The sequence below is a fragment of the Epinephelus lanceolatus genome, chromosome 16 (assembly GCF_041903045.1).
Source record: "Epinephelus lanceolatus isolate andai-2023 chromosome 16, ASM4190304v1, whole genome shotgun sequence".
In the NCBI taxonomy this organism is placed as follows: domain Eukaryota; kingdom Metazoa; phylum Chordata; class Actinopteri; order Perciformes; family Serranidae; genus Epinephelus; species Epinephelus lanceolatus.
In genome coordinates this window covers 1,442,108-1,730,465 of record NC_135749.1, presented here as the reverse complement: position 1 = coordinate 1,730,465, position 288,358 = coordinate 1,442,108, and the positions used below count along the sequence as shown (strand labels likewise).

The following is a 288,358-nucleotide window of genomic DNA, read 5'->3' as shown; positions in this document are numbered from 1 at the left end:
CATGTGTTAGACCACAGGTTGGACCATGTGTTAGAGCACAGGTTGGACTATGTGTTAGACCACAGGTTGGACCATGTGTTAGACCACAGGTTGGACCATGTGTTAGAGCACAGGTTGGACTATGTGTTAGACCACAGGTTGGAGCATGTGTTAGACCACAGGTTGGACCATGTGTTAGACCACAGGTTGGACCATGTGTTAGACCACAGGTTGGAGCATGTGTTAGACCACAGGTTGGAGCATGTGTTAGACCACAGGTTGGACCACGTGTTAGACCACAGGTTGGACTATGTGTTAGACCACAGGTTGGACCATGTGTTAGACCACAGGTTGGAGCATGTGTTAGACCACAGGTTGGACCATGTGTTAGACCACAGGTTGGACCACGTGTTAGACCACAGGTTGGACCATGTGTTAGACCACAGGTTGGACCATGTGTTAGACCACAGGTTGGACCACGTGTTAGACCACAGGTTGGACCACGTGTTAGACCACAGGTTGGACCATGTGTTAGACCACAGGTTGGACCACGTGTTAGACCACAGGTTGGACCATGTGTTAGACCACAGGTTGGACCACGTGTTAGACCACAGGTTGGACCACGTGTTAGACCACAGGTTGGACCACGTGTTAGACCACAGGTTGGACCACGTGTTAGACCACAGGTTGGACCACGTGTTAGACCACAGGTTGGAGCATGTGTTAGACCACAGGTTGGACCATGTGTTAGACCACAGGTTGGAGCATGTGTTAGACCACAGGTTGGACTATGTGTTAGACCACAGGTTGGACCAGGTGTTAGACCACAGGTTGGACCATGTGTTAGACCACAGGTTGGACTATGTGTTAGACCACAGGTTGGACCATGTGTTAGACCACAGGTTGGACCATGTGTTAGACCACAGGTTGGACTATGTGTTAGACCTAAACTTAAGTCAGGCTCTCTCTGCTTCTGCTGCTTTGATTTTGATCATTATTTGTTTGATCAGTCTCGTGTAAATTCCCCAGCTGTAAGAAAGTTCTCTGTAAAGTCATCTATCACATTCGTCCTCGCCTTGTAATGTAGTTAAAGTACAGAAGAATCTGACATCACCGCCTGACAGTAACAGAACTCCAACTCCATCACTGACGTCCAGATAAACAAGTAGACGGACGTCCAAAGAGCCGACGTGTGTCACAGACTAAGTGCTCAGTGAAATGGAAACAGCTTCTCTAACCAGAGGCACATAAACCTTTTACAGTGGTCCTCAGTCCTGACTGGAGGCCTGAACGCAGAGACAGAACAGATGAGCCATTAACAGATCCAACAACTAATGCTGCAACGCGAGCCCGCGCCCATTAAGTGACTTAATGTGTTGCTGGAAATGTTTCGTCTCTTCAGACCATCAGCTGTGATTTACTATGAGCTAAAACCCAGTCCACAGTGACGCATCTAATTACAGAGGAAGGAGGAGTAGTAATTTATTACCTCACATTCTTTGGAAGTATGAATCCAGTCTGAATGAAGCTTTGGGCTGCGATCAAAGTCTTCAAGTCTCTACAGGATGATTCTCAGACTGTGGAGAAATGAATGGAAGCAAACAGGTCATTTGAGGTGAAGCCCCACCTGCTGACACAAAGTGTTGTTTTAGTCATGATATCTTAGAAAGGAACATAAACCTGGGTTAATGTGACATACAGATCCTCTGTGCTGCTGTTATTTATCGTTATCGTGCAGTTAAAGGTGAGCGGCTGATGTAATAGTTTTGAAATGGTGTTTGAACTGCACCTGGCTCGACAGGCTGCTGCGCGCTGTAGCTCCACACTCACACTCAGTGTGTTCACGTTGAAGAAAATAGATTTATTGTGTCAGTCTGACTAAAACTGGACTTTTAAAATCCATGTAAACATCTTAGTCTGACTGAAGTCATAGTAAACTGAACTTCACAAAGTCACATAATGGGATTAGTGATGCTGTAAATAAATTTAACTGACTTTACTTCTTCCAAACTCGAGACATGCTGACGGACGTGTGCTGTATGTAACACACTGACTATGAAGAAGTACCTAAATTTATATAACTCCACTTCAAAACATCCAAACTATCCTGTAACCTTCGTGACATGCAGACGTCCTCTCACGTCCCAACAGTCCGATCATTTAGACATGATCTCATTTAACGTGTAGGAGCTACTTAATGCTTGAATATGTTTTGTGCACTCGGTGCTGTGACTGTATTTCACTCGCAGCTCGTCTGAGGCCGGACTGCAGCTCTCTGTGTGACTCGGCCTCCTTATCAGTGCCATGCTAATTCACCGTCCTGTGCGGCTGACGTGTGAGCTGTGGCATGTTGTAGGTGTGGTGTCGGTGGTTTGACGCGTCACTGTACAAAGTACTCTGTCATGGTTGAAACGGCGCACTGAAAACAAGCCGTTGATCAAAGCCCAGTAGGAAGTCAGCTGGAGCAGAGACGAAGGGCGTGTGCAGAGACTTGACAATGAACCTGGAAACACTTGTAGTTTGTGATGTACATATAAGGCCTGAGGGATGTTGTGTCAGTGTGTGGGTGTCCTCTTGACATGTGCGTAATGTGACGCTGCACTGTGAGGTAAGCCCCATTTATCTTCTCCCTCCTCCTCCTCCTCCTCCTCCTTCCAGCTGGTGTCTCTGTGTTTGGAGCATTCCTGCGCTCAGAGTTCAGCGAGGAGAATCTGCAGTTCTATCTGGCCTGTGAACAGTACAAACAGTCGTCCAACAACTTCAGCCTGCACCGGAGGGCCAAGGACATCAGTGCCACCTACATCCAGCCCGGCGCCCCCCGCGAGGTACACGCCCGCTTTAATATTCAGTATAGTGACATGCACCAACTTCTCCTCATTAAACAGGAAGTGTAACTCAGGTCCTGTCACACGTCTCTACCTCTCTTTCTTCCTTGTGTTTGCTGTACGACTCAGAGTGTGTGTGTCCCTCTGAACAATGTGCTCTGTGTGTTTTGGGTGCTCCTTGTGTTTTCAGAAACTTGTGTGGGCGGTTCATGACGTCACAGCGTCGAGTCAATAGCTGCATTCATGAAGAGCTGGTTTGTTTTGTTCCACAAATAGAAAGAGTTTAACCAGAATAAATAACCTCTGATGTCAATGCCTCACTTATAATATTTGTACATATACACTGTAAACCTTAATTCACTCACTTGTTTTGAGTCCACTGACACAAAATAAACGTGTCACATGACCCGTCTGACAGAATCAAAAACAGTGATGTTAAACTGGCATGAATTCCTTCATCATATGAGCATAAAAACACTGAGTTCACATTTTATTAAACTATAAAGTTCTGTCGCAGCGAGCTTTGGTCAAAGATACTGGATTACTACAAGATGGCCCACCTACAATATCCTCCCATTGTATGACATGGTTTACATTTCCGGTCTCCTAAGTAGGCGTTGTGCCCCGTAGCCCAATCAAAGACGAGTATCCCCAACCTCGCTTCTGTCAACATGTGTGTACCCTTACTGGCCGTAAGCTAAATAAATAGACTGTCTGTCAAAAAAATATTTTTTTCCAGCGGATGTCTTAGTTACAACATGATTGAGCTAACTGGAGTAGCTTCATGTCGTATCCGACAACGGGAGGCTTTTAACGGATGACGTCCTGATGTTAGCTTTGCTGTTGCTGTTAGCTGTCCCTGTCAGCTGATGCTTTCTAGACATCGTGATTTCCCAAAACTGAATAAATACCACACATAGCAACACAAAACTGCTTTGCTAGCTCAATCATGTTGTAACTAAGATATCTGCTGGAAAAAATATTTTTTAAATCCAGTATCTTTGGTGAAACTGCACTGATTTCAGCACCAGAGAGGAGATATCTGTTGCCAGATCTCGCGAGAGTGTGTTGTTGAGACAGAGACAGGTCTTGAACAAAGTAAATTTTCTCCTGATTTGTCCGTCTGAAATTTGCCATTTTGTGTCGGGATGTTCTGAAGATATGTGGCTTGTGATAAATGGGTCCAATATCTGCTTCCGTGACTATGGGGCGAAAGAATCGTCCATAATCTGTAATCATGTTCATTTCTCCCACTGAAGTCAATGGACTCAGGACCTGCTGTTAGTCTAAAGGGGCGTGGTGGTCGCCAACCCCACGTGACACTGATACAGGAAACTGACTCGCAGTGGACCGTCTTGGTTTGGTTTCAAGAGATGAACTCTGAACCAGGAAGTGATCTTTGTTTCACCTCAGCACAACTTTACGTCCAACACTGGGTTCATCCTGAAACCTGATCTCCTTTCTATGTTTCCTTCAGCTGCGTCTCTTCCACGCGTCTTAGCTCCGCCCTCGTTCGACATGGAGAAGAGATGAGAGGAAATCCTTCAGAGGAATGAGATGTCTTTGTCTCTGAAGTGTCACGTTTTTGTTCTCTGGTGTCAAGTTTTGTTTCCTCAAATTCAATTTTGCGTTCCCTCACACTGTGTTTAGCGTCGACTTTAATTCAGTTGCATTACCTCGCATTGTATTTTGCATCCCTCACCCTGTGTTGTGTCCCTTGCATGAAGCTTTTCACTCCCTCATGTTAAGTTTTGTGTTACATCACATTAAGGTTTGTGTTCAGTTGGTACAAACGTTAAAAGCTACAAGAGCAGATTCTAATACAGTGGAGCTGACCTCTACCTGAGTGTAGCACACACTAACTTCCTGTCTCGTCCTGTTGAAGGTGAACCTGGACAGTAAGACCAGAGACCTGACCATCCAGCTGCTGCAGGCTCCGTCTCACACCTCGCTGTCCCACGCACAGAAGCGTATCTACTCTCTGCTGGACACAGACTGTTATCCTCGCTTCCTGCAGTCCGACGTCTACCTCTCCTTACTCCGAGAGGCCGACTAGGAGCCGCCATGTTGAAGACACACCTGGACTCAGGAGGAGGAACAGCGGCTCAGTGGTTTCCAGAGCTTCCTAAACATTAACAACAATAAACTTAAACTTGTCATCAGAAGACGGAGCTGCTGTGCAGGAAGTGTAGAGATGAAACTAGGAGCAGAAGCTGATGCCTGTTGGACACTGTAGAACATAATTTAATATATGTTCTCCTCAAGAGATGTTAATTTTAATATTTCATGTTTCTGTTTCCCCTGCTGACAGTCTCTATGCTAAGCTAAGCTAAGCTAACCACGTCCTGACACCTGCTCCTTCACTGAACACACACATATTCGATTGATATGATCCTTTCATCAAAAAAAAGAAATTCCTATAAAGTTAAACTGTTCTTTACTTGGCTTCTCATTGGCTCTGAGAATGTGGAAAATCAGACGAGGCAGTTCTGTGTCCCTCCCTCCACATGACCCGTGCAACTCTGCAGCGCTGGTTGTAATGATTAAACATCCTCCCTGTGAGCGGCGAGCGTCCCCACAGTCCAGTGAGCCCGTCTGAGTTTCCTCTGCTGACAGAAAGGAAAAACAAGTTCAGCAAGAATGAGCTCTGTGCTGCTAAAGGTCAAAGTACGACGTGACTTACTTTTATAGTAAAGGTGGGAAACCTGAGCGAATGGACTCGGCAGGTGAAACGACTACGTGGCAACAGGAAGTTGGGATCAGTCATCGTCTAAACACACAAAGACAAACTGTGTACGACACAATGGCCTCAGAAACACTCCGTAATCTAAGTAGGTTGTTTGTAATGAGAATGTTGAGCAGCGTTTCCTGGACTGTTGAGTCTGAGAGGATGAGACACCTTCATCATGAGGAAGACCACTGTTAAAGAAACGGAGAAGTGATTGAGAGTTTGGAAGAGAAAGAAATAAAATCCTGATTTTGTATCTGTGTGTGTGTGTGTGTTGCTGAGATACTGAGCGACACAGGGTCAGAGCAAACATGAATGCACACTGCAGTCTGTGGTTGGTTCAAGACTTTAAAGGGATAGTTTGCATTTTTTGCAGTGGGATTGAATGAGATACTCACCTACAGTCAGTGCATTACTCACAGGTGATGGCGGTCGACACGCTCTCTGTTTGGAGAAGCAGACAGGACGACGGCCACAGAGGCTCAGCAGTACTTTGCTTCAGAGGTGTCAAACTCACATTAGTTCAGGGGCCACATTCAGTCCAGTTTGATCTCAGATGGTCCGGACCAATAAAACCACCTCACAGTAACCTGTAAGAACCATCAGCTCCAATGTTTCCATTTTTTTTGTCCATTCTGTAGACGTTCATCCAGGGCGTAAAATTAACTTCTTACCTCCTCTGCCATTGGCTAGTGACCTCCGAAAATTTACCGGCCAAACATATTTTTCACCAGCCAAATAAAAAATCGTGCCTTGTTTGACTAAAAATAATTACCTTACCTTCCAACTTCAGGAAAATCCAACCCTGTCCTCTGTGTGTCTTTGGCGTGCTTGCGGCAGAGGGTGCAGCTCATCTTGTTGGTGTGCAGGTCGTAGGTCAGCCATGACCGCGGCTGGCCAACCTCGTCTAGTTTCCATTTTTCGATAAAATGCCGTGCGACATTTGTACTCCGTTTAACTGTCTGTTCTTCTTGTCCAACATGTTCATCTTCATTGTTCCTCTTCTGGTGGTGGCTTCACAGCAGAAATGTGTCAGAAGTTACCATAGAATGCCCAGGGTTCCAGTAGCTGACGTCATGCGTTCCCGGCACACATACAATAAGCCGCGAGGATCAAAATAGTGTGACACAGCTGGCAAAAATGGTCGAAGCACATAAAAAACCCACATGTAATTCAAAATTTTCCATCGGCCAGTGGCGGGTGTGTGTTTTTGTTTTACACGCCAAACTCATTTTTTACCCGCCATTGGTGCTTGGCGGGTGTTAATTTTACGCCCTTTCACAAAACAGATGAACAGTCTGAGATGTCTCAAGAAAAATAAGATCACTTTCAACAAGGTCTCAGTTTTTCCACGTTCAGTCAGTTGACGTCTCTCTGTCATGACGTCATTTATCCAAACATCACCTGATCCAGATTCTTTTGATCTGAAGCGGCTGGTTGACGATATTTGGCACAATGTTAAATATCCAGACACCTCTTAGTTTGGTCATCTAGTCGGCCGGATTGGACCTTTAGGTGGACGGGTTCTGGCCCACGGGCCGTGTGTTTGAGTCCTGCCCGGGGTCAGCGACCCAACATATAACCTACAAAAAGGTGTGTGACATGTAAAGAATATTCATTTATTCACTCATTTTCTGTAACTGCTCCCGTTTGGGGTCCAGGGGGCTGAACCTTCTCCCAGCTGACATCGGGTGAGAGGCGGGTTCACCCTGACCACTGCACCACCGTGCTGCCTAGGTTAAAATATGTATGTGTGTGTGTGTATATATATATTCATGGGTAAAAAGGACTTTTATTGACTGGTGATGGGAACAGGTCAGTTCTGGTGCTGAGCTTTACAGGTATAGGTGGGTGTAGGTTTTCAGAGCTGGACTGGTGCAGGACTCTGCCTGATATTGAGAATATCTTCACAGCTTTACCTCAGACAGCCCTTACCTTTGGCACTACATTTTCTAAACCGTACCTGATTGTTGAGTTGAGGTGGTTCAACATCTGATCACGATCCTCCTGGTCCAGCTGGTAGGAGGCCCCGGGGCAGACCCAGAACACACTGGAGGGATTATAGATCTCATCTGGTCTGGGAACACCTCGGGTCCTCCAGGAGGAGCTGGAAAGTGTTGCTGGGGAGAGGGACATCTGGGGTGCTTTGCTCAGCCTGCTGCCCCTGCGACCCGGCCCCAGATGAAAATGGATGATTTCTGTCATTTAAGGTATTTTTTTTTTTAATCACGCTGCTGTTTGTTGAAGTCTTTGTTTGGTTTTAATCAGTTATTTAACACTATAAAACCAACTCATCCTCACTGTGACCTCGTCACGTGTCCACGTTTGGTCATGGACTTTCCACGTCCACATATGACGTCCAAGGTACCCTGGGTGTGTTGGTTGTTGACGTTCTGGGACGCCGTGTCAACTTCAGCCTGTTACATGCATTGTCTGTTTTCAAAATACACTTCTGTTTTCACAGGAAATGCACAGTTTGCATAGTTAGTGTAATTCTACCTGATGGTTGGTGCAGCAGAGCTCTTCAGAGTGTGTCTCCTGCTTATCTGGTGATGGTTTTAAATAAACTTTGTCCTAAGAGAAATGTTCACGGGCACGCACCATCTTTGAAATCTGTAGAAAAGTTTTAGTCGGCTTGCTCAACAGCACTTCAGTGCATGAAATATATTTTTGTTCTCAGCTGCTGCCGAACATATAAACATACATATCCTGTTACATGCTGTTTGTTTGCATCTGTTCACTGAACGTCTTCTTTTGTTCTTCCTGGACAAGGAGCAGCAAACAGCTGATCAGACGGCACAGTGATGAGGTGTCTTTGTTCAGTGACATCTGAGGTGAGAGCAGCGAGGTGCCGCCGCCCGGCTGATCAGCAGCTGGATCTCTGCCAGAGGAGGAGTGGCGTTTGGATCAGAGCTGACTGAATACACACAGAGGAGTTTACTGAAGTCGTTCTCAGGAGCCGTCAGCTGCTGCTGTGGTTTAACACTGACACAGATGTTCTCTGAAACATCTCAGTGTGCTCTAACAGGCAGAGGAACTGGAGCCAAATGTTCTGCCGCCTTGTTTGTTAATGTTGTTTTCAGTGTGAGGATGGTTTCGCTGACGTGATCCTTGTCTCTCTGTGAAAACCACCACAACGTTCTGATTTCAAGGATGCGTGGGGACCGGACGCTTCTCTTCTCTCTGTGGTCTCCACTCAGCTGTGAGCCGACCGGTCATCACATTGTATATCTCCAGTAACTGTGCTGTAACCCAGCGCTCCATCAGCTGATGACTCCATCTCAGTCAGGTCCTGTGAGGTAAACTGAGCCTCCATCCTTTGTATCATCCTGTGTGTTTGCATTAGTGTTGTCCATCATTGGATATCAGCTTCTGTATTGATTTTTACTACATTACCAATCCCTTGACTGCCACACTGTACAGCAGTGGGTCCCAACTGGTGGGAAAACAAAGTACAGTGGATTTCTGGCACAACCTTTTATTTTGAAGTGCTGTTTCCTGCTGTTGAGTGAGAGACTAACAGAGACAGCAAACTGGTTTGACAGGATGACGCTGCGTATATTAAACTGTGGACCTTAAACTAATGACTGAGGACAAATCTGGACCCCGTGGTCGGACCAGGTGGGAACCACTGCTCTACAGTCTGCCAGAAAAAGATTTAGCATGTCCCAGTGCTCCAAGAAGGGTGTCTGGGCTCAGCCTTAGAGATAGGGGGAGGAGTCAGACATCTGGAGGGAGCTCGGAGTAGAGCCGCTGCTCCTTCATGTTGAGGTGGTTCAACATCTGATCAGGATCCTCCTGGTCCAGCTGGTAGGAGGCCCCGGGGCAGACCCAGAACACACTGGAGGGATTATAGATCTCATCTGGTCTGGGAACACCTCGGGGTCCTCCAGGAGGAGCTGGAGAGTGTTGCTGAGGAGACGGACGTCTGGGTGCTTTGCTCAGCCTGCTGCCCCGAGACCTGACCCCGGATAAGTGGACGAAAATGGATGGATGAGAACACCAGGATGTTCTTCTACATCAGGTCTGGTTTTGCAGTGTGAAAGCCAGCGTGCTTTTCTGTCTGTTCTGACCCAGTTTTCTGCACAGCGGACGATACATCACATCACACAGAAGTTGCAATGACAGACGACAGCACATCCAAGTAACTGAAGACCAGTGGAAGAGTAATAACAGGAACATTAACTGTTTAAGTGAACAAAACAATCATAAATATTACAAAAGGACAGATTTATAAAAGTGACAATGAGAGAAGAGAAGATGTTTCACATGTTCGGCTCTACGATCTGTGCAGTTATAACTTTAAAGTTCAATGACCCACATCACAAAGTAACAGCAGCAGAGCTCTGAGGGCCGACCTCCGTCTCTGGAGAACTCAGTAAGTGGCGTTTGTTTATCTCCAAGCAGGAGGGTCAAAGTTCAGGGTGTGATGTCATGAGACAGCAGTGTGTCCTGACTGTGTGCAGACTGCATCAAACAGTTCGTACGTTTTAAGAGCAGCTGCTAAAGTCAAAAGACAAAGTGTGTGATTCAGATTCACAGTGTGAGCTGATGCTGCGACAACAAAACTGCGTTAAGATCTCAGACTGCTCCGCTCTGCAGACTCTGACTCAGCTCGAGGAAATGACTCCAGAAGGACTGTGGGTAGAATACACAGATGTTGACATTTGATAAGCAGCAGTTCCTCGTGCTCGTTAAAGGGCCAGTCCGCCCAGTGCACGGGGAAAGACACGGACCTGTGGGAGAAACTCAGACCTCCACCCTGACACACAGGAAGTGACTGGAAGTAATTAACAGCTTTTATTGGCACTACTGATTTTGGGAGTAAAGTAGAAAGCAGCTTCATGACTGTGTGTTGGTAAAATCATGTGGAAAACACGTCACAAACAACACGTCAGTGAAACACGTCTGTATTTGGCCTCTGGCACCAGTTTGGTCGACTCGTTCAGATGATGTCATCGACAGTTAAAGGCAGAATAAGCAGGATGTGTCAGCTGCAGTTTGTAAACACAACATTTAGATTTGGCCCCTCCTCCTCATGTGTACGATCTGGCGCCTGGTCGCTACGTCTTTGTTTGTCTTTAAAGTCAGTAGTGACGTGATAACAACAGTAATGTTATAATATGTTTGGTTTCGGAGTAACTGTGATTTTATAACTGTGACACGCTGCTGCTCAGCACTGGTCGTAGTGATGACTGGGAGGGATTATTTTTGAGTCTATACATCGTTTGTAGGAAAATCCTGCTAATCCTGCCTCCACATGACTCATCCTGGACCAGCTCACATCACAGCAGCCCTTTAAAGCAGAGACTGGGAGTGTCTTTTTCCAGAACACAGTTTGGACCCTGAAGTGAAGTCTGAAAGTTCAGAAAGCTTCAGCAGATATTTGTGTCCTGAAACAGACAGGATTCTTTCTCTGCAGCAACACGTATATAGTGTATAAACTTAGTGTCTAAAGTTTAATAAGGTCCCGGTCACCATCACCACGGCCGGGTGCTCCTGTGTTCCTGCTTGTGCTTCACCCACTGGGCGGTGTAACAGTTCTCTCCGACAGTCCACGACCAGCCTCCTCTGCTTCTGTCGCTATGCTTCTCCAACACCTGTCTGTGGTCGGCCGACACGTCTCGTGCTGGACGCTGTGGACTGTCCAACACTCTGACCTCGTCTACAGCACCACAGGCTTCAGCGTCTGACTCCAGCTGTGTCTCTGTGCTGCCTAAGGAGCTCTGGCTGTGGATGCTGTTCTTCTTAGATGCAAACAGAGGTGGAAGGGAGAGCGGCTGTGACCTGGTGAAGGGACACGACAGGACGGGTCAGCGGAGGGAAGAGTGAGCATGAAGGCAGAGAGAAAACATGTTGGATACAAACTAACATAATAAAATGACAGTATAATAATCTGTGTGCAGACGTGTGCGACTGAAACACTGCAGAAGCAACACAACAACTCCTCGTACTGAAACACAGCTCGCCTTAAGGACTGAAACTGTTTCTGATCTGCTAAGGTTTGATTAAGGCAACTAAAACTGTTGGTTTAAGTCCGGCTGAATCACATTCAGTGAGCCGCTTTATATAACTCATTTATTAAGGCTTAAAGTTACGCATAATTAAGGGCGGGGCCACTTTGAGTGACAGCTGGTTGCTGTCAGGAAACGTAACCACAGCATAACACCAGATTCACAGAGTGTAGGTGGAGCTGTGGATTTTGCTATTTGAGTGTTTTTAGTTCATGAAAATTAACTGGTACATTTTGGCTTCCAAAACACTCTTCATCAGTGTTTGGTTGTACTGACAGACCCTCTGAGGGGTCACATGATCATCTTCTTCCTGTAAGTACATTTTGTTTTGATGGTTTTCAGCCTGTTTTCACCAAATGCTAACCAAGCTAGCAGCTAGCGTCAGTGTTAGCCCCGCCCTCACGTCTCCATATGGTCACTTCTGGCTCCAAGAATCCAAGATGGCGACGGCCAAACTGCCAAACTAGATGTTCCAGAATGGAGTCCACAAACGGTAACACTTCACTTGAAGGTATCTACATAAGAGTGACATGACACTATCATGTACATGTCATAAAGGTTTATGGCTGCTGTCATTAAGTGTCATTCGGTTTGTGTAACGACAAGTTGACATTGTTTGGGTTGTCTTGATTAGAACAACTTGATGGTTAATGTCAACTTGTCATTACACAAACCAAATGACACTTAATGACAGCAGTCATAAAGGTTTATGACATGTACATAGTCTTTATGACAAGTGTTCATGTCAGTGTCACGTCACCCTTACGTAGATACCTTCAAGTAAAGTGTTACTCCACAAACTAATGAGTGACGTCATGGTAGCTAGGTCCATTTTTTTACGTACCGTCATAATACTACTTCCTGTCTAAATTTTTTTGGTTGCTTGTCCTAAAAACAGAAGTCATGGACATAAGGGAAAGTGCACAGCTGATTCAACTACTCCACACACACACTAGTCTCGCCACCAGACAATCAGAGATCTCCGTCTTCTGATAGTCTGGGGACACTCCTTTCTAAAGTGTGTTTAACACACCGGAGAAAACGGCCGGCAACAAAGCAACGCCTCTTGCATTTTTGAAAAGGACACGTCCTCACGGAAATGTGCGCTCCCCCTTTTCACGTCCGCAAGGAAACAAACACACAGAGAGCTTGAAAATGGATGCCGAGAGATTAAACTCTGTTTTATCAAACGTGTGCTCAGTCCACAAGATTGTGGAAATGAAGGACTTACAGCGACTTGAGCCATTTTGTACCGCTACACGTGTTTCTAGTGGGACTATGTTTACGAGCACAAGAGTTCAGCGAGCCACCGAAGGACCGCCCTGCGGATTTACTATTGGTTCTGCAACGCAGGGAGTTTTTTTAAACTCTGAAAATGTATCCGCCCATCTAAACACAAAATCAGGGAGAAAGTCATCAGTCTTTAGTTAAGCAAAGCGTCTAAAGACTGACTTGTGAGTCTACATACACATACGCCTATACGAGTAACCAGTGAACAGCCGAGCGGCCACGGTGGAACCAAAGTGAAGATAACTCGAAAAATGACTGGGCAGCTGCACTCGTTACTGTGACATTAACCCTTAGCGAGTAAGAAGCCAATACTTTATCAATACATGTGTTCAGCAGCATGAACATGTAGACATGTAGACAGAGATATTCAATATGCAATATTCAGTATTTTCTGGATCTTTGAGGTGCGGTGGAAACACAAACCACACAGATTACCAGGAATTTATTTACCCAGGTAAATAAATTCCTGGTAATAAAACTTCCTGGAAATGTTGGTGGAAAAGGGGCGAATGACCCACAAACACTTCTTGTGTGTTAGGGTTGGCTCTACAGTTACACTCTCAGACACCTTCACACTCCCTGATGTGTTTGAGCCGCACGCGTCTGCACAGAGTCACTAAACCACCTCGTTCTCCTCTCTCATGCTTGTTAACCTCCCTGACAGTGAACAGTGACGTGTCAGTGTCCAGTGCCGTCGTGTAAATACCTGCTTTGTGTTGTGTGAATACTGGCCAACCTGTGTGTGTCTGTGTGTCCCAGTGCGCATGACTGGTCCTCCACTGGTCTCAGACCTGAGGACGCACAAGGTACTAACACATGAGGATGGGCAGAGCTCCCTGGATGTGCTGCACACACTAAATGTTTCCACTGGTTAGCAGGACGTCACATGATCAGGACAGCTCCTTAAACAGACACTTCAGCCTGACATCAATGTGTCCTGTAATTTACACTTATGAAGTAAGAAACCTGAAACCACAGCTTAATGACTGAGTCGACACTTAAACATCATCCCTGTTTTCTGTGATGAAAACACTCCACAGTGCTGAGGACACACTTTGTTGTTGAACATATTTAATCTTTAATATTTTGTGATGCCACAAAAATACTGTGGCAACATTCCTCTAACTCAACACCCACACACTTTTATTTTCAGAGCATTCATTAAAATGCCTGACAGGAAGTGCACCAGCTGTTACAGACAACAGGAGTGTGACGTGAGTCGTAGGGAGCAACGCAAAGCATTGTGGGACTTAAGGACACGAAGCTACAGTAGAGACTGAGTGCTATTAGACGACACGGCTGAATTTATGTCTGATCTGACTTGAGAACACGGTGAAATGTTGAACGTTTATCATCACATTATCTACTGCTGGAACTGCTCTATAATCAATGACACAAACTGTGAATCTGCAAACTGGAGCTGAACGTTTCTGGGAATGACCATTACCAGTTACTGTTGGCGGTCATTTCCAGGAGCCTAAATATCACAATATAAAGGGCGGGTGGCCGGCTTTTGGACCTACTCCACACAAGGACAATCTCTGACGCAGCTCATCGTGGCACGGCACGTCTTAAAGGGAAATTTCAGTTTATTTCAACCTGTCTCCTATCATCCTAAATTTGTTTCAAGTGACTAGTGACATACAGATAATAGTTAGCATGTTAGCCGTTAGCCTAGATACAGCCGGGGCGCATAGTAGTGTCAGACCTGTTAAAAAGTAAGTGAACAGGCAACCTTCAAGTGCAAAGTTAGTCCACTAAACAAGCTTTTTTTCCACAAAGACCGCCTCATATCGTTAGGATAAATGAGACAACACGTTTACATGTCGTTTTCTATATGTTCTCTGACATTTATCCTAACGATATGAGGCGGTCTTTGTGGAAAAAAAGCTTGTTTAGTGGACTAACTTTGCACTTGAAGGTTGCCCGTTCACTTACGTTTTAACAGGTCTGACGCTACTATGCGCCCCGGCTGTATCTAGGCTAACGGCTAACATGCTAACTATTATTTTTATGTCACTAGTCACTTGAAACAAATTTAGGACGATAGGAGACAGGTTGAAATAAACCAAAATTTCCCTTTAACTGATAATGGAAACACAAATTGGCGCTGCACAGCTTTACTCAGCGCGGCCAAGAGTTCCAGAAGAAAAGGCCCACAGTTTGTACGTGTGCTACTGTGGTCATTTAATTCATCTCACAGACTGATGCAGCGCAGCACTAACAAACTAATAGCTTAATGAACAGACAGATGAAAGAGGAGCAGCTCTGTGACTCTCTGAGTGTTGATGAAGAAACTTTATGTAACGCAACTTGACCCTGTGTCGATATAAACAGTGTTGTCTAATTTATATCTTGCTTGACACTAGGGCTGCAACTAACGATTATTTTCATTGTCGACTAATCTGTCGATTATTTCTTCGATTAGTCGACTAATTATTTCATCGAAAAATGTGTTAAAATGTTGAAAAATGTCAGTCTGTCTCTCCCAAACCCCAAAATGACGTCATCTAATGTCTTGTTTCATACTCACGCCGAAGGATGTTAGTTCTCCGTCATGGGAGAGTGTGTAAAGCTGCCAATATTTGAACACAAGAAGCTGCAATAAGAGTATTTTGGGCACTTTTATATGAAAAATGACTCAAACTGATTAATCGACTACTAAAATAGTCACTGATTATTTTAGTAGTCGATTAGTCATTTTTTAGTCGACTAGTCGTTGCAGCCCTACTTGACAATATATCAAAATATCGTACAGTCGTTACATCACCCAGCTCTACTGTGACTGATCGATTCTTGATTGTGTCCCCGTTAAGAAGCGTGTCCTTAAGTACGGATACCCAGAATGCACCATGTCACTGGCTATTTTCCACAGACGACCGCTTATCATTATTTGAGTGACGACACCTGATGAGGATCGCCAGATGCAGCTGAAAGCTCCGACAAACCCTCTAAGTGGCCCTTGAGTTATGATGATTTTGGCATCTGAATACATCCCAGCAGGAAATAATTATGACACAGTTATTACACAACATAAAGTCTTATTAAGAAACCAAGGATTCCTGCACACTGTCAAACATCTGCACACACTTTATTAATGATGGTTTAGTCCTCAGACATTCATCAGTGCATCCTAAAAATACTGTGAATGTCTGAAGAGCATCTGAGGACACAAACCTTGTTAACAAAGTGAGTACAGAGTCTTTATGTCTTCACATAAAGACATAAAATCTTTAATTCTAAACCAGAAAAAATTACAATAAATTTGTGACTAATTTTAATCTTTATTTTGATGACGTCTCAGCCTTCAGGCCTTCTTGGGCTTGTTGATCTTGAGGCTGAAACATCATCCAAACAAAAATAAAGCCATTTGCATTGTGACCATGTAACATTAAAACATGTTTAACACAGTCATCCCTCCCAGTGTGACCTGTGCGGACAGAATAACCTCCATGTTTTTAACTGCCATAAACATCGTCACCAAAGCTCACCTGGCAGCGGTCGGTCCATCAGTCCAGCAGCTCTGCTGTCCATGTGCCGACTGTACATGCTGCATCTGGCAACTAGACCCTGCTGGCTGCCAGAGAAATGGGAACAGCCAGCAGGGAGGATGAGGAGGAAACCGAAACACACAGAGCAGGGTAAAAAAGGAGAAAGGAGATGGAGGGACAGGACAGGAAGAAAACAGGAGGAAAAAAAAGAGGGGACAAAAGAAAATAAATCAATAATGACCATAACAAAACAAAACCATAACTGAGGGTAAACATGAACATATGGTGTCAATAAAACCAAACTCAGAATAAAAGCCACAGGAGGGAGATGACTGATGGGAAACAGAAGGTGCAGCTTTATCTCACACCAACCACTTTGTCTGGTTCATAATTCATGTGTGACAAAATAAATCTCTCGTTCTCTCAGGGTTTTGTGGCAGGTACTTTAATGGGTTCTACAAAAAGGCAGGCAGATAAGACAGAGCCGTCGTGTTCCCTCTGCTGGGTCGATAAGAGCTGTGTTTTAAAAAGGCCTAAAAGAGCAGACTCCTCCTCCACCGCTGCGTCTACATGTGCACCAGTGTCCTCGCCGTTATCAGCTGGGTTTAACGTATCTGAACAACGTTACAGAACATCACATGATGATCTGAAACCTGGTTTAAACTCCGTGTCCCCTGGATACTGGTGCACATGTAGACGCACTCCACGTCACAGAAACAGACTATCTATGAAGCTAAGACACCACAGCCAATCCTCTGAGGGGAGAGGCCACAGTGCCAGACAGAGGCGGTCAATGGAGGCCCAGATGAGATCTATTAAGGGAACTGTTGAAGCACCAGCAGACAATGATGACAGTGAAAAGAGGAGACAGAGTACATCAAATGGGGCGGAATGGGAGAACAAAAAAATGAAGGGGAGGAGGGAGAGAGAGAGAGAGAGAGAGAGGTTGTGTTTAGAGAGCTGCATCTTTGTGCTGGACACAATAAGTGACTAATGAGAGGAATGTAGCGTCTGTCTGCCAAACTGAGCAACACTGAAGGCCTCGGCGCTCTCTGCTGTGTCACTGCAACAACTCATTTACTGCTGCTGTTAAAAATACTACATTCAGGAACTCAGGCTGCTGTCAGCCCTAGAGTGGTCCCCTCTGGTCTGAATCAGGGACTCATGTTGTTCCAAAGTTGTATAATTGCCTAGAGTTGGTTGGTGTTCTCACGGCAGCATTTACAAGAGGACCAGATCAAATGCCTTGTGTGAGAAAGCTGCTCTTGATTGGTCAGAATTTCCATGTGGGAAAAATCCAGGAAGTAAAGCAAACGTTGAAGAAGAGTACACTTGCAAGATAAATGTGACACTTTCTAATGTCACAATGGAGGGACAACTACGCAGGTTGATTTTAGCGCTGCTCATCGTGGACTATATTGCTGTCATTGTTCATTTTAGTCAAAGCATACAGTTTGAAAACGAGGCGCGGCTCCAACTAGAAAACAATGTTTTGATGCATTGGATGATGTCATAGAGTATAAAGTCTGGAGCTGCTCCACAGACAATGAACGCTGACAGATGTTCTAGACGCCACTGAGAGCAGCCAGGAGAACGTTCTGGGTATTAGGGGACATTTTCTGTTTCACATCCGAGAACGCTACAGTAAAATAAAGATCATTTGGTCAGATGAAATCAGACTCCCATCCATCGTCTGTGGAGCAGCTCCAGACTTTATACCTGATGACATCACAAGTTTGAGACTAAAGGCTAAAACACACCTGTGCCGCACGTTGCCGCACTTCACATCATAACAACAGCTCCTGTAGCAGCTCGACTCCTCTCCTCACCACTCATGTGTAAAGAGAACTCCGTAGCTGTTGCTGTGTCTCATGTGTGATGAAGAATGGATGAGGAGAGACTCGTTGTCGAGGTCGAGGAATATCCCGAGGTAAACGACCCACAGTCCCGTCGTTATAAAGACAACGGCTAAAAAGATGCTTCCTGGTGAGTCACAGCTCTGGAGATCGGCTCTTCAGGTGAGAAGTCAACTTTAATTAGTGATTTGAAGCTAACGCAGAGGTGGAGGAGGTTCAGATCTTTCAGTGACAGTAGTGATAACTTTGTGTGGTCGTATGTTAACGAGCTGCAGTGTGACACATCCAGTGTGTGCTAGAGGCGGCACCTGACACACATCATATAACGCACCACAGCGGCGTCGGTGTGTTTTCAGCTTTGTCTGGTTTCTGACTTTGAGAGAGAAATTTGTTGAAATTCGAGGCCATGAAATAAACATACTGGAATTTTAAAATGTGGGTGGTGTTCCCCTTTAAATCTTCCCCCGACAAACACCCCCATATTACAGTTTAAAAAACTAATACTGAAACTAATAAAAGCTGAACATCTACAAACAAAACTAAACTAACTAAATATAAAACAAACCAACAAACAAACCTATAATAGCTCTGTGAAGGGCTACAGCTGTGATTACAGAGCACTGTGTGTGAACAGAGTGACAGGTTGAAGTTGAACCTGTGACGCTGGAATCCAGAGAATAAGCAGGAGTTGTAATGATGTCGTTAGGTGACAGTGAGGACGATTCAGACACAAATTACACTGGTGTCAGTTCAAAGGTATTACACCAGGGTGGAAGTGTTGTCACAGTTAGTCAAGGCAGAATCAGCAACAGCTGTGACAACACACCTGTCTGCAAGTGTTCCTGCCCACATGGCAGACATCTCTGTTTCTGAGCCAACACACTGCACAGATCACATTTCCTCTTGACTGACAGACAGATCAGAGCACAATGTGTCAAACATATATATTCCCATGCTGCAGGTAAATGACAGGTTTATATATCTGTATATATATCTTTATTATGTGTAGATGTGGCGAGGAGGACTGGAGGTACTTGTGGTGTCCTACCTGGTGCGTCTTGCCCTGCAGCGCTCGATGTGAGGGGACTGTGGACTCTGGTCCCTGCTGCCCCCGAGGGCAGAGGCCTGGGCGGCTCGTGGGGGCGCTCTGCTGGGGGAGGATCCCACGCTGAGGGAGTGGGAGTACTGGGAGGATACCGACCGCTGGGGGGAGTGAGGAGGAGCAAAGGGCCAGGGACGAGCCAGCTGCTCCTGACGCACCACTGGACGGGGGAAGAATTCTGATTAGTGTTTTTATATATTTGGAAAGAAAGTGGTAAATGTTACTGTTTGACCCTCGTTATGACCCAAGACTCAGTTTCAGTCAAGTCGAATCATCTTAAAGTAAAAACCAGTAAATGCTCGACTCATTTTTAATTTAGTTTGAACGGTTAAGAGTCTGAGTTTGTGAGACGAGAATGTTAATGTAATAAAAATGTAATGTTTCCATTTATATCTAAGAGTTTTATTTGCATGTACAACACTGTTTGTAAGTTCTACGAATGATGAGCGAGTAATTTGTGCGTAACCCATGTAATTTGAAAGGCTGCGATCATGTGACCAAAGCACTGATGGGAGTAAAGAATAAAGCAGGAAGCAGCAGACTCATAAGCAGACAGGTTGGGAGTTCCCCAGGTGACAGGTGTTAGTAACTTGGAGTCATTTTAAGGTACGTTGTTACCCTGTTTCTCTTCCTACACCAACCACAGTAACTTTAATAGCCTGAACATAACCTCCACAACTTAACGCTGAGTGCATAACTTCACTTTCAGCACATAACATCATTTATGGGGCGCTAATTCACAGGACATCATATCAGCTGTTGTATGAGGATACATCAGAGTCCTGCAGCGGGGTAATGGGTCAGTTCTGGTGCCGAGCTTTACGGGTATGAGTGTGTGTGGGTTTCAAAAATGGACCCGTGCAGGACTTTGAGTCAGAGTCTTATAAATCCATCTATCACTTCCACCCAACTATGATTGTGTCCACATGAAATGACAGTTTACCTTCTCTCTCCATTAAAGAATAGGGTTTGATCTCTCCGTCGGGCTTTTTGAGGGGAACCTTTCTCAGCTGGGCCGCTGTGGAGGAGAACACAGTCAGAGCTGGGCCAAAACAAGACCATGATGGGATCAACCCCCCCCCCCCGCCCACAATATAGCCCAGCACACTGTCCTCACAAGCTCCAGTTTAACAAGGTTTCCTGTCAGTCCTATAAAGTTATCTAACAGTGGAGGTTGGAGTTCTGTTTGTGAAGCTCAGAGGGATCCGCCCAACAACACAGCTGACTGTTGGTCCTGAGACCTTCAACAACACAGAAGATTCGTCCCAAAACTTGAAACAGAGACTCAGCGTCATCATGACAGACGACCCTGGACGATATCTCCCAAAGACTGGACTAACTGCAGTGTTTCATTCAGCCAGTCAGTCCTGTTCAGTGAGCAGTTAAAGATCCAATCAAACTCTTGATTTAACATAAATGATCAGAATATTTCTCACAATGAGTTCAGTGGATTATCTTCAGTAACCAGGTCATGATTGAGGTCGCTGTTGAGTTTTCAAATGTATGTTTTCATGCTTTGAGCACAAGAGGCTGTAAAATGACAATCATTTATGCTTTTATAACATATGTGTGTGTATACATATATATATATATATATATATATATATATATATATATATATATATATATATAAAATCTCATTTGGAGTATGCACCCAGGAACATGTTTCACTTTTTCCAGAAAGAATTTGTGATGAGTGACAGAAGCTTGTGGAACAGCTGAGGTGTCGTCAGCTCTCTTCACTAGCTGTTACTTCTTTATTAAAATATGCTAAAACACTACAGCAGACACCTTTCTGTACCGTCTGTCATATTTCCTGCTTCAGACAGCAGCTTATATTCTCAAACTATATCACTGTGGGTGTGTCTGGTGTCCCTGCAGGGCAGCTGCTGCACCACTGGTCTCGTTCTGTCGGCTACAAGCTGCAGATAAACCTCTCCGTACTTTATGCTGACAGAACGACACCTCCTCCTGTTGTGTGCCATAAAACATACAAGCTGGTCCAGTGGCTTCCTACCTCCTTAACAACGGTCTTATAGTCTACAGTGATAACTTAGTGTGGTTTAATGAAGGCAGTGTCACACAAAGCACAGCTGACTGGCTTTAATAAACTGACAGACATTTAGAGACAGTTTCTACCTGCTGTTAACTCGTCCTGGTGATCTGACCGCAGGCTGACAGCGCTACATACAGGTGTAAAGGACCGCCAAGACACATGGTGATCTGATCACTCACACCATCTGCTACTTCCTGGTCTGGGAAGCATCTGACCACACGTTGTTTGTAGCGTAAACACGAATACATCCCTGACAAGGATGACGTCATTAATGCAGGACGAGGTGGTTGTTTCGGTGACAGTGTGTTTGCGCTCCATATGTCGCCCATCTTACGATGAATTGGATGAATTGTTGCATGACTGACCTTTGCTTTGCCGTCTGGACGGAGACTACTAAAATATCGATTTATTGATACGTATTAATTCTGAATATTCAAATTGATTTAAATTTGCATCTTCCACACTGAACATAAGCAGGTACCAGCTGCTTTTCGTTGCTCTCATCGTTGAAGGTACTGTGCTGTTCTCTGCTGCTAACCAAGAAAAGAAAAGTGACCGTTTGTGCTTTAATAAACATTTTAAATAGTCTGAACTCAATGTTGATTTTTCACAGTGGTGTCAAATATTGATATTCTTTAAGGTACTATACAGAAGTTGGAAATTCGTCTGACACCGGCACACCGTGAGGACGGAAACAGAGGGCTCGGCGGGGACGGAGCACCTGCTGCAGCAAGCCAACACGCCGTCTGTGGTCATTTTGACTTCACTACAAGCTGCTACATGCTTTGAAACCAGCCGCCGGCCATTTGACCAGCTGAGTGTCAGGTGACACCATCAGACCGGCCAGTTCACACTGCTGACACTTTTCTCGGTGACGTTCTAAAACTCTTTCATCTCATCACAAATCTTTGGTCTGAGCAGGGCTTCAGTCACAGGTGTGAACGGCGCTGCGTCTCCTCGGTCCACTTGTGTTCAGATCACAGACACACGTTAACACCAGGTGTAAACTGACTCTTGGAGACATCGGGGAGTTCAGGACACAGGCAGGTGTTCTCCTGTCAGTCAGGTGGTCTGTGGGGGTTTGAGGTGGTCTACAGGTTGTGGCTCTCTGGGTTCAATATATGACATGATAAGTGATCTACGACATATATTGTACCTGTGCAGGTAGACAGATACAAGTGATGGGAGAGAAGAACTGAAACTGGCTGAGAAATGATGAGGAGGAAAAATGAGAGCAAGAGCATCATACATGAAACATGAGCCTAATTATGGGACAGAGGGAGGAGGACAAGATGCTGGGGACGAATGAGAAAAGAAAAGAGAGTCCTTACAAAAAGCCGAACATCCCCTGATCCGTCAGAGGAGAGGAGGGCGAGCCTGGGAGAGTTTGGTGAAACAAAAGATTTTGGAACTGGAATAAAAGCAGATCAGCAGCACTCCTGGGTCGAGTGCCCTTATTTCAGATTTACAGGCTCTAACAAGGAAGATCTTTAATTCTACACAGACGTGTGCAACAGAAAAAGATGAATCTGTTGGGATGCCAAAACTGAGAATTCACTTTAAAGCTGCAGCATGCAAAATAATTAGGTAACTGAACCTTATAAGATGTATTCACTAATGAACGTGGTCGTTGTGGCATTGTGCAGCTTTTAGGGCCGGTTTAGGGCTGAGATAAAAACCAAGCTGTAAGGTTTCATGTCTGAAGCCTCCCATGTGCCCACACAGAGCAGAACAACAATTACACAACGTGTTTCACAACGACAACAACCAAAGCAACGAGTGGTGAAACGGTTACCTGATCTGTTGAGGAAGAAGCCCTCAAACACCACAAAGTTATTGACCTGCACAGAAAGAAAGACGAGGTCATTAAAACTGTCAGTAACATGTCAGCACACACACACAGTATTACACCATCAGATGTGTCTGTCTGTATCTCCGTGTGCTCGGTGTGTGTCTGTGGCGAATTAGGATGTAAGTGTATGTTAGACTGAGCTAGTTAACCGGGCGTGGCCGTGAGCTTCCTGTGGCTATCAACATGATCAAGGCAAACATCCCTTAAACAGGAAAGACACTGGCCCCTCTCAGACAGGACTCTGGGGACGAGCCAATCATAATGTGAAGCATCATCGTTAAGGACGAGATCACAGATGTTCAGTCTCGTCCTTTGGGAACAACCAAAAATAATCTGAGGTCAAAGGTCAGCTGCAGCTTCTGGGTCTCTCATCTGCATCTCACAGTGTTCACTCACAACAGAGATCACTAAAGCTCCGTGACGCTTTTATTTTCTCCAAGTGAGGATTAGAATATATCCAGTTCATATAATTAGCTCCAAATTAATATATGTTTTTAAAGTCATTACTCAAAGTGTCTGTCATCAAAGAGAGACCATAGAAACTAATGGAATGGTCAGAGTTGTAATATTGAAATCTGTCCAAAAAATGTTGATAAAATATCCCCAAAAATATGATTAAAATGTTCAAAAGAAAATGTTAATAAAATGTCTGATAAATATAAATAAAATGTCCCAAAAAATGTTGATAAAATGTGCAAAAAAAAAGGTTCTTCAATGTCCAAAAAATATGATTAAAATATCGAGAAAGCATGTTAGTAAAATGTCTGATAAATATAAATACAATGTCTAAAGAAATATTAACAAAATGCCCAAAAACAGTTGGTAAAATGTCAAAAAAAGAAAACGTAAAATAGTAATAAAAAAAATTGATAAAATATCCCAAAAAATATGATTAAAAGGTTGGTAAAAAACGTTAATGAAAAATCTGAAAAATACTAATAAAATTCTGAAAACTGTTGATAAAATGTCAAAAAAAAAATTAAATAAAACGTCAATAAAAATGTTGATAAAATATCCCGAAAATATCCACAACTTTTCACAGTGGAAAGAGAAAAATGTAGCTAACTAAACTGAACCGTACTGTTCGGTGGAAACGAGGCTTCACAGACAGACAAAGTTTGCAGAGCACCGTGAGGCTCCCTGGAGGAGGATCTTTTTCGATTATAATGACCCCATGACACTTTCAACACCACCACAAAACCTGCATTGTTAACATCTCTGCTGGCACATGGTGCTGCCTGGTACATTTTTTGGCACAGTATTGTCACCGACCTTTGATGGAGAGGAATGTGCATCAGGTCAGACACGTGTTTGTTGTAGAGCACAAGACACTGACAAAACAGGGCCCCTCACAGTGTCGCTCCTCAACACAACCAGTGGTTAAAATGTCAAACTACAGCTGTTTCTACAGAGTCCATCAACTCTGAATCTCGTCCTCAGCATAGCTTAAAATAATAAGGTCACATTTTGGGTTGGGTTTTGCTCGCTGTTATAACTCCGTCTGTTCATAGTGGCTGCTAAGAGATCCATTTCTAACACCCATTAAATGTAAATGTCTGGTGACGATTTAAAATCCTCAGTCTGTGCAGGACGCAAAGTTTATCTGAAGCTGAGATGAAGGCTCACTACATCTAAAGTCCCGTCTGTACTGAGCTGCAGGGGAGTGACAGTAACTTGTAACTTTGGAAAATATTTATAAAGTTCGTCATCTGTGGAGGAATGATGACAGTGAGCTCATATCAGCACCCACTATAAACACTGCTGTGTCTGATGTTAAGACACACACACACACACACACACACACACACACACGCTGACAGAGTGACAGTAAAGCACACACTGTACCTGAGGAACACTGGGTGTCAGGCAGTAATGCTTCGCCAGGAAGGACAGGAATTTGGGCGAGGGCCTGTCGTACGCCATCTGAACCGGCTCCAGATTCTTGTGCTACGGAGGAGAAAGAGAAAACATGAGGTGATAATAACACACAGTGATGAACTGTGATCACCGTCTGCTCTACAGCTGGCAGATTACTGCCTTCCTTTTCTCTCTGTTTAAGTGTGAGAAGTTTTTCGGGCGTCCAGTGTCTGACAGTGTTGGTCAGAGTCTTGCAGCAGGTTGGGTACCTGACAGGTAACCTGCAAAAAGCTGTGGCGATAAAAAAATATATATGTATAAATATATAAATTCACAGGTATAAATGAACTACACACAGGTGGGCAGAACAAAAATATATTTTATATTTTTCATATATATTCTCCTCCGTTGGATTTTGAACTCAAGAACGGAGAACCAGCTTCATGTGAGGGACAGGAGCCTGTGATGGTTAATCATGGGTGCAGCTGTGACTTAGACACAATGACAGGTGACAGGTCGGTTCTGGTGCTGAGTTTTACAGGTATAGGTGGGTGCAGGGTCTCAAATATGGACCCGTTCAGGACTCTGAGCTCAGTGTATCTACACAATTTACAAACTCTAACAAACTGATATTTGTGTTGGCATCTTAAATCCAGAGTTGGTGAGATAATAACTGAGAGAGAGCAGAATGTTTCACCTGCAGCATGAAGTCAAACAGCTCCAGCCCGTAGCCGTGTCGCTGCAGGTTCTCTGCTATGTAGAAATCCAGGACACACAGTGGCTCAGCCTCTATGTGCACACCCTGCTGGTCCTGAGGAGGAAACACAACCTGATCCAGCTGATAACATCACTTCACACACACACTCAGGCAGCTCTGTGGGCTGGGAGGTCACAGATGAGGAGAATTAAATAAATCAGGAGACTCACGAGCAGAAATAACTTCTTGTATCCGACCTTGAGAAACCCCACGATCACACCGCGTCCTCTGTACGAGGGGAGAGGGAGAGGCAGGAGGGTGGAGAGTGGTGCAGTGAGTAAGACTCTGTGCTCTGAATAACTTTTCCATCACAGAGCTGAGCTGCTGGCGCTAAACACAGTGTGTCGTATGTCTCAGCACCACAGCACATCAGTACATGCACTGTGACCACACTGTAACCACACTGTAACCACACTGTGACCACACTGTGACTCAGAGCTGAACAAGTCCAGCTGATGAATAGCAGCTCAGTCAACCCAGAGACAGTGAATGTGTGTGTGTGATGAGTGAAAGCTGACGTACCCGTTGCTCTCTCCGTCCTTCAGCAGGTAGAGCTGGTGCTTCTGGGACTGCAGCTTGGACGCACTGGTTATAGACGCTGTGAGCTGCTGAGCCTGAGGACAGAAACATGGAACTGTTCAACATGTAGAAACACTAGTTTCACAGAGGGACTGAGTGTCTCTGGATTTATTAAATACTAGTGCTGATACAACATTTGACTTTTGGTACCAGAACAATACTGTTAGGACAGCATGGCAACATCTTTGTGTGGCAGTATCGTATCATCACAGTGCCAGGTATTGATCTTTTTATTATATAAATGATTAATATTACAAATACAAATTAAACTCTAGGTCGCCTACTTTGAAATATGATCAGTTGCTTTTTCAGTCTACGTACATGTTGCTGCAAAAAAATGTGAGATGAACAGACAAACATCTCGTTACTTATGCTAATACTAAGTTAGCGATTAGCTAGTATGATGTTAAAAGAGAGCAGGTGAAGGTCAGAGTAACGATGATGGGACAGGTCACATCTCATTGCTTTTAAAAAGAATCAGAATTGTGAACTATAAAGTAGAATAGTGCTTTATTTGGTCTCATATTTATTCACTACAGAGCAGCACGCTTCAGATAATCATTGTGTGGTGGGCGTGGTCTGTAGGGGCGTCGTGTATGTTACAAACACAATGCAGGGTTTAGGGGTTAGTTTTTTTCTGGTGGTGCACAGGTGGAAGTGACACTTCACTGTAGGTGGTAACATGTTACTGAAAGAGATAGTGCACCCAAAAATGTAAATTCAGCCATTATCTACTCACCCATATGTTGAGGGAGGCTCAGGTGAAGTTTTAGAGTCCTCACATCACTTGCAGAGATCCAAGGGGAGAGGAGGTAGCAACACAACTCCACCTAATGGAGGCTGACGGCGCCCCAGATTCAAACGTCCAAAAACACATAATTGAAACCACAAAATATCTCCATACTGCTCGTATGCCCATGTCTCACGGTCTCGTGCAAGCACACACACGTGAGCGCGGTGCCCAGAGAGGCAGTCAGAGCTACAGGCTACAATGAGGCTAAAAACAGAGTTCAAATGAGGTTTTTCCAAACAGCTTTTTATGTCGGGGCTTCAGGACACTTGGATCACTACGGACGAGCAGTATGGAGATATTTTGTGGTTTCAATTATGTGTTTTTGGACGTTTGAATCTGGGGCGCCGTCAGCCTCCATTAGGTGGAGTTGTGTTGCTACCTCCTCTCCCCTTGGATCTCTGCAAGTGATGTGAGGACTCTAAAACTTCACCTGAGCCTCCCACGGCATATGGGTGAGTAGATAATGGCTGCATTTTCAGTTTTGGGTGCACTATCCCTTTAAAGCATTATATTACTTCATAACTGCTAAAAGTAATAGATTACTTACCCCCTTAACACTACTCTTGTTTTTTCTTTTCCTTGATTTGAAGACGTTCTTTGGGATTTGACTTTTTCTGATATTTGACACTCAATAATTATTCAGTCTATCAAACACTGCAGAGGTGCACTCAGCCAGGACGCTGTTGGTCGTGGTCACAGGTGCAGGACACACCTACACAGACTCACCTTTGCTGATGCTCTCCCAAGTTCGTCTATAACTGTGGCTACGTGGGCTTGGAGGTCTGGCCTAGAGAGACGAGCACACAGAGAGGAGCAGGGTTAAAGAAGCAGCGGCTGAACTGACTGACAGCAGGGAGAAGGTCTTCCTCTGGATGCTCCTCCTCTTCCTCACACTGTCCCTACATGCAGCATCACAGATGGTCCATGGGCATGGATGTGTCAGTCTGTGTCTGTGTGTTCACAGCTGATCACTGACCAGTTTCTGTGCACTCAAGGGGTGGAAGTTAACTTCTGTCCACTGCCAGTGTGGGTGGAGGACTCAGCATGCAGCAGCCACTCACCACATCATTAACGCCACATCAGCTGGTTAGTGAAGCACATCTGGCAGAAGTTTCATTAACACAACATTTAGACGAGATTTAACACGTGTTGAAACTAAACTGACAGATTTGTGGCCGGTGTTGTGACATTCAGTGTGTAGAGCAGTGTGCCTGTGTGTGTTGGTGTCCAGGGACAATAACACACAACAAAGACACAAAGAGATTCACATCTTACCTTCCTGCTGATTTACGACCTGCAACGAGGGTATGGTCCAAGATGGAGACCCTCTCGGGGAACAGCTGGTTGATATCAAAGGGGAACTCCATGTTGCCTGTGAGGACAGATTAGCTGCTCGGCTGTAACGATGGTAGCAGGAGGAGGAGACACATCCGCAGGCAGCAGCTCAGGCAGGTGCTAAGCTAACGCTAGCTACCGGGGCTGTTGGTTAGCTCACAATGCTAACTCGTTAGCGCAGTGGTAACGGTTAGCTAGCTGCTAGCAGCCCGGAGACAATAGCATCTCAACAGCAGAGTGACACTAAATGTTTCTGTGTGTGAGCTGCACAAACAGGCACCTGCTGCTAACATGGTCACTGTGAGTCCATTGTGTGTGTGTGTGAGTCACTCCCTTCTTCTTCTTCTACTGTTGTTTTAATGTTAGCAAACAGCTCCTCGGCGCATTACCGCCACCAACCTGACGCGACATGAACGGTAAGTTGACATGACCCGCCCCCTTCTCCCTCTGATTGGTTAGTACTCAAGGGCTCAGTGCGAGAAGAGATTGTGATTGATTAGTCAGTGTGAGAATAGCAGGGTAAGCCAATCAGAGGCAGAGTAAGGCAGAGTAGGGCGGGTCATCATGTCTCAGTCATCCCAGGGAAAAAACGGAAGAAATTACAGCTTGCATTTTTATTTTATTTTATTTTTCATTTTCATTCAATTTTTTATTTCATTTTCATTTTCATTTTCATTTTTATTTTTATTATTATTTTTATTTTCATTTTTATTTTATTTTTATTGTATTATTTTTTAAATTTTTTTTCTTTTTTATTCTATTTTATCTAATTTTATTCTATTGTCATTTTCATTTTTATTTTCATTTTATTTTATTTTATTTTTGTTTTTACTTTACTTTTATCTTTATTTTTGCTTTTATTTCTATTTTATTTTTTTATTTTTAAACTTTGTATTAACCTTTTCAACGCATTGCATTTTAAGGTCAATACATTAAGTTCGTGTATAAAGTGGAAAAACATTGGCAAAAATTATAAATGAAAATACTGTGACAAGTAAGCACAAACTTCAGTAATAGATGTAATCGTACAAACCAGACAAATATAAAATAAAATAAGATAAAATAGAATAAAAATTTTAAATAAACAAATAAAACAGAGTATGAACACACACCAGGTTTTCCCTAACTGGTTATAAAGTTGGAAGATTTGTAGAACTGATAGTTTTTGTTAGTTTTTTATTACATGCTTTTAAGTTTGATAACATTTTGAGACATGTATCTCCATCTGAATTTTTGAAAGCTGGATACGAGGGCAATTTTTATTTACTATCTGTTATACATTTTAAAAATATAGATATGAATGTGTGTGTATGTGACCGTGAGAATGATGCAATGAGCGAGTGTGTGAGGGAGCAGGTGAATGCTGCTAAATGGATTGCTCTAACAAAGTTTTGTTGTACAACATACAGTGACAATAAAGAATCTATCCATCTATCTTTTCTTTAAGTATTTTGTTCTATGAATATAAACATTTAGCCAAAACAATGAACAAATTAATAGCATAGGCCTGCATAGGATGTTTGAAGATCATTAACAAACCAAGTTCTTTGAGTGAAATGTTCTTGTCAAAATCATCCGAGTGAAAATCAGTCCAGAAGATAGTCACGTGTACACACTGAAAGAATAAGTGCTCTAATGCCTCTATCATGTTGTTACAGCGGGTGCATTTGTCAGTCCTTTACTGGATGATATCTATGTATAATTTTAAAAAGCAACTCTTTGATTTTGTTGGGCAGCACAAGAGTGAATACAGTGCTCCATGTCTCACCATCAAGAGCCTGGTCTGTCCATTTATATTCAGCAGGTGGCGCTGCTCTCAGTATAAGTGAATATCTAATTAAATCAAAGCATTGTTGAATTTTTAGTCAAAATATGAGACTCCATCCACAGTGATGTTGTAACTGGCTTTGGTAATATTATCAAATATATTTGAGCTGCAGTGTGAAAAAGATATGAAGCCAGTCGTCTTCTTCTTTGGAGTTTAATGACAGCTTGTGTCCTCAGTGTTGCATCACTGCCATCTCCTGGAGTCACTTCACTCCTACACTTTGCAGCATGTCAGTTTCTTCATCAGTCCTGTGCTCCCAAGATAGTCAGCGCAGAGTTTGAGGACCCGTCCACTCTCTTATAGTCCTGATGTCTGCAAATCCAAAATCAGTGTTGTTTAATCAGTCAGACCAGTCAAGACTATCACAGGGCTGACACACAGAGACTGACAATCATTCACACTCACATTCACACCTACGGACAATTTAGAGTCACCAATTAACCTGCATGTCTTTGGACTGTGGGAGGAAGCTGGAGCACCTGGAGGAAACCCACGCTGACACAGGGAGAACATGTCAGAACACCTGGAGGAAACCCACACTGACACAGGGAGAACATGTCAGAGCACCTGGAGGAAACCCACGCTGACACAGGGAGAACATGTCAGAACACCTGGAGGAAACCCACACTGACACAGGGAGAACATGTCAGAGCACCTGGAGGAAACCCACACTGACACGGGGAGAACATGTCAGAGCACCTGGAGGAAACCCACGCTGACACGGGGAGAACATGTCAGAGCACCTGGAGGAAACCCACGCTGACACGGGGAGAACATGTCAGAGCACCTGGAGGAAACCCACGCTGACACGGGGAGAACATGTCGGAGCACCTGGAGGAAACCCACGCTGACACAGGGAGAACATGTCGGAGCACCTGGAGGAAACCCACGCTGACACAGGGAGAACATGTCGGAGCACCTGGAGGAAACCCACGCTGACACAGGGAGAACATGTCGGAGCACCTGGAGGAAACCCACACTCGTTACAACAAAAAGGTGTTTTTGTTCTGGTCCCTCAGTGGAAGTAAACCACCTCACCGTCCGTCTCATATGAGCACCATAGATCTGTTGGCACCCAGTTTCACCACATGGTGGAGCTGTGAGCAAACACATCTGAAGCCTGACAGAGGATTGAACCATTTTTGATGACTGGTTTATTCTTCAGCTGTTTTCTTCAAAATGATAAAACAGTTTATCAGAATGTACAAATATGTTCACCAGTAGAGATGTGGCGCTGTCAGCAGTAACTGATGAATAAAAGGCACGAGGGCTCTGTTAGTGGTTGATGTGAATCAAAATCTACGGCTTTTACAGACACATCTCAACCCTATGAGCACCTATGGGAGGTTTTGGTGCCACATGTTAGACAGCGCTGTCCACCACCGTCACCAAAAACACCAAATCGGAGAATACAGTTTGGAAAGATAACGCTCATCCCTCCAGCAGAGTTCCACACAATCGGAGAATCAATGACAAAGGAGCCTTGAAGTTGCTCCGGAGGCTCAGAGTGGAACAACACTTTACTAACACATCCTTTTTCCATTCCAGTCTCCCATCTGTGGTTTTAATGGTAGAAGATGAAGCACTGGGCGGCTCAGGAGCAGTTACAGTACCGTAACAGGACCTGTGGTCAGAGTCCTGCACTAGTCTTAGTATAAGGATACTTTAACATTAGTCTGCAGGGGATCTTTAAAGGAAACATCTTGCAATAGTAGAGATTTATTCTAAAAAAAAAAACTTTTCCTGTAAAATTCAGCTTTTTTTCTTTGTATTTTCTTCCCCTTAAATAACAGCGATCCAAACACTGCATTGTGGGTATTACATTATCTCATTTTAAAGCATGGCGGGAACTTTAGAGCCAAAACTAAAACACATACTGAGATGGAACTTAGTAAATAGAAAGAGCAAGAAAACACAGCAGTGACAAAACCTGTGAAAAATAATTTGGTCATAATGTTTCTGAATAGCCTTAATTATTCTAAAAATGATCCGTGACTGTTATCAGGTTGTAAATGACGGCCTTTAAGCTTCACAAGCAGCATGTGACAGAGTCCTGCACCGGGTCAGGTACCTGGTGAAGGTACAGGTAACCCAGTGGGCAGCAGGTGAGAACAAAAATATGTTCTTTATTTTTCAGAATAAAACGCAGTAAAAAGCTGTGCAGTATATGTGTAATATTCAGAGGTGGGTAGTTACTAGTTACATTTACTCAGTTACATTTACTTGAGTAACTTTTTGGATAAATTGTACTTTTCAGAGTAGCTAGTTTTAATGCAAAATACTTTTTACTTTTACTTGAGTTATATTGTTTTAAAGCAACAATACTCTTACTTGAGTACAATATTTGGCTACTCTACCCACCTCTGAGTACATAATTACATATGTATATATATATATATATATATATATATGTACAGGATATATAAGAATATATTTGTGTTTCTTGTGCCTTGATTTATGTTATGTTTGTAAAGATTTAATTTATTTTTGTTTTAGTTAAAGGGGTATCGTTTAAAATACATGAATTTGCAGATTATTATTTTTGATTGATTGATTACGTTCATGTTCTTATTTTACAAATAAATCAGACGTTACTCAACAGTTACTCAGTACTTGAGTAGTTTTTTCACCAAATACTCTTTTACTCTTACTCAAGTAATTATTTGGATGACTACTTTTTACTTTTACTTGAGTAATATTGTTCTAAAGTATCAGTACTTTTACTTGAGTACAATATTTGGCTACTCTACCCACCTCTGGTAATATTCTAACATCTAAATTACTATTATCAAGCTGCAGTTGCTTTTATTTTGAAAGTCAGTGACACCAGTGTAACCTTTGACCCCGTGGTCACATTGGTCACCGACGTGGAGGACTCCAGCCATGACACTTTGCAGCCCGAGGATGAGGTGGCAGCCTACATGGAGTTGGGATCCTTTGGAGGTTTGATGGTGGTGGAAGGAGCATGCTAACATGTTTCCTAACCTGGCAGTGATTGAATGTTTTCACCATCCAGTCAAAGAGACGTCCAATTCAAGAACGGAGAACCAGCTTCATCTATCTATCTATCTATCTATCTATCTGTAATGAGGAGGTCATGTGACCCAAACAGAGGCAGTGAACCTGATGACCTCGTACTAACGAGGAAATGAAAATACAAAGCGATCCAGAGGGTCAGAAATGATTCCAGTCACATGGGGACCAGCTCTCTCTCAGGCAGCAGAGATAATGTGATGAGAGGATTTTGTGAAAGAGAAAACACCAGAGTTATGCAACAGTGGTTAGATAATGAGGCAACGCAGGACTCCTGCTCAACTTTCTACCTGTCTGGGCAAGGACGGCAAAACTCAGGGTGGGTCAGGAGGGAGGGAGGAGGGAGGTAGGAGGGAGGGGAGGGAAGGAAAGGAGGGAGGGAAGAGGTCTGGACTTTTGTAGAGGTGGATGAAACCTGGTAGAAAGAAACTCTAAGTGAAACCTGTGGTTTCCTGTCTCCGGTTCTAAAGTATACCACTGAGCTGTTGCGTAAGCATCAGGTTTGTTCCTGTTGCAAGGCTTGTTGCAACACTAAATCATTTTCCACATCCATAACAGTTTGACCCAAATACATCACCTCACATCTTACACATGTTTGGGACTGACGCTGTTAAAACGTAAAAATAGATTCTGTATTCATAAAATATTGTGTTTTAATTTGGCCATTTACAAACAGAAAAATTAAAGAACATCTGGAGTTTAGGTGGAAAACCCTCTGAGAGGTGAAGTGTCATGGGGCCCAGGACTGTTCCATTATTAACACTTAAACTAAGATAACGTCCAATAACTCTGCAGCTGCTCCTCTGTGAACATCACTTCATATCTGCACCCGATCAGGGAATTTCACAGAGACTAGTAGTGCCAGAGTTCTTATCAATCACAGTTTGGTTTTTGTGGCCAGATATGAAAGACTAGATATCACCATGCACTCCTTAAAGCTGCAATCAATATTTATTATCGTGACAATGGGTCAGATGACTGAGTGTAATGTGACAGATGATGACAACCTTCCTCCTCTCCACAGGCCTCCATCTGGGATTTTTACCCTCTGTTAGTTTCTGTTTCATAATCTGTTGATTTGAAAAGTCAAAATAATTTAAAGCACTGATGCACCTCATTCTGAAGCATCTTGATAAGCCTAAAACGACAGCTAGAGCTCTTTTCCTAGATATTACATCGGCCTTTAATACGATCCAGCCAGAGCTCTTATTGGCTAAGATGGTTGAGAAGGAGGTAAATCCTTATTTAATTCACTGGTACCATGCATTCTTCAAAAATAGAGTACAGAGGGTCAAGGTTAACCAGACATATTCAACTTCTGTAGTAACCAATATTGGAGCACCCCAGGGATGTGTAAGCTCTCCATTTATTTTCACACTTTACACTGATGATTGTAGAAATAATGGACCAAATACGTTTATTTTGAAGTTCTCTGATGATACTGTATTGTTGTCTCTGCTGGGGACCGAAGACAACCCCAGTATTCATCAGGTTCATACAGATAGTCTTGTGGAGTGGTGTGAGAAGAACTCACTTATTATCAATGCAAAGAAGACAAAAGAAGTCATTTTTGAGAACTCTTCCAGAGAACTCATATCCTACACCTGTCACTATCAATAACACAAATATCGAACAAGTTGTTTTCTGCAAATACTTAGGCATCCATGTGGACGCTGCTCTATCATGGAGCGTACACATCCATTATATCTGTAGCAAAATACAGCAACGTATTTATTTCCTTAGGAGACTAAGGTCTTTTGCTACTAGTAAGCCTATTCTGTTATTGTTCTTTCAATCTATTGTTCTCAGTGTTATGCAGTATGGAGTCAGTGCATGGTATAGTTGTCTCTCAGTGCAACTTAAAGCTCGACTGGGGAGACAGCTACGTATCTGCTCAAAGACTGTAGCCCAAACACTTGAGCCAGCTGCATATAATAGACAAATGCTGTCCCTGGCAGACAATATTTTGTCCGACCCGACACATGTTTTATTTGAAGAATACCAGTTGCTGCCATCCAACAGGAGATATAGAGTCCCTAGAGCTAGATCAAATAGACTGAGGAACTCCTTTATTCCTCAGTCTGTTAAAATGTTGAATCAGTCGAGTTTGTCAGGGCAGGGGGGCATTTAATAGCCGCTACGGTGGGGACCTGGAGGCACTGCAGCCACTTTGATGAGGTTACATATAGCATGTCACATGTCTGATGGTTGTCTCATGTCATATTTTGATATGCTTTTGTCTGATGTGACATTTTGTCTGGTTGTCTGTATATTATGTTGTTTTCTGTCACGAGAAACAAGTGTCTTGGACGCAAGAAAATTTTCAGAAGTGATTCTGACAAATAAAGTATTCATTCATTCATTCATTCATGTTCAGTAAACTGTTGCTCTGACCCAAGCTGGTGAGCGTGATGGAGCATTGCAACTACTGAAAGAGGAGTGAATATGAATTGTTTCCTGGTGGGTCAGGAGCTGTCACAGACGTTTTTCTCTTGACTCTTCTTTCTTTTTCTATCAGTCGTCATTTATTTGTCTCATGGGATTGGACAAGGTACAACTCCAGTGAAATGTGATCCCATCAGCTCCTTAAAGGTGTAAGAAGATGCTCTTATTTTCATCTTCTTCCTTGTCCCAGTATACAAGCACGGGAGGGGAATCCATTTATTGAGCCAAGTATGTGCGACTCCTCTACGATAGGTGGAGATATGCCCCCTTTCAGCTTGTTAGTATTGGACCTTTTTCCTGTTGACCTATTACGTCACAGACCAAACAATGGACAAACAAGTTAGCTACGGTTAGCTAGCAGCTAACTGCTACCATGGTGGACAACTTTACAGCTCTGTACATTTGGTCCGTCCAAAAAGTCACGGCTCTGGATGTAGATTTCTCCATGTTGTTACCGGCTTCTTCTTCTCTTACACATTTAATGCTATTGGACTTCTGGGTCAAAGCCCGGGGCGGAAACTGTGGAGCATGCTCAGTCCATTTTTGAAAATCTGCACCCGCCCACACCCGTAAAGCTCAGCACCAGAACCAACCTGTTACCCGTCATTATGCCTAAGTGAAAGCCGCACCTGTTGATAAAAGTCCTGTGGCCCGACCAGGGCTGGGAGTTCATTAGCCTATTTTGTTCTAGTTTTGTACTTTGGTGATCATACATCATTGTTAGCTGTTGTCCAAAGGGCTCTAGTTAAGCTAACGTTAACTTCTGGAGCTTAGCTTCATTAACTTATCTGTAATGGCAGAGATAACAAAGGTTGGCAAACGTTATGCTGAATGATTCAGTGTAAATACTGTAGCACCAAACTAACGGAGAGACACTCTTGGTAAAGATGGTAAAAAGGCCGTTATCCTTTTCTCATATTCTGAGCCAAAAACCTTAACTTCAGTGGCACTTTAACTTTAACTTGTTCTTCTCAACAATAAAATGATGAATATATCCCTCCAATGCGTAGTTTAGGCCCTTTTGGTTACTTCTCAATGACATCTGATCGTTATGTCTCCAAAAATCATCAGTTGCCTCCTGTGAAATGCCGTGTACTGTGACACCTGCCATAGCGCCGCTCACTGAATGATGATAGTTTGTCTGAGTGAGTGGAGGGGGCGTGGCTTAGCCATAGGTCAATTGGTCCCGAGGGTTGTGCCATCAGTGTGTGAGTGTGGTTAAACTTGCACCTTGTACAGTGCGACAGCCTCGACCACCAATGTGTGAATGTGTGTGTGAATGTGTGAAAGTGACTCTGTAGTGTCAAAGTGCTTTGAGTGGTCGGAAGACTAGAAAGGCGCCATACGAGTGCAGTTCATTTCCCACTGTGACAGCAGCTGGTGTTTCCTGTTCTGACATGACAGAGTCTGTGTGCACAAAGTCAGGTCTGACAGGAAATGGTTTTTAATTTCTTATGGAAAGAATTATGGCTACAAATCATCGTAAAGGAGCTCAACATAACATGAAATGGAGACAGATCTCTCTAGTGGAACTATATAGACTTATACTATGCTCTACCTACTGATGTGACCCCACTAACTTTTATACGTCATCTGTTTTATTCACATTGTTCTGTTTAAGTCCATTTGTGAGATTATATCGTCTTGTCATGTTGTCATCTGTGCCATATGTGTCATTATTTGCTTGTAATTAAAAAAGAAAAGAAAAGGTTTCCTCAGCTCGGAGAGGACCTGCTCAGAGCTGTGAACTCACACTTATCTCACTTCTAAGAATTACACTTCAGGCTGTGTGTGAACAGTGAGACACAATTTTAAACATCTTACTCCCACTCACAGCCAAGTGTGGGAGGAACAGTTCAGAGCAGCTCTAAGTGATCACTTGATTAATCACATGTGTACTCAGAACAGGAATAACCCATCAGAGATCAGGATTTACCCTCAGTCTGCCCAATTCCTTTAATTTCACTCTGATTTTCTCCAGAAACAAAAAAAAATCCCATTTTATTATGCATCTAACATATTATGCATCTTCGTTTTTTTCACTGCACAACATGTGTCAGAGGGTGTCAGTCAATGAGGAGCATTTTAAGTCATGGGAAATGTGAAAAAAACATTTGTGATTTGTGAGTAGATGTGGAAGATTTCTTTTTAACATCTGTCTTTATTTCGAAGGATCCCCATTAGCTGATGCCAACGACTCCAACTAATCTTCCTGCTGTGTGTGATCTACATCAGATTAATCACCAAACACGCCGTATACAGAATCACCTCTGTGCTGCTGTTGTCTTCAGATACACATCTTTAGTTATGTCACATTAAACGGTTGTAGGACTTGACTGAAGCATCCATACTGATTACACATTCATTAACATTCTCATTACACCATTAGTCTCATGATCGGGCCGTGAATTAGCCTCGCAGGTCGTCACCAGGGAGCAGGAACAAGTTGTGACCAGCAGCAGACCATCAATCAGCTGCTTCACTAATGATTTATAAAATGAAACTAAACAAGGATTTACTGTTGGATGGATGTACGTGAAGGAGGTGGCTACTTCAGTGAATAGTAACAAATAACGTTGTTTGCATGGCACTTATTTAAACAAGTTTACAACAATAAGATTACAATATTTTTTTTAAAAAATGTTAAGAGTTGAGAAAAACAGTGTTCAGAGGTGAAAACAGAACAAAAAGAAATAAAACACAAAAGTTACAAGTCAGCCATTAAACGGGAAACTTTCCTGTAAAAATTTGTTTTAAGCAGTGTTTTAAAAACAGGTAGTGCGTTGGCCAGCCTGATCTCCTCAGACAGAGAGTTTCAGAGCCTCGGGGCGTTCATGGCAAAAGCCCGGTCACCTTTAGTTACCTGCTTTGACCTCGGGGCGAGTAGAGAGGGTCGGCTCAATCTCAGGTCATGACTTGGAGCATCAGCAATATAACTGGAGGCCAAACCATGTTGAGGTTTAAAAGTCATGAAAAGAATCTTAGTGTGCTTTCACACCTGCCCTGTTTGGTTTGGTTCAGTCAAACTCAGGTGTGTTTGCCCCCTCAGTGCGGTTCGTTTGTGCAGGTGTGAACACACCAAAACAACCGGACTGAGACCTTCTTGAAGAGGTGGTCTCAGTCCGGTTCCAAAGGAACTCTGGTGCGGTTGGTTTGTGGTGAGAAGGTGTTCCGACCTGGATGTGAAGCAACTGCAGTCACATGACACATTGTTTGGGTTAAACATGAGCATGTTACAGTCCTGGAGGATTATTAATGTGCACCTCCTCCTGTACTGCCTTAATATGCACATTCAGCACATCCAATGCATCAAAACATTGTTTTCTAGTTGGAGCCGCGCCTCGTTTTCAAACTGTATGCTTTGACTAAAATGAACAATGACAGCAATATAGTCCACGATGAGCAGCGCTAAAATCAACCTGCGTAGTTGTCCCTCCATTGTGACATTAGAAAGTGTCACATTTATCTTGCAAGTGTACTCTTCTTCAACGTTTGCTTTACTTCCTGGATTTTTCCCACATGGAAATTCTGACCAATCAAGAGCAGCTTTCTCACACAAGGCATTTGATCTGGTCCTCTTGTAAATGCTGCCGTGAGAACACCAACCAACTCTAGGCAATTATACAACTTTGGAACAATATGAGTCCCTGATTCAGACCAAAGGAGACCACTCTAGGGCTGACAGCAGCCTGAAATTCAACATGAATAAGCCTTTCTGGGTCAGGAAAAGACACAGCTGATTAAATGCTAATAGGATTTCTTTGGTGGAAGTCGCAGGATTCAATGAGGTTATTGACATGTGGTTCAAAGTTCAACTGAGAATCAAAAGTGAATGAAGTGAATGTCTCGCTGAGGATTTTATATTAGTTGCCAGGAGACCAACAGTTGTAATTTGCTGAAAAAATGATGGCATAATAGGTAACAGTCCTTTTTAAAGTGTTCCAGTGAAATGATGATAAACACGACTGTATTTAGTAACCTGACTGCGTAAAAACTCAAATCAAAGACTGAGTTAAATTCAGATGATAAAACATGGTCTCGTCTTCCACTAGTGTTTGCGTCATAATACAGAGTAGAATCGTTTGCGTAGAGGCGGACCACACTGCCTTCACCAGGCTGACTGACAGCAGACATTTACTGCACAAGCTGAAGATATTAACAGTGTTTGTATTTACTGATTAACTGATGTTATGCCCCAGGAAACCGATAAGTTAAAAATATAACACACACTTTACTAATGCAACAGAAATAGACTGAGAGGGTAAAAAAATACGTCATGCTTTCCTCACAGTTTTAGACTTCTGAGGAAAAGCCTAACATGTCACTGTCGCAATCACACGTTCAGCCAACTCTACAGGCCGTGATGCTCAAGTGTGAGAATAGCGATACAGCAGCACTGGCCACAGATGCTGTATTTACACATATGTTTTTTTTCTTGTTTGATGAAATTTACACAGAAATTCGGTGAAAGGATTCTCACTGTTTAGAGGTTAGAAACTGAATCAAACCAAGAAGGGGAAATGTGGGGTTTCCCCCTGCTGTCCTCAAACAGCCTCCGTTATATCTTCACGGAATCATCAGCCTGAAAGCATCCTCCACATTATCTCTGTCTGATGTGGTTTACTTGTTGTGTGAGCTCTGCTCTGCTCCTTTCCCCTAAAATGGAGTGAAAGCTGAGGGCAGGTAAAGACATCATGCCCACCAGGGATCCTCTCTGTATCAGATGTAAATGATTTCCTGTATCTGAGGGGGAAAAGCTGAAGGGGAAGCTTGCTAAAAAGCATGTGTGACCCCACCACCACCCACCACCCACCACCCACTGGCCAACCTCCGGAAAGGGTTAGGTTACAGAAGGAAACTTAACCAACGTGTAAAACACACAGTATCACACACACACAGGAAAACCTAATGCTAAGACAGCTCCAGAGTTTGATTTCGTTCATATGTGACGTTAAAGACAAACTGAAGGAAGGAAACAGGACACCATTCTGATGTCTAACGATGTGTTTGACAATCTTTTGAAATCAATAATCCAACAAACATGACCACCTGATGTAGGCTGTGTGGAGGTGATGCATGAGGCAGGATCAGAAATTCTCTCTTAAGCAGTGTTAATTTTGACAAGAATTTTTTATTTCATTTTAGTCTTAGTCACTTACCAAAGACTGGATTTAGTTAAAGTCACATTTTAGTCTTTTAGTTTTGTCAGGGCTGTTTCAAGACACTCTGGGGCCCCCAGGCAACAGGCACCTTGGAGGCCGCCCCCATCACGAAGTTTGGTCATCAGAGACCTATCACGGTACCAAAACTGGGATCCACGGTACGATACCAGTGAAAGTATCATGGTTCTGAGTAGTATCACGATACCACAGCAAAAATGAGGCAGATGTGCCTTTTGTCATTTATAAAAAGATAAATCACTTTTCTATAATACATCAATGATATTTCAATGGAATAAATTACTTACTGACTTATTCATACTTCAAAAACAGCATCAATAAGTGATTAACATAGGGCCACCAGCCACCCTCCTCCCCTGACAAGTAAAGAACAGTCCCTTCATAAGTAAAGAACAGTCCCTTCATAAGTAAAGAACAGTCCCTAAAGTGCGGTGAGGTTTGTGGACCGTTACCTGCCACAAAGAGAGAAATGTGAACGGCTCGTTTCTCCTCTGACACGTCACATACCTGTGTGCCGCCACGACTCGGCTGTTCAGGTACTTCTGGGCAGTCATGACACCAACGAAAGAGGAAATTATTGGACCTGGAGCTGAGCTTCTCTGTCGCCAGAAAGCCGTTATCTTGCGGTGGCCATAGTGCTCTGCCGTATTCCTGTCTGTGACCCCCGTTCAACCCACAACCGGCAGGATTCGCCTTTCGTTTCTGCTGCTGGTTGAAATCTGTACTCGCACAGTGTGCTCCTGAATGATTTCTTTTGCTGGCACAAAACTATTTTTAGTCGCAAATGCGAGTAAAATGCTCGCACTGTAGAGCTCTGTGGAAAACAAATCACTGTAGCATATATAAACAAATCTAGCCTACAAGTAAAAAGAAATAAATAATAACTTTCACTGCTTAAAGATACTCAATAGCTCAGCTAATACCTGACATGTCACTGGAAAACAAACCACTGCAGCAGCATATTGAGTGTCAGCTGGCCAGCGCGCGCCGTTATTGGACGGCGCATGGACACTCACCCTCTTGTGATTGGACTTTGAACTTATCCCACAGTAGTGGTACCTGAGGCACCGTAGTACTACGGTACTCCAACAATGCTAGCGCGGGTGGCAACCAATCATGCGGGACATGGTCTCAATTTGCGTGACGCGTGAAAAGAGACAGAAATGCTGGGCAGTCCCGCACAGTGCGGGACGTCTGGTCACCCTACTTAGCCACTCGCAAGCAGCCGCTGGTAGGGGGCCCCATTAGGGGGGATTCCAACATGTTGTCATTGTTGCAGTGTCTACAGGGGTTCCATCATATTGTCATTGATATGGACCAATGTCAGCCGTCTCTGGGGGCCCCCTTCCAGCTCGGGGCCCTAGGCAATTGTCTAGTTTGCCTGTCCGGGTGCGACGGCCCTGAGTTTTGTTTTAGTTAAAATGTAGTCAGTAGAAATCAGTTTTAGTTTTAGTCTCATTTTAGTCTTTTGATGTAATTTGACAGTTTTGTTATACTGTAATAGATTTTGCAAAAAGATGTTTGTCATGGTAGTAAAAACTCCATTGTAAGCATACCTTTAACTGTGTGTTTAGTCATTTAAACTAAGAATGTACCATATTACTCTTGTATAATAAAAATGAATGTCTAAGGCTTGTTAGAAAAAGTACAATACATAATCACGGGGTCAAAGGTTACACAGGTGTCACTGACTTTCAAAATAAAAGGAGCTGCAGCTTGATAATAGTAATTTAGATTTTAGAATATTACACATATACTGCACAGCTTTTTACTGCGTTTCAGTCTGAAAAATATAGAATAGATTTTAGTTCTCACCTGCTGCCTGCCGGCGTGTGGTGGCGGGTGAAGGTGGAAGAGGGGTGTCTTCTGTTGGGTTGGTCTGGGAAGATTTAGTGGAGATCAGACAGAGGGACAGTCATAGTGGGGGTTCAGTCTCAGACTGATTACAGGCTCCCAGACGGCACCTAGAATGAGACGTGGGAGTGGTATGCACCAGACTGAATAAGACGAGATGAGGGAGGACGAAGGAATGTTGGCAGGTATGAGGAAGGGAGGATGAAGGATGAAGGGAAAGGAAAGGGAGGGTGGGTGGAGACATCTGAGCCAAACAGAGCAGGATGGGTTGACCAGGTATAAGAGTAGCTTGGCAGGTGTGGTTGAGGTGTGGCCCTGAACCTAAGTTAACAAATTGACCTCATGCATTTCTTCGCAGGTAAAAACAGTGTGCAGCACTGTGACGGTGCAGCACTGAGTGGAGGAGACAGATTACAGTCCCCAGCTCAGTTGAGTGTGCGGTGGAGCCGGAGACAGCTTTGGTGGCTGCGCTGATGGCAGATAGGTGTTGCTGATCGCAGCAGAGTCTCCTGCGTGTTTCCCGACCACAGGAAGCTGCAGCAGTTAACAACCTGTTTACAGCGAGGCTTCGATTCCTCTAAATAATTCAAGAGTGGCAGAGCTGCAGTCAGTGTGCACTTCACTCTGTGTGATTTGTTGCTTTAACTGACGGCCAGATTCATGTTTATTTGTCATGTATAAATGTTCACACAGGGCCTGATGTTCTGCAGTCAGTCAGTAGCTGAATGAAGTTATATCACGCTTATCAGTGGATGCATCAGTTTGACTCATTTCCACAGAACAGATGTGGCTGGCCGACATGAGAGAGCAGTTAATATGTCGACTGTATCCAGTGTTGTGTTGGTTACACAGTGGAGTGATGTGTACAGTGAAATTCACAGACGATAAGAAGCTTTAATCACAGTGTTGGTCTAGCACTGAGACAGCACTAGTTAAAATTACAAATGACCTTCTGATTGCTTCAGACAAAGGACTTGTCTCTGTACTTGTTTTATTAGATCTTAGTGCGGCGTTTGACACAACTGACCATCAAATTCTACTGCAGAGACTGGATCACTTAATTGGCCTAAAAGGTTCTGCACTAAGCTGGTTTAAATCTTATTTGATGAATCATCCTTACGTACCAAAGTTTGTTTTGGAGTTCCGCAAGGTTCTGTGCTCGGACCAATCCTATTTACTCTATATATGCTTCCTTTAGGTAACATCATTAGAAATCACTCTATAAATTTCCATTGTTATGTGGATGATACTCAGTTGTATTTATCGATGAAGCCAGAAGAAAGTAATCAATTAACTAAACTCCATAACTGCCTTAAAGACATAAAAACTTGGATGAGCACCAATTTCCTGATGTTAAATTCAGACAAAACTGAAGTTATTGTTCTTGGCCCCAAACAACTCAGAGACTCTTTATCTGATGACATAGTTTCTCTAGATGGCATTGCTCTGGCCTCTAGCACTACCGTAAGAAACCTCGGAGTAATATTTGATCAAGATTTGTCTTTTAATTCTCATTTAAAACAAACCTCACGGACTGCATTTTTTCATCTGCGTAATATTGCGAAAATTAGGCCTATCCTGACCCGAAAAGATGCAGAAAAATTGGTCCACGCTTTTGTTACCTCAAGGCTGGATTACTGTAACTCTCTATTATCAGGTAGCTCTAGTAAGTCCTTAAAAACTCTCCAGCTAATTCAGAATGCAGCAGCACGTGTACTAACAGGAACTAAGAAACAAGATCATATTTCTCCTGTTTTAGCTTCTCTGCACTGGCTCCCTGTAAAATCCAGAATTGAATTTAAAATCCTACTGTTAACTTATAAAGCTCTAAATGGTCAAGCTCCGTCATATCTTAGAGAGCTCATAGTGCCATATTATCCCACCAGAACACTGCGCTCTGAGAACGCAGGGTTACTCGTGGTCCCTAAAGTCTCCAAAAGTAGATCAGGAGCCAGAGCCTTCAGCTATCAGGCTCCTCTCCTGTGGAATCATCTTCCTGTTACGGTCCGGGAGGCAGACACCGTCTCCACATTTAAGACTAGACTTAAGACTTTCCTCTTTGATAAAGCTTATAGTTAGGGCTGGCTCAGGCTTGCCCTGTACCAGCCCCTAGTTAGGCTGACTTAGGCCTAGTCTGCCGGGGGACCCCCCTATAATACACCGGGCACCTTCTCTCTCTCTCTCTCTCTCTCTCTCTCTCGTATTCTATTACTGCATCTTGCTAACTCGGCCATTCTGCATGTCACTAACTCGGCTTCTTCTCCGGAGCCTTTGTGCTCCACTGTCTCTCAGATTAACTCATATCACAGCGGTGCCTGGACAGTGTGACGTGTGTGGTTGTGCTGCTGCCGTGGTCCTGCCAGATGCCTCCTGCTGCTGCTGCCATCATTAGTCATTAGTCATACTTCTACTGTTATTATACACATATGACTATTGTCACACATGTATACTGCCAGATATTAATACATACTTTCAACGACTGTACGACATCTATTGCACGTCTGTCCGTCCTGGAAGAGGGATCCCTCCTCAGTTGCTCTTCCTGAGGTTTCTACCGTTTTTTTTCCCTGTTAAAGGGTTTTTTTGGGGAGTTTTTCCTGATCAGCTGTGAGGGTCATAAGGACAGAGGGATGTCGTATGCTGTAAAGCCCTGTGAGGCAAATTGTGATTTGTGATATTGGGCTTTATAAATAAAATTGAATTGAATTGAATTGAATTGAATTGAATTAAAAATGGCACTTAGATAATTTTCCATGTCGTTCAGCGGGGCTGCTTTTCCTTTCAGTCCAAGTCGGGGACACCACAGAGCTGAGGTGGGGAAGTGGAGAAGACAGAGGACAGTTCAAACAGGAAGAATAAACAGAATGAGTTTTACCTTCTGCTAAATGTCTTACAGAGAAATGTATGAAAATAAACGGAGGGGGAAATTATAACTTTGACCACAAACACTTTGATGCTTCTCTCAAGAGTCACTTGACATCTCATTCAGTGAGAATGACTAAAGGTGGTTTTCCAGAGAGGGTGACTGTAGGAGGAGGACAAGTGTGTCTGACAGCAAGAAAGGAAGGATGAGTTTCTTCACCTTTTCAAATCAGGTCCACAGCCCACCTTCACAAACATCTGCTGAGTATCTGCGTCTCACTTTGCATGAGGATTTTAAAAAGAACTGTTGAAAGGAAAAACTCCCTTCATGTACATCACCCTGCTCTTGACAGGTTTCTAAATCTGACACAAGAAGCAAATTCCCTTCATCTAAAAAAAAACTTGATTCTCTCCCTGGAGCCGCAGAGGAATACACAGTGGTTTTTGTGCATTAGCCCATCGCACAACTTCCTCATTACGTGATGGGAGCGTAATATAGACATCCAGTAAATCATCATCCCCTTAAAAATCTGCTGGTAAGAAAAACACGAAGTGGTTGTGCACGATATTACGACTTGATTACCTCAGCAGTAAAGGCTGTCTGGCTCATTTACTTTGACTTATTTCCTCTTAAATCAGAAAATAAAGATGGAGTGTAATGCAGAGAGAGATCCTTAAAAGTATCAACAGCAGGGGTAGTGGCGTGAGAGCTGCGTCCACATACTCAGCGTAAAGTCACACACGTTCTCTGTGGGTGTGGCCAGGGTCGTCCCTCGTCACCGATCCTGTTTGTGATTTTCATGGACAGGATCTCAAGGCGCAGCCGGGTGGAGGAAGGGGTCCAGTTTGAGGACCTCAGAGTTGAATCTCTGCTCTTTGCAGATGATGTGGTTCTGTTGGCTTCATCACACCGTGACCTCCAGCATGACCTGGGGCGGTCGGGATGAGAGTCAGCACCTCCAAATCTGAGGTCATGGTTTTTCCTAGCAAACGGTGGATTGTTCTGTCCAGGTTTGTTGGAGAGTTACTGCCTCAAGAGAAGGAGTTCAAGTATCTCGGGTCTTGTTCCTGAGTGATGGTAGAATGGAGTGCGAGATGGATCAATGGTTTGGTGTGCGGGCACTGCGCCGGACCGTCATGGTGAAGAGGGAGCTGAACCAGAAGGCAAAGCTTTGATTTCCTGGTCCATCTCCGTCCCAACCCTCACCTATGGTCATGAGCTCTGGGTAGTGACTGAAAGAATGAGGTCACAGATACAAGCGTCTGAAATGAGTTTCCTCTGTAGGGTGTCTGGGCTCAGTCTTAGAGATAGGGGGAGGAGTCAGACATCTGGAGGGAGCTCGGAGTAGAGCTGCTGCTCCTTCATGTTGAGGTGATTCAACATCTGATCAGGATCCTCCTGAGCGCCTCCTGTTAGAGGTGTTCCGGGCACGTCCCACTGGTAGGAGGCCCCGGGGCAGACCCAGAACACACTGGAGGGATTATATATCTCATCTGGTCTGGGAACACCTCGGGGTCCTCCAGGAGGAGCTGGAAAGTGCCCAAGGGGCCCAAAGTGTGCCAAGAAAATCTCCCCCACACCATTACACCACCAGCAGCAGCCTGAAGCGTTGATACAAGGCAGGATGGATCCATGCTTCCATCTGAATGTGGTTTTTCCAATCTTCTATTGTCCAGTTTTGGTGAATTGTAGCCTCAGTTTCCTGTTGTTAGCTGACAGGAGTGGCACCTGGTGTGGTCTTCTGCTGCTGTAGCCCATCTGCTTCAAGGTTGGACAAGGTGTTGTTGCTTCAGAGATGCTCTTCTGCACACCTTGGTTGGAACCAGTGCTTATTTGACTTCCTGTTGCCTTTCTATCATCTTGAACCAGTCTGGCCATTCTCCTCTGACCTCTGGCATCAACAAGGCATTTTGGCTCACTGGATATTTGCTCTTTTTGGGACAGTGTGTGTGAGTGTCTCCATTTTCATCACCACTGTTGTAAACAGTGTAAGTTTTAATCTCCAGATAAAGTGGGTTTAGCTGATATATATGTGTTGTTTAAATCCTCTGTAATCTTCAAGTTAAGATATATTTCGAATAACACAGGCTCATCTTATCTCATAAACCATCAGTGATCTCATTCAGCACTCCACCTAAAATATATTCAGCTCATGAAAGAAGACTCGCCTTCTGTAGACACGAAATGTGGCTGTAAAGAGTTCGTAGTTACTGTAAAGAATGAAAAGTCTGATCCTCCACGATGGAGTCACAAACAACCACAAGGCCTCCTTAATCTGACAGCTGCTGCTGGTTTGTGCAACCTGGAATTTATTGTTGTTACACATGAAAATGAAACAGTACAATGTGCGTGATTAAATCAGCACCTGTCCTTCCAAATGATCCATACCAAGGTTTGGTTTTCAGGTTTGTTGCAGGGGAGGACAAAAACATCAGAGTGGAGTCCTGTGAAATAAATATGGCGGTGGATGGGCCTGGAGCTAGGGCGCGACAATTTGACCTTAAAGGTGATGCAGGTCTGGGATTTCTGCCACGAGATTATCATTTGTTATCTGTATGAAACGAAGACGAGATACAGACGCACATCTTTCGCACATCTTTGAGGATGTATTTACAGAGTGAAGTCAAATCTGTTTTCATTTCATGTGTCTGACAGCAGAGTTCATCTGAAGAAGCTTAAAAGTTTATATATTAATTATATGTAACTCTTACATGACGGTGACAGATCAGTGTCTGATATGAGGTGTCATGTTTGCAGGTTTCTGTCATGGCAGCAAACGTAGGAGGATGTTCCTCTTTCCAGGCTGTGGGTCACCAGAGACAACGAAGACGCAGCGATTTTACACATCCACAATTTTTCAGCCTGCTTTTCTTTTTTTATTCAGTCTTTCCTCGACCTTTCACCTCGTCTCGTGAGCTGAGATCCACGGCAACAAATCCAAGCTGGTTCTGATGTTCACTGATCTGAGTCGATCTCTGACTAACTCTCCCACACACACACACACACACACACACACACACACACTCCCGTCTCTTAATAGACATGAAACATCCGCGTTCATTCTTACTCACTGTGAGTCGTTGCTGATAGTTCTCTGTCATGTTGTCATGGAGACCGTGTTAACCTGAATGACTATGCAAATTTTTTTAGCTCCAGGTATCAGACAGTTTTTTTTATTTCACTTCATGTATTTGACTCACAATCGTCTCATCTTCCACTGACTTCAGGGATTCTGCTGTTATTTACTCTGAATCTACAAACAGCCTGTCTGTACTTTCTGTTGTCATGCAAGAGATTCTTCTCCAGTTTCAACTCATGTTTAATTTCGACATATATATCACATGATGTCAAACTGCTGAGCTCACTTTGCCACTGTTGTACAAACAGATCTTTTAGCCTCTGTTCAACAGTTTGTTTTTAACCAGCTGATGTTGTGTGAGCTAGAGGTGAGACGAGCCACATCCATCCGGTATCTGTAACCTGCAGGACCCACGGTGACACATATACGCCCTTAATGTGCAGGCTTAGCAAATATTTGTACAACTGTGTTTAGTTTCTTTACCCTCTATCAGCCGCCCCCTGCCACCAATAATTCTCTTTTTAACTGCAGTACAGAGTGAAGAGCCTCCTAACTCCCCATAGAGCAGATTGTTGGAGGTCATTTTAACTTTTAATTTGTATTTTAGGAATTTCAGATCTAGTTTTTTCAATACATCTATTCTTTCAACCCCCACACTTCACATGCATGCAACATAACAGCTTGTCAAAAAGATCAAGTGTGAAATCTGAGATTTTCTGTTTTTATTTATTTATTTATTTATTTATTTATTTATTTAACCAGGAAGTCCCACTGAGACTGAAAATCACTTTCACAAGAGAGACCTGGCCGAGGTAGCAGCAGATCAGAACACATTCAAAATGCAACCAATACAACATACAATACAAAAATCCACAATAAAATAACAACTATTCAGACACAGCAGCCTCTCAACAAACACGTCTCTGTCACCATGTTCTTTATGATGCCCTTAAATTCATCAGTGGTTATAAGTGTTTTTGATTTCAGATATTTTCAATCAATCAATCAAACTTTATTTGTATATTACATACATAATGAGCTGATAGGCAGATAGTTAAAGTGTTTATATGTTGTATTGACTTAAAAGTGGGCGCACTGGTAGTTCACATGGGAAAGGTGCAGCTAGCCCTTGTTGCAGCAGCATACCATACCATGACTTAGTCATACCAAACATTAGAAACACCAACATTGGTCCACAGGGGGAGCCACAGCGATCGGTCACATTTTAGCCATTTTGAAGCATTTTTCTGTTGTTATAGCGCCACCCAGTTGCCAATTAGAGTTAAATTTCTCCAGTCACCTTGAGGCGTCCTGTTCTACATATCTACCAAGTTTAGTAAAAATCCATATGGCGGTTAGGCCTAGATAAGAAATGAGCTCTCTAGCGCCCCCATTTTGTTTGATGGGGTCAATAATGGAGGGGTCCCCTCAGATTATGTGTGGTCATATGCCTACAAAGTTGCGTGGTGATGGGTGAAACCCTTGAGATGTTATACACCTTTATGTGATGAGCCACGCCCTCCGCAATATTCATTGCCTTATAGAAGCTCAGTTTTAGTAAGTTTTCCAACTTTTGCCAAGAGGGAACTTTAGATATTGGTCCCTAGATTATGTTCACCCAGTTTCATGCAGATCGCTCAAACTTCCTAGGAAGAGATCCATTTGAAGTGTTTTTCAAAACATTCAAAATGGTGGAAAATCTATATAAGCGGAAGTTATGGGTTCTTGAGGCAAATGTGTTCCTCATGAGGAGAGGCATCTCTGTGCAAAGTTTCATGTCTCTACCACATACGGAGCATGAGATATGCCCATTCAAAGTTTGACATTTCAATGGGTTGCTATAGCGCCCCCCTTTGGCCAATTGATGTAATATTGCTTCATTGGCATCCTCCCATGACCCTCTACCACTGTGCCAAATTTCACATGGATTGACCAAGTCAGTGAGGAGAAAAACATGGAACACACACACAGAGAGTTTTCGTCATTATACAGTAAGATAAGATAAAAATATACCAGCGCTGTGAACCAAGGCTACGTGAAACGGAGGCGGTTGCGTGTATATACAATGTGTCACCATAATCAATCACAGACAGAAAAGTTGCTTCCACAAGTTTTTTTTCAGCACTGAAAGTAAAACGAGGTTTATTTCTGAAATAAATCCAGTCGTCACTTTAAGCTTCATACTGTAACTAGAGCAGCAATATGTAGATTAACTGAAACTTGTCATCTATCCAACATATACCCAGGTGATTGGCAAACACTTGCTTTAACTGACGGCCAGATTCATGTTTATTTGTCATGTATAAATGTTCACACAGGGCCAGTAGCTGAATGAAGTTACATCACTCTTATCAGTGGATGCATCAGTTTGACTCATTTCCACAGAACAGATGTGGCTGGCCGACATGAGAGAGCAGTTAATATGTCGACTGTATCCAGTGTTGTGTTGGTTACACAGTGAGTGTACAGTGAAATTCACAGATGATAAGAAGCTTTAATCACAGTGTTGGTCTAAAAATGGCACTTAGATAATTGATGGATGAAGGGAATGGGCAAAAATACATTTTTAGGTTCTCATGACGTGTTCAGGTAATCTTGTACAATGTAGATCCAGAATGTCCCAGAACGTCAACAACCAACACACCCAGGGTACCTTGGACGCCTTATGTGGACGGAAAGTCCATGACCAAACGTGGACATGTGACGAGGTCACAGTGAGGATGTGTTGCTATAACTGGGCAAACTCCATCTGCTGATGAAGATAACATGGTAAGATCAGAAGCTTCAGTACAGCTGCTAAATGGGCCTCAAAGAGATTTTTATACTGGGTGGGTAGACACTGTATTACAAACAGCAGATGTCGGCACGCCTCGAGTTTGAAGAGAAACAAGATGGAGTCTGACATGGAAGCAAAGTAATCTACTGCTGTGGAGAGGTCAGCAACAAAACATATTTTAGACACCTTTAAAATCAGTATCAGTGAACACAGGAGCTGGTGGTGTACAGCTGCCTCCATCAGTTAGTCAGTTTGTGTTATGGAGTCACTTTGGTGTTTTAAAGAGTCAGTCTGGATTCATCAATGTCACACACATACACAAACTAACTAACAGTGGCACTAGGCAGTGGTACACCAGCAGCTCCTGTGTACAGTGAGCCGAATTCATGCTTTTCTCAATGGAGTCTGGTGGTGTTGATGAGAGCATGGATGGGGAACTGAAAGCGCTGACGGCTTCCCCGTTGAAATGTGCTGTCTGACAGAGGTGAAGTGGTGAAAACACTCTCAATACAGCGAACACCTTTCAATTTGGGGTTGGACTTTTTTTGGTAACTACAACATGTGTTGTTGATGACGCTCGTCCACAGCAGTACATTGTGTCGCTTCCATGTCGTCAGACTCCAACCTGCTTCTCCAAACTGGGGGCGTGCCGACAGAAGTCCACTATATGTAAAAAAAAAAAAAAAAAATCCAAACTATCCCTTTCAGGTGAGAATGTTGTGGTGAGATGGTTTTGTCATACACGCCACCGCCACTGCTAATAAGACAAGCTGTTACAGAAAATGGATGAATGAATGTTTTATTGACTTTTTAAAGTCTTGAGCCTACAAAAAAAAATAAAAAACGGACTTCAATTCAACCATTCCTCCGACTGTAAGGAAACACTGTTATATGCTGACAAACTGAAATCAGAATCTGTGATTCCCAAAGAAAGGAGGGAAGGAAGAAAATAGAAACCCATAGCAAAACAACAACAAAAAATCCTTCTTTCTTCTTCTTCGAAGATTAGCAAATCAAAACAATCCAAAAAGGGCCTCCGTATCTCAGGAAAGGTTTGAGAGACCTTTTGAGTCCATATTTAATTTTTCATTACTTTTTATTTTAAGTGTAAATTTTGTCCCCGAAGGAAAACTTTGTCTGTTTTATCTAGTTTCCCGTCTGTTCATCTCACTCAATATTTTTTTGCGACAAAATTTATCTAGTGGACTGAAAAAGAAATTAATTATAAAATTCCTGTAGGCCGAAATGAGTTTCCTCTGTAGGGTGTCTGGGCTCAGCCTTAGAGATAGGGGGAGGCGTCAGACATCTGGAGGGAGCTCAGAGTAGAGCCGCTGCTCCTTCATGTTGAGGTGGTTCAACATCTGATCACGATCCTCCTGGTCCAGCTGGTAGGAGGCCCCGGGGCAGACCCAGAACACACTGGAGGGATTATAGATCTCATCTGGTCTGGGAACACCTCGGAGGAGGAGCTGGAGAGTGTTGCTCGGGAGAGAGACGTCTGGGGGGCTTTGCTCAGCCTGACCCCTGATGACTGGATGAAAATGGATGGATGGATTCTAGTAGTAGTATTGCCACATAAAAATATCATGATGCTCTGCTGTATCGATCCCCACCACCTCCCAACTACATCACTTTTTCTTTCTTTTCTTTTTTGACATTGTTCTGTATTTCTATTTCGACACATTAATAACCAGCTAAAGCAGAACTACGAGGCTCTGCATTCCATCTGTCTGTTTTTAAACATAAAGGGAAGTGACACAGTGTGCTGCAGATATTATCGATGACGCATCAGCTGCAGGTCATTTTAATTCAGGCCGTAGTACATAGTGTAACATCCTCTGCTAACACTGTGACGAAGTTTATAGCAACACTGGCAAACACGGCAGATGCTTTGATGAATAAGTGAATGATGTGTCTGCGGCTTGTTACCCCACACTCTAACACAGTTTCCATATGTTTGACCCACATAGAGACGGACATGACACCACAACATACGCACACACACACCTGACGCGGTCTGATCGGCTGAAATGTGCGTTTTTACTGTGAAAAGGTCGTCTGGCTGAGTTTGGTGGTGTTTGTGTAGGGTCTGTGAGTGGTATGTGGCTGCACGGCAGCACGTTTAAGAGCATGTGTGTATCCTCATCTGTGTGAGAGTATCTGTGGACTTCTGTGTGTGTGTGTGTGTGTGTGTGTGTGTATGTGTGTGTGTGTAGTTGTAAAAGGGGTTTCTACAGGTGTGAATAAGCTAATGGGATAACACAGTCATATAGATGCCCTGTGTGTAGGAGTGTGTGTGTGTGTGTAAGATCCTCCCCTGCCCTGGCTCTCTCTTCCTCATCAAATCTCCACTCACTCACGGTGAGTGACATCACTGGAGTTTCCCCAGAGGTAACTGTTCTTAAAAAGAGCCAAACTCTGAGTGTCAGTCACAAAACCAGAGCGACAGTAGAAGAAGAAAGGAAGCTCTCCAAAAAGGCGCCTGAGCTTGACTTGAAGTTGACAGAAGGAACTCATTTGAAACGATGGAAGGTGAATGCAAAGTAATGCTGGATGCCGCTGTCGACGCAGACGCCAGGAAACAAACAACGCCAGTCAGACCCGGCTCGAAGCTAACCACAGCCCTGCTGGTGTTCACACTCTGCCTCGCCTCTGCTGCTGCTGCCGTCCTCGTCTACAACAGGCAAACCAAGGTGGGAACACAAGTCTGAAATTAGTCTCTGAATTACTGATGGGCCGGATGCTTCTCACAGCAAGTGGTCCATCTCACCTGCACCTTTCTTTAATAACACTTCCTCTATCCTTGTCTTCCTGAAACAGGGCCCAGGACAAGATGAAGAAAATTTCGGTGAGAACTGTTCCCTTGATTCTCTTAAATAATCCAGTGCAAGCACTTTGAGTTGATAGTGACAGCCGTGTAGCATCTAATAACTGATAATGAGCTGTCCAGAGAGTTTCCTCTTTTTTAATTCAGTGTTGAGATGCTTCTAAATTGTGATAAGTTGTGGTTTACCTCATTTTATTAACCTCTGTCTTCTCTTCTCTCCAGATCTCCGTCACACCTTGAGGCAAATTTCAAACGTCAGAGCGGCCATTCATCTAGAAGGTAAACAAAAAGCAATGATTTCAGTATCTAACAATACCTGTGGCTGTTTCCTGCATATAACAAGGACAATAAAATATTTTGGACTGGCACTCTGTGTAGACTCTAAACTCTTGGTTGTGTCAGTCCAGTTGTTGTGGAGGCGTTAGGGTTAGAGTTACGGGTACCTGAAAGAAATTCTGGGGGGTTCTCGATCAAGCTCTTTGCCTCCTTCAGGAAGGTCTTGAGGGATTAATCAAGAATTCAGGGGTTTTTTTATCTGTAGAAGTTCAAGGGCTTGTTGGACACTCCAGTGCTTCTTGAGCATGTTCATTTGGTTCTTGAAGAAATTCTAGGGATTGTTTTGAAGGTTTTAGGTCCTGTTAAAGCAACTCTGGTCCTTTAGATGGGTGCCATGGGTGTAGGCTTTAAAGCAAAATGGGACATGGTTTAATTTCTCTGTGATTAATCAGAAATTACTCGGGATGCATGATAACATCGGCATCCCCTCGTATTTAGCCAGGAAAGAGCCGTTGAGATAAGATATTCTCTTCCATGGAGTCCTGGAATAAGGCATTATTATATGGACTCCTCTCTGTTCTTGTTGGAAAATGTTTAAACCTTTGCTCTGACAGTCAGTTCTAGTTTCACCCTAACCATCTCTTTATACTCTTCATCAGGAGAATACAACCCTGAGAGGACGACCTCAGTGGAATGGAGGAGTCAGGTGGACCAGTCCCACTCTCAAGGAGGGCTGCGGCTCGAAGACAATGAAATTGTGATTCCTCAACATGGCCTCTACTTCGTCTACAGCCAAGCTTCTTTCCGGGTCAACTGCAGTGAATCTGATGACATCATCTCACAGCCCTTGGTCCACCTGAGCCACACTGTGAAGCGCTGGTCCAAATCATACGGGAACGACGATGGCCAGAAGTCCTACCAGACCATCCTGCACTCCATCCGCACCGTCTGCCAGAAGACAGCCGACAGCAATCCCGCCGAGGACGGGCACTGGTTCTCCACCGTGTACATGGGAGCTGTGTTCAACCTGAGGAAGGGGGACAGACTCAAGACGGAGATGCCAATGAGGATGCTGCAGAGCCTGGAGGACGAGCCGGGGAAGACCTTCTTTGGTGTGTTTGCCTTGTGAGGAGGTGACTGAGGGCAACAGGTGAAGATATGAATGTACACAGCGACTCCGCTGTGAGGCCTACAGCCTGCTGCCTCACCTGATCTCACCTGCGCTGTTGAATGTCTGACAATATATACTGCACTAAACTGTCAATGCAACTGTTACGGTAGACTTTACACCCAAACCTTTAGAAAGTCATTTAAAGTTTGGATGTAAACCCAGATACATCAGGTGCAGCACTGACCAACAGTGCTCACTGTGATGTAATGACCCACCATAGATATGTCTATGGCTCCATAATGTTATGTACTATGTACTCAACTTAACGTCAGTACCTTTGTTGTACTGCAGTGCTAAAGCCAGTGCATTTGTATGAATGTGCTGTAGCTGCTGTGTGTTGATTGTGTCACTACAGGCTGACAGAGGTGGATTTTAAAAGTTATATTTACTCAACATAAAATTATCATATTTATTTTATTTATTTATCTATTTATCTATTTATTTACTTATTTATTTATGTGTGTATTCATGTGTGTGTTCATTTACAACAGTATTTGTGTTGGATTTTATGCATAATTTATGAGCTAATTTATTCAAAGGGGTAATCAGTGTGATCTGCTGTTTGTCAGTGTAATTATCACTGACATTTGCAAATAATTCCATGGTGCCTGTGGTGCTGTAAAAATGTTTGAATAAAAAATCATTTTGAAGAGAAAAGGATGTCTGTGTTCGTTGTGATGTCACGCCAAGCAAAAAGTTGTGTCTGCAGAAGTTTTGAAAGATTCATCTGTGTTAGTTTGCGCTCCGGTACGATAGAAGTGAGGCAGACTGGTGAGCTGAGCTTCATTAGAAACTGAAACTATCTGAATGATTAAATACCACAGTGTGTTGTGAGGTGATTATGATATAACCACATGATGCAACACACTCATGTTCACCAGTCTAACTTGTGACTGTGATGCTGTATATCAGAGGGATGATGAATGACAGTGGTGAACTCTCTGGAAGAAGCTTTGGCTAAAAAAACCATTAGACTTTAACTCTTGACACGTTGACAGAAAGTCATTTAAAGGTTAGATAAAGCTTTAATGGAGAACTGAAAATCTAAATATTGAGTATTACACACTGGGTAAGTTTCTCTTTTGCAGCTGCAGTCAACATTTACAACACATCCCAAAAATGTCCACATTTCACAGCCCATAAAAAAGTATCATAAATATCCATTAAACCCTCTGAAACCTCTCCTTTAGCGTTATCCACCTGCTTCTGTCCATCTCAATATGTTCTCATGCTCACATTTTTGCCAACATATTGTCCGTTGAATTCAGCAAATTTAGGAATCTTGGCTGACTAAAGCTGCCGTCCACGCAGCGGAGCAGGCTGCAGACCTTATAGTGTCACCTTTAATCTCCACTGTGGGTTCGTGTTTAAAGCCACTGGTGTATGAAGAAATTCAGAATCGTCGGGCTTGTTACTCGTGACTCGTTACACCTTTGACAAGTATTGTTTCTTTATATTTCTCCCTGATAGAGCTGTGCGTGTGACGAGCTCGCAGTGAGGATGTGTTGGTAACGAAGGACATTAAACCATATTTGCAAATATACAGTGTTAACAGTCGTAGGACTTCCTCCTTCCTCTATTTGTCCTGTCGTGTAGGGAGGATGATAACAGCTGTGTCTCTTTGACCATTTATGGATAAAAGCTTCACTCATAAGAAAAGTTATTCATGATGAGTAAACCAGGAGCGCATGACCTACACTCAAAGAGACTGGTTGCCATCGCACAATAATTGATCACTGACCATAAAGTCGAAAAAACCTACAGAAACCTGAGAACTGTTTCTGTCTTCAGAGCGAGCCAGGGTTTTGATGCAGGCGATGATTCGTTAGACATCTTCATCAGCATAAGACATGAGAGCATCCTGACTGCGATGTCCGGTCAGGGGCCAACGAAGATTGACTTTCACCCGAGAGAGCGGCGTTCACTTCCTGAAAGATTCCAAAGCCAAACCTTGTTCTTTTGTCCTAAACTCAACCACATGTGTTTGTTGTTTAAGGAAAATAATGTCCATCCGTGGTGTTGTACCAACGTAGTGCTTTTATTTTGAAAGAGACTGTATGCAGACGTTAAATTTCCTGTGAAAACAGAAGTGTATTTTGAAAACAGACAATGCATGTAACAGGCTGAAGTTGACACGGCGTCCCAGAACGTCAACAACCAACACACCCAGGGTACCTTGGACATCATATGTGGACGTGGAAAGTCAACGACCAAACGTCAGTGTGTGATGTATTACTGAGATATCATGCCCTCAAGAATGAGACAGACAAGGTCACAGTGACCTTGGCCTTTGACCACCAAAATCTAATCAGTTCATATTTAATAGTGGACATTTGTGCCAAATTTAAGCATTCTTGAGACACTGTGTTCACAAGAATGGGACGGACAAATGGACGAAATGACCAACAGACAACATGAAAACATGATTTTTTTTTTTTTTATTCTGGTATTTTATTAGTAATTGACCGACTGTATGCCTAAGCCCCGCCCTCAAACGCAATGAGCCAATCACAGTGCGTATAGCCATTCCCATACACTGGGACATTCTCTGCCTGGACGTCCATTGAAATGCATTACAGAAAGTCAGTTTGTTTGGTTTTATGAGCTTTTTCAGGGATTTGAAGTTTAAAAATGGTCAAACGGTGTGTGTGGGGTACATGCAACTCTGACACAAGGTATCCTGAGAGGCTGGGCGACCAGGTGTATTTTTACACTTTAAACCACATCTCAACCGAGAAAAGTGTCTCCTTTGGATAAAGTTGTGTGGTAACGTTAGACCACAACATCAACTCAACGTGAATAAGATTAACAATGATGTCTACATCTGTTCTAAGGTAAGTCAACATTGTGTTTGAGGCAACATATTGTCACTTTGCTGGAAAGAAATATAAAGTTATCTTTAACATCTCTAGCTAACGTTAGCTAAAGTTAGCCTAACGTTAGCTCCTAGCTGCGTTGTTCATCATGTCACCTTGTTTGCTGGGAGTTCATTAGCCTATTTTGTTCTAGTTTTGTACTTTGGTGATGGTACATCATTGTTAGCTGTTGTCCAAAGGGCTCTAGTTAAGCTAACGTTAACTTCTGGAGCTTAGCTTCATTAACTTATCTGTAATGGCAGAGATAACAAAGGTTGGCAAACGTTATGCTGAATGATTCAGTGTAAATACTGTAGCACCAAACTAACGGAGAGACACTCTTGGTAAAGATGGTAAAAAGGCCGTTATCCTTTTCTCATATTCTGAGCCAAAAACCTTAACTTCAGTGGCACTTTAACTTGTTGTCTTTGATGGTGACGGCAACCAGATGCGGTTCCCAAGCGTACACTGTGACCTGTAAATTTTGGCTTGTAATTTAAGCTTTTCATCAACCTTCTCAACAATAAAATGATGAATATATCCCTCCAATGCGTAGTTTAGGCCCTTTTGGTTACTTCTCAATGACATCTGATCGTTATGTCTCCAAAAATTTCCTGATCAGCTGTGAGGGTCATAAGGACAGACGGATGTCGTATGCTGTAAAGCCCTGTGAGGCAAACTGTGACTTGTGATATTTGGCTTTATAAATAAAATTGATTGAAAATTGAAATTGAAAAATCATCAGTTGCCTCCTGTGAAATGCCGTGTACTGTGACACCTGCCATAGCGCCGCTCACTGAATGTTGATAGTTTGAGTGAGTGGAGGGGGGCGTGGCTTAGCCATAGGTCAATTGGTTACACGACTTGTTACTGAAGAGAGTTATATGATCATGTCAGCTGCCCATCACTGTTTAAGGCAAACGTTTTGTGGGCTCTGAGCTTCCTCGTGTCCCGAGGTCGTGTGGTCAAAAACTTTCTTGAACTGTGGACTTCTTCTCCCACTCAGGGGTGGCCGATTTCTCGCCTTTCATGTGAGCAGGAAACTAATGTCAGCCACACAGGAGAGTCCTCGGGGTGACAGAGGGCCGCACTTTGAATACGAAGGATGACCGATGGATGAAAAGGCAACAGGAACATGATCCCCGGAGGATTCACTCACAACACTTACTCATCACACGTCAGCTTTACCATTACAATATTAACCAAGTCATCTCATCACCAGTGACAGTGGACGATTATAGCTTCGGTGTTGCATAAGACACCATGACTTGCCTCTGCTGCTCTGTGCTCCTCTTCATTTACACTGTAGTGAGAAAGTTTCCAGTGGAGTAACAGTTCCTCAACAGCTACAGAGCGCGGAGGGGAGGAGGGGAACTCCCTGCTAATCTGGTAATCCCCCTGCTTCCTCCCGCCGCTGCTCACAGAGCAGCACCACACACCAGCCGTGGAAAGTATGTTTCTGACAGAGGGCTTTCAGTTTGTATCTCCAAATCAATTCTTTTGTTTTCACTTTTCAGACATAAATTATTTCTAATCACTTCCTCTTTCCAATGTACTTCATATTTAAAATGTTTATATCAAACACTTTGAAAAGGCGCAAAAAGTTTGTCATTTATCTCCATTGCAACACCTGTGTGCATTTCTGTGTGAGAGAAGAGGACACTGTGTTAATGTGTGCATAAAGAGAAAATAAATAATAATTAAAATGAAGAACATTAAAACTAAAGAAACACAAGTCAAGAGGGAAAGGGTCGACAACAGCAAAACACAATAATGCTCCACATGAATCAGAGGCTGTATTCATACCTGGAATAAAATCAGTAAATCTACTTGAGGCAAACTTTGGTTTAGATATTTTCAGCTCAGACACTTTTATAATACAGAAAAGGAATTTCTGGAGAAGGTAACAATGTGATTAAAGTATAAACTAACCCCGTCCTAAATAGTCTCCACACTGTATAAGAGTTTACAAAACTTTCATTGAAGGAATCATTTGAATGTGAAATGGGAAGAAGAGCTGAATATTAACCTCTCGGGAAATGAGCGGCGTTTTAAGTAGTGTCTTTATAATCAGTCTGATAATCTCCTGCTGCATCTTGTTTCAGCTCAGAGCTTTAACATCCTCTGCAGGCAAGCAGTAAGAATTACAACACGTCTGTAAGACTTTACTTCGCTCATCATCTCATTTCCATAAAATCTGGTATAAATATTCTTGGTCCCCAGAAAAGTCAGTGCAACCAAAACCTGAGGAAAACCCAGTGTGGCTGAAACTGACTGGTTCTTTCCTTTATTCAAATATAGACTTTACTCTGATGATGTCACGCCTCACTGGCTCTGATTTCTCTTGCTCTAGTGTGTTGTTACTGTCACAGTACTGAGGGTCTACATGTAGTTCTGTGAGGATGTGCTAAATGCTAACAGCATGCTAGCGTACTCACAATAACAGTGGTAATATGCTGATGTTAAAAGATGTGCTGCTGAGGCTGATGGGAATGTTGGGTGAACTGGTAGTAAATGTTGATCTGATGTTGCCTGATGAAAGGTCATCAAGGTTGTTACATCACATAACCTGCTGGTGGCGTTCGTTGCAGCACTATGTCAACCAGGAGAGACTTGTTTTATACAGCAAAAAGAATATTTATTAACACGTGCACATAGGAAATGATTAGACTGTGGTGGTCAGAGGTCACTGTGACCACACAAAACCTGACTTTTTATATCTGAAAGATCGAAGGTGAAGCAGAAGCATACGAGTCTAGTTTCTACTAAATTGCAAGGTGGCACAACCAAACACTAACAATAGATGCTTATATAAAATAACTTATCTTAAATATACCATCTAAAATGACATTAACAATAATATGTTAAGATGTGTCAACTAATCAAGTAGACACTGAGATATTTCACTTTACCTGCTGGTGGCATTAGATGCAAAGCAGTATCACATAAGTCTCTAGCAGTCGTCCTCTCAGGGTGTGTATGTCTGTTTACCTCGTGCAAATCTATCCAGCAGATGCAAAGGTATTTCAGTCTGGACCTACGTGGCGGGTGACCACACTGCTGCGTCACACAGAGACGACAGTTTGGGAAAAACAACTAGTTTTATTTTCATTTTTGCATTTCAAATAATCTGATATCAGATTTTACAGCATATAGAAATATATTTTAATACTGCACCACATGAAATCCAGCTCGTATATGCAAAGTCAAATGTCATCGTTATTTACATCATTGTTATTTACAGTCAGTGTGCATATTGTCATGTGTATCGACATCACTTACATCTTCACTGCTTTACAGACTCTACAGTTAAAACACACCGTCACAGACACACATACAGAAGATATTTACACATGGTCGCTTTGCAGGAATGTAGCAGGAGTACCGTGCAGTGTTGTCATGGTTTATACACCTGCGCCTCAAGTGCTCACGACAACCCATGCTAATGACACAAGCTGTGCTACCACACCGAGAGAACATGAGACTAAAGTGGAAGTCAAGATAAACTCTGTACCTCAGGTAGAGATCAAGCCTTACATTTGTCATGAGGGTTGAAGACAGTGGAAATGTACTACACACACACACACACACACAAAAAAAAGGCATAAAAATCAAAAGCTGGACCCTCAATAAATATAAAGAGGTGTCACAAAGAGAGACAGGTTCTGAATTACATGGAAACTGAGCATGAAAATTCATTCTTTACCAAAGAACCTGAAGTTTGGCCAAAATCATACGTCAAGGTCTCCATGAAAGCTGAAGCAAACTCCATTTGGATGATGATGACACGGCCGGGCACACACTGTACACACTGCAGTGACTGAGAACTGGCTGAAAATCGGGGCTGCATCCCTTTAACACCAGGGCCACACTGCCTGCGTGAGCAAGTGTGCATTGAAAAACCTCTTGCTTTTTATTTTGTCACCCAGGGCAACAGGTTAGAACAGCCACAGGGCACACATCAACAGGTGCATAGCCGCGGCGTCACTGCCACTCATCTACAGATCCAGAGTTTTGCCTATTTTGTTTCTGTGACGCATGCTGTTTGGAGCAAAAACAGACAATGAAAATGATGTGTTGCGGGCAACACTGACATCACACCAGCAACATTTCACTACAGTTTGAATGTCTACATCTGTACATTATCTCACAGATATATATGATTAATTTTAACTCAACACTTCCTGTTTGTGTTTCAAATCTGAAGCCCTTTGGCGTTTCTGTGGACACAACCTCTTCAGCTCCTTTATTGTAAAACACTGATGGCAATTATCAAACGGAGACTCAGTACAGAATTATATAGTTGGCAGGCAGCAGTGCTGCAGCAGTAACACTATCTATATGAACACTGTCAGCTAGGTAGCCATCACGCACAGAAAGAGGTAGGCAGTGTGGCCCGGGCGTAAGATTTAAGTCCTTGTTTCTTCATTGACACCCGTGGTTATCTTGCTAACAAGAAGTGCGGTTCATTACTGTAGCAAACATTTGTTCAGCCAACCTGGTCTCACTCCGAAGTCATCGAAATCTGGCACTTGGTCACTGACTTCTGATGAAAAAAGCCATAGTTTAACGTTGGCGTGATACACAGCTGGTCGCAGTTATAGTTTAACGGTGGCGTCAGGGGGGAAACACAACGGGACAAGGATGAAAGTTAAGGCAGCCAAAGTCAGAGTAGGGCAGACAGGAGGGGTGGTGGATGGGTCCGACAAACACTGATTTCACGTCCCGTAAGATTGTAAAGCCAAACTCTGTTATTTTTCCTAAACCTACCGTTGACACGGCGTCCCAGAACGTCAACAACCAACACACCCAGGGTACCTTGGACGTCATATGTGGACGTGGAAAGTCCATGACCAAACGTGGACATGTGACGAGGTCGCAGTGAGGATGATGATGGTTGAGCAGCTACTTTGTCAAAAATAAAATAGAAAAGCTGCTGGTGTGTCTGTTTACAGTGCAGCCAAACAAACCCATGTTGTTTTAATAAAGACTTTGGTCACTCGATAAAAGCCACCCCATGTTTCCTGATAGTAACCTAAAGCTGACAGTCCCAAACTAATGTCTTGCTTTTGTTTTAAATGGGAAAGGTTACAATTGGCATTCATTCCCAGGACAGGTGACTCTGCAGTAGTCCATTGCAATGATGCAGGATCACAAAATACTGTCCGTCTCCATCCACGTAGTGTTTGGGAGCACTTCAAAAGTAGGCAGAAACCAAGTTTGACGTAGAGGCTCAATGAGTAACAGACGAAAAGGAACCTTTACTGTTTACTAACCTGTTTTTCAGGGGATATGTGACGCTGAAAGTGACCAGTTAGAGAACAGAAAGCATGCTCGTCTGCTGCATGGTAGCTACACAATCCACTGGCTGTGGGAAAGGAGTTTACTGCCTATTTTTAGCATGTTTCAAAAAACTCACATGTAAAGAGGGAATGAGAAACCAAAAGCCCCATGTTGCTATCCCTGTTATTCTCTCGACAGACAAGCACATGCTGCAATTTTGCTTTCAGTATGAAAAAGCCTTTCATTGAAACAGTTTCTTCCTGTTTGTCTACAAAATCCCCACAAAAAGCTATATTTGGAAGTGAGACCAAAAAAAGCAGAAGAGTGAACACAAAGGGAAGTGAAATGCTGCGGCGGATAATACGGGGGAAATCTGATACCAGTCTGTCGGTTTTATTTGCAAGACCAGAAACTCTGTGTTTGTTTATAGCTGTGGAGGAAATGTGTGAGCTATTGTTACAAACTGAACTTGAGGCAGTGTGATGGCCTCCGTCATTAACCAACCCTGGGGGAGTTTCATCTGACACTTTTAGCAAGAGAGCAAGTCAGACGAGATAAACAGCAATCTGTGTCATGTGCAGTGTTAGTCCAAACTCTGGTGCTGCTCGTATTTGAATTTCTGTTGGATTTACTGCTTACTTTTCCTTTTTTTCTAAACATGCTTCTGTCAGGCCAGATGTGATTAACCATCCTGTTCTCATTGTGCAGTCATCAAATACCGCAGCTTGGTCGCTGATGTCTACGTCAGACACTCAGGTTCCTACACATTTGGAATTTCAAAATTCCATACTTTTCCATACCCTAATTTCCAGACTTCTCTGCATTTTTCAGAGAATATGCGACATCTGAGTAAATATATCAGTGTATCATATTTCACATCATATTTAATTATTCTTACTAGGCGATTGTAGCCAAGTACCATAATGGCATGCAAATAAAAACTCAGGTAAGTTCAGTGTCTGGGCTGAGGCAAAAAGGTTGGGACTCTGGGTGCAAGCGATGCAGTAACGAGACGTCTGTGTTTTTCCTTTCATGTGGCTCAGAATCGTTTCTCCCCCATGTTGGCGACGTCAAACGATTTCACACAAAGCTTGCATCTAGCTCTGCGTGTGAATTGGGAATCCTTGGCCAACCAGTATTTATATACGGTATTGTCAAGCCATCCATCCAAAAACTTGCATCTACCCACTGTGAACCACGTGAAACTCGTCTTCTTGTCGAAGGTGCGGTGTTGGAGTGGAACCTGATACCTGGGGGGCTGGAGGAGGGTCATGGGGCAGCGACTGGACATACCACTTGTCAATCAGGTAAAAGGGGCGGTATGTTTTCTGAGACGTTTGCTCTCACACAAACTGTGCTTGGCCCGGCATAAAACACGATCCGGATTGATTAAATTATTTTTGGAAATACCTAATTTTCTATCGTAGAAAACAGTATTTTAGAAGTGGTAATAGTCTGGAAACATAAATATTTTTCCATACTTTATTTTTCATTTTCCATACTTTTTAATACCTGGAAATTGATCAAATTTATTTCCATACTTTTCCATACTTTCCATACTTGCGTAGGAACCTTGGACACTGTCGAAACACAGGCATCCTCTTGTGGTGGTATGTTGCGTTGATGGGCCGTGTCAGTTAATAACACCACCGCACAGTGTCAGTTTGAAACGTCGCTGGACGACAATGAGGTTCTGGAAAGTCCCTAAAGGGCAGGTGGGAGCGGTGGTGGTTGGGTCCAACAACGCCAGATTTTCACCCAGGAGGCCAGTGTTCGCTTCCTGTATCAATGTACAGCCAAAACATGATGTTTCGTTCTAAACCTAACTACAGTCTTCCACAGAAGTTAATTTGAAAAAGTCTGTGCACATCCCACAGGCAGAAACTGTACATTTCCTGTGAAAACAGAAGTGTATTTTGAAAACAGACAATGCATGTAACAAGCTGAAGTTGACACGGCGTCCCAGAACGTCAACAACCAACACACCCAGGGTACCTTGGACGCCATATGTGGACATGAAAGTCTACTGACCAAGCGGCAACATGTGACGAGGTCACAGTGAGAATGTGTTGGATTAATGCAACACATTCTCACTCCGACCTCGTCACGTATTGGCGTTAGGTCATGGACACAGATGCACGGACTGAGTACATCAGTGGCTGGAAAATACATGATCACTGATCATAAAGTCGAAAAACAGAAACCTACGAACTGTTTTTGTCCTTTCACAGTGATCCAGGCTTTTGATGCACATGGTGATTTGTCAAAACTGAGGTCAGACATCTTCATCATCCCGACAGCAGCGCGAGACACAAGAGGATCCTGACTGCGACATCCGGTCAAGGGCTTTCAAAATATAATAACCTCGGCAGTCAACTCATCCTCACTGTGACCTCGTCACATGTCCACGTTTGGTCATGGACTTTCCACGTCCACATATGACGTCCAAGGTGCCCTGGGTGTGTTGGTTGTTGACGTTCTGGGACGCCGTGTCAACTTCAGCCTGTTACATGCATTGTCTGTTTTCAAAATACTGTACAGTTTGCATACAGTCTCTTTCAAAATAAAAGCACTATGTTGGTACAACACTAATTGACTTTTTTCCCTTCAACAACACACACTTGGTTGGGTTTAGGACAAAAGAACAGGGTTTGGCTTTACAATATTATGGAAAATGTACACTGACCTCTCGAGTGAAAGACGGAGGTTGTTGGTTCAATCTAGCACCCGTCCCACCCGCTCTACTCTGACCTCCTCTGCCTAAACTTTCCGTGTTGTCCAGCGTCTTTTCCCCTTGATGCCGCCCACTCAGCTCCACCAGACGTGTCTGTTTTCCTGGCTGTTCTCTTTTGTTACAGGATGCGAGTTAAGGCAGAGGGTCGTCGTTGACATCATGAACCACACCTGGGCCAGAGTGCTTCATGATATAAAGCTCACCACCTTCCAAAAGACTTCCCTCCTCCCTAACGGTGGAGCTGCTGTTCTTCTGCTTAGTCTACAGACATTTCAACACAACCATACATGCAGACATGTAAATAAATGAGCTTTTAACTCTTTGTTAACTCGTCTCGTCTCCCATCCCAGTTGCAGCCTAAGAGTCAGGCGGTAACAGGGCACTGTTAAACAGCAACAGAGACCGTTTCATGTCGATGTGAAAGGACAGCTTTTAACGTCTATGTCTGGAAGGACACTGGAAGTAGCTGACCAAGCGCTGTTATTCAACGACTTCGGAGTGAGACTATTTACGCTGATGATACTTGAATCTACATTTTGTTTTCACAGACTGACTGTGGTCTCCTTGAGTCATGTTGTCAGTGTGTTGAACAGATTCAGGACCAGCCGTGACAGAATGATCTCTTGCCAAAAAAAGACAAAACTGAGGTGACTGTTTGGCACCAAAAATAAAAGTCAGAAAGGTTTCGATGGTTCACAAAGTTTTAAAACTGTGGGTTGAGTCAGTGCTGTTTGTTTGTCAGAAGAAATAAAATAACTGAATCTGAGATGCACCGTGTGCCCTCTGTTTGATCCATATCTGTACAGAAAATGATTCAAACATACAATAAATTAAACACAAACTGAATATATATAGTCTTAGTATAAAATTCAGATTCAGCAACTTCAGATTCCACAGCTGCTGCCACAGATATCAGCTCAAACCAGTCTGTACTGCAACGTTTTCTTTGTTCCCTCAGCCGGAAACAAATCTCTCAAACATGCAGCAACATGCATCTAGCTACACTTATCCACGAGACATGAAAATGATTCAGCCCCTGGAGAACAACTTCAAAAAGCTTAAATATTACCAGGAAAATCTCCCTGAATTAGCTTCAGGTTTGACATTTAAGCCTCGTCAGCTGACAGCTGGTCCCTCGTATTTAATTTATCTGTCTCGTCCACAGAAAAACAGACGCAGCTGCAACTGCAGCCTCACGTTAAACACACGGAGGCGTCTGAGTCGATGCTTTAACCTCATGTTCGGCTCCTGAGCGTGGCAGGCACAACACTCGACACAGTAAATACCTGACAGATGACAGCAGTGTCCTCAGCTTACTTTTCTTTTCAGCCCTGAAACAACAGGACCGGGTTAATCCACAGTGAGGGGTTTAGCATGAACACACAGCACTATGTACAATGACTCAGCAGTCTCTTTGAACAGAGACTAATAACAATGTAAAAACCACCATCAAACATTGAACAAGAGGAGCTAAAGTGACAAAACTTATCATGTTTCGGATACAACCAGTTACTTAGTTACAAAACTGACATCGTCATGAAGTCTGTCCTTCTGTCCGGCCTCTTAATACAGTACATAGCACTATCTAAACACATTAGGAGGCAACACTGTAAGGTACAGATATGATAAATGCTCTGTCATAAGCCCCATTGACCGTTAGCTACTGTTGCTCCGTCTGCCAGCCTTTCCATCCCAGCACTGCAGCTTCCACATTTACCATCCAAACAATACGACTTCATTTCACACATCAGTGACCTGAAGCAGTCGTCAGCTGACTCAATTTCAAATAAGACGCATGTTTAATGAAGGGGTCATAAATATGCTCTTGAGGGCTACACATATGATGTCAGGCTGTTCTCACAAATCTTTCCTACAAAAAGCGATGCACCTTAGTTTGTACATATCCTATGGACTTTACTATGGACTTTTCCCTGGAGTTGCCTGTTTGGATCCACATGAACTTTGAGTCATTTTAAGGTACGTCCTCACCATGTTTCTTTTTCTAATCCTTACCACAGTAACATAGCGTTAATTAGGTAGCTGAATGTTAAGGATGTAACGTCATTCGTGGGGCGCAAATTCCCAGGATATCATACCAACTGTTTGATGAGACTACGATGATGATACCGTGCTAACAGACCGTGGCTAAAGCGTGTTGCGTTCATGCCAAATGCGATGCAAATTTTGGCGTCCTGTTAGTCGTGGGAGTTTGAACGCTAGAATATTTTGTGTTGACTTGCCTCATACGTGCAAATGACTCGTGTCATATGTGTGTAAAATCACTGAGTCAATGACTGAACTTTGTCTGCTATGTCCTTGGCATCATGCGTCCCCAGAGGATCTCAATGCTGATTGGCCATTGCAGAGCAAATTGGTCGCTGACGTTGAGATTTTTTGAACTCTCACGAACAGGCGTATGATGTTAAATTGCGTTACTCGCGTCATTCGCGTTGCGTCCATTGTGCTGCCTAAGTGGGAATTTGCGTCTAATCACGTCTTTACATTGACTTTACATGTAATTGTAACACTCACTTTAAAGTTGTGTTGTTGTGTGTGTGACAACAGGGTGAAAAATTAAATTTCCTCTCAGGGATTAATTAATTATATCGTCTTTTTCTTCAAAATTAACAGTTGCTAAAAATGAGAGGCTGCTTTTGTCCTCTGAGATCTAGAGGTCAGGTCTTTTTGTTCCAGACATGAACATGTCGACCATGACTGTAAACTGTGCACTGTTACAATGGAAAGGCTGACGAGTTAGCAGCTGTAGCCGGGGGGGGGGCTCGGCCAACTTTAGATGGCACATGATAAACTGGCAGATTAGATGATTAACATTAACAAGATGCATGTACATCTGTTTCCTCTGAGAGAAAAGAAAAATGACACAATGATCAGCTTGGAAACTGGGAATCCTCCGGCCTCTGCTGATTGGTGGAATGAGTTTGAAGTCAGCCCCTCTGACAGACTTTAGTACTGAATGTCATTACCGTCCTCGCCCCTCCGCCTCCTCACTTGTACAGCAGCTGCAGTCGGCTGGTGTGGCAGTTATTTCGGCTGATCTTGCTGTCTTGCTGCTGGTAGAGGCTGGATGAGTTGCCGAAGGACGTGGGGACGGGGTGGAGGTCGGAGATGGGGGCGGGGTACCCCGGAGGAGGGGCCAGGGACCTGGGGTCGCTCTGGGTAATGGCACGAGACGGGGAGCTGTGGTTCTGATTGGTGACGGTGGACGCTCTCCTTCTCGATCGCAGGGCCTGGCGCTCAGACAGCTGGTTTCTCAGCTCAGACACACGCTCTTCTTTCTGAGGGGACAAACGGTAACAACGACTCAACAATCTTCTCCGGGGACAAATCCTCTAATCCTCTAAGACTGTTTTCATGGTGGGCGTATGTTTTAATTTATCTGGGAGTTGTCTGGAAACACTGGAGAACGGGGATCATCACATACCGGGCTTGCTTCAGACTGATTCCCCAAACACAGCTCAAAGGGTCAGTTTAAACACATTACTAAAAACACTTGCTCACATTCATCTGGTGGACTTGGTCCCTGCCAACAGTTTTAATCTCATTTAACCAGGTTTTAAAATGTTTGGCAGGGAGATTTCTGCCTCCACACACACATCTGTTGGCGACCTTGGATGTGACAGTTTGACCAAAGAAGAAGTACCCCGTACAGCCCCACTTCAAAAGATCCAATCTATTACATACTGAAGCAATTTACCTGCTGAATATGAAGGAAAGTAAGAATTATAAAACCCTGTGACAAAGAGAAAAGGCTCGTCTGACCTCCTGGATGATCTTCTGTAGCTCCTTGTTCTCTCGCTCCAGCTGTCTGGACTTCTCCTCGTCGTTGTTGTTGGTGGACGAGCCGGTCTTCATGGTCTCCTGAGCATCTGACTGCCACTCGCCCCGTGTGATCAGACGCCGCATCTGCAAAGCAGATACATGTTGTCATGAAGGATCAGCTGTCACTGAAGGAGTTCACCAGGCCTCAGGTTTTTGGACTGAGCCTAATTTACTTTGACATATTTTGGTCTGTGACCTGATTATATGTAATTAATATGGTTATTTCTTCCTGGGCCCAGGTGTCTGTTGAGGAATATTCGGGGTCTAGGATTGTACGTCCTGATATTAACCATGCTTGTGCTGTCACATTGACCCTTCACTCATTGTTTTAGTCTGATCTTCATGTTCAGGGACGGTGGTACTGTTTGTATTTGATTTTGAAATAATCTTTTTATACTATATAATTTTTCAGATTTTCTTATTGTCTAATTGTATATTTAGAGAGCATGAATCTATCTTTAAATGTTGAGTATACTTTGTGATTCTTCGGGTCAACCCAGCTAATGACTAGCTCTACATGTTGAAGTTAAAATTGACTCCACAGATTATTTTTCATATAATAATGTGGCTCTTTCTGTGCTCATCACACTTGTAGTCGTGGGCAGTAGGGTTGCAACGGTTAGAGATTTTCATGGTACAATAAAACTGAAGGCTTATTGTTGGTTTAAGAAACATTTTATTACTATAATTGCTTGAACTTGAAACCATGTTGTTAATGGATGTTAAAAGTCTCCCCTTTGAAAGTAACTAAAATAAAGCTGAGATTCTCCGTCCAGTTGCACTGGCAAATGTATACGATATGATTACCGTCAACTTTTACATCATAGTACGAGTCACAAGTTTGAAGACTTTAAAGTCGACTCAACAAAATCAGAAAAGACTTGCAACTCAACTCGATACAGAGAGTATCCCTGGTGGGCATGATGTCTTTACCTGCCCTCAGCTTTCACTCCATTTTAGGGGAAAGGAGCAGAGCTTCGCTCACACAACAAGTAAACCACATCAGACAGAGATCATGTGGAGGATGCTTTCAGGCTGATGATTCCGTGAAGATATAATGGAGGTTGTCTGAGGACAGCAGGGGGAAACCCCACATTTCCCCTTCTTGGTTTGATTCAGTGTCTAACCTCTAAACAGTGAGAATCCTTTCATCAAAGAATGTTGGTCAAAAAATACCTTTTGTCAGGTTAGTCACATTCCTTCTGTGTAAATTTGAAGCAAGACGAAATTTTGATAACATTCTTAGAATTTCCCCTTAAAGATAAGACCTGATAAAGATATAAGTTATTCACAGAGCATCTCAGACCTTAAAAGAGCTCCTGCGGTGTAAAACTGTTAGGAGGGGGAGGAGGACTTTTAAGAGGTTTAAGAGTTTCTGAATCAGAGGAGAAAATGGTGGAAACAAAATGAGGTCAGAGAAATATTCAGTGAGTGAATGAAATGCTACAGTTTAGATTGCGCAGGGAGGATATTTGTGGTCGATGTCATTAGGGATACACACATTTCCCAACTAACGATACAACGCCAGAAATAAAATGATCACAACACTGAGATATTTGGAAAACTAGAAAAATGCAGCAGTGATTACTTGTGTCTGTCTCAACCTTCCATCAGCAGCAATCACATAAAAAATGACAAGAATTTCAGTCACATTCTCTGAACCGCATGCTGTTGGTCGTGGGGGTTCCACAGGGGTCTGTACTTGGCCCACTGCTATTTTCTCTCTACTTGGCACCCTTGGGTCAGATTTTACGTTCATTTGGGATCTCTTGTCATTGTTGTGCAGATGATTTACAGTTGTTTACGCCTATTATCCTTCAAAATGGGTCAGATATGACTAAACTTGAGACGTAGCTGCAGTTAGGGGATGGTGATCTAGAAATTTCCTGTTACTTAACTCGGCTAAGACAGAAATGATGATCATCAGTCCTGCAAAACTAAAGCATCCGTATGAGCATTTTACTTTGTCTCTGGATGATTTTGTGATTCATTGCAGTGACAGAGTTAAGATCTTGGTGTGCTTCTTGATCAGTCCCTCTCGTTTGATTTTCATATAGAGGAGGTGACCAGAGTGGCCTTTTTTCACCTAAGGAACATTACTAAGATTCGACCTATCCTTTAATTTAAGGATGCTGAGATCCTTATTCATGCTTTTGTCACATCACCGCTAGATTATTGTAAAGCCCTTCTGTCAGGTTTGCCAAAGAACAGTTTTCCAGGTCTTCCGATGTTACAGAACGCAGCAGCTCGTGTTCTATGAGCACATTACTCCACTGGCTTCCGGCAGAGGTTAGAGCAGAAAACTTAAATTGCTATTGCCTGCATATAAAGTTGTGAATGGCATTGCACCACAGTACTTGTCAGACCTGGTTAAAGCATACACGCCTGTGACCTGCACTCCCAGGGAACTCATCTTCAGAGTGTCCCCAAGGTCCGCAGAAAGATGGTTGGCCAGTGTTCTTCTTCATCATCACACCCAGCAGTATGAGGACAGCAGTGTCCACATACTTTTGGCCACATAGTGGACGACCCTGAACTCTCTCCTCTCTGTAAAATCTTTGATAATCACCTGGTTTCTGGAGGAGTAAATTAACACACACGCACGCGCACACACACACACACACACACACCGCCCGTGGTGACAGCAGCACAGCCGCCTGGTGAAGACTCGAGCACATACTGATGCTGACACAGCAAGGCAGCGGCAATCTACAGGTCATTATGTGATATATTACACCGGCTCAGATGACTTAGATCCCTGATGAGAGGCAATCCATTATGTCTGACACTTAAACTGCCGCTGTAATCTGCAGGGAGGAGCCGACGAGAGGAGGACGGCGCTCTGCGTTTACCTTAGGGACGAACAGAACCACCAGGGTGATGTAGACAGAGAAGACGATGGCCAGGGAGGCGAAGGCGAAGGAGGCGTCCTGCTGGGAGGACAGGATCATGGTGACTGGAGCTGTTATCATACACAGCACCTGAGGGAGGCAGCGGGAGAGGGAACATTTAGTTTGTTAGTTATTACAGAGGAAGACACTGCGTACCTGTCAGGTCACCAAGGAACAGGAAGTACTGTAGACACCACAGACCAGGACAAGACTTTATTCTTAAGATAAATAATGTTATTGTGAGTGATGAAGATGACGGCCAAACGAAAATAAGACCCAAATTCTAATGAACCATAATTATGCTTTAAAGTCTCTTTGTTGAGTTGTAATTAGAAGTTAAAGCTTTGGACAGAATCCTGTCTGAAAACCAAACACACAAACGACCTCCTCATTCGTATAAAAGCTGAATACTGCTGCCCTCTAGTGGTTCATCTGGAATACTGGAATACTTTTATCCACATTGCAAAAGCCGAACATGTTTTCTGACTTTACTGCGGTGTTGCTCCTCCAACCTAACAGCTACCGACAAAAACAGAGAAATGACACGTACATCGATCTGCATTAAAGATCCAGTGTGTCAGATTTAGCGGCAGCTGGTGGTGAGAACTGCAGATTGCAACCAGTTGAAACTCTTCATTTCATTCATTCATTTTCTGTAACACTTATCCTGTCAGGGGTCACGGGGGGTGGCGGGGTTCACCCTGGACAGGTCACCAGACTATCACAGGACTGACACATAGAGACAGACAACCATTCACACTCACATTCAACAACAACGACAATGCTAACCACTGCACCATCGTGCCGCCCGTCTGCTCCAAGACAAACAGACCAGCTGATTTAAACACACTGAATAAAGCAGCACAAATTAGTGTTTTTCTGACACCGCTCATCGTGGAGAAAGCGAAAATGTGAATGTCTCTATCTAGAGTCAGTGTTTGGTTTGTCCATTCTGGGCCACTGTAGGAACATGGCAGTGCAACATGATGATCTCGGTGGACGAACGACTCATTCTGAAGTAACGAAAACACAACAGTTCTTCAGCAGATTACACACTAAAGGAAACAGACTTATTATTATATATCCCATTAATGCCAATATATCCCCCTGAATCCTACACACTGGAGCTTTAAGAACAGCTTCATAAATGTGGTGTGTGTGGTCGACTTGGTCGTGCAGGTTTCACTCCTGTCGTCCTCAGAAAGTTGAATCCAAATCAGAAAGAGACTGAGACAGAACAGAGGTGGCAGGAAGAGACAGAGACAGAGACAGAGACAGAGACAGAGACTGAGCATGAAATCAAATGAAACATGAGCGAGGTGGAGGTGAGGCTGGAAATCAATACATATTGATCAACAGTCAGTCACCTCTGTGTGAAAAATCCCATCCACACCGGAGAATGGAAGCAGCAGGCTGAGACCAGCAGCAGCCATGTTTTCTCTGCTGTGTCATTACACACACACACACACACACACACACACACACGGCGACGCACAAACACAGTCCTGTCCTCTGTGCTCACACAACTCGTCTCGTTGATTTCGCCCACCTCACTGGAACAAATAGCATTTCTGAACACCGTTATTCATCTGGAGATGGACTGTTTCTACAGTCTGCAGCCTGTCTGTCTGTGTGTCCACCTGTCTGTCTGTGTGTCCACCTGTCTGTCTGTGTGTCCATCCATCCAGCCAGACTCTAATATTTCGTCTCCACCCCAGTCTAATATCTCAGTAACTACAGCTCTTCTGAAAGTCACAAATGACGTGTTTACTGCTTCTGAACATGGAAAACTCACTGGTGTGATGTCTTGATTTCTCTAAAGCCTTTGACATTGTTGATCATTATTAACGTCGTATGAGGACGTGGACAGTCCCTGACCAGACGTCGATCTGTGACGAGGTCGCAGTGAGGATGTGTTGAACCAAACGACAATATGTGACCGCTCCAGTGTGTGACTTCAGACAGCATGCCGGCATCACGGGATCAAAAGAGGCATGACAGCGTCGGTCTCTTGTGTGATGTAAAGCATACGCGTTATAAACCATAACAATGGCAAAACATGTCAATAACAGTCATTTACGGTCCTTGTTATATGGCGGGTATACGGAGGGTAAGGCGCTCCTGAATCATGGACCACTTCCTGTTCCAGAAGGAGCCGGCAGCCACTTTTTATTTCTGAAACATGTCGACGATCCCAAAAATAGATCCTGGAGTTAACCAACATTTGCAGATCGCAGCACCAGGATCAAACTAATTTGTTTCAGAGAGAGAGTGCGTCTGACAGGCCAGTCGTTTAGGAAGAGCAGACCAAAGCAGGAGGACGAGAGAAAACACGGAGATAAACACTTTGTCTCTCTGAACCAATTTGCATTTCACCCACTCAGTTTAGGCTTAAATTGGGTTCAGTGCATAATGGATAATCCTCAGAGATGAATTAAAATACGACAGCAGGAATGAAAATCACAGAATCAGCCGTTCTGGAGATGCTTCTGATTAAAAAGCCACTTTGTGTGTGTGTGTGTGTGTGTGTGTGTGTGTGTGTGTGTGTGTGTGTGAGACCGGCTGGAAAGAGAATGGCGTTTCAAACCAGCAGCAGACGCCTCACTTGTCTCCTAAATTGTCATGCAGAGCGGAATACTTTGCGATTTGTCGAGTGAAATGTGGTTGCATTGAAAGAACTTCTTGTTCTTGGATACACATTAAAAAAGCTCAACAATCGACTGCTTCATCTGGCGCCGTGACAGAGCGGACAGGCCCGGCCAATTATAGACACACAGAGCGGTGTGTCTTTGAAGAACACTTGAGGGGAGAGTGTCAGATATATTCACACTGAGCAGCTGAAAATCCTTCAGGAACCTGGTCACAGTCAAAGACAGACTGAACACAAAGGAAAAGAGCTGCTGCACTGACAGTATTATGTGCTGGATACAGCTTATCTCAGATTTATCATTATCATGATAACAGAACATACTTTAATTATTAATCTCTGAAGGGGACATTCAATGCCTTCACTCTGTTGTCACACACACACACACACACACACACACACACACACACACGCACAAACAGGACCTGTACATGTATTAGATGGAGAGATGTCAGAGTGCCTCGGGACCCTGGACAGGCACCCTGAGCAGTTGGCAGTTCGTTGCTTTGCTCCAGGGCACCTTAGAAGTGCCCTGGAGGTGAACTGGCACCTCTTGTGATAGTAAAGGTTGCCGACTCCTGGCTGAGCTGTTCAGTTATTGGTTTGTCATTTTTTATGCTTTTTTTTTTGGGTAAATAAAAACCCAGGTTTTTGTCAACAACTCCTGCGGCCTTGTTGCCTCAAGGCTTGGACCCTAGCAAGTACTTTTTTGGTGAATCAAAAAAAATCTACCAACTTGTAAAACCCTGTGTCCACCGAGCAGTTCAGTTCAGTTTGGGACGTCTTGTTTTTGTCTCCACAGTGAAAGTTGTGGATGGTCCCAACAGAAGCGTTCCTTAGCGTCCCCATGTTTGGTCCCCCCTCTGTTGGGGTACCTAGCACACAGATCTGGTACTAAAAGGTGGAGCTGTGAACACTGCAGTCTGATTGGTCAGTAGAGGACGCTCACTCTGGTTTCATGTAACCTCTGTTCATACATCAGTAAACTACAACTATAAAATGAAAGAGAAAAAAATCACTTCATTCACTGGGCCGACTGCCGGCAACTTTTAAGGTGGAACGTTAACTTGTAATGTTACTCAATGCATGAGTTGATGACGTGAATCCATCAGCACACCTTAAATTTCACTGTGACAACTTTGACCATCGCTTCAGTTTTTATATGACACACACTTTTAGTAATGACTTTAAAAATATAGATTAATTTGGAGCGGATTATGTGAAGGTCATATATTCTAATCCTCACTTCCTGTGGGCTACAGCAACAGTAAACCCCTGAGCTTGCCTGAGAAGGACTAAATGCACAAAGCTGCTATTTTTAAATATCCCATGGAGAGAGACTCTCACTGCAGCCTGTTCTATTTTGTTGTGAAAATGTGGGCGTGCAGCCTCGTTCTGTGGACGATAAACCAGGTGCAGACTTCCATCTGTGTCACCGCTGATGAGGAAATACAGCGAGTGCTGGACGGAGCAGTGAGTGACAACAACCCCGCCCACATTTAAGAGGACTGTCTGAACACACCGAGGGTCTAGGTACCATGTCTGAAGGCTTACTGCTGGTTCCAAAGGTGCTGGACTGAAAGGGTTTGGTGGAGACGGGCTCATGTGTGTTATGCCATCATGACAGCAGCACAGGAAGACACACTCAGGAAGAAGCGAGGACGGAGCATTTTGTTTGTGGGGGAGCTTCAACTTCTCTGTACTAATCGCTGTGGGAAATTTGGCTCATTTTGATTTTCACTGTGTTTGAAAGTTCGGTTTTCTCCCTCCAAGCTTCACTTTGACAGCTCACAGACTCACCTGTACCTGACCCAGGGGGAGTCTGGCTGCTCAGATTATTGTTTTGTCTGTTAAATGTTAGAAAAAATATTATAATTCCAGTCACAGTTTCCAACAGCCTGAGGTGGGAAACTCAAATTGTTTTGTCGAACTAATAGTTGAACACATAAAGATATTTAGCATTCTGTGACTGCATTAGAAAAGCAGAAACTTTACCAATGAAAGGCTGGAACAGGGTCGTATTTGGTGCTGAATATTATTTACCTGAAAAGTTACTCAAACAATTAATTATCTGTCATCTGACGTAAATAATCAAATAATCATTGCACTTATATTCACACACAAAAAGAAGCCAGTGCGTGTGTGTGTGCGTGTGTGTACAGAACAGACTGTGAAACATGTATCTGTGAGGGATTCTGACATGTGACTTTATTCCTGATGATGAGGACACATCACGGCACTGTCAGTTCAGGTCTCTGTGTTTTCTGGGCACGCTGCAGAGCCTCGTGCACGTGACGCTGTCGTCATTTGGTGCACACATTCCCGGGCTGCTGCAGAGCCCACCAGCCGGCTTCGCCCTCATTTAAGCCCCACAAATTGGGCTGGAGGTGAGCCTCGCCACCAAGGACGGCAGAGCTTTCCAGCAGACCGTGAAACGAAAGAGGAGAGGTCGAAGGAAAAGTCAACTCGCCGGCCGAGCGAGGCTGTGCTGGTGAAGGATTGGAAGTGAAAGACCAAGTCTGCAGACTAACACAGCGCCTGCAGAGCGGCACACCACTGACAAACACATTAGTCTGGCTGCCAACAGCTTCAGCCACAAACACAAACACTAATCAGCCTCTTCATATGGTGAAGATATATATATATATATGTATATCTCCAGACAGAGAGGCAAGCTGCCCAGGCTCAGAGCTCAGGAACATTTCCTCTCCAGATTTATTTCGGAGATCATCCTACAGTGGTACATCACTGGAAACACTACGCAGACCGAGGGTCTAGGTATCATGTCTGAGGGGTTACTGTTGGTTCCAAAGGTGCTGGACTGAAAGGGTTTGGTGGAAACAGGGCATTTTATTCCATTTCTGCCAACAGGTTCCCCCTAAAGACGACACACTGGACGTTTAAGTCGAAAAGGGTTCAGGAATATGATCAAAATGACTTGTGGGCGCCTCCTCTTAGAGGTTTTCTGGGCACGTCCAGCTGGTAGGCGGCCCTAGGGTGGACCAGAACACACTGGAGGGAGTATATCTGGCCTGGGAACGGTCCTCCAGGAGGAGCTGGAAATTGTCACTGGGGAGAGGGACGTCTGGAATACTTTGTTTATCCTGCTGCTCCTGTGATCCAGCCCCAGATAAGTGGATGGGAATGGATGTATGGACAGACGGATGGATGTATGGACAGACGGATAGATGGATGGATGGATGTATGGACAGACGGATGGATGTATGGACAGACGGATGGATGTATGGACAGACGGATGGATGGATGGATGGATGGATGGATGGATGGGTGGATGGGTGGATGGGTGGATGGATGGGTGGATGGATGGATGGATGGATGGATGGGTGGATGGGTGGATGGATGGGTGGATGGGTGGATGGGTGGATGGATGGTCCTTTCAGTCACAGGCTTCAGCATACACACACATACAGAACTCAGTGAACTCACAGCGACGTTATAGATGGCCATGCCCACAGCTCGATGGTCATTGATCTTCTCCGTGGAGATGGACTTGGTCTCGTAGGCCAGGAAGATGCCGAGCAGCAGCATTAAACCTTTATAACCATACACCACACCTACAGAGACGGACGAGACGGCAGCTGTGAGGAATGATGGGACCGTCTGTGCTGCAGCTCAGTGCACACAGTGCTCACAGAGTTGGTTACAAAGTTTTTAAGAAGCTATACCAGTGATTTAGCATTTTTTCAAATCACACTCTATGTTACACCGATTTTCTGACTTCCAGGGGGACAGTTGTGCCAGGTCTTGAAGTCACCATGACTTGAGACTTGTTTGAGATGTAGCCTATTGGAAATAATTAATCACATCTCATAATTTGGTAATGAACCTGCGTCGCCAGGAGGCTGAACCACTGTGCTATCAGCTATGGAAAGAAAGATAGTTTGATGTGATAGGCTGGACTGTTGATCTTAGAAACAGCAGTCAGTTTAGAAGCAGTTTGGGATTCGGTGATATGAGAAGCACGAAGAAGAGCTACTATATTGTTTTATAGAAACAGAACTGACAGAAATAGTGATGAAGGAGTCGGTTGATATTCTACTGACCCAGCCAGGTGTTCATCTTCTCTGAGCTGCAGTGCTCCAGTAAAGGCTGGATCAAAACATCCAGGTCTCCTTTGGGGGCTTCTGTGGTGAATTTCTGCGGACATACATACAACATGAGGACACAGGTGAAGAACAGAAACACGCCACAGCTTCAAGAGTAGAAATCAAAATGTATTTACTTAGATGAGTCTATTTTTATGGAAACCTGTGACGTCTGATATTAAGATGAAATTATTTTATCAAAGTGAAATTTCAGTTTTCATTGGATGCACATTACTGGATGTTTTGCCGATATGCTGATGACACACCGATGTTGGCACGTTGGCCGATTCTGATTCTGTTCATTTTAAAGCTGGTATCGTCCGACAAAGATGACGTGCCGATATTATCGTGCCTCCCTAATTATAATCTAAGAATAAAACATTTTTAAAACCAGTTTACATTATAATTTACATGCCTCAAAATGCATAACCACCGCCACATGAAAATATATCAAAATATTTCATTAATTAATTAGTCCGTTGACAGAGAATTAAATTATTTTTCATTTTGTAAGTGATTTTGTAATTTATTATGCAAACTATTCACTGGATTCCTGATTCTCAGACTTGGAGATTTCATTTTTATTTTGATGGCCTCGATTGTTAGTTAAAGCTAAGGTTGTAACGGTACAGCGATTACAAGGTATGCGGTGATAGTAAAATTCACAGTTATCACACCATGTACATTCGCTTATCTATGATATTGTAAAATAAACACACTTAGACGGAGAATCTAAACTTAATTTTAGTTATTTTCAAAACAGGGAAGATTTCTTACACACACTTCCAGTAACAAAATGGTTTCAAGTTTCAGTTATAGTAATAAAAAGTCTGTTCAACCAAAAATAATCCGTCCAATTTAACTTCAAGGCTCTCTCTGACAGACAATGACATAAATTTTGTAACACCGTGGTGCCTTTTCTGAGACGGTTATCGTACTGTAAAAATCTCGTACTGTAGCTCTATAAATAAAAATGAAAGCTTTATTCACAGAATCAACTTAACATTTCCTTTTACTCTTGAGCATAATCTAATCTAATTTAACATTGACTACAATCAAATTTCAAATTGAATTTTGTAATTAACTTGAACCACTGAACCATTACCAAACTGAGAGAATTCTGCCATTCAAGAAATGTTCTAGAAAATTTAATTGTTGACGTGGCTATTCTTTTTACTTTGTCAGTAATTAAAATATGTAAATAACAAACATCATGCACATAAAATAGAACTTGAAACTGCACTCAATAATTACAGATTTTATTTTAATATTCTAATTATGTCGATATATCAAATACTTTACAGTCGTAGATAAAGTTCCACTTATAAGTGCATTTGATTAAAAAAAAAAAATTCAATTTCAAAAAAATTATTTTCATTTTTTTTTTGAGCCAGTTACAAATAAATAGCACTATTGTGGGATTTAAAAAATGAATCAAAAAATAACAAACAGATTAACTGATAGTCAAAATTATAGTCAAAGCTTTATTCATAAAATCAATAAATTATAATTATTATTATAAATTATAATTATTATTAATTATTAAGCATGAGACTGCTGTAATGATAATTAAATCTCGTTTAAAACTGTTTTTTCTTTTTTTTTCAATTTCAAATTGACAGAATATTTACACTTTAAATTCCTATCTGAAATTTTGCAGTTAAACTGAACCATCAAATAAATATAAAACTGACATTTAATCTGTGATGCAGAAACTTAATTAGATTTGATTTGTCTTTAAATTTCACAAAGAGACCTGAAAGAATCTGACCATTTAGAGATTTTAATATGAAATGTGCTAAATTTATGACATCATTCCAACTGAAATGTTGAGGTCACACATTGTTTTCCAGTTTGAAAATAATGACATCCATTTCTCATTCAGCAGTGTTATGTTTAGGAGCACACTGAAAATCAATTTTCAATTATTATTTATTATTTTTATTGCCATTTACACAGTAATTCAGAAAATAAAAATTGATTTTGAAATGTTTTGTCACACTCCATGCACACAGAACAGACACTGACATTTTATTTTGATTAAATGATTTTATTTTTATATTGACAGTCACAAGCTTCCATAAATATTTATCTAATTATTTATTTATCTACTTGTTTCATTATTATTATTATTTAGTTTCTTATTTAGACGCACCAAATACTTTACAGTTGCAGATAAAGTTCTGCTCATGAATGAATTCAATTTTTGGAGGAATTTAAAATGTTTTGTCTCTTCTTACAGAGACACTGGGGGATCATACCTCCACTGTGATATGTAGAGGATCCACGATCTGCCAGATCATGAGGGACAGGACGTCGATGCCGAGCAGGACGCCGACGGTGGCGTAGAGTTTCCACGGCTCCAGGTGCTGCGGGGAAACAAAGGGGGGGGGGGGGGGGGGGGGGGGTGGTGATGGTCACTGCGGCAGCATGGCGAGGGATCAGGAGGAGGCACAAATCCTCTCTTTCTGATTTTGTGAGGGAGGGATTTATGAAGCCATAAATAGACCAGCCTAAGCTGGACGAGAAAACAATGATCCATCACTAACTGAAGCCAATTCAATCTGCCCTCAAAGCACCGGGCCGTGACAGGAGGAGAGACAGAGGCACCACACTGATGAGAACACACTGCCTCCTCTCTCAGTCAATAAATAAAGGTGTTCCTTTATGTATTCAGACGACACAGAGATGTGTGGGAACAGGTCCAGCACCATAAAGTGCTTATTGATTCTGCTGCATTATTCCGCAAGATGAGAGTTTCTGGTTTTTCAGCTGCGGTGAATATTCTTCACTCTGCAGCTGGTCCTTGTTAGAAAGCAACAGCCAGGGGCCTCGTGGTCGGAGAGCTGTGGAGCCTACTGCTCTGTATGTTCAGGAAATTACTGTCATATTGGACACATGAAGTATTTACATCCAGTGCTAATGTTTGCAGAGATGCAGTTTCTCCTTCATGTGACAGTGAGAGCAGGGTAGATCTGATAAAAACTATGACAAACTCTATGTTTCAATTTTGTTGACGCAGTTATCTTCAGATGCCACATGAACAACAGGCTGGGAAACTCCAGTAAATAGTCTGCACCAGGATGTTTGGGTTGGTGCGAGTTGTGAGCTGTAATTCAGCAGTAAATAATCAGCCGTGTGTGTCTGACTGTGGATGGTGGAGCTGCTGAATGGATTTGTGGAGTTTGTTAGTTGCAGCGGTGGCAGTTAGCAGCTAGCTCTGCTCGCAGCCAGCGGCCGCTGGACTGAAATGACCTTGTGACAGTTTTTCTTTTAGTTGTAGTGACTCCTACATGGAGTTCAAGACACCCAAGGAGGATCCTTTGGAGGTTTGATGGTGGTGGAAGGAGCATGCTAACATGTTTCCTAACCTGGCAGTGATTGAATGTTTTCACCATCTAGTCAAAGAGAGCCTGGGGGGGTTTGATCATGGTGCAGCTTTGACTTGGACATGATGACAGTAACAGGTTGGTTCTGGTGCTGAGCTTTATGGGTATGGGTGTGATTTTAACAGTGGATCTGTGCAGGTCTCTGCTCTGTAGCACAGTTACAAACGTTGCCTTTGCCTGAAGGGTTAAAGTGAACTTGATGAACTAATATTGCATCATCTCCAGCGGCGGAGCTTGACGAACTTGACGAACTTGACGCAGCCCTGGATAAAATAATCCCGCCTGATAGGCTTCCTCCAACTAAGGACCTTCATAAATATTCAGTGACAGGCTGAATCTCTGTGCTCTCGCCTCACAGCAGGAGCATCCGCTCTGAGACGTCCTGTCTGACATGTCCTCTTACATACAAGAGACGAGGAAGGGGGGTGGGGGGGGCTCGGAGAGGCCTTTTACCACTGGGGCCGACTGGAGGAGTTCAGCGGGCAGGCAGCATGACAAATAGATGCTACACAATGCTCAAGGGCGAGCAGTGGGCCGACTGCAGCAGCAGGGCAGAGAGTAAATGCAAAAAGATAACACATGATTGGGGAATACATCATCTCCAGCGGCGGAGCTCGCCCTTGAAGGGGGTGATGATGAAGTGAAGTCTAACCGCGCTCGGCTCGGCAGCGATGCACCCGCTGGACTTAATTGTTCACTGCTGGAACATAAACAGTTTTGAATCCCGGCCGCACTTACCTTCCTCCTGTCCTTCTTCTCATCCTTCTTGGTGAAGACGGTGTGGACCCACCAGATCTTTGTGAACATGCTGCCGTAGGCGAGGCTGAAACCCAGGCCGAGCAGCCACAGGCGGAACTGACGGAGAAGAAAAGACAAGAAAGGCTTCATAATTAATCTAATTAATATATCAAACAGATTAATCACATCAGCTCCTCAGTCACTCTCCGTCGTTAAGCCTGTTTGAGTTTAATAGCCTCTCAGAAATGACCTTGAAGTGAAAATAACCTTCTCTCCAACTGTCCTCTGTAATAAAGGAGTCACACTGTCTGTCTTTACTGTGGTGGACGAGACTCAGACATCAGACAGAAGAGGAGAGCTCAGAGACTTAAAACTCCAGAACACTGCCAGGCTTTAGACCAGAGATTTTCTGAGAAGGGATTTGTTTTGATCTCCTCTGGATAGGAACCACACTCTCATGTGTCAGAGGTGCCAAAAATCCACACTGATATCATCATCATCATCATCATTAAAAATAATAATAATTATCTTACTGTATAATGACGAAATCTGTGTGTGTGTGTGTTCCATGTTTTTCTCCTCACTGACTTGGTCAATCCATGTGAAATTTGGCACAGTGGTAGAGGGTCATGGGAGGATGCCAATGAAGCAATATTACATCAATTGGCCAAAGGGGGGCGCTATAGCAACCCATTGAAATGTCAAACTTTGAATGGGCATACCTCATGCCCCGTATGTGGTAGAGACATGAAACTTTGCACAGAGATGCCTCTCCTCATGAGGAACACATTTGCCTCAAGAACCCATAACTTCCGCTTATATAGATTTTCCGCCATTTTGAATTTTTTGAAAAACACTTCAAATGGATCTCTTCCTAGGAAGTTTGAGCGATCTGCATGAAACTGGGTGAACATAATCTAGGGACCAATATCTAAAGTTCCCTCTTGGCAAAAGTTGGAAAACTTACTAAAACTGAGCTTCTATAAGGCAATGAATATTGCGGAGGGCGTGGCTCATCACATAAAGGTGTATAACATCTCAAGGGTTTCACCCATCACCACGCAACTTTGTAGGCATATGACCACACATAATCTGAGGGGACCCCTCCATTATTGACCCCATCAAACAAAATGGGGGCGCTAGAGAGCTCATTTCTTATCTAGGCCTAACCGCCATATGGATTTTTACTAAACTTGGTAGATATGTAGAACAGGACGCCTCAAGGTGACTGGAGAAATTTAACTCTAATTGGCAACTGGGTGGCGCTATAACAACAGAAAAATGCTTCAAAATGGCTAAAATGCGACCGATCGCTGTGGCTCCCGCTGTGGACCAGTGTTGGTGTTTTCTAATGTTTGGTATGACTAAGTCATGGTATGGTATGCTGTACATAATCACGGAAACTGTCAGTGTGTCATTCTGTCTGTCCCACGTTTTTCTACTCACTGACGTGGTCAATCTATGTGAAACTGCACATAGGCATTGAGGACTGGCATAGGTAGAAGGTGACAAAGCTACCAATGGCTATGGACTAGTGATAATAAATTAATAAAGGGCAGTTTAAGCACTGCTCTTCACATAAAAATAGTCATCATAAGATCATAGAGTTGTAAAACCATAAATCATAAAATCCAGTAAGATACAACATTTTAAAAGAGTTGCAGCAGCGTGAAGCATAAAAAGAAAGAGTTTCAGATCTGTATGAGGAGAGTCAGAGTGAGTTAAAGTGAACAGACAACCAGGTTTACTTCGATAAAGATGACCTGCTTGGCACCACAGCAGGCCTCTGATTGCGACAGGCCTTTATTTGTTAAAACATGGAGCCACACCAGGCTGGTAAAAGGGACTGGGTGTTAAACTGGTGCCAGGCTTTAACTTAAGTTTTACAGTAGTTGAGGACGCTCTCGGTTTATACACGCCTGACATATGTGGAGGCATGGGGTTACACATCATTTAATCATCACATTTAATGTACACTTTATATCATTTACATTTTCAGGACCGCCATCTGCTGTACGTAATACACTGACCACAGACCCACTTAACAAAATCTGAACTCTCCTACTATGACAGCTTTATTGGTAGTTTAATGAATGTCTTGTAGATGTGGGTGTGGTTTAGGCAGGTGTTAGGAGGCGGGGTCAGCACTTATGTCACACCTGGGGGTTGGTGGCATTGACTCATTAGGTGCTGGGGAGGTTTTTGTGCTGAACAGGCATGCCATGAGGAAGATGATGGAGGCAGAACATTCTGAGGACAAAAACAGACGGAGGAAGCATCTGACACTCCACCATGAGTCATCCATGTTGACAGACCTTCACTCTCAACAACCACGAAGAGGGCGGACTGGGCCGAGGGAGGTGTCCAGTGGAGAGCAAGAGCCTGGTGGAGAGTCGACCACACACAGATAGGAAGGACCACACTCACCCAGGGAAGTCCAGGTACATGTGTCACGTCTAATGCATCATGTAGAGAGAGGCACTAAGTTACGAGCTTGCTAGCCTCAGCTGATGCAGTCCCACGAGCCTGGTTTAGCCCCACAGTGTAACAATCCCTTTAAGGTTTGTGGTCCCCTCGAATATTAATATCTATACAATAAACACAAGTAACAAGCCAATAATGAATATCTGAGACTCTGAGCACACTGACGCTCTGCAGAGAATGATTTCGAACCCTCTCATCACACTTGACGTCTCGTAGTTTCACTTACACGAGAAACTTTTTAGCTCCGGTAAAAAAACGAGCTGTGTGGAAACCAGAATCAGCAGGTGTTGTTTGTTGTTGAGCGCATTAAAGTCGTGGTCGCTGGGGGGGAGTCCAGCAGGGATCCACTCTCATCGGCTTTAGAGGAACAGTTTTAGAAAATACACTTATTAGCTTCCTCAGAAGAATCTCTGATCACTCTGGTTCATCTGCTCCAAAATCTGCTCAGTCTGGGGCGAAGACTCAGAGGAGGTGGGCCGGCGAGGTAAAGCTGGAGCTGCAGGTCTGCAGACTGCACTGATTACAGAGTCTCTGAGGCTGCAGACACAGACCTAGATGAACTCTGACACTGTGACATCTTGTGCTTCAACTAAAACCTTCTGCACCAACAACAACAATAAATCCTGCTTCACAACAAAACTCAGTGGGCGTCACCAGACCTACAGAGGTGCGGACAGACTGCCGTCCAACCAGGCCAGAGACACGCTGACAGGAGAGATCAGAGGAGCAAACAGGAGCTACGCTGAAGGCTTAAGAACAGGAGCGTGTCAGCGTGGAGGAGCCTGCGGGACACATCACTAATTAAATGAAATGATCCCCTCAGACCCGTCGACTGGCCGACGACCTGAGTGTTTTTCACTGCTGGTTTGATTGGTCCACCTTTACACTCCTCACCTGCTCCGACATCAAACAACCACCTCCTCCTCTCACTCCTCCCCGCTGACCCCCGGCCTGCTCTCAGTGAGGAGGATGTGTGTCGGCTCTTTCACAGACACATGAGGAAGGCACCAGGCTCAGACGGCGTGTCACCCTCCTGTCTGGAAGTCTATGCTGATCAGCCAGCCCCCGTCTTCACACAGATCAACAGATCACTGGAGCTGTTTGACGTCCGCTCCTGCCTCACCCGTCAGTCCCTCAGAAACCCTCCATCACAGGATTAAAAGACCACAGGCCGATCGCTCTGACGTCTGTGGTTATTAAACCCTTTGAATTAAGTTGGAGACTGGTGTTGGTCCAGCTGAAGGACATCACAGGACCCCTGCTGGGCCCCCTGCAGTTTCTGTACCTTGCAAACAAATCAGTGGATGATGCACCAGAGTCAGGTACCCGATGGTTACCCAAGAAAAAGCTGTGGAACTGGTAAAAATATGTACATACACACACATTCACAGGCACAGATGTGATCCATGTGTCAGTGGATCACAAACTTCCTGACAGACAGGAAGCAGCAGGTGAGGCTGGGAGGATCACCTCCACCACAGTCTGCACCAGAACCCCCCGACGGCTGAGTACTCTGCCCACGGCTACTCTCCCTCCACACCACCGTCTGCACCTCCACAGATCAGACTGATAAACTCCCTCCTCCAGTATCTGGACACCTTTGAGCACAATTTGAAAAACATTTAAATAAAAAAACAACTCTATCAATAAACATAAAATGACTGATGTGATGATTTGGACAGACGGACAGTATCAACTGTTTACTGTCAGGGATGATAATCCTTGTGTGCAGAGCTGCTTCCAACAGTAAACGCTCTGCAGTATGTTTGAAATCAATTCAATTCAATTCAATTTTATTTATAAAGCCCAATATCACAAATCACAATTTGCCTCACAGGGCTTTACAGCATACGACATCCCTCTGTCCTTATGACCCTCACAGCTGATAAGGAAAAACTCCCCAAAAAAACCCCCTTTAACGGGGAAATCAAACCACTGTGTTTGGAGCGACTTTCAAAGCGTACCTGGCAGACGACGGGGAACTGCCTCCTGTGGACATGTAGGCCGTCGATGCCCAGAGGGAAGACAGCAGCCAGCGCCATCATGCAGCCCACTGCAGTCATGTTGTTCAGGTAAGGCTGAGAGTTCTGGATGTACCTGCAGCAGAAGCAGAGACGCATTTATGTTTCTGTAAACATGCACATCGTCATAAACAAATACATAAACAATAGACTCATACCAGAGTGAGGAGAATAATAACAGAGGGAGGATTCAGGATCTATAGATGGTGCCAACTGTTTCTGAGTGTAAGCTGTGTCATCATCTTAAACTACAGCTGACATTTCGAGTGCTTTCATTGCTTTAACCAACACTTGGCTGTTTCCAATGACACAGATCTTATTCTTCAACCGTTCCCAGGCCGAACACTTCAACTATCATTTCAGCTCTGTGGACCAGTTTTCCATGGACCCTCAAATCTCCGTCCTCAAACACTCTTTTCCTGAGCCTGCCGAGGCTCCACTGGCACAGCTGAGGTGAAGGTTGACCTCAAGTTCTTTTAGGTACTGTTAATACTCACATACCAACTGACACTGACACTGCACATAACTGAACCACATCCAGCACTTCCTCTTTAACCAGACATTTCAACTGCTGACATCAACTATGCTTCAAAAACACTTCCAGCAGTCACACATCGACGACTCTTACACAGGGTCCAAAATTAACATCCACCAAATGCCAAATGAGGTAGATTTTCCCTTTGCTGAGTCAATCTATGAGGGCTCACTGCCACACTGGAGGGTAAATGTTTGTACCAAAATATTCATGTAACAAACTGTGCTTAGTCTCTGCCATGTTTTGGTATTTTTCAGGGATGCGCTCTCCTGCTGTCTACAAAGGTGTTTCCATACTGATGGAATGGTGGTGCCACAAGCTGATCGTTTCCAGCGCCTCTGGTTCAGTTGTACAGGACATCAGCTGATCCACTAAAATATCACTTGCCGCAGGTCTGATCCTCTCCTCTATTAGGCTAATGTCTAGCTGAGGGTAATAAGTTGCCCCCATTACATGAAAGTATAAAATAATTACACAGAGGCTTTTTAGTCTAAATTTTGGTCCTCAAATAGAGTCACTGACTGAAACCTCATGTGCTTTCACTGTTGAGTCCAGGTCAGACCAAAGATTTGTGACGAGATGAAACAGGTTTAGAACGTTGCAGAGAAAAGTGTCAGCGGTGTGAACTGGCCGGTCTGAGCTCGACTCAAGCCGGCTGATGGTGTCACCATGACCGTGGTCACTTCCTGTCGACGTTACAGATCAGAAGCACAGAGAGCTGTTGACTAGAGATGATACGCCGTCTCATGGCGGTCACTTCCTGTCGACGTTACAGATCAGAAGCACAGAGAGCTGTTGACTAGAGATGATACGCCGTCTCATGGCGGTCACTTCCTGTCAACGTTACAGATCAGAAGCACAGAGAGCTGTTGACTAGAGATGATACGCCGTCTCATGGTGGTCACTTCCTGTCAACGTTACAGATCAGAAGCACAGAGAGCTGTTGACTAGAGATGATACGCCGTCTCACGGTGGTCACTTCCTGTCAACGTTACAGATCAGAAGCACAGAGAGTTGTTGACTAGAGATGATGCGCCGTCTCACGGTGGTCACTTCCTGTCAACGTTACAGATCAGAAGCACAGAGAGCTGTTGACTAGAGATGATACGCCGTCTCACGGCGGTCACTTCCTGTCAACGTTACAGATCAGAAGCACAGAGAGCTGTTGACTAGAGATGATACGCCGTCTCATGGCGGTCACTTCCTGTCAACGTTACAGATCAGAAGCACAGAGAGCTGTTGACTAGAGATGATGCGCCGTCTCATGGTGGTCACTTCCTGTCAACGTTACAGATCAGAAGCACAGAGAGCTGTTGACTAGAGATGATACGCCGTCTCATGGTGGTCACTTCCTGTCGACGTTACAGATCAGAAGTACAGAGAGTCGTTGACTAGAGATGATGCGCCGTCTCACGGTGGTCACTTCCTGTCAACTAGCAGCTTTTTACAACGTTGCAGAGCGTTGACAGTAGTTGTTTGTGTCAACTCGTCTCATCATGGGTCCTTGGTCTGAGCTGGGTTTTACACTTCAGCTGCTTTTACCAGCTACATGTCAACTGACACTTCACTTGATTATATTCTTCAGCTCCTCACTTTCATCTCCACATTTTGGAGGATTTACCTTGTCTTTATATGCAAGAGAAGAAATTTAGACCTCCTCAACACACACACACACACACACACACACACACACACACACACACAGTTACCAAAATAGAAAAACAAAACTCTCTGGGTCAGACTGAAAAAACAGATTGCACAGGCGTGCTATGACACACACACACACACACACACACACACACACTATCAGGCACAGACGGATATTTGTGTCTGTCATAGGCTCTGTCTCCGAGGGCCGGGGCGCGCGCACACACACACACACACACACACACACACACACACACACCAATCTCCTCGCTGTCATCCTCCTGCTGTCACCCAGTCCAGATATTAGCTGTTTGTCAGGAATATAAAGTCTGGATTCAACTGTCTGCTGCCTCACACACGCCGCTCTAACAGTCACTGTCAACAGTCAGACTGAGCTCTGTAAATATTACACAGATTACATCGCCTCAGGAATGCATCATATCAAAGGTGTGCTGTTGTCCCCGGCTCAGTGTGGGTCCTAAAGAAAGAAGGTGGATTACAAAAAGGAAAAACTAAGGCTCACAGACTGAAGCCTCCAGTTTAAACTGGTTTGGCCCGGGATTGCTTTGTGTCTTTTACCTGACTCCACCTGTGTTATGTCCATTTTAACTGTCACATAATTGATTTTTTAAATATATTACCTACTAATTTGTCCAACTTGATTCAATCCTTTGATCATTTTTTTAATTTTTGTTACGTGACACTTTTGTGAATGGTCTCTGTGGTCCCTCTCACACACCAGATATTACCAAATACTGTGTGAGTATTGTGTCCATCTGTAAATGTCCTGTCATGTCTGAGTGAAGCTCAGAGCAGCAGTAACCTACACCTGTCTGGACGTCATTCTAACAAGTAGGTAAAGACAGCGAAGCAGAACGATCTATGTCTGAGACGGACTTCAGTCCAGTATTCAAACTTTAAATGGACTTGAATCTTGATATGATCTTAATTGATGTCTATGATTGGGGAGCTTTGATTTCCAACTATAATTCAACATGTGTCCAATGCTGGAAGGTTGAGGTCAAGCAGACGTTGGGTTTTCATGGATATTCAATTTTGAATCCCAACCACATTGCAACATCTGTCTAATGTAGCCAATGTTGAGTATTGATACCAGCCCCATTTTCATTTCCAACAAAAATTCAACACCTGTCCAACGCTGGGTTTTGACAAAGATCTGAATTTGAATTCCAACCAGAATGTAACATCAACCCAACCTTGGGTTTTGTCTTGATCCCGGTTTTCATTACCAACAAAAAGTCAACAAATGTCCAATGTTGGAAGATTGAAGTCAACCCAAGGCTGGGGTCTGACATCAAATTGAGATTAATGGGGCGTCGGTGGCTTAGTGGTAGAGCAGGAGCCCCATGTACAAGGCTGTTGCTGCAGTGGCCCGGGTTTGAATCCAGCCCGTGGCCCTTTGCTGCATGTCATCCCCTCTCTCTCCCCCCTTCTCGACATCTGTCCAACATTGGAAGGAAAACTTCAGCCCTAATTTAATAGATATCCCGTTTTGAATTTCAACCACTATGCAACGTCCATCCAATGTTGGAATTGATGCCGCGCCAACCTTGAGTTTTGACGTCAACCTCATTCTCAAAAAACTCTGCTGGAAGTTGATGTTGAGCCAACTTTTCGATGCCAAACTGATTTTTATTTACAACCAAAACTGGACATCTGTCCAACGTCCAGCGTCTTTCTGACATCACATTGAGGGTTTACCTGACATTGCTGTTGTAGATGTTGAAGGTGAGGCAGACGATCCCCAGCAGGATTCCCAACCCAGCAAAGACGGACACAGACACAAAGATCTTCTGGGACAGGTAGCGAAACTCCTCGATGACCACCGTCTGGTCTGCAGGCGGTCCTGATCCTAGAAAACACAGAGGAGCAGATGAGAAGGATGAAGACACTGTAAGGAAAAGAGACGAGTGACAGAGGTGAAGAAAAGCGTGTGAATAAGAAGAGCAGAAAAGTGAAATGCATCTCCAGTGTTTGCTCAGACGACTGGTGTAACTACCAGCACAGTGTCCAGCCACATCTCAGCCTCCCATGTCCCGTCAAGGTTTGTAGTAAATCACACCCAGTCACTAAGTGTGTGGCGCCACCGCCAAGGTTCATTTAATGTTCAGATCACAGCTGGCACTAACGGGTCGGGCGCACAGCCACAGTTCAGGACTGAGAAAAACACTTTCACTCCTCGGTTCATTTCATTCATTGACCTCCACCTTGCATTATTCATGAGCCATTTCCTGATTTTACAAGAAACATTTGTATAATGAGGTGCAAGGTCTGTTCAACGAGGTGCAGGGCTCAGTGAAATGAGGCTGTACAAACCTGAGAGACGCACGGGCATAGTTATGTGTAATATAAAATCATCAGCTGTGGAATAAATCTATAGATTGTTTCACCTGAAATGAAGACGGCCGGCACAGCTCCCGAAATCAAGGCGGTCATTCAGTTTGTGATAACAGCATCAAATCTGGTCCATATATGGCTTTATATGTGTAGCAGACATTTAGATATCAGGGCTCTGCAGATGACACTCTGATTCTGACTCTAATGACCATGGCGGCAAAATCCAGTACCAAATCCAAAACCGTTTAAAATTCTCAGATTTATGATTTACATTTAAATCACATTATATTTCATCTATGGTCGCTATCCCAAAAGTGTAATTGTCACACACATTGTCACCCAGGCTGAGAGAATCTTACGAGACGCAAACACCGCTCTCGGTCGGTGTGTCAAGCTCATATGTATTAAGTATGAATCCTGGGTAATAGTCCTCTAACCACGAGCACACATTCTCACACTGGGAACTCTGTTCTATCTGACACAGCCCGATGAATGAACATCCTGTCGCAACAAAACATCATCCCGGCCATACTGAACCTAAGCAGCCAAAGGTTAGCACCCGTAGAGAGAATTTATTCAAATATTATTAGCTTAAACTCACTGACATCATAAGTAACTGCATGAAAGGCACTTCTAATATAAGTGAAGACTGAAGGTTACGATACTGTAACCCTAGTTCTATTAGCACAGGCGGAGCTCCTTGGGTAATGTTCCTACATTCTCACACTGAGAATTACATAGATGTAGCCGGCTGCCCATATACATGCAGACTGTATGTAGTATATAGTGTGTAAAGAAGCCGATAGCTGGCGTCAGACATCCTACACCATATTTAGCAAACAGCGTAGAAGTGACAGGGCCACAATCCAAGGATAGCAGAGGAATAACCTGCCTATCTCTAACCTGAACTCCAGCCAGTCACACTCCTCGTGCCTAAACCGTACTAATCCAACCAGTGAAGGTGATCTTGGGAGAGTAAGGCAGGTCATTCCTTCACTATCCTGGGATTTGCAAATTTGTGACAGGGCCCCGAGGTAGAGGGCTAATAGAACTAGGGTTACAATATCGTAACCTTTACACTATCTCACACAGGCTCCGCCCTCTACTGGACTCTTTGTGTACAGTGGGTGGAGCCTGATGAGCGAATGTCCTGCCATGACACAAAGCTTAGTCACTGTACGTACACGTAGAAATGTAACGCCTGCGAGGTTTTGCAGAAATATACAACACCAAGGTTTTCTCCTGGCGACTGGGCCGTACAGAGACGGACTACAGGCGAGATCAATGTTTTGCTCTTCCTGGGCAAAATGTTGCATCATCACTGACACAGCTCACCCACACAGATCTTTCACTGGTTGCAGGATCAGGTAAACACTGGTGAGAATCAGACTTCACTCTGTCTCTGAGGATTCATGGTTTCATTTACAGTTACACCTTTTGATACTGGACAGTAACCGGATCCACCCAAGACCATCACTTGGCTCCAATCATTCATCACCATGTGGTAAAGGATGCACCGGATACTGTGCGTGTTGCAGTGAGTAAAACATGCCATGTGAGAGTAACCACACACTGGAGGTGTCGGTCAGGACCGACTTCATTTCTAATGAAAAACACAACCTGGTGTGACACTGAGTGTAATAACAACAAGCCGCCCCTCAGCGCTCAGCCATCAATTAATCAATTAGTCTGCGTGTCAGCTTTACAAATACAACCTGCCCAAAGCAATTACAGCACATAACAGGCAGCATATGCAGGAGTAAATTACAGAGTGTAAATGAATGCTAAATATAAACAGAGCAGGGAATCCTACACGGCTGTGATTAAAGGAACCACATCAGGATCAGGATCAGGATCAGGATCAGGATCAGGATCAGACTGGTGCTGCTGATATCTGACCAGCAGTGTCTGATCACCGGGGCTGGACTGGGACAAAGAGTCGGCCCTGGCATTTTAACCAGTCTGGTCAACCACAGTCAATCACGCACATACACAGCTCCAGATGTGTCAGTGACCAGATACATTGATAATCAGCATTAAGGTAAACTATCAGCTCAAACTCAGACCTGGCAGACGCTCGGTGCACCTGTGCTCCGATCAGGGCCAGAAAACTTCCGCAGTCCCCAGTGTGTCGTTACACATTCTAAACATCACATTTGCTTTAATTATTTTAAAAGCCGCAGAGAGGGCTATTGATTTACTGATAAACTGAAGAGGCCTGTTTACATCCACAACAAATGAGCCTCTGCACCAACATCAGCTCCGCTGGTCTGAGGAGAACCTGTGGTTTTATAGAGAGCACGGGGCAGCAGACACACTCAAGTCTTTTTACCTGATACTATAAATAATAATCCTAAACATTAACACACGTTACAGTGACGTTGTTGATCTGACAGACAACTTTTCGGACATAGAGTGATTTCCAAGTATAAAATCAATTTCACGTTTACATTTTTTTTCTCATTTCCTCACGTCAGTCTGAGCTGTGTAAATGAAAACAATAATAAGAAATAATATTCTCTTTGAGCTACAGAAGAACACGCCGTCACGTTCAGTTCGTTCAGTGTTCTGTCGTCTCCTCTGTGCTCGTCTTGTCCGTGTCACTGTCATCGTCATGGAGAAACTCATTTGCTTCTTTGTCCAAATCAAATTAAAATGTTGATCAAAACAGGAAGTGTCGCAGTCTGAGTCCATCGACATGGCACGGCTCCACGGCTGCACAACCGTAAACTTTTCCGTCTGCGCCGGCATTCTCGTTCAGTTTACAAGCTGCTACATTTCTGTAAATATTTTTCTTGCAGTTTCCAGCAGATCTTCTTCTTCGTTTCTTTTTGGACACGGCAGACTGTTCTATTGACAAGATGTGTCACAGCGCCCCGTCTTATAACAGTGAAGACAGGGATCGATGGAAACCAGTGGCGGCTGCTGGTCTTTCAAACAGGGGAAGCTCACTTTAAGTTTACATCATAACATGTGTCATATTGTAGCGAGGCAGTAACTTATAAAAGGAACATTTAATTGAAGCCATTTTTCAACCACACTCATGCCGTAGAGCCACAGCAACACACACCTCAGAGATTTTCAGATGGGTTTAACAGTGTAAATGAGCTGTATGGCTTATGGAAATCAGGAACTCTGGACGGCACTCTGTCAGAAGACTCCACTCACTGATGCCGGTGTGTATTTCCAAAGTGCTGTCAATCACAAAGGGGTTCAGCCTTTAAGACAGTTCCTCCAATCATCACGCAGACACCGAGCGTCCTCTCCCGCCTACCGCTCCATCAGGTCCCAGGGAAGCTGAGCCTCCCTGGAAGTGACGATCTTGTCACATTTATCCAATGAGCGTCTCACTTTGCTGCATGAACAAAACCTGCTCAGCGCTGTCTCATAGGAATGCTTGGAGGCTCCGCGTCCACCGTGCTGACACGAGAATGTATGACAGGGAGGTCGCGTTTGAAAACTGGTGACAAACAGCTGACGTTTGAACATCATAGTCGTGATGTGAAACGCATCCTAGCGCATGTTTAATGCAATGTAAATTCTTGTTTTAATGTAAATTCAATAGTGCATATTTGACCATTTCTTCTATGAACTTTTAGGGGACGTTCAGCCTCCCTTGTTGTCTCAGAGCAATCAGCCCTGATACAACATCTCGTCAATGGCAGAGAAATATTAAGTATTATAATCACACAACATTAGTTTCAGTTGTTATTACCTGACCCTCTCAGGCTTCCATAGTCAATATGATAGTAATAGTCAGTGTCTGTACCCCTACGTTCACCTTTGGGTGTCTCCCTCCTTACCTCTCCCCCTTTCGCTGTTGTGATCCCTGGGAGAGGTAAGAGACATTGTTTTAGTTAAGCTGTTTATATGTTTCATGGTAACGTATTCCTGTGTCACTTCACTGTGTCGGGGCTGGAGTTATACGGTTGTGTTTGACAGAGGATTTTTTTTTTGCCACTTCCTGTCAGTGTTATCAGGAATAAATGGAGGTTGCCTGCAGAGATATCCACGGCCTGGACCTCTTCATATCAACACGACGCAGACATCACTGAAGTTCACCGGTCACATTTATTCTTCTTTTGTTTCCAGGGAAACACACAAATCTACATTATAAAAAATAAATGAAGACTTTCAGTCATTCAGTCCTCACTCATTTATGAAACAACCTCTAAAATAACCTTTTTTTCCAGTGTGGCCGACAGCCTGCTGAAACAGAAAATCTACCCACATTTGGCGCTTGGCGGGTGTTAATTCTGCGACCCTGTGAGCAGCGCTGCAACACCAGCAGGCTGAGGCGGACAGAACACAGTACTACTGTGAAAACATCCTCTGTGTGGCTCTGGAGGCGTTTTCCAAAGTCTGAAAAAATAACCCTGATAATGTTTCAAAGGCTAAATCCTAACAGAAGGTCTGCGTTACAAATTGGGGACGTGGAGTTTAAAGACGTGGGCGTCAAAGACACTAACGACTTCTGCTTTCAATGAATCTCACAAATACTCTGCGGCTCTCTGAAACTACAGCAGGAGCGTAATGAGGCTTTGTTTCCATTAAATTTACATTCTATGGGCTGTGCACCACAGAACATGTGTGAGTGTGTGTGTGTGTGCATGTCAGTGTTGCCTCCTTAGCTGCACTTTCAGAGCATCTGAAGCTCGAGCAGCGACAGTGCGGCCTGAGGCGATGCGGTGTAAGATCCGTGAGCCTCGGCGTGTTTGAATGAGATGTTAATAGCAGCCATGTTGCCATGGAGTCTTAAGGTCAGAATAGTAACAGGAGCTTCTTCTGCCTCACAAATGTGTTGCTATAGAGGCTACCGGTGTGTGTGTGTGTGTGTGTGTGTGCGTGTGTGTGTGTGTGTTTGTGTGTGTGTGTGTGTGTGTGTGTGTGTGTGTGTTTGTGTGTGTGTGCGTCACACATCAGAGGCTGATGCAGAGGATTACTTTGAGAACCTCACTTCAGAAGCTCAGTGTCTGTTACTCAGACAGCAGCTATTTTTGATTCATGTCATAATAATAATAAAAAGATCTTTTTTAACATAAGGTGTGATGATGATCTTTTATTATCATCAAGCCGAGCACGTCTGGAGACGCTGACTGTTGTGTAGTATAAATGCCTATATTTGTATTGAGAGTCATGCAGAGTGCACTCAGCTTCCGGCTGTCTTAAACCATCAGTGTTTCTATCAAATAACAGAGTTTAACTTGCATTTAATCCACCGCAGGGCTCTGACCTTGGAGACAGGACAACAATAGTTAAAGAAATCATTTTGAAATCTGGAGGTTGCTCTTTGACTCGTAAACAGTGACTACAGGTTTGTTAAACTGCAAACTACACACACAGCTGATAACTACTAACTGTAAAAAATAAATGAAGACATGCAACCATAAATGAATGCATTAAATACATTCACTCATTTTCCATAACAGCTTCTCACTGCTGTTGCATACAGGTCAGTTCGATATGCATTTTTCTGTCTCCACAGTGAAAGTTGTGGATGGTCCCAACAGAAGCGTTCCTTAGCGTCCCCATGTTTGGTCCCCCCTCTGTTGGGGTACCTAGCACACAGATCTGGTACTAAAAGGTGGAGCTAGAAACCCTGCAGTCTGATTGGTCAGTAGAGGACGCTCACTCTGGTTTTATGTAACCTCTGTTCATACATCAGTAAACTACAACTATAAAATGAAAGAGAAAAAAATAACTTCATTCACTGGGCCGACTGCCGGCAACTTTTAAGGTGGAACGTTAACTTGTAATGTTACTCAATGCATGAGTTGATGACGTGAATCCATCAGCACACCTTAAATTTCACTGTGACAACTTTGACCATCACTTTAGTTTTTATATGACACACACTTTTAGTAATGACTTTAAAAATATAGATGAATTTGGAGCGGATTATGTGAAGGTCATATATTCTAATCCTCACTTCCTGTGGGCTACAGCAACACTAAACCCCTGAGCTTGCCTGAGAAGGACTAAATGCACAAAGCTGCTATTTTTAAATATCCCATGGAGAGAGACTCTCACTGCAGCCTGTTCTATTTTGTTGTGAAAATGTGGGCGTGCAGCCTCGTTCTGTGGACGATAAACCAGGTGCAGACTTCCATCTGTGTCACCGCTGATGAGGAAATACAGCGAGTGCTGGACGGAGCAGTGAGTGACAACAACCCCGCCCACATTTAAGAGGACTGTCTGATCACACCGAGGGTCTAGGTACCATGTCTGAAGGCTTACTGCTGGTTCCACAGGTGCTGGACTCAAAGGGTTTGGTGGAGACGAGGCTTCAGTTTCGCAGCACAACACGACGAGATGATCGACATTATTCACTTCACCCACCAGTGGTTAAAATGTTTTGGCTGATCGGTGTAGATTTTTACATGATGATGATTTGCTTCTGCATTTTCCATGAAATGTTTCTCAGCCTGTTTCAGCAGCAGCACTGTGTCAATAAAGCAAAGAGTCTGCAGGAATCATAACTCATAAAGATGATGCACAGTGTATGTGAGAGGGTGTTAGTGTTTGCTGGAGACAGATACAGAGTCTACCTGTGCATGTGTGTGGGTTACAGTGTGTGTGTGTGTGTGTGTGTGTGTGTGTGTGTGAGAGAGTATGTAAGCGAGAGTCCTTTGGGAAAATGTGTTCTCCAGCACTAATACCTCCCCCTGCCCTTGATGGTGGAATCGGGACAGTATGTTACCATGGCGACTGGCCTCATAATGGTTACCAAGGCAATATGAGAGAGGCTGCGATGCAGCAGCGGTTGTCAAGGAGACCGAAAGAATGAGGGAAGAGAGGAGAGGAGATTGTGGACAAACACTGGGAAATAAAAGTGGGAGAGATGAGACGCGTTCGAAAGACAGAGAGAGAGACGAGGAGATAAAGGAGGGATTAAGGGAAGGAGGCAGAGACAAGGTAAGAATGGAGGAAGAGAACGAATCCAGAGCTGTGGCACGTCAGCACGTAGCAACCACTCGACAACACGTCCCGGCCACCTTGAGGAGGCCTGATTCTGTCATGTCCCCGTCCTACCTATTTTTGGTGCCCATTGCCAGGACGGACGCTGCTGACCGCTGGTACTGGCGGCGAGGAAGGAAGACATCTTGACAAGTGCTTTGGGGTGACTGGCTGTCACACACATGAAACTGGCTCCTTGTACTGTGTTACTCAGCCCGTCCACTGCCTCAGAGCATCTGCTGACCTCTAAACACAGTCCAGATGGTCCAGACAGTCTCACTGAGGACGGCATGTCCACAGGGTCAAACACCAAAAACACAGGCGGTGGACACTTCCTCCGGCCCTCCCTCGGGTCTTGTCATATCAGAGTAAGAGGCCACTTGGATGACCTTGCTGTCTGTTGGCTTGGTTACAAAAACTAGTTTCTGGCGCACGGCCAGCGATGAATCTGTGCTCCCAGCTTTTCAGTGACAGGAGACGAGCGTGACGTCCAGCGGACATTACAGCGTGGCTGCTGTCTTCACAGCTGAGATGTCAACACACACTTGAGGAACAGCAGCTTCATTTTCAGAGGATTGGTGCGGAAACGCAACACCTTTACCCGTCATAAAGGGACAGTCCGCCCCATAATCAAAGACAGACTTGGTGTGAGTGTTGCAGATATCGACCGTAGAGATGTCTCTTCTTCTTGTGATGCTCAAAGCCCCAAAAACACATTTAATAACCTCGAGTGCAGTGTCTCTTTCCAAAAATCATCACTCAAGATAATCCTCAGACCTCACTGGGAGCAGGTTCATGTATTTTTTCCTGCAGAACTACACGTGTCCACCGTATCACCGTGCAGACGACTCATGGCCCAGAGGCTTGTGACAGCGCAGAGATGTAAATATTAAGGGTGTCCACCTGAGCTGAGCTGAGCTGTAGCTCGGTCAGTGGTGCAGCAGTAGATGCATGCTTCCTCCTGCATGGAAAACAGAAAGGCTTGGCGGGGACGGACGTACCGTTGTACAGACAGAATCCAACAACATAGAGCCTGCGGCCAAGATTATCACCGGCACAGAGACATAATAACTGTGCCTATAAATAACACAAGCAAATAACGGCCTTGTTCTCTCTTCTACCATTTAAGCATTTACACAACATATAAACAGTGTTTGTTGTAAAGGGACAAATGATGCTTCCTCCCTGTCTGCCCGCCAGCACTTCACCTTCTTCACTTGTACAACAGTCGCCCCGCCTCCTCCATCTTGAAACAATCGATGTCATTTTGACAGGAAATCCAATCAGCTGTGTCTGAGACGGCACTCGTGACAGTTGAGCAAATAGGGAAACACAATAAACAACTGAAGGTCGAGCTGCATCCGCCGCCCTCCTCCCCGCCGCTGACCACTGCGTCACTCGCTTTTGTCTTCCCCTCTGCCAGACTTTCAAAGCTCTCCGCAGTTTTCAGAGCATTAACCAATTTTAGATCTGCATCTCGTCAGTGCTCAAGGAGGCAGAAGTGACACGGACGCGCACGGAGCTCCCCTGTGTACTGATTAGGAAACACAATTTCATTCCTCAAAGTCAAGGTCATGAGGCCCAATCCCATTACGCCAACGCCCAGATTGCTTTCTCCTGTTTTGTTTAGACTGTCAACTAGCATCTTCTATTTATTGCATTGCTGTCGTTGCTTTGAAGTGGTTCTCATGTTTAATTAGTAAATGGAATGAAATTGTCGCTCGGCAGCGCATCGGTCCATCAGCAGCCCTTATCTGAGGCTCCATCCGCTGCTGAATCACTCGGGTGTCTGGTGAGCTGTGAAGAAGTTAGCAGGAGCGCTGCTAAATAAAACCTGACTGACTGATTGATGAACGTTTGCAGCAAATCTTGTATGCAAAGAGTGGGGGTGGGGGGCGAGGCAGAGGAGAGTGCAATAAAGGAGGAAGGAAAGAGGAATTAGATGGAGAGAGGGGAAGGCCGCAGGGTCAGAGAAAACAGGAGATTAGACGGTAGAAGGAGTGCAACAGACAGTGATGAAGAGGAAAATAAAGGAGCAGAGGAAGATGAATGTCTCTCACCGATCCACTTGTCATTCCCATACCAGGACAGATTGCCTTTAGTGCTGTCGTAGTATCCAATCTTCTTATAGCTGCCTCCTGTGTGAGAGACAGAGAGAGGGTCACAGTGAGCTTAACGTCCCCAACTCTAATGAATGTTGCACCAGTTATGGCCGCATACCAAACCTTAGCACCAGCTGTAGGTGAAGTTTTCATTTGCCAGTTTGAGGCTGTATTTTATTTGCACAGACTTCTTGCACAGCTAAACCTGCGTCCCTGTTGGATCATAAAGCCCACTCAAAACACTGATGATGGCGACAGAACAGCAGCGTCCAGATGTCCTCGCTAAGCGTGCAGCCTCTGTTTACTTTTAACACAAATGTCATTGTTTGACATTTTTTCTTCAGGGAAATCACAACAGCCCGATGCCCTGTGTCCTTGTTCTGCCACTCTGAGACCCAATACACTTTATGAGATATTTCATTAATGAAATCCAGGCCAGAGGGAGCCCCGCAAGCCTCCTCTAATAAAATAAAACCACCCATGTGAGAAACTGGCCTGTCATCAGCTGTAGCACATTGCTGTGGTTTGTTGTAATAACACTTTAATATCCAGAGGGAGGCACAGCCCAGGGGCATCGAACCACCAACCACTGGACACCACTCCTAACTGTCTAGTCATCGTTAGGCAGAATTCCTACAGACAATTAAGAGCACTCTACTAAGAAGCCCTTATGCTCTACGGCCAGGGCAGAATTTAAACTTCTGCGTCAAATTGGCGCCGTACCCTACACTGTAGACTGACGTGCACCTCCCCAGAAACGTAACTCCACGTCACAGTGATGCAGACCTCCTGTCTGTCTCTGTAAGCTGAAACCATTTCCCTCAGTGCACTGCACGAAAAGCAGTGCACCAAAATTCGCACATATCCCATGTATTTTGAAAGGCTGCAATCAGATCTCAGATGATCTCAGATCCAGGACTGTCCCTGGAATCACGTGTTCGGATCCACGTGAACTTTGAGTCACGTTAAGGTACGACTCACCGTGTTTCTTTTACTAAAACTTACCTCTGTAACTTTATGTTAGTTATGGGGCTATCATGAATCATTGTATTAGAACATGTTGGTTAGTAATTCATTTGAAGATGGTTTGGGTGGATGAGTAAAACAAACTGCTGGTGTGAACACTGAAACCAGAATGTTAATGCAGTTCTATGAATTCTGGACGACAGCCAGTTGCATCGTGGACAGCAGGCGTCAACGGGCTGAAACATGTCTGGTCTATATTCAGGGAGAAAGACAGATGGACACAGCAGCAACAATCTGACAGAGCTGTCAGAGACAAACAGTATTGAGTGTTTGCTTCACTCTTTTTAAAGCTCAGACTGATTTAGGAAGAGTTGTCAACATTAAGTCAGTCATTGGCTTTATATTGACTTTGTTGTGGCCATAAAGAGCTCATCATAGAGCTCACAAAAAGATGCATTCTGCTTCATAAATTCAAAGCATGGATACAAAACAAAATTGCTGTAAGATAAATGAAGGTCTTTGAAGCCTGCTTGCCAAATTGGATAAAGATTTGGCTGCCAAAAATGAAATGGGACAGAATTAATGCACATCTCATCTGAGCAGTATCATATTGTGCAGAGTTTGAACCAACAGGGTGCTCAACACTGAGGAGACACTGAGGAGTGGTGGGGTTCCTGTCCCTGCAGCTGAACACAGGTAGCTGGTGACAGCAAAGACGTCTACCTGCGCCCTCCCCATAATAACACAGGAGGCTAGCAGAAAGGTCGACAAATACTCAAGTGCAGGAGAAGTTAGCATGAAGAGAAATCCATCCAACAGATCAATCTTGTCGAGACTAATGAGAAGAACTTCTTCACAAACACAAGCACTGCTGTGCTCAGGTCTGATAATTACTGCTGGTATCTTGTGCAGGCCAGGTGTGGCTCATTAGCCATCAGAGAGATTAAACCTCCGAAGCTCTAAATAACTGTTATCGTTAGCAGGTGCCCTGCAGAACAGTTACGTTACATGTTTTTGATCTCACCACTGAATCATGTCGCCCCATGTAATGTTCCAGTGCTGCTGATGCTGCAGAGCTCAGAGAGAATTAAAACTCAACTCTGCAGCATTTTGCAGCTTTTAGCCATTTATTTAATTGGTTCTCCAGCCTGAACATGAACCATAATGCTGGGTTAAAACACAAAGCGTGTCTCAGATCACATACTTCTGTATTAAACACTTAATATTTTGAGTGCACGAGTGCGTTCACATTGCACAGTACAGGAAAATGCAGTGTACTACTGGCGCACTTGAGACAGTCCAGAAGTTGAGTGTGGAATGATGGACACTTCTCAACGGTCGCCATCGTTGTGACTTAGCGGAAGCTGCGTCCTAAACTTCACAACTTTTGACATGGCGGCTGGAGACAACAAGGAGCCTGTTAGTTCTACATATTTTTTGCACTAAGTACCAAAACTGCTGTCGACTAGAAGCCGTCAGTGAAGTTTGTTGGGTCTGCGATGATGTGGTGCCACAAACAATAATGCAAGTGTCAATATTAGCCTTCTAGCTAACTTGCTGCTAGCTATGGCGGCACATTTGAATCAGCATTGACGTTGAGGGGTAAGTTTGGTTCATGTGTGGGTGGAGATAGTGGTGATGCGGGCACTGCACCGGACCATCATGGTTCAGAGGGAGCTGAGCCAGAAGGCAAAGCTTTCCATTTCCTGCTCCATCTCCGTCCCAACCCTCACCTATGGTCATGAGCTCTGGGTAGTGACTGAAAGAATGAGATCACAGATACAAATGAGTTTCCTCTGTAGGGTGTCTGGGCTCAGCCTTAGAGATAGGGGGAGGAGTCAGACATCTGGAGGGAGCTCGGAGTAGAGCCGCTGCTCCTTCATGTTGAGGTGGTTCAACATCTGATCAGGATCCTCCTGGTCCCACTGGTAGGAGGCCCCGGGGCAGACCCAGAACACACTGGAGGGATTATAGATCTCATCTGGTCTGGGAACACCTCGGGGTCCTCCAGGAGGAGCTGGGAAGTGTTGCTGGGGAGAGGGACGTCTGGAATACTTTGCTCAGCCTGCTGCCCCGCGACCCGGCTTCGAAAAAGTGGTTGTAAATGGATGAACTTCTGCAACACTGTTACTTCCTGGACAACATGCGTCGTCTCTCTGGGTGAGCTCATGTCTCAGTGTAACTGAAAAGTCCAACCGATAAAGTAAACATAATTTTTTAACAATGCCACCTCGACACCAACCCTACCACATTACAGTGCCTCAGTTTTCATAACAGGCTGTTTGTATGTGATGTTCCCTGTTTGACCAGACAGTAGTGGTGGACTGGAAGTCTCAAAGCAACAGAGTTCACCCAGTACCAGTCAGTGATGTGTGTTTATATGTTTGTCTTTTATTCCTGTCATCGACATGTTACCAGCACAAGTTCGCCACTGTGACAGGGCCAGACTGAGATTATAATTCAGGGCCAGGCTAATGTCCACACTCTCACAACAGATACTGAGAGCGTTTGTAAAAGGCAGTGGAGTGAGGAGAAGGCTGGCACTGTAAATAGCTTTGCTGTATCACACAGTTGTCTAGGGAACAGGATAAGAGTTGTCTTTCTTTGACCTAATTCCTGCTGCCTGTAACAGCCCACACTACAAACACTACGACACAGTAGCTCCGGCTGACCAGTCACAGTTCTTCTGGTGTCCATGCTAGCTCCCAAAATGTCTGTCCAGTACCCACTGGCTCAGGCAGGATCCTCTGTGAAGCTGCAGACTCCCCCTGCACACATATACAGTACCTACTGCAGCACATCTACGTCTACTTCCCTGTCCTTTTAAAAGCCTTACAGCTATTTACTACTACAACTGTGGACCTCCAGACTGCAGCAGAGCCAATTACCGTTTATGTTGAGAAGCCAAGCGGAGCCTTGAATGAGCACTTTATTTCCATGTCTATCTTTCCCCCTCGTTTAGAACTGCCCATGGCCAGCATGCTTCCAATTACCATCAAACAAATTACAGCTCATCACTGACCCTTCCCTTGTGGGATGGCGGAGGCCAGCATTAACAAAGACAATCAGCAAAACAAGCTTAATTTTTAACCGTTCCTGAGAACACAGAGAGCCTCCGATAGTCACAGATCTCAGAGCTGTCAGAGAAACACAAAGCACAGACAGACTGAACAGGAGAACACAGGCTCGGTGATCAAAAGGCAGCCAGCCAACCACAGCCTCACACCACCACCACCACGGATAAGACACTACCATCGCCATGTGATCACTCCGCCACCTCGATCCCATCACATGAAAAATACACTGATGCAACATGAAAACATGTCGGCCTGCAGGTTCACTTAAAGTAACACTCTGGCTTTAGACTGCAGAGCAACTAAGACACAGTTAGCCTTTGTTTCATGAGATAAACAAGAACTGGAATCACCGCCCTGCGTTTCCACCCACCAGTAAAGTTTCTCTCTACATCCATGTCTGTGAAAACATTGATGCTTCACAGCCGTCGTCCCCCCGACAGCACAGATGATCTATGCAATCAGCACAGTATCAAGGTGGACACCCAGGATGGAGTTTGGATATCAAAGTTAAGAGAGGATGATCTCAACATTAACCCGGCTGAAACACGACAGAGGGAGACGTAATCTGAAGGGGAGTGTGGGTGGTGTGTTTATGGGTTTGAGTGCATGTGTTGGAGGTGTCTTCAAGCTAAATGAGGGTGTGACGATTTGCATCACCGTAGTTTAAATGTTGGTGAAGCCAAATGTTATTTAATGGTACATTTGTAAAAGAAAAACAACTTTCCTGAAGTTTGTTTTTATCAGAGATACATGTGACCTCTCCACCGTGAGTCCCTTTACATAATGGCTGGGGTCCTTCTGTGTGGAGTTTGCATGTTCTCCCTGTGTCAGCGTGGGTTTCCTCCAGGTGCTCCGGCTTCCTCCCACAGTCCAAAGACATGCAGGTTAATTGGTGACTCTAAATTGTCCGTAGGTGTGAATGTGAGTGTGAATGGTTGTCTGTCTCTATGTGTCAGCCCTGTGATAGTCTGGTGACCTGTCCAGGGTGAACCCTGCCTCGGGGGAAGCTCCAGCCCCCTTGCGACCCTTAACAGCATCAGCGGTTATGGTTAATGAATGTTTACAGTTTGATTGAAAGAACAAGATCACTGCACACTGTATTACATAAGCTGATTATTAAAATGACTTCCACTTTAAGCAGGGATATGTGCTGTGTCATACCTTGAAGCTGTTCAATAAGAGTCCAGGCCATTCGAGAGCCTTGAGCATCAAATACAACATGACCCTGAAAGAAAGAGGCAGAATTTTAATGTTTTAACATCCCCCTTCATCCTTCACACACATATCACTCTCCAGCTCTCTCTACCCTCTCTCAGTCTCTGCACTTCTTCCCTCCTCTGGGTTTTGTTCTTACCGAAACTCCTTCAAATGAGCTGGTGTTCAGGGCTCGGTAGATCTCAGCTGTGATGTCTCGGTTGTTGTAGTTGAAATCTTCCAGTCTGTGACCCTTGGCCTTCAGGGGGCCCACGGTCTTGTTGAGGGCCAGGGCTAGAGCCCATACAGCATCGTACGCCAGGGGGGCCTCCTGGAAGCCGCCCGTCTCCTCTGGGTTCTTACCCCCGAGTTTAGACATCAGCTGGGCCAGAAACTCCTGAGAGGTCTGGTGAGGAGAGAACAAGAGGAGAAATAGTGCTTGACTACAGATGGATGATGTTCACGCCATTAACTCAGAACATCTGGATTAGCTGGTCTGAATGTGTTCACTGCACGTCACAACATTTACGTCTATCGAGCAGAAACTGTACATATCCTGTAAAAACACAAGTGTATTTTACAAAGACAGAATGCGTATAACAATTGAAACTGACACGGCGTCCCAGAACGCCAACAACAGATGCAGTGTGTCATATGTAGACGTAAAAGTCCACTGACCAAGCAGCAATATTTGGGTTGGGATGAGAACTTGTTGAACACCTTTAGACACAGCACTGATTGCATTAGAGTGAAATTATGGATCAGAAAAAAACCCTTACTGGATTAGGGAAAGACTGTGATTTGGCAACCTGGTCTCACTCCGAAGTCATCGAAAACCGGTAAATAAAAGATCGTGGTTGTGGTTAAAAGAAACCAACGCTGGCTGTTGTTCAGAGACAGGAAAAACACAGCGGTCTCCTGTGTCAAAGTCGCTCAGTTTGTTGACCCATCCGTCCACCCCGACCTCCTGCCTACGAACGTCTGTGGCTCTATAATTATGTCAAGGTACCTTTAGCTTTGCTGCTGACAGACAAGAGCCATAATCACACAGGTGCCAGAGGCTGCTGTCAGGTAAACATGGCCAAAACATGTCGGCTCTTTTGTTGATTTAACCACAACAATAAGGGTTTTTTATGTATCCTTCCTCCTAGATATATCCTCTTGTATCTTTGAAGTGCCTTCCAGTTTATCTTGTTCTTCCTCATTTTGCAAGAGCACCCAACACACTTTGTTGATCTACATTTGATTCTACAGAGCATCCAGTGATCTCTCTGTCCAGATTTATTTATTTCATTTACCTCACTGATGTGCACTTGTTTCATTTCAGCTCATTTTGAGCGTCGCTACTGAAGAAGCCGGTAACAACATGGAGAAATCTACATCCAGAGCCGTGACTTTTTGGACGCACCAAATGTACAGAGCTGTAAAGTTGTCCACCATGGTAGCAGTTAGCTGCTAGCTAACCGTAGCTAACTTGTTTGTCCATTGTTTGGTCTGTGACGTAATAGGTCAACAGGAAAAAGGTCCAATACTAACAAGCTGAAAGGGGGCATATCTCCACCTATCGTAGAGGAGTCGCACATACTTGGCTCAATAAATGGATTCCCCTCCCGTGCTTGTATACTGGGACAAGGACAGTAGGCCAGTTAGATGTCCTCGTCCAGCTGGAACTGTAGCTCCACTTCACTGTGTGACGTCTTGGGCTTTCCTTCTTTTATAGTTTCTTAATTATTTACTTGGTAGCATGTATGTTCCCAAGATGGAGGATAAAATGACTGTTACTGTGGTAACACTGCAGAGTTATGAAATCTTGTCTCGTAGTATTACTCACTGTCATGGTGTCAAATCTCTGAGCAGTGCTCTGGTGTCTGATCAAACTTCAGACTGATGAAACCACAGAACGTAGTATACATACAGTAAGGCCTCTGGGATGGCAGTCACATGGTCGGCCCATGTGTCTCAGTCTACTGATTTAATCCATCAGAAACTCTTTTACCTGCTGAAACCGAAGGCATTACATCATCATGTGAAGCAGCGCTTCTCGGCTTGTCACCTCTTCTAACACCTGAGCCTGAAGTGAGGACAATTATCACCTTCATTTCAGACTGTCTCTCGTGACACAGCCTCTGAAACCCCCCTCTGTTTTAATTATAAAGAGCTTTTATTAGAAAAAAAAAAACATCTATTGTTTATCATGAAAATCCTATGAAAACAGGTTTTTACCATTTATATAAAAAACACAGGTGTGACCTTCAGTATGGGCTTCTACTGTTGTTTAATCCTACTGGATTTGAGTCGACGTTAAGCACACAGCTTTTGATATGGAAACCCATTGAATTCAAAACCCCACCCAAACAATACACCACCTATCCAGTTACTAGACGCGACCCAGTTGACGGGTCAGAGTGCCCTGATTAAACTTTGTTTATACGTGCACAAGACATGTGAGCTGCAACACAGAGGTGTTATGCTCACCACACTGTTCATGGCAATATGCTCCAAAACATCAGGGGGTGACATTTTCTGTGGATAAGCAATATGGAGCACGAGGAAAGGTCCACACACTGTAACTCCCATAAGTGCAATTTATTGGCACATCCACAAATGACCCTTTGAGCTAAAGCTCTTCTTCAAATTAGTCCAGTCAGGGTGTACACCCTACTTCCTGTGTTGTATTGACATCTTTTATTGGTGAAGCATCTGCCCTAAATATTTTTGGATGTTTGCAACAACTATACTTCAGTCAAAGAAAACTGTATTTCCCTTTGCAGTATCATCTTCCCTTTCTTGGGCCTATGCCAAGCCTAAGGCCAAGAGAGCAAACCTCTCTGCCCTTCCATGCGCCTTCATGGAAAGCTTAAGGCAGGGAGAGCAGCTAACTCACCCTCACTGTGACCTCGTCACATGTCCACGTTTGGTCGTTGACTTTCCACGTCCACATATGACGTCCAAGGTACCCTGGGTGTGTTGGTTGTTGACGTTCTGGGACGCCGTGTCAACTTCAGCCTGTTACATGCATTGTCTGTTTTCAAAATACACTTCTGTTTTCACAGGAAATGTACAACACCGCAAATTAATGTTGTTTTTTCTTGAACAACAAAAACACGTAGTTGGGTTTTGGAAAAAAGAATAGGGTTTGGCTTTACAATCTTCTCTCGGATGAAAGTCACTGTTCGTTGGACCCATCCACCACCACTCCTGCCCGCCCCACTCTGTCTTTCACTGTCTTAACTTTCGTCCTTGTCCGCTGCGTTTCCCCCTGACACCGACGGGCGCCGTTAAACTATAATGGCAACCGGCCACGTATCATTCTGAGGTTAAAGGACGCCTTTCTTCATTGGTATCTGACGCCGCACATCACTGTCCAAGCCCTGGATTTTGATGACTTCGAAGTGAGACCGGGCTCAAGCAGCAGCAAAAGGAGGAGCTGTGGTGGAGGCGGGTTGCTAAGCAGCTTGCAGAGGAAGCAGCAAAAGTAGGCAGGCCAGAGCAGTTTAAATAGGGCACCCTGAATGAGATTTGCCTATTGGTTGCATAGACAGGAATCATGTGATCTATCAGCTGACTCCCTTCCATGAATCAGGTGATCCATCAGTTGATCGTGCTGCTGGTGATCAGCTGATGTAGCTGGAATGTGAGCTGAGCTCAAAATCGTGTCCTGACTGAACTGACGCTGTGCTCACTTTCTTTGTGCTGCACTGTGAGGCTCAGTGGAAGATAAAAAATGTCCCAGTCACGTTGGATCTGACGCTGACAGGAGCATCTGGAGAGCGTCCAGGACACGCTGCTGTACTACACCTGCTGCGCCCAGCTGTGCAGCCAGCAGCAGCACCAACACACATACAAGACAACATGAGCACGACGAGGGGGGGGGGGGGGGGGGGGACTAGTGATATACCCAGCAGTGAGCCAGTGATCATAAAATGTCATTGCCATCATAAAGTTGCCATCAATGATCAATCATCTTAGTACATCATCTGTGCCGATAGACGTGCCGATGGACTGAATTGGACCGTCTTGTATCGAAGTGTTTCGGCTCTATTCTGGACAAAATAAAGGACAAAGCAGGAATGATTTAATACCTTTTCACCAGATACAGTATGTCTGTCACCAGATGTGTCACATCACACCGCTCTGATAAAGGGCCATAACTGTGAGGGAACGTGTCTTTAGTCAAGACTGACAGCTCCTACGTGAGAGAGGTAACCTCCACTGGTTACCTGTCATTTATAGAATTGATTTTAAGCTTTTATTACACATTTTCATGGTCTGCACAGATCTGCAGCTGCTTATATCTCTGATCTGCAGATTCCCCACAAGCCTGAGCGCTGCTTGGAATCATTTGGGCCCGACTAAAATCCTTTTCCCACTGCAGGAACTTCAAACCGTGTAACCCGGGGCGTCCCATAACTTGAACTTTTAACTTTGATACGAGGTTCTTCTCTGCCTTCTACTGTATTTTGCAAACTGTGGCTTTTGAATATGCAGCATTAAAGAGACCACAGTGAGATCTGTTCTGCTTGGGAGGCTATTGAAGTAGTAGCTGCAGAGCAGGAAACAGACCAGTCTTTGCCTACAATCTCGTGAAACATTCTTGCAGGGGGTCAGGAGACAACGCCCGGTGATGCAGCCTCTTCACTGTGATCGGTCTTCCTGAAGGATCCTTTCAGTCCTAAGAAGTGCTCCCCTCTGAAGGTGTTGTCATTCCAGACAGCTTTGCTGCTTGCCTTGACTTCAGCTAAGTGTGTGATCTAACCGCCCTCTAGGTGCAGCTTGCTGCTTTGTGGTGACCACAACTGGGCTTCTCTCAGACCAAATCTCTGCTTTGATCCCAAGACCTTAAGGAGTTCAATCAGGTCGAGAGTTATATAGTAAGATACTTTTTGTCCTTACAAACACTGAAGAGTGGAAAATGTGCGGACTGTTAGGACTTTAGGACATTAGAAAAAAATAAAGATGCTTCATGTCGTTAAAAACTGAAGTGGAGTCCAGGTCTGTTTTCTTATTGACTGATTTGTTGAGAATATCTACAGAAGCAAAAATAAAAGAAGACAAAAGTAAATCAACCTTTTCAACCATTACACTGAGTGCAAGTCGCAGCTGGGGCCGACACAAACCAGTCAGTGGCCCAAAAAGGCACAGAGAACCACTCTGTAGTTTATCGGTTTGCTCCACTGTGCTGCCATTCTTTGTGTTGTATCTTTATTTCGACCACCGAGACACTTCCTTGTACACCTTTTATTGCTATCGGCATTTTATGCCTTTGTCAGAGAGCTGATAACAGAGAGACGACAGGAAATGTCGGCGCTCAAACATCTGAGTCACAAACAACATCACCTTTTGGTCTTTAACTGCAGACTAAAGCTCTCTCTGAAGTGCCTCCTCGCCACAAGGGAGGTATGCTGGTCAGACCATGCTGGTGACATGAGCTCAACATGCTGTATCAGTCTGGACTCGGTGCCGCCCCAAACAGCGAAGACTATTCTACTCCTGCAATAACTTCACTTATCGCTATGTTTACTCTACTTAGTTAGAACTTGCTGCTTTGGGAGGCACCATTACTGTTCTGCAAGCTGCGGCCTGCATTTTACATCATCAACAACAACGTCCCTGATTGGCTGCTTACATTGTCAACTATGGCGCAGACCCCTGATTGGCCACGATTGGATTTTAACTTATGGCAAGTGTTCAGGGCGGCAGCGAGTCCAGACTGATACAGACCCTGAGACAGAACAGTGAGCTCACGTCATCATGGATGGTCTGAACAGGCTACAAGGGCAGGCTGCCCTCACAAAACTTTCATATGTTTTCCAACGAACAGCAATGCACCAAAATTCGTACATATCCTAAGTATTTTGAAAAGCTGTGATCATGTGACCGATGCACTGACAGCAGTAAACAAGGAAGCATTCCCGAGTGCTTGTAAGGAGGCAGGCTGGGGCAGTTGATGGGTCACAAAACGACAGACTTTCAAGTCAGTTTAAGAAACGTCTTCACCGTGTTTCTTTTCCTAACCACAGTAACTTTACATTAATTGCGTAACTTTACGTTGAGAATGTCATTTGTGGGGTGTGAATTCAATATCATACAAACTGTTTTATGACATTACGTTGACAAGTGAGGACCTGGAAATGTTGGTTGTCCACCAAATGCTCTCCACTTATTGTCTTTGTTAAAGTCCTGGATGTCTCACTGCACAGTGAATAAATGTTAGTGAGTGTTGTCGTCGTCTTTGTTGTGACATAACGTCACATCTGCTTGACCAACTATTTCAGACAGAACTCTGGCAACCTCTGACAGAAACTGGAACTTACATTTAGTATCACCTAATGAGCAATGTCCACGTTTAGTCCCAGGTTGTGGTCCTGCTCAGGCATGCAGAGACAATGTGATGATGGCTACACGTCACGTTATGGTTTGTTAGGTTCCTGCAGCGGACCGCAGGGCTGCGAGGGAGACCAGGTATTTGTTGTCTGGCTGGCTCAGCTGTGGATCTCCTGCCTCAGGATCTCAGGCAGAGTCAGTGTCCTCTTTACATAACAATCCTTCCTCTTATCTCATGGCTCTCTCCCAAATGATTAGAATTTGTCTTTTAGCTCATTATATCTACAAGAAATTTCAATTTGTTTTTTGAATCCTCCGTTACTGTTTTACTGTAAAACTCAATCTGTTTCAGATGTTGCTCACTGAGCTACGTAACATCACAATCATGACAGAGACTTGTGTGTCTAATGGGATTTACATTTCTTTTGTCATACGTGGAGGACTCCAGCCATGACACTTTGCAGCCCGAGGATGAGGTGGCAGCCTACATGGAGTTGGGATCCTTTGGAGGTTTGATCATGGGTGCAGCTTTGACTGAGACATGATGACGGGTACTTTATGGACACCCAAACATGGACGTGTGCAGGACTCTGATTCAGTGTCTTGTTCGAGGACACGTGGTTAAGAGGAGCTCTGGCATCAAACCACCACCTCTACAATTAATGGCCACCCCACTCTGCCAACTGAGCCCTAAATGCTGTCAATATTAAGACTATATAAAATGCATCATTGACTTCAGTGATGAGATGTGTGGTCAGCCCATCACACTGTCAGAATCAGAGCCAGAGAGAGTGTGATTGGTGATCAGTGTGCTCTGTTCAGACACATTCAGATCTGAAGATGAAAGCGAGACGCAGCAACCTGTTTTTTTTCCTCCTCCTTGGATGATGTCTGCGCCTCACACAGCCAGTATCACTTCACCGCACTTTGATCAATAAGAGGCCATTCCTGCATCTCAAGTGCTCCCCTGCTCACTCAGACAGAACTTCCAGACAACAGGGCCGGCAGATAACACGCTCGCAGCGTTAATAAAAGTCTACCCTCTGTGTTTTAATGGAGTTTTAGTGTTAGCAGCAGCATACAGAGCAGGATCCTAGAAGCACTTCCCAGCAAGCACCTGTGCAGCAAAACACTCCTCCAACATAAATGACAGCCACATTCAGGTCAGGTCAAATAAAGGTTTCACACACAGAAATAAAGGGAACATCTTCCAATGTAAGAATATCAAACATTCACCTCTGCTGCTTTGCTACCAGCCTCATATATCTGCTTTATTAAAGGAGAAACGCCTCCAGCTCTTTGAAGGATGGATGAAGTGCGTCTGACTAAAGTTTAGTTCTGCCGAAACAACCCGGTCTCACTCTGAAGTCGTTAAACACCGGCTCTTGGTCGGTGGCTTCTGGCGTCAGACACTGACGGAAAGAGCCATCCTGTCACATCAGCATGCTGGTGGAAGTTATTCCTCTGCATCAACGTAGAGCCTACGCTGTACCCTACACTGCAGCCTGACGTGCACCTCCCCAGAAATGTAACTCCACAGTGTCACAGTGACGCAGACCTCCTGTCTGTCTCTGTGAGCTGAAACCATTTCCCTCAGTGGAAACAAAGCTTTGATTTACTTTAATTTCACAGATAAGAAACAATAAATTGTGAAGACAATAAAGCCTCCACTAAAATAGCATTTTAAGTCTTGTGTGTGATTTATCCTGGCTTCATATGAGCAGAGCAAATCTCTGCTAGCTGCTAGGCTAATTTATACAATGTAAAATGCCATAGACTTGTGCTAATAACGTTAGCATGTTGTATTTGTGGGGAAAATGTGTCCAGATAAAGACAAGTGTTTGTCTGTGAATGCTGCGAGTTATAGTGAAGCTGATTTGTCTACTTGTGGTTGAAATTGTCTCTGTTAAGCCATGTTTAATGTGTGTTTAATGTGTGTTTAATGAGTGTTTAATGTGTGTTTAATGAGTGTTTAATGTGTGTTTAATGGGTTAGACAGATGAGGTCACATACACTTGACCTTTGATCACCAAAATCTAATCAGTTTGTTGTTGGGTCCAAGTCAACATTCGTGCCAAATGTCAGAAGTAATTCCCTCAAAGCATTCTTGAGATATTATGTTCGCGAAAATGAGACAGATGAGGTCACACTGATGTTGACCTTTGACCACCAACAACTAATCAGCATTGTTGAGTCCAAGTGGGCATTTGTGCCAAATTTGAAGGATGTCTGTACGAACAGACAACACGAAAAACCAGCCAGGTGTGTCGCTGGCACAGAGACATAGATAAAGTATATCAGTATCTTTACTCTCACATACAAACTTCAACAGCATTATACATTTTCTGAAGTTCAGTTTGGGCTTTTGGTTTTGGCGCCACCCACTCTGCCCCGCTATAAAAACAAGCTGGGTGAAACGACAGCCGACTGCTGCTTTGGCATCACTGAAACCCTCGACAGCAGGTGTGTGGCTGCAGAGGAAACTGAGGATGATCCTGAGGAAACACACTGATGCTGCTTTAAAGATGTTTTTATGCTGCTGTAGCAAAAATATAAAAACTGCATTAGTGCATTTATGACAAACTCCCATGAGCCTGTGCAGCTGCAGATGTTTCTGTTGAGCACTACTGATGAGCTACATGACAAGATCACGCCTGTCTTACCAGGTTGGAGGCTCCGCGCACTGTCTCTGGGTTGAGCATGACGATCTCAGTGGTCACATGACCCTCCACGGCCTCCGTCATCTGCTCCACGGTGCAGTTAATAGACGGGTCCTTGATCTTAAACCAGTTATCTGCGTACCAGCCGATGAGGAACCACACGTACTTCTTCCCGTACAGCTTCTCCTTGTACACCTGCAGGAGGACGATGGCGCGGTGAGATGACGGAGGAGGATGTGACATGTACAGACAGGAAGCACGTTTACAAAAGAAGTCAACAGGAAACACGCCACAGCTTCAACTCTGGATAATAAATCACATTCTGGAAACACTGAGCTGCTCTTCAGTTTGTGTCACAGTGACGTGATGTTTGATGAACCGTCTGATGGACAATCAAACATCCGTCACGTCCTCTGAGATGATGAGTCACAGCGTCTGTGTGTCCACGATGGGACGGTCATAACTTTTATAAACTTTGATCTGACTGACAGAAAGAAAATATTTAAAAAGTCATGAAGTCTGATTTTGTTTTGATCGAGCACAGTCGCAGATTTGGTGCCCAGGCCGTCACTGTGACATGAGATGACACAAAACTTTGAAACTGGAACTCAACATGAACTTTTTTAAGCGTCTTAAATTCAGGCACTTTGTTATGTGTTTCTGATATTTTAAATTCATGTGAGCCGAGTGTGTCACAGATGAACGTGTGTGTGTGAACAGGAGAGCACGTTACCTCACAGAAGACTTTCCTGGCCTCCGTCTCATAAAACAGGCCGACGATGATTCTGGCGTCTTGGCGCTTGAAAAGAGAAAAAGAAGAAGGATGATGTCACACACAGGGTGGAGATGAAAAGTTAAAGTCCCCGCAGTGTGGACAGAAACCAGGAGCTGACCCAGCAGCTCCTGCATCACCCAGCAGCTCCTGCATCACCCAGCAGCTCCTGCATCACACTTCCTCTGCAGCAGGTTACAGTCATGCTGTTACCATGGTTTCTGGCCAATTAATCTTGCACACCAAAACTAGGCCGGCATTCTGAGCAAGGTCACTGTAAAGTGTGTGTGTGTGTGTGTGTGTGTGCCAGGAAGAGAGTGATTCAGGCTGACACAGGTGGAGGAAGGAGACAATGAAGGAAAGGAAGGATAGAGGAAAGACAGAGGCTCAGTGGCTCCTTCCATTAAAACCTTTGTGCAGACTCCAAATCAGACTCATTAAAAAAAAAAAAAAAAAAAAACAATAAAAAGAATCCGACACAGTCAGGTTTCAGCTCGGCTCCATGTGTCGCTGCTTGCGGCTGAAAAACAGAACCATGCTTTAACTTTTTCCTCTGTGGTGATGCAGTCAGCCCAGAGGTCACCTAACAATCAAAAATAATTAAAAAACAAATCTGCCTGGAGCTGCAGAACATATCTGAGCCTCATAATAACACTGTGTATTCAGTCTGAGTTAGCCTACCAACATTAGAAATTGGTCTAAATGAGCATTCAACATACATTTTACCACAAGATGGCTCCTCTGCAGGAGGCTAGTTATGATTTGTTTGTTCTGGTGAAAGCAAACACATCCGTCCACTCACTGTTAAATTCTATATTTCCCTCTGAGACTTTTACTTTTTACTTTAGCTTAACCTTGCTAGAGAGGCTGAAGACGAGCCATTGCTGTTCAGGTTTGGAAAAGGCACCAGGCTGAAGACGTGTGACACATTTTAGTCAATTAAATGTTTAAACTTTGTTTTTAAATTCAGTGCAGAAGCTACTCATGTTTACAGTCAGAGAACGTAGGAATTTCTTTAGGCCGACAACAATGATAAATAAAGAAAATGTCATTATTCTTTTTCTTGAGATTATTTTTGGCTTTTTGCCTTTACTGGATAGGACAGTCTAATTCCCCTTTGACAGTAATGAGCTGGTTTGGTTTGGTTCAGGCCATCAGCCCAGCACAGCAGGGATTTGCAGTTCCATGACAACAGTGCTACCTGCTTGAAGGTGTGTCTTAAGGTGCGGACACACCAAACTGACATCAAAGACCTAGCGGCGACGAAAGCCAACTGTTGCGTCGTCTACGTCACCTCACGTCGCCCTGTGTCAGTTGCATTTGAACACACTACACGGACTACATCCGACGGCCAAGTAGCACGTACGTTCTGCTTGGAAGGACCTGTGTTACCAAGGAAACACCCCTGACTCTGAGAAGCACCCAGAGTCAAAGGCTTCAGAGAGAGTGGGTGAGCGCACATGGTGCTGAGGATGCTTCATCAAAGAGAAAGATACAACACATACTGAGACCAGTATGTGTTGTGAATGAATCGCTTTGGAGATGAACATATTCTGGTGATCATTAATGGTGCTGTGGCAATGGGCAATGGTGCTTCAGTTTGGGCCACTGGGCAGCTGGAACCACAGAGATGCAGCTGAATCACTTCTCATTCTGGGCAGGACTCTGCTTCTGTAATCTCTGGGCTATTGTTGCCAAGTATCCAGTAGCTCTCTGTGGTGACCGGGCCAGACAAGGCCGACTGATTGGCATTCAGCTGCCTGCTATGTGTAAGAAGAATAAAGGGATCTGGTACCTTGAGGTTTTTAACAGCCACAGCAGGGTCGGTGAGGAAGCTCTGACGAACGCTGATTTCAATCCCTGCCTCCTTCACCCTCTCCTCCAGATCATCCAGAGTCTGTCAAACACAGAGAAACATGCACACAATAATGAGCGTGTGGAAGATGACAGGATGAGAGAGATGGCAACCAAAATAGGCGTGGGAGAGATAATGGAACGGTAGGTTGCAAAAAGAAATTTGAAGAACAGTAAACAGCAATTGAAGTCGGAGCAAAGTAGCGAGGGGGAAGATGAGTTGGTGGTTTAGAAAGATGATGGCGGGAGCGTGGGTGATGATACCAGCAGATAAAACAGCAGGTGACAAGAGAGAGGCAGAGAGAAACCAATCAGGGGAGGGGAGACGAGAGAGGACATGGGGGAGGAGGAGGGGAGAGAGATAGGAAATGAGAAAAATGAATGAATACTTCTGGAACACAATCTGAAAGAACAAAGCGTTCCAATCATGTTTGTAACTTAACACAAGATAGTCTGCTGAAACTTTAAAATACAGATTGCCTCTCTGAACAGAGCCTCGTACACACCGCTTCAACATGCACAGAAATCCTTGACATGCTTGACATGACAGGCTGTGATTGGACAATCACTGTTAAAGCTCGGAAGAAATTTTGTAAATTGGGATACTGCAACACAATCTGTAAAGTACGCTCCAAGGAGTGGTATCTGATAATTCTCTACGACTCACTGATGTAAAGACTTCTGTCGTCTGCTGAATGGTGGCGATCTTGGTCCATTTCCACTTCTGGAAGAGCTGCACTCGAGTGGGGTTGTGCAGCGTGGCAGACGGATGAGTGCGAAAGAAGGTGGGAAAACGCTGGCGGTTGGACAGAGCCGGAGAGCTGGAGCCGTACGACAGCTGAGACACAGGGTGACAGAAACAACCACGTTAGAGCTCGTGTTACCCGCACGACATCAACTGCTGCGAAATGATGATCAAAAAAAAGAACATAAATTAAAAAGGAACAGCTAATGTTGGACACAACAATATGTCAGTCTTCAAAAAATATAATTAGTGCCACACAGTTGTACACCTCCGTGCACCAGTCAAGTTGCACTTACAGTTTACATTCATGTCCATGAAGACAAGGATGCATTAAACACATCTTTAACCTGGCAGCACAATCAGTTGCCTTGTTGGAGGTCATGGTAATCAGAAGTGTTGTATCGTTGACAACTGGACCTGCTTGAGTTTCTTAAAGACGTTTCGCCTCTCATCCAAGAGGCTTCTTCAGTTCTAACTGACTTGTGTGGAGTCGCAGGCCTTAAACTCTGTGTGGTGTCAACCCTTACAGATTCGTTAAGGTCACATGTGAGTCGTTGACCCACCTGCCCATCATGTGTGTCGTTAGGGTCAGATAGGACCATGTGTGAATGGGTGTTAAGTCGTCTAGGGAGGGATCCCAAGACTGCATTATTGGTGGGGGATAAGTGGTGTCGTAAACCACCTCCTCTGTTTAACGATGGGTGTCACCAATTCAGTATCTGACCAAATGTCTCCCCTTGTGTTCCTGAGATATGTTGTAAAACATGATGATGTCACAGTGAAGCTGGCCTGGCTGTGAGTAATCAGGAACAGGTGAACTGAGTTGCCTTGATGGGGTGGACGTGTGTCTCCATAATAATGTTAATGAAATTTGGTGTGCCACAAGGCTCAATTCTTGGTCCAGTCCCATTCTCTGATGACACAGTTGTATATCTCTTTTAATCACAGGAAATCTTTGAAGTTAGACATAAAAGGAATTTCTATCACTCATACATAACGACATATTGCAATCATCGGGTTAGGCGCTGTAACAGTTACTCAGGTTGGATTGATTTCTCGGTCTTTGTGTTAATTTTATATCTTTTCTGTGTACAGTGTGTCTTGAATTAGCCTGATGACACTAACTGTGCTGGTTTTCATGCTTTGTTAGACAGCCTGGATCCAGATCACAGTAAATCAGATTTACTGTGTTATTTGTGATGTCCCTGCAGATTGCCGCAGTCTTAGGTGCTGCTGTATGAGGTGGACAATGACAGAGATATGTGGGTCACAGTTTTACTGTTGGAACCGGAGGAAAAGCTCTTTCTAACAAAAATAGCAGTGCATATTAAAAATGAAGGAACATGTCTGAAACTTCTTTCAGTGTGAAAGCACTTTACTTTCAGTCCCTGAAGAGCAGAATGGCATTAATGCTATACTTTGCTCTGAGCTCAGAGATGTTGCCGTGTCAGGATCACGACCTCTTGACAGACACACTCATCTGTGTCGTACGCTCTGCAGATTACAAAGTCCCTCGAGGCAAATCTGTGATACTGGGATATGTACAGTAAATAAACCTGACTTGACTTGACTGACCTGACTGTTGGATGCTACATTGTAGAAGTCTAGAAGCCATTTGTATCAAACTTCTTATTTTCATATATTTTATATATAGCAGAGTCAGGCCGTGTTGATTTTGGACAAAAACACTGATTAAACACATGGAGTCCTGCGTTACCCCCAGTAAGATTGAACGTATGGTCACGTATGAGTCATTGAATGAATCAGTATCACAACTGTAACCAAGAGATCCATGTTTGTGTCTCTAATCTGACTGTGACTTCCCTCAGCTGGCTGTCTGCAGCTGAACAGTTCTGGCTCTTTCTGGTGTTCAGTGTCCTCCTGTAGTGTGATTTCTGTTCTTTGTTTTCACCTAAGTGCTCTCTGTGGTGTTTACACACAGCAGTACCCACAGATCCCTCATCAACTAAACACTGTGGGCAGCTCTTTTCTCCCCTCTGAACCACAATGTGAGTGTATCACTTTCCTTACACCAGAGGACTCTGTCCTAGAAGGACCCACCCTGCAGCGCCAACACTTTGACTCACAGTTGTGTTGTGTTGCAGTAAATGCTTAGTGAAGTAATCAAACTTACACACAGAAAAGTTGTTACGTACCACTATGAGGTTCCACATCCGAGCAGCCTCAGCCACCAGGGTGGACACGGAGCTGCAGCCAGGCATCAGCACGATCTTAATGGGCTCTGTGTACAGGAGGTCGTACAGCAGCTTGGTGGCCTCACCTGGATCACACTGTGGACACACAGACAGAGGGACAGCCAGTAAGTAGGTAGGTCAGTAGGTAGGTCGGCAGGACGGTAGGTAGGCAGGAAGGTAGGTCAGTAGGTAGGTCAGTAGATAGGCAGGTTGGTAGGTAGGTCGGCAGGATGGTAGGAAGGCAGGAAGGTAGGTCGGTCATTAGATAGGCAAGTCGGTAGGTAGGCAGGAAGATAGGTAGGCAGAAAGGTAGGTTGGTAGGTGGGTAGGAAGGTAGGTCAGTAGGTCGGCAAGAAGGTAGATAGGCAGGAAGGTAGATCGGTAGGTAGGTCAGTAGATAGGCAGGTTGGTAGGTAAGTCGGCAGGACGGTAGGTCGTCAGTAGATAGGCAGGTCGGTAGGTCGGTCGGTAGGTGGGAAGATAGGTAGGCAGAAAGGTAGGCAGGAAGGTAGGTTGGTAGGTAAGTCGGCAGGACGGTAGATCGGTCAGTAGATAGGCAGGTTGGTAGGTAAGTCGGCAGGACGGTAGGTCGTCAGTAGATGGGCAGGTCGGTAGGTCGGTCGGTAGGTGGGTACGTAGGTAGGCAAGAAGGTAGGTTGGTAGGTGGGTAGGAAGGTAGGTCAGTAGGTCGGCAAGAAGGTAGATAGGCAGGAAGGTAGGTCAGTAGATAGGCAGGTTGGTAGGTAAGTCGGCAGGTCGGTAGGTCGGTCGGTAGGTGGGTACGTAGGTAGGCAGGAAGGTAGGCAGGTCGGTAGGTCAGCAGGTAGGCAGGTAGGTAAGTAGATAGATAGATAGATGAAGAGGAGGAGGTTAAATAAAATTCAAACTTGACACTTCGGTAAGTGCAAAACAGCTGTGTGTAATTTGAGACACTACCCTGTTGAAACTAGAATCTATGCCTTAAATGGCGTGCACAGAAACAGAAACACTGGGGGTCACTGAAGTCGGTACATACGTGTGTTCAATGCTCTGCAGACTCTCTGTTAGGAGCTTAAAATCTATTGGACTGGCTGCTGTGGTTTGGTGTTACACTGGGAGTCTAATGTTCTATCTGTTAGATACAGTCTGTCGTGCATATACACTATATGGACAAAAGTATTTGGCCACACCTGTTAATGGTTGAATTCAGGTGTTTCACTCAGACCTGTTGCCACAGGTGAATAAAATCAAGCACCTAGTCATGCAGTCTCAAACATTTGAGATACACAATGGGTTGTTCTGAAGAGCTCAGTGACTTCAGGTGTGGTACTGTGATAGGACGCCACCTTTGCATCAAGACAGTTTGTGATATTTCATCCCTGCTGGATATTCCACGCAGAGTGGAAGCGTTTAGGAACAACATCAACTCAGCTGCCAAGGGAGGGACCATGTAAAATCACAAAGCCGGGTCAACCAATGCCAAGGAGCATGGTGCATAAAAGTCACCAACGCTCTGTTGATTCCACAGCTGAAGAGTTCTGAGCTTCCACTGGCGTTAATGTGAGCACGACATTGTGCAGTGCGAGGTGTCCATGGCCAAGTCTGGGAGATGCCGGGAGAACGTTAGCTGCCTGACTGCTTTGTGCCAACTGTGAAGTTTGGTGGAGGAGGGGTGATGGTACGGGGCTGCACAGGGTTTGGTCTCGGCCCATCATCTCCAGTGAAGAAACATTTTGGACGATGCTCTGCTTCCAACTTTGTGGCAACAGTTTGGGGACGCCCCAAACAACATGACTGTGCCCCAGTGCACAAAGCCAGGACATAAAGACATGGAGCCCTGACCTCAGCCCCATCGAGCACCTTTGGGATGAACTGGAACGGAGATTATTGTGAGCCAGGCCTTCAGCTGACCTCATCAGTGCTCTACAGAATGAATGGGCACAAATTCCCACGGAAACACTCAGAAATCTTATGGAAAACCTTCCAAGAAGAGCTGAAGCTGTTACAAAAGGGACCAACTCCATATTCAAGTCAATGTATCTGAGTACAATGTCATCACAGTCCCTGTTGGTGTGATGCGTCTGAGTACTGAGTCCATGTTGTGTATGTTTTGTATTCACTGTTGTGTTTGAGACATAAAACAGATGAATGTGTAGAGACTGACTGCAGGACGGGAGAACACGTAACACATAATCAGTATGTATTGTAAAACACACTGTTCCCTGTGCTCCTGTGTTCAGTGCACATGCTACATGTAAAGACACACAGAGCTGCAGCACAGCCCGCTGCCTGGGGGCGAGGTGAGGCACGTTCCAAGGTCACCTCTACCAGTCTGGAGACGGCGTCTCTCTGTGTAATGCTGGGAGAAAACATTTACCCACCAGTCAAGCCCCATTATGTTGATCCACACTACGGCGTTCCTCGCCTTCCATCTACAGCCTATAGTCAATGGAAGATCAATAAGCTATTTAAATGATAATGGTGACGCCGTGGTGACCATTAATCATTCACCGGTCATGTTTGGACGACGGATGGTGATTTGATTTTGTTTTTTTGTCACCATGTCATTAACATTTGTCACTGAGTCCACACAGACGTGTTTCAGAGCAAAGAATGAAACAGGAAATTCTTCAGTTTTCTCTGGTTTTTAAAAAGGAAACAAAGATTTGACACGTGTGTCTGATCAAAGTGAAGACCAACACACTGCTTTACCTCACTCACTGTTACATCATGATGCAGATACAGGATGAGTCAAATATGATGCGCCAAACATGGATTTAAACGGTTCTGTGAAACGACACGCTGATTTAATTCTACATTACACACATATCTGAGATAAACGTTTTGTGTTCTGTTGCTCACGGCTACAAGAACATCATTGTTTTCTTTCCCTGATTCTATTTCCTGTTTCAGGGTTTTCTTTCACTGATACCCTCGATGTTTCTCAACAAACAGAGTCTCACAGATAATGTGACGATACTACGTTGTTTCTGTGGTCCATATATCTGCACATTTATACGCTTCATATGTTCAGTGTTTCTGAAGTGACGCAGTAGATGAGTTGACCAACAAACAAAACTGCTGTCTGCGTGTGGCATTTCTATTTCCAGCTGCTTTATAGGCACTAAATGTGGGTGTGCTTCAGTGACCTGTGACCCCAAACATGGGTTCTTTCAGGGACTGTTTTCCTGGACCTTTTTAGCCCCCAAATACAGGTATATTTTAAGGGGTGCAGAGCTGTGTTTCCTGCAGTTTTAGCCCCTAAACACGGGCGTTTTTTAGAGATCCATCACTGTGATTGCTGCAGATTTTTACCCCCCAGATGTGGGTGTTTTTAGGGACCCGCCAGTGTATCTCCTGCAGTGTTATGGCCCCGAAATGTAGGTGTTTTTTTAGACACCCATTGCTGTGCCCCTGAGTGGGTTTTTAATGACCTGCCACTGTTTTTTCTGGGGCTTATTAGCCCCATAATACAGGTGTTTTTAGGGACTCATCACTGTTATCCCTGCAGCTTTGTAGCCCCCAGATGTGGGTGTTTTTTAAGGAAACCATAGCTGCCTTTCCTGCAGCTTTTTATCCCCTAAACGTGGTGGATTTCTAGGGACCCATCCATAATATTGCTGTCACCTTCAGCCCTCAAATGTGGGTGTTGTTATTTTGAGGCTTTTGAGCCTTTAATGGACAGGACAGACAAGCATGAAAGGGGGAAAGAGAGGGAGTGACATGCAGCAAAGGGCCACAGGCTGGAGTCGAATCCGGGCTGCTGCGGCAACAGCCCTGTACGTGGGGCGCCTGCTCTACCACTAAGCCACCAGCGCCCCTTTCCTGAAGTTTTTAACCCCTGAGACATCAGTGTTTTTAGGGATCTGCCACTGTTTTTTCTTGCAGCTGTATAGCCCCTAAATGTAGGTGTTTTTCAGGGACCCATTGCTTTGATTCCTGCAGCTTTTCATTTTTCCCATAGCTTTTTAAAAAATAATTTACAAATCTAACTTCTTGCAGTTTAAGTAACATTTCTTGCCACGTTGCTCGTTGCCTTTTTCCCATGTTTTCAAAAGACATCAAATCCTTTTGCTGAGGATTGGAAGGTTTAAATACTTGTGAAGAGCGTCTGAACGCAGCAGAATAAAGTTTAAGATTTAAGATTTAAGGTTAAGATTCAATCATAATTATAGCAACAGCAAAGTTAAAAGTGATTTCACAGGGTAGCAAAAGGAAGTGGCTTTAACAGCCTCGAATTAAAAAACCCTTCAATTCAAAGTAATGAAGCCGTTAAAAAAACGGCCCATCGAATGTTTTCATATTCAGTCGTCTGGATTGAGTGTAAAATCAATTATAAAGAGATATTTTTAATCAAGTAATGAGGCACTTCGTCTAAATTTCATTTGTGGGGTAAATTAAAGTTTTGAAAAATGGGAAGAAAACGCTGCTTCATTAAACGGCTCCGTGTGTTTGGAACAGCTGCGTCAGGGGGTCGTGATGAAGGTCAGAAACCATTTGAGTTACAATCATAAACATCTGAAACGGGCTCTGTGTAATTTCGTGCTCTGGTGTTTGCCGACATCAATATCTGACAGGGTTTAAACTTGGACCCAAGCTGTTTCCTAGCAACCGACGGTCCACATCCTGTCTGTGATGGTAAAATCCATCGCCGTGGAGTTAAGGGAGGCTGCCGAGGTGTGAGCTGGATTTCCTCTCCTCACCTAATGACACTGAGTCAACAGGCTCAGTAACGAGGTGCACGGAGGAAGCTGCTCACTTCAGTCCTGAATCAAACAGATTGGATTGTAAAGCGGGCCCAGCGTAATCCAGAGCCACATTCCTCGCAGCTGACTCATTGATTAACCCTGGCACTCAGGGGAAATCACCAACACATTCAAATGGGACACTGTAGCTGCAGTATCTGCCCCCCCCCCCCTCTAAATCCCCTTCCATCCTCATCCCACTGTGAACCTTTGGGACCTGCCGTCGACTTCCAGCACCGCAGGGCCAAGAAACACATTCAATCATCCTAAATCATTGCCGCAGCTCCGGAGAAAGCCTGAGAAATGTTCTGCTCTGTTCTCTAACTGATGACGCAGTTGCTTTTTTTCTTGGTTTGTTTTTGGCCTCTCGGGCGCCGCAGCTTGTGGTGCTGGACGGTGATCAGCTGGAGATCCATCAGAGCATGTTCAGTGTGATGTGCAGCTGTCCTGGCAGAGCGGCGGAGTGGTGTAGAGGTCTGTGATCGATGGGCGCTCCGGCCCGCACTTCTTACGTTTGGCTAACTGCGCTCAATATGGCTTTCTCACACAGACACGCTTAAATCATCCAGCCATCTGCTCCTGTTTGTGCAGCGATACGAGGTGCATGATCTCGCCTCTTTCTTGGAGCCAAATCTGTGTTTGTTTGAACTGCGGTTGTCTTGGTAACTGTTGTCATGCCCCCCACCCCACCCCAACACACACACACACACACACACACACACACTCCACCATTCACTACACCCTTTTGAGGTAAGGATCCAATGCAGGGCAGTTTGAACCAATCAGAGTGATGCTTTTAAAAAACACCAGCTTGTCACAGTGTGTTTAACTGTTTAAATATGTGTGAGTGTATTTGTTCATGATACATAGTGAGGACCAACATATTTCAATGACAGAGCGAGGACATTTTTGAAAAGTGACAACATTTTGGCCTGTTTGAGGGCTGAGAGGGTTGTGGTTAGGCATTACGTTGTGATGGTTAAGATTAGGGACTGTTCTTTATTTATCAGAGGGGGAGGTGGCTGAGGTGTGACCCTCTCTCAGTCTACAAATATTTTGTCCTTGTGCCTCCCAGAGTGACTGGTGGAAAATCCATGACCCTCCCTCCACCGTAAATGAGTTACTAGATTTTAAAAACTAAACTAAAATTATGTATACATTGTCACATGCTCAAATTCAATGAACTTGTAGATTTCAAAATATCACTGTTGATGTTCAAGGCATATAATAATCTGCTGCCACACTGTATCTAGAAGTTGTTTCACAAAAGACAAAGTGTGCATGAACTGAGAGGAAGCTGTATGTTCACAAAAGCAAAGAACAGAAGGAATGTCAAACAAAGATGTGTTTCAGTTTATGGGGTTAATCTGTGGAATGCCTTGGAAATGGAAATGTTTGCTCATCAAGTATAAATATAATGCATGAGTGTATTTGTAAGTGTCTGAGTTTGAATTGATAATAGGTCCATGTAAAAGTATATTTAATGTTTTCTTTTTTTGGCTCAACTGCTCTGCTCTAAGCGAAGCTTCAGCCTACACCTTTTTGGTCTCGTTTTGTTTGTTTGTATTTTGGTGTAATGCTATATTAGCACTGACTTCAGGTTTATTTGTTGTATTCTTTTCTTCTCTGTTGTATTTGAGTCCATATTTTGAAAATGACCGAAATAAACTAAACAAAAAAAAAATTGCCCTTTGATGATTGAAAGTTAAAAGCTAAACACGAAATCCTGGGAGTTAAAAAAAGCTTTGGTTTTTCATCCTCATGTGTGAATGGTTGGTTTGTGCAGATGGTTTAGTTTCGTCAAAATTTGAAAGGAGATGTAGTATAAAGTGATTTTGATGAAATATCGCTAATTTGAGATGAGATTTGGTTATTTAATTATTACATAATTTCCAAAAACGTATCTGGAAAATTTCCCAAATTTGGAAAATCACCAAAAATTGAAAGGCATGTTTGCTTTAAAGACAAAAGATAATTATCCTCAAGAAGAATTGCCTAAAGTTGTAAAATCACCCAAATTTGAAAAAAATTCAAAACATTTATCTCCAAAAATTATTGTCCAATTTTGGAAAATCACCGACATCAGTTGTCTTTGAAAATAGTGAAAATATAAAAATGATTCCCAAAATTTGGGAAATTGCCAAAATTTTAAAGGCATGTTTTCTTTACAAATAGCCAAAATTTATTTTCAAATATTATCGCCAAATTTTAAAAAATTCCCATAGTTTCTTTAAAAATCTCCAAAATTTATTGCCAAAATTAGAAAAATCACCAAAATTTAAAAATAATGCTGTTAAAATGTGTCTGCCCCTTCTCTCAGCCAAAACAAAAACACATAAGTCCCTCCCCCTGCCACTCCCTTTAGCACAGCCCCCTTCCTCCTCATGAATAACTACAGAACAATGTGTGTGTGTGTGTGTGTGTGTGTGTGTGTGTCATCCGGCAGTGAAAGACTCTAAAATAGAGAATCTGATCATGTGACCAACACAAACGCTCAATCATGTCGAACACTGTGAGAAAACATGTCATTTGACATTAAAGTAAATCAGTATCACAAACAGCGCTGCGACGGCAGCCAGTTAGAGCTCATACACTGTATAGATGTCCATCACATCCATGTTGGCGACATTCAGCTCGTGACAGCTGCTCCCGTTTGCTGATGCAGTGTGTTTGTCATACAGTATGTTGTCATGACTCACGTCTCATGTTCCTTTGAAAGCTCACGTCATCAAAGAACCGACTGCGGAGCTCGTATCTCCGGTAAGTTCAGTGACTCATACAGGTCTAGTGTTGTGCTCAGTCCTGGAAGACTTATGTGACCTGATCTACATGAAAATTACTTGGTGCGGTCTGCACCTGGTCTCATTCAAAAGTCCTCCAATACTTTGTCACTAGGTTAGTTTGTAACACGGCTGGATGAAACCTTCACAGTGTTATGATGTGCAGCTGGTCAGGCAGATGGAACCTGTGGCTGCAGTATGACACGCTGACGTGCACCGTCAGTTCATAACGCAGCCAAATGCCACAGATTGTAGTAGTATGATATGCCTGACCATGTTTTTTTCTTGCCTAACCCTAACCACGTGTGTTTGTTGTTGCCTAAACCTAACCATGTGTTTTTGTTGTTGCCTAAACCTAACCATGTGTTTTTGTTGCTGCCTAACCCTAACCACGTGTGTTTGTTGTTGCCTAAACCTAACCACATTCTTTTGTTGCCTAAACCTAACAACGTGTTTTTGTTGTTGCCTAACCCTAACCACGTGTGTTTGTTGTTGCCTAAACCTAACCATGTGTTTTTGTTGTTGCCTAAACCTAGCCATGTGTTTTTGTTGTTGCCTAACCCTAACCACGTGTTTTTGTTGTTACCTAACCCTAACCACGTGTGTTTGTTGTTGCCTAACCCTAACCACGTGTTTTTGTTGTTACCTAACCCTAACCACGTGTGTTTGTTGTTGCCTAACCCTAACCACGTGTTTTTGTTGTTGCCTAACCCTAACCATGTGTTTTTGTTGTTGCCTAACCCTAACCAAGTGTGTTTGTTGTTGCCTAACCCTAACCCTAACCACGTGTGTTTGGTGTTGCCTAACCCTAACCACGTGTTTTTGTTGTTGCCTAACCCTAACCATGTGTTTTTGTTGTTGCCTAACCCTAACCAAGTGTGTTTGTTGTTGCCTAACCCTAACCACGTGTTTTTGTTGTTGCCTAACCCTAACCAAGTGTGTTTGTTGTTGCCTAACCCTAACCACGTGTTTTTGTTGTTACCTAACCCTAACCAAGTGTGTTTGGTGTTGCCTAACCCTAACCACGTGTTTTTGTTGTTGCCTAACCCTAACCAAGTGTGTTTGTTGTTGCCTAAACCTAACCATGTGTTTGTTTCCTAAGCCAAACCACATTCTTTTGGTGCCTAAACCTTAACACATGTTTTTGTTGCCTAAACCTAACCACGTGTTTTTGTTGCCTAAACCTAACCATGTGTTTTTGTTGCCTAAACCTGACGTCATTTTTTTTTTTTTTTTGCGTAAACTTGATCATGTGTTTTTGTTGCCTAAATCTGATCAGGTTTTTTTTTTGTTGCCTAAACCTGACGTGTGTTTGCTGCCTAAACTCGATGTCTTTTTTTTTTTTTTTGCATAAACCTGACCATGTGTTTTTGTTGCCTAAACCTGATCATGTGTTTTTGTTGCCTAAACCTGACCATGTGTTTTTGTTGCCTAAACCTGACGTCATTTTTTTTTTTTTTTTTTGCGTAAACTTGATCATGTGTTTTTGTTGCCTAAACCTGATCAGGTTTTTTTTTTGTTGCCTAAACCTGACGTGTGTTTGCTGCCTAAACTCGACGTCTTTTTTTTTTTTTTGCATAAACCTGACCATGTGTTTTTGTTGCCTAAACCTGATCATGTGTTTTTGTTGCCTAAACCTGACCATGTGTTTTTGTTGCCTAAACCTGACGTCATTTTTTTTTTTTTTTGCGTAAACTTGATCATGTGTTTTTGTTACCTAAACCTGATCAGGTTTTTTTTTTGTTGCCTAAACCTGACGTGTGTTTGCTGCCTAAACTCGACGTCTTTTTTTTTTTTTTTTTTTTTTGCATAAACCTGACCATGTGTTTTTGTTGCCTAAACCTGACATGTGTATTTGTTGCCTAAACCTGATCAGGTTTTTTTTTTTTGTTGCCTAAACCTGACCATGCGCTTTGGGCTTAGGGATATATTTGAGACATCAAACATGCCTTGATACCATTTGTTTTGCTTTTTCAAAGTACGACTTGCAATGCTGAGCCCACCACTACAGGTGAAGGGGTTTATATCCGGTTCATCTCATGTTGCGTCACTCTGGAACTTAAATGCACCTGCAGTGTATCTCCATTCAAAGCAATGAATATGAGGACACAAAAAACACGGCATGCATGCGGCCTCTTATGGGGACTCCTTCCTTCATTGGTCATCTGACTGCAACCTTCCTAAGTACGTGGGTTATACACACATACTGGTGCATTAACTTTCTGCAGGGTTGCATATGAACAGTGTAGAAGAAGAACAGCCTGAATACTTTAAAGACTTTATACAAACAGAACTCTTTACTCTGTTCCTCTGGGCTCTCTTATAGTCCACTACTTGTTTATCTGTTTCTTTTTTTTTTTACCTTCCTGTATTTTCTGTATTTATTTGTGAGTTATTAATACTGTGAGGTGTGATCTGGCATCAGAGGCAGCGCGATTTGTTCTGTGTTTGGAGGTCAGAGCTGGACGTGGACACAGCTGAAGCAGAGGAAAAGGTAAACTCTGTGTGCAGTGTCTGACCGTGCTCTTTGTGTTCATGGGAATAAACAAATACATAACAATAATAAAAGAGGCGGCTCAGTGTCACCTGACCTGCTGAAACATTTCCTGCAGAAGCTGCAGACCCTAATAATCTAAAGCTACTTTTGTTTGTTCACTTGTTGCTTCTTCACATCTTTATCTCCTTACTCGTCTGTTTTTAAGTATTTATTATTGTGTCCTTGAATGCATCATCTCTGGTCTATTTTCCTGCTCAGATCACATTTGAATTTAAAAATGTCGAGTTGCTTTCGTAACGTTTGGAGTTCAGGTTGAGTGAAAACAGAAATAGATGAACAGGAAAGTTTCCAGAGTGAGCAGGCAGGAAGCCATTAGCACAGTGTGTGTGTGTGTGTGTGTGTATGTAACACACACACACAGATGCAGTTGTTATGCCACCATACAGGAGGCAGAACATTTCTCAGGGGCTGCGACCCATTTTATGACCTGAATGCTGTGTTTTAAAACATACAACACACAGCGGACTGCTGATTGTCCTCATGATGGGCCGACATGTGGGAAGACACATCTCAGAGTGGAGACATGAATGAAACAGCCACAGTGAAGCAGTCAGTCATTTTTACACAAACAGCAACATCATGTCGCTCCACTGTGTGATTTTACACAGCATGTCGGCACCGTGGAATCACAAGAGACCTGACATGTGACACAACAGGGTCGGCCTCTGGACTGACATATAATACACACGTTACATCCTGTAACTGCTAATCCTGTTGAGGGTTACAGGGACAGACAGACAACCATTCACTGACGGACAATTTAGAGTCACCAATTAACCTGCATGTCTTTGGACTGTGGGAGGAAGCTGGAGCACCTGGAGGAAACCCACACTGACACAGGGAGAACATGCAAACTCCAGACAGAAGGGCTCCCCGACCCTGAAGGCTCTGGTGTGAGAGTTTGAACCAGGAGCCAACGCTCTGTGAGGTGACAATGCTAACCCCTCTGTCAATAACAACACAGTCCTGACGGCTCATCATGGTTCATGATAACAGAGGACATGACTCCTTACAATGTGGGACCTTTATGAATCTATCAGCAGCAGGTCTGGGTCTGGCACCGGGGACGGAGAGGGTCAGCAGGTTAACAAGGGGACATATTCTGGTCATTTTGCTAACAAGGGGGGAGGTGCCCCTTCTCGCCCCCCCCCCCCCCCCCCCACATCATCCACTGAGCGTAGTTATCAGTCAGCAGTCTGTTAATAAACCCATAGTGGGTCTCACACTTTGTAATCACTCTACAGGTCTGTAGTTATAAATGACTGTAAAGTCATTATGAAGGGTTTTAATTATGAGTCTACAGCCGCGTGTTATTAACTTTGCTTCAGACTGTCTGCAGCCTTTGACCTGACATGAACGGTCAAGTGGGCGGCTGTCAGAGGGTTGTTCACTAATCAGAAGATCGGGGGTTCAATCCCCAGCTCCTCCAGTAGCCTCTGTCACCAGCGTGTGAATGTGTGAATGTGACAAGGAGTGTCAAAGCACTTTGAGTGTGAGTCGATTAACAAGTTCAGGCTGTGGCAGGAGCTCAGGGAGCAGAGGGTTGTTGATCTGATCCATGTATTTCAAACACTAAAATAATTATAGCTGCTGCACAGCGATGGATCGGGTCCGGGCATTTTTAGGCAATTCTGAGCAACCTCTGGAAACTAAGACAGTCATCTACTGCTCTGAGCTAATTGGCAAGTAGCAACTCAACAGTGGCTTCACAAACTGAGTAAGCCATTCAATATTGTGTAGGAAAGCAGCCGTCCATGCATGGAAAGGCAGATTTGAAACCACTGTAAAAAATTCTGTTATTAAGACAAAAATCTGAAAATACACATATTGCATCTAGACAGCATGGAGATGTTGGTAATTTGTTTGTAACAATGATTGATTTGCTCCATAAGTGAAAAACTGATGTTTAAATTTGCCATTTTTACATTGACTCCAATTGTTCACATTAGAGCAAAATTCAAAATGCTGTCAAAAATTCAGTTTTTGAGATAAAATTCTGAAATTTGCCGCACATCATCTACCATGACTCTAGAATTTTGTCATTTTTTCATGAACATTGAAGATTTATTTAGCAAGAATTTGCATGTATATGTTTACAGTACCGTTTACAGTCAAACATTTTGATGCACTGTAGGCTCAATTTTTGATAAATCAAAAACTTCATAATTTTTAATAGGTTTAAATGTACAAAAGTTTCTTCAGTACTGGGGCTACAGTTTGATGAAAGTTGTGAAGTTGTAGCACGTATGGTTGATTTGTGATGAATTTTCAAAGTTTTGAACTTTAGACGCTTGCTGTAGCGCCACCATCAGGACTATTGGCTTGAGTTTACAGCTGAGGATATCTGGCATGAGACTGGACCTTTGTGCAAAGTTTGCTGAGTTTTCACCCATGGGAAGTATGATTTCTTCTTCTTCTGAAGAAGAAGAAGAAGAAGAAGAATACCTAGGATTACTAACCCTAATAATGAAATAAAATAGAACATATTTAAAGAGCTGCGGTGCTGTAAGTAAACAGTGTGAACTCAGATCAGTTTTCTCTGACAGAGATGAAAGTTTAGCTTGAATCACCAACTCTGTGAGAGGACACCAGTTTAAACCTCCAGACTAACATGTTGCACATGAAGAAACAAGTTATGTTTCTGCTTCTTAACAGTCACATGGATAAGTCAGAGTTTACAATGAACCTGGGGACAAATCCTAGTTGGCTCACATTAGTTATTTGTTGAGAGCATAAATAGAGAAATGTTGAGCTTTTCAGATGACGATCAGTAAGTGTGTGCTCGTAAATCAGCCCTTAAACCTGTCACACACTGCTGGAGACATGACACACACATTATTTTATACAACCTGTCGCCTTGAGTCTGATTTATGATCCATGAATCAGACTCACTGGATCAGTTTAAAGAGACAGAAAACATTGTGACTAAATGTTGACTTTAACTACTTGACATTTTCATCTCAAGTCTCAGACTCAACCTAAAACAGCTGTCAGACTGCACGGCGCGCTGCTCCACCTCTTTAGCTCCAACTGGCCTCAGTTGGCCTTCAACTAATGAGGTGAAATCATTTGTATTAAAGGAGTCAAATTAACTCAAAAAATGTTGATTTAACATTAAACATTGTGTCAAACTAACAGCATGAGTTTATGTGTTGCTTCACAGTGACGGCCCAGAGTGTGTCAGTTACTCACCATACTGTCATAGTGGATCAGCTCCAGCTCGTAGTCCGGCAGGATGTCGGTCCTCTTATTCACCAGGTCCAGAGCCATCTGAGCGGCGGGCATGCAGGCTTGTCCTCCGGGCCAGCCTCCACTCATGGGGAACAGGGCTCCGATGTAGAGCTTCTTCTTGCCTAGAGCCGGGCAGGAGCAGGAGAGGAGCACAGTGAGGGTCAGGGTCAGAGACCTGCCGAGGAGGCTGTGGCAGAGCCGAGCCATAGCTGCTGCACGCTGAAGGGCTCGCTCACTTTATTCCTCCTGAACCGATCAGCTTTGAGTCTGCACCGTTTAACTGTGCGTGGTCAGGGGGAATGAATTCCCATGTGCTGCACACGGTGGCGTTCCTCAGAGACGGGGGCACATGGAGAACACTGAGTGGCTCAGTTTATAATGAGCTGATGCAGAGACAGCATCGAACAGCTGACAGACCCTGCTGTGAAGTCTCCAAGTCAGTGAGCCCTGTGACACTGAGCTACTCTGCCAGAGCAAAAACCATCCTGTGCAACTCATTCAATGCAACCAATGAGGAGCAGAGGAGAAGTGAGGAGGTGAACACACAGCTCCTCCACGTCACAGACTGAGCTGAAAATCAAGCCGCGGTGAGGTGATGAAATCCGGCTGCGCTGTCCGAGGTGCTGAAACTAAACTCCGCTCGTTATGTCACCGCGTGCCTTCACCTCCTGACGAAGGAGCCGCACGAGGAGTTTTACTGTGTCCGGATCCTCTCGTCATGTATCTGCCCTTCCTCATCAGTCCGCCTACACGCTCATGGCTCGTTAGCACGCGCACAACACGCTGCTGCACGGGAACACCACAGAAACACGACAGATGTCCGTCTGCAGTAATCCAATGGCGTCGATGTGAGGAAGATGAGGATGAGGAGGATGATGATGCCACAGCGGTGCTGGAATGCGGTCGCTCGGTCGGCAGAGAGCGGAGCAAATGACGGAGCCGTGTGAGCTCGCAGGTCTGTGCGGTAGATTGTGGCGGACTGCAGCAGCATGAGAGAGTGTGAGAGGAGGAGGAGGAGGAGGAGGAGGAGGAGGGATGCTCAGTCTCTCCGTTTCACAAACCACTTTGAATTTGCAATCCCTTAACACAGCCCCGCTCATTTATCTTTCCTCCTCCCGCCATCCATCCATCCCTCCCTCCCCCCTCCCCCTCCTCCTCCTCCTCCGACAGCAACCCCCCTCTCCTGCCCTTCATCCTCCTCCTCCTCCTCCTCACCGCCAGGTTACATGGACAAATACTAATGAGGCGTCAGAGTAACTTCACCTCGTGGACGCAGGTGCTCACACACACACACACACACACACACACACTTTAATCACATTCTTCTGCAGCGACTGTATTTCTGCCAGCGTGGAAAAGCCTCATTAAGACTATTATGGGATGCTTTAATTGTCCACTGAATCTCATCTTGTTATTTCAGCTCAGTCACACAGGAACCAGGGCCGGATCCCAGCCAACATCTGTACGTGGGGCCCATGTGGGACTGTCCACAGCTTCCATATTAACAGACGACCAAATGTTAGTCAGCCTGAAGGTTATTAGTTGGCAAGATTTCATTGGTCGCTTAGGCACCAAAAAAAGACAACAACAACAAAAACAACAACAACAACAACAAGAGTCCTGTCTGACTTCAAAGTTGTCGAAATCCGGTGATTGGGCGGTGACATGTGGCGTCAGAAACCAACAAAAAAAGGCGTCCTTTGACATCGGTATGATACGCCGCTGGTTGCTGTTATAGTTTAATGGCAACCAGCGGCGTCAGGGGGAAATGCAGTGGGACAAGGATGAAAGTTAAGGCGGCGAAAGTTCAAGTGGGGCAGGAGGGATGGGTCCAACAAACTTTCATTCAAGACCAGGTCATGTTTTAAATGTCTTCTCAACAGAAAAGTGCTCGCTGGGATGAAACAAATTTGTTTTTGTGACATGCTGATACAACCACATTTTACCAGGTTGAAAATCGGTCAAATATCAACCAGTTTTCAACCAGAAAGCAATGTTGAAAACTCACAGGTGAAATGGATAACCTTATAATCAACTGCGTTTCATTTAGGTGAGTGTGTTCCAGGGTTCTGGAGTCGTGCATGCTGTCTGGCATGGCTCACTGGGAAACACGAAAACTATGATGAAAATTTCTCATCAATGACCTTTTTTTTCATGATGAAAACAAGACGATGACGAGCTAAAAATAGATCTTGATAATGAACCCAAAGACACAATCTATGTTTCATGTTCATTGACGAGATGTGACAAAAAATGTTGTGGACTATCGGACATTGTTCTTGTAATGATCTTCAGATGCCTGATGAGCGACAGGCTGGTAAACTCCAGTAAATAGTCTGCACCAGGATGTTTGGGTTGGTGCGAGTTGTGAGCTGTAATTCAGCAGTAAATAATCAGCCGTGTGTGTCTGACTGTGGATGGTGGAGCTGCTGAATGGATTTGTGGAGTTTGTTAGTTGAAGCTGTGGCTGTTAGCAGCTAGCTCCGCTCACAGACTTCACAGCTTCACCCCGCAGGACTCCACTCAGTCCGGACTGGAGAAGGTTTGTGGGTTGATGGTGTTTGACAGGCAGGTAGGAGGCTCAGTTATCTGTGAGTGTAGCTGTGCTGTAAGTAAACAGGCTGAACTCAGATGAAAGTTTAGTTTGAATCACCAACTCTGTGAGAGGACACCAGTCTAAACCTCCAGACTAACATGTTGCACATGAAGAAACAAGTTATGTTTCTGCTGTGAGTCGGGAACAGGTCTGTCCTGGTGCGGGTATGAGCGGGTGCAGGACTCTGATCTGGTGACTCCTTGTCGTCCCAAACAGGTGGGACATTCTCAAAGCAAATGTTTTCATGGATTCAGCTCGTTCACTGTTGTTTACTTCATGAACCAACACAATCTTTTAATTCAGCTAAGAGATCTCAGTGAATCATGCTCTGCTTCTCCCCCACACACTCCTACATTTACACATTTCTTCATTACTGACTCTTCCTCAGAGTGGTGAAGCCTTCCATTTTGTCCGTGTGTGTGTTGAGTGTATCTTTAATAATGTAACAGCACAGTGACGGGCTGACACCGATCCCTCTCTCTTCATTCTCATTTATTTTGCTTCTTTCTTCTCGGCCGTTCCTTCCTGTTATCTGGTGATGCGGCGGCGTGATGTCGGTCTCTCTCTGCTCCATCCTATTACTGTTTCCAGGCGCAGCTCTTCACCCGACCGGCTCTCATTTTCTCGGGTGGGCTGATATGTATCTCCCTGTGCCTCCTCCTATCTATTTCGCCATCTCTCTGGGATTATCCATGCTGCTAGAGAAGAGAGGCATGTATCTGTGCCTCCCACATCCCTCAGCTCCGGCTCATTTCTATCAACAAACTGTGCTGTCGTTTGCTGTGACTTGGGAGCAGACAGCTCAGCACACACAATTTGTTAAACCAGTTTCTATGGACATGGAACTGGGAAGACGACACAGTGCTGTAATGCCTCCCGATTTGTCTGGAGCCCCCCCCCCCCCAGCAAATTTGAGTAACACTGAGCAGAGCTAATAAGTGATTCTGGCTTCATAAATAATATTCTAATTTTATAAAATTGAGCACTTCATTATGAAGAGGGTAAAAGCAGAGCTGCTGGTGTTCAATGAATACAATTAAAGAGCTTAGGAGAGTTCAGTCGTCTAATCCTGTTCCCCTCTCTTCTTCAAGTGAAGGTCATTATGTGCGAGGCTTATTTTCTTCATATACAGGGCCAAATTAACCCGCTGGGGCTGCTGGGTAAAAGCCCCTTTCCTCTTTGCCACTGGTTTACTGGATGTCACTTCCTTGTAATAGTAGAGGGGTGACACATTCCAGTACAGGACTGGCAGCAACATCACAAAATGGTCGCCATGGTACACACTGCATCTCCCAGAATGCCCCACCACTCACAAGTGTAGGTGCTTAAGCCACCTAATTGAAGCAGGACTGAGGAGCAGAACAAAGGCAGCAGTAGGACGGAGAAAACGCAGCTAGAGGAGGACCGACTCTGAAGAGACCAGAGACGTTCAGGACCGTGTCTGAGGCTGCTGTCAGCCCTAGAGTGGTCTCCTCTGGTCTGAATCAGGGACTCATGTTGTTCCAAAGTTGTATAATTGCCTAGAGTTGGTTGGTGTTCTCACGGCAGCATTTACAAGAGGACCAGATCAAATGCCTTGTGTGAGAAAGCTGCTCTTGATTGGTCAGAATTTCCATGTGGGAAAAATCCAGGAAGTAAAGCAAACGTTGAAGAAGAGTACACTTGCAAGATAAATGTGACACTTTCTAATGTCACAATGGAGGGACAACTACGCAGGTTGATTTTAGCGCTGCTCATCGTGGACTATATTGCTGTCATTGTTCATTTTAGTCAAACCATACAGTTTGAAAACGAGGCGCGGCTCCAACTAGAAAACAATGTTTTGATGCATTGGATGTGCTGAATGTGCATATTAAGGCAGTACAGGAGGAGGTGCACATTAATAATCCTCCAGGACTGTAACATGCTCATGTTTAACCCAAACAATGTGTCATGTGACTGCAGTTGCTTCACATCCAGGTCGGAACACCTTCTCACCACAAACCAACCACCAGAGTTCCTTTGGAACCGGACTGAGACCACCTCTTCAAGAAGGTCTCAGTCCGGTTGTTTTGGTGTGTTCACACCTGCACAATGAACCGCACTGAGGGGGCAAACACACCTGAGTTTGACTGAACCAAACCAAACAGGGCAGGTGTGAAAGCAGCCTCAGAGACTAAAACCTGTTCAAATGGCAAAAGACACCTTAAACTGAGCCTTTTCATATTCTGTTTGAAGGGAACCTTTTTGTCCTGAAAGATGTTTAAACTTTGTTCTTGGACTTTGATTTTGGATTAAAAGAATTACCTGAGTTAACTGTGAATAACCTGCTGAATGGAGAATAAGGCTCCGATCACACAGAAACCGTTTCAGCAGCTCGAGGAGGCTTTCTGTTATTGTTTTCAATGAGAATGAAGCTTTTTGCTGTTTTAGCGTTGCTACGCACCTTGTGTTTCTGCACTCTAGGCTGGAGCACACTGAACTCCTCAAGTTGAAAAAAACTCAACTCAGAGCAAAAAGCACCCCATGTGTTCTCCACTTTTTCCCCATTGTCCAATGGGATGATTTGAGAGGCGGGGCTTCTGTGGTGGTCATGGCAACAAGTTTACAGTTGGTAAACAATGGAGGAGAAACTGGTGGTACTCCCCATGATCCAGCCTCTTTTTTAGGGTCTCATGTACCCACACAGATCTCTGTTAGAGCTACAGCAGGTACCCTTAGGAACTACATACTGGTAGAAGACACAGGACATGAACCCTGGTCTCCACAGTGTCTGCACAGTCCTGAGCTCTGTTCATGGTCCATCCCCCCAACTACCACCTCTCTACATTTTCTGTGCAGTCTCCCCAAAATGCATTAGGAAAAACAAATTAGTGGCACAAATGTAATCTTACAGTGACCCCCTTTAGGGCCCTTCACATTTTTTAACCACATTTTTATTTATCATTTATCAATTTATATTAATTCAGTCAGGACAACTTCAATCAAAGAAAACTTTATTTCCATTTGCAGGATTATATTTGGTGGTATGGCTCTGTACTGGGGCCTCACTGCCTTTCTTTGGGCCTATGCAGAAACCCTAAGGCTGAGAGCACACCTCCCTGCCCTTCCTCATGCACATGAGGAAAACTTGGGGCAGATAGAGCAAACCTCTCTGCCCTTCCATGTGCCTACATGGAAAGCCTAAGGCAGGGAGAGCAGCAGCAAAGACCCCGGGAACAGAACAGAGCAGCATCAGTGACAAACAGAAATGACATTGACAAGTCAGACACAACATAAAAAGGAGGAGCTGGGGTGGAGGCAGGCCAGAGCAGTTTAAATAGGGCGTCATGAATGAGATGTGCTGATTGGTTGTTTAGAAAGGAATCATGTGATCTATCAGCTGACTCCCCTCCATCAATCAGCTGATCCATTAGCTGATTGGGCTGCTTGAGATCAGCTGATGTAGCTGGGACATGAGCTGACCCTGACATCGTGTCCTGCCTGAACTAACGTGATGCTCTATTTAACATGTTCAGCATCAGGACGTATTTGACAGTCGAGTCTTTTTTACCTCCTGATTAGTGTAAAACTAAATGACACTGATCACTTGCATGAATCTCTGCTCCGGAAATGAACTCTAATTTTGTGAACAATGGTTTAAAAAAAGCTGTCAGGCCCAGTTTAGTTAAAAGGAACGGCAGATCAAACAGAGAGCTGCAGTGATGCTTCATCTTTTGTTTTGCCTCCTCTGCTGGCTTCTCCTCGTGGTCTCTTTTTCATTCCTATATTTTCCAAGGCACGACATTCCCTCTGAATATGTTAACTGTATGAACCAAATACAGAGCAAATTCCTTACAGATGAAAACATTCTTCGCAATGAACCTTATTCTGATTCATTTCTTCCGCAGCTTCTCAGATGAGCCGATCTGAACGAGGTTAATGTGGAGACATTGCAATGCAAACACGGCTGCCTCTCTTTGTTTGTGTTTCATGCACAGAGGGACAATCTCTCCCCACTGTCTGTCAAAACTGAGTCCCGTCAGGGTTGGCTGCATGAAACCACATTGGCATGCAGCTTTCAGCAGTGCTCCAGAGACGAGTGTCAGCCATGTTGATAACAGAGGGGAAAAAAGAATGGAAGAGAAACTGCTGGGTGAAGAGAGCCGACAGCTTGAGCCTGGTTCTACTGCAGATGGGTCAGCACCCGAGTCCTCAGGGGTCAGTAACTGGGTTTTTTCTGTTCGTCAGTGGCTTGAGTTTTCACCCGCCAGCTGCTGGGTTCTCATTGGTCAGTTGCGGAGTCTTCACTGGTCGGTTGGTTTTCACCCATCAGTCGTTGAGTTTTCACTGCTCGCCATCTGGAAGTTTGGGGAGACTCCCGAGCCGCTGATCCATTCCAGGCCGGAGCAGCTGGTGACCGTGGAGTTTTTATTTTTCCATTGCTGATATCAGTAGTTAGTCAGTAGAGTGCAGGCAACCAATCAGCCGCTCAGGCTGACTGCGTCACTCTGGGCAATTCTTGTGATTCCAGTAGATGCAGTGTTTAAGAGCTTTTCAGAAGCATCCCAGAGGTGTCCCAGAAATACCAACACATCCTCACTGTGACCTCGTCACATGTCCACGTTTGGTCATGGACTTTCCACGTCCACATATGACGTCCAAGGTACCCTGGGTGTGTTGGTTGTTGACGTTCTGGGACGCCGTGTCAACTTCAGCCTGTTACATGCATTGTCTGTTTTCAAAATACACTTCTGTTTTCACAGGAAACTTGACCTTTGACCACCAAACTCCAAAGCATTCATCCTTGAGTCCAAGTGAACGCACAAATGTCCACTTGGACTCAACAATGAACTGATTAGATTTTGGTGGTCAAGGGTCAAAGGTCAAGGTCACTGTGACCTTGCAGCCATCTCATTCTCGTGAACACGATATGTTAAGAACAGCTTAAGGGAATTTCTTCAAATTTGCCACAAACGTTCACTTGTACTCAGCAATGAGGTCAAAATCACTGTGACCTTTTGTCTTATTCTTGTGGAGGTGATATGTTAAGAACACCTGGAGTGAATTTCTTAAAATTAGGCACGAATGTCAAGGATGATCTGATTAGAATTTCATAGGTCTCTGTGACCTTGCGTACATCTCATTCTTGTGAAAGCAGTATCTCCCGTGGTAGATTTCTGAAGAACACCTCAAGGGTATGGCTTTAAATTTGACACAAACATCCACCTGCACTGAAGATTTAACTCATTAAAATGGTGTGGTCAAAGGTCAAAGGTCAGTGTGACCTCACAACATAAGTTTTTGTCCATAACTGAAGAATTCATGCACTAATTCTGACCAGACTTGACACAAATGTCTAACAAGATAAAATAATGAAGGTCAAAAGGTCAAAGGTCAGCTTGACTGTGACATCATCATGTTTTAACGTCATATCTCAGGAACAGAAGGGGAGACATTTGGTCAGATACTGAATTGGTGACTCTAATCTTGAAACTGTGCTGATTGTATAGATCTTCTGTGTGTGAAGCATCCATGTTTTCACTGACATGGATGGAGACTGTCAGAGACACTGGACTGGTGGGCGGAGTCATACAACCACAGGGTGGACTGGTGGGCGGAGTCATACAACCACAGGGTGGACTGGTGGGCGGAGTCATACAACCACAGGGCATAATCCTAGTTTGTTTCTCCACTCACAGACTATCATAGAAGAGTTTTAGGTACAGTTTATTGTATATTTGCTCATTATTCTCAGTAACCTTGCTGTCGAGGGACGACACCGTGTTACACACACACTCAGTGGAAAGATGCTCTTGCGCCCTGTCAGACTCGTACTCATGCTCTGAGATGATGAAATGCAGCACAGGCATTCACCCTCCTTCCACCTGAGCCCAGAGGTGCCGAGTCTATTGCCGATCTCTCTTCTTCTAAGTGGGACTCGGTGTCTGAAGACAATGCCAACAAAACAGCCATTAAACCGAACTGCTCTTGTTACCAGGGGAGGTGAATTAAGGTGAAACCTTAATTACCAGATTGTGTTAGCTTCACACGGCGATTTCCAGGAGACAGGAAGTGCTTTTTACCCTCCCGACGGACCCACACTCCTCACGTATGCCGGCTGTGGCTGACATCTGTTAATGACAATAATGAAAGTGGCCGGGTTTGTTAGGGCTCGGGGTTTTAAACAGAGGCAGTTAGAGAGCGGTGTGGATGAACGGAAGAGAAGGGATCTTTAAGTACTTGCTTGTGCAACAGTCCTGATAGGACTCCAGGAGCTGCAGGCTGCATCTGATATTCATGGGCTTTCTGTCCCTGGCTCAGCAGTGAGCCTTTAGGGTTGTTCTAAAATAAAGCACAGGCTCAAAGTGACGATGAGATGAGAGGGAAACATCACAGAGCTTCAGTCCCAGTCAGATAACACATCTTACTTTATTACCATTATCACTTAATGCACTGCACTTAGAAACAGAGAGGTTCACCTAAAGCTCTTAATTCTCATTATATAGTGACACTGTAGTGACAGAAACATGCTGCAGTAAAGACTTGGTATGAATTATATGAATGGACCTAAGAAGAAGGCTCGTGGCATAGAAGAGAACAGTTGTGTCCTGTTTCGAGGTCAGTGCGTCTCTCCTTTGGCTGCCAAAAGCACCCCGCAAGCCTCATTAACATTTCACACCATCTGCATCATATCAGGACAAAAAAACAGGCAAATCTGGTCTTGAGACCTCGTTTCCACTGGCACTCTGCTGCTGAATGGCACTGCGGGCATCTACGAAGGCGGGACTTCAGTGGAGGCTGTGAGGCCTCGATCGATTCTTGGGGGTTGCTGTGATTGGTCGTGCTGGTTGCCAGGTCACACGGGGGCAGCATGTTTGGCTGCGCAGGTTGCTAGATCACTGCAGGGCACCACAATTGGCTCAACAGGCTGCCAAGATTGCTGCAGGCGGAGAGATGTGCTGCTAGAGAGCGAGAGCTAAAAATTACCACTCAGAGAAAGAGAAACACAACAGCTCAGATTTCTCTCCAGCAACGAAACATGTCCACATCAGAAGACACTAAAGTCTGAACAGCTTGATATTTAAATTGTTTAGCGATGCACAATCTACTTCCTGTTTGTTTGGATAGCAAAAAAACACTCCACATAAACTGTTATTAAACTGACACTGCAACAACAGAATCAGCTGTTAGCCTAGCTTAGCATACAGAGTAGGGGTGGGCAGATTGACACCAAAATATCAAGACTTTTGATGCTACATTTTCACTTTAGAGATCAATCCTAGAGTGAACAGGATCTATACCAAATCAGAGATTAGTTTCTGTCTGTGCAAGCAACAATCTGAACACATCCAGTGAATTTATACTTTACTTCTCTGCTGCTTTTGTGTCGTCTGCACTCAAACAACTTACTCAAGACCCAGCAGCTTCTTCTTGCAGGGGGATTTATACTTCTGCATCAAAGTCACAGCGACGCAGACCTCCTGTCTGTCTCTGTAAGCTGAAACCATTTCCCTCAGTGGAAACAAAGCTTTGATTTACTTTAATTTCACAGATAAGAAACAATAAATTGTGAAGACAATAAAGCCTCCACTAAAATAGCATTTTAAGTGTGTGTGATTTATCCTGGCTTCATATGAGCAGAGGAAATCTCTACTAGCTGCTAGGCTAATTTATACAATGTAAAATGCCATAGGCTTGTGCTAATGACGTTAGCATGTTGTATTTGTTTGGAAAACGTGTTTAGTATAAGACAGTTGTTTTGTCAGTGAACCTTGTGAGTTGTAATGGAGCTGAATTTTGTAACGTTACCTTTGTTAAATGTTGCTGTTGTCCCTGGCTTCATATGAGTAGAGGAAAAGATCGCTAGCTGCTAGGCTAATTTATACAATGTAAAATGCCATAGGCTTGTGCTAATAACGTTAGCATGTTGTATTTGTGGGGAAAATGTGTCCAGATAAAGACAAGTGTTTGTCTGTGAATGCTGTGAGTTATAGTGAAGCTGATTTGTGTTTGAAACTGTCTGTATTAAACCATGTTTAATGTGTGTTTACTGTGTGTTTGTTTAATGTGTGTTTAATGTGTGTTTACTGTGTGTTTAATGTGTGTTTACTGTGTGTTTAGAATCAACTAAACTTTACAGCACTTCACAGAAACCCTGTTGCCACCTAGTGTTTTGGAGTTGTAACTGCAGAGTGACAGAGACACACCACCACACAAGTATAAATGCTCCTAACAGCGTAGGCCACGTGTGTAGGGTACGGCGCAGGGTCTGCATAGAGCTGGTGCACAAGTATACTAAATCCCACGTTAGTTTCACTTTGACCTGATGTCAGCAGGAGGAGGACAGTAACCTCCCAGCCCTCCTGTTTCCTGCTGGGAGCTGATGCCCGACTCTCACTTGTGCTGTGCTCAGGTATGAAGTCGCCTAGTGACATTAATATTTTAGCCAAATCAAATCTTCATCTTTGGTTAATGTCACCTTTTCAAAGTGTGATTGGTCACCTATGCAGACTGATTATTCACCTCATAAATCATAACACACTGCTCTCCCCTACATGGAAAAGCAGCACTGATATCGTCCATTCTGACCCTGTGCTACTTGGTAAAGTGTCAAAACCAAATTCTGTGGTATCACTCCTAATAAAGAGCGTGACGCAGCCCAACTTGCTGTCCAAAGGTTCAAACTACACCTGACAGATAAACTTGTTGCACAGAGAGCTGCAGTGACACGACTCATTGAGCACAGTTTTTAGCCTTTCAACCTCACTGTGACGATTAGACTTCATGAAGATGAACACAGTCACGGCGCTCTGATGTTGATCACACATGTGGACGACTCGGTTATTGTAAGTCGTCATCATGGATCAGAGTATGATCATGGCCCTGTACTGGATTTTGTTAAACACATTAATGTGTCTAAGACCAGTGAGACGTTTACTGCTTTTCGGAGGAGGCCCCGCCTTCCTGCTCCTGGTGTGATCGAGGGGGAGGTGGTGGCAGCAGTGCAGGTACTGACAGCATCTGTAAGAAGGGAAACCAACGCCTATTCTTTTGGAGGAAGCTGAGGAGGTTCAGTGTTGATGGGACGATCATGCTTTTATTGAGTCTGTCTGTTGGTTTGGTATCTGAGCCTTAGAAGCAAGAACAAGCTGGACAAGGTGGTGAAGCTGATCACTGGTGTTACTCTGTATGAGGAGAGGGTCACCTCTGAAGCTCAGTCTGTTGTCTCAGACTCTCATCATCCCCTCCATGTTGAGTTTCAGATGCTTCCATCAGGCTGTGCCTCCCTTAATGCAGCACTGAGCGTTACAAATCGTCCTTTGTCCCGTCTGCTATCTCTGATCTCTGATAATGTCCATGATTTCCCCCTGACAGTGTGTGACTCTGGATTCTGTGTGTTATGTCGTGTGCTGTCTGTTTTGTTTTGCTTATGACTTCTGTGTGTATCCCAAATTTCCCTTCAGGGACATTAACGTTCACCTTCCCTTCCTGTACGCTGATCTCAAAAAACATTAGAGCTTCACAGAAGTTGCAGTTTGGTTTGTACACGGGTTCAAGAGTTCTGGTTTGGTGTGAGTTCGGTACAGCGGCGGGAAAAAAGGCATAACGTGTTTTAAATGTATTTTGAGCAGACAGAAGTTCAGGTGTCAAAGACAGACAAAACCCATTTGCTGCACACTGAGGTCACATTTTGTCCTCTGGTGACTCTGGTAAACTGTTTTCATTATAAAATAAGGAGCACGCAAACTCCTCTGTCTGACAGAGTACGAACACGCAACAGGTCACAACAGGCTGTGAAACTGACAACATAAACCTGGTTGCTTTGTCCTCTTCACAGTGACGTCTATACATCTGGCTGACGCACTTAAACATGCCTGAGCCTGTGTTTCTATTCACATAAGAAATAACAGTGGAGCAACACGACACGCTGTCCTCATCTTATCCTCCTGAGACCCTGTGTCCTCATATACTGAGTTTACTGCACCTTATAGCATTTCAAGGTAATTACAAGCACGACCGTCTTCAGGTTTCAGTGTCTGATATCCTACCACCAACATTTTCATCACATCTCATCTCGTCAACGAAAATGAAACGTAGGTTTCATCTTAGTTTTTGTTATCAAGATCTATTTTTAGCTCGTCATCATCTTGCTTTTGTCGTGGACAAAAGGTCATTGACAAAAAAATGCAGTCATAGCGGTCGGGTTGAGAGTCAGCACCTCTAAATCTGAGGCCATGGTTCTCTGTGGGGAAATGCTGGATTGCCCCCTCTGGGCTGGGAGTGAGTTACTGCCTGAAGTGAAGGAGTTTAAGTATCTCAGGTTCTTGTGGACGAGTGAGGGAATAATGGAGCATGAGATGGACAGGCGGTTTGGTGCGAGCGCTACAGACGCCATTAAAATCTAATTATGAGAAAATATGGCAGCAGAAGGTTGATTTGGTTGATCGTCAGGCTGCTGTCAGCCCTAGAGTGGTCTCCTCTGGTCTGAATCAGGGACTCATGTTGTTCCAAAGTTGTATAATTGCCTAGAGTTGGTTGGTGTTCTCACGGCAGCATTTACAAGAGGACCAGATCAAATGCCTTGTGTGAGAAAGCTGCTCTTGATTGGTCAGAATTTCCATGTGGGAAAAATCCAGGAAGTAAAGCAAACGTTGAAGAAGAGTACACTTGCAAGATAAATGTGACACTTTCTAATGTCACAATGGAGGGACAACTACGCAGGTTGATTTTAGCGCTGCTCATCGTGGACTATATTGCTGTCATTGTTCATTTTAGTCAAAGCATACAGTTTGAAAACGAGGCGCCAAACCAACCTGAGTTTGACTGAACAGAACCAAACAGCAGGTGTGAAAGCAGCCTCAGTTCATTTCTCTCTCCGTCCTCTGTATTCACTGCATGTCTCTGTGACTCCTCACTCGTCTCTGCTGCCAAAGTGTATTCAAAATAATTAAGTAAAATTATAAAGACCTTCCACAAACCGTGTGCAGCTGTGTGCATCGGGCCGTGACGCTTCGGCAAGAATACGTGAACCATTAGAACTATTGAAACTTTAAATTCAACCTGCTCTTCAGCGTGTCTCCTCCCCCACTCTGTGTTTCCCTCTGTGCTCTTTATATAATGGGACAGGTTTGTTTCTGAAATATTAAAAGCGTGGAGAACAGACAACAATAAGCATAAAGCCTTGTTCCACATGAAGCCCGTCCCCACCTCCCTCGTCATGTCTTAGCTGAACGCAGCCTTCTCATTTCATCAGTGCAGTAATCCTTTTATCACTCCACCATGGAGCGCAGTCTCCAGACACGTTTGCTCAATTTGACACCAAATTGCATTTGTTCATATATTTCAGAACACAAATTACATCAGCAGCCGTCTCCAGCTCTCCCAGTGGTGAGCACAACACATTTACCAGCGTACACGGCCGCGTGAGGCAAAATAAAAGCCTGACAATCACTGTGGCGCTTCATGATGTCATCAGTCAGCTAATTCCCCTGCCACAGATTACAACTGTGTTCCTGCTGTAGATTTTACAATAACACGCACTCACTGTAGAAACAGTCGGTGACGGAAACATGGCTGTGCTCCCCCCCACGCCCCCCCACCAGCCCCCATCAGCTCTGTTGAACCGGAGTGTGAAATATGACCGGTTGCTGCTTTCGACCACACCTGCTGTTCAGACCGTCTGTCCCTCCAAATCCTGATCAGCGTCCTGATTCTCCACACCCTCTAATGCCTCCTGTTCCCTCTTTGTCTCCTGTCATCACCTCCCTCTCATCTTCCTCACACACACACACACACACACACATCAGCTCACACAGTCCAGTTTAAAATATTTCAACATCCCCCTCAGGATTTGGTTCAAGTCATATTTGATCATTTTTAAAATCTGCAGCAGGCAAACTCACCAGACTTCAAATTAAGTTATTAGGTGATCACATTTTTTAAGTGTATTATCTTAAAGATATTTTTGGGTGCGTTTTGCCTTCATCTGATAGGACAGCAACAGCCTGGGGTGTGTGTGTGTGTGTGTGTGTGTGTGTGTGTCATGTGTCAGGACAGTCTTTGCATATGGTGCACCTGCTCTACCAGGTGAGCAGCTGGGCGCCTCTTTACAGTGTGTTTGGATGTTAATTAAACCCAGCTGGTGATGGACGTCAGTATGACGTCATAAAGACATTGGACTCATTGACAGATGTTAAAATTTGGTGAACGTCTGATGACATTAGAATTTTTATGTCGTGTGGAAGTTTTACAGATATCGGGTTTTGTTTTTTGCGCCTTACGAAGACGTTGTTATTCTGTCAACATGAGTCGTTTTGGAGATGCTAGATTTTAGTAACTTGAACACGACTTAAACAAAATATCAAAGTCATCAATCAGTCAGTCGATTTATTTGTTACATAAAATCATAACATATGTCTATATCGATGTTCGTGTCAAATTTGAGGAGATTCTGTCGAGGCTCTCTTGAAATATTTTGTTCAAGAGAATAAGATGGAAACAAGGTCACAGTGACTTTGACCTTTGACAAAAAAAAATCGAAAAGTACTTCAGCAAACAAATGTGAAGAAAAAGCCTCGAGGCATTCTTGAGATACTGCGCTCACGAGAATGAGATGCACACAAGGTCACAGCAACTTGACCTTTGACCATCAATCACTTCATTCTTGAAAGTGAAAGTTTGTGCCAAATTTAAAGAGATTTCCTCCAGGTGTTCTGAAGATATCACGTTCACAAGAATAAGACAAAAGAGGTCACAGTGATTTTGACCTTTGACCACTTTGGGGACTGACTATGTTTTGGATCCAGCCTCAGGTGACCAGTCTGGTTCTGTTCCTGAGATATGACGCTGAGTACCTTTAATGATTAAAATGTGAACATTCGTGCCAAATTTGAAGAATTTCCTTTGAGGCGTTCTTGACACATCGCGTTCATAAGGATGGGATGTACGGACAGACAGGCAACCCGAAAACATAACGCGTCCAGTCGTGGCTATCGTCGCCGCGGAGGCATAAAAAAAAAAAAAAAAAGATGAATCTCAGATTTTTGTGTGAAACGTTCGCACACACAGTCTGAGCACACATTTGTGCGTACACACTGTTCACTGTGTGAATGAGGTCTCATGTCAGCACAAACCTACAGAAAGACACTGTGTGGTTGACTTTGTGTTGGGTGGTCACTTCCTGTCGGAGCCGATCTGAACTCGTTTTAAAACCTTCTGTTTAATTTTGGCCTTTTTCACTTTAAGTGTCCATGAAAATCCTGCATTAAGCCCATGTCACCCTCGTCTTTGGCCTTTGCCCCGAACACTCCACAGAGACGAGCCTTTAACTTGTTGTTTTCAGCCTCCACTGCTCCGGCGCTGCAGCTAGTTGAATGTAATGATAGTCAGGAGCTCATCCAAGCGATTCATTGTGTGCTGTGGGGGCAGCGGTGGCTGACCACATCTGACTGCTCTGTATGACGGCCACCCTCTCTGCGGGCCCCTGCAGTCGGGCTCCAATTAATTAGGAACAGTCCAGATACAGTGTGTGATTCATCCTCTCCTTCCTCCTGATATCCCACCGTCTCCTCGGCAACATCTCAGCTTCTCACTTACCAAACTTTACCTTTCACCTCCATCTCGCTGAGTTCCCCTTATTTCTTTCACACTTATTCTCTGCTCATTCTGCTCTATTTCACCGCTCTGCTCTCCCGATCCATCCGCTGTCTCGTTTGCCCAGTCACCCATTTTCATCTCCATCCCCTCCCTTCCAGCTCGTCTCTCTGCTCCATCCTTCTCTCTGCTCATTCCCGTTGAATGTAATAACATTAATGTGATCTGCAGTGCTTCCATAAAACACACTCTAATCTCCCCGGCTGTCTGTGGGCACGCAGCTGAACCTGTTCAGCTATTTCTGGCGTCTCTATTTCTCATGGTTATAGTGTTTGCACTGAAAAGCTGATTCCTCTGCCGCGGCGTCGCTTTTAAATGCCTCTATGTAGAACAAACAAAATGGAGGAAGTGGCTGATGTGCTCAGCTGACAGACTTATTTAGAAAGAAGAATGCATCACATTTCAGATCCTGGCTTTGTTTCTGGAACGTTACCCTGAGGGAGTGGTCCCACAAAGCTGCCGTACGCCCGCCTGGCTTCACACCTCTGGATCATGGTTAATATCTGTGATTCAAACAAGTCTGGTGTTGTTCTCACAGACGGCTGCTTCTGCTGGATGGAGAAAGAACCAGCCAATCAGAGCTTTGTAGGCCGACACATTCTCACTCCCAACTCAAATACTACCGCTTGGTCAGTGGCCCTATGTGTCAAACTCTGACGCTCGAGGTCCCTGTCTATCAGCAGCTCGTTACAGAATCAGTGCCTCTTCACAATAAACCTAACAAACAGAGGTTTACTTTGTTTTTAAGGCAACAGAAGCACTTGGTCAGGTTTAGAGTAAAGGTCATGGTTTGGGTTCAAATAGGTCTGTTCAACGTAATGTGACATCACGTGATGTAAAATGTTGTGCAATTAAAATAACTCAACGTAGAGTTTTGGTTTCACATTGGGACACAATCAGTGGTCTCCTGGATGGGAGTATTTGTTCAGCCCACCAACCCCACGTGGATGTCCTCACTCTTTATACAACATCAGTGGCTCTGTGGGTCTAAGAATGACGCAGCCCAGCACAACAGATGCTGAAGGGCGCCAAGCGTTGATATATGAGGTGTGTGTTTGCCACGTTGTCAGAAACTGCAAGTTGACTCACCTCACATCCTCAAGGGGACGTCAGGAGGGGGTTCAGTTTGAGTTACTTTTGGTAGCTCCTCCCACATCTAAGTCTATAAGTAGGAGTCAGGACCTCACTTCCTCCTCTTTGTCTTCAAACATTTCCATTCTGAGTGTTTGATGGTGTTTGCCATGTGTCTTTGAGAATCTATCAGTAATCATGGCAAAACTCATGACAAGCATCTAACCAGCATTCATCATCATTTCTGCACAACAATAAATGACGGTTGGATGCAACAGTTGTCTCTTGGTGATTTGTGGCTCCAGTTAGAACCTTATATCCTCAACACACATTAACTTTATAAGGTGATAATATTTCACTCCACTCCTACGCCGATGACACTCAGCTGTATCTCAGGACTGACCCAACCCATTCAACTGCTCTACCATCTTCATCTTCACCTCTGTCCACACTCACCAACTGCCTGGAGGAGATAAAGGCATGGATGAGTCGTAACTTCCTCCAACTCAACTGTTCCAAATCCGAAGCCATACTTATTGGCACCCCTCATCAGGTCCAGTCATCTTCTCTAACCACCATCACCTTCTCTGGTCAGGACATTCCCCTCTCATCTACAGGTACTGACCTTGGCGTGAGACTGGACCCTCACCTAACATTTGAGAATCACATTAAATATCTGTGTAAATCCTGCTTTTTTCACCTTAAGAACATCGCTAAACTCCGTCCCCTCTCACCCTCTCTGATGCAGAGAAACTAGTCCATGTCTAGTCCGTGTCTCCTCCAGGCTCAATTACTGCAACGCCTTTCTAATTGGAATTCCTGGCAAAAGTCTACAAAAATTACAACTTATTCATAACAGTGCTGCTAGGATCCTCCTGAAAGTCAGAAAACACAAACACATCACACCCGTACTCCGCACCCTTCGCTGGCTCCCCATCTCTGCCAGAATCAGCTACAAACTTGCTCTCATCACCCATCAGTGTATCCATGGAAATGCCCCGGATTATCTCAATGAATTACTCACCCAGCAAGCTTCAACCCGGAATCTACGCTCCCAAAACCAATACCTTCTCCACCTCCCCAGAACCAAGCTCCGCACTATGGGAGACCACGCCTTTTGTTCTGCTGCCCCTCGTCTCTGGAGCTCTACCCGGCCACCTCAGAGCCCCACAGACAGTGGATGCCTTTAAGAAAGACTTAAAGACTTTCCTTTTTAAAGAAGCTTTTGACTAGGCCTAGGACTTGTTGAATTTGTTTTAATAATGTTTTAATTGATCTACCTTTTACTGTGTGCTGTAGCACTTTGAGATTTTTTTTTATAAATGAAAAGTGTTTTACAAATTAAATTTATTATTAAAAATATTATGTTTTACCTATCTTTCTGCTGGCTGCAAGTGGCCAAAGATATCGGCAAATGTTTGAAGTGCTAATAAATGCTATCCTCCTTAAAAAACCCTCTAAAGACCCAGACTCACCAAAGAACTCGTGGCAAAGAAGGTTGACTGACACAAAGCCCACAACGCCTGTCTGCCAGAAAGCTGCACTTGTACTCAGGGCAAAGACTACAGCACTTACGCTCTGCACCTGTGTGAGAGGAAATGACTCCACAGCAGGAAGTGGTGGCAGTCTGTGGTCATCATTCAAAAAGGAAAAGTGAAACACCAACAGGATGGATTCAGGATGCCAGCTAGGCAATCAGTAGGGATGGAATCACCAGAGACCCCACGATACCGCATTACCATGATAGTTAAGTCACAACACAATATTATTTTGATTTTAAAAGTGAGCAGTTCATTTTTACCAGTGCTCGTACCTGTGAATTGAACCTGGCTCAGGACTCTGGCTTGTGTCACATGAGAAACCAAAAATAAACAATGAGTGACACACATACATAACTGCAACTTGTCATGATACCTTATGATGACGCCCCACCATGAGTTTTGTCCTAATTCTAGCCTTACTGGTGGGGGTGCGTATTCATAAAAAGTCATACAAACTTTTACCTTTTGTAAGATATCATATGATCTGCTGTTGTGGCAAATAAACACAGCTTGCAGTAGTGCTGCAGTCAAACTGGCCCCTCGAAAAGTAAATATTTGCTTTGTGTTGAATCTGAAAGCACCTGAAAACAGTACTGGTGCGTCCTCATTTGGACCTGCTGCCACATATCTCTCCCTGCTGATCCTGTTTAACACCGGCTCACGTAACTTCCTCCCCAAACCAAAGTAAACCCTCAGTCTGTTCGTCCCTGGTGGAAGCCTGGCAGGTCCTGGACATTGGAATGCAGCTCGGATCACAGCTCTCCTGCCCTCAGGCGAAGCACTTAACCTGTGCCGACCCTCTCAAGCCTCAGCTAGACGAGGAGAGAGGCGTCTGACAGGCCAATAAATCACTGCATTAATAACAGCATCAGAGTGTGGGACAACAGGCCGAGACACAGCTATATTAGACGTGCATTTGACAAGCTGCTGAGGTCATCCTGGACATTGGAGCTCTGTCCTCCTCGTGCTCATGAGACAGGGACTGTGAGAAATGAGGCTGTCAGAGAGGATGTGAGAAATTTACTCTGTGTAGTAAATGTGTGAAATGACTTCATGAGGTTTCATCATTAAAACTCTTAATAATTAAGTGGCCACATGACATTTTATTTCCTGCTTGGAAAGTGTCTTCCGTAGTGTGTGCGATGGTCATTTTTGGATTCTGTTTAAATGTTACAGCTGCTGTACAATTTCAAAAGAACGGAAATCTGATCAAAAAAGCCAGAAAGTTTTAAAATTGGTACCAACCTGTAGATTAGCCTGAAGGAAAATACTATCCTCATGTTATACTGCTGAAGATATGCCTGCAGTGATGGAGCTGATGGAACAAATAACAATAGATAATAAAGAACATACAGTAGGAGTCTTCGGATATCTAAGACTGACCACAGACTATTAATGAGCAAACTGGAAAGATGTGGGATTAGTGGCGTAACTCACAAATGGCTCAGTGACTAATTTTAAAATAGACATCAATTTGTGTAAATAAACAATAATAAGTTTGACTTGTTGAGGGTTGTATGTGGAGTCCCACAGGGGTCAGTGCTGGGTCCACATTTGTTTATATCATAAATGATATCTGTAATGTGTCCAAGTTGTTTACTGTAAATCTTCAGTTAAAGTCTAGTCCCAATTAAACACCCAGGCCCTTTCACCAGCCTGGTGTGGCTCCACATTGTGACAAATAAAGACCTGTCTCAATTAGAGGCCTGCTCTGGTTGCCAAGCAGTTCTTTTTTTTTTTTTTTTAATAGAAGTTTTTCGGATGTATAAAAGCAGGTTGTTGGCTACCTCAGATTATGTGTCCATTCCTCCTCATATTCCTTCAGTCTGTAAGAGCCCTCAAATCAAAAGAATCAAAAGACTTTTTTTTAATAACAAACACTGGACAGCACTCTCTTACAGGGACAGAGGGATGTTAGATGAATACTTTCCTTTTGATCTGCACTTTAGATCTTATTAATTGCCAAACACCCATTATATTGCTTTTAAAAACTTTAATATACTTGAAGTGTGCAGCAGAGACCTGCACCGTGTCAGTACCAACGGCCTGATGCCAAACATTGATTTTTAAAAATAAATAAATTGTAAATATTACAAATCCAAGGTAGACTTTTGTTAGCCGACTACAATAATAAAATAAATTGCTTTTTCAGTCCACTAGAGACAAAATGCTGCAATAAAAATGACTGAAGTGAGATGAACAAACTGAAAACTTGATCTTATTAGATGAAACAGATGTTACCACTGGGGACAAAACAAGTATTGCAATATATGTCCCCGTATGTTAACATGATACTCATACTTGCATCATGACTTATGATCATGATATCATTGTATCATGGGGCCTCTGGTGCAGAGTCCTGTAGTGGGTCGGGTACCATAACTAGGTAGCTATGTGCTGTAGAAGATGCCGTCCCAATTCTAAATCCTGCCTACACCACCTATATGAGGAGTTATAAGGGTTCGTTTAACTCCTCACATACTAACGCTTGGTCAGTGCCACTCGCTGTCGATTACTAACGCACCATGGCACCCTTCAGCATCTGTATGATCCGCACCAGGCAACAAACACCGACTTTTAGCCCACAGAGCGGTGTCCACGTCCTGCAAGATTCTAAACCCTGTTCTTTTTTCCTAAAACTAACCACGTGTGTTTGTTGAAGGAAAAAAATGTCAATATGCAGTGTTGTACCGACGTAGTGCTTTTATTTTGAAAGAGACTGTATCAAACTGTACATTTCCTGTGAAAAGAGAAGTGTATTTTGAAAACAGACAATGCATGTAACAGGCTGAAGTTGACACGGCGTCCCAGAACGTCAACAACCAACACACCCAGAGTACCTTGGACGTCATATGTGGACGTGGAAAGTCCATGACCAAACGTGGACATGTGACGAGGTCACAGTGAGGACGTGTTGGTAAAAATATGTATATGTATAAATTGACAGGTAAAAATGAACTCCATGTGGGCGAGCAGCAGGTGAGTCCCGTTCTCAGCCGTGCAGGACCAGGCCTGGTTGAAGTTGAAAAGCAAACCTGAAAATCTATGTCAAGGTCACAGCATTGTCATATCTGTTTTCCAGCAACACGCGCCAGATGGATGGTGAGGTCATCTTCACGAGATGCGACTGCTAATTGGGTGCAGTAACAGATGTGTTGGAGGACACAGTCCTGAGAGGAGCGTCTCTACAATCAAGAGATGGAGGTTACTTTCATTGTGCTGGGTGACAGTGTGCTGAAAAGCTCGGGCTGAAATTAATAAAGTGGGTACTGGTGTACTGTTGAATCCTGCCCTGACCTCTGACCTCTCCTGTCATCAGCACTCTGTCAGAGCCACATAAATAATTCATACAGCATCTTAAATCAGGAGGCCATGACACGTTAACTATGCTGCTACGCCGAGCCTGCTGATCGTTCCCCCTCTGCTGTTATCCTGTTCTCTCACACACTCATTTATTTAATAGTCTTCATCGGCGAGGGTGACACAGCATATGGTGTTTTGATCTTTACGGGGTATCTTCCCGCAGCGCTGATAACGACCCACCTCTTCATTCAGCCAGTACGCATCATCATCCCCCAGTGCTGACACGCATGTTCATATTGTTGTTTACAGCCACGGTTATAAGAGCTCATGAATACTGAAACATACATGAAGCATATGTGTGTCAACAGCTAAGTGACGTGACACGTGCTGTGACAGCTCAGAAACACAACAGAGGTCCAAAAACAGGCGAGGGTCGTAACCAGTCAAACTTAACCGGACAGGACGCAGGTGAACAGTCATTAATCATGTGTCAGGCGGCAGGAAACAAAGGCTGGAAAGATACGGCGGATACAAACTAGACAATCCAGCAGGGAATCAGTGGAGACCGGCCGGTGTATGTACCGTGGGTTGATTAAGGAAATGGACAACAGGTGAGGAAGCGGGCAGAGGTGAGGTGATGGCAACGATGGCAAAGAGGTTACTGCAGGGCAGCAGGGAGTGGCTGGACCCGAGCTGACAGGGAGAGCTGGTAAAGGCAGCGGTAACAGAGGCCGCAACAGGATGAATGCTGGGAGCTTTGACACATGCATTATGTATACTCACACTACTAACAAATGAAAAAGTGAATTGGAATGCAGCACATCAACATTTACTCCTCGTTTGCTGTGTGACCACACAGAGCCGATCCGAGGACGACAGAGAACGTTTAAGAGCTTTGAGACAGTCAGAGGAGCCTGTGATGGGATTCATTACGTATCTAACAACAAAGACAAAGAGAACAATCAGGGGTCTAAATTAAAGCTGACAACGGACGGTTTGAGACTAAAAGTGATCAGTAACATAATGTTTATTCATTTACTTACATTTACAGCTGCATTTAGTCATTTGGGGTTCAAACTGTTCTCACAAATGTTTTGTCTGTTTGTCTACGAGAAGAAACGCACCGAAATCTGGACATAGCCTTTTGAGAGGCTGCGATCATGTGACCAGTGTAGTGATGGCAGTAAACAAGGAGGCAGTCCCGAGTGCTTGGAGGGAGACACACACTCAGCTGACCTTTCCCTCGCTGGGCCGGATGCAGGGATGAGGTGGAGGCGTACTGGGACAGAGATACTGGGAGTGCGGTCTTAATTAAAAGATGCTGCTACCCGCTGGCTGCAGTCACAGCTCTGGGCCTCCACATTAAACCATTGATGAATCCTCCGATTTAACGACCTGAGAGACACAATGCAGCATCGGCACCGTTCCAACAACCACAGGACGCTGTCACCGCTCTGAGACGCTGCCTTTTTACCAAATCAGAATGTGACTGACGTACCAACATCAGACTGATTAACAACTAATTAAAACACTAACACTAAAACGGAGGCAGTGCTTCAGAGAGTTCTGACAGACTGTAATTGAACCCCACATCAGGAGCAGCGACAGCAACAGCTGACGGCATCGGACTGATCAACACAGTGACCTCTGTGACCTATTGGAAAGCCAGCCGAATGTGTTCACTGAGGCGCTTCGTCATTATCTGCAGAATAGAGACCTCAGTCCTGTCACTGTGTACCAAGCATGTCGATGGGACCTTCAGCAACTGAAAGACCTGAGGATAATTACTGCAAGCTTGTTGACTGCAGTATACACGTGTGTCCAGTGAGCTGAAAACCAGGAACATATTCTGGTTGTTCTTGGTCAAACACAGGACAGATGTAGCTTCAACATTTCAGTGCATCAAGATTTACTTACTCACCCTCCATAGCTGCCATCTCCTCAGCTCATTCAGTACTTTTCCACTCAGCCCGTCTGGTCACCACACCTAGAAACCAGCCTGCTGCCTGTCCACACGTCTCCCACTCCTGTGGCCCACCACGCCCATCTCATCTGGCTAACACCGCTCACCTGTGGATCATCACCTACTGTCAATATAAAGACGCCTGCTTCACAGACACTCCTCGCCAGATTGTGCGTACTCGGTATCGACCCTGCGCGTCCCTGTTTCTCCTGTTTCGTCTGCTCCCCTGTAAACCACTCTGCCCTCTGTCCTCGACCAAGAGCTCTGCTTCTGCCTTCCTGGTTCCTGTTCGCCTGTTTCCTGTGGTCTTCTGACCCGTGGGTTGCTGCGTTGTGTGGCGGTACACCTCGTCTTTGAGTGATGCGCCGCAGAACCCACGTTTCATGGCTACTGTCAAGCTCTCCTCTGTCCACGGCTGGCTGTGCATCAGAGACACTGTGTTCTAAATGAATACTCCTGGTGTTGTTCTGACATTGCTGCTCAAATTATGCTAATGACATAAAACTTTAAATTAAATTTATTTATTTTTTTCATTTTGGCCTTGAGTACTTAGGACGGCCATTTTGTTGCCTATGGTGTTTCATCAGGAAAAGACAGAGGGACAGTGTGTCCCCACAGCCTGAGAGCAGAGAGGAGACAGAGGGACAGTGTGTCCCCACAGCCTGAGAGCAGAGAGGAGACAGAGGGACAGTGTGTCCCCACAGCCTGGGAGCAGAGAGGAGACAGAGGGACAGTGTGTCCCCACAGCCTGGGAGCAGAGAGGAGACAGGGGGACAGTGTGTCCCCACAGCCTGGGAGCAGAGAGGAGACAGAGGGACTCAGCTGGACTGTAATGGAGGTGCAGAGAGCTTCATTCTAAACATTCACCACAGAAATAAGAGACATAAATCTCTCGTTCTCTCCTTCGCTCCTCCGTCCCCAGTCTCACTCGTCTTTACGTCACCCTGCTACAACCACCTCCTCCTTTCCTCCACCCTCCTCATCCTCTTCATCTCTTTGTCTCACCGTCCCCCCTGGAATCATTATCTACCTGTGTACCTGCAGATCTCTGACAGATTGTGGCGGAGTCATTTATCACTGCAAACAACACTGAGGGAAAATGGAGGCAGAGAGACGTCCACACGGACAGACATCAGCGGCGGCGGCGGCGCTCTGCCATGACGACAGATCTGACACTTTAACGTGTTTGAGAGACATCACACCCTGACTGTTGCTTCTGTCACACATCTTCTCATGTTATGATCCAGTCCTGAGGGTGGTGCCACACTGCCACCTGCTGGCACCAGGGCAGCAGTTTCAGCTGCACATTTTATTAAACAATATTCTCCAATATGAACTTTAGCTGCAGAATAAAAATATTTAGAGGAATATTTTAATTCCAAATTTTACTGTGTGAAAATGTAATAAATTATGTAAGGCACCAAAATAGGAGTGACACAGGGTGCAATATAATACAAGGTAACTAAAGGTAGCTGTGCCATAAATACGTCCATCATCAGCTTCCCACTGACGGAGTAGTAAAACAAACAGCATTAACATTTTCTGATCAGTTTAAGATCAATAAATGAACTCCCAGATGTTTGAGAGGTGACGCTGATCAACCTGCTGATTTTCAGTGAGAAGTGGTCACATTGGTCACCGACGTGGAGGACTCCAGCCATGACACTTTGCAGCCCGAGGATGAGGTGGCAGCCTACATGGAGTTGGGATCCTTTGGAGGTTTGATGGTGGTGGAAGGAGCATGCTAACATGTTTCCTAACCTGGCAGTGATTGAATGTTTTCACCATCCAGTCAAAGAGATGGAGAACCAGCTTCATGTGAGGGCCTGGAGCCTGGGGGGTTTGATCATGGTGCAGCTTTGTCTGAGACAAAATGACAGTAACAGGTTGGTTCTGGTGCTGAGCTTTATGGGTATGGGCGGGTGCAGGTTTCAAAATGGACCCGACTCTGACACACAGTACCATCAACACTTTCTTAAGGGTCACTTTAAGGCACTGATCATAAACCAGAACAAAAAAAACCCAAAAATCTAAACAGTAAATATAAATAATGATCTACAGCGATGGATTTATTGTCATCTGGGTTATTAAATCTTGTTGTGTCTCCACAGTCAAACGGTCTGCGTTTCCTCTGGTGAGATAAAGGAAGTCTTAATTTTAGAACACGCCTGCCAAACATGACATCATCCACCGCAGCTGTTTACTGCTCGCTTCATCACAGAGACTCAACGGCACCTTAATGACCTCTGAACACAGACCTGAGACGTTTACAGCCCACTCTGCATCCAGGACAGACAGAGCGCCGTCATGTTCTGAGCAGCACAATATCGCCCCCATGAGATGAGGTGGGAGTACTGTCACTGGAGAATCACACCAACAGCAGTGCTGAGGGTTTTTTTCTCCAGTCTGTTTTTAGCCACTGATGGACCGATGTGTCTTCCATTTCCTTCATTTCAAGTCCCTGACTCTTACCTTCTGTTACAGTCGGAAGATTTAAAACATTTTAGGGAGAATGAGGAAACAGTTTCAACATAAAGAGGTACTCTGTGATTTACTGTGGCCTTTTTATAAAACTCCAGGTCCCACAAAACTTAGGTCTCGTCTCCTCTAACATATGTGTGCAGAGACGAGGCATTCATTCATTCATTCATTCATGTTTCAAAAACATGTTTCGTGAGATCACACTGACCTTTGACCTTCAAACACAAAATTCTGATTAGTATATTCTTCAGTCCAAGCGGACATTTGTGCCAAATTAAAAGACATTTCCTTTAGGTGTTCTTGAGATATCACGCTCAGGAGAAAAAGACAGATGAGGTCAAACAGACTTGACCTCTGACCTACGACCACCAAAATGTAATCAGCTCAGCCTCGAGTCCAAGTGACTGTTTGGCCCTTACGTCACTCTTGAGACATCACGTTCACAGGGATGATAAGTGCATGTGTACATATGTACGTACAGATGGACGGACAACCTGAAAACTGAATTAATTTATTTTCACTGTGAATCAGAACATGTTTGGGGGGCCACTCAGCACCCTGTCAGGGGCCCCATGTGGCCCACAGGCCATGAGTTGAGCATGACTGCTGTGGTCCGTATGAGTGCGAAGTGTAGACCGGCTGTTTTAGCTCAAAACAAATCATGAACATTGAAGTGACACGATCAGCGTCAGCACTCTGTGACCTGCCTGCTGCCATCCAGTAACAGGATTCAGTCAGGAAACACACGGTCTGATGAAAAAGTTTGTCTTGGTTTTATCTGGATATAACACGGTCTGGAAACATCCACATGTTCAGGTGTCCACAGAGGGGGGCGCTGTCACTGACACACACTGACATTAAAGAAGGAGAGAGAGTGAGAGGAGAAGATGTTCTTACCTTTGTAGTGCCGATCGTCTGTGGGAGCAGAGGAGAGACAGAACACAGTTTGGTTTCACAGCTCGTCTTCAAAGTGTCAGCACAGTGTAAGAAGCCTTTGAGTCACACTGACTCTGTGTTGGACATGGAAACACATGTGTGGACGCACAGAGAGGCTCCTGATGAACATGGTGTTGGTCTGTGACATCAGACAGTGACATGCTGAACCAGCTGGACTGACGACAGGACAGAGGCGTCAATACAGACAGAGTGGGCCGAGTGAATGATTCAGATGCCTCCCCCCCCCCTTAACTACACCTGTGTTCTACAGGCTGTGTGAACCCTTTCCTTTCCTTTCCTTTCCTTTCCTTTTCATTCTTTTCCTTTCCTTTCCTTTCCTTTCCTTTCCTTTTCTTTCCTTTCCTTTTTATTCCTTTCCTTTCCTTTCCTTTCCTTTTTATTCCTTTCCTTTTCTTTCCTTTCCTTTCCTTTTCTTTCCTTTCCTTTTCATTCATTTCCTTTCCTTTCCTTTTCTTTCCTTTCCTTTTTATTCCTTTCCTTTTCTTTCCTTTCCTTTCCTTCTCCTTTCCTTTCCTTCCCTCTCCTTCCCTTTCCTTTTCTTTCCTTTCCTTTTCATTCCTTTCCTTTCCTTCTCCTTTCCTTTCCTTCCCTCTCCTTCCCTTTCCTTTTCTTTCCTTTCCTTTTTATTCCTTTCCTTTTCTTTCCTTTCCTTTTTATTCCTTTCCTTTTCTTTCCTTTCCTTTCCTTTTCTTTCCTTTCCTTTTCAATCATTTCCTTTCCTTTCCTTTTCTTTCCTTTCCTTTTCTTTCCTTTCCTTTCCTTCTCCTTTCCTTTCCTTCCCTCTCCTTCCCTTTCCTTTTCTTTCCTTTCCTTTTCATTCCTTTCCTTTCCTTTCCTTCCCTTTCCTTTTCTTTCCTTTTCATTCTTTTCCTTTCCTTTTCTTTTCATTCCTTTCCTTTCCTTTTCATTCCTTTCCTTTCCTTTTCATTCATTTCCTTTCCTTTCCTTTCCTTTCCTTTTCATTCATTTCCTTTCCTTTCCTTTTCTTTCCTTTCCTTTTCATTCATTTCCTTTCCTTTCCTTGTCTGTAACAAATGTTTATTCTACATGAACTAAAAAAACATGATTAAATTGTATTTATAGATCCATTAAATGAATAAAGCCTTATTCTCTCACAGTCTCGGGTGACATGTTGAAATTTCCTGATGTCACGTCTCTATGTGATCATGTGACACTAAATATCGTACGTGTTGTTTGGCAGCTAACGATCAGCTGTGACTCTGATGTTTCAGTTTGAAGTGTTGAGCCGTGTGACGGGAGGACGGTGACTCACAGTGACACACAGGTTTGGGCGTGTCCCACTTCCCCATCTTGTTGCACTGTGTAGAGTTTCGGCCCATGAGGATGAAGCCGGGCAGACAGCTGTAATGCAGCAACGTCCCCTCCACCGGGGGCCCCAGGGGCCACGAGGACACCCGGCCGTTCTCCAGTGACGTCCACACCCGGGGACACATCAACACTGGAAGACACAGACAGAGGACGCTTTACTCTGACACGGTGACAGTGGCTGCCAGAGCTCAGCTGACCTCCATCAGTACAATATTTTGCTTTTGTATTTGGGTGGTGACAGAGTGAGGATGAAGGAGTGAGGGGACTGCAGTGAAGCGTGACAGCGACCAGAAATATTACAGCAGCCTCACAGTCGACTCATACAGGCACCTGGTCGTGTGCCCGACAGGTGAGCTGCAAAAAACTGTGAATATATATATATATAAACTTCTGGGGTAAAAATTCATTCCACACAGGTGAGAACTAAAATCTATTTTTTATTTCTCATACTAAACCAAAGTAAAAAGCTGTGTAGTATATGTGTAATATTCTAACATCTAAATTACTATCATCAAGCTGCAGTTGCTTTTATTCTGAAAGTCAGTGACACCAGTGTAACCTTTGACCCCGTGGTCACATTGGTCACCGACGTGGAGGACTCCAGCCATGACACTTTGCAGCCCGAGGATGAGGTGGCAGCCTACATGGAGTTGGGATCCTTTGGAGGTTTGATGGTGGTGGAAAAAATGGTGCTGAAATGGCAACTAATATATTAAAAAAAAAAAAATTTAAAAAATAATGTGCAAAAAATATTTGTGAAATATGTGAAAAACATTATTAAAATATTTTTTAAAAAATGTTGTTAAACATCCCAAAAAATATAAATGAAATGTCAGAGAAAATGATGATAAAATGTCTAACAAAATTATAAAATATAAAAAGAATTGTGATTAAAATATCTGAAAACATTTTAATAAAAAGTCATAAAAAATGTTCAGAAAATGTCCAAAAAATATTATTAAAATAACTGAAAATTGTTGATTAAATATGTGGCTTTGACATAATTACGAGTAACTGGTCAGATATGGTGCTGAGCTTTACGGGTGTGGGCGGGTGCTGGTTTTCAGAAACGGATCCGTGCAGGACTGTGAGATATATAAGACCCTCGGACCATCAAGGAGGAAGCAGCACATGCCTGCTGGTGTCAGAATGGCCTCAACATCACTGTTAACCAATTAAGATCTCTCCACATCAGACCATTGACCTGCTTTATAGTCACCGCCAAATTAAGTCACATTATTTATTTTTAATATCTTCATTTTCAGCGAAGACACTTCCTGACTTCATGAGACGGAGATGTTAAGATGAACATTATTCTCATGATGGATGCATTACACTAATACAACTACTACATGCTCGTTCTACCTGCTGTCAGGCTGAGATGATCATCTGTGACGCTGCTCATATGTTGACCTTAATGTATGACCCTCGTGATGAAGAGCTGGACGTTTTAAACAGGCTGCAGAGTCAATGTAAAGGAACACAGTGACACCTTGAGGCCATTCAGGGAGGTTTGGGAGTGTTTTTGACTTGACTGTTTCTACGTGTCTGTATTGAGCGCAGGCTGCATATCCTCAGGACCTGTGTTCAACTGGACAAACATCTTACCTGCTTCATACAGGCAGAGTATCAAGGTTCCTGTCAAATGAAAGAGCATGTTAGCACATCTAGTTCAGATCTGCACCGATCATCCGGCTGAGTAAGAAAGTAGGTTTTCAGGGCCGACATTGTGTGCACTGCAGCGCCCGTGCTGAAAAAGACTTGACATGCACAGCAAACTAGAATGACCGCCTCATGGTTGTATGAACCAGTCGAGTTACAGCTAACAGTTTACATCCACGTCTGTCCGCACCCACGTGACAGAAGACACTGTTTCAAATATGGATGTTGCTGCAAGAGGTTACAAACTCTAAAACATGGATGCTTCACACACAGAAGATCTGTACAATCAGCTCAGTATCTGACCAAATGTCTCCCCTTCTGTTCCTGAGATATGACTTTAAAACACGAAGATGTCACAGTCAAGCTGACCTTTGACCTTTTGGATATAACATATAATTCATTCGTAATTGTATCTAGAACGCAGCGTAAGATTTTGTCATTATTAGCTTATGATTTCTTCAGTTACGATGAAACACATTTTGTTTGAGGTCTCAGTGACCTCGCAAAGAATCACCATCATCTAATCAGTTCATCGTTGAGTCCGAGTGGACGTTTGTGTCAAATTTGAGGACAATCTGTCGAAGCCCTCTTGAACTATTGGGTTCATGAGAATTAGACAGACAAAAGGTCACCATGACTTTGACCTTTGACCACAAACATCTCATCAGGTCAGCATCAGAGTCCAAGTAGACCAAATGTGAAAATACTCCCTCGAGGCATTCTTGAGATATTGTGTACGTACGCAAGATCACAGCAACTTAACCTTTGAAAACTAAATTCTGATCAGTTCATCCTTGAGTCCAAGTGGATGCTTGGTTAACTATGAGTGGGTTATGTGTATGTTCTTGTCTGCTATATGCAACGGGGCCTGGTAGTTGCAAGATTGGCATATTTGTTTTGTTCTCCTGAGTTTGCCGATGATTTGTGCCTGTTTATGGACTGTCCCTGAGACAGAGCCTTTGACACACACAAATATCCCTCTGTGCTTGATAATGTGCTTTTCTTTTTTCACTCTGACCCTGAGCTTCTTTAAAGCACTTTTGTTTTTCTGTTTTGGTGTGTGTGTGTGTGTGCCTCATGTCCTCGCCCTGTCACTACGGTGGCCCTGAGGGTCAAATCACATACCGGAAAAGACGACAACATTAAGAAAACACAAAAACATTTCTACAAATACTTCAGAAAACACTACTCCATTTCTCAAAACAGTGTAACTGCAGGAATTACAACATTTCTAAAAAGTTGTTTTCTGAAATTTTGTAGTGTTTTCTAAAATGTTGTTTTCAAAAATGTTGTAATGTTTTCTAAAATGTTTTTTAAAATGCTGTAGTGTTTTCTAAAATGTGTTTTCAAAAATGTTGTAATGTTTTCTAAAATGTTTTTTAAAATGCTGTAGTGTTTTCAAAAATGTTGTAATGTTTTCTAAAATGTTTTTTAAAATGCTGTAGTGTTTTCTAAAATGTGTTTTCAAAAATGTTGTAATGTTTTCTAAAATGTTTTTTAAAATGCTGTAGTGTTTTCAAAAATGTTGTAATGTTTTCTAAAATGTTTTTTAAAATGCTGTAGTGTTTTCTAAAATGCTGTGTTTTTTAAAATGTTGTAGTGTTTTCTAAAATGTTGTAGTGTTTTCTAAAATGCTGTGGTTTTTAAAATGTAGTGTTTTCTAAAATGTTGTAGTGTTTTCTAAAATGCTGTGTTTTTTAAAATGTTGTAGTGTTTTCTAAAATGCCGTAGTGTGTTCTAAAATGCTGTGGTGTTTTCTAAAATGTTTTCTAAAATGTTGTAGTGTTTTCTAAAATGCTGTAGTGTTTTCTAAAATGCTGTGTTTTCTAAAATGTTGTAGTGTTTTCTAAAATGTTGTAGTGTTTTCTAAAATGCTGTGTTTTTTAAAATGTAGTGTTTTCTAAAATGTTGTAGTGTTTTCTAAAATGCTGTGTTTTTTAAAATGTTGTAGTGTTTTCTAAAATGCCGTAGTGTTTTCTAAAATGCTGTGGTGTTTTTTAAAATGTTTTTTAAAATGCTGTAGTGTTTTCTAAAATGTTGTAGTGTTTTCTAAAATGCTGTGTCTTTTAAAATGTTGTAGTGTTTTCTAAAATGCTGTAGTGTTTTCTAAAATGTTGTAGTGTCTTCTAAAATGTTTTGTTTTCCAAAATGTAGTGTTTTCCAAAAGGTTGTTTTTTAAAATGTAGTGTTTTCTAAAATGCTGTAGTGTTTTCTAAAATGTTGTGTTTTCTAAAATGTTGTAGTGTTTTCTAAAATGTTGTTTTTTAAAATGTTGTAGTGTTTTCTAAAATGCTGTAGTGTTTTCAAAAATGTTTTTTAAAATGCTGTAGTGTTTTCTAAAGTGTTGTGTTTTAAAATGTTGTTTTTTAAAATGTTGTAGTGTTTTCTAAAATGCTGTAGTGTTTTCTAAAATGTTGTGTTTTGAAATGTTGTAGTGTTTTCTAAAATGTTTTTTAAAATGTTGTAGTGTTTTCTAAAATGTTTTTTTAAAATGCTGTAGTGTTTTCTAAAATGTTGTGTTTTAAAATGTTGTAGTGTTTTCTAAAATGCTGTAGTGTTTTCTAAAATGTTGTGTTTTAAAATGTTGTAGTGTTTTCTAAAATGCTGTAGTGTTTTCTAAAATGTTGTGTTTTAAAATGTTGTAGTGTTTTCTAAAATGCTGTAGTGTTTTCTAAAATGTTTTTTAAAATGCTGTAGTGTTTTCTAAAATGTTGTGTTTTAAAATGTTGTAGTGTTTTCTAAAATGCTGTAGTGTTTTATAAAATGTTTTTTAAAATGTTGTAGTGTTTTCTAAAATGTGTTTTAAAATGCTGTAGTGTTTTCTAAAATGTTGTGTTTTAAAATGTTGTAGTGTTTCTAAAATGCTGTAGTGTTTTCTAAAATGTTGTGTTTTAAAATGCTGTAGTGTTTTATAAAATGTTGTAGTGTTTTATAAAATGCTGTGTTTTTTAAAATGTTGTAATGTTTTCTAAAATGTTGTTTTTTAAAATTCTGTAGTGTCTTCTAAAATATTGTAGTGTTTTCTAAAATGTTTTGTTTTCTAAAATGTTGTAGTGTTTTCTAAAATGTTGTTTTTTAAAATGCTGTAGTGTTTTCTAAAATGTTGTTTTTTAAAATGCTGTAATGCTTTCTAAAATGTTGTGTTTTCTAAAATGCTGTAGTGTTTTCAAAATTGCTGTAATGTTTTTTAAAATGTTGTGTTTTCTAAAATGCTGTAGTGTTTTCAAAATTGCTGTAATGTTTTTTAAAATGTTGTGTTTTCTAAAATGCTGTAGTGTTTTCTAAAATGTTGTGCTTTTTAAAATGTTGTAGTGTTTTCTAAAATGTTGCAATGTTTTCAAAATTGCTGTAATGTTTTTTAAAATACTGTAGTGTTTTCTAAAATGCTGTGTTTTCTAAAATGCTGCAGTGTTTTCTAAAATGTTGTGTTTTCTAAAACGTGTTTTCTAAAATGCTGTGTTTTCTAAAATGCTGTAGTGTTTTCTAAAATGTTGTGTTTTCTAAAATGCTGTAGTGTTTTCTAAAATGTTGTAGTGTTTTCAAAATTGCTGTAATGTTTTTTAAAATGTTGTAGTGTTTTCTAAAATGTTGCAATGTTTTCAAAATTGCTGTAATGTTTTTTAAATGTTGTGTTTTCTAAAATGCTGTAGTGTTTTCTAAAATGCTGTAGTGTTTTCTAAATTGCTGCTGTAGTGTTTTGAGAGGATTGAATAATGTGATGTAACATGTTTGTGCTGTTAAAATATTGTTTGAATTTGGATATGTTCTTGTCTGCTGTGTGCAACGGGGCCTGAGAGTTGCTGTTCATGTGAAACCGGTCACACTCCTGTCTTTTTGAAGAAAGACCTGAACTTGACGTCGGCCTGCGAGGACAGAGGGAGCTCATGTGATCTCTCCTCAGGAGAACTTTGTCCTCTGAGAGCAGACGCTTAACGGCTCAGCGGCGGGGTGTGTCTATCTGGATCAGTGTTTCAGGAAGGAGATGAATGAATGTGTGACGGATGACATAGTGAAGAGTCAGCTGAGGTGAAACTTACAGCATCTGCTGCGCTGGCTCAGGTCGGTCCAGGTGCCGTTGGGCAAACACTTCCTGACCTTTGGTCCCACGATCACCCTGCTGCCCCTGCAGATGTACTCGATCTCATAGTCTACGGGGAGCACCTGCACACTGCGGATCTACACACACACACACACACACACACACACACACACACAGTGTGTCCATCAATAGATGGATATAAGTACTTTTTCTTGAGTGTATAATTGTTGTGTTTTCGTTACTTTAGAATGAGCCGTTTATTTCTACAAAGGGAGCAGGTCTTGGATATCGCCATGTTGCACTGCCATGTTTCTACAGTAGCCCAGAATGGACAAACCAAACACCAACTCTAGATAGGACCATTACTCATAAACTCTGCCGCATGACTGTAACTCCTGCTAAACCAGGAGACCTTTCATCTGGCTGCACTCTGTAGTCCTCACCACATGATGCCACTGAATCAGAAAGTGTTTGTTCACAGTGCTCTCTGGGTGAGAGCTGTATATATATGGGACATAATATTAACCTGCACTCATGATTGTGTATTGGTGTCTGTGCAGCTGTGATGACAGTGAGGCAGCAGCCGTTCCTACCTGCTCTTGTGTCAGACCTCTGTACCGTATCCCTCCATCTCTGGGAGGACGAATGATGGCACAACCTGGAAGAGACACACCGTGAGACAAAGCAGGAAAAGACCCAGCTGTCCCTCCAGCTCCTGTCCGCCTCAATCTGCTGGCTGTTCGTCAGCTGTGAGACGGACAGCTCTGCTTCAGCACTGATGCTGTGTCCTGACACACACACACACACACACACACACACACACACAAAAGAGTTTTTAAAGCACATTTAAGAATCGTATCTCCGCTGACTCACTCTCAGTTGTGAGCTGCATGACTGGTTGTTTTCTGATTTTCCTGAAATCTACGTCTTCATTGAGGTCCAGGCTGTATAAAGCAGACCACTCTGTAAAATAAAGACAGTCCCTAAAAACAAATTAAAAGTGTCCGGTCCAGGTATAAAGACAAAAAGCGTCAAGTGTCCAAGTGCAAATAAACTCTTGGTAGCAGAGTCTGGTTGAACAGCAGAAACATCCTGCAGGTTTCAGAGAGAACATCAGACACTCTTTGATTCACACGAGGCCTTTCTGGCTGTTTCCTGACCCGACCACTAGATGGAGCCCTCTGTACTGTTTTCATCACGCGCTGAAGCACCAGCAGCCTGGTTCTCAGCAGAAGCCTCACTTGTTAGTCACATCAGTAATTTTTCTCCGGTGAGACAGCATCCATACGAGCTTTGTGCTTGTTGCTGCCGGCAGAGCTTATTTGTCAACTGAGCAGTGGGTTCACATGAAGAAATGGTGCTGTGAGTGCGATGGTGACACAGTTAATGGGGCCAGCTGGGGTCTGACTGGCGGGGACGAGACAGATTTGCATGTTGAGACTGAGACTGATGTTCTTAAAGGTTTAAGCTAGAGGAAAAAAATAAGAGATTTAGAAGGTGACAAAGGGACAGAAATTAAATTCTGCCATCCCAATTATTTCTGCCTCAAAGAACTGTATTTTTACACGCTTTGTGTTTTTCAAAGCGGTTTTATATCCGAGGATATTCAGTGATTAGTGACGGCCACAGGCAGAAACTCTCCCTGCGCTCCTGGCTGTTTAAATTTGCTGCCAATGCAGGACTTAACAATAAAACCCCAGAGAAGCTGTTCGCTCGCTTCTTATGATAAACTCAGAGCAAAATCTTCAGTTTGTTTCTGTCTGGCAGCTAATTATTCATGGCTCTAATGACTTTGGTGACTTGCTGACCTCAGTTCAACTCTCTGTTCTAGTTATTACATTCATATGCAACATATTAAAGGGAACGTTGAGGTTTATAGCAGTGAGGCTGTATGAGGTGCTGATCTATAGACAGTGTGTCACCTGCAGTACAGCGTACAGTCAGCGGAGTTTGACATGGAAGCTCAACAATCTGCTGCTGAGTACGGGTCAGCAACAAAATGTGTTGCAGCCACCTCAAGAAATCAGTGTCAGTTTAAGTGTATGCTATATTTTAATGTCAGAAAATGAATCTGTCACATCACTCTTTTCAAAGCCTCGGCTGCTGCCTCTGTAGACCAAATATCTAATCAGGCTGATGAAGAAAGGTGATTGAAGTGACTTTGAACAGGGCATGGTTGTTGGTGCCAGAAGGGCTGGTCTGAGTATTTACTGGGATTTTCAGCACAACCATCTCTAGGGTTTACAGAGGATGGTCCCAAAAAGAGAAAATATCCAGTGAGCCAAAATGCCTTGTTGATGCCAGAGGTCAGAGGAGAATGGCCAGACTGGTTCAAGATGATAGAAAGGCAACAGGAAGTCAAATAAGCACTGGTTCCAACCAAGGTGTGCAGAAGAGCATCTCTGAAGCAACAACACCTTGTCCAACCTTGAAGCAGATGGGCTACAGCAGCAGAAGACCACACCAGGTGCCACTCCTGTCAGCTAACAACAGGAAACTGAGGCTACAATTCACCAAAACTGGACAATAGAAGATTGGAAAAACCACATTCAGATGGAAGCATGGATCCATCCTGCCTTGTATCAACGCTTCAGGCTGCTGCTGCTGGTGTAATGGTGTGGGGGAGATTTTCTTAGTACCAACTGAGCATGGTTTAAACACCACAGCCTACCTGAGTATTGTTGCTGAGCGTGTCCATCCCTTTATGACCACAGTGTACCCATCTTCTGATGGCTACTTCCAGCAGGATAACGCACCATGTCACAAAGCTCACATCATCTCAAACATGACAATGAGTTCACTGTACTCCAATGGCCTCCACAGTCACCAGATCTCAGTCCAATAGAGCACCTTTGGGATGTGCTGGAACGGGAGATTCTCATCATGGATCAACTGTGTGATGTCATCATGTCAATATGGACCAACATCTCTGAGGAATGTTTCCATCACCTTGTTGAATCTGTGACACCATAAATTAAAAAGGGGGTCCAACTTGGTACCAGCAGGGTGTACCTAATAAAGTGGCCGCTGAGTGTATCTGATCCAAGTCCCATTTAACCAGTTGTATATTCAGTACTTCACAAACTCTCCTTTCTGACCAGGAACTGAATGGAAAGTGAAACTTATTCCATGCTCTCCTTAAAGCCGGACTCACGGGACAACACAGGAGCTGCTGACACCTGCACGACGACACCAGTTCAACATACCCAAGGTATCTTTGGTTAGCTGACTTCACTAACCCGTCACACTGGCTGTCTGGACAGATAGTACCACAAACTGGTTATCAGCTCACTCAGTAGACTCTGGGTTTCCTCTCCAGCCACGGAGTGCGTTCATGTTAAAGAGGTGGGCTGTTAATTATGAGCAACATCATCAGAGCCATGAATGACGGAGGCTGCTTCCTATCACACGAGATGAAACAGTGATACTGATTATCTGCTGCAGTGTTTTGTGCTTTTTATATTTTCATCATGAGTCATATTCGTCGGACTGAAATGTAAACCACAGCCTGTAATCTTACAGCAGAGAGGACCAGAAATAATGTCCACATATTAAAAGTAAGCTAAGCCTCAAAGCAGGTGTAGGTATTATTAAATATGTGTTTTGCTGTAGTTGAATGATGAAGGAACTACTTTGAATATGTCACATAAAAACACTTAAAACCAGACTGTTTATGTGAAGAGTGAAACAATATTTAAAGGTTTATCTGACCGAAATGTTGCATCTATAATCACAGGAGCCAATTAACAGTGTGGATTATCTCTTTATCTGATTGTCACCACGCAGGTGTCTCATTATTCTGAGCTGTACTGACGAGACAGAGAATAAAATCATCACTGCAGGATAAATTAAAGTTTGTACACTTTCACTGCAGCTGCATCATCTTTATTAATTTCAACAATCTAAACAATCTCTCTGACCTGTGATTCCAGTCATCTGATTGGTCAGAGGTCGGGGTGTTGACAGGTTGTAATCTGATACCCTGAAGTTACCCTCCTCTGCAGCAGGTTAGCTGTTAGGTTAACGTTACCATGGTGATTTATCCCGGGAACAAGAGAAGCAGCTTCATAGCACTGAAAACCCAAACTGTAAAATATCTGGCCACACATTTACAGTAAATTACAGGCTACTAGCTGCATCACTTTCACAGTAAATTACTGTATAATTTTTACAGTAAATTGTTGTTAAATGACTGATTATGGCTCCATAAAGTTACTGTGTTTACCTGTAACCTCGCAGTCAAAGCGAGGTACATTACTGTGATGTAACAGTACGTTCCTGTAAAGTTTATGTATATTGAATTATTGTGATTTAACAGTGTACTTCTGTAAAATTACCATATTTACCTGCGTGGATTTCACAATACAATTCTAAATACAGTTAAATATCACAGTAAAAGCCTGTGAGGTGATAATAATGTAATTAATTGTGATATATTACACTTCAATATTGTAATTTTCCAGAAATAATATCCAGTAAACTGTTGGCTGTACATTTACAGTAAATTACTGTGAGCTGACAGTAGTTATACCTGCATATTACTGTGATACAACATTATGCTCCTGTAAAATTACTGTATTTAACTGTAACCTCACAGTTAAAGCCCATTACATTACTGTGATATAACAATACATTCCTGTAAATTACTGTGTTTAACTGTAACTTCAGTTTATGTTGATTTGATAACTGTGATTTTGCTGCATCCTTCTATAAAATTACTTTATTTATATGTGTGAATTTCACAATAAAATTCCAAATATAGTTTAATATCACAGTTGCAGCCTTTAAGATGTAAATAATGTAATTTATTGTGAAATATTACAGGTACATATTGTAACTCTGAAAATAATCTGCAGTCCAGAGTTAACCCTGCAGTTACTTCACTAACCCCCAATCTGGCTTCTTAGTACAGGCCTCTGGTCTACTGCTGCCAGAGTCACTTAGTTTGTTCATGTTGTGTGACTCAGGTGAATCCAAACTAAAGCTTTTTTTTTTTTTTTTTTTTTTTTAACATCCAAGTCGCACAATAAAAAGAACTAACTGATCAAGGCAGCGATTGACCAGCAGCTCCCGTGAGTCTGGCTTTGAAGAAAAATACACTTCTGTTTTCACAGGAAATGTACAGTTTGATACAGTCTCTTTCAAAATAAAAGCACTACGTCAGTACAACACCGCCAACTGATTTTTTTTTCCTTCAACAACAAACACGTGGTTGGGTTTAGGAAAAAAGAACAGGGTTTGGCTTTAGAATCTTTCGGGAGGTGAACACCGGCCTCCTGGATGAAAGTCTGTGTTTGTTGAACCCATCCACCCCTCCAGCCCGCCCTACTCTGACTTGGCTGCCTAACTTTTGTCCTTGTCGTGCGTTTCTTCCGACGCTGCCGGCACCCTTAAACAATGACAGCGACCAGCTGTTAATGATGCCAACATGAGAGGACAGCTTTATTTGACAGTACTCAGCTCAGCCTTACTCATCAAGAACTTTCTCAGTTTTTGGTTTCTTGGTTCCCCGGTGGATGCACAAAATAAAGTAACATAGGGTAAGGAAATGATATAAAGTACAAATATTCTCTCCTTTGAGAATCGCCACCTTGGGAGCTGTGTTGTCCGGGGCTAACAGCCCCTGGTAGGGTCTCCCAAGGCAAAGTGGTCCCAGGGGAGGGGCCAGACTAGGAGCGATTCAAGAGGACCTTGATGAAATAGACTTTTTGGACTCTGAGCACCTTGTCTGGTACGGGGACACTGCCAGCGAGTGTCTGGTGGTGGGGCATTGGGCCTTAGGGGCCCAGTCAGGCTCAACCAGATAAAACAATATGGAGCTGTCACCCTGTGAGCCCACCGCCTGCAGGGACAGGAATCAGGGTCCGATGCATTGTGTGCCGGGCGACGGGCAGAGCTGACGTATCGTATCGTACAGCAGACGGGCTCTGGGGACGTGGAGTGAAATGTTTTTTTAAAAATAATTAATTATAAAATAACGTTGTAGATAAATGTTCTGTTGATCAACTACCTGATGGAGTTACTAACCATATCAGCTCTAATACGACTCCCTGAAAATGTCCATGTTGACAGACTACACTCACACACCGGTACAGGCGGTGTGGAGCTGCCCTGCTGCAGCAGCTGGAAGGGATCAGCCTCTGAGCACTGACCAGCCTTTCAATAAAAACAGGCTGGTGTGGGAGAGACGGGCAGAAAAGGAGAATACGCCAGAGGAGCAGTAACAGACTCTTTGATGAAGATGTCAGCCTCGCTTTGATGTAGATGGGAAGTGACCTCGATACACGCCACCCACCACCTTACTTCACACCATGGTCACCAGTAATCCATTAAAGCACATGAAATCAATCAGTCCTGGGAAGAAGCCGGCTCGACGGAGCCTCCTCTGTGTGCTGGCGTTCCTTATTTCCTGCCAGTTCACTGCAAAGCTCCGTTTCACTGTTTCTGTACATCTGATTATCCTCCGTCTCTCCGTCTCTTCCTGCCTCGCCCTCCCCGAGGATAATACATCTGGAGCCTGCCTTTCTCCGCAGGTTCCCGCACTGTGTAAAACCCTAATTACTAAACAGACACCGTGTTTCTCACTGGAGGCCAGGAAAGACCACTAGACGTGACTCCCATAGCAAACACCCCCACCCCCACCCCCGCCACCACCGCTCAGCAGAAAGAGGAAATGACAGCTCACTAATCTGACGGCAGGTTTATGTCTGTATTACAGAGATCTGACATCTGCCTCTGAGCATTAGTGTCAGAGCATGGGCTGGGATATAAAAGCACCATAATAAGCACTACGAGTTTACAGCAAATATTCATTAGTGCTTTCAGTGACTATCGGTTCCAGATTGGTTTTTAAATGTGGGGCGAGGCCTGCCTGCCAAGCTGAGCTGTTAGAGCTGGGAAATGGTGCTTGTCCAATACGAGCTGTGGCAGCAATTTCATGCTCAGAGGCTGACTGATAGGACAGAGCGAAAAGGGACAGAGACATGACTGTGGAGCTCAGCATGCACAGAGGCAGGGCCAGGATCTAGAGCCTGTTTACACCTGGTATCAACGTGTGCTTTGGGTGATGTGATCACAAGTGGACAGCTCCGACATCCTGTCTGTAACTGTACATATATATATACACATATATATAATATGTTTCCAGATGTTTTTGGATATTTTTCTCCTCCACTTTAAAAAAAAATCCATCCACATGACGTCGTTTTACAAAATCTTCCTGTCTAGACTAGAACGCCCACATGTGCAGTGTTCACACAGACAGCGTTGTTGCTGCAGCATTATCATCCTCACTGTGACCTCGTCACATGTCCACGTTTGGTCATGGACTTTCCACGTCCACATATGACGTCCAAGGTACCCTGGGTGTGTTGGTTGTTGACGTTCTGGGACGCCGTGTCAACTTCAGCCTGTTACATGCATTGTCTGTTTTCAAAATACACTTCTGTTTTCACAGGAAATGTACAGTTTGATACAGTCTCTTTCAGAATAAAAGCACTACGTCAGTACAACACCACGGATTGACTTTTTTTTTTCCTTCAACAACAAACACACATGGTTAGGTTTAGGAATAAAGAACAGGGTTTGGCTTTAGAATCTTTCAGGACACGAACACTGTGTTCTTAGTTGAAGGTCCATGTTTATTTGACCCATCCACCCCTCCTGCCTCATCAGACTTTCACCGCTTCCCCCTGACTCCGCTAGGTGCTGCGTATCATGCCGACGTTAAAGGACACCTTGTTGTGTTGGTTTCACTGCCCAAGCACCAGATTTCAATGACATTTTCTGAGAGAGTCAGACCTTCATCATTTGTTCGTACGCATGATCTGAAGCAGCTTTAAATTTGTTCTCAGAATACAACAAAATTCAGAGGAGAAAATATGAATGAATCCTGAATTTGTGCGTAAAACTTTTGTACGTGTGGTTTAAGCACATATTATTTTGCATTACTGGATCCCTCCTCGTGCTCTTCCTGAGGTTTCTACCGTTTTTTTTCCCCATTAAAGGGTTTTTTGGGGAGTTTTTCCTGATCAGCTGTGAGGGTCCAAAGGACAGAGGGATGTCGTATGCTGTAAAGCCCTGTGAGGCAAATTGTGATTTGTGATATTGGGCTTTATAAATAAAATAAAACTGAATTGAATATTTGTGTGTACGCAGTGGGGTTGCAGCGATACACCAGTTTCAAAGAGTACAGACATATAAAAGGTGACGGTTATCATACCATGTATATTATCTACAACATCAATTCTTATAATTCTTCACTTTCGTTATTTTCAAAGTGGAAACTTTTTACATGAAATTAATTTTTAATTATAGTAATCAAACATTTGTTAAACCAACAATAATCCTTCTGTTTTCATTCCTTTAAGGATCATTCTGACTGATAATAAGACCGTTATATTTTCTGAGATGGTTATCGTACCGGAAAAATGTCATGCCATTGAAACCCTAGTCCGCAGCGTTTGTGAATGAAGCCCACTGTGTCAGAGACAAACACTCGTGTGTGTGAGACATGCAGTCAGTCATTACCGGCAGATGTGTTGTAGGCAGATGCTCTGAACGAGGGCAGCACAGCAGAGAAGAAGAAAAGAAAGGACAGCGCCATCCCTCTACCTGAAACACAAACACAGAGGAGAACACATTTAAAGGAGGAGGCTGAAAGGGAGCATGAAAAAACAAAAAGGAAGAGTCCACACTGCTGTCCATGTTTCATGATGATGTGATATGTTCCTGACCAGAGAATCAACATCACTTCACAACCTCTGACCTGCAGCTCACAACTGAAACTTTAAAGAACCATGTGAGCAGTGTCAGGCAGCAGCGACATTACGAGTAGCGATGTTACTGCTACTGGTCAGCGAATATAATGAGACTTGGGATGTACCCATAGTAACGCCAGACGCTGTGCTGCTTTCATCAGGAATGGACGTCGCTTCAGTGGAAAGGACGTCTCATGTCTCTTAAACCGACAATGCTCGCTCATCGCTCCTAGCGCTAGCTCCTCGCATTTTTTCCTAGGTGGGAGGAGCTAAACAGCTAGCAAAGTTGGCTAGGTAAGATAACTAGCAGTAATTTAAGAGACTTGGGACGGACCCCTAGTTGACAACGGTGGACAAGTCGGAAAAAAACATGGACGCCCACAAGAAAGCCTTTGTTGCCCTTGCACTTTCGGAGTACAGACAGCTTCAAAACCATCATGCACTCCAACTGATGAACGTCGCAGATGAGGCTGACCTGATGTAAAACAAATAACATAAAATTGCTGTAAACATTACTTTAGCAGAGTGTTTACTCACAGCGTATGTGACCAGCAGCCATCTTGAATTCGTAAGTCGGGGCTGATGCGGTTGCTCCGAGTTTCTGAGTTGGAAATCCGATCTCAGGGCGTTCGAGTTTAAACTTCTGACTGGGAACTGGGAATTTCCGACCTCCGAGTACAAAACGAACGCACCATAACCTAACTCCATTTCTCAGTCGCATGGTGGTGACATCACTACTGTCTGAGTCAAACAGCTTTCAGTAGTGAAGTTGATTCATTGACTGAGTAGTGCAGTAATGTCCTCAAAAGTTCCACACTATGTTTTCCAGGAAAAGCTCTGAAGTGCAGCCGACTGTTTTTCAGCAGAGGTCTGGATCAAAGTCAGGATAATAAAACTGAGGAAAAGTGATGTGACCGACGCCAGTACCACACCGAGGCATGTAGACGAGGGCAGCACTTCCTGTATGACATCACATACAAATCTGCTTGCTGCTTTGATTTTCTTTGCAAGACCGGCCCTAGTCTGCCTCTGATTGGCTACACTGCAATACACTAACACCAATCAGAGGCAGAGTAAGAGAACGAAGCTTTTTGCTCGCTGTTTTTGCCACGCGCCTCGTGTTTCTGCGCTCGTGGCACCTGGCGTTATTGCTGGAGCGCTCTGAACTCCTTGAGTTGAAAAAACGTCAACTCAGAGCAGAACAGCGCCCCACGTCATCTCTGCTTTTCTCCCCATTGTCCAATGGGATGATTTGAGAGGCGGGGCTTCTGTGGTGGTCACGACAACAAGTGTACAGTTGGTAAACAATGGAGGAGAAACTGGTGGTAGTGGTTGCTGGATACCCAGAGCTATACGACTTTACAAAGCACAGTTAGCACCATCTCAATAGAAAAGAGCAGATAAGTGCAGTACTGTAAACGTCCATGATGGAGGAGAAGCTCCTGGACCAACTGGTGATACTCCCCATGATCCAGCCTCTTTTTTAGGGTCTCATGTACCCACACAGATCTCTGTTTATCTGCTGACAGCCTCTCACCCTCAACCAGAGCTACAGACAGCACCCTCTGCCTCAACATGGCAGCAGCTACACACTCATTACTGCAGGATACATAAACAATAGATTGATCACACAGGACGGTTAGAATAAGAAGTTGATGGGGTGATTGCCTGACAACAATAAAAAGGCACAGCAAGCGTTTTTTTACTAGTGGTATTCAATTAATTAAAAAAAAAGGCAGTGTGGTGCACCTTGTGTTTTACTACCTGCAAAATGCTTTCCGTGTGACTGGGGCCTAAAGCCTTTCATTCACCATCACACAATGATTTGTTACATGAAACTGCTTCATTCAGTGTTTTTAAATCAGCTGGTCTGTTTGTTTTGGAGAGGAAGAGACCTCTGTGGATAATTCAGCTCCTGGTAACAACCTGCTGAACAATGAACACTGAAGGAATTCTGACCAGGAGAAGTTTCAGCTGGGTGTAATCTGTGGACCACCATTAGAAACCACTGAGGCTGCGTTCACACCTGCTCTGTTTGGTTCGGTCCAATCGAACTCAGGTGTGTTTGCCCCCTCAGTGCGGTTCATTTGTGCAGGTGTGAACACATCAAAACAACCGGACTGAGACCTTCTTGAAGAGGTGGTCTCAGTCCGGTTCCAAAGGAACTCTGGTGCGGTTGGTTTGTGGTGAGAAGGTGTTCCGACCTGGATGTGAAGCAACTGCAGTCACATGACACATTGTTTGGGTTAAACATGAGCATGTTACAGTCCTGGAGGATTATTAATGTGCACCTCCTCCTGTACTGCCTTAATATGCACATTCAGCACATCCAATGCATCAAAACATTGATTTCTAGTTGGAGCCGCGCCTCGTTTTCAAACTGTATGGTTTGACTAAAATGAACAATGACAGCAATATAGTCCACGATGAGCAGCGCTAAAATCAACCTGCGTAGTTGTCCCTCCATTGTGACATTAGAAAGTGTCACATTTATCTTGCAAGTGTACTCTTCTTCAACGTTTGCTTTACTTCCTGGATTTTTCCCACATGGAAATTCTGACCAATCAAGAGCAGCTTTCTCACACAAGGCATTTGATCTGGTCCTCTTGTAAATGCTGCCGTGAGAACACCAACCAACTCTAGGCAATTATACAACTTTGGAACAACATGAGTCCCTGATTCAGACCAAAGGAGACCACTCTAGGGCTGACAGCAGCCTGAATGCCCCTAAATCTGACACATCTAATCTTGGTGCTGACAGTCAGTATGAGAGTGGATGTTTCCTTTAAAAGAGGAAAAGGAGAAGGGGAAATGGAAAATAAGATATATCTGACTGGAGTGTGTGAGAGCCTTCGGTAGATCTTAAACTAATGACAGCCCCAAATGACACGAGGCTTTAAATGGCCCCCCCACTGCATCAATGTGTCAGTATCTCGGGAAGCCATTGACCTACAAAGGGTTGCATTAGTCAGCTCACAGCGCTGCACACACACAGACTCATCCTGGACATTTGAGGAGGCGTAATTGCGACACAATTGAAGGGAATGGTCATTTATTTTAACCCAATTGTGGTGGCTTGATAAAAAGTCAGGCCCATGAGAGAGAATAAAGTCCAGAGCTGAAGCATTTCATTTTCTATTCTCTCCAACTGGTACAGAGCAGTGACTGACTAATGTGATACCAGACTCCAGAAACTGCATGAACACACTCACACTGATTTACTGACAGTACAAACTCTGCAGACTCTCCCTCATCCATACATCCACCTGTTTACTCTGGTGCATTGAATGGCCTTTCTTTACCCATCTACCCAGCTGTGAAACAATGAGGAATGATTTCCACTTCATTGTCATTTGAAACAATATCAGTGTGGGTATATTCTGGTGATGCCTGAGTGCAGCAGCACAATAACAAAACATGAAGCTTGAACTACACGACTAAATGACTGTGACCAGAGTGTGCGGCTGCCTTTATAGCTGCCTGCCCGGAGGGGAAATGTGAAATGGCTGTTACAGAGCAACGGCTGCTGTTGCAGGACTGTTACTGTGCTCTGCTGCAGTGCAAAGGTAAAACAGAATCATGTCGTTATGTAAAAACAATAATGATAATAATAATGATAATAATTCAGAATGCTGAGGACGAGTCAGATCACAACTCGTTGGATAACCTGCAAACAGCTGTGTGACAGGTTAAAATATGTATATTTATAAATGCACGGGTAAAAATGAACTACATGCGGGCAGCAGGTGAGAACACACAGTAAATATGTTCTTTATTTTTCAGAATAAACCAAATAAAAAAGCTGTGCAGTATATGTGTAATATTCTAACATCTAAATCACTGTTATCAAGCTGCAGCTCCTTTTATTTTGAAAGTCAGTGACACCAGTGTAACCTTTGACCCCGTGGTCACATTGGTCACCGACGTGGAGGACTCCAGCCATGACACTTTGCAGCCCGAGGATGAGGTGGCAGCCTACATGGAGTTGGGATCCTTTGGAGGTTTGATGGTGGTGGAAGGAGCATGCTAACATGTTTCCTAACCTGGCAGTGATTGAATGTTTTCACCATCCAGTCAAAGAGACGTCCAAGTCAAGAACGGAGAACCAGCTTCATGTGAGGGACTGGAGCCTGGGGGGCTTGATCATGGTGCAGCTTTGTCTGAGACATAATGACAGGTAACGGGTTGGTTCTGGTGCTGAGCTTTATGGGTCTGGGTGGATGTGGACCTGTGCAGGACCCATTCGGCCCTCATCCTCCTCACCCAGTCTGTTCTCATTCCGAACTCATCAAATTCTGCTCCTTTGTCAGTGATCTGGGCATTAGCAAACTTTAATTTGAAGTACAGTGGAATTCTAACACAGAGCTTTTATTTTGGAATGCTGTTTCCTGCTGTAGGGTGAGTGAATTACAGACAGCTGCTCAACACAGACAGTAAAGTGGTTTGACGACACGGCCAAATGAAAGTATGACGCTGAGTATATTAAACTGTGGACCTTAAACTAATGACTGAGGACAAATCTGGACCCCGTGGTCGGACCAGGTGGGAACCACTGCTCTACAGTCTGCCAGAAAAAGATTTAGCATGTCCCAGTGCTCCAAGAAGGGTGTCTGGGCTCAGCCTTAGAGATAGGGGGAGGAGTCAGACATCTGGAGGGAGCTCGGAGTAGAGCCGTTGCTCCTTCATGTTGAGGTGGTTCAACATCTGATCAGGATCCTCCTGGTCCAGCTGGTAGGAGGCCCCGGGGCAGACCCAGAACACACTGGAGGGATTATAGATCTCATCTGGTCTGGGAACACATCGGGATCCTCCAGGAGGAGCTGGAGAGTGTTGCTGAGGAGACGGACGTCTGGGTGCTTTGCTCAGCCTGCTGCCCCGAGACCCGGCTTTGGACAAGCGGGTGAAAATGGATGGATAAAATAAAACCTGCCTTAGCTTTTTAAATTAAAAAGTTTCAGCCTCTAATAAAGACAGACGGGAGCACAGATGTGTTCACAACTATTTAATTTGGTCGAGGTGCCTTTAGGTTGATCTGCTTGTTCACAAATGAGACTTTTATCACCAAACCACCGAGCAGGAGACAACGTACCTGAGTCCATGTCCAAAACTCTTGCTTCAAGAAGCAACACACACACACACACACACACACACACAGTCACACAGTCACACACACACACACACACACACACACACACAGTCACAGTCACAGTCACTGACAGAGGAGGAGACTGGCTTCTGCTGTACTTCACCTGACTGTAAAAGGAAGCTAGATGCTGGCTAATTGTGTTGCCTAGCAACCATTCACACACTCTATGTGTGTGGACGCCTCTCCACATTTAACCGGTGATGATGGTTTGTCTCCTCTGGTTACCATCACAGCATCGTCTCCTGCACTGACAGGCCGAAAAAACACCAGACACCACTTCCTCTCTGCACGTTTGACAACACACGAGCTGAATATCACACACACACACACACACACACAGTCACAGTCACAGTCACAGTCACTGACAGAGGAGGAGACTGGCTTCTGCTGTACTTCACCTGACTGTAAAAGGAAGCTAGATGCTGGCTAATTGTGTTGCCTAGCAACCATTCACACACTCTATGTGTGTGGACGCCTCTCCACATTTAACCGGTGATGATGGTTTGTCTCCTCTGGTTACCATCACAGCATCGTCTCCTGCACTGACAGGCCGAAAAAACACCAGACACCACTTCCTCTCTGCACGTTTGACAACACACGAGCTGAATATCACACACACACACATACACACACAGTCTTTTTGTTTTGTTTTAAAGAATTAAGTTTTCCACCAGACTCAGGATAATAAAGAATTTGCCTGTTTCTGTTCCTTCAGTTTGTGTCGTCTGTGTGGCAGAGCTCAGTGAAGCTGCTGCATGCTGCTTTTTATCAAACAGTTTAAAGCAGACCAGACGACATGAAGGTGACATCAGTGCTGTATCAGGCAGTAACCTGGTGATGGTTTAAGTAGAATGTGGTTTGAATTAGAGGTGGGAATCTCCTGGCACCTAATGATTCGATTATGACTCAGAGGCCAACGATTCAATCATAATTTGATTATCAGTGCATCAAAATTTTTGATTTCTATCAATTTTTGATTTTTTCCTCGCTGTGTGATTACTTGCATGCAGTGCGGCTCTTGTCCGGGTCCCTTTTCTTTATTGTCTCATCAGAAAAGATGCTTCCACTCCCGAGCTTTTAAACCAGTCAGATTGTATCTATCTGTGTTTGCACATGCTAATCCTTGGTGGGATATTAATGCCAGCGTAGTGACCTGCGATACTTCACTGGAAATAGCATGAAATTACTTTGTAGTATTGAAAAGGAAATGGTCTGCAGCCTTTTAATTTTAGTTTAATTTTCACTGCTTTAACTCATTAATTTGAAAGCACCTTACAGTTTCCTGCCTGTATGAGAGTAACAACATAAGGGGGACACAGAGCGCTCCAGCAGTGGAGAACAGCTGCGCATCAGCTCCAGGAAAAGCCAAGACGCTGAGCGGACCAGGCGCAGGGACTCTGAGGTAAAACTGACTCAGCAGAGAGTTTTTGTTTACGTTGCTTAAAAGCCGACATCAAAGAACTAGCGGTGACGAAAGCCAACTGTTGCGTCGTCTACGTCGCCTCACGTCGCCCTGTGTCAGTTGCATTTGAACACACTACACGGACTACATCCGACGGCCAAGTAGCACGTACGTTCTGCGCCTGCGTGAGAGAGAGCGGAGTGAGAGAGTGGTACATCCTGTCAGCCGAGGGGTTTCCTATCTGTGCAGCCGAGCACCGCAGCACCTCCACGGACTATTACATCCAGACGGTCCCGGTGTTTCCTCCGCAGGCTCCACTTCACTCAGCTGCCCGATAAACCCGCTGCTTCTTCCCACTTTAACCTGAATAACAAACCAGGGCTCGGTGCTCCGGTTGGATCCAAACGGAGAGCCGGGGCTAGCTCAGAGACTAGCGGAGGCTAACTGGCTGTGCTTCCCTCCGGTCATGCTGCGGCTAACGCTCCGCTAGCCGCTCCCAGCTAGCTCCGGTTTGTTATTCAGGTTAAAGTGTGAAGAAGCAGCGGGTCTGTGGGGCAGCTGAGTGAAGTGGAGCCTGAGGAGGAAGCACTGGTTAGCCCCGGTTTCACTACAGGCAGATTCACTCGCTACAGGGGCGAGGAAATAAAAACTGAACAGCCAATCAGAGTGATCTCTCTCACTGACAAGCTCTGCCGCCGATTCAACATGCTCAATCGGCTGAAAAGCCACAGAAGCCGAAGTGCCGACGGTGCGGGACACACCGCAAAAACTAGGCCGACAGACGCTCATCCGACTTTGGTCGACGGCCGACCGACGGCTTGGTGTGTCAGGGCCTTAAGGTCACACAGAAACAGAGATCTGTGTGGGTACATGAGACCCTAAAAAAGACGCTGGATCATGGGGAGTACCACCAGTTGGTCCAGGAGCTTCTCCTCCATCATGGACGTTTACAGGCAGATTTTAGGACGACTCAGGGGCAGTTTGACAACCTGCTGTCTATCTTCAGCCCTAGCATCACAAAATGTTGTTTACAAACTGTAAACTTGTTGTCGTGACCACAACAGAAGGCCCGCAGCGTGCAGTTCATTTTTACCTGTCAATTTATATATAGACATATTTTTACCTGTTAAGCAGTTTTTTGCAGGTTACCTGTCGGGTACCTGACCCGCTGCAGGACTCCGCTCACGATTTGTAACGTCGGTCAGTCTGACACTTTGATCGGGGCTGAAATGTATCAACAACTGTTGGATTGTATGAGATGTGTTTCAGGCATTCAGTCACCACAGGACTGTTTTTGGACACATGCTGGTATAAATCTCATTATCAGATGAGATGAGGTTTCATTAACGTCCACAGTGATTGGTGAGTGGATTTTGTTGGTACTGCCCACTCATGCACCACCTTCAGTACACGGCTGCTGTCGCTGCTCCTCCCTGATCCAGTGGAACATTTCCAAAACTTCCCACAGTTTTCTACTCGAGTAGAAAAGGCCGTTGTTTTTCATGAACACATGAAAGAACTGATAAAAGAGTTCTCACTGCACCAAAGTCACACTAAGCATATTTCCAACTTTATCTGTGTGTGTGTGTGAGTCACAGGGATGGAGTGTCTATACTGTCCACGACGGCTGCCAGTGTTCTGTGTGTTGTTGCAGCCAAGTTGACTTCAGCTGATGTACTCTGACGTCAGCGTCTGGTGGCAGAACCACAGGAGAGTTTGGCTCAGACCAGTTTCACTTTCTCCAAAAGTATCACTGCAGCTCAGCCAACTAACAAAGTCAATAATGGCATTTTAAACTCAGCTGACATCCTGGGACACATGGACATTATGGATGGTTTAATGGGATACTCTGCCATCGTACCAGCGCCCAGATCTCCTCGCTCATTTGCCAACGAAAATCCACTGATGATGCAAAACTAGGACTGTTGCTTAAACTATTCTTCCACATTTTGGTATGCCTGCCACCACGGACACAAAGAGCACAGAAGCAGATCAAGACTGTGTCGCATCTTTGTCAGCTCAAAGGTCATAATGAAGATGATGACATAAACACTCTTTAAGTCATAACCGTGTGTCTGTTTTTATGAGCAGAGCTTCATTTCCAAAACAAGTCAAACAGAATGCAAATCGTTTTGACCCATTTTCACCTGAACACAGAAGAGAGATATATTTAAGATATTTAATGTTCAAACTCATAAAACTAAACAGATTTTTGTAAATACACTCATTGAGTTTGACGCCTGAAACACATTTCAGAAAAGTTGGGACAAAGTTTAGGTCCTTGTACATTTTTATACTTCCTGTGAATATAATCCAATTAATCACATTTCTGTATCGACTGTGTGAAGACCTTATTTTCTTAAAAGCAGAGGGAGTCACATGTTTGTTCTTATAATAAGTCAAAGCAAACAGTGACTGAAGAAATGACTGCACGGTGTTAAATCATCAGATTAAATCAGTGAACAAATAATGTTTTTCTTCATTTACTGATTCAGTCTTGAGGCTGCTTGAATTAAATATTGGTCAAATTGTGTGCAGAAGTGAAACAGTGTAAATCAGGTGTGTTACATTCTTTTTAATTTATATCTTGGTATTTAGAGGCCGACTGGTGACACATGAGACATATCTGTGCATTCTCTATGAAATGGGCTCCATGTTTTCAGCTGCACGTCAAAGCCACATTTGAGATGTCTCAAGCAGTTTTATAAAAACAGACTGTGACCAAAATAAAATGCAAAGGCTGGGACCTTTTCTTCTGCACAACAGTTACACCTCCGAAACACAAGGTGGCGGTGGGGTTTCAGTGAAGTGCTGTAAAGTTGAGTTGATTCAAAAACACATTAAAGGGATAGTGCACCCAAAAATGAAAATTCAGCTATTATCTACTCACCCATATGCCGAGGGAGGCTCAGGTGAAGTTTTAGAGTCCTCACATCACTTGCAGAGATCCAAGGGGAGAGGAGGTAGCAACACAACTCCACCTAATGGAGGCTGACGGCGCCCCAGATTCAAACGTCCAAAAACACATAACTGAAACCACAAAATATCTCCATACTGCTCGTCCGTAGTGATCCAAGTGTCCTGAAGCCCCGACATAAAAAGTTGTTTGGAAAAACCTCATTTGAACTCTGTTTTTAGCCTCATTGTAACCTGTAGCTCTGACTGCCTCTCTGGGCACCGCGCTCACGTGTGGTTTCAATGATGTGTTTTTGGACGTTTGAATCTGGGGCGCCGTCAGCCTCCATTAGGTGGAGTTGTGTTGCTACCTCCTCTCCCCTTGGATCTCTGCAAGTGATGTGAGGACTCTAAAACTTCACCTGAGCCTCCCTCGGCATATGGGTGAGTAGATAATGGCTGAATTTTCATTTTTGGGTGCACTATCCCTTTAATGCATGCGCCAAAAAATATTCAACAATTTCTACAACCAGGCTTCACCTCACCGTCTGCGTCGCCAATTTCCCGTCTCCAAAACGTTCGTAAGCAGGGGTCAGAGTGTCTCCCATCAAGTCTGTTTTTATACATGAAAACTTTAGCGTCGTTTTGTGCGTACGCAGTGTTTACAGATGAGACCCCGGGTTGTTACTGAACAGGCCAGAGAGATGGTGACAGCCAGAGGGAGACGTTCAGACACCACCAGCACCGCGCGACTGCGTCTCCTCTGTTGCTCCATCCTCGTTTCTTTCCTTTGTCATCATGTCGTCATGTCATCCATGATGTGAGTACCTGACATCATCATGGGGTCTTTATCAACGAATTTTCATTTTGGGGTGCACTATTCCTTTAAACACACATTAAACACAACTTGTTAGCTAGCGCTAGCTAATGTCTGTGGAGAACTGTTTTGCCTCCAGCTAAGCCCCGCCCACCAAAGAGCATCATACTGTTTACTAACAGCAGAAGGGTTTATACCAGACACTGTGAAAACAAGGTCAGGAGAATCATTAAAGATCTCAGCCACCTGGATAACTCCCTTTTCTCCCTGCTGAGGTTGGTACGAAGGTGCCGGGTTCACCAGACCCTGCCTAATCCTGGTCCTGACCCCCATCAGTTCCTCAAATCTTTATTCTTATTTCACCGTCTGTACATTTTTTAGTTCGCTCCTCCTGTGCACTTTGTACTACAGAAACTATTCAAATATCAAAACATCCAGCTCTTTGAGGACAATTCTCTTATACCTGTGTTTCTGTATTTCTATGGAGAAAATCTTCCAGTCCTCTTAAACCCACTGCACTCCTGCTCCTGCTTCCCCATCCTTTCAGCTACAGACTTCATTCAAGCCCTGACCACAGAGCAACTTTTTGTGGCCATGTCAAACCCTGATTTACGGCGTCTTGGAGACCCCAAAACTATTATCTGTCTCTGAATACATGGACATAACAAACAAAACCTAATTGACTTGTGAATGGAGCTCTGTGTTGACTCCCTTCTCAATAAGCAGCCACACGGAGGGCTGCCGTGCATACAGAGTCCAGGACGGCAGCTTTAAATATTCAGAGCCAGGCAACACCTCGCCCTCCTTATCTACACCGCTTTTATCTGGATCCCTGTTGAAACGGCTTCCATCCCTTCTCACTGAAGATTAATCTCTGGATTCTGAGGAAAAATCCAAAATGCCAATTCTCATTCTGCCAAAATCACCAGGGATGTCTGAGTTCGGAGGGAAGCAGCAGCTCCAGGACGTGACTAGACATGAGGCAACGGAGGGGAAACAGTCTCAACGTGAATCCAATAAGACTCCGCACATTAGCCAGACGATAATGTGTTCACACAGATTCAGCTCTCACTGTCCACCCACACCAGACTTGTACACTGCATTCTCAAACACACACACTTTTTAATGACAGGCCAAAATCCCACTCACACAAATTCGCATTGCAGCTTATAAATGTGACTAAATAGGTTATCTTGACCTTTGACTTTCCTACGAGTCACTCCCCATCTTTTGAATGGCTTCCAAATCCCCTGACGGTGCTGTTTGAGGGGCGCGGCGCTCCTGATCTGCTGAACTCTCAGATAGAGCACTTTGTAATATGACAGGAAAGGTAATGTAATTTTCCCTCCTTCCAATCTGATACTGAAAAGATGAAAGACATCTTCTGCAACAACGTTATGCAAATAAGAGCAAGTGAAAGAGAGGAGAGCTGCCTGAGAGACAGACGAGCAGTAGAGATAGGAAATGATGGAGACAGAGTAATAACACTGAGCAGTATGGAAAATAAATGAGTGCTTGTCCCAGTGCACGGCAGAAAAGAAGCGCAGCGCAGGTTGTGGTTTGGTGGAGGTTAGTCAATTATGACTGGTAGCAGGAGATCTCACACCGAGGCTGCTGCCGTCAACTCTCGTACACATCACAGGGTGGCAGAAAGACAGCGAGAGAGACGACTCCAAATAAGGACAGGATGACGGGGAACGCAAAGATGAAGAGCAGAAAGACAAAGATGCTGTTAAACATGGACTGCAGGACAGAACAGGATGCAGGCGGTGGGATGGAAACCTATTCTGATGCCAATTAATCATCCTTACTGATAAACACCATGAATACACTGATCAGAGCTGCCGGCACCTGCCTCTCTCTGCAGCGGGCCAACACACAGGACGTTTTGTCAGAGCTGTCAGTGACAGAGGCGACAGACAGGAAGGAGACGTAATCCAGCCCCACGAAAGACAGGGAAACTCCACAGTGTTCAAACCTTCTTTGAAGAACGAGACGTGCTGAGCTCCAGGACCGACTTGATCATAAACAATGCAGGTGCTGTTGAAGGAACGTTGTTTTATTCCAAAACATGTCTGCCTGCATTAAAACACAGACTGGTTTCCACCCTGAGCTCTTTGTCAGGAGTCAAGCAAACACTCAACAGGCTTGGTATGAGGAGTCACCCAATCTTGATTAAAAGTGAGCACAGGTGGGTGACAGCAGTGGATCACACTAGCCATGTTTCCACCAGCCTGTGTAGATGAGCATCTAGAAGTATCGTATCGGAAAATTATGATGGAAACGCCAAAATTCGAATTAAAACCTCCAGATTTGCACAAACTAAAATACGCTCGCTTTAGCTGGGTTTTGGTTGATTCGAAAAAATGTTGATTCGCAAAACGGGGGATGGAAACACTTATGTTTGAATTAAGTCTGACGTAGCGCACCTCTCTCCATGGTGATATCCACACTCCGGGTTGGGAAGGCGGTAATGCATTTACAAGCTGGTTGCCAACCGCCAGAAAACGTAGAAGAAGAAGAATGCAAGACTTGTTTTGTTGCCGGTTCTGCGGAAAACTCGCGCAAGTTTGTAGTTTTCACCAAAGTCCGTAGATTTAATGGAAACACACAGGATTCGTATTTCTTTTAATGCACATTTCCCAATGATTCAAATCACGTTTGGATGGAAACACAGCTAATGAGAGGCCATTTTGAAAGTGCCACGCCTCAACAAGTGCTAAAACAAAAAAAAATAATAAAATGCCTGTACTAAAATGAAAAATTGCTGTTTGTGTAAAGAAAAGGAAAAAAGAAATTACAATAACAAACATCAAGTAAAAAATTAAAAAGTACTAAATTGCTAACTGTACTGTACGTAAACAATTTGAAGTAATTTTTTTTTTTTTTTTCATAAAACCCTCCTGTCCACCCTTCTCCAACCTGATGAAGACCTTTTAGGTGAGAACCTGTTGAACAGGAGGACGTTTGTGTTTCTGAGGTTTCGAAACATCAAATAGAGTGGGCTACAGTGAGTACTGGGCCATCAAATCACAGCATCCGTGGCGAGAGGACACGGAATTGTGTGCGCTTTTATGCACGCGGGTCAAGGCGATCATGGATATTTGATGTGGGAAAGATGTAGCCAGATGTATTACCTGTTTTAAAGTGGCACCGAGATACGTGGCTCGTCCGTCTGTCCGTAGCACAAGTCATGTGCGCCACTTCACTGACCTGTGCGTAAAAGCGCAAACAATTCCGTGTCCTCTCACCACGGATGCTGTGATTTGATGGCCCGATGCTCATTGTAGCCCACAGGCGAACGACCCCCTTAACGACCGCACCGTTTTAATAGAACGGAAAACGTAGGCTACTGACCTGTTGCCAAACCTGGTCTCACACCATTTCTTGTCATATTCACAGTTAGTCAACAATTAGTATCACCCCCCTCCCCCTAAGAAAAAACATTTTTCGTGTACTAATTTTTCATAACCGTTTATGATCTCAAACACGTGAACACGTAAACACGGACTCACCCCTACCACACATCCAACGACAGGCTTCATCACCTCTCTGTGTCTGCAGCTGTCTACGATTACAATCCAGTTTAGAGTTGGTTGTTTAGCGCTACAGTCGACCTCTGCAGCTGAGGAGGGCTCACCTTTGGTGGGGTGTATTTCCTGGAGCTTCATGTTGTTGTGCTGTCGGTCGTAGTAGCTGAGGTGTTTCAGACTGGAGGTTTGAGGACGTGTTTTTCACAGTGGGAAGAGTTTTAGTCTGACAACCTGCAGCAGCAGAGTTCTTGTCATCTTTCCTCCTGACAGAATCACAGCAACGGGAATATTTCCAGACGCTAAGGTAACATTTCCAACCAGCGCTCTGCTTCATGACGTGCGTGCGCAGTACGACAATTACTAAAATGAGTCCGCTGATGTGATTCTGTATTTAAAGTCAGCAGTGATGTGATAACAAAAGTAATGCTGTAAAAAGTTGTTTGGTTTTGGAGTAACTGTGATAAATTACTGAGATTCCATTAGTAATTAGTTACACTACTAGTTATTGGAAAAAATAATATTATTACTGTAACATGTTGCTGCCCGACACTGAGTGTGATGCATGTTGAAAAAATTCTTTCAAAGACTCACTGAAACGGCACACGTACGCCTCCATGTTGAGTCCACCCAGGTGTCATCACTTCCTGTGTGCAGTCGTGTGCTGTCACTTTAAACTAACATGGAACATCAGCAGACACGCTGTGTTGAGGGAGCTGCTCCTGTAGAGGCAGCACTCCCGGCCGCTGACTGCTGGCCTGAGGCAGGACTACAGACTTTAAAGCCATCACAGTCTCCACAGGTCCCTGAGCCAGAGCAGACTGGGTCTCAGCAGAGCCGGCGCTGTCCCTGCACACAGAACAAGGCCGAGCGATAAGCACCCTCTGGGCCAACACACCGCTCTGTGTGTGTGTCGCCGGCCACAACCTTGATCCTCTCCGGGAGAATGCAGCAGCGGGAAGAAAGGGCTCATGGTGTGCTCTCTGAAGAGAGAAGCCCTACTTAAGAGGGCTTGATAGGTTTAGATGGTGTTTACACTCGTGACTCTCTGGGGGTGTGTGTTGGGATGTGAAGCAGTGGGTGTAGAAAATGCTGCGGGGCTCTGCAGGGACAGAGTGGAAGGTGTGGGCCAGAGGGGAGATAAGAGACTCATTCCATCATTGTGAATCATATTAGTCCAGCGTCTGTGGTCGCCACACACCGTGACTACAACAAGGCAAAAACAACCCATTTACAATTCACTCCAAACACTGAGAAGCACCACGTTGGACAATTACTATGTAAACAACCCAGTGACGGCCGAGCACGAGCGCAGGACTGTCACTTCATTACAATTAAATGTTAGATAATACATTAGTGATGGATACGGCAGAGTCAGGTCTGTGCTGCAGCCGTCAGAGGTACAGTATAAACGACGAATAGAGCAAGTTAGAGAAGTGCCGTTAATTTACCACAGCTGCAGACACAAGAGAGGCCGGATTCATTTATAATATCATGTTTTATTAAGAACATCTTCATATTAATTATTTTTACATGTGAATCTTTGAGGCCATGTGGTCTCTGTACGACCAAAATGAGAGCTGTGTCCCTCGTCACCGATCCTGTTTGTGATTTGCATGGACAGGATCTCAAGGTGCAGCCGGGGCAGGAAGGGGTCCGGTTTGGTGACCTCAGGTCATCTGATCAGGATCCTCCTGGGCGCCTCCTGTTAGGTGTTCTGGGCACGTCCTGAGGAGCAGGATGTCTGGGGTGCTTTGCTCAGTCTGCTGCCCCCGCGACCCCGTCCCAGATAAAAGGATGAAAACGGATGGATGATGGAAAGATGACAAGAACACTGCTGCTGCAGGCAGTCGGACTAAAACTTTTTCCTCTGTGAAAACCTTCGGTCTGGAACACCTCAGTTAGCACAACCGACAGGAAATACACCCCACCAAAGGTGAGTCCTCCTCAGCTGCAGAGGTCAGCTGCAGCTCTGCACTGGCTGAACAACCAAAACTGGATTTTGATGGTGGACAGCTGCAGACACAGAGAGGTGATGGAGCTTGTGGTTGGATATGTGGTGGATGAAATGTTGCTGCATGAGTGACTCTCCGTCTTTTGGGCAGAGCGTTGGGAAGATACCGCTCACAGGCAACAGAAGACCTCCAGGTAAATAGAAGCTATCAAACCTTAGCTACACTTAGCGGTGATCAGCCTGACATTCACACAGAGACACATCTGAGTTTTGGGGAGATATGCAATTACAAATTTTATGGGGTGTAACAGAAAAGTAATGTGACGAGTTACTGTTGGCAGAGAGTAACAAGTGATGTAATGTCATTACTATTGAAAAGAGTAACAAGTTGTATTTTCATTTTTAGAATAAGGAGCCCAACAGTGATCACAGACAAACATCTTTTACATCACAGCATATCACACAGCTGCACCCTCACTCTTCTGATCATGTGAAGAAGCAACACAAAATATTTCATGGCAGAAAATAGCGGCCGTTTATTTCAGCGGCACAAAGTTAATGTGACATTTGAAACAAAAGGGAAATGATGATATTCAGCAGTATCACAGGCTGCAGCGTGCCACTGGAATAATTACAGACTTTTTCAGCGGCTGATTATAATCAATGATCTAAGTGATGCATTTTGAAGCCAATTAATGAGCAGTTAATTCAATTTACATTTAAATAAAGCAATTACAAAAACTACGACGCTCCGATCACTCTGACGCTTTGATGACTTTTCCAGGGAGCGAGTTAATAAGAAATGAAACCCTCTCCTCTCCAACCTGTGACGGCGATGAAGCAGAGCTGAGCTGGTGTACTGGGAGAGGAAGCAGGACGACCATGTGTTTGGCCTGTTGGAGCGCTCCAGTCCTGGCTGCGTGTCAACACCAACATCCTGTACATGAAGGGCCGTTTACAGGAAGTCTGGTGTCTCTGATCTGAGCTAAGCATGCTCTCCACCTTCTGTGGAGTCTGCTCAGGAGCCGCACATCTCCACAATATATTTACTCACAGAAATGCATTTGCAAACACTCTTTTTCACGAGAGAGCCTCTAAATGTGAAAAGGGACCCTCACACACATCCACACACACATATGCATTTGGCAGCTGAGTAGAAAGGGTGTCGTTGGGCTAATTGGAAAGCAGCCTGGTTCCACAGCCCTTGGCACTTATTTACTGAACTACAGCAGCGATGCAGAATTTTTTTTTCTCTGTAATTATGTCACTAAACTTTACTGCATCTCCTTTCAGCCATCTGTCAACTTCAGCAGCACACCGAGCTCGACGGAGGCGCTGATAAGGTGTTTGACTTTAATGTGAGTATTTACTGACCTACAACTTGATCACCAGCTGAAATGAAACATCATACGCAGCCTGTCTGCAGACAGTGACACGTCATATACAACTACATGTGCATTAAACTAGTGCTGCACGATTAATCTAATCGCAATCGCGATGTCAGGCTGTGCGATTACGTAACCGCATAAAAGGCTGCGATTTGCGATTTAATGTAGGCTAAATAAATGTTAACGTGTGTCTGTGAACGTCACTGCCTCTCCTGTAGTGTGTGGAGTTTGTTGACATCACGTCCACAAGCTATCCTGGAGCGTGCAGCCGGCGTGCAGCAGTGACCAACACAGACGCTGAAGAAGAGCATGAGCTCGACCATGAACAGGCTGAGTTGGTGGCGAAAAAAACGTCTGTTACATGGCCATACTTTGGATTCAGGTACGGCGACGTTGAACAGATAGACGTGCTGTGTAAAAGTGTAAAAGTTAAAGTCGCCACGTCCTGCGGCAACACGACCAATCTATATCAGCACTTGAGACAGCAAAGAGAGAAGTAGGAAGAGTGCATGCGAGAGAAAGACGAGCCGTGTAACGTTCAAGACAAAGAGACAACTGAAAGACACCAGAGCCTCATAAAACAACATCCAAGCACAGTTAAGCAAACATGTGTAAGTTTTCATTTTGCATCGATGTAATCGGATTGTTAATCAATGAATCGATGTATCGATGTGGATCGATGTATCGTTACACCCCTAAACGTTAGCAGGACATATTTTTATTTCACCAACTGAAGCAGAGTCCTGCACCTGGTCAGGTACCTGCTGGTACTGCCCTCCATCAGGTAGTTAGTTTGTGTCATTGTGTGACTTTCAGAACCAACCGAACCGTGCCGGTTCTGCTGTCTGCCTGTCCGAGTTGGGAGCGTCAGAATGATAACAACAGTTCTCAATGAAGGCTCAGTCACAAAAGGACGCTGTGGGAGATCGCAGGTTCCTTTTATTTTGAAAGTCAGTGACACCAGTGTAACCTTTGACCCTGTGGTCTCCAGCCATGACACTGTGCAGCCCGAGGATGAGGTGGCAGCCTACATGGAGTTGGGATCCTTTGGAGGTTTGATGGTGGTGGAAGGAGCATGCTAACATGTTTCCTAACCTGGCAGTGATTGAATGTTTCCACCATCCAGTCAAAGAGACGTCCAAGTCAAGAACGGAGAACCAGCTTCATGTGAGGGACTGGAGCCTGGGGGGTTTGATCATGGGGGATGGTCACAGGTAACTGGTCGGGCAGGTGCAGATTTTTGTCCTGTGTTACTTCTCATGCTGATCAGCTGATCTCTGAATCACAGTTTTTCTCCAAATGTTCTGAATCCCTGCTGAAGTAAAAACTAGTGCGTCTGCTTTTGTCCAAGTTCAGGGTCAGAACCTTGGTGACATATGCATTTCTGAAGGCCAGACAATAAACTCACCACCAGAGCCCACAGTAAATCAGCACTTCTCTGCTGCTGTGGGACCGTCCGTCAGGAAGAATGACCATTACCACTGCCAGGAGGGCCGTAGCTGTTGTGGCAGGGCAGCAAATCTTAACAAAGCTGACCACTGCCGTGAGCAGAAACACACGATGTGATAAAAACTGATCCCGGCGCTTTACGCTCCAAAGCTGATGGAGGAGGGGAGCTTAATGCCGGCGTGGGAGAAGGACAGAGGTCAGAGCCAAGGCCAAAGTTTATCTGCTGAAATGCCTGCAGGCATCTGAGGCTTAGAGCCAAAGAGAAATGAGAAAACACCACAGACCTCTCTCCGTCTGTGGGAGATGGCTCTGAGATAAAGGTCTGGTTTTAGTCTAATCTGCCACGCCAGGAATAGTCCCATCACGCACACTTCAACCTGTCAACAGAATCCAATCAGTGTTACTCTGTTCTTCGTCACCACCGGTAGATTTCATTTCTTCCTCAGACCTTTACTTGGAGGCTCTGAGAAGACGGGAAATGATGTCTCCAAAATTATTAGCACAGCACAGGCAGATCCATTCACATAAAAATGAAGCATTTGCATTCTGAATTAAAAAGAGCTGCTGAGATAGGTGGCTTTCTATGAACAGTAAAAATAGATCCAACATGAATAGAATTTTGTTTTTCCACTCTGCGATGAGCCGTGACACCATTTCAATATAGGAGTGAGGGAGGAGGACAGAAACAGGGAGAGATGGGGACACTCTGTCTGTGTGTGTGTGTGTGTGTGATTAAGTAAAAGAGAGAATCAATAGAGGACAGATGAGAGAAGAGAAGCACAATAAAGGAAAGTACCGACCAGCGTAACAACAACCATCAGGACCATCATCATCCTCACTGAGACCTCGTCACATGTCCACGTTTGGTCATGGACTTTCCACGTCCACATATGACGTCCAAGGTACCCTGGGTGTGTTGGTTGTTGACGTTCTGGGACGCCGTGTCAACTTCAGCCTGTTACATGCATTGTCTGTTTTCAAAATACACTTCTGTTTTCACAGGAAATGTACAGTTTGATACAGTCTCTTTCAAAATAAAAGCACAACAACATGAATTGATGTTTGTCTTCCTTCAACAACACATGCGTGTAGTTGGGTTTAGGAAAAAAAGAACAGGGTTTGGCTTTAGAATCTTACAGGAAGTGAACGCCGCTCTTTCAGGTGAAAGTCGATGTTTGTTGGACCCATGCACCCCAATCGGACTTTTGTCCCGCCGTAACTTTTGTCCTTGTCCCTCTACGTTTCCCCCTAACGCCACATGGCACTGTTAAACTATAACGGCAACCAGCCATGTATCATGCTGACATTAAAGGGCGCCTTTTTTCATTGGTTTATGACGTCACTGCCCAAGTGCCGGATCTGACAACTTTGGAGTGAGACCAGGCTCGGCTGGTTGAGTTTCCAGGTGTAAACATCAGACAGAACATCAAGGAAAAGGAGGAGAAGATGGGCACCAGTTAACATCCCAACCACCCAGACAAGCAAGACCATATTTTAGAGGGCGGGGGGAAATGATGTCAGACCACACAAGATTATGTAGCAAAAGCAGTGGATATAAAACCAAACTTCCTGTCAGAGGATATCCCCTCGATTGGGCGGAACAATCACATAACTCAGCCTCTGAGAAATCTCGCCTTGACTTATTCAGCAAGAGCCAGAAAAGAGAGAAACAATTTTCAGCTCCATGTTTAACCACCTGCTCTCCCCAGGGTCGCCGTGTCAGGTCAGTGTGTGTGAAACAGTGGCACATATTAAAATCAGACCCTGAGCGATCCCAAATTTATAATGACTCAGCGTTGTTTGTACACAAACAGGGTGAAATTTAGGAGATCATTTAGTTCATGCTAATTTTTCCCACGAGAAAACTCACAACGGACAGTTGCAACAAACTCTTTCAGGTCCTCTCAGCTGGGAGGAACTGATGTAGGAAACTAGCTCAGCGCCACAACACTGTTGATCACCGCCTCACAGGAAACACGTTCCATCACATAAATTAGTCTTCCTTGTTCTGCAAAGACTTTATTAAGATCTATTGTGTCCTCAGGTTTGTACGATATGGTATCCTGGTGAGACCGCCCTGATGACGTGAGCTCAACATCTTGTTTAACTCTCTGGATCAGTCTGGACTCGCTGCCGCCCTCCATCACGTAGTTAGTTTGTGTCACTGTGTGACTTTTGGAACCGACCTCACCGTGCCGGTTCTAACCTGCCTGTCCAAACTGGGAGCGTAAGAACAATAACAAACAGTTTTCAATGAAGGTTCAGTCACGAAGGGTGCTCAGTGACGTCCTCCCCACTGCTCACCCTGCGCCTGCACCAAGTCAGGAACCCGACTGGTAACCCGAAAAAAAATGAGTGGCATGTACTTTATAGAGTCCTGCACCGGGTTGGATACTCGGTCAGCAGCCAGTTTAATGTCTGCCCAGTTAGCTCGAGCTAACACAGCAGCAGCGGCTAATATCCAGCACTGAGCTGTTAATGGTCCCAACAAACCACCACTTGACTCGGTCATTAAACTCGTCAATAACCATCATGCCGAGCATGCCAAAATGTTTCCTAACCTGGCAGTGATTGAATGTTTTCACCATCCCGCCACTGAGCAGGTTAAAGCGTGCAGCTTTTACTTAGCGACAGGTAACTGGTCAGTTCTGGTACTGAGCTTTACAGGTATGGGCGGGTGCAGGTTTTTAAAAATGGACCTGTGCAGGACTCTGCCATCTGTCACCAGATCTGGTGGAAATGCACCACTTCCGTCTGTGCTGCAGGAGACATGAACCATCATGTAGCGCAAGCGTGTACGTTTGATCGGCGCAGGATTGTCTGCATCTGAGACGGACCAGCTGGTCACTGGTCACAGCCGATCAAGCTGAAAATCAGTCAAGTCTGATCACCAGACTGTTATTGGTCAATCTCGTGTGACTGAACGTCACTTGTCCCTCTAAGATGTTGGGGTGTCGCCCACATGGGAGCACATAGCTAGTTAGCACGCCGGAGTCCCATTTGTTATCGGAATTAACCAGAAAAATCGCTCTGCCAGCTCAGAGCAGCCATGGACCACGACCCACAGAGTCGAGAAAGAGCCATCGATCTGCCGATCCTTCAGTGCATCTCTTCGTGTAACACAGTTCATGTCCGTCAGTTAACAACATCATGATACATACTGATATGTGGAAATGTTCTTATAGCCTCATTAATGGAGGCAGTTCGTCATATTTTCTGTGAGCAGAATAAACTCTTTAACAATGAATAAAATCAGCTGTACTCAGTTATCTAGAATTCAGTCAGTCAAAGTCTAGAAATGTTCACCTGACTGTTTTGTCTGTGAGTCCTGATCTCCCCGACTTCTTCTCACTCAGCTCTGTGCAGATACTGATCACCGCTGCGTCGGACACATCAGTCAGTCTGCCTCCAAATCCAAATTGAATCTCCCAGCAGCCAGATATAATATCTGTTCTCCTCGTGCTCAGTTTCACCATTACAGACACACTCAAGGACCATTTGCTGTTATCACTGGCCTCTTTTATTAAAACGCTGCACCAGACCTCTTCTCTGTTGACTGACAGTTATATTGTGATGGTAACAGGTGGAAAAGTTGGTTTGTGGTACGCTCCTGAATACTGCACAGCAGCATGTTTCCTCTGCAGCCCTGCAGTTATCTGAACAGCTGTCTGATCAAGGTGCTGCTCTGAGCTTGATTATACTGACAGCTTTTATTAGGGCCCGGGCACCAGGGGCAGTGCAGAGGCCTCGCCGGGATACAAGGAAATATTATTAGTTCACAAAATGGTCGCATTTTTACGGGATAAAGGTTTTAGCATGCTCCTTCCACCACCATCAAACCTCCAAAGGATCCTCCTTGGGTGTCTTGAACTCCATGTAGGCTGCCACCTCATCCTCGGGCTGCAAAGTTTCATGGCTGGAGTCCTCCACGTCGGTGACCAATGTGACCGCGGGGTCAAAGGTTACACTGGTGTCACTGACTTTCAAAATAAAAGCAACTGCAGCTTGATAACAGTGATTTAGATGTTGGAATATTACACATATACTGCAAAGCTTTTTACTATATTCATGCAGTGTCCGATGCACAGCCACGTGTACATCGGCATCTTGTCCGAGGCCCATTCATCACGGCTTGCAGAGTTTATCATGTTTGTTCTGTCTTCACAAATCATAAACCAGCAGGAATGACTGACTTTCATGTTGGCTTCATTATTCCGCCCCAGACGTTGCCCTTTAGGCAGCTGCAGCACTCATCAAAAAGGAAGCAAATGCAGTTATAGGAAGGAGGAACGTCAAGCGGACAAAGCTTGATCCACTCTAGCCTCCTGAGACCCTGCGTCCTTGTATGAGGACATCACATTTTGGGTTTCCTGCACCTTCACTCTGCTTAACTCAGACCTGCTGTCCTCATTCATGGACACTTTTTTGTGCCATCTAGTGGCAGTAAGAGCACAATACACAAATCCATGTAAAAACAAGATGGCAGCCATCTCTGCCAAGTCAGTCTGCAGCCGATCCTGATACAAAAGTGGACAAAAACTGATCACATTCTATGGTTGAAACTTGTTTATTTATGATTAATAAAGTTTGTAGTTTAGCAACAGTAACAAAATACGACTCGTCTGAAGACACTGGGATTTTATTATCGTTGACAATGATTAGTTTTTTATACTCGTCAGGTCGTACTGATCCCAAATAGCTCGGAGAAATTAAAAATGCATTCCAGACAAAAGCTCTGCTCTCAGGAGGACAGAGTGAGTTGGACTGTTTCCTGTTGGACAGGAAGGTGTCAGCAGCTAAAGTATGGACCTTTTCATTATTCTAAATGTAGCCTCCCTACAACAGTACTGTCTCTCCGTGTGCGTGCATGCAGTGTAGGGAAGAGGAGCCAAGTTTGAATGTTGTAGGGGTGACCTCCGACTCACAGCGTGCAAACTTTGCTGCAGTCATCTATCTCCCTCCTTCTCTATCTGCCCCTCTCCCTGTCACTCTCCAGCTGCGCTGTCATAAAGGCCATATAAGCCCTAAAAAATGTCTTTACAAAAAAAGTCTTTACTGTTGTCATGACCTGCGAACATACATCACCACAGATATCTTCTGACACTCCAGACAAAGCCACAGAAACACTACATCCAGGCTGTGACTTCACTCCGTACCACAGTGAACAGTCTCACTGACACAAAGAGCCCATACAATAGACAGCCGAGCCGAGGCCTCCTGTACGAGGCTCAAATCCGTCCACAGGCTCCATCTATCACCCGGCACAGAGATAATCTGCTCTTTAGTGAAGGCACTTTGTTGGGATGGTGGATGACTTTTATAATGATGTCTGACTTCTACTGGGAGACCTTTCTGGAGTCCTTCCCACCATCACACGCTGACAGTGTCAGGTTTGATCCCAGCAAGAGACACGTGTCCTTGGGCGAGACATAGACACCTCCTGCCCGTTCTTTCAGACGTCTCTGTGTGTGACTGCAGCTGAATGTCTCCACAGGAAGTGGACATGAGACGCAAATACGTGCAAACTAAAAATGTCCATCCAGTTCTATACACAGTATGGACGTTTTTATTGGACTTTATTATTTGTAACCGACACAAGATGATCGACAAATGTGTAGCATGACTCACAAACACGTCTTTATATATATATGTGTGTGTGTGTCTGTGTGTTGTGTGAAGTCACATCCACAAAGACACAGCATGATTTGCAGATACACATAACCTACTCTGTAAACTTTAATTTCACATAAACATGTGACAGGTTTTACAAATGTAAAGAGTTTAACCACAGCAGATACACGTGGAGTATTTCCTCATCAGCGGTGACACAGATGGAAGTCTGCACCTGGTTTATCGTCCACAGAACGAGGCTGCACGCCCACATTTTCTCCACAGTGAAAGTTGTGGATGGTCCCAACAGAAGCGTTCCTTAGCGTCCCCATGTTTGGTCCCCCCTCTGTTGGGGTACCTAGCACACAGATCTGGTACTAAAAGGTGGAGCTGTGAACACTGCAGTCTGATTGGTCAGTAGAGGACGGTCACTCTGGTTTTATGTAACCTCTGTTCATACATCAGTAAACTACAACTATAAAATGAAAGAGAAAAAAATAACTTCATTCACTGGGCCGACTGCCGGCAACTTTTAAGGTGGAACGTTAACTTGTAATGTTACTCAATGCATGAGTTGATGACGTGAATCCATCAGCACACCTTAAATTTCACTGTGACAACTTTGACCATCACTTTAGTTTTTATATGACACACACTTTTAGTAATGACTTTAAAAATATAGATGAATTTGGAGCGGATTATGTGAAGGTCATATATTCTAATCCTCACTTCCTGTGGGCTACAGCAACACTAAACCCCTGAGCTTGCCTGAGAAGGACTAAATGCACAAAGCTGCTATTTTTAAATATCCCATGGAGAGAGACTCTCACTGCAGCCTGTTCTATTTTGTTGTGAAAATGTGGGCGTGCAGCCTCGTTCTGTGGACGATAAACCAGGTGCAGACTTCCATCTGTGTCACCGCTGATGAGGAAATACAGCGAGTGCTGGACGGAGCAGTGAGTGACAACAACCCCGCCCACATTTAAGAGGACTGTCTGAACACACCGAGGGTCTAGGTACCATGTCTGAAGGCTTACTGCTGGTTCCAAAGGTGCTGGACTCAAAGGGTTTGGTGGAGACGGGGGTTTAGAGTCTGAGAAGTAAAACACTCAGGACGCCACAGGTTATTCCACACTACTGAAGCTGCTCCTCTTTTTGGAACCTTCGCAGAGTCACTAATAATTTCACTTTCAGTCATGCTTGCTGTTGCCGTGGGTAACAGTAGGACGTCAATATGTCACCAAGTCAAAATATGGCGAGTATCAGGATATGAATTTGTCATAGGGTTAGGATCAGGATCCTCCTGGTCCAGCTGGTAGGAGGCCCCGGGGCAGACCCAGAACACACTGGAGGGATTACAGATCTCATCTGGTCTGGGAACACCTCGGGGTCCTCCAGGAGGAGCTGGGAGGTGTTGCTGAGGAGAGGGATGTCTGGGTGCTTTGTTCAGCCTGCTGCACCCGAGACCTGACCCCGGATGAGCAGATGAAATAGATGAAATAGATGGATGGATATCATACTCTACATTATAGCGGTATTATTGGGAACGAGATGATACGGCACGCCTGTAAAGACGGGTGATGGACTGGCTCTGGTACTGAGCTTTACGTGTAGAAACTGGACCTGAGCAGGACTCTGATCTGGTCTCTGTCAGAACTGATCGAATGTAAACAACAACCATCCTCTGTGTCAGAAACTTGTCAATAAACACAGAGCTGTAAACAGACTGAAGCTCATCATCAGGTCACTGACTGACAGTCTGCAGACTGTGACGATGATGATGATGATGAACACCAGTCTTCATCTCCATCAGTGAATCATGAGGTCACTCTGAGTCCCAGTTGAGCTGCCAGGTAGTGATGTACCGCCCTGACCACATGATACCTGCTGCACGAGCTGCAGACCTCCAGCCTGAGAAACGGACCACACTGCATCATCATCATCATCATCATCATCATCATCACTGTGAAGAGAGCAACACCGTCTACACCTACTGTACCGCTCAGCATCACACACACATTCACACACCCGCGTCGGAGTTCCTGCGCGCGGGTGACGAGTGCGCACGTGCAAGCGCAGAATTATGCCCACGAGCGTTAATGCTCCAGGGGCTCCCTCTGCATCCGGTGTGTGATGAGAACATGAATTAACAGCGTTATGTGAGTGTGAGAACATGGCAGCCGGAGAGCAGCTGAGAGCAGCCCGCTGTCATGTCACTGTGGAAACTACAGCACCCAAAGTTCAACACGTCCCTCAGTAATCACACACACACACACACTGTATCACACACACACTGTATCACACACATACTCACACGGACTGAGCGGCAGCTGTGTTAGCAGGTTCCCACCGACGGGCTCTGCTGGCCGGGCAGAGGAGGACGGAGCGGCGGTGTCTGCAGCGGAGGGAGGACAAGTGTTTCCTGGAGACAGTTAGTCCAGAGATCAGCTGAGCTGAGCTCATCACGCGCGTCTCATTAAATCCTGTCAGCTCAGTGCTGCGCGTGGAGCTGCTTCCAAAAGATGCGCGGCACACACACACTTTAAACACACACACACTCACAGACACGGCAACGGCGTTTCACGGTGTGAGCGCCCTCCCTCTTCCACCAGTGACGTCATTGAGAGAGGCAGCCTGAGATGCTGCATTCACGTCCTATGGGAAAAAAACTGCAGGTAGGACTTCACATTCATATAATAATAATAATAATACTATTAATAAGCTTTATTCATTTGTTTAACTGTGTTTATTTACAGTTACAAAGTGATGTTTAGTCAAACTGAACACATGTAACACAAATAACACGTCATTAAACGTCATCTAGTAAAATATAAAGTAACGAAGGCCAACAGTGAAGATGAGACATAACATCAATCAGAGAGCAATAAGACAGACAGATATGATTTCTGATAGACTTTAGGAGAGACTTAAACGAAGCCTCAGACTCAGACAGTCTTATATCCTCAGGCAGGTTGATCCAGAGCCTCGGGGCCCCTTGGCCTTCAGTCTGGACTCTGGGACAAGCAGAGGACCTGTGCCCGAGGATCTCAAACTACGAAGAGGTTCATAGGGACTAACAGGTCTGTAATGTGATCTGGAGCCTTAAAGGCCCTGACACACCAAGATGACGGTCGGCTGTCGACCAAAGTCGGGTCGTTGGTGAGCGTCTGTCGGCCTAGTTTTTGCGGCGTGTCCCGCACCGTCAGCACTTTGGTGTTGGCAGCTTTTCAGCCATTTGAGCATGTTGAATCGGCGGCGGAGCTTGTCGGTGAGAGAGATCACTCTGATTGGCTGTTCAGGTTTTATTTCCTCGCCCCTGTAGCGAGTGAATCTGCCTGTAGTGAAACCGGGGCTAACCGGTGCTTCCTCCTCAGGCTCCACTTCACTCAGCTGCCCCACAGACCCGCTGCTTCTTCACACTTTAACCTGAATAACAAACCGGAGCTAGCTGGGAGCGGCTAGCGGAGCGTTAGCCGCAGCATGACCGGAGGGAAGCACAGCCAGTTAGCCTCCGCTAGTCTCTGAGCTAGCCCCGGCTCTCCGTTTGGATCCAACCGGAGCACCGAGCCCTGGTTTGTTATTCAGGTTAAAGTGGGAAGAAGCAGCGGGTTTATCGGGCAGCTGAGTGAAGTGGAGCCTGCGGAGGAAACACCGGGACCGTCTGGATGTAATAGTCCGTGGAGGTGCTGCGGTGCTCGGCTGCACAGATAGGAAACCCCTCGGCTGACAGGATGTACCACTCTCTCACTCCGCTCTCTCTCACGCAGGCGCAGAACGTACGTGCTACTTGGCCGTCGGATGTAGTCCGTGTAGTGTGTTCAAATGCAACTGACACAGGGCGACGTGAGGCGACGTAGACGATGCAACAGTTGGCTTTCATCACCGCTAGTTCTTTGATGTCGGTTTGGTGCATCTGCACCTTTAGACACACAGGCACACACACATCCTCACTGTGACCTCATCACATGTCCATGTTTGGTCATGGACTTTCCACGTCCACATATGACGTCCAAGGTACCCTGGGTGTGTTGGTTGTTTTCACAGGAAATGTACAGTTTGCATACAGTCTCTTTCAAAATAAAAGCACTACATCGGTACAACACCATGAACTGACACTTTTTTCCTTCAACAACAAAAAAGAACAGGGTTTGGCTTTACAATCAAACAGGACGCCAACACCTCTCTCTCGGGTGACAGTCGGTGGTTGTTGGACCCCTCCACCACCCCTCTCACCTGCCCCAGTTGGACTTCAGCCACCTTAACTTTCGTCCTTGTCCCCTTGACGCTGCCAGGCTATAATGTGTATCATGCCGACGTTAAAGGACGCCTTTTTTCGTTTGTTTCTGATGCTGGAAGTCACTGCCCAAAGCGCCAGATGTCAATGACTTCGGAGTGAGACTGAGCTCAAAAAATAGAAAAAAAAACAGCATGGAAATTCTAAAAAAAATATCGTATAAGTTGCTGGAATTGAAATAAAAACAAAGTTAAAATAAATAAACTTCCATCTCTGTCAATGTTCAATGTTTGATAGTCCACCATGAACATTTTCGGCACATCTCGTCTCGTCAACAAACATAAAACACAGATTTCATCTTTTTATCATCAAGATCTATTTTTAGCTCGTCATCGTCTCTTCGTCATAATGGAGAAAAGGTCGTTGACGAAAAATGTTCATCGTAGTTTTCGTCAACGACATTAACACTGATGTACAATTACGTTCACCTCTCAGCCCACCTCTCATCTCCCCGCTGACACGTATACGTCTTCGTCTGCTCTCGTCAGTTCAATAAGGACAGAGCGTCCTGATGGGACGGCATCGAGCAGGTTCACATACCAGTGTGGAGAGGTTCAGTTCAACCTGCTGCACTGTATCAAAGCGTAGCCATGATGGTGCCAAAGTTAAGTTTGTCCAGTGGCGTGAGAGGGAATAAATAAATGATAGAACAGCTCAGAGCTGCTTCCACATCAGATGGTTAAATGAAATCCCTCCAGTATGTTCTGGGTCTGCTCCAAGGTCCAACTCTAGCTGGATGTGCCAAGAATACCTGCACAGAGACGTGCATCTGATCACATCCCTGAGCCACTTCAATGCCGGAGGAGCAGCAGTTCTGCTTTGCAGCGTCTCACCTCACCTCACCTCACCTCACCTCACCTCGGGGGCTGAGCCTGAGCACCCTGAGACAGACTCATTTTGGCTTCTTGAATTCTGATCTCACTCTTTTGGTCACTACCCAGAACTCATGATCACAGGTGACAGCTGAAAAGTAGACTGACCGGCACATTGAGAGCTTTGCCTTCGAACTCAGTCCACTATGACGCCTGCATCACTGTGTAGGACACAGATACATGAACATGAAACATCCACGTGTCCATCCACCTTTAATCTTCAACTGAGTCCTCAGCTCGGTTTTAATGAAACATTAGACCTCGTTATGTGGTCGCTGCATATCGTGAAACAAACACTGCCATCTACTGGTCACCTGTCCCTGTCATGTTCGATAGTAACTTATGTTCTGAGCAACATGTCACTGAGCTCATCCAATCATGTTTTTACCACCTCAGAAATATCGATAAAATAAGATCTATTTAAACTTTTAGAGATACAGAATCTGTTGTACCTGCTCTTATGTCCTCGCACCTTGATTATTGCAGCAGCCTTTATTCCTGTCTTAATAAATAAACTTTGCAACGACTTCAGATTGTTCAGAACTCAACCACCAAAATCAAGACGTCTGACCACATCACATCGATTTCAGCCTCTTCACATCGGCTCCCTGTTTGTTCTAGTGTTGACTTTAAACTCTTATTACTGTAAAGGTGCGGACACACCAAACCGACATCAAAGAACTAGCGGTGATGAAAGCCAACTGTTGCGTCGTCTACGTCACCTCACGTCGCCCTGTTTCAGTTGCATTTGAACACACTATACGGACTACATCCGACGGCCAAGTAGCACGTACGTTCTGCGCCTGCGTGAGAGAGAGCGGAGTGAGAGAGTGGTACATCCTGTCAGCCGAGGGGTTTCCTATCTGTGCAGCCGAGCACCGCAGCACCTCCACGGACTATCACATCCAGACGGTCCCGGTGTTTCCTCCGCAGGCTCCACTTCACTCAGCTGCCCGATAAACCCGCTGCTTCTTCCCACTTTAACCTGAATAACAAACCAGGGCTCGGTGCTCCGGTTGGATCCAAACGGAGAGCCGGGGCTAGCTCAGAGACTAGCGGAGGCTAACTGGCTGTGCTTCCCTCCGGTCATGCTGCGGCTAACGCTCCGCTAGCCGCTCCCAGCTAGCTCCAGTTTGTTATTCAGGTTAAAGTGTGAAGAAGCAGCGGGTCTGTGGGGCAGCTGAGTGAAGTGGAGCCTGAGGAGGAAGCACCGGTTAGCCCCGGTTTCACTACAGGCAGATTCACTCGCTACAGGGGCGAGGAAATAAAACCTGAACAGCCAATCAGAGTGATCTCTCTCACTGACAAGCTCTGCCGCCGATTCAACATGCTCAAATGGCTGAAAAGCTGCCAACACCAAAGTGCTGATGGTGCGGGACACACCGCAAAAACTAGGCCGACAGACTCACTGACGGCCCGACTTTGGTCGACGGCCGACCGTCGGCTTGGTGTGTCAGGGCCTTTACAGGCAAATGACAATAAATTAAAATAAACCAAACACTCTCCAGGTTAAAGTATTCATTTTGAAATAATACAAAAGATATAAATTAGGAAAAAGGTATAGGTTGGGGACCTCTGGTGTCAGACCCAGTGTTGCTATCCTTGAATCTTTTGTGAGGTTTTGGTAAAATATTTTCTCAAGTGCCTCAAAAATCTCTTCCCAGTGGCTCCAAAGAAAATTTCCTTGTTGGGATTAATGAAGAGCTAACATAACTGTTTTTTGCCTCTTGAAAAAAAAAGTATCGCAGGTCTGTTTAATTACAAATTCAACTGGGCCGGATTTTAAGACCAGAAAATGTCGATGGCTGAGACATTTTCAGCAGCGAGCTATTGAACATTTGTTTGTAGCTTCTGGTGATGAAAATGACTGTTGTAAAAGTAGCAAAGTTTTTCGTGTCACATTTAAAATTTAAAAAAAAGTTTTTAGTCAGATATCTGAGCGAGGAGCATCACATGCTGATACTGTCAACACACAGAAGCAAAACAAGTGGCATTAACAGTAACTAATAACACACTCTATCTCTCTCCCAACATCTCCCCATCTGTTGCTGCACGTTTGTTGCTTCTGACGGCTGACTTCAGACGCACATGAGACCCGCATCACTCTTTGGCCTTTCTGGAGGTGCAACTCTGCCTTCAGGCTGCGGCGTGTCGGGGAGACCTCGGCCTGCAGATTAGAAGCACAGAGAGCAGTGTTTGCACCCTGCAGCTTTAATACCCTCCACACACACACACACACACACACACACAATCAGTGCCCTCCACTACAGGTCAGGTAAGATGAAGGTGCCGATGCAGTCGATCCTGTTACACTTTGTGGCATATATATGAGCACCATATCTTTCATGATGTGCAACGTCACGACATCTGTGTTGTTTTTCCACCAGGACCCGGTCTCATCATACGGGATACTATGGGAAACGATTCCACTGATGTTGCCTGCAGCTCATACGCTCCTCCACTCAGCTGCAGGTTTCTGTTTGAGATGCTGAAGTAACTCAGTCGTGCTGCTGCTCGTAGACAAACTTTACAGCAGACAGCAGTTTGCTTGATGGGAGACGCTTCGAAACTGAACCAGTTCCAGACTGAAGAGACGGGGCCTAGCACACGCCGCCATGTTGAGACCACTGCGTGGGTGTCAGAAGAGAGGGGGCTGTCGGCTGCTATGAACTATGGGAGCCCAGGTGCAGCAGTGGAGCCATAATAACTATAATTACACGAGTTAACGTAAAAATCTATTTTAATTTTCAGACATCGTCCCACACTGTGAATTCAAATTAAGTAATAGACCTGATTTATCATCCAGCCCTGACTGAAGGAGTGAATGTAGTCTGTGCATCGTATCAAGACTCACAGGGCCAAGGTCTTTATACATGAAGACAACACTCACTTAACTGCACACACCTGCACCAACACAACTCCACAGCTCCTTGTCTTCTCTTGACAATGTGTTGGAGGGAAACACTTGCCAGACACAGCAAACTGCTCCACCTGCTGGCTGAAAGCAGAAACACTGCCAACTGATGACTGAGTGTCACCAGGGCTTTTCCTCTGACTGTTCTTCCGTTTACAGTGTTTTCACACTTGGTCCATTTCAGCCCTCTAAATGGACTCAAAGCAGTGACTTGGCATTTTTTTGTGCATATGTGAACATTTCAAGAGAGCTCAGACCCCTCTGAAGCAAACTGAACTGTCCACTTCAGGTCTGCAGTGCAGTTCACTGAACCTGTGCATTGTGAAGAAAAGGTGCGACAGGTTCTCTTTGCTCTTTGCCCTCTGGATCACATGATGTTGACCTGGGAGAAAACAGATGAAACTACGCCGGCCTCTTTCAAATGAACCGACAATGTGAACACAAAAAGAACTGAGTCCCTTTTCTGTTGGTGCACTTTTTGGTGCCCTTTAAGAGGACTGAGTTCAGTTTGTTTAAAAAGGACTGTATGTGAAAGCACCCTGAGTCAGTGAATCCTGACGTCACCTCGGTTGTTTGTAGATTTCCTCGGTGTAGGACAGTGGAGCGTTTTGCCTGGACACAGATCAGCAGAGAAAAATGTGAGCACTCTTTAAAAAGCATTCAACCAAGATCAAAGTGTCAGAGATCGTCGTGGGAGATGTTGCACAAGTTAAATATGGTGACGTCCTTCTTTTAGTGACGGCGTCCTGATTCAGGCAAACGATCTGAGGACGACAGCTCTCTGAGTGGTGTCACGACCTGGCTCAACAACCAGGACGAAAAGATGGAGACGCAGTCTGAAGGCAAAATAATGAATCATTCATCGACATAGACAGAATCATTTTAAACCCAGGAAACCCAGAAACAAAGGAAAGTAACGTGGGGTGTGATGATCAGTAGAATCAGTGGTGCAGGTGTGTCTCTGCATGAGTGCTGCCTGAAGTGTGAAGTGTCAAAGCAACAGACGATGCACTGAGGGAAGAGTGTGTCTCACCGCGCCCAGGTGCTCCCAACAAGGACAATCAGTCTGCCCACCAGGTAGCCTACCTGCTGCAGTGAAGAGGTCAGGTCAGGGGATCGTCACTGGAGACTCAGATCATGGCAAGAAGAGCGTTGATAAAGACCCCATGATGATGTCAGGTACTCACATCATGGATGACATGACGACATGATGACAAAGGAAAGAAACGAGGATGGAGCAACAGAGGAGACGCAGTCGCGCGGTGCTGGTGGTGTCTGAACGTCTCCCTCTGGCTGTCACCATCTCTCTGGCCTGTTCAGTAACAACCCGGGGTCTCATCTGTAAACACTGCGTACGCACAAAACGACGCTAAAGTTTTCATGTATAAAAACAGACTTGATGGGAGACACTCTGACCCCTGCTTACGAACGTTTTGGAGGCGGGAAATTGGCGACGCAGACGGTGAGGTGAAGCCTGGTTGTAGAAATTGTCGAATATTTTTTGGCGCATGCATTAAAGGGATAGTGTAGCCAAAAATGAAAATTCAGCCATTATCTACTCACCCATATGCCGAGGGAGGCTCAGGTGAAGTTTTAGAGTCCTCACATCACTTGCAGAGATCCAAGGGGAGAGGAGGTAGCAACACAACTCCACCTAATGGAGGCTGACGGCGCCCCAGATTCAAACGTCCAAAAACACATAACTGAAACCACAAAATATCTCCATACTGCTCGTCCGTAGTGATCCAAGTGTCCTGAAGCCCCGACATAAAAAGTTGTTTGGAAAAACCTCATTTGAACTCTGTTTTTAGCCTCATTGTAGCCTGTAGCTCTGACTGCCTCTCTAATATCGGCATGTCATGCGTATCTGCTGATATTGGCTGTAAAATGAAGTATCAGAATCTGCCAACGTTCTTTTTCTTATTTTGCACAATGAACAAATATTTCATACGTTAAAAAGTATTTCATGTCTCCAGGTGCTGGCGGGCCGTCACCATCAGAGTACGTATGTATAATATGATGTTAATTCCACTACAGAGGAGACTTGATGACGATCACTGAAATTAGGTGGGAAACTGGATATATTGATATCAGTTATCAGATATCGGCAAAGACTCCAATATCATGCATCACTAATTAAGACACCATGAAAACAAAGAGTCTGTATAACATGTGGAACACGTGAATAACTGAGCGAGTTTAATAACAATCACTGTAGGATGAAATAGATGACATGCTGGACTCACAGTCAGATGAAGTGGTGATGAGGCTGTGGCCAAACTGCAGGCTGTTTTTTTAACGTTATCCAGATTCAGCTTTCACGAGTAAAGCTGGTTTCAAATGCTGATAAAACTGTGGTGATGCATTTCTCACGTTAGGAAGGAGCCTGTGAACACTGCTGATGTTCTTACTGCTCAGGGAAAGAAGTCCGAGGTCGTCACCTGTTACAAATATCTCAGGATTTGGCTCAATGATCTTAAAAAGCTGAGACTCAAGTTTTATGTCAGAAACAAGTCCTGTTTCTCCTCTGAGTCTGGCTGCTGCTACGTGTTTACTGGTTCTGGATTATAGTGATTTATGGTGCATGAATGCATCTGCACATTGTTTGTACATGTTAGACACTGCACATCACAGTGCTCTGAGATTCACCCTCACTCATCACTGTACGCTTTATTCCAGGGCTGGTCGGCCATCTTTGGCCTTTCGTAGGCTCAGTCTCTGGTATTTGTTCACCTATATTTGTACTTGGATTGAACAGAGATCTGACTGTAGCTACAGTCTGAGATCTCAGGATTTAGTTTTGTTGTCTGTTCCTGGTGCTCGGACTGAGCTGGGAAAGAAACCCAGGAATAATGAGACCTGGAATAACCTTCAGCAAGATTTGAAACTAGGTGAACTGGACTCTGCCTGATTTTAAAGCTCTCATAAGCACAAGGACAAATGAGTCAGCTGGTTCCTGTCATAGTGTGTAGGTGTTCTACATCTGATCTGGAATGTTTTAATTGTGTGGTTGTAACTTTCCGTGTCTCCCTTGTTTAACAGATTGCTGATGTCAACAGGCCTGACCTGTTTAAATATGGCTTCTAACAAAACCACACCAGCACACACAATCCTGCTGAGCCAGCAGAGGGCGCTGTTGCACCACTTTGCCATCATTTAATGTTCTGCTCTGTTTCACTTGTTCCCCAGTTTATCTCTATGTATTTTCATTTAAGTGGCGCTGCTTATGTAAAACCCTCGAGGACTGTCTTACCTCACCTGTGTCAGGAGGAACATGTCAGACAAGCTCACTGTGAGCACGGGGCTGTGTGGAAAATTTCTTAAATATGCTGAAGGGACACTCCTTCAAAGACAGCAATCATCACATCTTGGCCAGAGAAGACGGTTTGACAGAGGCCGTCTACGTCAAGAGAAACTGCAACAGAAGCTGCTCCGAGACAGAAGCTTAGGATTTACAGGATCAGAAGTTTAATTTTATTTTAGTTAACAATCAGTCGATTAAAACTTCCGAGCTGCTTAAAATCCATCGTAAAAAATAAGTTACACAGATTACTTTCACAGTTACAGAACATTTAGTAAATCTAGACTAAAGAGAGAAAAAAGGTGTCGACAATAGATAAAATACTCACATCCGAAAATAAAGTCAGACACACCAGAACAAGGAAACAGGAACTGAGGTATTTAGAACAAGAAGAAGAAGATATACCCAACCCAAGTCCCCCCCCCCCCCCCCCCCCCCACACACACACACACACACAGTGTTTTTTTTGTTTTTTTTTAACAACATTTCAACATATCTTAAAGCAAGATATAGACACCACTGTTTACATCGATATAGGATCAAGTTGCGTCACATAACACACTCCAGTGTTCATCCCTCTCGTCTGGATGTTGCAGAGCTGCGCTGCATCAGTCTGTGAGATGGATGAAGTTACCGCAGTGGCACACGTACAAACCGTGGGCCTTTTCCTCTGGAACTTTTAGCCACGCCCAGTCAAGCCATGCTGCACAGATTTGTGTTTCAGTTATCAGTTTAGATGCACAGTGCCACGCCGAGCTGTGCACCTACTCCTTTGTCGGAGAAGGTCCAAACGCTGGGCCGCCCACACGCGGTGGCATCTCGCCGGCCGCAGCCAACACCTGATTGGCTCGTTACTGTCTCTCAAACAAGCCGTGTGTGTTGAGCCTCTCCTCCCCTCTGTCTGCAGGAGACCAGAGAAACAGGCGTCTTTAAAAGTCTCTGTGTTCAGCTCTCAGTACGTCTGTAGCTTCTGACTGAATCTCTGAGGTTTGGAGTTTAGTTTCTCGCCTGCGTCCTGTTTGTACTTTACATATCTGATTTATTTTACTGTTTCGTGTTCAGTATCAGCCGTGTTAGACGTTGTGAGAAGTTACTGCTTGAAAACTCCATATTTCCTTATTTTGCTGCTTCACAATAAAAGTTTTTACATAACAAACTAACGGGGGACTTTTATTTTTAAGACTCTCCAGGAAATGAAATGTGTTTATCACCAAATTAGCGAAACTTTATTAGCCTTCAATTAAAGGGATAGTGCACCCAAAAATGAAAATTCAGCCATTATCTACTCACCCATATGCCGAGGGAGGCTCAGGTGAAGTTTTAGAGTCCTCACATCACTTGCAGAGATCCAAGGGGAGAGGCGGTAGCAACACAACTCCACCTAATGGAGGCTGACGGCGCCCCAGATTCAAACGTCCAAAAACACATCATTGAAACCACAAAATATCTCCATACTGCTCGTCTGTAGTGATCCAAGTGTCCTGAAGCCCCGACATAAAAAGCTGTTTGGAAAAACCTCATTTACACTTGGATCACTATGGATCACTATTTTCATTTTTGGGTGCAGTGTCCCTTTAAGACAAGTGTAATAACACAGCAGGGAGGAAAGTGAAAGCAGAAACAGCCACAATGAGATCATGATGATGAAGAGCTGCAGCCAACAGGCTCTTACTGCACCTGTGCAAACAGCTCACCTCCAACAGGTAAACTTCTTTTACCTGCCCTGCTGTGGAAAAACACACGCAGCAGAAACAACAGGGACTTTAGCTGTGGATCAGTTTACAATTGAACATGTCGCCCACTTAGTAGAAAATACAGAGATATATATTGTGTATCATGGTTCAGCCGGAAAATACCAATATTTGAATTTTTGTCCGTATTGCCCAGCCCTACCACGAACTCTAACAGGATAAGCGCTTTCAGAAAATGAATGAATGAATATCTAACAGCACAGTGCCCCAGAATAATGAATAAATACCACGTCAAAGAGAATCTAAATGTCTGTGTAACTTCATCTTGGCTGAAAATAGTTATTTGGAGTCTTTCTGACAGTTTTCAGTCGATCAGTGTTGAGCCAAGTGACTCCCTCTGTACTTCAATACTGCCGTGAAAAACCGGCCCACCAATCGTCTCCGAAACTTCGCTTATTTCTGCCCCACCAACACACTCGTGTTTGTTCATTGAATAGAGCCGGGTGAAACTTTTATTACAAACGCTACAAGTAAACGGTTTCTCCTCTGCGTGGACGACCGCGTGTCGCCTCAAATGGAAATCTTGTGCGAACTTTTTCCCACAAACTGAGCAGCTAAACGGTCTCTCCCCCGTGTGGACGACCAAGTGTTTTCTTAAATTGGCCCTTTGTGTGAATGTTTTGCCGCAATCCAAGCACTGAAACGGTCTCTCCCCCGTATGGACGACTGAGTGTCGCCTTAAATCTTCCTTTACTGAGAATGTTTTATTGCAAACTGGACAACTAAATGGTTTCTCCCCCGTGTGGACAGCCAAGTGTCGTCTCAAATGGCTCGTTTGAGTGAATGTTTTCTCACAATATGGACAACTAAATGGTCTCTCCCCCGTGTGGAGACGCGAGTGTCGATCCAAACTTTGCTTTTGTGAAAATGTTTTACTACAAACTGAACAATGAAATGGTTTCTCCCCCGTGTGGACAACCAAGTGTCGCTTCAAGTCTTTCCTTAGTGTGAATGTTTTGCTACAAAAAGAACAACTATATGGTTTCTCCCCCGTGTGGACAACCAAGTGTTGAGTCAAATGGTCCTTCCAAGTGAATGATTGACCACAGTCTGAGCCACTGAAGGGTTTCTCCCCCATGTGGACTCCAGGGTCGTCCTGCAGAGCTCCTTCATGGTCGAAGCTTCCCGCACATTCAGATAAGCTAACTGAAGCTATTTCATTATTACATTCCATATCGCCGACAGGTACTTCATCAACACCTGACTGAGGTTCTCTGGTCTCCTTCCAGTCGTTGCTGTCGTCAGTCTCAGCTTCAGAATGGTCTCTGCTCCTCCAGTCCTCTCCATCAGCTTGTGTTTGATGAAGCTGTGAGGACTGAGGTTTCTCTTCATCATCTTCACTCTTCACAGGGACAGGAGTGAATGTGAACTTGGTGATATCAGCCTCCTCCAGCCCTTGAAGCTGCTCTCCCTCCTGACTGCTCCAGAATTCCTCCTCTTCCTCTTTAATGTGTGGGGGCTCTGGGTCCTCCTGGTCCACACTGGAGCTCCACTCCTGCTGCTCAGGGGGAACCTCTTCTTTAACCATCATCAGCTGCTGGACTGTAGGGAGACAGTGAAGGACAGAAACACACAGTATGAAGCCCTGAATCATGACTGGACAAGACGTCTCTGTGTTAGTCATTATTCATAACATGCCTCTGATCTGCAGTCTAATAACAGCCAGGAACCAAAACTAAAATGCAACAGTGGATCAATTCCCCTCTGGTGCGACCAGATGTGACAGCAGCCACTCTGCGTCATGAGTACTTTTACTTTTTTTTTTTTTTTTTGGCCCACTACCATCCCCCCTCTTTTGGAGGACAACTTTATTTTTATTTACAGAACTAAAAAAAAGTTAAACAACATAAGGAAGAAGTAAGGTAAATAATCAAACAGAAAGTAAATATTTACATAGTAATACACCTTGTGTTGTTAACATTGATCTTTGATGGTAAACAAGTAGGAGAAGGGTTATTGTGTGGCCTTACGTATATACTGACAAACAGACCAGCAGACAGACAGACAGATAGGTAGACAAAACAGACAGACACACAGACAGACAGATGACGAGACGGACAGACAAATGGATTGACATAGAGGTGGCCTAACTAATTGGGGATTTTTGTGTATATGCTGCAATGAGTCATGAGTACTTTTACTTTTGATGCTTTAGTCACATTCTGTCGCACTTTAACTCCTTTATTATTTTCTTAAACGGCTAAATGTTTTGTGTTGAGTTGATATTTCAGGCTTTCAGTTCTCCGATGGTATAAAAGTTACTGACGCTGCTCCTATCAACAGCTCCATCTGGGTGTTTTTTAAATGTGAATGTTCTGTTAGCAGGGCCGAGCAGCGTCGTCTCATCTGCCTCCATCATGTGGCCTTCATGATGACGCACCAGGTCAGAGGGCACCACGGAACGCCATTAATTAGTGTTCGTTTTTTAATTAATCAAAATTAAGGCGTTATTTTGACAGCTCCTGTTATTATGTGACTTTGTTGGATCCAGACTAACTCTTTAACACACCAACGTCACATTATAACACAAACAAAATCACACAAAGGTCATTGGTTGGCAGGATTTCATTGGTCACTTAGTCGCAGAAAAAAACAACAACAAACAAACGTGAACTCTGTTTTTAGCCTCATTGTAGCCTGTAGCTCTAACTGCCTCTGTGTGCACTGCGCTCATGTGTGTGCGCTTGCGCGAGACTGTGGGACATGGGCACCGCCTTCATGTGTGTTCACGTGCTTTTGCTGGTCTCGCGCTCAAGCACACAAACGTGAGCGCAGTGCCCAGAGAGGCAGTCAGAGCTACAGGCTACAATGAGGCTAAAAACAGAGTTCAAATGAGGTTTTTCCAAACAACTTTTTATGTCGGGGCTTCAGGACACTTGGATCACTACGGACGAGCAGTATGGAGATATTTTGTGGTTTCAATGATGTGTTTTTGGACGTTTGAATCTGGGGCGCCGTCAGCCTCCATTAGGTGGAGTTGTGTTGCTACCTCCTCTCCCCTTGGATCTCTGCAAGTGATGTGAGGACTCTAAAACTTCACCTGAGCCTCCCTCGGCATATGGGTGAGTAGATAATGGCTGAATTTTCATTTTTGGGTGCACTATCCCTTTAAAAATATATAATAAAAAATTAATCGATGTTTTATGATCATTGTTTTTCACAGAAGTCGGTAACAGACCTGCTGTGTGTTTATAACCACAGAAGAAGACACTAACCAGCCCTGCGTTCCAATACCCATACTACCATACTATTTAGTATGCCAGAAAAAGAATTAGTGTGTCCCAGTACATAGTATGTCAGATGCAGTATGCCAAAAGTACCAGGATGTTCTACTACATCTGGTCATATTTCGCAGTATGCATGTCAGCATGCTTCTTTGGCCATTCTGACCCACAATCCTTTGCGCAGCGGAAGTTATGTCGCACTGACTGAGGTGCGTGTACAACCAACGCCCACATATAGCATGGAAGACAACACGACACAGACAACACGACACAGACAACACGACAAAACACAGACAACACAGACAACACAGACAACACGACACAGGGAGAGGAGGGTTTTCAATATTTGTAGTATTTTTTTTCTTTTGTTGTATGGTTTTAGTTTGTAAAGCGCTTTGGGGTTGCATTTCTGATGTATGAAAGGCGCTATATAAATAAAGTTTGATTGATTGATTGATTGATTGACAACACAGACAACACGACACAGACAACACGACACAGACAACACGACAAAGACAACACGACAAAACACAGACAACACGACACAGACAACACAACACAGACAACACGACAAAACACAGACAACACAGACAACACAGACAACACGACAAAACACAGACAACACAGACAACACGACAAAACACAGACAACACGACACAGACAACACAACACAGACAACACGACACAGACAACACGACAAAACACAGACAACACGACACAGACAACACAACACAGACAACACGACAAAACACAGACAACACAGACAACACAGACAACACGACAAAACACAGACAACACAGACAACACGACAAAACACAGACAACACAGACAACACGACAAAACACAGACAACACGACACAGACAACACAACACAGACAACACGACACAGACAACACGACAAAACACAGACAACACAGACAACACAACACAGACAACACGACAAAACACAACACAACACAGACAACACGACAAAACACAACACAGACAACACGACAAAACACAACACAACACAGACAACACGACAAAACACAACACAGACAACACGACACAGACAACACAGACAACACAACACAGACAACACGACACAGACAACACAACACAGACAACACGACAAAACACAACACAGACAACACGACAAAACACAACACAACACAGACAACACGACAAAACACAACACAGACAACACGACAAAACACAACACAGACAACACAACAAAACACAACACAACACAGACAACACAACAAAACACAACACAACACAGACAACACGACAAAACACAACACAGACAACACGACAAAACACAACACAACACAGACAACACGACAAAACACAACACAGACAACACGACACAGACAACACGACAAAACACAACACAACACAGACAACACGACAGAGACAACACGACACAGACAACACGACAAAACACAGACAACACGACACAGACAACACGACAAAACACAGACAACACGACACAGACAACACGACAAAACACAGACAACACGACAAAACACAACACAGACAACACAACACAGACAACACGACAAAACACAACACAGACAACACAACACAGACAACACGACAAAACACAACACAGACAACAACACAGACCACACGACAAAACACAGACAACACGACAAAACACAGACAACACGACAAAACACAACACAGACAACACGACACAGACAACACGACAAAACACAGACAACACGACAAAACACAACACAGACAACAACACAGACCACACGACAAAACAACACAGACAACACGACAAAACACAGACAACACGACAAAACACAACACAGACAACACGACACAGACAACACGACAAAACACAGACAACACGACAAAACACAACACAGACAACAACACAGACAACACGACAAAACACAACACAGACAACACGACAAAACACAGACAACACGACAAAACACAACACAGACAAAACGACACAGACAACACAACAAAACACAGACAACATGACAAAACACAACACAGACAAAACGACACAGGCAACATGACAAAACACAACACAGACAATACGACACAGGCAACACGACAAAACACAGACAACATGACAAAACGACACAGACAACACGACAAAACACAACACAGACAAAACGACACAGACAACACGACAAAACACAACACAGACAACACGACACAGACAACACGACAAAACACAGACAACACGACAAAACACAACACAGACAACAACACAGACAACACGACAAAACACAACACAGACAACACGACAAAACACAGACAACACGACAAAACACAACACAGACAAAACGACACAGACAACACAACAAAACACAGACAACATGACAAAACACAACACAGACAAAACGACACAGGCAACATGACAAAACACAACACAGACAATACGACACAGGCAACACGACAAAACACAGACAACATGACAAAACGACACAGACAACACGACAAAACACAACACAGACAAAACGACACAGACAACACGACAAAACACAGACAACATGACAAAACATAACACAGACAAAACGACACAGGCAACATGACAAAACACAACACAGACAAAACGACACAGACAACACGACAAAACACAACACAGACAAAACGACACAGACAACACGACAAAACACAGACAACATGACAAAACATAACACAGACAAAACGACACAGGCAACATGACAAAACACAGGCAACATGACAAAACACAACACAGACAAAACGACACAGGCAACACGACAAAACACAGACAACATGACAAAACGACACAGACAACACGACAAAACACAACACAGACAAAACGACACAGACAACACGACAAAACACAGACAACATGACAAAACATAACACAGACAAAACGACAAAACACAACACAGACAAAACGACACAGACAACACGACAAAACACAACACAGACAAAACGACACAGACAACACGACAAAACACAGACAACATGACAAAACATAACACAGACAAAACGACACAGGCAACATGACAAAACACAGGCAACATGACAAAACACAACACAGACAAAACGACAGGCAACACGACAAAACACAGACAACATGACAAAACACAACAGACAACACGACAAAACACAACACAGACAACAACACAGACAACACGACAAAACACAACACAGACAAAACGACACAGACAACACGACAAAACACAGACAACATGACAAAACGACACAGGCAACATGACAAAACACAACACAGACAACAACACAGACAACACGACAAAACATAACACAGACAAAACGACACAGGCAACATGACAAAACACAACACAGACAAAACGACACAGACAACACGACAAAACACAACACAGACAAAACGACACAGACAACACGACAAAACACAGACAACATGACAAAACATAACACAGACAAAACGACACAGGCAACATGACAAAACACAGGCAACATGACAAAACACAACACAGACAAAACGACAGGCAACACGACAAAACACAACACAGACAAAACGACACAGACAACACAACAAAACACAACACAGACAAAACGACACAGACAACACGACAAAACACAACGCAGACAACACGACAAAACACAACACAGAGAAAGAAAAAAAAGAGCAACGTTATGACGGACGACAGCGCATTCAAGTGTAAGTACCATTTTACATCTTTACTGCTCGTATGTATGATTAAAACATTAATATACCATTGTTGCACGAAGCTAAGATGATGACGTACGACTGTCAGACATACCAATTCACCTCACATGAAGTTGTTGATGATGCACTCGGATATTAAGTACGTTCGCTAGTTTCTTAAGTAAGTTACTAGTCGGTCATCAACATTAACTGCCTTTTCTTACTGGAAAATAATTAATTTCTAATGTTAGGGTCGGATGAACACACTGAGCTGCTGATTAGTTGGAGGACAGACAACGTGGACCTCTTCACCGGCAAGAGAAATGCAGCCGTTAAAGGATATGAGTGAGTAACATTATTATGTGCTGAAATGTGATAAAAGGAGCACTGTAGGCATGTAAGCCAATTATTCACGTCACACACTACGGCCTTGTAACAGTTCAGTTAATCAGTATCAGTCAGCCTTACTCATACAATACTGCTTTATACCTCGTACTTTTTTACAAGGCTACTTGTTTTTATATCACATACCTCATGTACTGATACGTAACTGCTTATTTATATACTTTATACTGTGTTTTGTTTTCTTTTTAAATGTTACATCTTACACTTCTTACTGTCTTTTCAGTCTCCCAGCAAAATAATGACACACAAGTATAATCGGAGTGACAATATACATCTTTAATCTTGTTGGGTTCCCTGTCCTCGTAGGATGTTTGTAGTAGAAAATGACCTGCAGGGGAAGGTCCAGCCTGCCTGGGTCAAGAAGTGGGAAAACCTGAAGCAGAAGTACAAGGTCAGTTACAGGGTTCTGTGTTTGCCTTTGATTATTATTTACGATGTTTTAGGATCTGAAGTGTCCTAGGACAGGCGTCAGTACAGAGGGAGGAGAGACAACAGCAGCCACCTGGAAGTGGTATGGGCTGATGGATGCAGCTTTGGGGAGCAAGCCATCCATCAGCCCATACCACTGCTCATTAGTTCAGCAGGCCAGGCCGCTGTTGTTGTCTCTCCTCCCTCTGTCGCTAATCCAGCAGTGCTGGAGGATGAGTGCCAGAGGCCACGGCCAAGAAAGAGAGGGAGGGAGGAGGGCGACATCTTTAATTATTTACAGGAGATGGAGGAAAAGGAGGCTATGTGAGAGCGTGAGCAGCAGGAGAAGGAGGACCAAAGGTACGAAGAGGCTAGGAGGAGAGAGGAGGAGGCCAAGAGGAACGTTTTTTGGCCATAATGGAGGCATTAGCTAAGAAATGATGAATATTTATAATAATGTCTTCATGTATTATCTATTTATTTATTTAACAGTCACATATTTGTTTCCTAAAAGAAATTAATCAGCTACTTTATGTTTATCAGTTTCCTTTAAGAATTTTTTAATCACCACAGTTGATTTATTTTGTTTCCTTCATGAAACCTTTTTACATTGCTGATGTTTTTATGTTTCCTTTTAGAAACAGATTGATTTATGGTTTTGCCTGAATAAATATATGTTTTACTCAACTCATCTATCTATTCTTATGTGTTTCATTATAACGCAGTCAATACACTGTGTACTGAGTGTTGAATAATTGATGACAGGGCACTGTAACAGTGTAACTGTTGACAAGACTTCAAGGTTAGATGTGAAACTGGGACAAAGTGAAGCATGGATTACATGAAACAATACACAAGTCATGACTGATTATTAGTCGGTGTTTAATATGACGTAGTGGAAACTGGGAAAATAAATATCCTTCCATAAATGAAATGAATACCATCTTGCCACTTAATAAATTAATAACACCATACTATTTAAAAAGAAAAAACAATAACACAGGCTTGGCTGTGGTAAGGTTTTGTATGGTATGCATGCACGACTCTGGCGAGCTCAATGACAGGAGATTTGCTGCATCTCCGAAGTATAACAAAACAAAATATTCAAATGTCGCGCTACAGACGGCGGCGGAAGTGAGCAAGAGGGTCGGAGTTCAGGGAGCGATGTGATGGCGGATGTAGTGTGTCCAAATAGTATGCATACTGCATACTACACTACATACTTTTTAAGGGCAGCTGCAGTACATACTAAAAGTATATAGTGTGTATGTGGTTTGGAACGCAGGGCCGCTCTGTGTTTATAACCACAGAAGAAGAAGACACTAACCTGGGGCCTGTATCAGGAAGCAGGATTAATTGTCTTAGCGAGGTAACTTCAGGGTTAACCCTGGGTTTTCGGTCTCACGAAGCCGGTTCAGTTCTTATCGGGGTAGATCACCATGGTAACTTACTCTGAACAGCTATCCTGCTCCGGAGCAGGGTAAGTTCAGGGTTGAATCTGATCCTATAAAAAGCACCACAGAAATGCAGCCCAGTCATGATGGGAAGTTTAATTCATTTGATTGATTTTGATTTGAAAGTTGGAACTTTCATCCCACCCCTTCATAAGAAAGAAACTGATCATTTGCAGACACTTAATAGCACCATTAATTAGTGCCAACATTTTGTTTTGTTGGAGGAAATGATCCCTGTTAAAGATAATGGGCCTAATTGACAGCTTTGCTGCTGGAAATGTGGAAAGTAGCCTATCATGTCTACACTTCATGGTGTTTGAGGGATTTTCCTTTTTGTTTTTTAAAGAGGGACACTAGCTATATTTTTGTGCAGCTGTTAATTTCTAACACAGCTCAATATCAGGATGATTTTATTCAGACTATCAGTTTGGTGTTGATATGATTTAATTGTGACGTCAGCTTTAAGCTTTATTGTAGCATATATAACGTTATGACAAAGAAGACCAATTTATCAGACGCAATGATGTTAGACGATAATTGTAATACACGCAATTCATCTGCGCAGCATTGATTTCATGGGATTCAAGGGTGTGATCAGTGTCAGATGTACAGGTACAGGTACTGTAGCTACTTGAACCAGTGATGAGTCATTTAACCTACACATCATTTTATTTACTGCCTTGTTTTGTCTTGATTTTTCCCTCTCTCCTCCTCTATTTCTTCTTTCCTCACCCGTTTCTCTTCTTCTCTATCATGTGATTTCATTGATGTTTTGACAGGGGAATTTCTTTGATAAGCTTTTAGTGGCTTCTAACCTCTCCGGCACTTTTCTTTTTTTAATCTTGTAAATGTTATACTGTCTGTTTTTAACATTATGTGCAAATAAACTAATCTAAACTAAAACTAAACATTATTCATCCTGTTATGTGTTGCCACGCATGTTTCCTCCTCCCGCAGCTGCCACGGTGTTGGCCTTTTCTCTAATGTTGCTTTTTTCCTCCTCATATTTTAGTAGAATTAATCTCTGATCCTCACATGAGAAATACTGTTTTCCCCCTCACATACGGCGCTCTGTGAGGACGCTCAGTGACGCTCAGTGACGCTGCGCTTCTCTCATGATTGTGATTGGTCCGCTGCGTGCGCGTTCACGGCTCATGATAAAGCAACCCTGGGTTGAGTTACCGAGTTGATATCCAGCGTCGTGATACCGATTATCCTGATTGCCATTGTTAGGGTTAGTCAACCCAGGATAGGTCTGGGTAACCCAGGAAAGGTTGATCTCACTTCGTGACACAGGCCCCTGCTCTGTGTTTATAACCACAGAAGAAGAAGACACTAACCTGCTCTGTGTTTATAACCACAGAAGAAGACACTAACCTGCTGTTTATAACCACAGAAGAAGACACTAACCTGCTCTGTGTTTAGAACCACAGAAGAAGAAGACACTAACCTGCTCTGTGTTTATAACCACAGAAGAAGACACTAACCTGCTCTGTGTTTATAACCACATAAGAAGAACACACTAACCTGCTCTGTGTTTATAACCACAGAAGAAGACACTAACCTGCTCTGTGTTTATAACCACAGAAGAAGAAGACACTAACCTGCTCTGTGTTTATAACCACAGAAGAAGACACTAACCTGCTCTGTGTTTAGAACCACAGAAGAAGAAGACACTAACCTGCTCTGTGTTTATAACCACAGAAGAAGACACTAACCTGCTCTGTGTTTATAACCACATAAGAAGAACACACTAACCTGCTCTGTGTTTATAACCACAGAAGAAGACACTAACCTGCTCTGTGTTTATAACCACAGAAGAAGAAGACACTAACCTGCTCTGTGTTTATAACCACAGAAGAAGAAGACACTAACCTGCTCTGTGTTTATAACCACAGAAGAAGACACTAATCTGCTCTGTGTTTATAACCACAGAAGAAGAAGACATTAACCTGCTGTGTGTTTATGACCACAGAAGAAGACACTAACCTGCTGTTTATAACCACAGAAGAAGAAGACATTAACCTGCTGTGTGTTTATGACCACAGAAGAAGACACTAACCTGCTGTTTATAACCACAGAAGAAGACACTAACCTGCTCTGTGTTTAGAACCACAGAAGAAGAAGACACTAACCTGCTCTGTGTTTATAACCACAGAAGAAGACACTAATCTGCTCTGTGTTTATAACCACAGAAGAAGAAGACACTAACCTGCTCTGTGTTTATAACCACAGAAGAAGACACTAACCTGCTCTGTGTTTAGAACCACAGAAGAAGACACTAACCTGCTGTTTATAACCATAGAAGAAGACACTAACCTGCTCTGTGTTTATAACCACAGAAGAAGACACTAACCTGCTCTGTTTATAACCACAGAAGAAGAACACACTAACCTGCTCTGTGTTTATAACCACAGAAGAAGAAGACACTAACCTGCTCTGTGTTTATAACCACAGAAGAAGACACTAACCTGCTCTGTGTTTATAACCACAGAAGAAGAACACACTAACCTGGTCTGTGTTTATAACCACAGAAGAAGAAGACATTAACCTGCTGTGTGTTTATGACCACAGAAGAAGACACTAACCTGCTCTGTGTTTATAACCACAGAAGAAGACACTAACCTGCTCTGTGTTTATAACCACAGAAGAAGAAGACACTAACCTGCTCTGTGTTTATAACCACAGAAGAAGACACTAACCTGCTGTTTATAACCACAGAAGAAGACACTAACCTGCTCTGTGTTTAGAACCACAGAAGAAGAAGACACTAACCTGCTCTGTGTTTATAACCACATAAGAAGAACACACTAACCTGCTCTGTGTTTATAACTACAGAAGAAGACACTAACCTGCTCTGTGTTTATAACCACAGAAGAAGAAGACACTAACCTGCTCTGTGTTTATAACCACAGAAGAAGAAGACACTAACCTGCTCTGTGTTTATAACCACAGAAGAAGAAGACACTAACCTGCTCTGTGTTTAGAACCACAGAAGAAGAAGACACTAACCTGCTCTGTGTTTATAACCACAGAAGAAGAAGACACTAACCTGCTCTGTGTTTATAACCACAGAAGAAGACACTAACCTGCTCTGTGTTTATAACCACAGAAGAAGAAGACACTAACCTGCTCTGTGTTTATAACCACAGAAGAAGAAGACACTAACCTGCTCTGTGTTTATAACCACAGAAGAAGACACTAATCTGCTCTGTGTTTATAACCACAGAAGAAGAAGACATTAACCTGCTGTGTGTTTATGACCACAGAAGAAGACACTAACCTGCTGTTTATAACCACAGAAGAAGAAGACATTAACCTGCTGTGTGTTTATGACCACAGAAGAAGACACTAACCTGCTGTTTATAACCACAGAAGAAGACACTAACCTGCTCTGTGTTTAGAACCACAGAAGAAGAAGACACTAACCTGCTCTGTGTTTATAACCACAGAAGAAGACACTAATCTGCTCTGTGTTTATAACCACAGAAGAAGAAGACACTAACCTGCTCTGTGTTTATAACCACAGAAGAAGACACTAACCTGCTCTGTGTTTAGAACCACAGAAGAAGACACTAACCTGCTGTTTATAACCATAGAAGAAGACACTAACCTGCTCTGTGTTTATAACCACAGAAGAAGACACTAACCTGCTCTGTTTATAACCACAGAAGAAGAACACACTAACCTGCTCTGTGTTTATAACCACAGAAGAAGAAGACACTAACCTGCTCTGTGTTTATAACCACAGAAGAAGACACTAACCTGCTCTGTGTTTATAACCACAGAAGAAGAACACACTAACCTGGTCTGTGTTTATAACCACAGAAGAAGAAGACATTAACCTGCTGTGTGTTTATGACCACAGAAGAAGACACTAACCTGCTCTGTGTTTATAACCACAGAAGAAGACACTAACCTGCTCTGTGTTTATAACCACAGAAGAAGAAGACACTAACCTGCTCTGTGTTTATAACCACAGAAGAAGACACTAACCTGCTCTGTGTTTATAACCACAGAAGAAGAACACACTAACCTGCTCTGTGTTTATAACCACAGAAGAAGAAGACATTAACCTGCTGTGTGTTTATGACCACAGAAGAAGACACTAACCTGCTCTGTGTTTATAACCACAGAAGAAGACACTAACCTGCTCTGTGTTTATAACCACAGAAGAAGAAGACACTAACCTGCTCTGTGTTTATAACCACAGAAGAAGACACTAACCTGCTCTGTGTTTATAACCACAGAAGAAGAAGACACTAACCTGCTCTGTGTTTAGAACCACAGAAGAAGACACTAACCTGCTGTTTATAACCATAGAAGAAGACACTAACCTGCTGTGTGTTTATAACCACAGAAGAAGACACTAACCTGCTCTGTGTTTATAACCACAGAAGAAGACACTAACCTGCTCTGTGTTTATAACCACAGAAGAAGACACTAATCTGCTCTGTGTTTATAACCACAGAAGAAGAAGACACTAATCTGCTCTGTGTTTATAACCACAGAAAAAGACACTAATCTGCTCTGTGTTTATAACCACAGAAGAAGAAGACACTAACCTGCTCTGTGTTTAGAACCACAGAAGAAGACACTAACCTGCTCTGTGTTTATAACCACAGAAGAAGACATTAACCTGCTCTGTGTTTAGAACCACAGAAGAAGAAGACACTAACCTGCTCTGTGTTTAGAACCACAGAAGAACACACTAACCTGCTCTGTGTTTAGAACCACAGAAGAAGAAGACACTAACCTGCTCTGTGTTTATAACCACAGAAGAAGAAGACACTAACCTGCTCTGTGTTTATAACCACAGAAGAAGACACTAACCTGCTCTGTGTTTATAACCACAGAAGAAGACACTAACCTGCTCTGTGTTTATAACCACAGAAGAAGAAGACACTAACCTGCTCTGTGTTTATAACCACAGAAGAAGACACTAACCTGCTCTGTGTTTAGAACCACAGAAGAAGAAGACACTAACCTGCTCTGTGTTTATAACCACAGAAGAAGACACTAACCTGCTCTGTGTTTATAACCACAGAAGAAGACACTAACCTGCTCTGTGTTTATAACCACAGAAGAAGAAGACACTAACCTGCTCTGTGTTTATAACCACAGAAGAAGACACTAACCTGCTCTGTGTTTATAACCACAGAAGAAGACACTAACCTGCTCTGTGTTTATAACCACAGAAGAAGAAGACACTAACCTGCTCTGTGTTTATAACCACAGAAGAAGACACTAACCTGCTCTGTGTTTATAACCACAGAAGAAGACACTAACCTGCTCTGTGTTTATAACCACAGAAGAAGAACACACTAACCTGCTCTGTGTTTATAACCACAGAAGAAGAAGACACTAACCTGCTCTGTTTATAACCACAGAAGAAGACACTAATCTGCTCTGTGTTTATAACCACAGAAGAAGAAGACACTAACCTGCTCTGTGTTTATAACCACAGAAGAAGACACTAACCTGCTGTGTGTTTATAACCACAGAAGAAGACACTAACCTGCTCTGTGTTTATAACCACAGAAGAAGACACTAACCTGCTCTGTTTATAACCACAGAAGAAGACACTAATCTGCTCTGTGTTTATAACCACAGAAGAAGAAGACACTAACCTGCTCTGTGTTTATAACCACAGAAGAAGACACTAACCTGCTCTGTGTTTATAACCACAGAAGAAGAAGACACTAACCTGCTCTGTGTTTATAACCACAGAAGAAGAAGACACTAACCTGCTCTGTGTTTATAACCACAGAAGAAGACACTAACCTGCTCTGTGTTTATAACCACAGAAGAAGAAGACACTAACCTGCTCTGTGTAACCTGAGCTGAGGGTTGTAAACAGCGTCCAGTAGTTTCCGTTGTCGCTCGTTCTCCTCTTTTGAGCGACAAAGTTGCTCCTCGTACTCTGCTATCGTTCTTTCAAACAGCCCAAATATCTCTTCAGCAGCCGCAGTTAGTCGCTGCTTCACCAACGCTCTCAGCATTTGGACTTTACACATCTTCACACTTTAAAAACACAACAAAGACACTCTGCTAACAGACGTTTCTGCTCGACGCCATCTTGTTCAAACACTGTCAAGTTAGCGACAGGAAAGAATAGAGCTTCCGGGGCAGCTCAGCTGCTCTCCTTCAAAATAAAAGTCCAGACGTTTTACGTTCTTTCTGTGAAAAACTCCCGCAGGAAAAGTAATGATTCAAATAGCCTTTTTAAAGAATGACATTCATTGAGCTTGAGGGTTCATTCTTCAACTTGGAAACAAAAGCTTCAAAACATTTCTCAGTCCTTCTGTATCTATCAGAGGAGGGAGTGGCTGTGGTGTGAGCCTCCCTCCATCATAAATGAGTTGTTAGATTTTTATAACTCACCCTTTGATGTTTGAAAGTTAAAAGTTGAAGATGAAATCCTGGAGTTAAAAAAGCCTTTTTGGATAAATTATAAATGACATGTAGAAAAAAGGAATTTTAATAAAATATCACTATTTTAAGCTCCATAATAATAATGATAATAATAATAATCATTATTATTTATTTATTTATTTATGTTACAGTTCCTGGCTGAGATAAGTGGTATAGTTTTCTTTAAGTAAGTAATTGATAATAATAATAACAACAATAATTTCGAAATTTACAGTTTCTGATTGTGATAAATGGTGTAATTTTAGAAATTGTAGTAACTCAAAAAACCATTGTTTTCTTTTAAAAAAAAGCAAAAAATATTTTTGTTTGTATTTCTAAAATTAATTATATAATAATAATAATAATAATAATAATAATGACCACACTACTACTACTAATAATTATTATCATCATCATTATTATTATTACTGTTTTAATTTTTTAGTTTACAGTTTCTGGTTGTGATAAATGGTGTAATTTTGGCGATTTTTAAACAAAAAACATGTCTTCCATATATGAGATAACACTTTACCAAATTAAGGTGGTGTGCAGGGCGCAGCGACGGTGGCTAGCAAACCAGAGCAGCGTGAACACCTTATTAGCTTAAAGTGGTATATGAGGGATATACCAGCTCATCCAGTACTGGTCTTTATTTCCCTGTACAGGATGAATACAGAGTACATTTTTCGAACATTTCATTAAAGATATCCTGGAAAACCTGAGTTGTTTCTGTGTAACGTTTGTGCATTAATCAGACTCATGTTCCTGATATATAATGTACAGCACATTAATGAAGTCAAAAGACACCAGACTGATAAACACGTGATAAAGTCTTTATTGATTTAAAATGTTGAAACCATCAACACAAGCAGCAAAGTGTTAATGTTGAAACATTGACTGATGGATAGAATAAGAGAGGTTGGCAGAGTGAGAGCAGTAGCAGAGTAAAACCAGTAGCAGAGTCCCAGTGAGTCAGGTCAGGACTGGGAACACTGGTCTCTCCTCAGTGTCTCTGAGAGTGGAGTCTGGGAGCCCTGGGTGGCCTCACAGGTCACAGAGCCCACCTTCCCCCACTGGTCTGCAGGGAGCCTCAGGGTGCTGCTCCAGCTGTAGTGGCCGTCCTTCTCCAGCACCCCGGGGCTCCTGCTCTCCTCCCAGCTGCTGCTGCTGCTGCTGCTGCTGCCGTCCACCTTCCAGGCCAGACTCCAGTCTGAGGGGAAGCCCTTGTTGGCCAGGCACATGAGCGTGGCCTTCCCCTGCTGCAGCTCCTCTCTGGAGGGGGGCAGCACCGTCAGGGTGGGGACGACTCGACCCACTGGAGGAGGAGACACAGAGACAATATGAGGAAAGTTCATACAAAGAGAAAATAAACCCCACCCTGGTGGCTGCAGCAGAGGAGGCTAGTAGTTCTATTGGTCGTCCTCAGATTGGATGAAACTGCTCGTTAACGTTTCACTTCCCTCTTTGAGCTCAGTAACCATGGCAACAGACAGGCATCACTGCTGAACCATAGCAACAGACAGGTTTCAGGACTAAAGATAAAAAGTTTAACGTGGCATTTTGTTCCTCTGATGTATTCACGTTTAATCTGCCTCTGTCTAATCTAAAAAAATGGTTTACATTATTGTAAGGTGTCTTAACAAATAACTGGTCTAAAACAGAAAAGACCTTGATGGTGTGTGCTGGCTTTGTTGGTTCAAAGTGAACATCGTAACAACTGAATTACATATTAAACTCATCAAATCAGTCCTACTCATACAGCATGTTGTTTAAACAACAGCCATCTTTGAAGATATTCTTTCATGACATGCATTGTGTGAAGATTGTCAATGTTTGAGAAAGATCAATAAAACCTATGAGAATGTTTGCCCCAGTAGTTGGGCTGAAAGTTTCACATTATTTCCATCTGACAGAATCATTTGTGGAAACTTCATATTTACAGACTGTTTCAATTGAAATTCGAGAGAAACAAAATATTGAACTGAAGAAGAATTGAGTCTGTTTGAGGACATTATGTGACACATTTAAGAATCATCACAATTATATTAAACTCCAATTATCAGCTAAAATATTGCAGCACAGTCTACAGATATGAAATAAAACAGAATCAATATAGAATTTGGGTTATTAAAGGAGTCAAATGTACTTACAGTTAACATCCAGTCTGGTTCCTCCACCAAAAGTCCACCACAGTGATACAAACTGATTGAGTGGTCGTACAAAAACCTCTGACTGTACAGAGACACGGCTCTCTGACTTTGACACAAACACACTCACCAAACACATTCCCAGTTTACCCAGTTTATTAAGTGACGGCTTGTAATGTTTGAAACTTATTCACAAATATGACTATTTATTTAACATTTAGTTTTCTGAAATGTTTAACATCTACAAGCAATAATAATTTCTCTTCAGGTAAAACAAATTAAAATTTCTCCAGTAAATTCTAACATATGTAAATGATTATTATGAACTCATGTTTATTGTAAATTATGATTATTGATAAATAGGAATTTTGCTCAAAAGTAAAATTGTCGCACTGTGAAGTTGATTTGTTTGGTATTGAATTCGAGGAAATTCATAAAATATTCAGGTATAAATTTGCTCATCAAACTCAAAGCAAATCCACATGTAAATGATGAGTGACACATTCCTGATCAATCCTCTGATAAATGTATTGATCCATTGATAAACAGCATCATCAGAGTAATCCAAGTCCCTGTTGGAGTCAGTCAGAGCATTTCCATAGAGAGCCACTTTGCATCAGCAGCACCATGCTCCAGTGCTCTGGGAGAGTTTATAGTCCTGAGAGTTGAACACTGGATGACTGACAGCTGTCCTTCATGACAACAGAAGCCACAGAAATCCTCCTCTTCATCAAAAACATGACTTTGACCTCCGTCCTCATCTGGACTCTCCTCTGCTGCTGCTTCACAGGTAAAGTCCAGAGAATCAAACTCCTCTCCTCTATCAACATCCGTCCCTCTGAAATGAAGACCACAAAACCATGACGCTGCTTTATGTTTTTGTGTCTGTATCCTCAGAGTCCAGAGGTCAGGTCACAGTGACTCAGCCTGGAGCAGTGAGATCTGCTCTGGGAGGCTCCGTCTCCATCAGCTGTAGGACCAGTCAGAGGGTTTATGGTGGGAGCTACTTGCACTGGTACCAACAGAGAGATGGAGAAACTCCTAAACTGCTCATTTATGCAACTAGCACTCGAGCATCAGGGATTCCAGGTCGTTTTTCAGGCAGTGGATCAAACTCTGACTTCACTCTGACCATCAGTGGAGTTCAGGCTGAAGATGCAGCAGTTTATTACTGTCAGAGTTATCATGAGGTCAACAGTCAGAGTGTGTTCACACAGTGAAAAAGCGTCGTACAAAAACCTCCCTCAGTCAGACTGAACAGAAACTGAAGTGACTGCTGCAGCTGGAAGCTACTGCAGAGACTGATACACTTCACTGAGGACACACACACACACACACACACACACACACACCAAATTCACAATGTGATAAAAAACAAATGTCTCCACATTGAATTAAATTCTCAGGACACAGAAGCTCCACGTCTCTGAACAAACTGTGGCTGTCTGAAGGCAGAACATTGGATCCAAAAACATGTGGTGGATGTTTTCACATGTCCAGAATGTTGGACCCAATCATTATCAGACCGGTGTTAATCCTGCCCAAACCTGACAGGCAAAAATTACATTGAAAAAATCAAAGGTCAGATGTGAAGGGGACCTGAGCTCAGCCTCACCCGACCTGAATAGAAGGTTCAAACACCCTGACTGCATCTGACACGCGTGTTTTAAAATACGTGTGTTGTTTTAAATGGCTGAACAGGCACCAAATGATTTTTCTCCTCAAAGGACAATATTTGATGAAAGAAATAAATTATTAATAACAACACAAACTTGTGCCTGCCGACACATAAATAAGAAAGTTTCTCCTCAAATCCTGCTGGATGTGTAATGTTGTCATTTTAGATCTGATGCATTTTCCTGTTACTGATGTCCTACAAATGAATGAAGTCAGAGAAACTGAAAATGTTTTTGATTCTTGAAGAGCTGTAGCAATTATTTACTGATAAACTGTAGCTTAAAGGGATAGTGCACCCAAAAATGAAAATTCATCCATTATCTACTCACACATATGCCGATGGAGGCCCTGGTGAAGTTTTAGAGTCCTCACATCCCTTGTGGAGATCGGCGGGGGCAGCAGCTAGCACACCTAATGGCAGACGGTGCACCAGACTAACGTCCAGGAACACAAAATTGAATCCACAGAGTATCTCCATACTGCTCATCCATAGTGATCCAAGTGTGCTGCAGCCCGACATAAAAAGTTGTTTCAGTAAACATCATATGAACTCTGTTTTTAGCCTCACTGTAGCCTGTAGCTCTGACTGCTTCTCTGTGCTCCGCGCTCACGTGTGCGCGCTCAGGGTGATCGGTGATGCACGGTCTCTGAAGAGCAGCAGTCTCGTCAGTACTGATGTCCAGATTCTCAAGTGCAGGCATCGCCAACTCCCAGTCTGAGCAGCAAAGACTTTCCTCATCCGTTGGCATTGCTTTGCATTTGAAACAACTACACCACCAGGTTTCCAGTGCTCGACTCCGGTATTCTGCGGCTGGCTGAGGCTCATGAGCTGCGGCGGCTGCTTCGTCCAGTAGCCTGAGTTCCGTGCGTATACTCGGGCTCAAACAAATACGGCTCAACAAAGAAATGCTGTTCCTCCTCAGTTTCAAAGTCTTCAGACATGTTGGGCTGTCCTTTGCTAAAAGACCGTAGTGCAAATGATCTTTTAGCTCTGTGGTTACTGTTGTCTCCCCCTGCGGTGCACGTGTAACGTGATGTAAACACGGGTGAGCAAAGCTCATGCTTTCGCTGGTCGCACGCAAGCGCACACACGTGAGCGCGGAGCACAGAGAAGCAGTCAGAGCTACAGGCTACAATGAGGCTAAAAACAGAGTTTGAAACAACTTTTTATGTCGGGGCTGCAGCACACTTGGATCACTACGGATGAGCAGTATGGAGATACTATGTGGATTCAATTTTGTGTTCTTAGACGTTAGTCTGGTGCACCGTCTGCCATTAGGTGTGCTAGCTGCTGCCCCCGCCGATCTCCACAAGGGATGTGAGGACTCTAAAACTTCACCTGAGCCTCCGTCGGCATATGGGTGAGTAGATAATGGCTGAATTTTCATTTTTGGGTGCACTATCCCTTTAAACTCTACAATACTCTCACAGTATTGCTGTTACTAACTTTACTCTACAGCAGCATTGTAGTCTACGTCATATGCAGGTCTGAGCCATAAACCCACTGAGACAGAAAACATATGATTAATTACAATTACCTGTGAATGCACCTGAACTGTAGATTGTGTTGGATTTTTAGTGGAGCATGTGAAGTTGTCTTGGCCGATGTATCTTTTCTGTTTTATTTCGTGACCTAATGCTGTTTTCATGTTGCCTTCGTGGCCAAATATTTCTTGTGAAATGTATTTTTATTCTGAGAGGACATTTATATAGATAAGAAACTGTAACGAAGATTTGTTTAATTTAAAGGCTTAATTACAATACAACCACCTGAGTTTGGCTGTCCAGGCCTTTCACAGCCACTGACACGCCGGCAGCACAATGATGATGTCACTGATTCTACTGCTGGCCACCCTGGGGCTCCTTGTTCAGGGTGAGACTCTCTTCTGTCTGAAAACTTTGCTTCAGGATGCAACCAGGTTCACCACAATGATGTTCTGCTCTGATGGAGAAACACTGAAACAAGCAGCATTTACCTTCTTCCATCTATTCTCCATGTTAAAGAAATGAGACTCTTCTGTTTGGATGTTGATCATCTTTCTCCAAGCTGGATCTGTCTCAATAACCCTTCTCCTCTTTCTCATGTTTTCAGATTCATCAGGAGAAACCATCCTGACTCAGTCTCCTGGATCTCAGTCTGTTGCTCCAGGACAAACTGTCTCCATCACGTGTAAAACCAGCACAAGTGTAAATAACTGGCTCCACTGGTACCTTCAGAAACCTGGAAAAGCTCCTAAACTCCTGATTTATAGAGCTACAACTCGTCAGTCTGGAGTTTCAGATCGTTTTAGTGGAAGTGGATCTGGGACTGACTTCACTCTGACCATCAGAGGAGTTCAGGCTGAAGATTCAGGAGTTTACTACTGTCAGCAGAGTGGCAGCTTCCCGTTCACACAGTGATACAACGTCGTACAAAAACCTCCCTCAGCTGGAGAGGAACTGATCTGATTCAACAGCTGCACTGAAACTAAAACAACACAAGTTTTACTCAGAACAAAAAAATGTAGTTAAGAAAAATTCACTTAGAACATTTATAATCTAAATATACTGTATATAAAACACTATGTATATTTTATTTATTCAGACTTTTAACATTCTGCTGCACATCAAAGCTAAACTCTCATCTCGTCTCGTCTCGTTGCGTCGTCCTCTGCTTATCCGGGTCCGGGTCGCGGGGGCAGCAGCCTCAGCAAAGAAGCCCAGACAGTCCTCTCCCCAGCCACCTCCATCAGCTCTTCCGAGGGAACCCTGAGGCGTTCCCAGGCCAGCCGGGCAATGTAATCCCTCCAGCGTGTCCTGGGGCGGCCCCGAGGTCTCCTCCCGGTTGGACATGTCCGAAACACCTCCCAAGGGAGGCGTCCGGGAGGCATCCTTACCAGATGCCCGAACCACCTCAACTGGCTCCTCTCGATGTGGAGGAGCAGCGGCTCTACTCCGAGTCCCTCCCGGATGTCCGAGCTTCTCACCCTATCCCTAAGGCTGAGCCCAGCCACCCTGCGGAGGAAACTCATTTCGGCCGCTTGTACTCGTGATCTTGTTCTTTCGGTCACTACCCAAAGCTCGTGACCATAGGTGAGGGTTGGAACGTAGATCGACCGGTAAATCGAGAGCTTCGCTTTCTGGTTAAGCTCCCTTTTCACCACAACGGACCGGTTAAGCCGCCCCAATCCGCCTGTCAATCTCCCGCTCCATCCTACCCTCACTCGTGAACAAGATCCCGAGGTACTTAAACTCCTCCACCTGAGGCAGGACCTCCCCCCTGACCTGGAGTGGGCAATCCACCCTTTTCCGGCTGAGGACCATGGCCTCAGACTTGGAGGTGCTGATTCTCATCCCAGCCGCTTCACACTTGGCTGCAAACCGTCCCAGCGAGAGCTGGAGGTCACTGTTCGATGGAGCTAGGAGGACCACGTCATCTGCAAATAGCAGGGACGAGATCCTCCTGTCACCAAACCTGACACCCTCCACCCCTCGGCTGCGCCTAGAAATTCTGTCCATGAAAGTTATGAACAGAACCGGTGACAAAGGGCAGCCCTGGTGGAGTCCAACCCTCACCGGGAACAGGTCCGACTTACTGCCAGCCACGCGAACCAGACTTGTGCTCCTTTGGTACAGGGACTGGATGGCCCTTAGCAGAGGGCCACCAACCCCATACTCCTGGAGCACCCCCCACAGGATGCCCCTGGGGACACGGTCGTAAGCCTTCTCCAAATCCATAAAACACATGTGGACTGGTTGGGCGAATTCCCATGCCCCCTCCAGCACCCTGACGAGGGTAAAGAGCTGGTCCACGGTTCCGCTTCCAGGACAAAAACAACATTGCTCCTCCTCAATCCGAGGTTCAACTATCGACCGGACCCTCTTCTCCAGCACCCTGGAGTAGACCTTACCGGGTAGGCTGAGGAGTGTGATCCCCCTATAGTTGGAACACACCCTCTGGTCTCCTTTCTTGAAGATGGGGACCACGACCCCGGTCTGCCACTCCAGAGGCACTGCCCCCGATGTCCACACAATGTTGCAGTGGCGTGTCAGCCAGGACAGCCCTACAACATCCAGAGCCTTGAAATATCCAGGGCGAATCTCATCAATCCCCGGGGCCCCGCTGCCGCGCAGTTCCTTCACTACCTCGGCGACTTCTGCCCCCGAAATTGGACGACCTGCCCCCGAGACCCCCGGCTCTGTTTCCTCACTGGAATACGTGTTGGTGGGATTGAGGAGCTCCTTAAAGTATTCCTTCCACCACCCGACAATGTCCCCAGTTGACGTCAGCAGCTCCCCACCCCCACTGTAAACAGTGTGAGCAAGTTGCCGCCTTCCCCCCCTGAGGCGCCGGACGGTTTGCCAGAACCTCTTTGGAGCCGATCGATAGTCTTTCTCCATGGCCTCACCGAACTCCTCCCACGCCCGAGTTTTTGCCTCCGCGACTGCCGCTGCTGCGCTCCGCTTGGCCCGCCGGTACCCGTCAGCTGGTTCTGGAGACCCACAGACCAACCATGCCCTGTAGGCCTCCTTCTTCAGCCTGACGGCTCCCCTCACCTCTGGTGTCCACCAGCGGGTTCGGGGGTTACCGCTGCGACTGGCCCCAGCGGCCTTGCAGCCACAGCTCGCAACCACCGCCTCGACAATGGCAGAGCCGAACAAGGCCCATTCGGACTCAATGTCCCCCTCCGCCCTCGGGACGCGGTCGAAGCTCTCCCGGAGTTGGGAGTTGAAGATCATCTTGACAGGTTCTTCCTCCAGGCGTTCCCAGCAGACCCTCACTGCTCGTTTGGGCCTGCCAGGTCTGCGCAGCGTCCTCCCCTGCCACCTGATCCAACTCACCACCAGGTGGTGATCAGTTGACAGCTCTGCTCCTCTCTTCACCCGAGTGTCCAGAACATATGGTCGCAGGTCAAATGACACGACTACAAAGTCGATCATTGACCTGCGACCTAGACTGTCCTGGTGCCACGTGCACCGATGGACATCCTTATGTTTGAACATGGTGTTAGTTATGGCCAAACTGCGACCCACACAGAAGTCCAATAACTGCACACCACTCGGGTTCAGATTGGGCAGGCCGTTCCTCCCAATCACGCCCCTCCAGGTCCTGCTGTCATTGCCCACGTGAGCATTGAAGTCCCCCAGCAGAACAATGGAGTCCCCGGCTGGGGCACTGTCCAGCACCCGTCCCAGGGACTCCAAAAAGGGCGGGTACTCTGAACTGCTGTTCGGCACATAAGCACAGACAACAGTCAGGACCCGTTCCCCGACCCGAAGGCGCAGGGACGCAACCCTTTCGTCTACTGGGGTAAACCCCAACGTACAGGCAGAGAGTCTGGGGGCTATCAGAAAGCCCACCCTGGCCCTCCGCCTCTCACCCGGAGGAACTCCAGCAAAGGAGAGAGAGTCCAACCCCTCTCAAGGACTTGGGTTCCAGAGCTGGAACTATGTGTCGAGGTGAGGCCGACTATATCTAGCCGGTAGCACTCAACCTCTTCCACAAGCTCCGGCTCCTTCCCCGCCAGAGAGGTGACATTCCATGTCCCAAGAGCCAACTTCTGTAGCCGAGGATCGGACTGCCAAGGTCCCCGCCTTGGTCTGCTGCCCAATCCACACTGCACCGAACCCTTCTGGATCCCTCTGCGGGTGGTGGGCCTGCAGGGGGACGAGCCCATGTAGCCGGTTCGGGCCAGACTCCATGGGCGAAGCTAAACTCTGTTGAAGAATGATTTCAATCATTTGATAAATTTAATTCATAGAGTATGATAACACATGAACACTAAAACTGTAAATATTATTTATTTTAAATCTTACAATATTTTATTTGATCCTGAACAAACTCATCATTGAAATGAATTACATTAAATCTCAATAATTTTCAGGTTGTAAAATTACTAGTTATGTGCATAACATTTTAACCATTTTGTGTGTTTTGTTTTCCAGTACAAACATGTATTTTATAGGTAAAACCATAAACGATTTATGGAGTATGTAAATCAGTCACATTTTAATTCTGTTCTTTTGTCATCTCTTTATTTCTCTTTGTGGTTCTTCAGCAGAAACAGGATGTTAATATTTCCCAGTTTAAATTTGTAGATCAAACTCATTTTATTTCTCTCTATGCAGACGATATACTGCTATTTATTTCAGATTTAACAAACACTTTTCAGACTTTTGTAGATTAATTCAAATAATAATGCATGTTCTTTGGAGACACCTGAAGTAATTACAATATTACAGTCCTTACTATAAAGACACTTCAGTAATGAGAGCTGATTGGATGATTTATCATTGAAATGTTCCTACCATGGGTTTTGTTCCAAAGGTTTATTATTACAGACAAATCTGTAATGACTATAGCAGAATAAGTTTTACAGTCATGAAGGCATTCATATCCATTGTGACAACAGATGATGGACTTATACTACTACCATCACTGTTTGTACTAATCAAACAATAATGAGGAGTTTTGTCTGAGTTTATGAACTCTTAAAATGTTCAGTAAAAATAGACCTATATCATATATTCTGAAACTTTCTTTCTGAATTCATCACAGAGAACTTACAGGATCTTTATCAGCTTATTTTTCCTCTGGATTTAATAAAGTTACTGTTACTATGAAGAGAAAATCATTCAGACACTTTGAGAATAATAAAGATGAAAACAAGTGATTTGATGAACACGTCTTTATTATGTGGAAACAGTGAAATAATATTGAAACATTGCAACAAGCTGGTAAATATTGCTATTGAAAGATGTCAAATGAAAGACAGAGATAGTTCCAGAGTGCAGAGTGAGAGCAATAGCAGAGTAAAACCAGTAGCAGAGTCCCAGTGAGTCAGGTCAGGACTGGGAACACTGGTCTCTCCTCAGTGTCTCTGAGAGCGGAGTCTGGGAGCCCTGGGTGGCCTCACAGGTCACAGAGCCCACCTTCCCCCACTGGTCTGCAGGGAGCCTCAGGGTGCTGCTCCAGCTGTAGTGGCCGTCCTTCTCCAGCACCCCGGGGCTCCTGCTCTCCTCCCAGCTGCTGCTGCTGCTGCTGCTGCTGCCGTCCACCTTCCAGGCCAGACTCCAGTCTGAGGGGAAGCCCTTGTTGGCCAGGCACATGAGCGTGGCCTTCCCCTGCTGCAGCTCCTCTCTGGAGGGGGGCAGCACCGTCAGGGTGGGACGGACATCACCTAGGAGACACCAATCAGCTTAGAGGACAGGGACCACACAGCTGTCAATCAAACACCAGACACTTGGACACCTTTGCTGTGTGAGAGCGGATTTTCTCCTTGAAGGAGTTTCTGTCAGATGCTTTTTCTGCTCCACCAGTCACTCACTCACTCACACATTGTTTCACTTCCCTTTCAGAAACCTCTCATGCATATCAGCACAGAAAGAGTCCTCATATGACCTGAGAGATATCAAACTACACTGGAAATAATAGAATCACAGCTTCATTATCAACACTGAATATATTTTCACTCATATATTCTTTAGTTCAAAGTCCTGGTACATTTATACAACATATTTACTGTCCAAACTCTCAACAGGACAAAAGTCAATCAGATCCACTGTTAAAGGACATTATCAGCCAAAAATAACTCACCACCAAATTTAAATTGTTCATCAGACAGATTGAAAAACACAAATAGCATCAGAGAAGAGTCAACATTATTTCAAACTGAGGTTAAAAGACAATTTGAGCCATTTTACAAGATGAGAGATTTGGCAGCATTTCTGCTTCATTCTCAGGGTTTGAAATCATTTCAACTCAACTTCAAAACAGTTTTAAAGGCTGAATTTAAAACATGTATAAAGTACGAGTGTTGTTCTCTAATCTTTCCTACAGTTTAAGTTGTTCACATTTCACAAATTCAACTGAATGTTTAAAGAGAAGTTCAGTAAAAGTGCTTTGAGTTCAACTTCAAGGTTAAAGAGGAGAAATGAACAATGAAAGTGATTTAGATCAGTCCAATGGAAACTTATATCTACTACAAATATTCAGACACTGAAATTAAAACCTTAACTGATTTAATATTTGTACAGAAACTTACTTCCAACATCCAGTCTGGTTCCTCCACCGAACGTGTACCACAGTGATACAAACTGACTGAGTCGTCGTACAAAAACCTCTGACTGTACAGAGACACGGCTCTCTGACTTTGTCTGACAAAACTTCAACTACAAGTCCTCAAATTCCAACTTTAATCTAAAAATTGAAACACAAGACTCTCTGCTCCACTGAGTTATTATGGTAGTTATATTTATCATTTCATTTGAAAAACAAAGTGAACTTTGTTTGATACACAACAGCTGGCCAAAAATTATAATTTAAAATGTAAAACCACCAATTTCATTTTCTTGACAAGTAACAGACGCAAAAAAGAAAATGTTTCCTGTAACTCAATAAAATGTGTTAAAGATTGAACTTACTTCCAACATCCAGTCTGGTTCCTCCACCAAAAGTCAACCACAGTGATACAAACTGATTGAGTCGTCGTACAAAAACCTCTGACTGTACAGAGACACGGCTCTCTGACTTTGAACACAACAAACTCAACAACAACACTTCCTCTTTTGAAAAGAATTTACTATTTAACATTATAGTTATCAAACAGTGTCACAATGTTTCAGAATTAATCACATTTTTACATCTTTATTGTTAAATTTGTCTGAAAGTAAAATTGATCCCTCTCACATTAAATGAAACCAGACAGAAGACGTTGTGAACGAAAATCTTTCTGCAGTCATCAAAGCAAATCCACATGTAAATGATGAGTGACACATTCCTGATCAATCCTCTGATAAATGTATTGATCCATTGATAAACAGCATCATCAGAGTAATCCAAGTCCCTGTTGGAGTCAGTCAGAGCATTTCCATAGAGAGCCACTTTGCATCAGCAGCACCATGCTCCAGTGCTCTGGGAGAGTTTATAGTCCTGAGAGTTGAACACTGGATGACTGACAGCTGTCCTTCATGACAACAGAAGCCACAGAAATCCTCCTCTTCATCAAAAACATGACTTTGACCTCCGTCCTCATCTGGACTCTCCTCTGCTGCTGCTTCACAGGTAAAGTCCAGAGAATCAAACTCCTCTCCTCTATCAACATCCATCCCTCTGAAATGAAGACCACAAAACCATGACGCTGCTTTATGTTTTTGTCTCTGTATCCTCAGAGTCCAGAGGTCAGGTCACAGTGACTCAGCCTGGAGCAGTGAGCTCTGCTCTGGGAGGCTCCGTCACCATCAGCTGTAGGACCAGTCATGATCCTGATACTGGTTGTGGCAGTTCTCCGTTATACCCTTGCGTATTCTGGTATAAAAAAAGAGATGGAGAAGCTCATAACCTGGTTATTTATGGAATTTCTCGACGAGCAGTGGGGGCACCAGATCGTTTTTCAGGCAGTGGATCAAACTCTGACTTCACTCTGACCATCAGTGGAGTTCAGGCTGAAGATGCAGCAGTTTACTACTGACAGAGTATCAAAACACTTGACAGGCAGTTGTTCACACAGTGAAAAAGCGTCGTACAAAAACCTCCCTCAGTCAGACTGAACAGAAACTGAAGTGACTGCTGCAGCTGGAAGCTACTGCAGAGATTGATACACTTCACTGAAGATGTGTAACAAACACAAAAAATCATCTAATTTTCTATTTCAAATGTATATTTTCAGGTTAGAGCACATACAGAAATTCTTCTTTCCAAATGTAAATCTGCAGGCTGTTTGCTCTGCTCGATGTCTATAAAACAAACTCAACATGCATATGACAATATGTGAGAAAACATTTTTGCTTCCCTGGTAGGACATGCATGGAACATCACCTCAACATCACTTTGTTGACTAAGGGGTGTATGTTTGCACATGGGCAGTAGGGACATGTACCTGCCAAAACCTTGGGAGGACATAATTGTCCTGACCTGATCTGAGTGAACTCGCTCACATTATGCTCGTTCTAACAGTTCTAACAGGAAAAGTCACATCTTGTGTTGATTCAGTGAAAAACAGTTAATTTTATCTTTCATAACGGGATGATCCCATCTTATTCTGCGTCAGAGGTGGTTTCACTCAGTTTTTGTTTTCCATCTCTGATAGCGAGCAGTAGCCTGGAAATCCAGACTCAAATCTAGAAAGATTTTGAGTCTGGCCCTCACAATACACCCTTCCTACCCGAGGGGCGGCACTAACAGATTCATATTAAATGCCCCCGCACACAACTGGATAGCACGATGGCCAATCAGAGCAAAAAACAAGGTGACGTATTCATTGCACTAAGCCCCATTTGTTTGCCGACCAGTGGGGCTAACTGATATATTATGCTTTTGCTGTATCCCGTCGGCAAAATGGCAAAAACATCCTTCCTGGAAGTGAAGGCTTCTAGGGCAGTCTTCTGTTCCTCTCTCAAGGAGAAAGATAAGTGTAGTTGGCTTAGCGTTTCTTCCACAGCTAAATTGAATGGACGCGGTCTTTTGGCAGCTGCCATCTTGGCTGTGCACTTTTCAATTCCAACAGTGCAGTGCTGTCTTCATCATGTTACGCCCGCCCAGAGCCCGCCTCTGTCAGATAGACTGATCTGATTGGTCCGATAGGCAATTCAGCGGGCTCTGCTTGTCGGGGCCAGATCACCCTGCAGAGCAAATTCGAATTTGCTGGGGGCGGGGCATCTGTATTTCCAGGTTAGGCGAGCAGCACAAAGTTGCTTAAAAAGTCCAGTGTGTAGAAATGAGGAGGATATATCAGCAGAAATTTTATATTATATAATAAGTGTGTTTTCTTGAATGTATAATCACCTGAAAATAAGAATCATTGTGTTTTCATTGCCTTAGAATGAACTGTTTATGGAGATCACTATGTTGCAACAGGTTAGGGCGGGCACCAGGCTTTGTAAACTGGTACCTACATAAAAATGGAGAAACTCCTCAACTCAAGCTCATTTCCTACACTGATGAGAGAGAGTCAGGGATTCCAGATTGTTTTTCAGGCAGTGGATCAAACTCTGACTTCACTCTGACCATCAGTGGAGTTCAGACTGAAGATGCAGCAGTTTACTACTGTCAGAGTTATCACTATATCAACAGTCAGGATGTGTTCACACAGTGAAAAAGAGTCGAACAAAAACAACATACAAAAAACTAACCTTCTATGCTGATGTTGTCCTGTTATTTAGCACAAAATCTGCATCCCTTCCCTCAGTTATTAATCAGGTCCAGATGGTAATACAGATTGCCAGGCATCTCTGAATCACATTTTGAATGTAAATCAAATCAAGTATGCTCACTTAAATAAAGTTTATTGACAACTGAATCTAACAAAATAAAAGAACAAAGGAGGCAAATGGTGGTGGACAGCAGTGCTGCTGAGAGACAGTGGGAGTGGCCCAGTATAGGGCATTTATCAGATGCCAGAGGTCACATGATCATGTGGAGAGAAGTTCTCAGGTCGACCTGCAACAGCTCCTCAGAGAAGAGGAATCAGGTCAAACATCAATACATAACATCCCCTCCCATAAGCAGGTTGATATGAGGCATCTTTTAAATAAGCAAACATGCAAATCCATCGAATCAATAACAGTGATTATACTCACGACCTTGAGAGTGCATCTGCGAGCACATTGTCTCTTTGGCTCATCCTGCACTTTATTTAAGTTAGTGTTATGAGACAACATTAAGATATGTGCAGATTACATCAGGCAGACAGTTTTTAAATTGTTCAAGATCAACCTTGTCAAATCTTCTGCTTTCTGTTTTGCGATCAGTACCATCGATTGAAAAGTGTTACTTTTTCCTCAGTAAACTCCACATAAGTTTGCTTATCAGGCTTACTGAGGCTTCTGAATTGTTGGCTATAGGCCTCAGGAACCAGCTCATAAGCCTTGAGGACAGCATTTTTAACTTTATCATAATGCTCACTTTGTTGAAGGCTCAAAGCAGAATCGCCTTCCTGAGCCTTTTCTACCAACACACTTTGGAGAAGCAGTGTCCAAGCCTGGCACATACTTCAACATTCTTCTCCATGAATGGTGGAACCAGCCTGCTATTGTTAACAATGCCAGATGGCTCAGACTCGGCCAAGCTTGGTAACACAAAAATGTTTAAAATCTAGCTCCTTAAGGAAATGCTCATGTTCCAACAGCATTTGTTTAACTGCGTTTCCTGTAACACCAGCTCTTTTAACTCAGCTGAACAGCAGCATCTGACAGTGAAGGAGACAGATTTGAGGAATCTTTGGATGGTTCAACCAGCAAAACGGCAGGTTCAGTTGAGGCCTGTGGTCTTGAAAATATCATGGTCAGTCAAGGTAGCTTTGAGAACATTTTTAATACTTTCCTTTACGTGTTTATCCTCAGGAGTAATCTTGATATTATAATAATGAACAAGTTTCAGCAGCTGATCTCTGGTAAACTGATCAACCAACTCCTCTGAGGGTGCCTCAATAAAGTCATCAAGGGAGGCCATATTAAAGGCCTCTCCTACACTGAACAACTGCTAAGTTGGCTATCAAAGCCACATGCACAAAGACAGGCCTAGAACTCACCCATCAAGATGTACAGCAAATGTTAGGTTCACCACATATAGCCAAGCTACTACTTACTAACCTAACTTAACTAATCTCCCACTGTCAAACCACAGAACTACAGCAGGCCTGTGTTCGAGAGCACAAACAAAAGCAATCCCCCAGAACCTGCCTAATATTCACTAAGCCCTAATGTCTTCTGGAGCGTGCCGGGCTCAGGGCGGCTTTAAAAGCAGAGAATCAGACCACATGACTAAGGCCCTGACATGCCTACTCCTGCCAGAGAACAAAAAACAAAAACAAATCAAATTGCACATAAACACTATACATACCATAGGCACTCACCAAAAGGGAAATAACTTAGCAGTCCTCCACCACCACATGCCACCAAGCAAACATACACAAACCTACACAGCCTAGGAGAACAAAGAAACTCCCCCGATACAAACTATCCTGGTCAAGCCCCCAATATGTTACGCCCCAGCTCAAGGGAGCATCATAGAGGAGTCAACAAAGCTTAGTTAATGCTTAGTTAAATAAATGTAATCCTCAAAAGAAAAGGACAAAGGAGGCAAATGGTGGTGGACCGCAGTGCTACTGCCAGGCTGCCAAGGAGGAGAGACAGAGGTTGGGAGTGGCCCAGTAAGGAATTTATTAGATACTGGAGGTCACATGATCATGTGGAGGGAGGTTCTCAGGTCGACCTGCAACAGCTCCTCAGAGGAGAAGAATCAGGTCAAACATATCAATACATAACACAGACTAAAACAAAAGTACATAGGCTAGTTTAAAACCATGATTATAAACTATTCCACTCTTGAATGTAACAGTTTGCTACGATGTTTATGTCACAACATCAACGAACACCACTGACCACTAGGTGAGTTTCATGGCTTTGAAAACCAACGTTTAGGGTGGTTTTAGGACAGGTACACACATGGCCATAGGCAGCAGTGTTAAGCCAGGCAGGGAAAAGCCTAATTCTCAGAAAATGAGCAAGCATCATTATTTTGCTCTTAGCCACTCTATTTCATCATAAACAACCCAGAAATGGGGCTCAAAGTGCAAAATACCAGACTTCTCCTTTAACTGTTCCTTGTTTGATTTCCTGAGCCGTGTGTGTGATCCTCTCGTTTGTATGTGTGTATGTGTATGTGTGTGTGTATGAGTATATACATGTGAATGTATGTGGTGTCTATGTATGTTTATGTATATATGTATATGCCCGTATATATATGTGTATATATATATATATATATATATATATATATATATATATATATATATATATTTGCTCTTGCTTTGTTGTCATATTTACTCTGTTCTAACTGTACTCTCAACATCATTGTAAATGAGGGCGCTTCCTCAGTGATTTCTCAAGATTAAATAAGGGTTGAATGGATATGTACAGGGAAATCAAAAGCTAAAAAAGGAACAAACCATGAAGACGTGAGAAACATGAGGGATAAGAGACACCAACATCAAATGCAGATAATGTGACAATGAAAAGGAGAAACACACAGGAGAAGGAGGGTGTTAACGAGGGACAAGTGACACCAAGGCTAATAAGGAACAGGTGAAACAAATCAGGACACAGCAGGAAAACACAAAGGCAAGAATCAACACAAAACATGACACATGTGGGGAGAAGCTCAAAGTAAAATAGAAAGCAAACAACAGATATAAACCAGGGAACATGGTTAGATATCAAAAAGTTGCGGTAAATCAATGTGAAAATGTTCCATAACAAAACTTCTAAATAATAATAGAAAATCAAAAAAGAACAGACTACCATATCAATATGCAAATATGTGAGGTAACGCTGTCAGCCAAAGTAAACAGCCTGATATGTTGAGGACAGCTCCAGTTGACTGACTCTGTGTGTTTGCATATGTGTCCTGCCTCTCTGCTCCCAGCCGTTAAGAGGCCAGTGTTGATCAGTGGCTGTCCAGGCCTTTCACAGCCACTGACACGCCGGCAGCACAATGATGATGTCACTGATTCTACTGCTGGCCACCCTGGGGCTCCTTGTTCAGGGTGAGACTCTCTTCTGTCTGAAAACTTTGCTTCAGGATGCAACCAGGTTCACCACAATGATGTTCTGCTCTGATGGAGAAACACTGAAACAAGCAGCATTTACCTTCTTCCATCTATTCTCCATGTTAAAGAAATGAGACTCTTCTGTTTGGATGTTGATCATCTTTCTCCAAGCTGGATCTGTCTCAATAACCCTTCTCCTCTTTCTCATGTTTTCAGATTCATCAGGAGAAATCATCCTGACTCAGTCTCCTGGATCTCAGTCTGTTGCTCCAGGACAAACTGTCTCCATCAGGTGTAAAACCAGTACAAGTGTAAGTGACTACCTCCACTGGTACCTTCAGAAACCTGGAGAAGCTCCTAAACTCCTGATTTATAGAGCTACAACTCGTCAGTCTGGAGTTTCAGATCGTTTTAGTGGAAGTGGATCTGGGACTGACTTCACTCTGACCATCAGAGGAGTTCAGGCTGAAGATTCAGGAGTTTACTACTGTCAGCAGAGTGGCAGCTTCCCGTTCACACAGTGATACAACGTCGTACAAAAACCTCCCTCAGCTGGAGAGGAACTGATCTGACTCAACAGCTGCACTGAAACTAAAACAACACAAGTTTTACTCGGAACAAAAAATGCAGTGAAATATAATTCACTGAGAACATTTATAATCTAAATATACTGTATATAAAACACTATGTATAGTTTATTTATTCAGGCTTTTAACATTCTGCTGCACATCAAAGCTAAACTCTGTTGAAGAATGATTTAATGATTCATAATAGAATAATAATAATTTAATTCATAGAGTATGATAACACATGAATGTATGAATGTAAATATTATATATTTTAAATCTTACCATTTTTCATTGGATCTTTAAGGAACTAATTTTTTAAATAGTTAACAACACTTGATATCAACGTTTTGTCATGTTGTACAATTACTTATGTGTACAACATATTTGAGCCATTTTGTGTGTTTTGCATTCCAACAAAAATATGTATTTTATAGATTACACCAAAAAACTATTTATGGAGTATGTAAATCAGTCACATTTTAATTCTGTTCTTTTGTCATCTCTTTATTTCTCTTTGTGGTTCTTCAGCAGAAACAGGATGTAAATATTTCCCAGTTTAAATTTGTAGATCAAACTCATTTTATTTCTCTCTATGCAGACGATATACTGCTATTTATTTCAGATTTAACAAACACTTTTCAGACTTTTGTAGATTAATTCAAATAATAATGCATGTTCTTTGGAGACACCTGAAGTAATTCCAATATTACAGTCCTTACTATAAAGACACTTCAGTAATGAGAGCTGATTGGATGATTTATCATTGAAATGTTCCTACCATGGGTTTTGTTCCAAAGGTTTATTATTACAGACAAATCTGTAATGACTATAGCAGAATAAGTTTTACAGTCATGAAGGCATTCATATCCATTGTGACAACAGATGATGGACTTATACTACTACCATCACTGTTTGTACTAATCAAACAATAATGAGGAGTTTTGTCTGATTTTATGAACTCTTAAAATGTTCAGTAAAAATAGACCTATATCATATATTCTGAAACTTTCTTTCTGAATTCATCACAGAAAACTTACAGGATCTTTATCAGCTTATTTTTCCTCTGGATTTAATAAAGTTACTGTTACTATGAAGAGAAAATCATTCAGACACTTTGAGAATAATAAAGATGAAAACAAGTGATTTGATGAACACGTCTTTATTATGTGGAAACAGTGAAATAATATTGAAACATTGCAACAAGCTGGTAAATATTGCTATTGAAAGATGTCAAATGAAAGACAGAGATAGTTCCAGAGTGCAGAGTGAGAGCAGTAGCAGAGTAAAACCAGTAGCAGAGTCCCAGTGAGTCAGGTCAGGACTGGGAACACTGGTCTCTCCTCAGTGTCTCTGAGAGCGGAGTCTGGGAGCCCTGGGTGGCCTCACAGGTCACAGAGCCCACCTTCCCCCACTGGTCTGCAGGGAGCCTCAGGGTGCTGCTCCAGCTGTAGTGGCCGTCCTTCTCCAGCACCCCGGGGCTCCTGCTCTCCTCCCAGCTGCTGCTGCTGCTGCTGCTGCTGCCGTCCACCTTCCAGGCCAGACTCCAGTCTGAGGGGAAGCCCTTGTTGGCCAGGCACATGAGCGTGGCCTTCCCCTGCTGCAGCTCCTCTCTGGAGGGGGGCAGCACCGTCAGGGTGGGACGGACATCACCTAGGAGACACCAATCAGCTTAGAGGACAGGGACCACACAGCTGTCAATCAAACACCAGACACTTGGACACCTTTGCTGTGTGAGAGCGGATTTTCTCCTTGAAGGAGTTTCTGTCAGATGCTTTTTCTGCTCCACCAGTCACTCACTCACTCACACATTGTTTCACTTCCCTTTCAGAAACCTCTCATGCATATCAGCACAGAAAGAGTCCTCATATGACCTGAGAGATATCAAACTACACTGGAAATAAAAGAATCACAGCTTCATTATCAACACTGAATATATTTTCACTCATATATTCTTTAGTTCAAAGTCCTGGTACATTTATACAAACATATTTACTGTCCAAACTCTCAACAGGACAAAAGTCAATCAGATCCACTGTTAAAGGACATTATCAGCCAAAATAACTCACCACCAAATTTAAATTGTTCATCAGACAGATTGAAAAACACAAATAGCATCAGAGAAAAGTCAACATTATTTCAAACTGAGGTTAAAAGACAAATTGAGCCATTTTACAAGATGAGAGATTTGGCAGCATTTCTGCTTCATTCTCAGGGCTTTAAATCATTTCAACTCAACTTCAAAACAGTTTTAAAGGCTGAATTTAAAACATGTATAAAGTACGAGTGTTGTTCTCTAATCTTTCCTACAGTTTAAGTTGTTCACATTTCACAAATTCAACTGAATGTTTAAAGAGAAGTTCAGTAAAAGTGCTTTGAGTTCAACTTCAAGGTTAAAGAGGAGAAATGAACAATGAAAGTGATTTAGATCAGTCCAATGGAAACTTATATCTACTACAAATATTCAGACACTGAAATTAAAACCTTAACTGATTTAATATTTGTGCAGAAACTTACTTCCAACATCCAGTCTGGTTCCTCCACTGAACGTGTACCACAGTGATACAAACTGATTGAGTCGTCGTACAAAAACCTCTGACTGTACAGAGACACGGCTCTCTGACTTTGTCTGACAAAACTTCAACTACAAGTCCTCAAATTCCAACTTTAAGCTAAAAATTGAAACACAAGACTCTCTGCTCCACTGAGTTATTATGGTAGTTATATTTATCATTTCATTTGAAAAACAAAGTGAACTTTGTTTCATACACAACAGCTGGCCAAGAATTACAAGTTGAAATGTAAAACCACCAATTTCATTTTCTTGACAAGTAACAGACGCAAAAAAGAAAATGTTTCCTGTAACTCAATAAAATTTGTTAAAGATTGAACTTACTTCCAACATCCAGTCTGGTTCCTCCACCAAAAGTCAACCACAGTGATACAAACTGATTGAGTCGTCGTACAAAAACCTCTGACTGTACAGAGACACGGCTCTCTGACTTTGAACACAACAAACTCAACAACAACACTTCCTCTTTTGAAAAGAATTTACTATTTAACATTATAGTTATCAAACAGTGTCACAATGTTTCAGAATTAATCACATTTTTACATCTTTATTGTTAAATTTGTCTGAAAGTAAAATTGATCCCTCTCACATTAAATGAAACCAGACAGAAGACGTTGTGAAAGAAAATCTTTCTGCAGTCATCAAAGCAAATCCACATGTAAATGATGAGTGACATATTCCTGATCAATCCTCTGATAAATGTATTGATCCATTGATAAACAGCATCATCAGAGTAATCCAAGTCCCTGTTGGAGTCAGTCAGAGCATTTCCATAGAGAGCCACTTTGCATCAGCAGCACCATGCTCCAGTGCTCTGGGAGAGTTTATAGTCCTGAGAGTTGAACACTGGATGACTGACAGCTGTCCTTCATGACAACAGAAGCCACAGAAATCCTCCTCTTCATCAAAAACATGACTTTGACCTCCGTCCTCATCTGGACTCTCCTCTGCTGCTGCTTCACAGGTAAAGTCCAGAGAATCAAACTCCTCTCCTCTATCAACATCAGTCGCTCTGAAATGAAGACCACAAAACCATGACGCTGCTTTATGTTTTTGTCTCTGTATCCTCAGAGTCCAGAGGTCAGGTCACAGTGACTCAGCCTGGAGCATTGAGATCTGCTCTGGGAGGCTCCGTCACCATCAGCTGTAGGACCAGTCAGAGGGTTTATGGTGGGAGCTACTTGGCCTGGTACCAACAGAGAGATGGAGAAACTCCTAAACTGCTTATTTATGCAACTAGCAGTCGAGCATCAGGGATTCCAGATCGTTTTTCAGGCAGTGGATCAAACTCTGACTTCACTCTGACCATCAGTGGAGTTCAGGCTGAAGATGCAGCAGTTTACTACTGTCAGAGTTATCATGAGATCAACAGTCAGGATGTGTTCACACAGTGAAAAAGCGTCGTACAAAAACCTCCCTCAGTCAGACTGAACAGAAACTGAAGTGACTGCTGCAGCTGGAAGCTACTGCAGAGACTGATACACTTCACTGAGAACACACACACACACACACACACACACACACACACCAAATTCACAATGTGATAAAAAACAAATGTCTCCACATTGAATTAAATTCTCAGGACACAGAAGCTCCACGTCTCTGAGCAAACTGTGGCTGTCTGAAGGCAGAACATTGGATCCAAAAACATGTGGTGGATGTTTTCACATGTCCAGAATGTTGGACCCAATCATTATCAGACCGGTGTTAATCCTGCCCAAACCTGACAGGCAAAAATTACATTGAAAAAATCAAAGGTCAGATGTGAAGGGGACCTGAGCTCAGCCTCACCCGACCTGAATAGAAGGTTCAAACACCCTGACTGCATCTGACACGCGTGTTTTAAAATACGTGTGTTGTTTTAAATGGCTGAACAGGCACCAAATGATTTTTCTCCTCAAAGGACAATATTTGATGAAAGAAATAAATTATTAATAACAACACAAACTTGTGCCTGCCGACACATAAATAAGAAAGTTTCTCCTCAAATCCTGCTGGATGTGTAATGTTGTCATTTTAGATCTGATGCATTTTCCTGTTACTGATGTCCTACAAATGAATGAAGTCAGAGAAACTGAAAATGTTTTTGATTCTTGAAGAGCCGTAGCAATTATTTACTGATAAACTGTAGCTTAAAGGGATAGTGCACCCAAAAATGAAAATTCAGCCATTATCTACTCACACATATGCCGATGGAGGCCCTGGTGAAGTTTTAGAGTCCTCACATCCCTTGTGGAGATCGGCGGGGGCAGCAGCTAGCACACCTAATGGCAGACGGTGCACCAGACTAACGTCCAAGAACACAAAATTGAATCCACATAGTATCTCCATACTGCTCATCCATAGTGATCCAAGTGTGCTGCAGCCCCGACATAAAAAGTTGTTTCAGTAAACATCATATGAACTCTGTTTTTAGCCTCACTGTAGCCTGTAGCTCTGACTGCTTCTCTGTGCTCCGCGCTCACGTGTGCGCGCTCAGGGTGATCGGTGATGCACGGTCTCTGAAGAGCAGCAGTCTCGTCAGTACTGATGTCCAGATTCTCAAGTGCAGGCATCGCCAATTCCCAGTCTGAGCAGCAAAGACTTTCCTCATCCGTTGGCATTGCTTTGCATTTGAAACAACTACACCACCAGGTTTCCAGTGCTCGACTCCGGTATTCTGCGGCTGGCTGAGGCTCATGAGCTGCGGCGGCTGCTTCGTCCAGTAGCCTGAGTTCCGTGCGTATACTCGGGCTCAAACAAATACGGCTCAACAAAGAAATGCTGTTCCTCCTCAGTTTCAAAGTCTTCAGACATGTTGGGCTGTCCTTTGCTAAAAGACCGTAGTGCAAATGATCTTTTAGCTCTGTGGTTACTGTTGTCTCCCCCTGCGGTGCACGTGTAACGTGATGTAAACACGGGTGAGCAAAGCTCATGCTTTCGCTGGTCGCACGCAAGCGCACACACGTGAGCGCGGAGCACAGAGAAGCAGTCAGAGCTACAGGCTACAATGAGGCTAAAAACAGAGTTTGAAACAACTTTTTATGTCGGGGCTGCAGCACACTTGGATCACTACGGATGAGCAGTATGGAGATACTATGTGGATTCAATTTTGTGTTCTTAGACGTTAGTCTGGTGCACCGTCTGCCATTAGGTGTGCTAGCTGCTGCCCCCGCCGATCTCCACAAGGGATGTGAGGACTCTAAAACTTCACCTGAGCCTCCGTCGGCATATGGGTGAGTAGATAATGGCTGAATTTTCATTTTTGGGTGCACTATCCCTTTAAACTCTACAATACTCTCACAGTATTGCTGTTACTAACTTTACTCTACAGCAGCATTGTAGTCTACGTCATATGCAGGTCTGAGCCATAAACCCACTGAGACAGAAAACATATGATTAATTACAATTACCTGTGAATGCACCTGAACTGTAGATTGTGTTGGATTTTTAGTGGAGCATGTGAAGTTGTCTTGGCCGATGTATCTTTTCTGTTTTATTTCGTGACCTAATGCTGTTTTCATGTTGCCTTCGTGGCCAAATATTTCTTGTGAAATGTATTTTTATTCTGAGAGGACATTTATATAGATAAGAAACTGTAACGAAGATTTGTTTAATTTAAAGGCTTAATTACAATACAACCACCTGAGTTTGGCTGTCCAGGCCTTTCACAGCCACTGACACGCCGGCAGCACAATGATGATGTCACTGATTCTACTGCTGGCCACCCTGGGGCTCCTTGTTCAGGGTGAGACTCTCTTCTGTCTGAAAACTTTGCTTCAGGATGCAACCAGGTTCACCACAATGATGTTCTGCTCTGATGGAGAAACACTGAAACAAGCAGCATTTACCTTCTTCCATCTATTCTCCATGTTAAAGAAATGAGACTCTTCTGTTTGGATGTCGATCATCTTTCTCCAAGCTGGATCTGTCTCAATAACCCTTCTCCTCTTTCTCATGTTTTCAGATTCATCAGGAGAAATCATCCTGACTCAGTCTCCTGGATCTCAGTCTGTTGCTCCAGGACAAACTGTCTCCATCACGTGTAAAACCAGTACAAGTGTAAGTGACTACCTCCACTGGTACCTTCAGAAACCTGGAGAAGCTCCTAAACTCCTGATTTATAGAGCTACAACTCGTCAGTCTGGAGTTTCAGATCGTTTTAGTGGAAGTGGATCTGGGACTGACTTCACTCTGACCATCAGAGGAGTTCAGGCTGAAGATTCAGGAGTTTACTACTGTCAGCAGAGTGGCAGCTTCCCGTTCACACAGTGATACAACGTCGTACAAAAACCTCCCTCAGCTGGAGAGGAACTGATCTGATTCAACAGCTGCACTGAAACTAAAACAACACAAGTTTTACTCCAAATAAAAAAATGTAGTTAAGAATAATTCACTTAGAACATTTATAATCTAAATATACTGTATATAAAACACTATGTATATTTTATTTTATCAGACTTTTAACATTCTGCTGCACATCAAAGCTAAACTCTGTTGAAGAATGATTTCAATCCTTTGATAAATTTAATTCATAGAGTATGATAACACATGAACACTAAAACTGTAAATATTATTTATTTTAAATCTTCATTGGATCTTGATGAAACTCATGAGTGAAATAAATTATAACATTTAATCTCAACATTTTCTTTTTCATGTAGAATAATAACTAATTTTGTGTTGAATATATTAGAGCCATTTTATGTGTTTTGCATGTAAGCAAAAACATGAATTTTATAATTAACAACAAAAACGATTAATGGAGTATGTAAATCAGTCACATTTTAATTCTGTCCTTTTGTCATCGCTTTATTTCTCTTTGTGGTTCTTCAGCAGAAACAGGATGTAAATATTTCCCAGTTTTAATTTGTAGATCAAACTCATTTTATTTCTCTCTATGCAGACAATATACTGCTATTTATTTCAGATTTAACAAACACTTTTCTGACTTTTGTAGTTTAATTCAAATAATAATGCATGTTCTTTGGAGACACCTGAAGTAATTCCAATATTACAGTCCTTACTATAAAGACACTTCAGTAATGAGAGCTGATTGGATGATTTATCATTGAAATGTTCCTACCATGGGTTTTGTTCCAAAGGTTTATTATTACAGACAAATCTGTAATGACTATAGCAGAATAAGTTTTACAGTCATGAAGGCATTCATATCCATTGTGACAACAGATGATGGACTTATACTACTACCATCACTGTTTGTACTAATCAAACAATAATGAGGAGTTTTGTCTGAGTTTATGAACTCTTAAAATGTTCAGTAAAAATAGACCTATATCAGATATTCTGTTAGTATACTGTGACTATGAAGAGAAAATCATTCAGACACTTTGAGAATAATAAAGATGAAAACAAGTGATTTGATGAACACGTCTTTATTATGTGGAAACAGTGAAATAATATTGAAACATTGCAACAAGCTGGTAAATATTGCTATTGAAAGATGTCAAATGAAAGACAGAGATAGTTCCAGAGTGCAGAGTAAAACCAGTAGCAGAGTCCCAGTGAGTCAGGTCAGGACTGGGAACACTGGTCTCTCCTCAGTGTCTCCGAGAGCGGAGTCTGGGAGCCCTGGGTGGCCTCACAGGTCACAGAGCCCACCTTCCCCCACTGGTCTGCAGGGAGCCTCAGGGTGCTGCTCCAGCTGTAGTGGCCGTCCTTCTCCAGCACCCCGGGGCTCCTGCTCTCCTCCCAGCTGCTGCTGCTGCTGCTGCTGCTGCCGTCCACCTTCCAGGCCAGACTCCAGTCTGAGGGGAAGCCCTTGTTGGCCAGGCACATGAGCGTGGCCTTCCCCTGCTGCAGCTCCTCTCTGGAGGGGGGCAGCACCGTCAGGGTGGGACGGACATCACCTAGGAGACACCAATCAGCTTAGAGGACAGAGACCACACAGCTGTCAATCAAACACCAGACACTTGGACACCTTTGCTGTGTGAGAGTGGATTTTCTCCTTGAAGGAGTTTCTGTCAGATGCTTTTTCTGCTCCACCAGTCACTCACTCACTCACTCACACATTGTTTCACTTCCCTTTCAGAAACCTCTCATGCATATCAGCACAGAAAGAGTCCTCATATGACCTGAGAGATATCAAACTACACTGGAAATAATAGAATCACAGCTTCATTATCAACACTGAATATATTTTCACTCATATATTCTTTAGTTCAAAGTCCTGGTACATTTATACAACATATTTACTGTCCAAACTCTCAACAGGACAAAAGTCAATCAGATCCACTGTTAAAGGACATTATCAGCCAAAAATAACTCACCACCAAATTTAAATTGTTCATCAGACAGATTGAAAAACACAAATAGCATCAGAGAAGAGTCAACATTATTTCAAACTGAGGTTAAAAGACAATTTGAACCATTTTACAAGATGAGAGATTTGGCAGCATTTCTGCTTCATTCTCAGGGTTTGAAATCATTTCAACTCAACTTCAAAACAGTTTTAAAGGCTGAATTTAAAACATGTATAAAGTACGAGTGTTGTTCTTTAATCTTTCCTACAGTTTAAGTTGTTCACATTTCACAAATTCAACTGAATGTTTAAAGTTCAGTAAAAGTGCTTTGAGTTCAACTTCAAGGTTAAAGAGGAGAAATGAACAATGAAAGTGATTTAGATCAGTCCAATGGAAACTTATATCTACTACAAATATTCAGACACTGAAATTAAAACCTTAAGTGATTTAATATTTGTGCAGAAACTTACTTCCAACATCCAGTCTGGTTCCTCCACCGAACGTGTACCACAGTGATACAAACTGATTGAGTCGTCGTACAAAAACCTCTGACTGTACAGAGACACGGCTCTCTGACTTTGTCTGACAAAACTTCAACTACAAGTCCTCAAATTCCAACTTTAATCTAAAAATTGAAACACATGACTCTCTGCTCCACTGAGTTATTATGGTAGTTATATTTATCATTTCATTTGAAAAACAAAGTGAACTTTGTTTGATACACAACAGCTGGCCAAAAATTATAATTTAAAATGTAAAACCACCAATTTCATTTTCTTGACAAGTAACAGACGCAAAAAAGAAAATGTTTCCTGTAACTCAATAAAATGTGTTAAAGATTGAACTTACTTCCAACATCCAGTCTGGTTCCTCCACCAAAAGTCAACCACAGTGATACAAACTGATTGAGTCGTCGTACAAAAACCTCTGACTGTACAGAGACACGGCTCTCTGACTTTGAACACAACAAACTCAACAACAACACTTCCTCTTTTGAAAAGAATTTACTATTTAACATTATAGTCATCAAACAGTGTGACAGTGTTTCAGAATTAATCACATTTTTACATCTTTATTGTTAAATTTGTCTGAAAGTAAAATTGATCCCTCTCACATTAAATGAAACCAGACAGAAGACGTTGTGAACGAAAATCTTTCTGCAGTCATCAAAGCAAATCCACATGTAAATGATGAGTGACACATTCCTGATCAATCCTCTGATAAATGTATTGATCCATTGATAAACAGCATCATCAGAGTAATCCAAGTCCCTGTTGGAGTCAGTCAGAGCATTTCCATAGAGAGCCACTTTGCATCAGCAGCACCATGCTCCAGTGCTCTGGGAGAGTTTATAGTCCTGAGAGTTGAACACTGGATGACTGACAGCTGTCCTTCATGACAACAGAAGCCACAGAAATCCTCCTCTTCATCAAAAACATGACTTTGACCTCCGTCCTCATCTGGACTCTCCTCTGCTGCTGCTTCACAGGTAAAGTCCAGAGAATCAAACTCCTCTCCTCTATCAACATCCGTCCCTCTGAAATGAAGACCACAAAACCATGACGCTGCTTTATGTTTTTGTCTCTGTATCCTCAGAGTCCAGAGGTCAGGTCACAGTGACTCAGCCTGGAGCATTGAGATCTGCTCTGGAAGGCTCCGTCACCATCAGCTGTAGGACCAGTCAGAGGGTTCATGGTGGGAGCTACTTGCACTGGTACCAACAAAGAGATGGAGAAACTCCTAAACTGCTCATTTATGTAACTAGCAATAGAGCATCAGGGATTCCAGCAATTTGTTTTGTTAGTTTTAAACTGAAAAGTTTTGACGAACTAAGAAAATCCTGTCCTATAATCATTGTAAAACTATATTTCCAGGTTAGGAAAATGTGATGCCTGCAGACTGTTAGCTGTTATCAGTGGGTATAAGACAAACTGCTAATGTTAAACAAAGCTGTCCACATTACTATGACAGTCTGTGAGTAAATAGTTTTCCTCACCAGAAGAGCTACATATGATACAACACCATAATAAACCAGAATGAGGTTTTTCTGTGAATGAAAAAGTTAGGAGCTGCATTTGTATAATTGTTTGAAATCTGATGACATGAATTGGAAAAACAAACAACCTTCAAATGTGAATTGGTTTTTACTTACTTGAACATGTAAAAAATTCTTAAAGATCCAGCAGTATCAGTCAAAGAAGCAGCTCCACAGTAGACCCCTGTATCATCTGCATAATATCAAACTTTGGCCATTGTTCGTTATCAACAGAAACAACCTGGAATCTATGGGAAATATTTTTAAATCTTCATGAATCTTAAAGATTAATCAGTTAATGTAAGTACACATACATTCTGTAGCAGCAGGTATTTACTATGACCTTTTGTAACCCCACACTAGGCTGAGCTCAGTACAACACTGACTTTAATAAAGTCTCTCAGGACATTATCCAGTGATTCCATCATTTTGGCACAACAAGGAGTTTTGTTAAAGGATGATACTTCCTGAAATCAGTGTGAACTTTACTGAACATTTAAAAAGTCCAGGGGAGGAGGTTCTTTGTAAACCTGAAGGACAATATTTGTACTTAAATGTGGATGAGAGGTTCATCCATCAATTTCGAATCAACAACAGACAAAAAAGTCTATCGGGCACACACAACATTTTTAGTATCAGTAGATTTATTTTTTGTAGATTTATTAAACCAGAAAAAGTTCTGGAGATTAAACATCTCTTTTCCAAGAGTGTCCTGGCAGAGACAGGCAGCAACACAAGTTACAGACAGACAACACAGAACAAAAATAAAGGGTGAAAATGAACAGCTCTAAAACAAGCAATATAAAACACAAAATAGGATTACTACAAAGAAAAGCCAAAAAATATGTTAATGTATACGAGAAGTGAAGCATAAAAACACAAAAACAGCAACTACACATGATTACAAAGACCAGCTAGGACACACTCGACATTGGAATATAGAAGATTGTGTACAAAAATCCTGCAACAGTGTTTTGAAATGGCTGCAAAGAACCAATGAGTGCAGCTTTAAGTCCTTCTGCAGAAGATTCCACGTATAAGGAGCTGCAGATATAAATGCCCACTTACCAAACTCTATACGAACCCAAGGTACAGACAATAAAAACATGCTGAGCAGGGCCATTTTCAGTTTTTTTGCTTAATGTACAGGCATAAATATGCTGGAAGTCAGCCAAGAGTAACTCTGTAACAAGAAAATGCCGATGAAACAGTCTATGAAATTTTAAAGAGAGCCAGCCAACCCAAGCCTGCAGGATACAGTGATGAGTTTGGGGCCTACAGTTGGTTATGAATCTCAGTGCATCCTGATGCACAGAGTCCAGAGCATGCAAACACTGTGTGGGTGCATTCATATATATATTCATTCTATAAATTTCCATTGTTATGCGGATGATACTCAGTTGTATTTATGGATGAAGCCAGAAGAAAGTAATCAATTAACTAAACTCCATAACTGCCTTAAAGACATAAAAACTTGGATGAGCACCAATTTCCTGTTAAATTCACACAAAACTGAAGTTATTGTTCTTGGCCCCAAACAACTCAGAGACTCTTTATCTGATGACATAGTTTCTCTAGATGGCATTGCTCTGGCCTCTAGCACTACCGTAAGAAATCTCGGAGTAGGGTCCTTGGGCCTGCGTGGTGTCCTGCGGCCTCTGCGGCTCCCTGGTCTTGGGGTCTGGGCGCTCCTGCGGTCTTGGGGTGCCATACCACCCCCCTTCCCCCGCAGGGCTGGCCCTGGACCCTGGTGATGGTTTTCATAAACACATTGGGAGGGTTCAAATACACGCATGCATGTTCGATACTTCAGCTCCGTGACGCATCGCAAAGAACCGATGGGATCACTCCAAAGGGGCCCACTTGCTTCTCAAACCTACCACACCGCGCTGGCAACTCTTCTCTACAATCGGGCTTTCCCCCTCCACCTAGACTCTCACATTTTTGGTGGTCAATATAGACTTCTCTTTTGTTTTTGTTTTTCAGTACAGTATAGTAGACATGTATATGTTTATTTTTGATAATCTGCATGGAGCACAACCACCTCAAGGCCACAATATATCAGCTACACTGCCTGTTTCTCCCCTGTTTTTTTTTTGTTTGTTTGATTATTTGTTTGTTTGTTTTTCCTCCTTCTTCTCCGCATGCACTGGTGCTATATAACTCAGGACTTAAGCACCTGCCCCCTCCCCCTTGCTTGTTTCCTTACTTTCCCCTTGACACGCTTTGGTGTATCACGGCCCTCTCTGGCTCATATTAGGAAGTTTTTCCAATAAAGGCTGTTAGGCTAGTCTCCAGGGAGGGTGGGTGACGGTCACAACCACGCATTATGGGTATAAAATACTTGACTGCAAGATTAACAGTGCATCAGTCTTCACAAGAAGCTTACACCCTTTAGTGGCGCTAAGCTATGAAGACCAATGCAGACAAGTAGGAGGAAAAAAAAAAGAAACCTTGGAGTAACATTTGATCAAGATTTGTCTTTTAATTCTCATTTAAAACAGACCTCACGGACTGCATTTTTTTCATCTGCGTAATATTGCGAAAATTAGGCCTATCCTGACCCAAAAAGATGCAGAAAAATTGGTCCACGCTTTTGATATCTCAAGGCTGGATTACTGTAACTCTCTATTATCAGGTAGCTCTAGTAAGTCCTTAAAAACTCTCCAGCTAATTCAGAATGCAGCAGCACGTGTACTAACAGGAACTAAGAAACAAGATCATATTTCTCCTGTTTTAGCTTCTCTGCACTGGCTCCCTGTAAAATCCAGAATTGAATTTAAAATCCTACTGTTAACTTATAAAGCTCTAAATGGTCAAGCTCCATCATATCTTAGAGAGCTCATAGTGCCATATTATCCCACCAGAACACTGCGCTCTGAGAACGCAGGGTTACTCGTGGTCCCTAAAGTCTCCAAAAGTAGATCAGGAGCCAGAGCCTTCAGCTATCAGGCTCCTCTCCTGTGGAATCATCTTCCTGTTACGGTCCGGGAGGCAGACACCGTCTCCACATTTAAGACTAGACTTAAGACTTTCCTCTTTGATAAAACTTATAGTTAGGGCTGGCTCAGGCTTGCCCTGTACCAGCCCCTAGTTAGGCTGACTTAGGCCTAGTCTGCCGGAGGACCCCCTATAATACACCGGGCACCTTCTCTCCTTCTCTCTCTCTCCCTCTCTCTCTCTCTCTCTCTCTCTCATGTCTTGTTACTGCATGTCACTAACTCGGCTTCTTCTCCGGAGCCTTTGTGCTCCACTGTCTCTCAGGTTAACTCATGTCACAGCGGTGCCTGGACAGCCTGCCAGATGCCTCCTGCTGCTGCTGTTATCATTAGTCATACTTCTACTGTTATTGTATACATATGATTATTGTCACATATGTATACTATCAGATATTAATATATTATTATTAATTATAATATTATTACTTTCATTAATGTTGTGATATTGGGCTTTATAAATAAAATTGATTGATAGATTGATGGAATGCTTCTCGTCCAATCAAATTACTCGGTCGGAACTAACTGTTGTGTAAATCACAATATCTAATCTGTGTTTAAAGTTATCAGTCAGATCAGAACATTGTGCAGCTTGTCTGACTTCTTTCAACCACATTTTAAATGTACATCAAGTATTTAGTTTTGAATCCACATTCCACTGAACTGAGATAAAGTAGTTTAAACAAAATATTTTCATTACATAAGAGAATCAAAATGTATTTTAGAAATTTGGAATCATCTTCTCATGTCTTACTTGATGAACATATCTTCCTGTCTTTTTAGGATCTATTTGTCTTTTTTTTTTTACCTCTGTTATTTCAGCATTAGATCCACTGTGTAAACAGTATATGAATTACTGTAGACTTAATTCAAAAACCATCTGCATTTACATATAAATCTTTTTATAGACTGGGACCTTTCACATCACTCTTTATACATTGTTGTCAACCAAAACAAAGTATGAATCTTTTTTTCTTTTTTTTTTTAGATATTTTTTTGGGCAGTTTTGCCTTTAATTGTTAGGAAAGTCAAGTGTGAAAAGGGGAGAGAGAGAGGGAATGACATGCAGCAAAGGGCCACAAGCTGGAGTCGAACCCGGGCTGCTGCAGCAACAGCCTTATACATAGGGCGCTATGGATCTCTATCCACTAAGCCACCGACGCTCCACAAAGTTTGAATCTTGATTAAATATTTCAAAGGTTCAGTTTAATGAGGCATAAAATGTCCCATAACAGAGTTATATCTGCTTTACTATCAGCTTGGAGGACATAAAATAAATCATTGTCAAAAAGGCCATACTACCATGTAGATATTAGGGGCAATACTCCCAGTAGTGAAGAGGAAACAGCCTGATATGTTGAGGACAGCTCCAGTTGACTGACTCTGTGTGTTTGCATATGTGTCCTGCCTCTCTGCTCCCAGCCGTTAAGAGGCCAGTGTTGATCAGTGGCTGTCCAGGCCTTTCACAGCCACTGACACGCCGGCAGCACAATGATGATGTCACTGATTCTACTGCTGGCCACCCTGGGGCTCCTTGTTCAGGGTGAGACTCTCTTCTGTCTGAAAACTTTGCTTCAGGATGCAACCAGGTTCACCACAATGATGTTCTGCTCTGATGGAGAAACACTGAAACAAGCAGCATTTACCTTCTTCCATCTATTCTCCATGTTAAAGAAATGAGACTCTTCTGTTTGGATGTCGATCATCTTTCTCCAAGCTGGATCTGTCTCAATAACCCTTCTCCTCTTTGTCATGTTTTCAGATTCATCAGGAGAAATCATCCTGACTCAGTCTCCTGGATCTCAGTCTGTTGCTCCAGGACAAACTGTTTCCATCACGTGTAAAACCAGCACAAGTGTAAATAACTGGCTCCACTGGTACCTTCAGAAACCTGGAGAAGCTCCTAAACTCCTGATTTATCTAGCTACAGGCCGTCAGTCTGGAGTTTCACATCGTTTTAGTGGAAGTGGATCTGCAACTGACTTCACTCTGACCATCAGAGGAGTTCAGGCTGAAGATTCAGGAGTTTACTACTGTCAGCAGAGTGGCAGCTTCCCGTTCACACAGTGATACAGCGTCGTACAAAAACCTCCCTCAGCTGGAGAGGAACTGATCTGACACAACAGCTGCACTGAAACTAAAACAACACAAGTTTTACTCAGAACAAAAAATGCAGTTAAGAATGAATCACGTACAACATTTATAATCTAAATATACTGTATATAAAACACTATGTATATTTTATTTATTCAGGGTTTTAACATTCTGCTGCACATCAAAGCTAAACTCTGTTGAAGAATAATTTCAATCCTTTGATAAGTTTAATTAATAGAGTATGATAACACATGAACACTAAAACTGTAAATATTATTTATTTTAAATTTTCATTGGATCTTGAACAAATTGATTATTTAAATAAATTACAATATTTAATCTCAATAATTTTTTTCATGTTGTTTAATTACTAGTTATGCGTATTACATAATTCAGCCATTTTGTGTGTTTTGTATTCCAACAAAAATATGTATTCATAATTAACAACAAAAACAATTTATGGAGTATGTAAATCAGTCACATTTTAATTATGTTCTTTTGTCATCTCTTTATTTCTCTTTGTGGTTCTTCAGCAGAAACAGGATGTAAATATTTCCCAGTTTAAATTTGTAGATCAAACTCATTTTATTTCTCTCTATGCAGACGATGTACTGCTATTTATTTCAGATTTAACAAACACTTTTCTGACTTTTGTAGATTAATTCAAATAATAATGCATGTTCTTTGGAGACGCCTGAAGTAATTACAATATTACAGTCCTTACTATAAAGACACTTCAGTAATGAGAGCTGATTGGATGATGTATCATTGAAATGTTCCTACCATGGGTTTTGTTCCAAAGGTTTATTATTACAGACAAATCTGTAATGACTATAGCAGAATAAGTTTTACAGTCATGAAGGCATTCATATCCATTGTGACAACAGATGATGGACTTATACTACTACCATCACTGTTTGTACTAATCAAACAATAATGAGGAGTTTTGTCTGAGTTTATGAACTCTTAAAATGTTCAGTAAAAATAGACCTATATCATATATTCTGAAACTTTCTTTCTGAATTCATCACAGAGAACTTACAGGATCTTTATCAGCTTATTTTTCCTCTGGATTTAATAAAGTTACTGTTACTATGAAGAGAAAATCATTCAGACACTTTGATAATAATAAAGATGAAAACAAGTGATTTGATGAACACGTCTTTATTATGTGGAAACAGTGAAATAATATTGAAACATTGCAACAAGCTGGTAAATATTGCTATTGAAAGATGTCAAATGAAAGACAGAGATAGTTCCAGAGTGCAGAGTGAGAGCAGTAGCAGAGTAAAACCAGTAGCAGAGTCCCAGTGAGTCAGGTCAGGACTGGGAACACTGGTCTCTCCTCAGTGTCTCTGAGAGCGGAGTCTGGGAGCCCTGGGTGGCCTCACAGGTCACAGAGCCCACCTTCCCCCACTGGTCTGCAGGGAGCCTCAGGGTGCTGCTCCAGCTGTAGTGGCCGTCCTTCTCCAGCACCCCGGGGCTCCTGCTCTCCTCCCAGCTGCTGCTGCTGCTGCTGCTGCCGTCCACCTTCCAGGCCAGACTCCAGTCTGAGGGGAAGCCCTTGTTGGCCAGGCACATGAGCGTGGCCTTCCCCTGCTGCAGCTCCTCTCTGGAGGGGGGCAGCACCGTCAGGGTGGGACGGACATCACCTAGGAGACACCAATCAGCTTAGAGGACAGGGACCACACAGCTGTCAATCAAACACCAGACACTTGGACACCTTTAGTGTGTGAGAGTGGATTTTCTCCTTGAAGGAGTTTCTGTCAGATGCTTTTTCTGCTCCACCAGTCACTCACTCACTCACACATTGTTTCACTTCCCTTTCAGAAACCTCTCATGCATATCAGCACAGAAAGAGTCCTCATATGACCTGAGAGATATCAAACTACACTGGAAATAAAAGAATCACAGCTTCATTATCAACACTGAATATATTTTCACTCATATATTCTTTAGTTCAAAGTCCTGGTACATTTATACAACATATTTACTGTCCAAACTCTCAACAGGACAAAAGTCAATCAGATCCACTGTTAAAGGACATTATCAGCCAAAAATAACTCACCACCAAATTTAAATTGTTCATCAGACAGATTGAAAAATACAAATAGCATCAGAGAAGAGTCAACATTATTTCAAACTGAGGTTAAAAGACAATTTGAGCCATTTTACAAGATGAGAGATTTGGCAGCATTTCTGCTTCATTCTCAGGGTTTGAAATCATTTCAACTCAACTTCAAAACAGTTTTAAAGGCTGAATTTAAAACATGTATGAAGTATGAGTGTTGTTCTTTAATCTTTCCTACAGTTTAAGTTGTTCACATTTCACAAATTCAACTGAATGTTTAAAGAGAAGTTCAGTAAAACTGCTTTGAGTTCAACTTCAAGGTTAAAGAGGAGAAATGAACAATGAAAGTGATTTAGATCAGTCCAATGGAAACTTATATCTACTACAAATATTCAGACACTGAAATTAAAACCTTAACTGATTTAATATTTGTACAGAAACTTACTTCCAACATCCAGTCTGGTTCCTCCACCGAACGTGTACCACAGTGATACAAACTGATTGAGTCGTCGTACAAAAACCTCTGACTGTACAGAGACACGGCTCTCTGACTTTGTCTGACAAAACTTCAACTACAAGTCCTCAAATTCCAACTTTAAGCTAAAAATTGAAACACATGACTCTCTGCTCCACTGAGTTATTATGGTAGTTATATTTATCATTTCATTTGAAAAACAAAGTGAACTTTGTTTGATACACAACAGCTGGCCAAGAATTACAAGTTGAAATGTAAAACCACCAATTTCATTTTCTTGACAAGTAACAGACGCAAAAAAGAAAATGTTTCCTGTAACTCAATAAAATGTGTTAAAGATTGAACTTACTTCCAACATCCAGTCTGGTTCCTCCACCAAAAGTCAACCACAGTGATACAAACTGATTGAGTCGTCGTACAAAAACCTCTGACTGTACAGAGACACGGCTCTCTGACTTTGAACACAACAAACTCAACAACAACACTTCCTCTTTTGAAAAGAATTTACTATTTAACATTATAGTTATCAAACAGTGTCACAATGTTTCAGAATTAATCACATTTTTACATCTTTATTGTTAAATTTGTCTGAAAGTAAAATTGATCCCTCTCACATTAAATAAAATCAGACAGAAGACGTTGTGAACGAAAATCTTTCTGCAGTCATCAAAGCAAATCCACATGTAAATGATGAGTGACACATTCCTGATCAATCCTCTGATAAATGTATTGATCCATTGATAAACAGCATCATCAGAGTAATCCAAGTCCCTGTTGGAGTCAGTCAGAGCATTTCCATAGAGAGCCACTTTGCATCAGCAGCACCATGCTCCAGTGCTCTGGGAGAGTTTATAGTCCTGAGAGTTGAACACTGGATGACTGACAGCTGTCCTTCATGACAACAGAAGCCACAGAAATCCTCCTCTTCATCAAAAACATGACTTTGACCTCCGTCCTCATCTGGACTCTCCTCTGCTGCTGCTTCACAGGTAAAGTCCAGAGAATCAAACTCCTCTCCTCTATCAACATCCGTCCCTCTGAAATGAAGACCACAAAACCATGACGCTGCTTTATGTTTTTGTGTCTGTATCCTCAGAGTCCAGAGGTCAGGTCACAGTGACTCAGCCTGGAGCAGTGAGCTCTGCTCTGGGAGGCTCCGTCTCCATCAGCTGTAGGACCAGTCAGAGTGTTCCTTGCTCACCACCATGTTTAGCCTGGTACCAACAGAGAGATGGAGAAACTCCTAAACTGCTCATTTACCAAACTAGCAGTCGAGCATCAGGGATTCCAAGTCGTTTTTCAGGCAGTGGATCAAACTCTGACTTCACTCTGACCATCAGTGGAGTTCAGGCTGAAGATGCAGCAGTTTACTACTGTCAGAGTTATCATGTCATCAACAGTCAGGGTGTGTTCACACAGTGAAAAAACGTCGTACAAAAACCTCCCTCAGTCAGACTGAACAGAAACTGAAGTGACTGCTGCAGCTGGAAGCTACTGCAGAGACTGATACACTTCACTGAGGACACACACACACACACACACACTGAACATATGTGGCATCATTTCATTTACACCAAAACAAAGCAAAAAAAAAAGAAATCTAATTTGCTGATGATGTCCTTAATTTAGCAAATAAATTCTGCAGCCCTTCCTTCAGTTGCTGATCAGGGGCCTCATTTATAAAACTGTGTGCAGGAAAGGTGACTAAAGGCACTGTACAAACAAAGCACAGCAAGTGCGTATGCGCAAAGATATCCTGATTTATTCAACAGAGCGCACACACACATCCCACACCTGTTCCCCTTTATAAATCACAATCTACTCAAGATTTGGCACAGGAGAGCGAGCCTCTTGCCCCACATGTAGGTGTCTGTAAATGGCCAGTGAAACACTCTGATTCAATATTCATAAACACAAACCACAAGAGGAAGAGCACGGCAAATGCAGCAAGAAAAAGTAAAAAAACTAAATTTCACACAATGTGAAGGTGAAGTTCTTTGTTGGGGAGGTTGATAACAGAAAGAAAATGTTATTTGTTGGACTCAATATGGGCATTACTGAGGCTAAAAATGCAGTGGAGTGGCAGCTGGTGGCTGGTGCTGTAAATGCTGCTGCCTCAGACTGTGTCAGAAGTCAAGAAGAAGAAGTGGTGTGATATTAAGGTGGAGGCTGAAAAGCACATCGCCTTACACAGGCAGAGTGTGTGCGCCATGGCAGAGGAAAGGGGACACCTGAGCTCACCCCCCTGGATGAGAAACTGGCAGGGATCATCAGTGAATCTCTCCTGAGTGGAGTGGGCACAGAGGCAGAGGGGGACACAGATATGGCTGATGCACCAAATGATTCAGGTTCATAACTTATATCCTCTTGTTTGAAATGAGTAAACCACGTGCACTGAAGTTGTGTTTGAACACGTATGTACAAACACAATGTAGACGTTATCCAAAACAACTGACTTTATTCAAAATGAAAATTTATTTTTTTTCTTGCAGTCCCTGGTGTTCAGTGAGCTCGGTGGTGATGGAGCTCAGTAGAGTGCGCCCAGCGTCTGCCCTGCACCTCGTGCGTGTCATCCATCCATCCAGCAGCAGCTGACGTGTCCTCACCGAGTCAGTCCTGCAGATCCAGAGAGAAACAATCCAGTCAATTAACGAGGTTGCCAGACAGTTACGGGAGATAAAGACAGTATTGTCTGCATAAATTGTACACTGACACAGAAGTTCAATAAATAGTGTTTTGTTTGGATCTGTAGCCCATTTTGTCTTTTCAGTCTTTATGAATTTCCTCTAAATGACGTCCTGCAGTAGCAAACTTTTTACTCAGTAGATCAGCTTTCCCCATATTTGTAAGATTCTCTACTAGCACTGGATTTTTCAGATTTCCTTTTCCCCACTCATCTTTATCATTTACCACATATCACCCAGTTTGTCTCCATGCACTCAAGGATGAATGAATGAATTCAGTCCAAACACTGGTAGCACACACACATGACAAGAAAAAGTGTAGCTCCTATTTGCACTGATTTATTGAGACAGAAGTCTGAGGGACATTTCAAATCGACTGTTTGACAATCAGATTCAGATTTTCTTGACCTATGGGCCCGAACGACGCATAGTGCATCCAAATTCACACCTGTTCTTCTCTATTGATTTTCTCCGCGACTGTGCGTCATAGCAAGAAGCCACGCATATCACGTGAAATAGCGGAATTGTAGCTTTCCGACAAGGCCAAGCACTTGTCGGTAATCCAATGTTTTCACAGCGAAAAAAAAGATAAATTTACACTAAAATGATGTATAACAGAGCTTTCATACAGCTTTGCACACACATTACTCTTGGATGGATTACTTGCCAATGCAGGGTTGCACAGAAATACCACGCATATCACGTGAAAGCGCAGGAGCAGAGCTTTCCAGTGATACCACACATCATTGTGCTGTCATCCCATCACGCTATAAATACAGATCAATTGTCTACAAAATAAAAACCTGACGAATTTCTTTACAACCCATTATACAGATCTTGTTATCAGTCACTTCATATAGTGAGGAATATCGTATCTTACCACGTCTTAGGCTTGCGTGTGTTTCTCCCTGTCTATCCACATTTGTAGTCCGGCTTTCAAGATGCAAATATCTCCATATTGTCCAGTTGACACTCCATCAAACTTTGTATGACAAGACCAGCCACTTCACCTTTGCGCACCCAGACAACTGCAGCCTAATTATGCATGCTGACAGGGCCTTAGTCACCATATACATTGAGGGGGACACGTGCCCCCCCACCAATGCCCAAAATGTCCCCCCAATATATACCTGAAACTGAAAAACAACAACAAACTTTGTTTACTGCAAACAAAGTGGCAAATATTATCTTGGAGGACATCATTGCACTTGGTTGACTGTTTTTCTATGATCTTAGATGTAAATATTGCATGTTTCTTTCAGATAAAACACATTTTTGACTTGTGAATGAGTCAATGGAATTTCTTGCAATAATGAAAAAATACTGTCAATCATGTCCGCCTGGCACAAACCACATGTTTTGGACAGCTGTGAAGTGACAGAATGTCCCAGCATCATGGTTCTTATATTGCCAGATTCCAGAGAGTCTCCCCTCTTCATATATGGCAGAATATGTCAACTTCCAACTGTCTATGGTGAGATACATGTAAAAATGTAAGAATTTAGTAACATGGATTTGTTTTTTTCAATGATATAAAATTAAATTAAAAAACAGGCACATAGAAGGACATGAAATGATGGCAAATCTGTTTAGCCCAGACTGTCCTGAAAAAAAAAAAAAACATGATATAGCATGTGTATGTAGCCTTTATAATGACTGTGATATGAGCTTAAAAGTAAAGGCAGTAAAAATAGCCCCAAAATGCCTAGAGCCCATAGGGTTAAAGCGACACTTACCTTTCTGGAAATTTTACACTTTTCTTTGTTTAGGTTAAAATGCTATTAATAAGCTGATGGCACACTAAAATGTGAGTGAATTCCACCAGAGATACAAACTCATAATTGTACTGATCTCATATGGTTCTAATAAAACACAGACTGCAATGAATGGCTGAGCGTCCTGTCTGTCTTCCCCACGTGGAAGCCTCCAACTGACATAACCGCTCGCGTAACATCTCAACAAATGTGGACCTGCTTTTGAGCAATGGCGAAATCTGATGCAGCTTCATCCTGAGCTAAACAGGGACGAGACGGTCGCAGAGTTTCTGCTGGACAGGTATTTTTAGTTTGCCTCTAATGTAACATAGGCTATAATGTTATATGACAACACAGCGTCCATATGCTAATGGTTAGCCTATTGTAGCCTAACGTTGGCTGAGCCTTTGTATTATCTGTCTTGTTTGTTGCCAGTCACCAGTACTATCTAACGTTAGCGTTTATGTTTTATTATAAAGCTCATCAGTCATCACTGACCCCGGATAACTTTCAAAACTCTGGGGTTGCGTTTGACTGTGCAGGACAGGTAACATTATGTTTAGTTTGCTTCTTATATAACACATAACGTTATACAACAACACAGCTAATGGCTAATGGCTAACGTTAGCCTACTGTAGCGTAGCCTCTGAAACATTAACGTTACCTTCTCTATATACTATACTATACTCTACTCTTGGCGTGTTACACTCGCTCTCCTCTTCAGTGTATCTAACGTTACCATGCCAACACCTACGTCTATCATAGACGTAATGAGGACGTAATGGAGGAGGGGGGAGTAGGCCTTTGGAGGGAGGTGGAGTTACAGGAGGAGGGGGATGGGACTTTGGAGGGAGGTGGAGTTACAGGAGGAGGGGGATGGGACTTTGGAGGGAGGTGGAGTTGTGGATGTTCAAATTCTTTCTATGTGCTGTGTGAAATGCAAGAAAGGTAAGAGTTACTTTAACTGATTTCTTAACATATCTCTTGTTTTCATAAATGATGCATCATTTCCAGTAGCTGGTGGGTTGCAGCAGCATTTGACTCAAAATCCTGGGGATAGAGGTCGGGGTCAGGGCCAGCATCTGTGTCAGGTGGTAGTGAGACGTTTTCCAGCTGTGCCACATTTTGCAGCACAGCACTGGCACAGCTTAGTTCCTGTGGGTGCTTCTTTGTAACGCCAGGCGCAACGCAGCGCAGAGATCCAGCAGCCCCGCACATGGCAGTCAGAACCAGCTGTCTCCGGAGTCTCCCATCTACCACATCCTCTACAGTGCCAAATAAGCCATTGTGCGTCTTTACACACTGTGATCGCTGCTTTTATACCCACCCATCAACTGACTGATCGCATGTGAAAAGGAATTCCCTGAATTGTAACTGAGGGGCAATTTCGGCCAATGATGATGATTATACACATTTTTTATTTACACTTGTTTTTACACAGTGACTCAGCGCTCTACAAAGACATACATCATGTAGTAGTTTGGAAAGCTTCTGGGAGTGAACGCTGGCACGTCTGGCTGCCGCTGCTCGCGCAGGGGACGCTTTTAGTGTTTTTTTTTTTAACGCTTTAATGATATTTTATTGTCCTACGGACTATGCAATTGCTGTGAGTGTGAGTTTCATTCATACTTTTAATTCTGATGAGCTATCAGTGCTAACGCTCATGGACGGATACCGACCTTTGCTTCACCTGACTGACTGGCTTACCTGGACGTACTGCTGCCTGTCCTGCCTACAATGCTGGGTGTTAACTCCTGCCTTTGGTCCGGGATCCTCTGGTTCCTCCTGAGTTTAATCCATCAACCAGTGACAGGAATCCTGCAGTACTCTGCTGATGAGCTGCTTCGTCTCTGCTTTCACGCGACAGGGCACTCGCCGGCTGTGCTTCACCTCCCGCCGGACATCGCTGTTCCTCTCCGCCGGAGATACATCCACCGAGGATCCGGTCGGTCGTTCCACTTGGACAACTCGGGTCAGATCAAGTCCATTTGGTCCACATCTCGACGCCCTCCTCGGAACACTGGCCGGGTTGCTGACTCCAGCATGTTAGCCAGGCCTGCTAACCTGGTTTACACGGTAACCATGGCAACACCAACGCCAGCGTCAGCATTGGACAGCTTAACATCCGCTCGCTTACGAGTAAAGGACATCTTGTTCACGATCTCCTCACCGACCGTAAGTTTGACTTTCTATGTTTATCTGAAACGTGGCAACAGCCCAATGACTTTAAGTCCCTGAATGATTCCACTCCTCCCGGGTTTGTTTACACCAGTCAACCACGTGACTCCGGCCGGGGAGGAGGTCTCGCGATGATTTACCGTGAGATGTGGAGAGTCTCGCCGGTCTCTTATCCAGCTCCAAAGTCATTTGAATGCATTGTTTCACAGCTTTCTGGTTGTGTCCCCACAATAATTGCCACAGTTTATCGACCTCCTAAGTCTAACAAGGATTTTTTAACTGAATTCTCTACATTTCTCACCCATCTTACCACACTCACCTCAAATGTTATTCTGCTGGGAGATTTCAACATTCACATTGACAACAGTAATAATCCCCTTACCCGTGACTTTACGTCCTGCCTGGACAGTTTTGATTTACAGCAATACACCACTTTCCCTACACATTCCAAAGGACATATCTTAGATTTAATTTGCTGCTCTGGTTTTACTCCTTCTGACTGTAAGGCAGATGCTCTCCCGTACTCGGATCACATGCTGCTCTCCTTCAGTGTTACACTCAATCTTTCCAGGACAATCCCCCCACGCACCATCTCCTTCCGGAATATTAAAAACATTCAAGTTGACTCTCTCACTGCTGGTGTTGACTGCCTCCCCATTGCTGACTGCTTTTCAACCTCGGACAATCTGGTCTCCCATTATAACAGCAGCCTCCAAAATCTCCTGGATAACCTGGCCCCTCTCAAAACCAGATCAGTCACCTTCACCCGCTCTTCACCTTGGTTCACTCCCACTCTCCGTCAACTTAAGGCCAAAGGACGTCATTTAGAACGTCTCTGCAAGAAAACCGGACTCACCATTCATAAGGACATGTATATCAACCATCTCTCCCACTATAAAAACTGCATCTCTCAAGCCAAATCCACCTACTATTCCAGTCTGATCAACCACAATGAAGGGGACTCCAAAGCTTTATTCTCCTTAGTCAAAAACATCACTCAGCCCCCCTCCTCACTTCCTCCTCACATGTATTCAAATGCTTCCTGCAATAAACTCATTTCCTTTTTCTCTGACAAAATCACAAACATCCATCAGCAACTTCTTCCCGCCATTCCCGCTACCATACCCTCCTTTCTACCTGCTGTTCCCCCTTCTCAGTCATTCTCAGTATTCACCCTGCCCTCTGTCTCTGAAATTGCTGATCTCATCAAAAAATCCAAAACCTCCACCTGTCAACTGGACCCCCTTCCAACGGCTCTTGTTAAAGCTGCTGCTCCTTCTCTGGCCCCTCTCATCACACACATAACCCACTCTTCCCTCACCACTGGTATTGTCCCCTCACCCCTTAAAACAGCTGCTGTCACTCCCACACTCAAAAAACCTGGTGCCGACCCCAACAACCTCAATAACCTCCGTCCTATCTCTAATCTTCCTTTTCTTTCCAAAATCCTTGAAAAAACTGTTGCCAATCAACTTCACTCTCATCTGCTCCACAACGATCTATATGAACAATTTCAATCTGGTTTCCGTCCCCTTCACTCCACTGAAACAGCCCTCCTAAAAATAACCAATGATCTCCTCCATGCTGCTGATTCTGGTCTTTTATCCATACTCATCCTGCTTGATCTGAGTGCGGCCTTTGACACCATCTCCCACACCATCCTCCTGGACAGACTTTGCACTATTGGCATCACCCACACCCCCCTCACCTGGTTTAAATCATACCTCTCTGGCCGCACTCAGTTCATTCAACTCAAATCATTCACTTCCCACCCCCTCCCAGTCACCACAGGTGTGCCCCAGGGCTCAGTCCTGGGGCCCCTGCTCTTCATCATTTACATCCTCCCACTTGGTCACATCCTCCGTAAGCACAATATACAGTTCCACTGCTATGCAGATGACACCCAGCTCTACATCTCCTCCAAACCGGACTCCATCCTCCCACCTTCCTCCCTCACCAACTGTGTCCTTGAAATAAAGTCCTGGTTCACATTCAATTTCCTCAAATTAAACAGTGATAAAACAGAAATGTTAATAATTGGCTCTAAATCCACTCTCAACAAATCCAATAACTTCACCATTCCATTCGACCACTCCTCCATCTCCCCTTCCCCTCAGGTAAAGAGTCTGGGTGTCATCCTCGACAGCACACTCTCCTTCACAGCACACATTAACAACATTTATTTATTTATTTATTTAACCTTTATTTACCCAGGCAAGCAATTAAGAACAAATTCTTATTTACAAATGCAGCCTGAACCAAAGAGCAAAGGCTCTCTGGAGGGAGAGGGGGAGTGGATGCTAAAAATAAAAAATAAAGTTATATAAAATACACAATAAACAATTAATAAACAATTAATAAATACAATACAATAAAGGTGAAAAACAGTACAAACATGACAAGTAGGCCTACTCAACAGGTGCAAGAGTCAACTATAATTTGTTGCAAATTTTGTTTAAAGACTGTGAGTGATGTGAGGACGGTAAGTTTGAGGGTGTTTTGAATGGTGTTCCAGTCATTAGCTGCAGCAAAGCGGAAAGTGTTGCATCCAAAGACTGTACGGGCTTTGGGGATGGAGAGTTTAATGAGTTTACTGGACCTTAAATTGAGGGCAGAGTGGGAGAGGTGCAGGAGGGAGGAGAGGTAGGGAGGTGTCATACCAAGTATGGTTTTGTAAATGAGCTGAAGCCAATGGCGGAGTCGTCTGGTGTGGAGGGATGTCCAGTCTACTAGGTTGTATAAGTCACAGTGGTGAGTACTGAAATGTGCACCTGTGGCAAAACGGATGGCAGAGTGGTGGAGAGGGTCCAATTTACTGAGGGTAGAGTGAGATGCCATCCTGTAGATGGTGTCGCCAAAGTCAAATATGGGCAGGATGGACATTTTGACAAGTGTGTGTCTGGCTAAACGGGTGAAGGTGGCCTTGTTGCGATACAGAAAGCTCAAACGAGCTTTAACTTTTGACTGTAAGCTTAATGTGGGTGGTGAACATAACCCGGTCTGCCTACTTCCACCTCCGAAACATCAACCGCCTCCGCCCCTCTCTCACCCCTCACACCACCGCCATTCTGGTTCACAGTTTAGTCACCTCCAGACTTGACTATTGCAATTCCCTTCTGTTTGGCCTCCCCCAGAAAACCCTCCATAAACTTCAACTGGTACAGAATTCAGCAGCTCGCATCATTTCAAGAACACCATCCACTCACCACATCACACCCATCCTGCAGCAGCTCCACTGGCTCCCCATCACATACCACATTCAATACAAAATCCTACTCCATACATACAGAGCCATCCACAGTCTTGCCCCTCCATACCTCTCTGACCTCATTAATATCTCTGTACCTACCCGTACCCTCCGATCCTCTTCCTCCATCCATCTCTCTGTCCCCTCTGCTCGCCTCGTCACCATGGGGGGCCGAGCATTCAGCCGCTCGGCTCCCCAGTTTTGGAACTCCCTCCCCCCTGACCTCCGCAACACGGACTCCTTACCCCTCTTTAAAACCAGACTGAAAACCCATCTGTTCAAACTCTCATACTCCGTCTGATCTTTGCACTGTCCATTGTATTTTATTGTTTGTTTTTATCCCTGTTTTTATGCACTTCTGTACTTTTGTAAGGTGACCTTGAATGCCATGAAAGGCGCCCTTAAATAAAATGTATTATTATTATTATTATTATTATTATTATTATTACAACAAATTAAACACACAGTGACAAAACAAATTAAAAGCCATAAAACAAACACATTATAAAACACAATATATCGGCTCATATAGGATAACAGTAGCTGTGTTTCCATCCAAAAGTGATTTGAATCATTGGGAAATGCGCATTAAAAGAAATACGAATCCTGTGTGTTTCCATTAAATGTACGGACTTTGGTGAAAACTATGAACTCGCGCGAGTTTTCCGCAGAACCGGAAACAAAACAAGTCTCGCATTCTTCTTCTTCTACGTTTTCTGGCGGTTGGCAACCAGCTTGTAAATGCATTACCGCCTTCCCAACCCGGAGTGTGGATATCACCATGGAGAGAGGTGCGCTACGTCAGACTTAATTCAAACATAACTGTTTCCATTCCCCGTTTTGCGAATCAACATTTTTTCGAATTAACCAAAACCCGGCTAAAGCGAGCGTATTTTAGTTTGTGCGAATCAGGGGATTTTAATTTGAATTTTGGCATTTCCATCATAATTTTCCGATGCGCATCTACACAGGCTGATGGAAACATGGCTAGTGACACTATGCACTCGTATCTGCCCGACTAAAGCATCTCAAATGGCAGCAGCGTACACTCGATTTGTCCAACTGTTCACATCAATATTTCACAGACTAAAGCTAATCAGCCTATTTAATAATTACTGAACCGACTTGAGGAGTTCTTTAAATATAAAGATATCTGCTTGTATTTACTCTCCTAACTCGTGTTTTTCATGTGTGCACACCAGGGACTATCAGTCAAAAACATATTTGCTCATTTATTCATGTTTACCCTTTATAGCAAGTACACACTTCATATATAAAATGTGAGAGGTCATATCTGTCTTTATCTTAAAAAATGATAACAAATTCATAATGTTTCTTCCTTTTCATCTTTCTGCCACAGGGGGTCGCAGTTTCTCATGTCTCCAGTATTTGTGCTTACACATGGTTCAGAGCCTCCATGGAAGACTGCACATTTTCTCGTCAAGTTTGATTTTCATAAAAATCCCAAAGTTTGCGTAGAAACTTCTGTGCGCACGGCACTTATATAAATGAGGCCCCTGGCCTCCAAATTATCATACATATTTAATCTGACGCCATTTACAATATTACTAATGTTTGGTGTAGGGTTGTGGTGAGTGAAAACCATTAAACAAATTTTCTGTGAAATAAAATGAGTTGCGTAAAAACATATGTTTGATTACAATCACCTAAACTGTAAATTTTGTTGGATGTTTTCTGTTTTATTTATTGAAATAATGCTGTTTACATGTTGCCTTCTTGGCCAAATATCTCTTGGGAAACAGATTTTTATCCCAATAAGACATTTATATAGATAATTAACTGTAAGGAAGTTTTGTTTACTTTCAAGGCTTAATTACAATACAACCACCTGAGTATGTGTTAATCTCCATGAGGATGATGTAAACAGTCAGCTGTCCCAGCAGTGAGGAGGAAACAGCCTGATATGTTGAGGACAGCTCCAGACGGTACCATGTCTCCATCCTTCACAGTCTGTCCCAATTCATTTAGACCACGCCACTGACACATATTGTTTGTCACTGGTCTGCCTCCAGCAGATCATATTAAGGATTTTCCATTTTCGGGGTGATTTTTGGGTGAAACCATTACTCTGATAGACAGGCTTATCATCTTCAGATAAAATTCTTCTCTTTGATCCATATCCAACTGCCAACATCACTCTTGCATGTAAAGGCTCATGACAAAGGAAATCTAACCTTATAAACCAAATAATATAAATAAATATGCGGTATTGCTAATCCACCACTTCTTCTTGGTCTCATCAATATTTTCTGACTGATTCTGGGTTTCTTGTCACTCCACAAGAAACCTGTAAGGGTCTTATTAATTTCTTTAAACCAATGAGAGGGGAATTTAAGCGGTATAGCTAAAATCAGAAATGATAATCTTGGTAAAATATTTATTTTAATCACCTCTGCTCTACCCCATCATGAAATGGTAAAGATGATAACTGATATTAGCTGATGAATGTTAACAAGGTAAGACAAGATTATCTCCGCCTGACAGAGAAGGACTGAAGGGCAACATGTCTCTGCAGTTGATGTGTATATACTGTAAACTACTCTACAAATGGCAGCACTTGAATCCTAAAGGGATATGATTCAAAGTTTATTATCCATAGTGATGCTCAGATATTTTACAACATTGAGAATGTTTGGTCCAGTGTTGTGATGATCTAAAAAGATAAAATTAACGTAAGTGCTTAAAAACACTATTTTTCAATTTCAATTTCTGGTAAACTTTAAACACATATCCTGTGGATTTTTAGTTAAGTGTGTAAAAATTGTCTTGGCTTATTTATGTCATCTGTATTCATTGAATTAATGCTGTTTTCATGTTGCCTTATTGGCAAGATCTGCAAAAAAATGGCAGCACAATGATGATGTCACTGATTCTACTGCTGGCCACCCTGGGGCTCCTTGTTCAGGGTGAGACTCTCTTCTGTCTGAAAACTTTGCTTCAGGATGCAACCAGGTTCACCACAATGATGTTCTGCTCTGATGGAGAAACACTGAAACAAGCAGCATTTACCTTCTTCCATCTATTCTCCATGTTAAAGAAATGAGACTCTTCTGTTTGGATGTTGATCATCTTTCTCCAAGCTGGATCTGTCTCAATAACCCTTCTCCTCTTTGTCATGTTTTCAGATTCATCAGGAGAAATCATCCTGACTCAGTCTCCTGGATCTCAGTCTGTTGCTCCAGGACAAACTGTCTCCATCACGTGTAAAACCAGTTTTAGTGTTGAAGGAAATGGCAAGAAATGGCTCCACTGGTACCTTCAGAAACCCGGAGAAGCTCCTAAACTCCTGATTTATGAAGCTACAACTCGTCAGTCTGGAGTTTCAGATCGTTTTAGTGGAAGTGGATCTGGGACTGACTTCACTCTGACCATCAGAGGAGTTCAGGCTGAAGATTCAGGAGTTTACTACTGTCAGCAGAGTTACAGCACACCGTTCACACAGTGATACAACGTCGTACAAAAACCTCCCTCAGCTGGAGAGGAACTGATCTGACTCAACAGCTGCACTGAAACTAAAACAACACAAGTTTTACTCAGAAAAAAAATGACGTTAAGAATAATTGACTCGGAACATTTGTAATCTAAATATACTGTATATAAAAAATGATATATTTTATTTATTCAGGCTTTTAACATTCTGCTGCACATCAAAGCTAAACTCTGTTGAAGAATGAGTTCAATCCTTTGATAAGTTTAATTCATAGACTATGACAACACATGAACACTAAAACTGTAAATAGTATTTATTTTAAATCTTACAATTTTATTTGGATCTTGAACAAATTTATTTTTTAAATGAATTACAATATTTCCTCTCAAATTTTTTTTTCATGTTGTTTGATTACTAGTTATGTATATAACATAATTCAGCCATTTTGTGTGTTTTGCATTCCAACAAAAATATGTATTTTATAATTAACAACAAAAACAATTTATGGAGTATGTAAATCAGTCAGCAGAAACTCTCTGAGATCTGTCAGATAGATTAGATTGGCTTTTCAGTGAAATAAAGTCTCACAGTAATAGATAGAATAGAATAAAATGTCTTCATTGTACATGTGCAACAAAACTGAATGCAACATCCTCAGTGCAAATTTAAGTGAAAGAAGAGCTTATAGAAACATTAACAAACTATACAGTAAAACAGTAATAAATATTACACTTAAAGAAAAGCAAAGACACTGTAAAACACATATAGGGCATTCAGCCTGTTGCTCAGATCCCTTTGTTACCGCTCTGGCCGTATTTTGATGTGTTTCAGTTTCTCTGTGTCCTTCACATGTTTGAGTTGTGTGTGAGGATCTTTGTCTCCTACCTACAGATGTGGGGTGCTGATTGGCTGGAGGTGTGGACTCAGTCTGAGGTAGTGTTGACTGCTGGTTGGCTCCTTGAATATTGCTGTTTAAAATCCTCGACTTCCCAACAGGCTGGTTGACAGTCATATGACAGCAGCAGTTTTCCTGTCCTCGGCCTCCAAACCTTTAGTATTGTGTTTGTGTTAAACCTGAAGAATTGTTTTTTCTGTAGTGACTGACTGTGCCTCCTGTCGGCCATCTTAGTGAGATTTTCGTATTTGTATTTGTTGAAATATTGTGAGCATTTAATAGCTTATTTGTCTCAATAGCTCACCTTTATTATTTATTACTAAACTTTGCAGCTGTAGGGGTGGGCTGCCATTTTATTTTGCATATTTTTCTCATGTTTCTGATGATTTTCTTTTCCCATAGGTGTAGCTAGATATTTGTTTTGTTTATTGTTTTGGCCTTGGTCCACCTGAGTTATTTTTGCATCACATCACTGTTCAATTCAATTCAATTTTATTTATAAAGCCCAGTATCACAAATCACAATTTGCCTCACAGGGCTTTACAGCATACGACATCCCTCTGTCCTTATGACCCTCACAGCTGATCAGGAAAAACTCCCCAAAAAACCCTTTAACGGGGAAAAAAAACGGTAGAAACCTCAGGAAGAGCAACTGAGGAGGGATCCCTCTTCCAGGACGGACAGACGTGCAATAGATGTCGTACAGAACAGATCAGCATAATAAATTAACAGTAATCCATATGACACAATGAGACAGAGAGAGAGAGACAGAGAGAGAGAGAGAGATGCAGGTAATGACACTAGCTTACAACAACATTATTGAAAGTAATAATATTATAGTTATAGTTCTGGCTACTGTGGTACAATATGTTAAAAGTATGTATTAATATCTGGCAGTATACATGTGTGACAATAGTCATATGTGTATAATAACAGTAGAAATATGACTAATGACTAATGATGGCAGCAGCAGCAGGAGGCATCTGGCAGGACCACGGCAGCAGCACAACCACACACGTCACGCTGTCCAGGCACCGCTGTGATATGAGTTAATCTGAGAGACAGTGGAGCACAAAGGCTCCGGAGAAGAAGCCGAGTTAGTGACATCCAGAATGGCCGAGTTAGCAAGATGCAGTAATAGAATACGAGAGAGAGAGAGAGAAGGAGAGAGAGAGAGAGAGAGAGAGAGAGAGAAGGTGCCCGGTGTATTATAGGGGGGTCCTCTGGCAGACTAGGCCTAAGTCAGCCTAACTAGGGGCTGGTACAGGGCAAGCCTGAGCCAGCCCTAACTATAAGCTTTATCAAAGAGGAAAGTCTTAAGTCTAGTCTTAAATGTGGAGACGGTGTCTGCCTCCCGGACCGTAACAGGAAGATGATTCCACAGGAGAGGAGCCTGATAGCTGAAGGCTCTGGCTCCTGATCTACTTTTGGAGACTTTAGGGACCACGAGTAACCCTGCGTTCTCAGAGCGCAGTGTTCTGGTGGGATAATATGGCACTATGAGCTCTCTAAGATATGACGGAACTTAACCATTTAGAGCTTTATAAGTTAACAGTAGGATTTTAAATTCAATTCTGGATTTTACAGGGAGCCAGTGCAGAGAAGCTAAAACAGGAGAAATATGATCTTGTTTCTTAGTTCCTGTTAGTACACGTGCTGCTGCATTCTGAATTAGCTGGAGAGTTTTTAAGGACTTACTAGAGCTACCTGATAATAGAGAGTTACAGTAATCCAGCCTAGAGGTAACAAAAGCGTGGACCAATTTTTCTGCATCTTTTCGGGTCAGGATAGGCCTAATTTTCGCAATATTACGCACATGAAAAAATGCAGTCCGTGAGGTTTGCTTTAAATGAGAATTAAAAGACAAATCTTGATCAAATATTACCCCGAGGTTTCTTACGGTAGTGCTAGAGGCCAGAGCAATGCCATCTGGAGAAACTATGTCATCAGATAAAGAGTCTCTGAGTTGTTTGGGGCCAAGAACAATAACTTCAGTTTTGTCTAAATTTAACATCAGGAAACTGGTGCTCATCCAAGTTTTTATGTCTTTAAGGCAGTTATGGAGTTTAGTTAATTAATTACTTTCTTCTGGCTTCATCGATAAATACAACTGAGTATCATCCGCATAACAATGGAAATTTATAGAGTGATTTCTAATGATGTTACCTAAAGGAAGCATATATAGAGTAAATAGGATTGGTCCGAGCACAGAACCTTGCGGAACTCCAAAACAAACTTTGGTACGTAAGGATGATTCATTATGAACATCAACAAACTGAAAACGATCAGATAAATAAGATTTAAACCAGCTTAGTGCTGAACCTTTTAGGCCAATTAAGTGATCCAGTCTCTGCAGTAGAATTTGATGGTCAATTGTGTCAAACGCCGCACTAAGATCTAATAAAACAAGTACAGAGACAAGTCCTTTGTCTGAAGCAATCAGAAGGTCATTTGTAATTTTAACTAGAGCTGTCTCAGTGCTATGATGCACTCTAAATCCTGACTGAAATTCCTCAAATAAATTATTATCATGGAGAAAATCACACAGCTGGTCTGCGACTACTTTCTCAAGGATCTTTGACATAAAGGGAAGATTAGATATTGGTCTATAGTTGGCTAACACCTCTGGATCCAGGGTGGGCTTTTTTAGGAGAAGTTTAATTACAGCTACCTTAAAAGACTGTGGTACATAGCCTGTTAATAAGGATATATTGATCATATCTAATATATGAGTGTTAACTAAAGGAAAGACCTCCTTAAGTAGCCTAGTTGGGATGGGGTCTAAGAGAAACGTTGATGATTTAGATGAAGAAATCACTGCGGTCAATTCTTGAAGAGAAATTGGGGAGAAGCAATCTAAATATATATTAGGTCTTACAGCTGTGTTTGAGGTTAGATAGGTACTATCTGAGGACAGGAGGTCATGAATTTTGCCTCTAATAGTTAGAATTCTGTCATTAAAAAAGCTCATAAAATCATTACTGCTAAGGGCTAAAGGAATACAAGGCTCAATAGAGCTTTGACTCTCAGTCAGCCTGGCTACAGTGCTGAAAAGAAACCTGGGGTTGTTCTTGTTTTCTTCTATGAATGCTGAGTAATAGTTTGCTCTGGCATTGCGGAGGCCCCTCTTATACGTTTTGAGACTGTCTGCACAGATTAAACGAGATTCTTCCAGTTTGGTTAATCGCCAATTCCTTTCAAATTTTCTCGATATTTGTTTTAACTTACGGGTTTGAGAGTTATACCAAGGAGCGAACTTTCTTTGCTTTGTTAACTTCTTTTTAAGAGGAGCTACAGAGTCAAGTGTTGTTCGCAGCGAGCCTACGGTGCTATCGACAAAATGATCAAAGTCGGTACAGGAAACCTCTGTTACTGAGGGACTTGGTATTGAATTTAACGACGAAGTAATCTTTTCCTTAAATTTTGCGACAGCACTATCTGATAAACATCTAGTATAGTAACTGTTGCTGAGTGGCGTGTAATCGGGTAAAAAGAAATCAAAAGTAATCAGATAATGATCCGATAGCGAGGGATTCTGTGGAAAGACATTTAGGTTATCAATTTCAATTCCATACATCAGAACTAGATCGAGGGTATGGTTAAAACAGTGAGTGGGTTCATGTACACCCTGACTGAAGCCAATGGAGTCTATTAATGAGATAAACACGGTAGCCAGGGAGTCATTATCAACATCGACATGAATGTTAAAATCGCCTACAATAATAACTTTATCTGATTTAAGAACTAAACTGGATAAAAACTCTGAGAATTCAGATACAAATTCAGAATACGGGCCAGGAGCACGGTACACTATAACAAATAAAAGTGGCTGCGAGGTTTTCCAGATCGGATGTAAAAGACTAAGAACGAGGCTTTCAAATGAATTATAATCTAGTTTAGGTTTAGGGCTGATTAACAGACTAGAGTTAAAAATGGCTGCAACTCCCCCTCCTCGGCCGCTGCCTCGAGGAATGTGGGTATTATTATGACTGGGAGGAGTGGATTCATTGAGACTGACATATTCATCTTGACACAGCCAGGTTTCAGTGAGACTGAGTAAATCAATATGATTATCTGATATTAATTCGTTTACTAACACTGCTTTAGACGATAGAGACCTGATATTTAACAGTCCGCATTTAATTCTCCTGTTTTGTCTTTCTGTCACAGAAGAGGTTTTAATTTTTATGAGGTTGTTATGCACAACTCCTCTTTGTTTAATTTTAGATTTAAATAATTTAGGTGGTCGGGGGACAGACACCGTTTGTATAAAACTATGAAAACTATGGCTGGGTAACTGAACTAGAAGCTCAGAGAGGCGTATAGGACTGCGTCTCCGAGTCCTGGTCTCAACTCTGGGTTGTCAGGGATTTGATTTACTAATAAAATTTGCCAGGTTCCTAGAAATGAGAGCAGCTCCATCCAAAGTGGGATGAATGCCGTCTCTCCTAATAAGACCAGGTTTTCCCCAGAAAGTTTGCCAATTATTAATGAAACCCACATCGTTTGCTGGACACCACCTGGACAGCCAGCGGTTAAATGATGACATGCGGCTAAACATGTCATTAGTGGTCAGATTTGGGAGGGGTCCAGAGAAAACTACGGAGTCCGACATCGTTTTTGCATATTCACACACCGAGGCAATATTAATTTTAGTGATCTCCAATTGGCGTAACCGGGTGTCATTGCCGCCGACGTGAATAACAATCTTACTGAATCTACGTTTAGCTTTAGCCAGCAGTTTTAAATTTGACTCAATGTCGCCCCCGCTCTGGCCCCAGGGATACATTTGACTATGGCCGCTGGTGTTGCTAACTTCACGTTCCTCAGAATAGAGCTGCCAATAACCAGAGTTTTATCCTCAGCGGGTGTGTCGCTGAGTGGGTAAAAGCGGTTGGAAACGTGAACAGGCTGGTGGTGAGCCGTGGGCTTCGGCTTGGAGCTGCGCCTCTCACGAACAGTTACCCAGCCTCCCGGCTGCACAGGAGTTGCTGGAGGACAGTTAGCAGAGGCTAAGGCTATGCTATGTGGCTCCGCACCGGCTACAGGGGGCTGGCTAACTACCGCAGCTACTGAATGGTTTT

At 43.6% G+C, this 288,358-nt stretch overlaps 5 protein-coding genes, 3 long non-coding RNA genes, 3 pseudogenes and 8 gene segments (V, D, J or C); 10 read left to right on the top strand and 9 right to left on the bottom strand.

The window, feature by feature from the left end:
- The window catches only part of LOC117263263 (uncharacterized), an 11,599-nt gene extending 6,835 nt beyond the window's left edge, over positions 1–4,764 (bottom strand). Inside the window, exons 1-2 of the long non-coding RNA XR_004502175.2 lie at positions 4,641–4,764; positions 1,469–1,556 (exon numbers count right to left, since the gene is read on the bottom strand). This is a non-coding gene — a long non-coding RNA (uncharacterized LOC117263263). The remainder of the gene's footprint in view (positions 1–1,468; positions 1,557–4,640) is intronic.
- The window catches only part of LOC117263261 (uncharacterized), a 16,628-nt gene extending 10,840 nt beyond the window's left edge, over positions 1–5,788 (top strand). For both annotated transcript variants that reach the window (XM_033636490.2, XM_033636491.2), the window contains exons 5-6: positions 2,638–2,804; positions 4,690–5,788. In XM_033636490.2, the coding sequence (XP_033492381.1) occupies positions 2,638–2,804; positions 4,690–4,860 (338 nt within the window). In that variant the 3' untranslated portion in view covers positions 4,861–5,788. The remainder of the gene's footprint in view (positions 1–2,637; positions 2,805–4,689) is intronic.
- Positions 5,789–10,309: 4,521 nt separating this feature from the next.
- Positions 10,310–29,091, bottom strand: atat1 (alpha tubulin acetyltransferase 1). 5 transcript variants are annotated; one of them, XM_033637299.2, is made up of 13 exons: positions 28,455–29,089; positions 27,906–27,966; positions 26,330–26,421; positions 25,978–26,035; positions 25,748–25,861; positions 25,039–25,140; positions 23,137–23,182; positions 22,673–22,718; positions 20,229–20,303; positions 19,232–19,445; positions 16,328–16,413; positions 13,543–13,627; positions 11,133–11,319 (listed from the first exon to the last, which is right to left on the bottom strand). In XM_033637299.2, exons 1-13 carry the CDS (start codon positions 28,544–28,546, stop codon positions 11,281–11,283), a joined length of 1,110 nt encoding a protein of 369 aa, XP_033493190.1. In that variant the 5' UTR covers positions 28,547–29,089; the 3' UTR covers positions 11,133–11,280. The 5 variants fall into 5 exon arrangements, with proteins under 5 accessions (XP_033493188.2, XP_033493187.2, XP_033493190.1 ...); XM_033637297.2 differs by lacking the exon at positions 13,543–13,627 and having other exon boundaries at positions 10,310–11,319; positions 28,455–29,086; XM_033637296.2 differs by lacking the exon at positions 22,673–22,718 and having other exon boundaries at positions 10,310–11,319; positions 28,455–29,083.
- A 24,524-nt stretch (positions 29,092–53,615) lies between these two features.
- Positions 53,616–56,506, top strand: LOC117263947 (tumor necrosis factor-like). Its single transcript, XM_033637690.2, has 4 exons — positions 53,616–54,265; positions 54,393–54,420; positions 54,622–54,678; positions 55,335–56,506. The coding sequence occupies exons 1-4, from the start codon at positions 54,098–54,100 to the stop codon at positions 55,802–55,804; spliced, it is 723 nt and encodes a 240-aa protein (XP_033493581.1). The 5' UTR covers positions 53,616–54,097; the 3' UTR covers positions 55,805–56,506.
- A 12,974-nt stretch (positions 56,507–69,480) lies between these two features.
- On the bottom strand, positions 69,481–205,615 carry gabbr1b (gamma-aminobutyric acid (GABA) B receptor, 1b). 2 transcript variants are annotated; one of them, XM_078175582.1, is made up of 24 exons: positions 205,333–205,615; positions 178,598–178,681; positions 170,662–170,726; positions 170,067–170,205; positions 164,312–164,497; positions 162,979–162,996; positions 135,474–135,634; positions 122,182–122,316; positions 119,948–120,118; positions 119,222–119,323; positions 117,388–117,453; positions 116,658–116,849; positions 107,831–108,076; positions 107,638–107,701; positions 102,392–102,469; positions 92,739–92,889; positions 88,778–88,910; positions 84,330–84,446; positions 82,464–82,571; positions 80,161–80,254; positions 79,544–79,671; positions 73,411–73,539; positions 70,499–70,642; positions 69,481–70,014 (listed from the first exon to the last, which is right to left on the bottom strand). In XM_078175582.1, exons 2-24 carry the CDS (start codon positions 178,671–178,673, stop codon positions 69,724–69,726), a joined length of 2,994 nt encoding a protein of 997 aa, XP_078031708.1. In that variant the 5' UTR covers positions 178,674–178,681; positions 205,333–205,615; the 3' UTR covers positions 69,481–69,723. The 2 variants fall into 2 exon arrangements, with proteins under 2 accessions (XP_078031708.1, XP_078031707.1); XM_078175581.1 differs by lacking the exon at positions 205,333–205,615 and adding an exon at positions 192,603–192,620.
- Positions 205,616–215,111: 9,496 nt separating this feature from the next.
- LOC144467337 (uncharacterized) lies at positions 215,112–231,411 on the bottom strand. Its single transcript, XM_078175785.1, has 2 exons — positions 231,076–231,411; positions 215,112–217,692 (listed from the first exon to the last, which is right to left on the bottom strand). Exons 1-2 carry the CDS (start codon positions 231,266–231,268, stop codon positions 216,455–216,457), a joined length of 1,431 nt encoding a protein of 476 aa, XP_078031911.1. The 5' UTR covers positions 231,269–231,411; the 3' UTR covers positions 215,112–216,454.
- Positions 231,412–232,477: 1,066 nt separating this feature from the next.
- On the bottom strand, positions 232,478–233,966 carry LOC144467347 (Ig kappa-b4 chain C region-like). The segment is given in 2 exon segments: positions 232,478–232,980; positions 233,816–233,966. Coding segments are annotated over 2 exon segments (474 nt in total).
- A 2,946-nt stretch (positions 233,967–236,912) lies between these two features.
- LOC144467354 (immunoglobulin kappa variable 3-20-like) lies at positions 236,913–237,911 on the top strand. The segment is given in 2 exon segments: positions 236,913–237,362; positions 237,582–237,911. Coding segments are annotated over 2 exon segments (360 nt in total).
- Positions 237,912–242,139: 4,228 nt separating this feature from the next.
- LOC144467411 (Ig kappa-b4 chain C region pseudogene) lies at positions 242,140–243,901 on the bottom strand (annotated as a pseudogene). The gene is made up of 3 exons (XR_013493632.1): positions 243,893–243,901; positions 243,514–243,595; positions 242,140–242,649 (listed from the first exon to the last, which is right to left on the bottom strand). The product of XR_013493632.1 is annotated as an Ig kappa-b4 chain C region pseudogene (transcript).
- Positions 243,902–244,237: 336 nt separating this feature from the next.
- Positions 244,238–246,640, top strand: LOC144467410 (putative non-functional immunoglobulin lambda variable 1-50). The segment is given in 4 exon segments: positions 244,238–244,532; positions 244,640–244,926; positions 245,518–245,522; positions 246,324–246,640. Coding segments are annotated over 4 exon segments (624 nt in total).
- A 3,180-nt stretch (positions 246,641–249,820) lies between these two features.
- Positions 249,821–251,518, top strand: LOC144458276 (immunoglobulin kappa variable 3-20-like). The segment is given in 2 exon segments: positions 249,821–250,011; positions 250,231–251,518. Coding segments are annotated over 2 exon segments (360 nt in total).
- A 208-nt stretch (positions 251,519–251,726) lies between these two features.
- Positions 251,727–253,485, bottom strand: LOC144467409 (Ig kappa-b4 chain C region pseudogene; annotated as a pseudogene). The gene is made up of 3 exons (XR_013493631.1): positions 253,477–253,485; positions 253,098–253,179; positions 251,727–252,233 (listed from the first exon to the last, which is right to left on the bottom strand). The product of XR_013493631.1 is annotated as an Ig kappa-b4 chain C region pseudogene (transcript).
- Positions 253,486–256,720: 3,235 nt separating this feature from the next.
- LOC144467351 (immunoglobulin kappa variable 3-20-like) lies at positions 256,721–257,424 on the top strand. The segment is given in 2 exon segments: positions 256,721–256,879; positions 257,099–257,424. Coding segments are annotated over 2 exon segments (360 nt in total).
- A 1,087-nt stretch (positions 257,425–258,511) lies between these two features.
- On the bottom strand, positions 258,512–260,427 carry LOC144467343 (Ig kappa-b4 chain C region-like). The segment is given in 2 exon segments: positions 258,512–259,001; positions 260,244–260,427. Coding segments are annotated over 2 exon segments (513 nt in total).
- Positions 260,428–260,588: 161 nt separating this feature from the next.
- LOC144467364 (uncharacterized) lies at positions 260,589–261,455 on the top strand. The gene is made up of 2 exons (XR_013493607.1): positions 260,589–260,883; positions 260,991–261,455. It is a non-coding gene; the product is annotated as an uncharacterized LOC144467364 (long non-coding RNA).
- Positions 261,456–265,691: 4,236 nt separating this feature from the next.
- LOC144467357 (immunoglobulin kappa variable 6D-21-like) lies at positions 265,692–266,910 on the top strand. The segment is given in 2 exon segments: positions 265,692–265,968; positions 266,188–266,910. Coding segments are annotated over 2 exon segments (360 nt in total).
- A 757-nt stretch (positions 266,911–267,667) lies between these two features.
- LOC144467399 (Ig kappa-b4 chain C region pseudogene) lies at positions 267,668–269,338 on the bottom strand (annotated as a pseudogene). The gene is made up of 3 exons (XR_013493630.1): positions 269,330–269,338; positions 269,036–269,162; positions 267,668–268,171 (listed from the first exon to the last, which is right to left on the bottom strand). The product of XR_013493630.1 is annotated as an Ig kappa-b4 chain C region pseudogene (transcript).
- Positions 269,339–270,492: 1,154 nt separating this feature from the next.
- LOC144467367 (uncharacterized) lies at positions 270,493–271,816 on the top strand. The gene is made up of 2 exons (XR_013493610.1): positions 270,493–271,413; positions 271,558–271,816. It is a non-coding gene; the product is annotated as an uncharacterized LOC144467367 (long non-coding RNA).
- Positions 271,817–281,799: 9,983 nt separating this feature from the next.
- On the top strand, positions 281,800–282,517 carry LOC117250960 (immunoglobulin kappa variable 2D-29-like). The segment is given in 2 exon segments: positions 281,800–281,855; positions 282,075–282,517. Coding segments are annotated over 2 exon segments (372 nt in total).
- Positions 282,518–288,358: the final 5,841 nt, after the last annotated feature.

Bases quoted from the DNA above. Each gene is read 5' to 3' on its own strand.
- LOC144467337 (XM_078175785.1), bottom strand. From the start codon at position 231,268: ATGTGTAAAGTCCAAATGCTGAGAGCGTTGGTGAAGCAGCGACTAACT. The intron at 217,693-231,075 runs GTTAGTGTCTTC...GTCTCCCTACAG, and splicing joins GCTCAGGTTACACAGAGCAG to TCCAGCAGCTGATGATGGTT.
- LOC117263947 (XM_033637690.2), top strand. From the start codon at position 54,098: ATGGAAGGTGAATGCAAAGTAATGCTGGATGCCGCTGTCGACGCAGAC. The intron at 54,421-54,621 runs GTGAGAACTGTT...TCTTCTCTCCAG, and splicing joins ACAAGATGAAGAAAATTTCG to ATCTCCGTCACACCTTGAGG. The intron at 54,679-55,334 runs GTAAACAAAAAG...ACTCTTCATCAG, and splicing joins AGCGGCCATTCATCTAGAAG to GAGAATACAACCCTGAGAGG.
- gabbr1b (XM_078175581.1), bottom strand. The intron at 107,702-107,830 runs GTAAGAACAAAA...TCTTTCTTTCAG, and splicing joins GCTCATTTGAAGGAGTTTCG to GGTCATGTTGTATTTGATGC. The intron at 79,672-80,160 runs GTCAGTAGAATA...CCGTCTCTGTAG, and splicing joins GAAGATGAACACCTGGCTGG to GTGTGGTGTATGGTTATAAA.
- atat1 (XM_033637296.2), bottom strand. From the start codon at position 28,546: ATGGAGTTCCCCTTTGATATCAACCAGCTGTTCCCCGAGAGGGTCTCC. The intron at 26,036-26,329 runs GTACGTCAGCTT...CCCCTCGTACAG, and splicing joins AAGGACGGAGAGAGCAACGG to AGGACGCGGTGTGATCGTGG. The intron at 16,414-19,231 runs GTAGGACACCAC...TTTCTCTGGCAG, and splicing joins TGCAGGGCAAGACGCACCAG to CCAGCAGGGTCTAGTTGCCA.